Here is a 269,539-nt window from a genome sequence, read left to right on the forward strand (position 1 = left end):
AACTAACACAGCATTTCATAAAAATAACACCACCCACAGTCAAACATGGTGGTGATAGTGTGATGGTCTGGAGCTGCTTTGCTACTTAAGGACAAAGGGCTCCAGAAAACAAACAAACAAAAACCCAAACACCTCAAAGCGTTCCCACTCCAAAACCTGTACTGGCATCTGATTGAAATTCTTTTGCGCGACTTTAAAAAGGCCATTACTGCTCGCTGTCAGTTATTGCAAATAGCTGATTGCAGTTCTTGCTACCAAAGGTACCACAAACAGTTATTAAGGTTACAGGGCAATCACGTTTTTAGAAAGGGTCAGGTAGGTTTCGATAGCTTTTCTCCTTTAATAAATGAAATCATCATTTAAAAACTACATTTTCTTATTTTGCATGTTATTTTCCTATAATATTAAAATTTGTTTGCTCTGAAAAATGTGACAGGTGCCAAAAAAAAGTCAGGAATTGGGCAAACACTACTCAAAGAAAATTAAAGGAACACATTAAAAACTTCAGATCTCAAATCATGCTGGATACCTATACTGATATGGACAGTGTAATGTGTTAGGAATAGGCCGAATTCTTAGGCAAACCAAAAATAAAAATGAAAAAAATTTGTGGCAGCCTCATCATTTTTGATGTAAATCCTTGCAGTAATTCAAGATAATACTCAGTAGTTTCACCCCTACCTGGTTCTATCCATGCCTGACAACATCAGGGCATTTTGTCCTGGAGGATCCCGTCTATCAGCAGTCAGGTCATTAATAAACACGAGTGTTCCTTTATTTCTCCATACTTTTCTCTTCCAGTCATTCTGGTAAACGTTCATCTTGGTTTCATCTGCCCATAGATTTATTTCCACCCAGAACTGCAAAGCCTCTTTTAGATATTTTCAGACATCTGGCCTTCCTGGTGATAATTGTCACCAGTGGTTGTTGTAAACCCTCTCTATTTACATTCATAAGGACATCTCTTAATTTGTTGAGTTTTGCAATATTATGACTCAACTCCTTACAAGTGTTGTCTTGTGGTGAATGAATTTTTTTTAACTAAGGAAAGAATTCAGCACTCCTCCACTTTAATTGTCTTCTGTGGTCTTTTAGGCCTTTCGGTGTTGCTGAGCAGGCTGGTGCATTCCTTCCTTTTAAGAATGTACCCGATTGTCTATTTGGCCACTCCTGGAGCTTTTGCAGTCTCTCTGATTCTTTTATTGTGTTTTTCAGCCTAATGATGTCCTCCTCCAGTTGCATCAGCATCTCTTTGGATTTCATATTGAGCTACCAAACACAAATTCAACACTTCGAATCATATCCACATTTTTTATCTGCTTGGTTTGTAAAGAAATCACAAGGAAACATGAAAAAAATATAAATCTACTTGAGAGTCAACTGTACAATTTTTGTCTATAAAAATGTCTGTAATACCCACGCAGTTACTTCAGATTTTTTTGTTAAACATCTTCATTTAAATCTGCCCTTCAGTCACACCTTAATTGTTTGGTTTAAAATTCACACAGGCAAACCTGCAAAAACCATGCAAGGCTTGCTTTGTCCAAAATCTTATAGACCTGGCTATCTAATGGCTTAATGTTCAGCAAGTGCATGATATATGGTCCATTTTGATAGTTTATTTTATGGTACTGTTGGATTGCATAATAATAAGGCATTTTTAACACTATATAGAGAAAACTCGTCTCTGCAGTGGTCCACTTTGTTAACATACAGACAGATATATATCTGGAGTCTAACTGTAATCATTATTGTTTCAGTCCGGTGCACACTACGTTTTCTGTGGCAGTGATAAACGGCACTGATGACCATTTATGTTTTACATATTGTGTTGTGTGTTTTATCTGTTTTTTAATGTTTTATGTGAAAGTCTATGTGTGTTCTGTATAGTTATAAAAAATTAAACCATGTGTAAATTGTAAATATCAACAGAAAGTAATGAGTTGCAAATCTGTTAAACACATATTTATTTTCACAATAGAACATAGAAAAGAAATCAAACGTTTACACTGAGAAAATATCACTTTCGACAAATATTGTCTCATTTATAATTTTTTAATTTGGCAGTAGCCAAGTAACATGACTGGGTGTAAAAAGAGCATCTTAGAGAGGCAGAGTTTCTCAGAAGTAGTGATGAGCTGAAAATTGAGCATCTACAGATTGTGAAACAATTTCAGAATGACGTTTAACAACATAAAATTGCAACGATTTGTCTACCATACATAATTTCATTACAGAATCCCAGGAATGTGGACAAATGTCTGTGTGCAAGGGACAATATACAAAAACTCAGTGTGATCTTGTGGTGATCTTCAGGCCCCCAGGTGGCACTACATTAAAAACAGGTGTGATGCTGTCATCAAAAACACTGCATGGGCTCAGGAACACTTCCAGAGACTACTGTCTGTGAACACAGTTCATTGTGCCATCTGCAGGTTAAAGCTCTATGATGCAAACAAGAAGACAATCCAGAAACACTACCATCATCTCTGCTCATTTGAAATGCAGTGATGCAATCAGGAAACTGTTCTGTGGACAGATGAATCAAATTCTGAAATTCTTTTTGGAAAACATGGATGCCGAATCCTCCAGAGTAAAGAGGAGAGAGACCATAGTCCAACTTGTTATTAATTCAAAGGGCTGCATCTCTTATACTATAGGGTTGTGTTAGTACCTATTAACTTGGCTGCTTACACCAAGATACCATCAGTGCTAAAAGGTATATGCAGTTTTTGGAGAATCACGTGGTCTCATCCAGATATAATCTTTTTCATCAGGACAATATTTCAGCAATGCTAAACCTCACATTGCAGCTATTACAACACATAACATTAACAGTACAAGAGTCCAGGTGTGGAACTGGCCTGACTGTTCAGGTCTTACACCAACTAAAAACACAGCATGAAAGGGAAAATACAACAACTAAGACCCAGGACTGTTCAGTAACCAGAATCCTATTTTATAAGAGAATACGATGATATTGAGCAGCTGCCCTGTTCAGTTTCCAAACGTTTACAGACTGTTTTTAGAAGAAGAGGTGATGATACACAGTGGTAAACATGGCTGTGTCCTACTTTTTTGGGGTGAAATCTTGCTGCCATCAAATTCAAAATTACCTTTGCAATATCCTTTTTTTTATTTTTGAATGTAATTAGATTTTTTTTTTTAAATTAAATTAACTTTCATTTAGGCTCCTGTGTGTGTGTGTGTGTGTGTGTGTGTTTAAAAACTTTAGTTTTTACTAGTTATATTTGGGTATTTAAAATAGAAATGAAAGAAACTGAACTTGATTCTTGTGTTTACAAATGTGGCAAATACCGAAATCATTACTTTTTGTTATTATTACTTTAAGTATTGGCTAGTTTTCATTTTTCATTGTAGCTGTCTCCGATCACTTTGGTTGTGTAAAGCCGGCTGCTACACATTTGCTTTCCATTCAAGCATCGCGAAAGCTTGAATTGAAATTCCGTTTGCATGTGTTTTTTTCTCATATTAGAGTGCTCCATTGGTGTTTTAAGACACTGATGACATTAAATTGTCTTAGACGGTTAAGTAAGGATTAGACCAGATAGGGATTTCTATCAAAAACGTGGATTTTGACCGTCTAAAGTGAAGTGTGGTAGTTTACAGGGAGTGCTTGAACGCATCACAAGTGCTCGCCTTTTTTGTCGCTGAAAGTAGGACCTAAACGTCTTTGACAGTTGGGAGAGGTGGCTGCAGGGGACGGGTATCAGGTTGCTGATTTCCCTGGTTTTACATGGAGCACCTGTGTTTGAAACATTTAAAACTCTTTTTCTGGGAAGTCTGGAACTTTCAGAGGAATCTGTTTCTTGAAAATGCCCAAACAAACAAAAACTCTCAGTTTGGAGATAGAACCGCGATGGAGACCTGCACTGTCCGAACCATGCCGTGCAAGGAACAGATTGTAGTTTCCGTTTGAGTCCCAAATTTTGACCGGAGCGACTATGGACAAGTTCCTCCAGATCGCTCCGCACTCCCTGGCGCTGGTGCTGTCGCGCCTTTGCAGAGGAGATGGAGAGGACTCACCGTCGCCACCGGCCTTGCTCTCAGTAAACTTAAAGCATCACTCTGGCTATGAGGTCTTCGCTAATTTCAAAGCCGTCAACATGCAGCATTTCTGGAACAAGGCGCTGACACACGCGCTGACAGAGATCTTCTTCCTGGGCTGGATAGATGAGCATGTGCTGCTGATCCAAGGGAAAGAGGTGCACCTTCAGGTCCTCAGGAACGGATGGACGAGACGGACCTTGCAACCTCCCGAGGGCTTTGACATCAAATACATAGGTGGGTAAATTGTCTAGACATGCGTGATAACAACTACAAAGCATCTTAGAAAGTTAAATGTAGCCTCAGGGTTTTCTTGTCTTCCCAGATGGATGTGTTCTAATATGGGTTGTTTGGGTTATAGAAACAACTGAGTCCTTTAGAAGTTTAAAATACCCTATTCATAGTTGGAGACAGTATTCAGCAGTAAAATAGACAAATCTTATCTCAAAGTTGTGTTAACGGAGATATTCATCAGAGTGAAAAGAACTTGCTCAGATGTCCTTATAATAATAGCCGAAGGAAGAAGAAGAAACAAAAATGTTCCCCATGTTCACCTTCTAGTGCTAGACTTCAGACTAGGCCTTTGAACTAACTGAAATTTTTCTTCTACAACATTTGTGATGATTAAATCCTGACCCATGAAGTTCAGGTGCAAACAACAACAACATTAAGCCGTACATATGTTTTTATTATAGTTTCATATGAATTCAAAGCACTCATTAAAAGAATTATCAGCTTCATTAAAAACAAAAAAACATTATAATTACTAATTATCTAGTAATGATTACTATAATTACTAGTTATCTCTGGCTCTCTTCCACAGCATGTCTTTGTCCTGTCTTCCTCCCCTAACCCCAATTATTTGTGGCTCTCTGTCGGAGCTTTCTTCCTGTTAAAAGGGAGTTTTTTCCTTCCCACTGTCGTCAAAGCACTTGCTCATAGGGGTTCATATGATTGTTGGAATTTCTCCGTTTTCTTTGTGTGATTGTTGGTCTTTACCTTACAATATAAAACGCCTCGAGGCAACTATTGTTGTGATTTGGCGCTATATAAATAAAACTGAATTGAATTGAAAGCTGGATCGCTCTATTAAAATGCTGTCCACTTTATAAACTCCCTTTTTGGTGTGTCGTGTGAATCCGTTCTCATCAGCAGATCTTCTCGTCTTTTCTGGCTCTTCAGAGCTCTTCTGTGTTTTTGTTTTTCACGCTGACGTCCACACCTCTTTTTTTACGAGCTGGCAGAAACTACTGATTGGCATTTTTAGAGGTGAGAGCTCAAATATGTTCTCCTGCAGTTGAATAATTGAATAATGTGAGTCTGTGAGTAACGTTTCGACTGGCTAGCCTCAGTGAAAAAAAAGGGAGTGTAGGCATCATATCACCTTTTAACCTCAGCTGCTTCATGTCATGAGGCTTACTCATCCAGATAGCACAGACAGGATTGGAGCCCAGTTTGACTCCAGTTCAGCATTCCCACACTCTGATTCCGATTCTTCTGACAAGGCCATAACTCATATATGTGCTGAGACAGGTTGTGACGACTTGAAGTGTTGTCTAACCACTGCACCATCATACTGAGAGTTCATCATACTGGGTTTGCTCTGTGTGTGCATACGTCTGTGTTCAAATGAGACAGAGAGGCGTGCAGCTTGTCAGAGATCATCTTATTTATGTTTATTTCACAATAGAGCCAGGGTTTGAATCATCTTGTTTTATCGGTGAGCAGCATCAACCTGCAGCAGGGCAAATGCAAACAGAAAGGTCAGCAGGGTTGGGTGTGTGAAAGAAGTGAAGACTAAAAGTTTTAGTACTTGTCTTTTACTGCATAGGCTGATATCAAGAGTCTGCAATTTGAAGAATATGAGCAAAAGCATGGTTTCCAGGATTGTTTGCTGTGGACGTGGATCCTAAAAACCTAAATGTGGAGGAAATTATTGTGATTCAAATGATTGCAGCCATGACAGTTAATAACTTTGATAATGCTGACAACATTAGTGGTCATTTGAGAATAAAGTCCTGTCCATATATAAGGTAAGCAGTTGGCCACTGCTTACTCTCTGGCTGGAAGCTACTAGCCCAACAGCATCCTTTGCTCCCAGTAGTAAAAACTTAAATTCCATCCATCCATCTTCTTCTGCTTTATCCGGGGCCGGGATGCAGGGGCAGCAGCCTAAGCAAAGAGGCCCAGACCTCCCTCTCCCCAGCCACCTCCCCTAGCTTATCCAGGGGAATACCAAGGCGTTCCCAGGCCAGCCGAGAGATATAATCTCTCCAGCGTGTCCTGGGTCTGCCCCAGAGCCTCCTCCCGGTGGGACATGCCTGGAACATCTCACCCAGGAGGCGCCCAGGAGGCATCCTTGTCAGATGCCCGAACCTCCTCAGCTGGCTCCTTTCGATGTGGAGGAGCAGCGGCTCTACTCTGAGCCCCTCCCGAATGGCTGAACCTCTCACCCTATCTCTAAGGGAGAGGCCAGCTGCCCTTCGGAGGAAGCTCATTTCTGCTGCTTGTATTCGCAATCTCGTTCTTTCGGTCACTACCCACAGCTCGTGGCCATAGGTGAGGGTAGGGACGTAGATCGACCGGTAAATTGAGAGCTTTGCTTTTACACTCAGCTCTCTCTTCACCACGACGGACCGGTGCAGCTTCCGCATCACTGCGGCCGCAGCACCAATCCGTCTGTCGATCTCCGGCTCCCTTCTCCCATCACTTGCGAACAAGACCCCGAGATACTTGAACTCCTCCACGGGGCAGGAACTCATCCCCGACCTGGAGTGGGTACTCCACCCTTTTCCTTAAAAACTTAAATTGATTGCCTTAAAGTTGAGATCCGTTTGACTGCACAGTGGTATGTTTGCCATTACAACATTAAATTGACTTCACACACTCACCTACCACACTTTCACTGCTTGTTAATATGAGTACCTAGTCAATCAATCACATGGCTGCAGCTCAGTTCATTTAGGCATGTAGACATGGTCAAGACGACGACCTGAGGTTCAAACTGAGCATCAGAATGTGGAAGAGAGGTGATTTAACTGACTGGTTTTTGGTTCCAGACGGACTGGTCTGACTGTTTCATTAACTGTTGATATTCTGGGATTTTCCCCCACAATCGTGTCTTGAGTTTATAGAGAATGGAAAAAAAGAAAATATTCAGTGAGCGGCACATCTCTGGATAGAAATTCCTTGTTGATGCCAAAGGTCAGACGAGAATGGCCAGAGCTGATATGAAGGCAACAGTAACTCATGCTTGTTACAACCAAGCTATGTAGACGAGCATATTCATCAAAGCTGATGAGCTACACAGCGGAAGGCCACACCTGTTCTTAGCTTAGCTTACACCTGTAAGCTAAGAACAGGAAGCTGAGGCTGGTCTGATGGGGGTCAGAATTTAGTGCAAACAACAAGAAAGCACAGATCCATCCTTCCTGGTATAGGAGGAATGGGAGATTAACAGCTGACAAATCTGGAGCGTTATTACTGAAGCAGCATTATGTTATCATGTTAAAATGAAATTTTGTAAATTGTTGCTAGACCTTTTTCTTAGGTGAATCTCTGGATTGGGTTCTTCATATCATCAAATAGCTCAGCAGATATTTTCCAGGTAGACTTTCAGGGTTATTCACTTCATCTTGCTGTTTAAACAGTTGTAGAAACACAGACCATCAAACCAAACTCTTCACTGTTAAATTTAATAAAATAAATAATTATTTTTGTCTTGAGTGACTTTACAGTGAGTGTTATCTTAACTCTGCCTTTGAGCTGCTTGAAATCAACTCTGCTGAGCTGAAAAGCTGCTAGTTCTGTTACAAAAGACGTGATAGATTGGGATTGTGTTGTTCTGTGAGAAAAGGTGGCATAGCTTGATTGATACCGGTGAAGCAAACACAGATAAGCTCTGGAATGTTTGTCTTATAGCTAATAACTCACCAGACGTTATAAATCCTGAACCAGCTGACTTTGTATGCTGTGAATCCAGATGCAAATGACTTTCTTATGTATGTAAGCTTTGTGTAGGATACATATTTTTAAAACTGAACCCCAAAAAAGACAGACTGACATCATTTAGAAGTCATCAGTTAGCTGAAGGCTGTTTTTGTTGTTCTGTTGTAGTACAGTTTAAGGGGTTGTGTTTTTGCACTTACCACCACTAGGAAACCTATTCAGTCTCTGATTTTGTGGTGTTGTGTTGAACTTGAACCATTTTGCCTCTTTTGGCCTGATTTCAGTTTATTTTTTCCAGATTGAAACACTCAATATGTGTTTCTTTACTTCTTTGTGAAGTAACAAAATGAACTATAATTGTGATATCTCAATGAAATCTTCTGATTTTCAAAAGTGAGCTGCAAGTTTTACTGACTCGTTTTCCCAGCTGTGGTGTCAGGATGTTACTTTTTGGTAGACAAGTTCTAACAAAGATCAGACAAATTTCCACCATAGGGTACTCATTAACTAGAGGTAAGTGTTGGGGGGTAATACATACACACACACACTGATATGATATTTCATTAGCATTGCTATGGAAAGAAAATTCTTCAGAAAAAAAGCTTCAGGACTTAAACTATGCAGTGAATTTAAAAAAAAAGGACTGTACTTGCACATAGTCCAGATTATCAACCAAACAGTCTGAGAATGTTTGATTGGGGCTGTGAGCCAAATAGCAGTCGGATTAATATATTTAGAGAAAAGTTGTGGATTTTCAGCTATGTGGAAACAAAGTGTTTTTTAATAGGCGACTCAGTCTGATTAACAGAGGGACTTTGTATCCTTTAGCAGCCTACAAACAATAGACAGGGGATGGGGTGTACCCCTTAGGAAGGAAAAGTCGAGTATTTGTTCCACAAAAAAAATTCTACTCAGCTGCATTCCCAGCCACAGCACAGCTCTCCACTGGACGGAAAGGGAGGGTTTTAGGAGAGAATTGAGGGAAATGTTTGACGCAGCGGAGAGATGGGATGCTATATATCTTAATGTCAGATCAGGATGTGTTATGGTGACTGTTGTGTCAAAAAAACCCCAAGATATTAGTGTCTTAATTCGAGAGTTTGAGGGAACAAAAACATGTAATGCTACGAATGTGCCGCAGGAGGGCAGACCGCTGGGAAAATGCTTCTGCTTCTGTTTGTGAGGAAGTTGGATGTGAGTGTGTGTTGAGTGGAATCTCTCCAGGAGCATCACTGTTAGTCAGTCGACCAGTTTAGTCCAGTATGGTGGACTAATGCTATGGTGTTTGGTGCAGTGTCCCTTTGGGGTTTTTTTTTATTATCAGGTGACTATTTTTTGCAATATTTTTGTTAATGATCAACTAGTAGCAAAATTTAAAAGTAGTAGATTTGAATTTATATACAACCAAGTACAAAAAAATTAAAAAGGCAGCTGATAGTGGTTTAAAATTTGACCAAGACATCCCGTTTTCCTTACTACCTTTCTTTCCCATCTTCACCACATCAGGCTTGAGATGATCTATAAACAAATGCGTTTAATGTACAAAAATTAGTTGGCAGCATGCGTGATGATAGCGTAGATGCACCATATCGCCAAAAGTATTCGCTTATCTGCCTTCACACACATATAAACTTGTGTGAGATCCCAGTCTTAATCTATAGGAGTTAATGATGTATGCCCAACCTTTTGCAGCTGTAACAGCTTCAACTGTTCTGGAAAAGTTTTCCAAAAGACATAAGAGTGTGTTTATGGGAATCTTTGATCATTCTTCTAGAAGAGCATTTGTGAGGTCAGACGCTGATGCCGGACAAGAAGGCCTGGCTCATAGTCTCCTCTCTAATCCATTCCAAAGGTATTCTGTCAGGTTGAGGTCAGGACGCTGTGGAGGCCAGTCAAGTTCTTCCTCACCAAACTCTCTCATCCATGTCTTTATGGACCATGCTTTGCACACTGGTGCTCAGTCATGTTAGAACAGGAAGGGATAATCCCCAAACTCTTACCACATGAAGCATTAAGAGTTCCTTTCACTGGAACTAAGAAGAACTCCTGAAGAATAACCCCACATCATAATCCACCAGAATTTACACTTGTCACAGTACAGTCAGACAAATACCATTCCCAAACCCAGACTCATCCATTGGATTGCCTCAGTGGGATTTTTCACTCCAGAGACGATGTCTCCACTGCTCTAGAATCCAGTGGCGATGTGCTTTAAACCAGCGGTCCCCAACCTTTTTTGCGCCACGGACCGGTTTATGCCCGACAATATTTTTACGGACCGGCCTTTAAGGTGTCGCGGATAAATACAACAAAATAAAACTAGTACCGGTACCGAAAAAAAGAAGATTTATTCATAACACACGTGAAAAGACCCAGGAAAACAGAGTTAATGATAAAAACAATAACAAAATAACGCTGAAAACCAATAAAAACCTTGAAAACCATACATTTCACACCTGAGCCTCAACTCTCGTGGCCCGGCACCAAACGACTCACGGACCGGTACCGGTCCGAGGCCCGGGGGTTGGGGACCACTGCTTTAAACCATTGCCTCCAATGCTTTGCATTACGCTTGGTGAAAATATGTAGTCTATCTTTAAAAAGTAGGTGAACTAGCAGAAGGCAACAAACTGTGATCAGGAATGGGTCACCATCAGTCAGGATGTGTCCCAGAAGTCAAAGAATTATGATAAGTCAACGTTATGATGAGGAATGGTCTTTATAAGTACTGACTCTTAATTAAGATTAAATTGCCACTAAAAGTCTTCAAAGCATATTGTTCTTCACAAAAACTTTCGAAGATCTATTCTTGCCCTGTCAGTGCTCTAAGGTGATCACAACTTGTTGACTTCTGCTCGTCATCCTGCTTCTTAGCGATTGAGCACAGATTTTTAGTCAGATAAAGATCTGATCATTGATCCAAATTGTAATTTGACAGTTTCTTGCCTCATGGTTAGGCCTTTTTCCTTATGACATGCATAGTTCCACTATGGAACATGAAACTAATGTGCTGCGCATAGAGTTTATAGCTCTGTTATTTTTCAACCTTTCCCTTGTTGGGCTTCTACCAATTCATTGTCAAGTGTCTTAGGCTACGTCCACACGCACCCGGGTATTTTTGAAAACGCAGATTTTTCTATGCGTTTGCACCTTTCGTCCACACGTAAACTGCGTTTTCGGTCACTGAAAACGGAGATTTTTAAAAACTCCGGTCAGGGTGGATATTTTTGAAAACTCAGTTTTTACATTTACGTGTGGACGAGAAAAACGCAGAAAACGCAGCGTCAAAGGTGTGCGCCTTTTTTGACGTCACACTGTGCACCACATTATTGTTTCGGTGAAATGAATTTCTACAATACTGTTACTGTTAATTGTACTCTCTGCAGTGTTTAAATGCTTACATATACACACACAGTTACTGTCCCTCCACACATACGACTCGGTTCTGCTTCTATGCCCCATCCTTGTTTACTATTTCCCACCGAGGCTTCTAGACTTCTGATTGGCCAACATTTCTACACGGTTAGGAATATATCGCCACCTGTTGCTTTGGCATGTCCCTAGCAGCGTTTTCCTTCATTTCTGCGTTTACATGTGGACGGGATTATTTTTTTAAACGAAAACGGAAAATCTCAGTTTTCAAAAATACCCGTGTACGTGTGGACGTAGCCTTAGTTTGTGCTAACTTTGTCTTAGTAGTCTCATCTTTACATTTCCTGAGGATATCTTACAAGTATTAAAAGTTGAAATAATCAATAAAACAGTAGATTCACATATTTATGTGAATTTTTACATCATTACTACTTTCTCATGCGTGCTCCAGCCTCAAACCTTTCTAGAATTGCCCTCAGGAGATGCAAGCTTAAAGGCAAACAGCTCACTTACGACAAAGTCCATGTCATGTCTGATAAGGACAAGAGCTGATGCACACTACCTACTTTGGTGTTCTGTATTAAAAAAGGAAAACTTTAATCATTCTCTCGGGTCCAAGTCACCAATTTCAGGAGAAATTTGTGAAAACAGCTCATGATGCATGTTTTTTTCTCAGTATATGTACCCGTGTCTTATAGGCAAAGTTGAAGGATCTCCATTTTTCAGCATCACTGCAGGAGCATCGTGTGTCCGTAGAACAGGCAGTCCTTGTGCGTGCGTGTGTGTGTGTGTGTGGAGCCTGTCTGCTTTCTATTTTGAGTAGCTGGCTCTTTAAGAGAACAGCACTCAAAGGTAACAGCTATGAGATCATCGGCTTGCGTCGTCATGGCAACAAAGGCTGTTGCAGCACTACTGAGAAATAAAATGGCTGGCATGGTGGTGTCGCTCTCCCTCCTCCTCCTCCTCACCACCCCTCCTTTGCTCTCCTCTTTCTTTTTGGTATCAGTGAACTGGAGCAGATTGGTTGTGACACCGTCCACCCCTCTGCCTGCACCCCATCCTGCCCTCACACTTTTCTGCTCCTTATTCTATCCCCCACCTCAACCGTCCATTCACACTCCACGCATGTGAGTCAGCACGAGCCGGCTTCGAGCGGAGGAGCTGTCGCTTTTGGACGTTATTAGGGTGATGCTTTTGGGGTTTTTCGGTGCTCCACACAGTTAAGTTACTGAATCAACTGGTGGAAAGCGCTGATGAGAAAGACCCAAATCAGCAGGTTTAAAATGACTTCCACACTAGGTTGTGGCTTCACAGTCAGCTGAGAGACAGAAAAAAAGAAAAAAAGAGGAAGGCTGATTGTTCAAGGGGCCCCTCATCCTTCAAGAGTACAGCCAGTAATACTGAGAGGGTTGGAGAACAAGAGTAGGAAGGGAGGATGTAGAGACTGAGAGTTTTTGCAGTTCCCCTGGCTATCATCTGGATGCTGACATTTATTTATTTTTTTCTTGTATCTATTTTTCGAGCTGTTAATATTTGCTCTCCTTTCTGCCTTCTCTACGTCCCCTCTCTCTCTCTTGCTCTCTCTTGCATCCTCTCCTCTCCCCTCCCCTCAGCCTCAATCACCCAGACACAGACGCATGCATGCTCACGCAGAATCGCGCGCAGCAGGCGGATGCGCGCATACACTCTCTCTCACACACACATACACACACACACACACACACTCACACACTCTCTCACACACACACACATACTCACACACCCTTCCTGGAGGTGCTGGGAGCAGCTGCAGCATTAGCGTTGAAAGAGATTTGCCGTTGACTGGAGTTTGCATCCCCCCCGTTAATGAATGGATGCTATGGCGATCAGCTCAGGAGCTTCTTCCGTCGGATTGCGGGATATGGTGGATATCTATTCTTGAATTTATTTATTTATTTCTATGCTCTCCATTTTTTTCTCCCCACCCTCTGCTGGTGTGCTGTTGTCGAAAGGACGATGGGGTCTTGTGCTTGATCGGATAAAGATGGAGGTGAACGTGGCGTCTCCGCTGCTTGGCATACTATTGAGGTTTCACTGCCCATTAGGGTGAATGGAGCTTTTATTTCTGTGTTTTTTGAAGCGGGCTCTTTTGTTTTACGGGGATCGGCCGAGCACTCCTGTGGTGAATTGAGCTATTGTCGAAGACTGGGCCTCTCTTAAGCTTTGAATCTTTGACCATCCATCCGTCCCCTGCCTCTCTCCCCCTGCTACCTTCTACTCGAAAGGAACAAGCAGATCCCAAAAACCTCCGCTGAAATCTTCCCTCACCGTCCTCCTTCTTTCCAATGCCCCATTTCCCTCATCTCTACCCCTGCCCCCCCACCTCTCTCCTGCTCCCTCCTCCCACATCAGAGTGGCTACGTAATGTGCCTCCCTACGCATGCAAATGGGGATGCTACGAATGGTGGCTGGGACTGATGTCGATGAAAGGGTGATGCCTCGCGCAGTCACCTGCACCTCTGCTGCCACTGCCATCAATCCAGATCAGCCTGGGAGAGCCCAGCAGCCGATGACAACCACCCACAGTGCGAACACGGTCGTTTGTAGCTTGCTCGTGGATGTAAATGAGACATGTGTATGTGTGTGAAGGAGCACACTGGTTCCTGCCATGTCTGGTGTGTGATCGCTCTAGCGGGACGTTCTTACTAATGCGGGGGAGGCACTGAGCCCGAGGTTTGTCGACCTCCCCCTGCACACACCCCCCTTCCCCCTTTCCCCTTCTCCCTCCTTCCCTCCCCCCCCCTCCCTCCCACCCCATTCCACCCCCCTCCCTCCAACCTTATCCCGAGAAGCCCAAGGGGGGTGAAGACCACCTGGTTTAAAAAAAGAAAAAAAAAATACGATTTTGAAAAAAGGGGGTCACGATGAAGAAGAACCGCAGCAGCAATCTGCGGCGGGCCTGGCCCAGCTCGGAGCTCGCCGAACGCCCGCTGGAGCACAACCTCTCTCGTAGTGAGAAAGACATCCGTGTGCAGAAGCAGCATCTTCCTCCGCCTCCTCCCCCTCATTTCTCTCCATCCCCGCCAAGTTATCGTGCGCCAGGTGAGTCAGGCCCTCCCACTCTCAGAAGCTCCACCCTCTCTACTCACGACTGCTCAGTCAGTAAACTTTGGTCGCTCTGAAGTAGGAGGTGTTAACAGCTCCCTTTTTTCTTTTTTTTTAGTTTTCCAGGGTGTTATCATAGAATCAATGACTTTATTTGCACTTTAACGAGTCCTGCTTTCTTTCTTAAGGTTTAGGGCTTCTTGTTTTTCATATTCTGAATTAATATTGTAGTGTTTTAGTAGATTTATACGGTGTGTCTGAATAGTCTCAGTACAAGAACAAGTTGTGCATTCTGTGGCAGATTTGTATTTTGTGTTAGATAAGATTATGTAAAGGCTTGTGGCTATCCCAGTATCAGAAATGCAATTACCGGGAATTTTTTGATCCTTTCAGTACTTCTGTTACAAACATTAGCTTGTTCCTCTGTTCTCTTTCTCTTTCTCTTTCTGTTTTTTTTTTTTTTTTTTGCTTCTTTGGTATAAGACATTATAAAAGCAAACTAGGAGGGGATTTACTTTTGTGCCGATCTTGAGCATACGTGGCTTTTCTTATGTTTACTAGAATACACGTAAAGCCTTGTACAGCCACATACAGCTTAATAGGGACTGTGATACTGAGTAGAGATAACGTCATTGTGTTGCTTAACTGACCATTCAGCTGAGCAGGCTGAGGAGGCAGAGCCCTGCACACATTTCATCCTAGGCAGAGGAACCATGGGCAGCACCAGATCTGTTTTCAAGTTGCTGAAGATGAGGAAGCACAATGCTTAATGAAAGCTTAAATATAGATGCTCTGATGATGCAGTTTCTGCACCTTGTCATATGATTGTCAATCACCTGAGGTCAGAGGACAGGGTCACTACAGCAGATGCCGCAGCAGTGGATTCAGTGTGTCGCTTTGCAACCTTTCAGCAGAACCAGTGTTTGCTCTTTAAAGGGCTTGAAGCTCGGGCGCCTGGTTGTAAAGATGATTTCACTACTCACTACAGCTGACGGCAAAGCTAGCTTATGGAGAATTTATCTGGGGTAGGTCATCAAAAATAGCTTTTCATTTAAATTTCAGATATGCTGATTGTCCAAGTTCCTGTTTCTGTTCGTAAAACGATGTTAATCAGATAGCTGCGCTGTGGAGATTCAGGTGATCTCATACTCCGGTCGCCGCAGCAGCAGCTGCCTCGCTTTGCTAAGCTACGAGAAACGGGAGGAGCAAGAGGCTGAGGAAGCAGAGAGGAGGGGTGGAGCCGTTACAGGCAGGCGGCATACACACTGCTGCTGTTTGACCATTACATCATAGCTTCACACGCTGCGCCTGCTGTTCATTCATGATCTAACAGTTGTGCTTTTGCCTCCTCCTCCTCCTCCTCCTGCAGGTGACGTGTCTCCGATCAGTATGTCACCTATCAGCCAGTCACAGTTCATCCCGCTGGGAGAGATCTTGTGCTTGGCCATCTCTGCTATGAACTCTGCCCACAAGCCTGTCAACCAGGAGGCACTGGTGGAGCACCTCACTGCCAGCTTCCCAGGTATGCCCTCGCACCTGCGTCTTAACATGGTACTGCACTCAAACATGCCTTTAATACATACAGTATTAAAATAAAATGGATCAGTTTTTGTATAAATATGATAAATTTAACACAAAATCATCCTCCATTTGGATTTATTCAATATAATTAATACACGGTTTGAACAGTATTGGCCAGTCAGTTTGTCCAGTTACGTTTAAATCCTCTGAAAATGGGAAACTGTGTATAAAAATGGCTATAAATCTTGAACAGTTAAAAATTTTAAACTCAAAGCATGCACTTTGATAACATCCTGATTATTTGATTTGGAATCCACTATAGTGGTGTACAGAAGAAACAATAACAACAAATGTATGATTTTCCGAAACATTATGGCCCTAGCAGCATCTTACTTTCATATTTAACATTGTAAAACTCGTGCAAGAGAATTCAATTTTATGAAACTAGAGTGTTTATTGAACAAGTACAAATTCAAAACAAAAAAGAAAAGACATTAAATCAGTAATATCACTTTGCATATGTGAGTTTTAAATTTAGCTATATCCACCATTTTTATACAGCCGTTTCCTCACAATAGCTCTGCATGTGTTTTGACTGGTAGAGGTCTCAAACTGTGATCATTGTGTAGCCTGTTGTCATTCACAGATATACTTGCATATGTTTCCTTGCTGTAAAGCAGTTAAAATAAATAGTCGCATCATTTCTGTGTTAAAAACTATAACTGATATAATGTCAATACATTATATGAATGTCTATATAAAGGTTATGAGTGAAGTGAACAGCTTTTGATGATAACTGGGTATTTATTAAAGGGTCAGTCCATGTCAGATCATCACATGCCACCCAGCTGAATATGTCAGATATGCCTGAAAATGTCACACAATGCCTATATTTTACAAGGTGATATAAGATGTGAGTGATTATCCCAATCACTTGATGCATGTGGATGTGATATTAACAGAAACTTACTCTTTCTGAAAAAGGTCTTCATATCTGGAGGATATGATACTAAAGGTTGATGAAAATGAATTTTCCCCATATTTAAGTTGGAACTATTCACCTGTTTTGGACTGTTTTAACCTCCTAAGACCCGAACTCTTTAATGGCATGCATTTTTAATTTCTCTTTGATATTTGGGCTGATTGGGACCTGATGAATGTAAAAACAAAGAATTACCAGATTTTTTTTTTTTTTACCTAATTTTTGTTTCTGAGAAAAATGAGAGCTACATATGAGGATATTCATTTGAAATTTCGATAGAACAGTAGCAGCATAATGTCCTGGTTATCAGGCCCTTGTAGAGCAAAATTGAGTATTTTGGTCTAAATAACCCAAAATGTGATGTCCATCTACAGGGAGTGCAGAATTATTAGGCAAATGAGTATTTTGTCCACATCATCCTCTTCATGCATGTTGTCTTACTCCAAGCTTTATAGGCTCGAAAGCCTACTACCAATTAAGCATATTAGGTGATGTGCATCTCTGTAATGAGAAGGGGTGTGGTCTAATGACATCAACACCCTATATCAGGTGTGCATAATTATTAGGCAACGTCCTTTCCTTTGGCAAAATGGGTCAAAAGAAGGACTTGACAGGCTCAGAAAAGTCAAAAATAGTGAGATATCTTGCAGAGGGATGCAGCAGTCTCAAAATTGCAAAGCTTTGAAGCATGATCATCGAACAATCAAGCGTTTCATTCAAAATGAATGTCAGAAATGTATATTTGTGAATGTGGAGATGTTATATTGGTTTCACTGGTAAAAATAAATAATTGAAATGGGTATATATTTGTTTTTGTTAAGTTGCCTAATAATTATGCACAGTAATAGTCACCTGCACACACAGATATCCCCCTAAAATAGCTAAAACTAAAAACAAACTAAAAACTACTTCCAAAAACATTCAGCTTTGATATTAATGAGTTTTTTCGGTTCATTGAGAACATGGATGTTGTTCAATAATAACATTATTCCTCAAAAATACAACTTGCCTAATAATTCTGCACTCCCTGTATGTGGACGCCAGGTCCTAGGAGGTTAAAGAATATAATGTGCCTTGTGTTTAATAAGGTTTAAACAAAATATTGCTCCTTTCCTGCAAAATTGTGGTTTCTGCAGGTCTCCAAATATGCTGCCAGAGATTACACATCCAAATTATTAGTGACATCAGACATTGATCATGTTTGCTTGTTTTTTAAATTAGGAATTGAATGGAATAGCCCAAAAAGCAAATCTTTTCGGAAACTAAACGTGCATTGAATCCAGACTAGAAATTCTCACAGTTTATCTGGAGTTTGTGTGGAGACACTGGCACACATGGCAACAATAATTTGCACATTTGTGAAGGCAACATTAAAACCTGAACAACATTTTCAGGTTTTGGGGGCAGCATGTGCTGCTATCCAGATGGCTTCTAATGGAGGGCTTTGCTTATTTCAGCAAGATAATACCAAAGAACATTCTGTACGTATTACAGCAACATGGCTCAGGAGTAATAGAGTCTAAGTGCTAACTTGGCCTGCATGTTGTCTTAGACTTGTCATCCATTGAAACCATGTACTGTATTGTGAAAAAAAGCATACTGCAAAACATGCATCAAGTTTCTGAACAGCAAGAATGGGAAATGCAAGCTAAACACCAATTAGCTGTAAAACACTCTTTTTATTTAAAGTCAAAACCCCTTCATTCTCACGGCATGGTCATGTTTAACCTAGAAAACACAAATTTATTTGGGATTATCAGGGAATTAAATAGATTACATTTAAAATTAAAATACTGGATCTGTTTTTGTGGTAAACTTTCACCTGTGGTGAACCATCAACAAACCAGAATCCAAAAAAATCCTGAACTACATTCACCAAACATAAGAAGCACACTAAAGATGGCATATGAGTAAAAAGTGAGACTACTACTACATTGTCCTTTAACACAGGGTATTTAATAGCCTGGATTTGATTACAGTTGCAGCTGGAAAAAAAATCCCTTGGTTAAGACTGTTCAATTGGGTAACTTTTTGCATATAAAGAGGGAAATTCACTTTGAGCAGCGTGTCATGAAAAGGTGAGGCAATGCAACACGTGTTAAATAAAAGTTTAAAAAAATAAGTAAATTCAAGACATTGCTGATATCATCCCCTTTTCCACTTCTTTCTAAGTCTTAGTCTCTAAGTTTTTTACATTCCACTTTCTTTGCCTGCAACAAATGTTACCTACATGCCTGTATTTGAAGTGAACTTCAGGAATTTGAAGCTTTTAAAATAAAGCTGTGACTCAAATAATTTTTCATCTGTTTTCTGCAGGTGTGCCTACACCCAGCTCAGAGGTTTTGCGACATACCCTAAACATGCTGGTGCGAGAGAGGAAGATCTACCCAACTCCAGAGGGCTACTTCATTGTCACTCCCCAGACCTACTTTATCACTCCTTCTCTCATCAGAACAAACAACAAGTGGTATCACCTGGATGATCGACTGCAAGAGCGTCCACAGCAGCAGCAGCAACAACAACAACAACAACAACAACAACAGCCACAGCAACAACCTCAGCATTGTGCTACACCTCAGTCTGGCAATGCCACACCATCCACGCCTGGCTGTCTGAGGGAGAGGCCTCCTCGCAAGAATAACAATGATTCGTACAATTCCTATCGCGAAGACCCGTCCAAACATCACCCCCCTGCACTCCCGAGCAAGTCACCAAAGGAGCACAGGGGAGATTCCTATCAAAGTAAGCCACCCAAGGATCACAGCGGCGGGGATCCTCCGCCGAGTGCGTCAGCCAAGGAGCACCGAGGTGAGCCGCCATCGTACCCCCATCCCCCGGCTCCCACCTCTCCCCCTGCCCAGCAATCGCCGTCTCAAGATCCAGCTGATAAGGGCAAAAGCATCACTTCTTTCCCCTATAAAACTGACACTCTGACCAAAAAGAAAGAAGGTAGTGGTGGGGGCGGCGGAAGCGGCGAGAAGCAATCCAAAAGGTTTGGACTCAGGCTCTTCAGGCTGAGTTTTAAGAAGGACAAAATGAGGCAGCTGGCAACCTTCTCAGCCCAGTTCCCTCCGGAGGAGTGGCCGCTTCGTGACGAGGATGTGCCAACCACACCCATCCCCCGCGAAGTGGAGATGGAGATCATTCGCAGAATCAACCCCGACCTAACGGTGGAGAATGTTGCGAGGCACACGGCTGTGATGAAGAGGTTAGAGGAAGAGCGCACGCAGAAGAACAAAGCGGGGTCTTCAGCCCAGCACAGCGCACGCAGCAGGAGGGGCAGAGGCCACCGGAGGGCTCCACATGGTAAGTCCCGCTCTCATAGCAAACCGCGGACCTCCAGGGGAGACCCATCTGAGGGTTCAAACTGGGATCTTGTGTTCATGGAAAGGGATTACCGCTTCTTTAGCCACTCGTTAGTTCGCTCACCCCGAGAGGCTATGTACACCTTGGAGCGCAGGCGAAGTGGCGGCGCGACATACCTGGTCCACAGCAACCCCAACATCACTGAGTCATACTGCCCTGTTACCCCTGAGTGGGATGTGTCTGGGGAGCTAGCTAAGAGACGGACAGAGATGCCCTTCCCCGAGCCTTCACGTGGAACATGCCAGTCCAGAGTGCAAAGGAGTCACAGTCACAATCAGGACAGGAAGTCTCGTCACGAGAGGTCAGATCAGGCGAAAGAACGATCTCGGTCCATGGACAATTCTCTAAAAGGCCCGTCACTGGGTGCACCAGAAGACTTTGAACCAAGTCTGGAGGAGCGTAGTCATTACTACACTGATGATGGCACCCTGCGAGCCACGCAGAAGTCCTCCCATTACTCAAGGATCATGTTCTCTGCTGCTAAGTTCCACTCTGATTTCAATGTGCCTGATTTGGGGAAAGGGAGTTTGGATGAGTCAAGGATCCGGAGTACAATGGAGAGGAACAAAAGCAGAGACAGCCTGCCAACGTACAATGAGCTAATGGGACTTTCTTCTAAGCCCTCAACAGATGAGTACTTCCAGTGCAATACGTCAAATGAAACAATCTTAACTGCCCCTTCGCCTCAGGCAAAATCAGAATATGACACATTAACCTCATCAGGGGGACTCCGAAAGGGCTCTCCGGCTGACCGCCAAACGCCTCACCTCACCTCTCCTCACACGATGGAGTACAAAGAGGACTTGTCGGCAGCAAAAGGACAGAACGGCTCAACGCGACTGACGCCAAGCCAGACGCCGGAGCCGGCGCAAAATGCCCGTTTGACGCCACACCAACACAATGTCGATCCCGGAGGGGGAGGAGGTGGTATGGTGATCAAGAGGAAAGAAATCTTCAGCAAGGACACTTTGTTCAAACCTCCACACAATGCCTTGTCCAGCGGCTACGTGGACAGCAGCTACACCAAGTCTGGCACATTGCGGAAAGCCTCACATGCCAAATCAACAGAGGCCCTAGACAATCCTGAGCCCCAGCAGCCTTCCAATTCAGCGACTTCCTCAGCGTCACCTGCAGTTTTACAGGGCTGCTTAGAGCCAACAGTCCCCTCCGCCTCCTTTGACTATTATAATGTATCCGACGACGAGGAAGAGCCAGAGGAGGACTCGCACAAAGAGTTGGCTTCGGCAGAGGACAACAAAGACCACGGGGAAGGGGGTGGTAATGGTGGAGGCAGTGGTGGTGGTGGGGAGGGAACCATGCAGTGGCTCCTGGAACGGGAGAAGGACCACGATCTGCAGCGAAAACTGGAGACCAATCTGACTTTACTCAGCCCCAAGGAGACAGAGAATAGCAGCAGCCAGAAGTCAGCCCACTCTGCCCGTTTGGACAGCATGGACAGCAGCAGTGTCACGGTGGACAGTGGATTCAACTCCCCCAGGTATGTGCTAAAGTAGAGCTGGGCGATATGAGATTTTTTCATATCACGATATGTTTTTTCATTTCAGGCGATAACGATATCTATCACGATATGAGCCAAATAACTATATTTGTAAGATTTAAATGTGCCGTTGATCACAAGTAAAATGTGAAATAATCAGCAGCTTGTTTTTATTTAAATATTTATTTCCCATAATAAGTTCAACAGGGTAGATGTACTTAAGGAACATGAGACTTTTTCAGATAAATAAAGGCAAATATTGCAAACTACACAAAAGGCAGCCGCTAAAGCGTTTAAGTTTCAAAATAGAACAAACGAAACAGACTAAATTGTCAATTCCACTTAGAAACAAAATATTAATTCTAAAAATAAATCTTAGTTTGTTTTACAGAAGAACAGACAAAACTGACTAACTTTTGTCAATATCAAATAAACTGAGAACTAAAAGGAAATTCTCAATCTCTCCTTGTTGTATAGCTTAGCTTTTCAAACAGTTTTAACAGTTACTTTAGTCTGACAAAAGCCGAATGACGAGTTAGCGCTTCCAGTCAGAGACTGAGGCTACGTCCACACGTACACGGGTATTTTTGAAAACGGAGATTTTCCGTTTTCGTTTTAAAAAATAATCCCGTCTACACATAAAGGCAGAAATGAAGGAAAACGCTGCTATGAACATGCCAAAGCTGCAGGTGGCGCTAGATTCCTAACCGTGCAGAAATGTTGGCCAATCAGAAGTCTAGAAGCCTCGGTGGGAAAAAGTAAACAAAGCTGGGGCATAGAAGCAGAACCGAGTCGTATGTGTGGAGGGACAGTAACTGTGTGTATATGTAAGCATTTAAACACTGCAGAGAGTAGAATTAACAGTAACAGTATTGTAGAAATTCATTTCACCGAAACAATAACGTGGCGCACAGTGTGACGCATGCACCAGTTTATTGTATTTCCAGACTTGCTTTCGGCACAATTTGCAGTGCACGCTACTCTGTTTTTTGTCAGACTTGAAATAGCCGAAATACCTTCACACTACGGAACTTCTATGGCTCTTCCGTTCGACAATCTCTCCGGCATTGGAACCATCATCTGTTTTCTCTTCGGTCACGCTCGGTTGATTTTTCTAGTCGGCACACTCATTTCCTCCATTACGCGCTGGCTCCATTACCCGCTGGCTGCTTCCCAAACAAACACACGTGCGGCGTGGCACTTGTGCTGTACGTAACAAGTCACGCGACGTGACGCTGCGGCTGTGATTGGTTCGGCTCTGCGCTACTTGATTTGGATTGGCTGACCCTTTTTTTTTTTTTTTTTTTTAAGAGGACAAGAGCGGCGAGGTCTATCGCGATAGCATAATTTCTCTATCGAGTAAAAGTTATATCGCGATACATATCGTTATCGTTCTATCGCCCAGCTCTATGCTAAAGTAAACTGCGTATGACATAAAAGTGCAACTTAGAGTGCGGTTAGGATGCTGAGGTAGAGCACACGAGGGCCTGAATATTTCCTCTAAAACAGATGTCGTGGTTATGTGTAGTTTGTTGAAATGAATAAAGCTTCTTGCACCCAGACCTTAGTGAAAGATGTCATGGGTCAATATGAAGGCTCCAAGACCAAAGAATACTTAATTATAATTGATCTTTTATCCCGTCGTCAACCTTCCTGGTTATGAATCTATTCACTGTAGCTGGCTAACAATCAACTCATCTGAGACTACTCATATCAGTGTCGTGTTACACTGTTTGCTTATCACTAGGCTGAAAAAATATGAGCTTTCAGCTTTGGCAATAGTGCTGTAAAGGTTCTGTATGTATGTCAAAGTCCATCCATTGAAGATGCTGGTTTGTGCTCATCCACCGATGTGCTTATTTAGCTGCTGACTGCTTTGTTTAAAGCAACAATGAGGTTTGTGCATGTGTAAATAGGGTGTGAACATCCTCACAGTTATTCTTTTCAATAAATAGATGAAAGTGTGCAAAATGGCACGCATTAACATCAGATTCTTGATGGTGAGCAATAAACCAGTCTCTGCCTATCAAACTTCTATTTTTTTGGTCTTACAGGATCTGCACAGTTTTCACTTTAAACACACACGTACTCGGTGGATGACACTGAGTTGTAGGAGGGTTGTGTCATCATACACAGTATGAGCTTAGATGGGCGTAACTACTGTGATGTCACTGTCGGCATCTGGCATGGTTGGAAAAGACAAAAACAAATGTGAAGAGGATGAGCGGGTCTGAGTGTGAAACTGCACACTCATTGATTTATGCCTTGTGATTGACAATTTATTAGCTAATGACTGTGTGGTTTCATACCATGGGAAATCTTACCACAGATGATCAGGATTTATAGCAGGAAATATACCTTATTTTTTCTTTTTTTTAATTCAGTATAACCCAAAATGAGTGATCAAGCCCATACAATCAGACTTCTACAGCACCAGTCTTTTTGACACCACAGCCCTCTGCTGGCCTTCAGACAGAATGCAGGGTTAAGGCACCTCTGCTTTGGCTTTATTGCTCAAACCTGGAAGCTACAGCTATGTTTGCAGTGGTCATTACTTTTTGGAGAAGGTAATCTAAAAAGGACTGTATAATATACTATATGGACAAAAGCACTGAGCCGCCTACATAGTGCATTTTGCGAAGCTCCTGGTGTACAGTATTTGTGCTGATGTTAATGCCAGAGGAGGTTTGGAGCTCTGTAGCTATTCGGTCAACTGAGTATTGGCAACATTTAAGCGCTACTGATTTGGTTCTTTATAGCGAAGTTGCTTTAGTTCCTAAACGCTTCCACTTTCCAATATTGCCACTTACATCTGATTGCGGAATCACTGGGAGGGTGGAAACTCCACAAACTGACTTGATGCAGCATAGCATCCCATTACAGTACCACGCTCAAACTCACTGAGAAACATTTCTGAAAGAACAAGCCTTTCTTCCAGAAATGTTTGTAAAGTCAGACTGCATGGCTAGGTGCTTGATTTTATGCACATGTAGCAATGGGACTAAAAACACTTGAATTCAAAGATTAAACAGCGTATCCCAATACTTTTGTCCATCATGTAACCAGAGATGGGCGTTGCTGTAATCTGATTACTTTTTTCAAGTAACGATTAAAGTAAGAGATTAATATTGCAAAAAAAGTCATTTGATTACTGCTGCTTTCCCATAGCCATGCTGCGTTACTGCGTTACTAAACCGTGATTTTGTTTGTGAGAGTGTCGCGTGTCAATGGTGTAAGCGCGCGCGACGTCTGTGGCAGCAACAGACGTGTGCAGATCAACATTGGATAACATGGAGGGCGGGAGAGAGTACGACCATGCAGCATTTAAAGCTTGGAAGTACTTACATTACTTTTGAGTTTGATTCCATAAAAAGTGACAAAAACATTAGCGTCCACTGTAAACTGCATGGAAACAAAATGTCTTTCTACAGCGAAAACTTAACCTTCAAATCTGAGCAAGTACCTAGCACGCTGCCACAGGAATGTGAAATTCACAGAGAAACCCCCGGATCCTTCCACTGACATGACCTAATTAGTTTTTAAAATAAGTAATCAGTAAAATAACTGGATTACTTTTTTGGACAAATCGACAGTAATTAGTAACAATTACTATTTTCAAGTAACTTGACCAACACTGGTTTTAACTGTAACAAACTTAACTTTGAAAAATACCCAAAAGTAAACAGCGGTACATAAACGAATCATACAAAGCTATTCCAACTCCATATTTTACTGGTTGCAAGCATCTGTTTTACAAGCCATTTCTGTTTCTTTGAGTCAAATATGAAGCAAGATTAATGTGTGAGAATCATGTGTGAACCAGTTCTGGATAAACTGACAGACAGTACAGGGGTGTATATCTTCCAGAAGCTTCTAGAAGGCATGCATGCTCTCATTTAATATTATCAAAAAGTAAAAATTCAAACCTAAAGCAATCGATGCTGGGCAAGCTCCAAAAAATGTTGGATGCTACACTTGGTAAAATAGAACATCTGCCATTAAACCTGCCTTACTATTATAAATCTTTGCTTTTCAAACTCACTGGCACTTACAGTACTACTTCGCATTTTGTAAATGTCTCTAGTTGGTAAAAGAGAATGATGGTAGATGTTTTCACACACTGATGATCATGTGTAAAATGGAATCGCCACTGTAATACATTTTTAAATTTTGCTGTGTATTTAGCGTTGATACAAATACGAATATTTATTTATAAACTAATAAATATCCTGTATTTTGGAACTTAACATTGGGCTTAAAGATACAAGAAAGTAATTAGCATAATCGACATGTGGCAGATCTAATTGTTAACACTTGACTTACATTACCTTTTTGTTTAATAGCGTGATAATTTTGTCAGTAACCTATCATCTTTTTTCCCCTCAGCATTCGAAGTCTGCTTTAAAATGGTATCAAAAGTATTTCAGTGGGTTTCCAATATGTTTTTTTTTTTAAACAAACTCAATTTATGTAACTCAATTTTCGTAACAAAAAAACTGCATGTCATGTTGTCTTTGTCGTGCAGGACACGTGAAAGCCTTGCATCCAACACATCCAGCATAGTGGAAAGCAATAGACGGCAAAATCCAGCGCTGAGCCCCGGCCACATTGGCACCAGTAGTATCGGACTGCCATTCAGCTTTCGCACCATCCCAGAGCCCCCCACCACACAGCCTGAGAAACTCCAGAAGTCATCGAACTGCCTGGCCTCCATCACCAGCGTCTGACAGGCAGCACAGACTGAGACCATAACGGTGGTGGAGGAGAGAGGAAAGTGGGGTGCTTCACCAGTTTTTTTCCACCCACGCTTTCCTCAACCAACACACACACATAAACACTCACACGCGTACATCTTCAGACTCCTGAGAATCCATTTACTGGGACTGTTATAAAAACAGGCATGGCTTCAATAGACTGTTCCCACAGCTTCAAGAACTTAACTGCAAAAAACAGAAGAAAAACTACAGAATATCCAGACAACTGTAGGTGAAGGAACCTACCTGAAGTACTTTGATTTTGGTGACATGGACTCTAGTTTGGCTTATATCAAGATTCTTGACTATTGGTATTGGAAAGTAGTAGACTATAGGATTCAAGTTACATTTGGAAATATCAAGGAAAAAAAACAACTTTTTATATTGCTTAACAATACATGTCCAATTAAATGTTCTCCTTCCTGAAATAGTTCTTCAGGACGATTTAATGTATCAGCACAATGTCAAGATAATAAAAGTTGATCCTGAGAACAACAAATGAAAGATATTAACACATAAATCAGCTCAGATTTGTGTACCGCAATGCAAATTATGTATGTATACTCGATACTTTTGATATCCTAATTATTATAATGGTGGTATTAAAGATGCTATGTGACCAAAAATGATGTTTGGGTAAAATTAGCTGCACCTCACCGCCTACACAAGCATTGCAGAAGATCAAACGGCTCTTGCAGCGCAGCGTGGTTTTGTGTCTGATTTTTGGAGCTTTTCTTCATATCACATGTGATGTTCAGGAAAAAGCAGATGTTTAAATTTCGTTTTTGCCTCAGGACCTGAGTGTTGGCCTAAAAGCTGAAGTCATAGGTAACGGCACACTTTCAACGCTCATGCTGAAGTTGTTTTGGAGCGCTCAGTAGTCTAATCATAATATTCCCGAGCAGATGGAGTGTGTTACCTGTGTTTTATCTGCTTAATGAAAGGTAAAAATGTGGTGCATTTTGGGAAAAATTGGGCAGATTTGCAATAGCTGAATCAGTTGTGGTTTTTTGTAAAAAATTTTGTTGGTACTTTTATTCTTTTTTTTTTTTAAATTTCAGTAAGTAGGCCGTTCCTGTGGCTTACACGTTAGCCTGCCAAGCAAAAGATCCATGGCGTGATTCCACAAGGAGATGCACATCGTTTTGGGGTTGCATCTGGTGTAAATATCAAACATGCTGTGGTGACGCCCTGCAAATAAGAGAGTAGCTGACAGTCACTTAGTACATAAAAGTTCCTGTTAAAAGTCTCAAACTGACCAGAGGTGATTAATCAGTTAACTAAAAATCAACCTTTCTGATGAAAGTTTTGGTTGATCTTTGACCAAAAAATTCTAAAAACTTGTTTCTGCTCTCACTATGTTTTTTCGAGAGGGCTTCTCATAGTCCATTATTAGTCTCACAAAACGACTCACTGTGGGCTTTGAGTGGACTTTGAGGACTTTTGATGATCAGATGGTAAAAAATAGAATATTAATTAGATCAATCAATAATGAAATTCATTATTAGGTTTATCCCTACACACGGTGCACTAAGGCAGAGTACATAAACTGTATGAGAACAGCTACAGTAACTCAGCTGTTGTTGATGTTTGTTTAGAGAGAAAAAAGGCACGGGGATTTTTCACTTTTTTTTTTTTTTTTTTGACCACAAAATCAGTCATTTATAACTCTATAACACAAAAGGTGTTGCAAAGCTGAAATTGTTCGCCCAGCACTACTGCCTTAAAGGGCATAAAGTCTTCCAACCAAGTGGGAGGAGCTGTATTCTCTATGGTATTCATTTAAAAAGCCTTTCCTTCAATTCAAAACAAACATGTTTCAGATCTCTATCAGGCTTCAAAGCCTTTTAATAAACAGATCTATCTTTTAAATAATAAATTGTACAATATTTTTGGACCAGTGTACAAGAGAACGTGATGTTTGCTCGTTTTTTCACCCTAAAACGTTGAGAGATGGTTACATCAGTCTGGCTGCAGTTCTCTGGGTGAACTGTAGGTGGAGACAAACACAGGTCTAACACACTGCTGCAGCAATATTGGGAAACAAGCATGAAGGGACGCTTTAAGGTGACTCTGTCCGGACGTTTATGGTTTCATTTCCTCATTTTAATGACTAAAAAGTGTAAAAAGTGTTGTACAGCATGTACATGAAAGTTTTCCCCATGATGAAAGTTTTAATTAACAGCCTTGTATGCCTTTAAAAGATTATTCAAGAGTTTTAAATATTTCTAATCAGTGTTGTGTTCATCTGGGAGAATACCAGAAAAACAGATTTCTAATAAAAAAAAAAAGATTTCTTTTATTTTTGGGGGCTCTGACCTTTGAAAAACTCATTAAGGGCGCACTCTAGTGGTTGTCTCCTGGTAAAGCAGCGGCATCAAACTGTTGGGAGTTTGTTGCGCCGAATGAGAGAGTGAAGCTCATTAAACCGATCTTATAAAGGTAAGATGAGTTAAGATCTTCTCATGCTGAAAAGCTGTGGTTTTTTGATGTTTACAGGAGTCCAACAAAGAAAAAACTCATTCACAAGAGAGAGTGGACTGCTGTTCGCTGTGGCTGTGTGTTTTTATGCGGAGTGTGCGCCACTTGAATACTTATAGATATTTTTTTATGAGTTTATTTAAAAGTATAAAATTATTTAGTAGCACCAAAGTCCAAAATCTAATTGGACGACTGTTACTTAGCTCTGTGATGACGTTCCTGTGTGATCAGCAGCTGTCCAATCACGTCTCCCGCTCTGGCACGTTGTGTAAGCATCGTTAAATCTACAAATAGCAGTGTTTGAATTAAGAGTTGAAGCCAGAGAGTAAAGAATGAAAGACTATAAGATAACACAAATCAGGAATTCACCTCGAAATGCCAAAAGGTAGAAAGTAGGCATTCGAGCTGCACGTGCATACTGCATCCAAAGGTCAAAAACAAGGTGTTAGGGTCAAAAGTAATAATGAAAAAAAAAACAGCATGTATGAGAAACCCTTATGTTTCCATAGCAACTTGTCAAACCAAGCCAAATCTTTATCAATTTAATAATTGATAATTTGTGCAATTTCCTTTTAGAGGACAATGAGGAATTCATATTTTCAGCATGACAAATAGAACTGAAGATCCACGATGTTGTTTTTTCTTCCAAACAGTTACTGAACAATGAAACTTAAATTTAATCCAGTAACAAAGATAGAGTTCATCTGTACTGCCAGTGTGGGTTTGCGCCCAGAGTCCAAAGAGATGCTTGTTACGTAAAATGGTAAATTCTGACTGTGATTGTTTTTCTGTCTGTGTGTTAGGTCTGTGATGCACTGCCCTATATGCATACCTAAAACAGGTTTCTGCCCTTCTGAAAGATGAAAGTCACAGAGCTTTATGTTTTACTTGGTTCCCAAAAGCATTCTCTGAAGTTTCTCTGAAAACTTTTTAAAAATGATCACTAAAAGTGATCGTGTTGATAAAACACGATGCTGTAACATCATTAAAACATTTTTGGTGGCAGGTTATTTAAATGAATGCAGGCTGACCCCTGCTGACAGCACAGAAAGAACCCAGCTGCCCAACAGTCTCAGACCCAGTCAACAAGTCAAGTCTTAAATTGAGGTTTTATAAAATACAATATGTGTCACTGGATAAGTGATGAGGTCACAAAAACTGACTGGGTTGTCTGGTGACTATAAATTTGATCGGCAAATTCAGTGAAAATCCATACGGAAGCTTGTTTCTGACACTGAATCTTGATGTATTTTCCTAAAGAAGTCCAAATTATGGGTTATTATCTCAAAAATGGATTTAGGGTCAGGTTTGGTCTTAGACTTACTCATCTGAAACTCTCAGAAAATGTTCTGCCATCCCCAAAAAAGTGGGAAAGTAATGCTGTGAGAAGGTTTCAGATATCAGATATCATGCTGTCACATGATAACCACCTCAAGGTAAATGCTAGGATTTTATGAACAGATTAATATTTCCTTTAAAAACAAAAGACAAAGAGAACACGAGTGTGGCTTCAGCCTGTGTGTATTTTAATGACCGATGCAGAGGACGTCATGTCAGACCCAGAGGTGGAACGATAAAGCAAAAACTACAGTTAACAGTGGGATCAGGGTCACCTGGAGCTTGGCACATACAGCAATGAGAGATTCAACTTAAAAACACACAACTTAAAAGACACACACGCACATTTGCTCTAGAATCACCTACGACACACTAAGAGAAACAACGCAGCCCATTTGCAACACATATCCTTCGAATTGTCCTTTTTTCCCCTAAATGCACAAAAAACACGCGTATGTGTGCATGTAACCACAAAAGTGACACAAACACACATGCACTGCAGATATCGTCTTACACCCGGACTTCACGTTTCATGTCTTTTTGTTGTTGCTAGTTTTTTTTTTTTTTTTACAATTAAACCAATCTCACCAAACAAATCAAAACATGGCGCCGACACGAGACGTAAGAGCGACGTCCGATAGCATACATTTGGTTCTAAGGCAATATTGTAGTTCCATAGGACTAGTGCTGTTGATTGCAGAGTGCTGTTTGCACGCTGTCTCCATTTGAAAGCCTTCATTCAGTCTTTCAGTGTATTCTTTATTTTTAGCACCATGGGAATCTCTCCTTCAGTCACTGACTTTCAAGAGACAGCTGTGTAAAATATTCCCTTCTGCTATCCACTGGGGAAGAAGAAGAAGAAAAAAAGAAAATCACATGTTCACTGTGGAGGAAGGGCAACTGGACACACCCACAACTTACAGTGAGGCTTAACATTAACATCACACATCGTTTTGGAAGTCTTTATTTGCATTTAATATTCTTTATTTTCTTTTTATTCCACAATCTGCATAAGCTGTAAGCAAGAAAAACAACAAAAAGGGCAAAGGGCAGACTCGAGCCTCTTTGTTCTCCCCCCCACACACACACGCACACTCACACAGTAAACACAATGAGTTTTACAATACAAAGACATGGAATAAAATAATCTGCAGCCGTTCTGAGCTGGGCTGAAGAGACCAGTTCCCAGGCCTCAAAGGCAATAAAAATGTTTGTCAGCAGTTTGTCGTGGGTTACTGTGGATGGTAAGCAGCCGTCTGATCACAGTACGTCGCACGGTTCCAGACTCTGGACTCCCTCCTCGGATGCATTTTTAAGGTCTTTAGTTTCTTTGGCATCCACGGTTTATATCTCCGAATATGAAACTAGTGTTTGTGCTTTTTATTTGCATTTGTTCAGCTCCGGGTATCTCAGTGAATCTATATGGATCTCCTGCAACCATGTCGTCCTGTACTGATCACATAGCTTTGATGTGCGGTAACAAAACCATCTCCTCCGTGAAAACGGCTCGCGCGGTCATCGGCGCAATCCCCCAAGTGTTTGCTGATAAGTCTCGATGTTTTTCCTCGTCTCATCTCGGAGTGCAGTGACCTGTGTGGAGCCACAGAGGGAGACAGATATCCACAGAAGAGTCATCGTCTTCTCATAGCTGGCCAAGAGGGGACGAGCTGTACTTTTCTCATTGCCGTGGTGAAGGTCAGGGTAACAGTGGCTGGGGCTGCACAGAGGTCAGAGGTTACGGGCTACGACTGTAGTCATTTCCTGGTGTGAAGGTTCTCCTGGAACTTGGTGCTCGTGTAGAGGATGTGGAAGCCCTTCTTGCTTATTGTGTCGTCGCTATGGAAACGGATCAGCATAGCATCTCCAGGTGAGTAAATCCCCTCTCTAGGCTGAGGAAGGGACAACAGACACACAGTGAAGAGATTGCTTTTTATATATTTCAGGATACAGAACTATGCAAAAGTTTTGATCCACGTCTTGACTAATTTCTATATATTTTGCTTCCAAGCAGCCAGACTTTCTTCTGCTTTTCTAAAGTGCTTTTAAGCAACACTTCTCCAGCAATGTTCCCTCTAAGCTGCGCGCGTGCGCAATTGCGCCCTGCTAGCACGGTCTCTGCGCAGAAAAAAATCTACGTTGCGCACAAAAAAAAGAATCTAACCTGAATTGAAATTAAAGTAAATATGTTAACAATTCTGTTTTGCAGTGTTAGTCAGTGAGTGACTGGCTGCTCCCGTATGGTATTAGAACGATGCCACCTTATCCCATAGTCCACCCAATAATGCGATTCACATTCGTATATACACAGCTAATCAACGTCGACAGGCTATGACAGCGTCCTTATGTGCAGACACCGGTGTTTTAGCTAGCAAAGCGGCGTGGCTGATGTGGAGTGAAGCCACGTTAATGACAACGTGTACAACCAGCGTGGACTTTATACCAGTTTTTAAATTGTGTTGATAGGCCACGAAAACCAGAGTTATGATAAAAAATATATGCAATGTTTGGCTTTCTTCCTGAATACTATCGTTGTTTATATTTACTGCGGGAAGAAATGGTAAAAACGGCGTTTTATAAGGAAAACATTGGCTGCTTTTTCACAAATTTTCAGTCCTTGTACCTGAACATTTTCATGATGATGTTGTTTTTGTTTGTTAAGCCACTAACACTGACCTATGAATCATCCAAGCATTAAAAAATACCTTCTCAATGGATGAAACAGTGTTGTATATACACAAAACAGATAACTTAGCAAAGAAAAAGTCTTAAATCGTAAATTTAGGCAATTTGTTATGAGCAACCTGTTTGTTGAATTTATAAAATATGTCACAGATAAGACAGTTTGACATATATAAAAGAGTATTTTTGCACCAACAAGGGCTGTTTGCTGAAAACGTGGCACATCTTGGCATTATGTACAGAAAGTCATGCCCTTAAGATCTAGCTGCTATTCACTGAAGCTTCATCAAAAATGGTGTGGGTCTTTCTTAAACAAGGCAAACAGAAGTAAAAGGCTGAGGTATGTCAAACATCCAAAGAACTGGACTGAGAATCAGTGAATCCAAATTAAAATTTTTGGTTCAAATTGTTGTTAATACGTATGGAGGTGATTAAAATAGAGGTACCACACAGTGATTGTCTGCTATCATGGTTTGTGGTACATGTCAGCCAGTGGTGTTGGGGATGGTGTCAAAATTGATGAAATTATGAATGCAGTAATGTATCATCACACTTGGATCCACCATGCAATATCATCTGGACATTGTCTGATTGGTAGACAGCTTCATTTTTAGCATGACAATGATCTTAAACACACTGTCAATGCAGTAAAAGCATATCTGGATAGAAAAACAAACAATGTAACACTATCATGGACTGGCTTCCCCACCATTACTAAAACAGCGTGGGATCATCCAAAGAGGAGCTTTGACTGTCCTTCAAGAAGCCTGGAGAATTATTCCTGAAGACTCCTTAAGGAAATGACAAGAAATCTGCCTAAGAGAGTTCAGGCTATGTTGAAGAATAAAAGTGGACTTTCAAGCTCATTAAAACTGCCTTATATACTGCCTTTCCTATGTATGTTTGCACATTTCAATAAATCGTGAACGCTGCAAAAGTTAACATTGCAAAGTAATACAATGCACATTTATAAAACTAGTTAAAGCTTCACTGACTCAAAGTGCCAAAGCAAACTCATGTCTAACCTGAAGTGTTTCATTGTCGACCACTAAAACATGTGGCGAGTCCTCCACAAGTCTTTCAAGTTTACAGAACTCAGAGACGTCCCTGAAAATAACGGTAACTCACCCCTGAACCGCAGAAGCGTCCCAGTCGGTGTGAGTTGGCATCATACCCATTATAGAGCTCGATGTAGTCATAACCACAGTCGGCCTCCTCCTCCACCTCAAATGTAATGAAGCTGAGCTCGATGCCGTAGCCCTGTTCTGCCGTCAGCAGCCACTCGCAGTCAGTGTGACCCGGATAATTGTTGTCTCCGAACTGGGAGTGGGAGTAAAGGTTCTTCTGATGAGCTTCTGCTTTCAGCCGACCTCCACACTCTAAAGAGGCACAAAGAAAGGAAAAAGTATGAAAAAATGGTTTTTGGGGCACTTTTTGTTCTTCCCAGCAGTGAAGAACTAAAGTCAGATTTCATGACGGGTTATTTCAGCATGCACGTGCTGTTAAAGACCACTAGAGGGGGACATTGCTCCTAACTTCAATTAATTACGCTGATGACTTTGAGTGATGCTCTCGACAGATATGGTCTTGCACAGTGTTCCAAGAACAGACTTAAAAAATCGACTTTATTTACTACATAAGGATATTTATATGACCACAGACCTGTTGAGTGTGAAGCTTGGAAACCCTTCCTTTGCACTGAGGCGTCAGAAATGAAGCGTAGGTACATCTTGTTGCCAGTGGACACCAGCGACTCCGGGATCTTACTGCCACACAGACGACCCAAGATGGTGGCTGTGTCACTGTCCCCGTCAAACGCCTCCAGATGGTCATAGGCACATTCCTGATGCTGCTCGATCTCAAACTCATTGAAGGTCTGAAAAGAAGGAAGCGGGGAGAATGGCAGAGACGGAGAATGAATGAATGAGTGGGTGTTAAGACAAGAACCTTATAGGAGCTACCAGAGATACTCAAAAGGATACTTCCTATATTCACAAAAGTGCTAAGAGTGACCTTTATACAAGTTGGCGTCGAAACATTTCTCTATTGATGAAATCACGAACTTACACATGTATCTGCATGATTGGCTGGCAGGTGACAAGCAATTCAAGTTTGTAATTCTAAAAAACATGTAAGTTGTCACTCTGAGAATTCAATCTTAGGGTTTTACAGTTCTGAGTGATGGTAGCATGGCTATGGTGTCATATGCTAGATCACGGATGTCCAACTCGTTTTACATCATGGGCCGTTTTGATCTCATGTGGGCCAGACCAGTGAAAATCCTCTTTTGCCTGGTGTGTAGAAGTTTTTCTATGATAAAGACAAGCTATTAAGATATCTTTATTTATCTTCCTTCAACCCTACCTAACTTGGCATTTGTGTATGGACAGCAAAGGAAGAATTTCATTGCACAGAGAAATGCTATTTCTTCTGTACACATGACAATAAACACTTTGAATCTTGAAAGAAATGCTGCTGTGATAAAAGAAAGAAATCTGTCAGCACATCTCTTAAACTGTAAGAAATTAATGTGTAAACTTTTAGATAAAGTTCTGGTCGTTGCCCAGACTGTTTGGTAAATTTAAAACAGAACATTTCTGTTAATGCACAGCTTATGTCCTATTTTTTTCACCGTGGATCTACTTTTCTGTCATTTAATTTTTTATCTACTACTTAATTACTTTGGTAGTGTATGAATGGGGCATTTGGGAGGTCTTTATCAATACAAAAAGCTGTTAAAGTAAAAAGTCCAAAATGTATGTGCTTCTTCATGTTTTCCAAAGCTGCTCAGTGCATTTGATTGGAGTCTGTGTTGGGCTGATTCTGCCCCTGGGCCTTATGTTTGTCACCCTGTTTGGTCAAGAAAACTACATCTAAAGCCGAGTTCCTGATTTAACTCTTGGCACTACATCTTTGCTGAATTTCATTTTGCTGCTTTCGCTCTCTCTCTTTTCCCTTTGTTTTCAATCTGTTTCTGCTATCCAGTAAAGGCAACACGCTCCGAAAAATCTCTAAATATGCAAGAACCCTTTCGTAAAGATGCTGCACTACTAATCTAATCTCTCTTTTCCTGAATTTGTATCATCCTGGCAACAGGCAGGCATTCTGAGGTCCTTCACCGGTCTCTCTGAGCGACATTAGTTGGAGAACGGCACGAATAAAATCCCTAAAGTTGTTCAAGTCACTTTTCCATCTCACTTCTTCATCCAGGTGCTGTTGAAGGAAAGGGCTTAACTTTATCTGCTTGCTTGGCTCCGTAAAGCAGATTAAATTTGTCCATGTGAGGCACGAAGAGCAGAACTCGGAGATCAACAAGCTTGTAGGTACGAAAAATATTTCTGTAGTGTTTACAAAGTCTCAAAACGTGAGGGCTTTATTATTTTAAAGAATTATTTATAGAACTCAGGAATGTAGACAACATGTGCGAGCTGAAGGAAAAAATAAACACAAAGAAGAGCAGACTGAAGGAAGAGAATGGATTATTTCCAAATGTATTGTGTGTTTTTATGAAGAAATATCTTCACGGTAAGTCTTTCATTAAGCATCAAATCATTTTTTAAACAAAGAGAGGTAAACATGAGTTAATGTAGCTGCAATGGAAATGCATTATTGCACTGTTATTGGGTTCTAATTAAGCATGAGATACCCAAATTCCGTCCCCAATGAGCTAACTGACTGCCTGTCAGGGGCATGCTTAAAGCTTCCCAAACATCCCTGGTCAATAGTACTGTCAGTCTAAGAAATCCCAAAGCAAAGTGAAGTTATTAGAAAGTAATTAAAATTAGCTGAGGCCACAATACAAAAGAAAATACACACTGTCTCCTCAACCCCATATTTATTTCTGATTTCATTTTCTTTTTCCCATTTGTGGCAGATTAAAAATAATTCTTGTCATTGTCCAGGCTGCATGATATATTCCACTGGGTTGTTTTTTTTAATGAAAGATGCAAGATGCTGCATATCACGTTTAGGCTGTTAATCTATCAGTCAGATACGATCTCGTTTTAGAAAACAAATGTTATTTTCTTTCTGAGCGTCAGAGAAGAAACCCCCGGCCCATGCAATGCCTCCACGCGGACCAGCATGTACACAGTGTCACGATTTATAATCCAACCATGTCACCGTGAGCTGAGTCATAACACCTTGCAGGCCTCGCTCCCACACAGTCACACACTTGATTGGGTCTGTCACGTCACCATAACCATCACAACACTCTGATTTTTTTTTCTTTTTTTCCATAAACCAACTGACTTGAAGCAGAAAGGAGGGTGAAGGTGGGCTGATGCGTGGATTTCATTACACAGATGGGAAGTGTTTGATTCTGAGGTCGTGATGGTTTCCAGATGTTTCTAACCATACCTCAAGCGAGACACTGGTTTGATGGTCTGACTTGAGCCGTGTACTACATCCAAGCAAATTGTGTGTGTGTGTGTGTGTGTGTGTGTGTGTGTGTGTGTGTGTGTGTGTGCCAGACAGAGTGAGGAATAATTAAATGATCTTAATGCCATGTTCAGATTTCTGGCATTTTATATGTCCTTCTTTGATGTCATTACTGTGGAGAAAGAGAGCACCCCTATTTATTATATGCATACATTTGTACTCATGTCTTTGTGCATACTCACTGAAATGCATATATCTTTATTGAAAAGAGAGTTTACTAACATACAACTACAAAAAAACTCCTCAAAATCTAGCATAAGGGGAATACATCGTTTGATTTCGCCCTTACCCTACTTCTAAGCTGACTGTAACACTAAATCAAATGAATTTTAATACCTGACCTAATTCCCCCCCCCTAAAAAAAACAAAAACAAAAGTGCCCTCACTCCACAAGTCTAAAATTTAAAACTGGTCCTCACAGATATATGCAAAGCTAAAGTGCACAAAACAACAAGTAATATTAAAAACATAAAGACAAAGGAGTGTGTATTTAGTATCGTTTGAATCACACAAAGTTACAAAGTTACATTCAAAACGGGAGCAAAACCTCGTAACTGTGCTATCGCAGATGATGATGTAATGTGTTTTGGTTACATAAGCGGTCATTAGAGATTATCAAAAACTAAATGACGATGGATGACAGTTTTGATAACAAGCCCATATTGTGGCTGCAGAGTGGAAGTAAGGTGAAGAGCCAAACGTTTAATGCATCCTTTCAACAGTGTGTGTGTGTGTGTTGGATAGAGAGAGACACATGCATGGGAACATGACTTTAGGAGGATTATCTAAAGCATCCTGTGTAAATGTGAGCATGTGAGTGATTTCATTCTTCTGTATTTGTTTTTATTATTATTTTTCTTTGAAACCAACCTCTGGAGCTGAAACATGAAGCCAACACAAGGTTTGTTTGAAAAGTTAGTCAATCCACACAGACCTTCCGATAAAAAGCCCAACATCTACATTACATCTGAAATAAACAGTTTTATCCCCCATTTAAATTGCATTAAGACTTCAAATTATCCATGATTAAAAGAGTGGCTGTTTTGGTGAGGGCGGCTGACATAGATGGCTGTACTGTAGCTGGCAGAGGTCTGCTAGTCAGAGAACTGGACTATTGCTGTAGCAGGTTCCTGTGTCTGTTTTGTGCACCCATGCAGTGGATGAGCCTTGCTAGACAAGCTTGCTAGCATTAGCTGATAACACAGTTACTCTACCCTGTTGTTTAAATATGCTCACGGCAGTGTTTTTATACGAGAATATCGGTGACGCAGTAGCTCATGTGGCTCATAATCAATCACAATTCACAGGTTGTTGCCTCGAAAATAACAAATGTGACCTTGACCTTGAGCACAGACTGCATGAAGACCTGTTAGGACAGAGGTAATAAACTCATTTGCATTACATTTTACATTGTAGGTGTCGTGCTTTGATCTCTGGTGGGCCGGCCAGTGAAACTCCCCTTTCTGTCAGTGCAATGAAATTTTAATACACATTTAATCTCTTATATCTCTTATATCTTAAGATCTTAAGATATAAGATAAAGAAGTGCAATTTCAACAATGCATCCATTCTCTTCCTCTCATCCTTATCAGGAGCATTGGAGGGGCCTGGAGACGGGATACACCCTGGACAGGTCTTCAGTCTGATGCAGGGCTAACACAGAGACAGACAACCATTCACATCTATGGGCTAATTTAGAATCACCAATTAACCTAACCCCAATAACCACATGTCTTTGGACATGGAAGGAAGCCAGACTACCCGCAGAGAACCCATGCAAACACGGGGAGAACATGCAAGCTTCTTGTAAAACAAGAAAGACTCTCCAGATGGGAGAGTCAAACTGAGGAACTTCTTGCTGCAAAGCAACAGTGCTAACCACACCACCATGCTGCCTCACAATGTCAACAATTTATCTCTGTTTTTTTTCTACATAAGAACACAACGTCAGATTAAACTGTGAAAAATAAAGGTGTAAAATTATAGAGAAATTCCTGCAGCTCATAGTATGTATAAAACAAAGTTTTTGTTATTTTACAGAAAATGTCTCTTTTGTAGACTCATAGTAGTTCTAGAGTAGATGGTGAAAAAAGAAAACTTTTCTGTAATCTAATTGTTTAATTTGGTGTAGTATGAATGGCCTTCGAGGATGACTTTATCAGTAGTAAAAAGTCCAACATGTATGCCAGCATTCACATTTTCAGTCATTCAGTTGGCCAGATTGGAGTCTAGTGTCAGTCCGATTCTGGCCACTGAACCTTATCTTTGACACCCCTGTGTTAGGTGGTTATTTTGTATAAATATGATTAAATTCTGACCAGTACTGATTCAGAACACAACTCCACAAACCAATTAGAGGCCAGGTTCCTCCCCCTGTTATTTAGTCCCTTGTGAGAACAAATATGAGCTCTGCACTTATGACGTTCATACCTTTAGAAAGTAAAAGTAGTAGTCTAACAGTCAACTAACAGAAAGTTACTTGAAGGCTGCAATAATTAACAGATTAAAGCCATTCTTTAATCTTAAATGCCACTGAAACTCAAACCAATTTTGGCTTCATAATTGAGAAGTCTTACTAATACTCGTAACGAGTGACAATACATATTATAGTTTATCTTTGGTGGACTGCGCTATTTTCTGAACTTTCTGAAATGTATAAACTAAATTATTAATATATTTAAGAGAAAAGTTACAAGTAATCATCTTTTTGCAACATTTCTTGGACAAACAGTGGAAGCAGTCATGATGTAAAGTAAGGTTATGACTTGTTTACAGCATCATCTCAACATGTTTTAGTTGACCTGTCTTGTGCTTTATTACGTTCTTAAATAAAATGTTTGGTCAAGATGAACATTTTTAGAAGCTGAAGACAAACATCAGCTGTCATTTTATCCTCTGAAGTGAACCCCCCCCCCCCCCCCCCAAAGATTGTATGTCGTCGCTGGTTTTCTGTTTTGTTGTTCTGACATGTCTCCATCTCTATCCATCCATTCTCTTCCATTTATCCGATTCAGGGGGGCGGAAAAGGCGGGGGTACACCCTGGATAGGTCGCAGGTCTGTTGCGTGGCTAATGCAGGGAGACAGACAACCAATCACACCTATGGGCAATTAAGAATCATCAGTTGACCCCACAAACTGCATGTCTGTGGAAACGCAAACTCCACACAGAAAGACCACTATCATTGCCCCTGTCATCACCTCCATCAAGCAACAGTTCAGAGTTAGATTTCTCCCTTTAAATGACTTCCTAAACTGCCAAGGACCAAATAACCATTCAGATTTGTCTTGGAGCTAAAACTATGCTTAGCTTGCAATTCTCACATCAACTTCTCTAGAGAGGCAACACTGAAATGTCTGAGTTTCTGCAGCAGAAACAAACACTTCACTAAATGGTACTGGAGCTCAATTTTAATGGTGTCTTATAAACACATACATGTGCACCAAATTAGAAAATACGCAAAAGACTTTGTATGTGTGTGTGTGTAGGCAGCACACATGCATACACAGGCATAGAAAGGCACACTGACACAGATGGCCACTGCCCAAGGCCTTTCTGTAATGCATGAGCACTCACTCACAGTTAGCCCAAATATACAAACGTGCACTTTCTCCCTCATTCACATTTGGGTTTCATAAGTGGAACACGAAAGGAGAAGCCAAGCCAAGGCTTTACCATACAAGATGACCCCACAGACAGAATGGTGCGTCGTTACAGTGGGGTGGCATTCCTGTGATTTCCAGGAAAAACACACAGAGAAAGAAAAGCCTGACAATGTTGAACCTGCTTTTACGTGATGCACACTTACAATTTTGACTCTGTGTCCCGGTGTGGCTGTGATGTCCCAGGTGCACTCTTTCCGGCTGGGGTACTTGTCTGGCCAGTTTGGGCTGCTCAGGGTCCCACTGGGACTGTGGATCTTATGCTCACACTCGGCTGGAGACACACACACACACACACACACACACACACACACACACACACACACACACACACAAACACGCAAGAGCACACACAGAGAGGAAGTTTAAAAATCATGGCTGCACAGGAAAAGGTCAGAGGAAATGGAAAAGGAACAGGAAGGAGAGAAACACAAGAACTAAATGAGAGAAGAAGATTTCAAAGAAGCACATCCTGGTGACAAGTTCACAGTGGGTTTCACTTGAAATTGGCAGCAAGCTTTGCACAAACACTGCAGTGGGACCTTTGCACTTTCTATACTGTAGCTGAGTACATATATGTATATGTACACTATTTGTATACAGTAATTAAAGTAAGAACCATATCATTATTTTGGATTTGGGAGAGGAGGTGGGCCTGAATGCTTTCTATATGCATTCAGTGAGTTTAGACTGACAAACAGTGTACATTTGTGTAACCATACCTGCACATGTAGCATTCAGAGTCTGTTAAAGATTGAATGCTTTTCTAAACACCATTGCATTCATTGGAGAAGTATCAAACTCAGTGGTTTTTGTTTTTATTCCTGACGACTACTCTGTCATTTGCCCCACTTTCTTTGATTTTAAGGCTTTGTCAGCTCCACCTACTCATTACATTATAGAAAATCGTACTCAGCAGTCAGCTCTTTGTTGCCACAGAATCTCAGAAAGCGCAATGAAAAATATCAGCTGCACTTCATTTGTCACTGATGGACGAGTCTGGAAACACACAGGAGCTGTTTGTTAACACTGACTACTTTCCTCCTGGAGTCTGTCTCAGGTTAAAGCCGTCCAGAGCAGCCCACACACAGTCACACATGGCATTTTCATGCATTCGATTTTAATGAGACAAATGCTATGGCTTTATGAAGGTGCGGGGAGGCAAAAGGCATGCACACGACAAAGACGATGTGTTCGAAAGTGATGGCTTTTATTTCTCAGGAAAACCAAACTCATGTACAGCATGAAATGGCATCCACAAGAACAACACGTGAGTCTGAAACAGCTTTTTTTCCCTTTTTTCTAGCATGCAAAGTATCACATACAGATGTCAAAATCTCCACACAGTTTTGTTTTTACAGAAGAGTGTAACATCTCATGTTACAGATAGAGCCATGGGTACAATCTGATTGAGTTACTGGTAAAAACGAACAGTTTCAAAGTCATTGCAAGAGTTTAAAATGAGATCCCTGAGACTTTAAAGGATGCTGTGTGTCATTTTTTATATTTCCCACTGGTGTGAAAAGCCATAAAGGTGAGTAACAATTATGCTTAATGATGAATCCAGGGTGTAACAACAATTGCTGAAATCTTCTCAAACAAGCCGAAGCTCATGTATATATATAAACAGGGGCACAGGCCGTGTGACGGGAATATGAATTAGTGTGACACGGCAAGGCTCGCTTACACTGGTGTTGTGCACATATAAACACACATGTACACACAGGAAGACAACGCTACACGCAAAGCTTTCAAGGTCCCAGATGTTTGAAACACGAGTCTTTTTATGAGCATCACGGGGAGTCTTTAGTGAGGTGTGTATGTCAGTGCTGATGTTGTGAGTGTGTGTGTGTGTACGTGTTCAAAAGTTCAACTTCAAAGAGCTGTGTATAATATGTCCATTCAGCAGGGTGTGTGTGTGTGTTTGTGCAAGTGTGTGTGTGAAAGTGCAAATAACCTTTAATAAATAATGTTTTCTGTCAAACTAAAACTTTTTTCCACCCTTTGTCCGTTTCTCACACACATCAGAGTGAACAGAGTTTTAGAGACTGCCAACTGGTTTTTAGGTCATCTGAGAAAAGTTCAAGAGTATCAAGTCGTTTAGAGTGGAGCATCTCCTGAAGTTAATCCCCTACATATAATTTATAATGTCACAGTTTTGTGGGACATTTCTGTGGTAATTAATTTGGACTTGGTGTGTTTCTGTTTCAGGAATGTCCTTTAAGAACAGTCCAAGTTAGGTCTTTTTTAGTCTCACTACACAAAATAAATACTCTTAATATATAATTAAGTTTTTAATTTTTGCTGATGATTTTGTCTCAGTTTTTGTTAAAGAAATAGTAACATTGTGTAATATGTCATGTTTTGAAGTTCACCTGAGGTTGTATTTACCTAATTTTAAGACCTGTTGAGGACTAATTTATTCTTAATATATCCTGATATATAAAACCTTAAACTTGTGTTCCATTTTGCCTGTAGTGCTATTTATTTTGCCTGCATTGTTTTGGTCTGAGCAGGTTCACACAGCACCTATTTTCTTTCTGTCTGCCAAGCTTTTCACTACCCAAGAGGAAGAATGCCTCTACCTGTCCCGAGGCTCATGCGAGTGACAGCGTGACAGGATGTAAGTACTGATGGCGTCTCCCCTCAGCTGAGCTTTAACGTTAGCTAGCTGCATGCCTTCTTTGGTTGGTGGGTGTAGTTTGACAGAAAGAAAGCAAGGTCATGATTTCAGGAAAAAAGACATTCCTGCGGAGTTTTTCAATTTCCTTTTTCACTGGGGCGCACTCCAAGGCAAATGCCATAAGGTTTTATTATATTCAGGATATTGCAGACATTTCTACAGTGGACATCCCAGAAATTGGACAACTCTCACTTGAACAATTTAGATGAATAAATAGCGCCACAGGCCAGAAGATTTGGGGGTGAACTGTCCCTTTAATCTATGTGAAAAAATATAAGCCAAAGAAAAAAAACTCCCTCAAATGTAAAGCCTGCTATCATGTGGATGTGTGTGGACAGCGCGTGATGGATGATGGCTATTCTTATGAATGAGCACATGCTTGTGTTGATGCGCGACAGCATGCACGTGTGCTCCGGTGCTTTTATGCCAGTGTGTGTGTGGGTGTGAATGCACATGAAACCCACCTTCCTTACAGTCATGTTTGTTCTCATGCAACACGAAGCCATGGCGACAATGACACACGTAGGAGCCCACCGTGTTGATGCACTCGTGTTGGCAGCCGCCGTTGTCCTTGCTGCACTCGTCTTTGTCTATGAGGGATACACATGCAACACGTCAGTGATGTGGAAACATCAGAGAGATGAGATGGTGGGAAGGGAGAGAAACAAAAGAGGACAGTAATGAGGTGCGGGTGCAGTGGAAAAGGAGAAAATGAAGACAAGTTAAACATTTTATTGCAAGGCTGAGAGTTAAAGCCCAGCAGGATGATCAAGTGAGCCATCCCGGCTTTGAACGCTCTCTGCAGCTTACTTTTGTTTTTTTACTACAGTAACAGCTGGAGATCAATAAAGGAGAAGTTACTCAAAAAGGCAAAAGTTTGCATTGATTGCCACGGAGAAGAATATCTAACGAAAGAAAACAAAAAAAACTTTCTGAAGTTTGTTAGTTTGTGTAAGTCTGTTGTTGTGTTGCAATCGTCTACGTTCAGGTCACAGCAGCTGTCTTATTTAGGTTTACTGAATTTTGATTATTCTTTGTGTTTATTTTGAAAGTATTACTTCCCTTGTGTGTCCCAATGTGTTGTTTTGCGTCCTTAGTTGTCCCTACTTTGTGATCCATTAACTTGTCCCTGATTAGTTTCATCTGTTTTTTGTTAACATACCCTGCTTGTGTATCTTGTTTGTGTACTTGTTTTAGTCTGGGGCCCAGTTGCAGTCGAGCCCCTGTAACCTCTCTTTGTTATGAGTGTAACACAGACTGAAAGCACGCGTGGCTGCTGAAGGGTCTCTTAATTAATGGGTAGGGTAGAACCACAGGAGTAAGCTTTGGGATGCACTTGGCTTTCTCTAATGATGGAAGAAACTTCAAACCATCTGCAGTGATTTATACAGCTATCAGATGGAAGTAATAACATCATGTCCATAACTTTCAACATGCATACACTCTAATGAACAGTCTCTGTTTATGTTATTCGTATTTTAGTGTAGAGAGACAGAATATCAACCAAAAATCCAGAAAAAAAAACACATTACATAAAATGTATAAATTGATTTGCATGTCATTGAGTAAAATAAGTATTTGAATCAAAACAGTCTGAATTCTGGCTCCCACAAATTGGCTGTGTGTCCATGTGGCACACAAATTACAAGATTGTAGACCTGCACAAGGCATAGTGAGCAACAACACCATCCGCAAGATGCTTGGTGAGACGTTGACAACTACTAGTGTGAATATCAGGAAATGGAAGAAACATAAAATGATCATCAATTGCACTTGGTCTGGTGCTCAAGTCAAGATCTTGAATCACAGGGTTAGGATGATCATGAAAAAGGTGGTAGATTTGGTAATGACCTGAAGACAGTTGGGACCAAAGTCACCAAGAACACCACTATTAACACACTATACCGTGCAGCACCAATGAGGTCTCCCTACTCAAGAAGGCATATGTAGAGGTCTGTCTTAAGTTTGCCCGTGAACATCTAATGATTCAGAAAAGGCTTGGGGGGGAAGTGTTGTCGTCAAATGAAATCAAAATCATACTCTTTGGTGTCAACTTCATCTGCCAAGTCGGAAAGAGGAGAAATGCTGAGTATCACCTAAAGAACACCATCCCCACAGTCAAGCATGGAGGTGGAAACATTATGGTTTTGTTTTTCTGCTAAGGGTACAGCAGGATTTCACTGGCTTAAGGGAACAATGAATGAACCTCCTTCCCTCAGCCAGAACACTGAAGATGGGTCGTGGATGTGTCATGACAACAACCCAAAAAATATCACCAAGGCAACAAAGGAGTGGCTAAAGAAGAAGCAAATGAATGTCATTCAGTGGTCTAGCAAGCCTCTTTTATGTAATGTGTTGTAATGTGTTTTTTCTGCATTTTCAGCTGATATATCTCTTGCTGCATTAAACTGAAACTATAGTAAAAGTGAGAGAGAGTTCATTTCTTTGGAAGTGAGCAAACTTGCAAATCCAGCGGGTGATCAAATAATTATTTGCCCAACTGCATGTCATAAACTGTATGATTTTTTTCAAGTCATCATTCATTTTTGCTATGTGCTGATACATAAAAGATTTCATCATTCATCAACTGTATAGGGAATTGGTCAGAATCCAATAAAAACTTCTTAGTCACTTTTGGAACCTTTAAGCCTCTGTATTTATGTTTATACCCCACCATGGTACTTTACAGTCCCATCATATACTACATAATTATGTTAGATTATTATTGGAGCTACATATTGGTTGTACTGAGTAAAAGACTCCAATATATATGCAAAATATGAAAAAATATTCACAAGGTTAATATAAATTAAATAGTTTGTTTCATCATTCAATACACATTACCTCAAAATTCAGAGTGAACATGTGGTGTCTTGCGAATGTTTTGGGAATCTGAAGAATCTGAATAGAATTTTAAAATAAGATTTGAACACCAAGTAAATGCGCATGCTACAGTATTGTTTGGTCTGTTCATCTTTTAGTCCATTGTTATGCGGTTGCTAGGTAACATGATGATGTTGATGAATATATCAAGCATCAATCAATTTGTTGCTATAAATTAGAAATTAGTTATTGTTGTGAAATGTCAATGATACAGTACCTTTCGGTGTTATAGATGCATAAAAGCTGCAAATGGATTATTTTATCCTCTTGGTAACTGGCAACATGATGACATCATAATGTCTGATATAGATGAGAACCTTCAGGGCTTAAGATGTACTTGTGTACCAATGTTGTTTGCACCACTCCCGATCATGTAAGAGGAGTTTTTAGGTAAACAGACACAGATTGTTTGTGTTATAGTAAAATGTTTGGCTTGGCACAGAGTTTGATCAAATTGATCCGGTTGCAGGTTAAAGGTGGAAACGTTTTAAAGTCCAAAAACAAAGTCACTTCCCAATCATTTTCTCTCCCTCATACTCAATTTGTGGTGTCCTCTAACCACTTGGATTCACCACAGGATGGGCTGGGTGAGAACAAAGACTTTGGTGAGGCTGAATCCCGGGTGGAGGCGGAAGAAGCAACGGAAGGTTCGCTCTGCTCGGGGTTGCCACGTTAAGCGCGGAGACAGAAAGAGGCAGAGGAGGTGAGGATGGATTGCAGACCGCACAGGAAGACAGAGGATGTATGGGGAGAGTGTGGGAGCACAGTGTGTTTGTGACTGAGAGAGAAATAGATTCCTATAAAGAGATGTGAGATTAGACACAGACGCCGAGTCTCACTTCAACTTTGGAGCTTGTGAATCAAACTAGATCTGCTTTTAATGAAACCACTAAATCCTCTCTCTCTCCCTCTCTTTCTCCGTGTGTGTTTGTCTGTGTCTGCTGTGGTATTACAGTGCTATTGTGGGCTCAGTCTCACCCTATCACAGGCTAAGAAGCTTTGCGGTCGATGCTGCACAGTGTTCATTGTAGTTGTCTTCAGGTCAAGCACAAAATGTCCACACGCACGCACGGGCAAACACACACGCACACACACACGGATTAGTAGTATGTGGGAGGCTGAGGGGACCTCCCTAAAGCTGCTGGCTGTTCACCAACCAAAAGCTATCCCTAAAAGCTTCTGACAGTAACTGAGCCACACAGCAGCTTTTAACACACAAGTACGCACATTATTCGTATCTGAGTAATTTCCTTTTGCAAGCCTGCCCCACTGAACTGTTTAGCTGTGTGTTAAAGGTGTGCTGCAGGTTAGTTGAATGCAGTTAACAGCTTTTCTTCCTCTGAAGTTGAAACTGTCCTGATTTTCTCTTCAAGTTTGCAGTAAATTGTTTGAGTAAAAAAGAGAAATCTGTATCATAACATCCAACAAATTTCTCCCTGAAACAGCAAGCGGGGAACATTTGTTGTATTTTTAGTGGAAAACCGGGCTGTGTCCCAATTTCATACTGTTTAAGACTGTCTTTGAGATTGCAGTTTAAAAAAAAATCAACGTACATATATTTGCATACGATAATCATGGCCCGGATTTATGAAAATACATGATGGTGACAATACTTAAACATTTTGGATAATAAAAAGCTTTTTTCACATCATGCATGCTATATTTCTTTTGGCCAGCTTTGATGGCACAGATTTGAGGGGTGTTGTTTCAGTTTGCACTGTGACCACATTCATTTCCATCTAGACTTGGATTTTTTTTCTCCTGTATTGATGATGGGAGAGTCTTTTTCAGCGCATCCCAAACATTCTTAATGGGATTAAGGTCTGCACTCTGTGATTACCAAGCCAAAGAGTGATGTGTCATGCTTCCCAAACTGCTCTTTTACTCTTAGAGCCTGATGAATCCTGGCATTGTCATCTTGGAACCACCAACAAGGAAGTAAAAATCCGCTGATGGAAAAAGCTGACCACTAAGTGTATTCAGGTACTCAACTAACCTCATTTTTTTGCAGGGCCACATTACGCTGCTGAATCAAGACCTGACCAACTGAACCAAACCCAGATCATAGGACTGTAGCCAGAGGCTGGCAGTAGGGAGTATTGCTTCATTTGCCTCTCCTCTTACTCGCATCACTGTCCTACTTTCATTGTTCCAGAGTCCAGTCATTATGGTCTTCAGCAAACTGGAGCCACACTTCTTTGGTGAAGATGATGGTTCTGCATTATACTTCAAGGTCTTTAATAATGTGTAAACCTAATGCTTCTTGGTTCAGCAATCTCCATTTGTTTTATTTGCCTGATGCAAACCAATAACCCTTTCAATCCTTCTGAAAAACAATAACATGTTTTTCACAACCACAGGATATGTCTTCTAACATGGTTGGTTAAGCTCCTCACAGCATCAGTTATGGTTAAATAACCTGTTACCATCCAAAACATAGTAATCACTGCAGTAATTATCTAGTGTAAGTCTTAGTTTGCTTAGTTAACCAGGTGATGACTTGTTTTTGGACAGGTAGTGTATATTACTTTTCATTCAGTAAACAGTAAGTAGCCATATAGTACATTTATTTGCTGAATATTTTAGAACCTGTAAATTGATCAAACTCACCACTTTCCTCATTACTTTTTTCCATATCAGCTATCATGCAAACACTGTGTGACATAAAACAATAACTACACATTCATTATGGGTAATTCCATTATTTACTTTACTTACTAATTTTTTAAGGGTTTTCATTTAAGGCCTAGTTGGGAGCTTTAATTTGGATGACAGAAAGTTGTAGAATAACATCTCATAACTCCATATTATCACAATTTTAGTCCACCGAATCATAGATTTTATCAATAATTTGTACAATACTGGGACACAGAACGTTTCCTTCTGGAGCAGAATGGATAAAGAAAGGATCCACATCAATAAAGTAGGATCTATCCATTCCCTTAATTGACCAGAGCCAATCAGAGATCAATCCCGATTGTGAGGTCATGTTACCTCTGACCTTTGATGAGATTGCCAGCCTGGTGCCGACATGACCACGAGTTGAACTGACGCGCGTTACGTCCTGGCACGACTCAAACACAAACATACGCTCCTGACACTGTGCCAGTCTGTCTGAGGGGAGAGAGGGCAGAGAGCAGGGTGAGTGGAGGAAGCCAGAGAGCAGGTGGAGGCAGCATGAAAAAAAAAAAAAAAAAACAGACAAATATGCAAACAGCTCTGCATACACATGAACATTTCACCTAATACTAAACCATGCAAACAACCTCAAATGAATTCACAGCAGAGGGAGATGGGGACACAAAATGAGGCATGTAGATGCTCAAACAAGAGTGTTTATAAGAGTGCTAATGCCTCCTAAAGCCACTTCTTCTGCTCTGGACATTACACGGTTACCTAAATCTCTGCGGCACAGTCAGTGATGGCTTAGATATCAGTAGCAGTGTCTTTCTGCTTTTTTCCAAGCGAGTGTTTTACTTACCTAATCTAAACAATCTAAGCAATCCAGATTTTTTGGTGAGTGCAACATGACTGGAAAACTTTAACACAACACATGGCTAATTCTGACTAATCTCTCTTATTTCTCCTGTGTGCATCTCACCTTTAGACTGATATGTCTCGTTAGTCTAAACACTGAAACAGCTGCCAGCTTCAAAGGTTAAAATGTTTGCAGAAGGGGAGGATCAGTGTTCGGCATGAGTTTCTGGCAGTGTGACTGAATTCCAGTGGTGCCGAGCATGAAATACCAGAAACCGCCCCTGCACCATAATCCACTTCTCCTGTGTCCATCTTATTTAAAGACTCCTGACATTCCAGTAAAAAACAGGCCTGACACACACAGTCTCACACACGCTGAGTCACACGTGTGTTTTACCTGAGAAGAAGTGAGCTTTAAAGCCTTTCTTAGAAACGGTGTTGTCCGACTTGAACTCAATCCTCATGTTGTTGTACTGAGAGGTGATGACCTCCGGGACCTCGGTACCACAGTATTTACCATGCAGCTTAGAGTCGGATGAGAGGCCGCTGCGCACTTCTACGTAGTCGTATTTACACACCTAAACAAACAGGCAAGGCTCTTGTAACAAACAGTCACGAGGTGGCTGCTATTTTTACCTGCTTCCTTTCTCTCTCACTGAAATGTTGCATACAAATACATGGACGCACTCACCTCGTTGCCTTCAAGCTCGAACGCTTCAAACTGCATGGAGATGCGATACTGAGTGGGCGCCACCACCTGCCACACGCAGTTTTTGTTGGGTGGGTACTCTTTAGGCCAGCCAGGTGTGCTAATGGTCCCATTTAACTTTGATAGAAGACCACCACATGCCGCTGGAAACACACAGGTGTAATCAGTTAAGAAAAGACACAAATTCAGCTTTTTTTGCCTTCATTTGACAGTTGAAATGAACAGAGGAAACTGATTCTGTGTAAAGTAAGTTTTTTTTCATTATTATAAAAACTTTGGGATGCACCTTCTCATTGAATTTAGTTTGAAAAGCTGCTTGAAAAAAAGACAGCAGAGAGTATCTGAAAAGAGTTGAATCACTACATTTACAGTTGTAGTCAAAAGTTTGCATCATGATCAACTGAAGTTTGCAGCTGCCCAAACTAAATGCCTTGTGGAGAACAGTTTTATAGTCAGACCAGACAAAGGCTGAGATATTTGTCTATTCACAATGTGAATAGATGTATGTTTGAGGGACTTTCAAATCTAAGACCTTTGTACTAGCTGTGAAGCACGGTAGAGGCACCATCATTGTCTGGGGCTGTTTTGCTGCCAGTGGTACTGGGATATTGCAAAAAAGCGGATGAAATAATGAAGAAGCAGGACTACCTCCAAACTCTTCAATGTTACCTACAATCAGGATGTAGACAATTGAAACTTGAGTACAACTGGGTGTTCCAACAGGAAAATGATCCCAAACACACCTGGGATCATTCCACAGGTTTTGGAATGAAGAAAGCAGGCTAATATTAAGCTTCTGGAACAGGTTTCCCAAACCAACCAACCAATTTAAAGGAAATCTATCAATTTTGCCAAAAACAGTGATCATCTATCAAACCAGAATCATGCCAGAAGCTTGTTGATGGCTACTAAAAGTGTTTTGTCAAGGTGCAGCTTGCAAAGAGATATTTAACCAATTATATATTTGATCCCGTATGTTTGCTTTTGACCCAGTGTGGACTGAAGAAACTCCAAAATAACTTCAAACGTATACACCCTATATTTTTAAAAGGAAAAGAAAAAGAGAACAGAAAGAAATCATTAAAAGCCATTAAAGTTCATTCTTAGATCCATTTGTCGTGGTATTTATGCCCATGATGAATGTAAGTAAACTTCTCAGCACAACTGTATATGTTTTATTATGAAGCACCAGGAATCTCCAGCGTCAAGCAGAAGTGAAATGATGTTTTGGTCACTGTTACAACTACTACAACATGACATGATTTCACTTCCTTCAACAGCAGGATTTTTTTTAAATGACAGGTTAACCTTTTTTTTTTAAAGAAAAGGTCACTTACTATTAGAGGAAATATGGCATTGATGTAACTAATTATAAGGCAACAGCAATGCTGTTATGCTATTATCAAAAATCTTATATTAAGAATGCTATAGCTAGCTAGCCCAAGGTGAGCATACATCAGGTGTCAGACAGATATGTTACCATTTGATTTTACTCGAACAGTTTAACCTTCCACATTTTTGAAATGCTCCAAAAATTAAAAGGATGTTTTATTACCTTTTCATCTTTGCTGGTTAACACAGACTAGAGAAAAAACTGATCAAATTCACTTTGCTTCTCTATGGCAATCGAGTAGCAATTTTTAAGGGGGATCGTTTCCATGCATGCTAATCACTGTATAAATAAGCAATGAGTAATCTAGGTACCTTAAATATAAAAATGTTTTATTATTGTCTCTCTTTTATGACAGCTACTTTCAAGCACCTGTAGTCCAAAACCTAAGCTAAAGAGGCGTAAACGTCAGCTGCATGTCTGTGCCCCGGAGAGTCACTGCACTACAAACACCTGCAGTTCCACAAATTCTGGTCGGTCCCCCAAAACCTTTACCACAGAAATATCCAGGTTTACGCCCTGATACAAATAACAGCTTCAGTCTCTAAAGCTATTTTTCTTCAAAACTGTGCTTTATTTTAACTCACTGCTTTTTGTGTTATTAGGGGCGGGGTCTGTTTGAGGCTTCACTGTTTTTAATTTAAAACTCTGAAATGCCTCTTAGCTGTGTTTGTCTGTCGGAATACTCTCGAGGGAATTGTCAGATAAATAATATTCCTTGTTGTGTGAATCACTGTGCTAACAGCCTGACCAAGAAGTCCAGTTTATTTCACTGAGTGTAATCTAGTAGTATTTTAATTTAATTTATATGTTAGCACTAATTAGCGGGCATCTTTATCTGTGCATGTTGTGTAACAACATGTGTGACTTTATAGGATACTCACAAAACACCTGCCTCATCTAAGTCTCTCCTGACTGTCTTTTGACCACCAGATGTGTACAAAAATGTGGCTACTTCTCTGAAGAAATACTGAAAGGCATCAATTTAAGTTAATTTCACTAGAATAGCTTTAATTTCCTTCACTCTCAGAAGTGGTTTGGTTATTTGTTTCAATATGTTGCTCATTACAGAGTAATCTTGAGGGATTACAGGGCAAAGCATGTGGCCATGAATCAGAAAGATGTTTTTTTCCTGTTGACGGCGACCATTCGGATGTTTTTTAGTTTATTTTGCCAAGTAACATTCACATCCTACAGAAACACAATACAGAGGAATGCACATAGAAGCAGGAATGCAGCGTGCCAGGCACACATACTAACTGTTACCTTCACAGCTCTTCTTGTCAGGGGCTAGTTCATAACCTGGGTCACAGGCACACTTGAAGCTGCCGAGAGTGTTTACACACCTCTGTTCACATCCACCATTGTCTGGCTTGGCACACTCATCATCCTCTGAAAACACACATACACGTCAGAGTGCATAACAAATGCTTTGTGAAAACACAATCAACTGACGCACAGCTTCTCTTTTTCTCATAGTCACACACACACACACCTTTGAAAAAGTTAGCAGCAAAGCCGGCCTTGTTTACAGTCCCATCTGAGACAAACTTCATCCACAGCGTGTGTGAGGTAGAGCGCACGTCCTCGGGTTTGTCGTAGCCACAGAATCGCCCAATCAGAGGGCTTGTTTCGAGCGGGCCATCCCGAACTTCCAGGTAATCGTAAGCGCAGCTGTCGTGCCTCTCGATCTGCACCAGAGGTATGCACAACAAAAACAGTGAGATACACGAAACATCGTCCTTTTTACATCGGCTTAATCGCTCATGCTTAATCGTCTCCCTGCATCGTAGTTCATTTTTCCCTCTTAATCTAAGCTAAACTGAAAACACGACCTTTGACCTTACCCATGTGGAGTCAGATTGAGTCGTTTAGCAACCTGACATTTCAACAGCATTCAAACTACAAAACTAATCCTCCGCCGCCTGCTGTGTGTCCCTGCACACTCACACAGACACACACATGCATGCACCACTACATTTATTAACTTCTTAGCAGCTCTACAAGCGTGAAATTTGACCCAGACATTCCTAAGCACAAGCACGGGATACACATAAATGCATGCACAGAAAGGCACACACACACACAAAAGGAGTGAGTCACCTCGAAGGCCTGGAAGCTGAGCCCAACGTTGTATCCCTCAGATACAGCGATCCTCCACACACACTCTTTGGAGGGTCTGTAGTCATCAGGATAATTGGGAGACTGAATCTGCCCCGAGTCCTTGGTGATTTCCCCTCCACAGATCGCTGCACCGGGGAAGACGAGAGGAGAGAGAAAGGTTGGGTGTGCATCAGCTGCACTGACTAAAGACACCTGAAACACAGTCTGTGTACACTATGAATAATGAAAGCCCCGAGATAACTCACAGAGCACATAAGGTCATCAAATTCACAGGCTGGAATTATTATTCACAGTAATTATTAAAGGTCTCTGGATTCGAGTGTACGAATGCTTTTATTTGTTAGTTTGTTTGAATGAAGGCGTTTACCTTCGTAAATGGCAGCGAAGCCTTTTCCTACCCAGTTGCTGCTGCTGCGGAACTCAATCCACATCCTGCTATCAGTTGAAATCAAGACGTCGGGAACTTTATCTCCGCAAAACCTGCCTGTGAAACACACACGCAAAAGCAAACCCTTTAAGTCGTGTCATTCAGTGACTGCTGGGGCAATGCAACTCACAGCTGACAACATGACACTGTTACAGCCTCCTCGTTCATTTCAGTGCGATCGCTGCAGCTGGCAGAAAAAAATAAAGTCATCTGCCACTTAGAATGTACAGGCATTCACACTGTGTAAGTAGAGTGCACTGTAGTGTGTCTACACGTATGTGTGTTGTAATACAACAGCATACTGTGGAAGCATGAAGACAAGAAGAGAAAACTATATTGCTGCTGCAATACTTTTGCCTCAGAGGAGTTTAAACAGCTGTGAAGCATCTTGTTATCTCATCAACTTTCACCTGTATTTCCTCGCATGGATTTCACATAACACCATTATGTGTGTTAGTGCAGATTGTGTTGATGTATACAATTAGCGCAGTTGTCAATCCTAACACAGCCTTAAGAGCAATTAAATGAGTCAAGAGGAGTTTAAAAAGCCTGTTATCTATTTTAGAAAATTGCTCCTGCTTCTTAATCTCGGAGTTTTAAAAGCCAAGTGGAGTGGAGGAAAAGTGAGCTGCCACAAGCTAAAAATAGGAGTGAAGTTACTCATTAACTTAGTCAGGGAGTAATAGAGTAATTAATTTTAAGGCAGTCAGCCTGCTTCCTGCCTCTTACCAAGCAGCGGAGCTTTCCTCCAGTATCCATCTCGAACTTCAATGTAGTCATACCAGCACAGACTGCTTTTGTACAGATCCATGGTGGTGAAGTTCAGAACAATCTGGCAGAGCAAAAATATGGAAAAACAACAACAACAGCAAAAACGTGTTTAGTAAGTTTAGTACAGATCTGTTCATTGAAGATAAGGAGAGTGAGAGGACAGGAAGAGTGGCCTACCTGCAGTGTTAAGACTTAATCAATATCCAGTCACTCTGGCAGAGGTTGCTTATTTTTTATTGGCTTTGCATGCACATTCACTACACTGTAGGGTGCTACTGAGTGTGTGCGCATGCATGTGTGTATGTGCGCACCTTTTCTCCGGGTGTGACAGATATTCTCCAGACACAGTGTGTGTATGAAGGGTATCCATTGGGGTAACCAGGAGATGAGAAGTTGCCTGTTGACTCTTGGAGCGTCTCCCCACATGCTGCAATACACACACACACACACACACACACACACACACACACACACACACACACACGCACACACACACACGCACACACACACACACACACACACAAATGGAGTTACATTTTTGTGGCAAACCCTGCCATCGTGTGCAGTCCTTTCAGCTTTGTACTGATGGTTTACAATCGGTACATTACTAAAGAACACATGGCTCTCATATTTATTATTACTCTCAACCGTCACAAAATGTTTTAACTGCCATTTTAAGTAAATATATTTCAGGCTATTTATTCAAAACAATAGCATCAGACATGCTCTGTTTGTGAGCCATTTATGTGTATATTATCTGATGCATCCATATGGAAACTGTTAGACATTATTTCTGACGTAGAAACAAACTCGCGTTCCGTGTTGCTTTTGGCTTCTTTCAGTTTTGCATGTAGGAGGCTACATTTTTTTGTCCCTGTGTGCATCCGTGTTCATGTGAGGTCCAACCTCAGTCATGAAGCCCTTTCACCATTTAGCAGAATTAAACATTCCTCAGTAGTAAAGTCACTGACTGTAAGTGAATAGAAGTGGCAAACTTTTAATTCATCACATAGGAAAAGAACAACAGGGCTGAATGGAAAAAACAAACCCGCTGCTTTTCTCTCTTTATCCGTCATCTTGAGTTCAGTGCTGTCACTCTCTTTCAAAAGGAGGTTAGCCAAATGTGCCCCTCCAATCCCATGATGCATGCTGTTTTCCCCCCACAATGCCCTGGGGCTCTGTTCATCTGTCAGTGAATATGGTATCACTCAAATATGACCTTATAAGGCTGAAGTTGTATCTGTTTGCAGCTGAGACCCACTAACACAGACTTGCTCACTATAGACAATCAAAATTATTAATGGTATGTATGCATATAGTACTGAGCCACCCATCATTTCTTGATATTTTGCTAGGAAAATAGGAAATAGGTGTGTACTGTTTTAATGAGGTTGAATGTCAGTATTTGGTGTGACCAGTTTTTTCTTCAACACAGCCTGAACCCTCTTAGGCAGCTTTCTAGTAATTTCTTTAGGTAGTCTTCAGGAATAGTTCTCCAGCATTCTTGCAGGACATTCAAAGCTTTGGATGTTGGCTGCCTTTTGTTCTGTTCTCTGTCAGAATGATACTGCTTCAGTAATGTTGAGCTCCCGGCTCTGGGGAGGCCGATCCATGACTGAAAGTGTTCTGTTGTGGATTTTGCTTTCAGATCAACTTTGCCTCCTATGTTGATCTTTAGAGTTATATTAAGTTAGTTTGATGTCTTTTAAAATGTAATATATGTGTGTGTTCAGGTGTAACAGTAAATGAGACTACATTTACATGTAGGTATGGCTCTGAATCTTGTGTAGTGTGTGCACTGATCCTTTAAATTTGTGAGAACACACTTACATCAAATGACCACCGCCATCCATTGTGGTTCTGTGTAAACTGCTGGCATACACACATGTCAGATCTCACACGTCTTAAGTAGGCCCGAGTGACAAATTTCACATTAGTTGGCTGAATTATCTGACACGTCATAGACTTGGGGATGAAACACATTTGAATTCATCAATCCATAAGAACTGTTACCACTGACTTTCATTCCAGTTCTTGTGTAATTTGGCAAACATCAGCCTTTTCTCTCCATTTTCCTTCCTTAAGAATGGCTTCCTGACAGCCATCCTTCAACTGAGAGCATTTCTGGTGAGACTGGGTAGATGGATCAACTAAAAGTCCAGCTGCAGGTCCCGTGTCAGCTCTTCGCTGGATTGTTTATATTACTATTTAGTGAATCCATGAGTTTCAGATACTTTTTTTTCATTTTCTTTTTCTGTCCTCTACTTATTCAGTTTCCTCAAATTATTTAGGGACACACTGCAGAGCAAGTTTTCAGCTTATGTTTTTAATTAGCACGTTATTAGTGCAAAAATACTATTTTATGCCTTAAAACACAATCTGAACTCAAACTGTGTTATCATTGGCGTTGCTTCATAGATTGAAATAAAGACATGGGACATTTGCAAAGGCACATTTTTATGCTTAAATGATTAATAGATCAGTTTTAAGTGAATTAACCAACACAATTCCTCTGAAAATGGTCAGGTACACAGACTGGACTAAAAATGAGTTGTTAAAAAGCAGCTAATGTCCAATAAAATAAATCTTTGAAAGAAATTAAAAATAATTTTAAATTATTTTTTAAATAAAAAAATATTTAATTTTCTAATTTCTCCTTAAACTGGCTCCTTGAAAGCAAAATGCAAAGAAATGAAGAGCAAATCACAACTTTTCCACAGTACTGCATATGTCAGCAGTAATATAGTAACAGAATACATACATTAATAAAATAAAACTGTGGTTTTATTTAAATATGTTATTTATTGTGTCCCACACTCCGTAGATCATGAAGCACAGAGCTTATTGTGTTCAGTGTTCAGTTATTCAGCCAACTACTCCACAGTACCTTCATCACATACCTCCTATAGCTGAAGTTTGCCTGCATACATGGCTGGACTTTGGTGTGCTGTTGCAAATCGCACAATAACACACTGCACTTAACAGTTTATAGATATCCAGGTGCAAGTGCAGAAATAGGATCATTAAAGGATCAGTAAATTTTACTGTGTTTCTACAATGAAACCAGAGCAGCTCTTCTGTCTGTAATGCTGACTCTTTTGCTTTAGAGATACGCATTGATTTTGCTGCTGTCAATTTGTGAGAACAGTACACGTAATCAAAATGACCAACACCATGCCAACAGTTTGGCATGCATACTCGTCAGACCTCACATCCAGGCCCGGGTGACGATTTTGACGTTAGCTGGCTGAACTGATGATGCCTCATAGACTTGGGGATGGAACTGTGTTTGTGCGTCTGTGTGTTTTCATATGTGGTCAAAAGTAATGGCATCATTTGCAATTATAAACCTTTGTGACATCGCTGCACTTCATTGTGAGAACAGATCCAGATCACATTAGAACGACTCACCGGGGACCAGAGGAACGCCAGACAAGCACGGGCGTGCACTTGAAATGTGTGTGTGTGAGAAAAAGACACTGAAAAAATGGAGGGAAGCATCACATGAAAAAACAAAACATGTTACTCAATTTCATGTCCAGACCCTGGAGAATGGAGGGCCGGGCCGGTCTTACGCCAAAGACGTAAGCAGATAAACAGAAGTAATTTTTTTAGGTATGCGCTATGACGACAGCACTCACATTCACTGACGCACACAAACATGCACAGACACACTGCAGACTGAAAGTAAAAGCATCTGTACCTGGACATCTATACAGCTTTCTTGCCTGTGCAATGTCTCCTTTACTGAGCCTGGTCCGCTGACCAATTGCAGGCCGGACCCCATTTTCATCTCTGGATGGAAGGATGGTGTCGAGGAACATCCCGCTTCAGCGAAGAGAAAAGAGACAACATGTCATTGCAACACATCAGTAAAATTAAACAACAATCTAACAGTATGGACAAGCAAACAATTTTCACCCAACCATTGCAGTTTTGTGTTTTCTCTAACATGTGCATTGGAACTGACTGGGGAATGGGAGGGCTTATATAAGCGGGTATGGCGCAGATTAAAAAGCATCCTCAGTCGGAAAAAATGTAAAGTAAACCCATGACACTTTCTGCTGCCAAATCCAAACTTTTTTCACCATTTTAAATGGTGCAGATGTATAAAAAAATTGGAAAAGATTTCTTAATTCTGAAAGGCTTCCATCAGCTTCACTGCATCATGTAAACACATCTGATTTCAGATGAAGTAAATGTGCTATAGTTGTCAAAGTCAACACAAGCACAGCTCAGTAGGGCACAAATATGCTTCAAATGCAAAGTAAATCATAAAATCATAAAAGTTGCAAAGCAAAAACAAACAGTATGAAATACATGACATGGTAATGACAGGTGAAAATAGTTTGCGTTACAATAAAGTTTGCCATTTTCACTCATGCGCTTTTCTAGACGCCCCTCTGAGCTTCATTTGACATTATAAACTTGCGCAGCAATCAGACTGGACATTAAACGAGCTTTAGCCTGCCAGCTACCTAGTGTAAGCAATGTATGATGCCCAGCTGAACAGATGTAAGAATTGTGCAATCAGGTTGTTTTAAAGCTAGAGCTCTGTGTCCTGCTGCCTCCAGCAGCAGCATCTCCTGAATCAAAAGGAGCATTTATGGTAGTGGGAACTACTTCCTGCTGTGTACTGCATGTGAAAAAGATCAACTTTGGACAGGGTCCCAACCTGATTCTCCTGAGGTTATGTAGCGATCATGTGAGAAAGAAGCTTTTGACATGTGGGTAGGACACCTAAAAATTGTTAATTGGCAATTATACCAACGCTGGTTCACAGTGTTTCTTGTTGTGTTACTATGTGAGTAACACAACAAGTGAGGTGTTTAATTTATGCATAGCTGATGTTTGCGCACGGAAAGACAGACTGGAGCTAATATAATAAAACCAAACAAAACAACAACAGCACAACACAGAAAAAGCCCAGACTTTACTGTTAATAACTAAATCAATCTTGGCATATCATAATCTTTGAAATTCAAACCACTGCTTACCGTGAGAAGGTGTTCCTGGCGTAGTGCATGATGCTATCAAAATCATATGGCTCCCCAAGAGAGTTCACCTCCCCTGGCTCCATCTTGAGGAAGTTATATTCCTGGCCTGGGAACCAGAAATTCCACGCACGCCGTACAAACACACACATACGCACAAATATTTGCACACATGCAGATGTAGCAGCATGAGGAGGTTTTAGTTTGATCAACAGTCAGACTGTAACTACTTAGTTTGCTTTCATAAGTGCAAAAGCAAACAGCCTGCGCAACACATCTATAAAAAAAAATAAAATGACTAAATGTGAACAGAAAGGGTATCTTGGGGCTTTTATTCAAATACTTAAAGTCCAGCAGAGGAAGCTCTGATTTGCTTCTAAATAAAGCCGTGGGTCAGGTCTGAGATACTGCTGTGTGATATGATTTCACACCTGTCAGATTACACTGTGGTGCAGAGAGGTGTGTTTGAGCAGAAGTGACAGACTGTGGCGAGAGCGGTCCAGGTGACTTCACAGTCATTAAAAGGCTCATTCACACTCACTCAGCTTCTAGACTGAGTGTGAATTTGGAAACGCACACACTCGGTCTAGAAGCGTTGCTGTTTGTCTGCGTCTAGAAACAACCTGAGTGATCCCAGCAGAGACCACAGGTGTCTAATAATAGGTCTCACCTGGTTGGATGTTATCCCGGATGATGGTCACGTGATCGTCACGGTCGGGCCGCGTGTGTTCGTGCCAGAAGCCAATGACGTGGCCCAGTTCATGCACCACAATGCCAAACTTGTCACAGTTCTTTCCTATGGAGATGGCCTGGGGCCCGTTTCCACGACGACCCACATAGGAACAACACCTAATGAGGATTAGTAGGAAGTTGATAGCAGAGAGATAGGTAATTTACTACACAGTTGGCAGTGGAAATAAGAATCTGCAGTGTTATGTTCAAGTAACAATAAACGCACACACACACACACACAAGCGCACACACATCTTTTCAGGATTTCCTGGCCTCCACTACATCCACAAGAGGAAAAGCGGCAGGATTTAGGTACATAAAACACTCTGATAATGCTGCGGTTTCATAACCCAACGCTGTGAGAATTCACATATCGCTGTTCAGAACGCACACATGCACATAGACACACACACACACACGCTTTCCTTCTCTTTTGCTGGGTAGCAGAGACATTCGTGCCAGGCTAACAAATCTGATTAAAGTTATCCAGTGAGCTGATTGCACGGTAAGGATCAGGAGTCACTGGAGTAGATACAGTCTCACTCTCTGCTTTTTTGGGTGGGGGGGTGGAGGGGTGGAGGGAAACCGTCAGTAAATTCATACAAACACACAACAGATGTACATGTACTGTGGTTATGTGTGCATTTTTATTTTATGTTTCCTTGTTTGTCTGATTTACACACATCCACACTGCACATCCAACCTGCAGGGTACTTAGACGTCAGCTTAAAGTGCCTAATGCAGCCAACCAATCACAGAACACGAGCAAGTGACATCACCAGTTAACACATAGATATTTTCCTCACCTGCTGGTTTTTACATTTAAAAGCAACCTCATTTGGACTCATCCATGTATAACTTTTTGAGCTTCATCAGGCAACAAATATTATGGTTTGAAGTATTTTTGATGCTTGTGGCTGCACGGCTGGAGATATCAAAAATGCAATTTCTTTATTGGAAAATTATAAAGATGTCTTTCACAATTTCAGAAAAAGAAAACCACAAGTTAAATTCCTTCTTTACACAAAAACACTGTCCAAAAACTTCACATATAAATTACAATTGCTCTAAAATTGGAGACGTTTATTGTCTCCCGTTAACTTTTCCTTTAAATGTGCTTCAGTGCTTTTGATTCATGATGCCATGGGCACATTTTAGTCTACGAGGTTTGATACCACAGTCTGTTAACATGTTTGCGAGAAAATTTCCAAAGGTACAGAGAGTCTGCAAGCAAGCATGTGATTGTATTTAATTCTCCAGCCATAAAAAAAAGTGTTTCAAGATGTGACTTTGCCACAGTCAACAAGGGTATTATAACTAACTCAAACCAAAAGAGAAACCAAATTAAAACTACAAAAAAATATTGCAAGAGACACTAAAAGAATCCTAAACTGAATTCCAAATTTATTTATTTATTTTTTTAAATCAAATTTGACTCTACACATCTACAGCTTGAATGTTGAGGTAAGGTTACATTTCTCAATGCATCAAAATAATTGATCAAATAAGTGTTAAAAGTTCAAATGACTCAGCAGTCAGAAGCAAGTCTTAGAAAATGTTATGATCTTCTTTTTAAATTTGGTCAAATTTTTTGGGATGTCGTGTCTGTGACCCAGCTAGGCTGTGATTGTAAAACTTGGTTCAATTTTAATAATAAAAGCCGCTATAAACTATATTAAACGTGGGTGTTGATTTACCTCACTGGGTTGGGCAGGTAACCCAAGGCTAATGCAAAGGCACTGGTTTCTTTCGTATTGCAATAAAAACTAAAAAGGCCCCAAATATGTAAATATTTTTAACTCTAACTGAACAAAGACAAAAAAATACATTAAATTGTATTTATACAGCACCAAATCACAACAACAGTCACTGCAAGGTACTTTATATTGGTAAAGACCCTGCACTAATGGAGAGAAAACCCAAACAATCAGACGACTCCCTATTAATAATACTTGGTGACAGTGGGAAGGAAAAACTCCCATTTAACAGTTAGAAACGGATAAAAGAAAAAAGAAAATGGAACTATAATAACACTGACAAGGATGCGGTGAAACCAGCAGGTACTGGATATTTGGTCTTGAATATTAACTTTTGAATGTGTCTGTTCTGTTAACCACAATAACCGCTAATAATAATCGATGTACACATACTGTAATAACTACACAGTCTCTTAATGTAAACTTTTGTGGTGCTAGCAGAACATTGGATAAAAAAAAATCTATATATTGTGAAAATCCTTGTTTCAAAAACATGAATTAAAATTTTTGTTACTCCAAGTCAAAAGCTCCAATTTTGCATCTATAAAACACTTTGTCATATAAGCAAAAGCTGGAACGAGTGAGAATTCTGCATTTTGACATTATTAATACTTGTTAAATAAGAATTGTTTCTAGGTCATTTTTACACCAACTCTGTAAAGTCACAGTTGGAGCTGGATATCCTACTCTTTCAACCATGTGCACAACACTGTCTCAGAGCGATAAATGCCCTGATCTCAGGCACCCTACAACCTCCCATCCAGTCAGTTGAAGTGTCACCACTGTACAAACACACTCTGACCCACCGTGCTGCCACTCGACAGAACAATGCCCTTCTCCAGAATATGAACAAAAAAACTGCACGAACATACAAACACTTAAGCCAAGCGCCGTGATTGGTGGGATGGGGAAACAGGAGCAGGACAGGAAGGAAAGTAGAGCTATTGTTGAGTGACCACATCGTCTCTCTGTGTGACAAGGTCACTTGTGAACTCTAGGTACACACACAATCACAAACAGACACACATTTCCAAACCAACCCGCAGGGTCTGTAGGTGAAGACTATGTAGCTTTCTTCATCTGTCTTCTCAATGAAAGTCACGCATGTCTGTTTCTCCCAGTGGCGCATGGCCTGCTTGAACATGGCCCTCTGACTGCCTGAAACACACAAATTTTACATCCTCCTTTTACACAATCACTCATGAGTGTGTGATTTACTGCTGATCGGGCAGCCGTCCAGCGGAGTTGCTTACCAGTGAAGTTTCCTCCTATGACGTAGGGAATGACTCCTCCAGGCCATATCCTCTCAGCTCGGGAAGTGGCTGCTCGAGGAATACGAGTTTTCACAAACTTTCCATTCTTCCCAGCTTTCCCACTTTGGCTCTTTGGACTGGCAGCTCCCTTGCTGTCATTTTTGGGGAGATAATCTAACAGAATGGTGAGAGGAAAAGTCACAGTTAATTAAGTGTTGTGTTCAAACCTAATAAATGTTATAAATATGAGGTCATAAATGTGCTTCCACAGTATTGGATAATGATGCTTCTTGTTATATTTGACCTTTCACAGTTTGTTTTAAAGGCCCACAGTAATAAAACTCAAACAGACATAATGTAGTTATGCTAATGCAATGCAGCTTTTTACATTTACATTGAGTCAAGTTCTAAAAATAAAAGTATAGCAAACTTTCAGTGCTGCCAGATATCAGTGTGTAGACCAGAGGTTGTGTTGCAGCTTTGTCAGGTCTATCAACACTTGGAAGAACTGAAAACAAGTAAACTTGTAATGGATTCAGTCTCTAGATCTGCTTCTGGTGTCTCTATTTCCTCATTGTGAAGTACTTCATTTGCCTAAACAGCAAAACAGGCTTTTAGGGTTTGATGAAATTTCAATTTAAAATCATCCCAGAAAGATGAGCAAGTTGTCTGAGGATTCTTGGAAGGAAAAGGCACTTTTCTAACAAGCTACCATGGTTGTTACTTTCTACGATGTGATTATTTGGTGCTTCTTCTAGAAAAATCAGCTTGTCACTGATTTGTGGTATGACTTTGGTTTTCATGAGTGGGCCCTCATAAAAGTTTATGGTGTAGTTACAGCCATGTGAAAAAGAGAGCTTTCACAGCAATCTGTGAAACATGACATATTTCACTGTGTCACAAAGCAAAACTAAACTGCAGAAGCAGAGGGTGAAAAACGTAGTACAGCCTTACTGCTTCTATTGGAATTAAGGGTTGAAATAGCAGCCAGGTGCTGCTAATTAAATGCACTCAAGTAACTGATCATGAGAAAGTGTGAGCACCTCCATAAAACCAGAACTTTCGGCAGTCTGGAGCATTCAGCTGTGTACTAACGAAGTGCCACAACCTGGATGAACCCACAACGCTTGGACTGCAAAAAACCCAAGAGCTACATCTGAGACTCTACAGGCCCCAAAGTGTTAAACGTTAAAGTTCATGACAGTTACACTTAGAAAGAGAACAAGTATGGCTTGTTTAGAAGGCTCTCCAGGAGAAACCCCAAAACTTATAGAACAATGTCTTTTGCACAGATGAAATTAAAATGAAGATGGTTACCCATAATGCACAGCACCACATTTGGAGAAAACCAAATACAGCATATCACCAAAAAACACCTCACAGCAGCTGTCACCACTGTGATGGAGCAGTGATGATTTGGGCTTGTTTTGCAGCCACACAGCCTGGACACCTTGCAGTCACTTAGTAGACCACGAACTCCAGTATACAAAAGTATTCTAGAGTCAAATGTGAGGCCATCTGTTTGACAGCTAAAGCTCGACCCAAATTAGGTCATGCAATAGGATAATGATCTCATGCACCACATGAAATCTACAAAAGAATGACTGAAAAAGAAAAGAATCAAGGCGTTGTAATGATGCTGTCAAAGTCCAGACCTCAACCCGATTGAAATGCTATGGCGGGACCTTAAGAGAGCTTGCATAAGCAAAATGCCCACGAACCTCAAAGAAGTGAAAGAGACGTTGTTATGAAGAGTGGGCCAAAATTCCTCCCCAACAATGCGAAGGACTGATAAAGTCATACAGATAATGATTACTCCAAATTATTGCTGCTAACGGTGGTTCTCCTAGCTAAGGAATCATGGGGTGTGCTTAGTTGTTTGCAGGACTGTATAATGTCCTGTGGAAATTCTTTCACATGACACAGCATATCACCACGATTCCTATTGAATTGAAAGAAAAAAAGTTTATCTCACTGGGACTGTAGCCTAATTTATGTATCTTAAATGCTTTACTGTGTCTTTATTGTTTTTTTCTTGGTTGCAGTTGCAAGGGGAAAAGAAATTTTGCTTGCAAAGAAAACCAATAGGCTGTCTAGGTCATTCAGTTCCATAAACATTAATGACTAACAAAGTAAGTTAAATAAAGTCCCTAAGCTCCACCATGCAGACTCAGCAGGTTTCATGAAGTTTGAAAAACAGCATGGGATGAATTTTAGTTTGCTTACCAAAACCAAACCTACGTATTCTTTCTAGCAGAAGGTATAAAGACCCTCTCTTCTTCAGAGTTTCATGTTCCTCGATTCCACCTGGCAAACAAAAAAAAAGAAAAGAAAAATTAGACGATGACAGATCCTGTTGTCCTCAGGTGACCTCCTGTTTACTTCCTTCCTTTTCAAGCTACTCTACTCTGCAACTGATGGGTAATGACAGAGTTTCAAAGAAAACACAAGACAGTCACAGTTAGAGTGAGTCCACTTACCAGACGTGTGCCCCTGTCGAGAGTGTGTGTGCATGTGTGTGTGTTGTGTCAGGTCTATCGTCCTGTCAATCTGGAACATGCGCAGGTCTTCCTCATCTAATGCGATGTCACCCCAAAATACAGCTGGAAGTAAGAGAACATTTTCCAGTTATTATCAAATCCTAATACTGTTATAAAAACTCCTTAAAAACTCCTTTGTCCCACACGCCATCAGACTGTTTAACTCCTCACTGGAGGGGAGAGGGAGGAGAAACAGGGGGACAAGGGAGGGCGGGAACAACTGAGTTGTAGGGGCTTTTCTACACGGTGCAATATTTGCAATATTTGCAATATTTGCAATATTTGTTTTTTGTCTCTTTCTTATATTTGACTGTGCAATAATCACTGTGCAATATACTCACTCAAATGAGCAATCCTATTTATCCATATTGTATATTCTGTATCTATATATGTGTATATGTGTATATGTGGTGTATTTATGCTTATATCCTTACTCTCATTCCCCTTAATGTATCTGTAACATGCAACTTCTTTCGGTGCTTTGCTACTGGAAACTGAATTTCCCGGAGGAACCCACCCGAGGGATTAATAAAGTTTCATCTAATCATCTAATCAAAAAGTGAAAATGCTTGCATTTCTGTTGACCATCTTAGTGCATGCTTGTAAAGTTCAAACACAAAGACCCAAAGCTAAACCATGACCAGAATCACAATGTGCTGAAGAGTAACAAATGTGTTTTTCAGTTTGAGACCAACAGGAGCCAAAGAGTGTGATGTTGTACCGGCTAATTTAACAGCACAGCAATCTAACTAAGAACAAAACAATGTTTCTGAAGTTTGTGAACTTCAGTTTTGATGGCTCAACTTGAGAGACGGTGACCACGTCGCAAGTGAGAGGCTGAGGGACACTGCACACATAGACAGTAGTAACTTAGGGTGGCTGTAGCTCAGGTGGCAGAGCAGGTCAGCCACTAATCTGAAGGTCGGTGGTTCGATCCCAGGCTGCCTCCTGGCGGCATACCAAATATCCTTGGGCAAGATACTAACCCCGTGTTTGCCTACTGGTGGTGGTCAGAGGGCCCGGTGGCGCCAGTGTCCGGCAGCCTCGCCTCTGTCAGTGCGCCCCAGGGCAGCTTGCCATCCCCTGTGTGTGAATGGGTGAATGTAGTGTGAAGCGCTTTGGGGTCCTTAGGGACTGTGTAAAGCGCCATACAAATGCAGGCCATTTACCAACCTACCAATCACAGGTTTGCCCCTTCCCAGAGTCTACACTGCTGTAATTCAGTTTACTTCAGTCATATCTATATAGCAACAAACCATAACCCTAGTTGCATTAAAGTGGTTTATACCGGAAGGTAAGGGCAATATTGGTGAGAGGAACCCAGGAAACAGATGATCCTTTATGAGCAGCACTGAGCAACAGTGGGGAGGAAGAACTCCCTTTTAACAGTAAGGAACCTCCAGGGTGGCTGTAGCTCAGGTGGCAGAGCAGGTCAGCCACTAATCAGAAGGTCAGTGGTTCGATCCCAGGCTGCCTCCTGGCGGCATACCAAATATCCTTGGGCAAGATACTAACCCCGTGTTTGCCTACTGGTGGTGGTCAGAGGGCCCGGTGGCGCCTGTGTCCAGCAGCCTTGCCCCTGTCAGTGCGCCCCAGGGCAGCTGTGGCTACAATGTAGCTTGCTATCGCCAGTGAGTGAATGTGTGTGTGAATGACTGAATGTAGTGTGAAGCGCTTTGGGGTCCTATGGACTATAAAAGTGCTATACAAATGCAGGCCATTTACCATTTAACCAAGATGAAGTACAAGCAGCCACCTGCGCGACCAGGTCAACGTGAGACTATTGCAATCACGATCATGATTTATGAATTCCTTTTGTATTTAAAAAAGATGCTAAACTTGTAACTGAGCCCATAAACTCACAAGAAAAAATGTTTCTGCAGGTAATAAATGTGGTGAGCAGTGAGATAATTTTCTCAGAGACTGGTTCATATGTATGAGGTGTTTTTCCAGAAGCACTGTAGTTTATAAATTCTTGAACCTTAATTTGTACATGTTATATAATATATAATGTCTTTGTAATGTGCAGCCATATATGATAAATGCCACTACTCAAAGTAGTGGCATTTATCATATATGGCTGCATAAAAAACCCCTAAAAAAACAATGGATAATGAAAAATAAAAGTTAATCACAAGTTAAACGGAATATTGTGTTTCAAACACCACATGTACAACAGTTTGTGAGAGTGGAAATGGAAATGTTTGTTTCGTTCTACTTTTATTTAACACATGGGAACAGAAAGAACTTACATTTCAAGGTTGTTACAGCAGGGATTTATTTGTTCTGAAGTCTGATTCATGTTCAAAGTATTTGACCTATTACAACCTCCAGTTCAGTGGTCGTGGTTTCTCGGATTAGGGAAATACAAATATCCTTTTGTTACAGTCTGGGCAGCTGCTAAGGTAGATGTCACACATACCAGGAAATTACTCAGTGACATCTATTACTTTTGAGGTGATGACTTAATTTAACCTTCTGGCAATCAACTGTCTAACTTCCTGCACAGCTATACAATCAATTGCCAGATCCTCTGCTCTAATATACAGAAATCTGTATCTGATATAAACTCAGAGATCAAAGCAGCTGTGTATTGCTACACAGACACACAGACACACAGACACACACACACACACACACACACACACACACACACACACACACACACAGCTATCTTCAGTGTTGGGTGTAAACATGTTAATCGTGTCTAATCGTGTCACATTACATTTTTCAGTAACACAATAATGTAACACATTGCTGCACTAAATTCAGTAATCACATTACAGTTACAATTACATAATCACTTTCATTACAAAGGTTCTTCAGTTGCATGCCGGGCAAATGGAAAGAAAATCATATGAAAGGTGTCTTTTTCTTGCAAATATAACATCAGCTCTCCACAAGCAGCTGCACAGACAGCACATTAACACAAACTAGTCAAGAATCAAGAATGGCCTTAAAGTTGAGTGCATGCTGACCCCAGCCAAGCAGCCAGAGTCTGAATTTGAACAGGTAACAAAGACAATGAAGGGCAGTCAGGCTTAAAGCCTCCTTTACACCTGTACATGTTTCTACAGTATAATCACTGTGGCAATTACTTTGAAGTCTCTTTGCTCTGGTTTCAAACTTCGCTTCATGTTCAAATTTAAACACTGTAAAAAAAAAAAGTGTGTGTCCTCATTGAGAGATTGGTGTGTTAGCATGTGGGGCTATGGTTTATATGCATTTCAGGTTGTCTTATGAAGTAATGTATAAGTAATGTAACAAGTAGTGTAATGAATTACTTTCTCCAGGGAGTAATTAAGTAACCTCAACACTGGTAACAGTGGCTGTTACAGTGGCCTGAAATCAGGACACTCACTGCTCTGCTGTTTACTCTCTCTACTCCTGCCCTTGCACCACTGACATCCTCTCTTTTTCCTGGACAAATGAGATATAATCTATCAAGCCTGTTCTGGGGCTACCTCGTGATCTTCTACCAGTTACTTTTAATGAAAGTGGAAACATCCGATCGGATGCTCAGACCACTTCAGTGGGTTCCTCTAAATGCAAAAAAGGAGCGGCTCCAGTCTTTGCTTCCTTAGGAACTTCAAGTTTCAAGCGCTTCATTTTGGTGTTTACATTTCAACAAAAGACAACCACAACATATTAGCCAAGAAAACACAAGAAAAACTCCTAAATCTCTAAAAGCTCCACGAATAAAATGCAGGATTTCTGAAAAAAGGACCTGAATGTGGCTGTGCACCTTCACTCCCCATCCATTCTCCTTTCAACCATCCTGCTGAGAAGAACAGATTGATGTTCAAATTCAAAATTCAAATTCAAATTCAAATTTTATTTGTCACGTACACAGTCATACACAGTACGATATGTAGTGAAATGCTTGGACAACTGCTCGTGACCTAAAGAAAACAAAAAAGGAAAAGGCTATGAATAAGATAGGAAATAAATATGAAAAATTAAAAAGGGTAAATTTAACTAGGAAGGAATAAAATATAAATTAAGGTTAAAAATGAAATAACTGTACAACACAAATTAGAATGAAGGGTAAATTTAACTGGGAAGAATAAGATAAAGATAAATATATAAATTAAAGTTGAAAATAAAATAACTGTACAACAAAATACACAATACACAATATAGAACTATATAAGAATGTATGAAGAAATCTAAATATAAATAAATATATACACAATAACAGCAGCTGTACAAGTATTAACCGGAAATGAAGAATATAGTGACCAGTGTTGTGCAAAAACAAAGTCCAGAAAGTCCAGTGTGTGTGTAAGAACCATATGTGTGGGTCAGTACTGTGTGGTGGTGTGATTGAGAGACCGTATCGCCTGCGGGAAGAAGCTCCTCCTCAGTCTCTCTGTGTTGGTCTTCAGGGAGCGGAATCGCTTTCCTGACCTCAACAGAGAGAACAGTCTGTTGTTGGGATGGCTGAGGTCCTTCACGATCTTCCTGGCCTTGGTCCAGCACCGCCTGCTGTAGATTGAGTGCAGGTCAGGGAGCTCGGAGCGGATGGTGCGCTCAGCTGACCGCACAACCCTCTGTAGAGCTCGTCTGTCCTGCATGGTGCTGTTCCCGAACCAGGTTAAGATGTTTCCCGCCAGGATGCTCTCTATGGTGCACGAGTAAAAGTTCCTGAGCACCTTGGAGGGCAGTTGGAAGTCTCTCAAGCGTCTGAGGTGGTAGAGACGCTGTCGGGCCTTTTTCACCACGGTGTTGATGTGACAGGACCATGACAGGTCCTGCGTGATGTGAACTCCGAGGTATTTGAAGCTGTCCACTCTCTCCACTGGGCACTCTTTGATGACGGGGGTCTGGTAGTTCCTCTCCTGCTTAGTGCTGAAGTCCACTATCAGCTCCTTTGTCTTACTGACGTTTAGAAGGAGGTTGTTCCTCTGGCACCAGTTCTCCAGATTCCTAATCTCCTTCAGGTAGGCCGTCTCGTTGTTATCAGAGATCAGGCCCACCACGACGGTGTCGTCAGCAAACTTGATGATGGTGGTGGAGCTGGTAGTGGCCACACAGTCATATGTGTACAAAGAGTACAGCAGGGGGCTCAGAACACACCCCTGGGGGGCTCCAGTGCTGAGAGTGGTGGAGGCTGAGACATGTCCGCCCATCCTTACTGCCTGTGGTCTGCCAGTTAGGAAGTTGGAGATCCACTGACACATAGATGAGCTGAGTCCCAGATGCTCCAGCTTGGTGGTGAGTGTGGAGGGAATTATGGTGTTAAATGCAGAGCTGTAGTCTATGAAGAGCATTTTAACATAATTCCCCCTTCTAGTGTCCAAGTGAGTGAGTGATGTGTGGAGGAGATGAGAGATGGCATCGTCTGTGGAACGATTTGGACGGTAAGCGAACTGTAGTGGGTCCAGTGTGTCTGGTAGTGAAGAAATGATGAAGTCTCTGACCAGGCGTTCAAAGCACTTCATCACTACTGAGGTGAGGGCTACAGGGCGATAGTCATTGAGAGAAGCAGGGTGGGGTTTCTTCGGGACAGGAACAATGATGGACTCTTTGAAGCATGTGGGGATCACCGACTGAGATAAAGAGATGTTGAATATCTCAGTGAACACAGGAGCTAGCTGGTATGCGCAGTCTCTTAGGATACGACCTGGGATGCCGTCTGGTCCTGCTGCTTTCCTGGTGTTCACTCTCTTGAAGGCTCTCCTTACTTCATGCTCGGAGATGACGAGCACGTTTCCGGTGCTGGCAGTATCTTCCTGTCTGCAGCCGTTAGCGCCGCTAACACTAGCATTGTTGGAGACCTTAGCTGCAGCCTCGAAGCGAGCATAGAAAGTGTTCAGCTCGTCTGCCAGAGTCACGGCCGCGTTCGTCATACCGGTTGTTGGTGCTTTATAGTCCGTTATTGTCCTTAGTCCCCGCCACAGGCTCCTAGAGTCACTCTGTTGGAGTTGTGACTCTAGTTTCCTCCCGTAGCGCTGCTTCGCCTCTTTCACCGCCCTCCGCACGTTATATGACGCGGCTTTGTACGGGTCCATGTCCCCCGTCATGAGTCCCGTGTTGTAGGCAGCGGTGCGGGATCTCAGAGCGTCGCGGATGGTTTTATCCACCCACGGCTTCTGGTTGGGAAACGTTGTGATAGTCTTTGTCTCCACGGTATCATCCGCTAGTTTCCTGATGAATCCCACAACCGCTTCCGTAAACACGTTGACGTCATCGTCGGAGCTGTTTCTGAACATGCCCCAGTCTGCGTCATCGAGTGCGTCCTGTAACGCGGCCACCGATTGATCCGTCCAGCGCGCGACCTTCCTCTGAACCGGAACTTCCTGTTTCAGCCTTTGTTTGTATTTTGGCATGAGGAAGATGGCGGCGTGATCAGATTTGCCAAACGGGGGGCGGGATTGTGCCTTGTAGCCGTCCTTGACCGTAGTGTAGCAGTGGTCCAGTGTCCTTTCACCCCTGGTGGGGCAGGTGATGTGTTGATAAAAGTTCGGCGCTGCGCGTTTGAGGTTGGCGCTATTAAAGTCTCCCGTCACAATAAGCGCAGCGTCCCGGTGTTGTGTCTGGTGCTGTGTGAGTGCCTCATGCAGCTCGCATAAGGCGGTGCCCGTGTCCGCTTGTGGTGGAATATAAACGGCACTTACAATGACCGATGTAAATTCCCGAGGTAGATAAAAAGGACGACACATGATGGACAGTAGTTCCAGATTTGGTGTGCAGGAGCGTGTGAGAGGAACAACGTTCGCACTGTTGCACCAGTTGTTGTTCACCATTAAACACACGCCGCCTCCCCTTGACTTCCCCGAGTCCCGTGTCCTGTCCATGCGGTGAACCGAGAAGAACTCGGCCGGCTGGATGGCGTGGTCCGGCACCGCTGGGTTCAGCCATGTCTCGGTGAAGCAGAGGAGATTGCAGTCCCGAATGTCTCTCTGGAACTTTATCCTGGCCCTGAGGTCGTCAAGCTTGTTCTCCAGTGACTGGACGTTGGCGAGCAGGATGCTAGGCAGAGGTGTGCGGTGTGCACGAGCTCTCAGCCTGTTCCTGACGCCGGCTCGCTTCCCTCTAGGCCGCCGCCGCTTCCCTTTGTTCTCCCTCGAGATCTCACTCGGCCAGCTCGGATCCGGAGTTAAAAACTTCGAATTGTGAGTACATTGTATACCAATAGAAACAAGAGTGTCACTGTCATACCTAATGTACCCAATGGTGATGATTTTGCCGATTTAGAAACGCTGAAAACTAACTTAAAAAACAAAGACAAAGAAAAAGTGGTCGGAGCAGTCGTGACGGCAGCCGACCTCACCGGCGCCATCTTATAGCGCCGGTGTTGATGTTGATGATGCTGATGTTGTATGTTGATGTTGATGATGCTGACATTAAAAAGCAGTCCAAAAAGCTGTTTTTGCTTCATTTTTTGATATATTAATGAGAAAACATGAAGTGTAATCATTTCAGGGTGACCCTGAAAACAGATAAAAATGTGCATGCTTAAAAAAATCATCATTTATCTATGTTTGTACATGAAAAGGACAAATCAAAAACTTAAACAGAACTTTTGGTCCAACATCACTGTCAGGGAGCACGCTACTTCGATTTTTCAAATGTCAGGTCTACAGGCGAGCTGCAGTGATACCTTGATACCTTTGAGAAGCTACACGGTGGCAAAAACAGCTGCACTGCACGTACTGTAATAGACCTTCCCTCCTCAGTCTCTTCATCACCTCAGTCCAACACACACACATACACACAGACACACACGTAAACACAATTACCCCGCTAGCTTGTAACAATGGACAACTGAACGATAGTCATCTCTGAGTGATTAGCTGAGCTGAGTTATTGGCCTCCACAGGGATTCAAGACACTAATACACTAACAATGGCACGGGAGAAGATTGTCATTTAGCTAATCGGGATTGCCGCTAAAGGAAAGGGGGTCAGGGTGCCATTGTGCTCAACTCGGCACTATTGTTACAGAGAAGAGCAAACCACGGCGTCCATAGATTTATGAATAACAACATCAGATGCAGTCTGGGAGTGTGTTTGGCTCAGTGGTGTTTTATATCTTGCTTAGATTGGAAGGATAGCAATCTAAATTAGAGCTGGATGTGAAGCAATGTGTTTATTTTTATATATTATGTAAAAAATCACCTTTAAAACCAGAAAGAGCCAGCATTTGATCAGGCTGCCTTAGTATAAACTGTGGAGGTAGCTTGAAACAGTAAAAGAAGTAGATGTGCGAAGATATGCATTTATTAAACATCATGGTAATCCCTGCTTTTATTACATAATTTACCAAATGCACATTGTACAATCGAGAGAGAGCAACGATCACCGCAAATGACCAGCAGCTGGCTTTGTTCGCACAATAGTCCAAAGTAGTCTACAGCAACAAAAAGCATCAGACTTCTGAAAGTCTGAAAAATTAATTATTTTCAGTCTTTCTTTAATTAATCTTTCATGATTCACTAAGTCTGACTCTAACTTTGAGCTACAGGTGGTGGTTGCTACTGGGTTCGTGCTGAGCTCCACAGAGATGACCAACCAGTTTTTGGTATTTTAATGAGGGTAGTACGTCACACAGCTTGTGCACAGTTCAGCTTGGAAAGAGATTTGTTTAGGAAAATCCATTCTTCATTTGTCATGAATGGTACTAATCAAACTTCTCGCTGTCATTTTTCGAGTATTTGCAGCTCTGTTATTTATGCAAGAGCGAATGCAAAACAGAATCTGCTATCCCTTTAAATATATTTTTTCCCTGGGCATTTTATAACGAGAGTCTGGATTGGATTAATCCCTGGTTGAAAGGAAAACCATTTAAAAACATATATAAAAAGAGGTTTAATACTATGTGAAAAGGCTGATCTGGGTGCGACTTTGACACATAAAGTCGCAAAAACAGCACAATTACACCAGCACGTTTTTAAAGATGTGGTCTGGATAGTCCTATTAGAATTGTTATTTCTGACGCTAAATTGCTGTGGGTGACAAAGTTTTCCTCTAGCATGTTCTCTGCGTTCATAGTGAGCCACAGAAGAGTGAAAAAACAAAAAAACTGAACAAACAATCGACTTAAATCTGCTACTTCAACAGCAAAAGGACAATGTGACAATCCTCGTACAAACACAGTCTGCATCACCTTGCATGTGCATTGGAAAAAGACTTTCCCTTCATTTTTGCTCCTATTTGTGGGGCAGCGTGAATGTGACAGTGTCCTGAGATTACACTTCTCTTGGCTCTGAACATTTCAGGACAACAAGGGAAAAATATAAGGACTAAAAGTTTTCCAGAGAAAAGGAGCTGACACAAGCAGAGATACAAAGTGAGAAGTGGAGGGGGAGTACAGTGATAGTAAGTTTGGCCCATTGATCGTTAGGGTCTTGTTAATCCATAGAGATACCATAAATAGCCCAAAGTCAAGCCACGGGGTGAGGAGGGATGAGAACAGTGATGCAGGGAGATGCAGGAGGAAAGGTATTGATCCAAAAACCCCAGGACGTCCCAGGAGGTCTACATCATGCTGACCAGGGCCTTACTGTTCGCCCTTCAGCAGGGGCACTGCAGCAAACACACACAGTAGCACACAGGGACACACACACACACACAACAGTAATGCACCAAACACAGTCTGAGAGGTAGAGGCATCACTACTCACACGTATTCACCCCACCAGCCCACCATGTTGCCAGCTAGCAGCGAGACTGCTTTGTGTCTTATTGATCAAGTTCTCAAGCAGACACAGCTGAAGTCAGCTTTCTGCAAGTAATTCTGCAGCCTGACAGCGAATGTCCAACAGATGCGAGCGTCACTCATTGTCATCTGAACAAAGCACGCACACACTGATGCAAAAGAGCAATCAAACATAAGCTTTTAATACAATGATAACACAATGCAATTCAATTAGGATTTAAATAAAAAATAATGGCTGCCCTATTTTAGTCATGTATTATATTTCCCTGCCTGAACTTTTATGGTTGTTTATGATTTTTTTGTGATCACTAGATGAAAAAGATTTTTGTTTTTGCTTGGGTTTCTCTTAAACACTCAGTGAAGCAGTCGTTGCCATGTTCATTTGAGTGCTGCCACAGATATGTTTCAATGCATTATCTTTCCCAGTAGAGTTTGTGATAACAGCATTCAAACTGGAATGATAATACTAATCCTAATGCTATCAGTGAAATGCATATTTAATGTTGATTGATGTATGATTTGTCTCTTTTTTGCAAAACAAACTACGCTCAAAATGCGAGTGCAAAGAGGTGGAGAACGAGCCCATAACTATAACTGCTGAAGTTAAACAAGAATTCAAAGCAGTTCGATCGAAGTGATTATTTCCTGTGTAGTAATGTTTGTCTGGCTTCAGCTTTGTAACGTACCATCTGTTTTCAGAACAACCAGGTTTTAGTTAAAAAATAGCCTGAATGATAGGTATGTATATCTATGAATGCTCAACACACCCTGAGCACACAGCTTACAATGTTATAGATATCTGTAAAGGAGATTGTACATATTATTCATTGCATCTATGCTGATTTATTCATTATGCTTTCACTACCCTGAAAGTGCAGGTCTATAGAGAATGAGGTCAATCTGCTGTTATTCCATGCAATGAGTTGCAACTCAGATGTCCAGTTAGTCCTTTTAATTACTTGGCAGGTTTGTAACACAGCCACTGATGGCCATGTTCCAACCAAACAAGGCATTATGGGATTGCTAAGAGCTATGCTAACAACAACAGCGGCATTTCAGGCATTGAAAATTGCATATGTGACCAGAGAACACCTTCATTACCGCATCTGTCGGTATGGATTTATTGTGCAAAGTTTCCAAAAAGACAAAGAGACTCGAGGCTTCATTAAAGCTTTTAAAAAGGGTTTTGATCACATCACAGCCCTCGTTTAAAGGAGACGCCAGCAGCTTTCAAGGGAAGAAAGTAAACTACTTAGTTCTCAAGATATTTAATCTGTCACATAAGACATTGTCAAACTAAGATGGTGAAAATGCAGCTAGATTAACTGATTTTTTTAAAACAAATTTGTTTGCTTAAATGTTATTTGTGATAAATGTAGCAGGTGTTTTTCTGTACATTTTGACTGCACTACAGTACAGTATACAGTTATGCACTACTGCATTCTGCACTCATGCTGTACTCACTGGGGTGTATCTAACACAAACACACATACACAATGACTGCACACACACACACCTCACTAAGCTCCTCATTAAGCAAATATAAGGTCACAGTGTAGGTGGGCTAAGATGTGGGCATCCATGTGTGTGAACGTGCATGTATATGAGCCCGTTCACTCATGTGATATTATTATGCTGTATATAAATGTGGCTGCAAACGTGCCGTTATATTAAAAAAGAGATTATCTCGGCCCCGTTTGAGGATTTTCTCCAAAACTAATCATTGTGCAAGCTGCTTTATCTACTTTAACCCTTTGCGACCAACAGCAGGTGCTGCAGTTCAACACTGATGGTGCCAGAAAAGGTCATGATGAGGCAAAGTACCAAAAATGCAGGCCTCAAAGAGTTACAATATGGCATGCTTTTGAGGTGAGAGCTTATGAAGTGGATTTATTAAATTGATGCTCCACCCAAATATCTGTTCACTATTGAAACCTCAGCTTTGTTAAGAAGGAAATCTGTGTTTATACTGTAAAGACCTTTTTTGTGCATTTTTAAAAATATATATATATACTGTGTGTATGCTCTGTTGTGTAGTGATTACCACATTTGCCTTACACATGAAAGATTCCCAGTTCTAGACCAGGAGGAGACATGAACCCAGCCTCAGGGGTCGCAAGCTGGTGTAATCCTAGTGCCGGATAAACAGGAGGGTTGCATCAGGAAGGGCAGCCAGCGTAAAATTTGTGCCAAATCAAATATGTGGATCCATCCGCAGTGGTAACCTCTTGGGAAATAAGGGAGCAGCTGAAGATCATTCCTTTGCATTGGTCAGGACTGGATTATCACACTTTGATTTACCCATTGGTGCTCCTGATATTTTGAAGCATTACTTCACTGTCTGGCTTCAAATTCTTTTACTTCTTTAGGCTCAGCCTCGATTTAAACTCAACTCTGCTATAAATGATTCTGTTTTAAAGGAAGTCCCAGATGAGCAAGCAGCCTGTGTGATCAATTTATTCACAAGACTAAAGCGATTGTTCATAAATACTCAAATGGAAGCCAATCATATTGGCTTGTTTAACTGACTTTAACTGAAACATCTAGTCGAGCAAACCAGTGGCAAAGTGAGGGGAAATATCAATGAGCCTGGAAGCTAACATGATCTTTTAAGTGTAAAAAATATGATTACATTAAAAAGCCTAATATGGATTCAAGGTTTCCATGTTCCCTTGTAAGAGGCAACAGTGATACCAAAGATTAAAAATGGATATAGATGGCTCCACTGGTTTGTCAACTAATATTCTGAAACCTCAACTTGGACATTTTGCCCATCACCATCTCGGTCTTTTAAAGTTAGGCACGACAAGTGGAGCTGACTGAAAGACTTGGACACTGCTCAGTGTAACACCAAGATCTTTAAAATCAGCTCCATGATTATTCTTTTTACCAAGCTGACAAAAAACATTATGACTTAGAAACTATGAATCTTACAAGTTCAGTATGTATTGTCAATATGTATAAAGTACCATAGAAAGAGTTAAAATATCATGTTGACCTCTGACCTCTCCTTCAACATCAACAGATTGATCTGAAAGTCAAAGTTTCTTACTGCCATTGTTTGTATCAAAAACATATTGGCATATAGAAAATCATATCTACATGTATATGTGACACGTATATCTTCTAAATACCACATTATAGTTTGCATCCAAATATGATGTCACATTTTTTTTTTCATTTTGATTTTGATTTTATTGATTAGCATTCAAATTCAAATCTCAGTGAAAACAGTGGGGGGAAAAAAACAGTGAAAGCAGAACAAAAATCTACCATAAAGAAAGAAAGCATGAGACAAGGCTAATCAAAAGGTATTGGCTGAAGCATTTGCTTATTACGCCAACCCTTTTCACAAAATATCTTTTTGTATGCAGCTCCTGTACACAGGGCTTGAAGAAAATAATAAAACAAAGCAAAAACCAAACAAACAAACAAACAAACCAACAAAAAAAAAAAAAAAACAAAGAAAAAAAAACTCTCCACCTTAGATAAGTAACTACATCAAAGCAAAAGAATCAAGAGGTTATTTTTTTTTCTCCTTTTTGCTCTTTTCATTCTTGATTTATATATTTTTCTATTACTCTATTTTTAAACATGTTTTTAAACAAGGAAAATGAACTACACCTTTTTAAATCACTGTCATAACTATTCCACAGGTTAACTCCTCTAACAGAAACACATCTCTGCTTTATGTTTGTCCTTATCTTGTTTTTTTTAAAGAAATCTGTTCCCCTTAAGTCATATTGACTCTCTCTGACTTTGAACAGCTTCTGAGTACTGGGGCAAAGCAAGTTATTTTGTGCTTTATACATTATCTGTGCCATTTTATATTCAACTAAATCATAAAATTTCAGGGTATTCAGATTAATAAACAAAATGTTAGTTGGTTCTATATAGTTTGATTGGTTTATAATTCTTATAGCTCTTTTTTGTAACTTGAAAATATGAAGAGTGTTCGTTTTATATGCATTACCCCATATCTCCAGACAGTAAGTCATATATGGAAGCAACAGAGTACAATAAAGTGTGTATAATGATTTTTTGTTCAGGACATGCTTTGTTTTATAGAGAATAGCAATGGTTTTTGACATTTTTGTTTTCACGTGGTTTATATGAGACTTCCAACTCAGCTTATCATCAATTATCACTCCAAGAAATTTATTTTTGTACACTCTTTCAATTTCAATTCCATTAACCCTTATTTTAGATACATTTTTCATTTGTCTAGTGCCAAAAATAATCAATTTTGTTTTCTTTATATTTAATGATAACTTATTTACATCAAACCAGTTTTTTAATATATTTAACTCCGTTTCCGCTGTAGTCAGAAGCTGTTCTAAGTTTTTACCTGAGCAGTATAGAGTGGTATCATCAGCAAACAATACACATTTTAACAGTTTGGAAACACTACATATGTCATTTATATATAATATAAATAATTTAGGGCCCAGCACAGAGCCCTGAGGAACACCACAAGTTACCTTCAACTGCTTAGATTTTACATTATTGAATTCGACATATTGATATCTTTCATCCAGGTAACTTTTCATCCACTTGTATGCTATCCCTCTTATGCCATATCTCTCTAGTTTATTCATTAATATAGAATGATCAATTGTATCAAACGCCTTTTTTAAGTCTATAAAAACACCAACACATCAACAATCAGATGCTCCAACTAGTCTGACTAGTATAAACAACAATGTAAAAGGACTTAACAACTACAACATTTGACCTCTGACCTCACTTTTACACTTCTACCCCAAAGTGTGTTGCATGTTTAAAGACAGGGTTGCTAAGAGACAGAGAATGAGCTGCCTAGTTAGTCATAGTGGTATAATATCATATAATAGGATCAAGTTATTCATGTCAGATCGTTTACAAAGCAATACCTGTAATCCCTTATCTGACTTTTACTGCACTACAAACTTCTTGAATTTAAAAACCCAAATGAATTTATACAAAATACAATATTTCCTTTAAAGGTAAATATTGGAGAGTGAGCTGCCTTGGTGAGTTTGCTTCTTATTATCTATTTTACTCCTAATTTACAAAATTTGCAAAAAAAAAACCAACCACCATATTCGGTAAGTTTTGAAACTGGTGATTGAAACCAGGTTAATATCTGCAGAGGCCATAAATAAATAAATAGTCTTATAGTCTTGTATAGCTTTTGATTGATTTTACCAACCAAAGGAGTCAGTTTAAAGCACTTTCAAGTTGGCCTTCCTTTACAGAGTACACAGAGGGGGGTTGTGTCAAAGCCTATGTGTGACACAAGCCCACGTACCAACCTTCATAACGTTCACAACACTCTGATCGAACATTAGACTCAAACACAAATTGTAAAGTGTTGAAATTCCTGGAGATGCTACATGGATTGTCTCTATGGATTTTTTTTATCCCGAAACCCAAAATAACTGCTGTGAAACCAAACTGTCCAAAGCCCCCATTGTCCATTGTGAAGCAAAGTATGACTTTGAGTAGCACTTGAAATTGAAACGGCCGTTTCTATTCTTCTTTGAGTGTTTAAGATGGAATAATGCTGAGCTACTGCACTTACGCCAAGGTGCTGGAATGTAAAGAGATGCTGCAGTTTTTCTATCACTGGTAAAAAAAAAAAATGTGAAAAATGTAGCTGCTTAGTCCAAGTCCAAAAATGTTCATACCCACACCCTGCTGCAAGTAGATTTGAAAGAGAGAGACACAGAGGCAAGAGACAAGAGTGACATGCAATAGAAAAAAATCCTGAATAAAACAGGGTACTTACAGTGTTGGTGAGTATTCACTGAATTGAAGCCATAATTAGAAACTTTAAAATCACCAGTCGCACTGAGGTCTGACTCTATACAAAACACGCAAACTCTAATTATATATTTTTACAGACGTAAATATAGTCCCAGACACTGACAAAGACCCAGTTACACACTTGTACACTGACACATCACTGTGTTTACCTGCACCACAGTGTGCGTGTGTGTTTGTCTAGAGATTAGAATAAGCACAGTTTCTTCATCCGTGAACACAGCTGAAAACAGATGGCAGGGCCGTGAGGCACACACCTGGACATTTGAAATGACCCGGAATGAAGTCCAGACTGATCATAAACAAATCCAGTTAACAGGAGCTTTTGTCCAAGTGGAGCTATTTTTAGTTTTTTCAGTAAATATTGCTAGTAGTCTATGCCAAGAGATCAAAAGGAAAAGAAGAACATGTTGTAAAATGCTATGGATGGAAGGTAAAGGGTAGGAGAGCACAAATATGTTGAGTAAAAACCACCTTATCTCCACTGTTCATTGCTCAAAGGGGGTTTTCTCTTTTTCTAAGGTCTTGACCTTAAATGTGCTGTGACCTGAGATGACTCGTGTTGTGAACTGGCTGCTGTATAATTAAATCTGAAATGAATGAAAAGATTTCAAAGGCCTCGCTCACTTAGAACTCTGAACTATAAATTGACAGCGAGATCGCGCAAAGACATGTTTGGTATGAGACAGAATAACATGATATCATATGACGCATGCACTCACAGAGCTGGTGTAACCCCCTAATCACTTTGCTGTGACACTGGGATTCCTCCCTAGCGGGTCATGGGTTTGGCCAGACATTGTGACGGGACGTGATTACGGCTCGGTTTCCCGTCGGCGTGCCCCGGGTCTGCACCCAGGGAACGAGCAGCCAACTGGCCTTTAAATGCACAAAGTCATAGAACAGAGAACAATGTTGTTCTTGTTGAGATCGCAGATAGCTGAACCCAGGTGTGACTACATAGTTTCAATTACCGGATGAGTAACTTCATTTGAAGTTGGATTTCAGTGCAGTTGCCGTAAATGATGAGTTTCAGTTAGATTACAGTGCATAAATCAAGTGAAGGCATGAAATCTTTCCAGTGGAGCAGCGTTCACATGAGACTCAGGCGGAATTGATTGACTCACATCAGAGGAATTTTTAAAATAATCAACTTGTAGCTGTTGTTCGTCCATCAGCTGTGCCTCAAATTCCCCTAAGCAGTATGATATTGAGAGGGAAATGGAGACATCGTTTGGTGAACTCTTTACAAAGGAGAAGCAGCACCACAAGGAGTCGTACAGCAGCAGAAGACCAAAGAAGAGGAAAGAAGAGGTACGATGAACTGCCCTCCACAGTCACCTGATCTCAATAGTGCTGATTATCTATGGGGGCAATTAAAGACTGAGAAAACCAGAATTTATGACATCATAAGGATCCTAAAGAGATCTTTGTCAGAGATCTGAACTCAAAAAGATATTTCTCTTTACCTGGTTTGGTTAAACGTATCTGTCTTCAGCCACAGGTGACAATACAGGCTAGCTCAGCTACATGGTCATCACTTTTTTCCTGTAACGTTAGCTTGCTTAGGCATCAAAGATCGCAACTGCAGCAGGTGGAGTGTAGGGAGGAGTTTGCTGCTACAATACTTAGACAACAAAACAAGTTTGACTGCCAGGAGAAAGATGCTTTTCTTCAGACATTAATGTGTGAATGGGTCTGATTTTTTATTTTTTATTTTTTTGCTTCTATAAATACCATCAGGGAAAGCTGGGTGACATAAAAGCACCTAGACATTTAATAATTGAACGGTGCATGGCAGGTGGGCGATGTGAAGACGATGCTGACTCATGGCTTCTGCTGCTCCGGAACAATGACGCTCCAGAACAAACAGTCGGCCCTGGGCATGGCCGCAGAGTTTGTGCTGAGGCGGGAATCCTGAGGAAGACTTCGGAAGCTCAGTGGCAGGAGCACTCTGCTCGGGAAAATCCTGTTTAATATAATATGAGTGAGACCACTTGCTCCCTCGCTAACACACAAAGATGCAAGGCAGCCGCGGTGCCAAATGTACACATACACATGTTGCTCTAGTTTCCTTCCTACTGATGAATGGGGGAAGGGATGAACAGTAGCTGCAGCTCATGTCACGACTTGGTGGGCTGCATGTACAGTACACAGCGAACATATACCTGCACAGGCGTTCAAATCCCAGGATCTGAGGTACGCTTGGGACACTTCTAGAAAATTTAAGTGTGAGTTAAACTCGTACTAATCAGCTGTATTGGTTATCATTACTAATTTCTTTCTCTCTATGCCACAGTGGGTTTTAAATCAAAGAATAAAGATGTGATTGAAGCGCAGACTTGCAGGTTTAATTCAAGGGTTTCAACAAAAGCCTTGCATTAACTGTTGAGGAGGAATTACAGCCATTTCATTATACAGTCTCAACATTTTCAAAGGCTCAAAATTAAATCAAAAATTGATTGACAAACAGCTCTTTTATAACCAGGTTACTCCTGTTCCTTTCTATGACAAATTAAGCAGATAAAAGATCTGTATAATTAGCCCAGTGCATTGTTTACAAAAAAGGAAGCCTGAAACACTATAGATGACAACTAAAGTGAACAACCATAGAATTATTCCCATTGTTAAGAAAAACAACAACAACAAAAGTATGGAGAAGGGGGGAAACAGTTAATTGTTAAAGTATGCCACGTCATGTATAAACCATGTTGGAGGTAACGTTATGGCGTCGACGTGTATTCCTGTTTGTGTAACCAGGCTACTTGTGTTTTTTATTTATCATGCAACTGCTGATAGAAGTAGCAGGATAGATTTTGAAGTGTACAGGGTTATGTTCTCTGCTCAGACTTAGCCAAATGCTTCAAAACTGATCAGACAGTGCTTTACAGTGCAAATGGATAATGACCTAAAGTTTATAGCAAAAACAACACAATAGCTTCTCCAGCCAAATAAAGGCCATATTCTTGATTGGCCAAGTCGGTCTTCCGATCTCATCCCAACAGAGCAGCTTCTATGTTATGGAAATGATGACAAAGAGAGCCACAAACCAGCAGCACCTAAAGGTGATTGCAGTAAAGGCCTAGCAGCACTTTGCATGGATATATTTATGTACAATGTATATCAACCTGTATATCAACATCAGATTTGTTTTCCCCAAAAATTGATAACAGCACCTGCTGTGCATCTGCAAGCCACTTTGCAACCTCCACCACAGTTCCTCCTTTTCATGCTACAGTATGTCTGACTTAATCCGTGTCCTGTTTATTTTGGATTTGTTTTGTTTGACGCTCTTTCTGCTGTTCTTCTTGACTAAAACAAACCTATCCACGAGACTTTCAAACAAGCACACCCTGCATCTTGTTCTGTGGTGAACAACATAACGCAATTGCCTCAGACTGTGGCGTACACTTTAAATGGTTCTTTAAATCCCATGTGCCAGAATCTTTTATCTGCATATAAAATGAGAAACTGATAGAACAGATCCCAGTTATTTTACAGTAAAGTACAGTGTAGTATGGTACCTTATATATTCTACCATCACATCTGAATCAGCTTCAGCCAATGTGAAACGGTTTATGAGGTGATCCCTCCAATGAAAGGTTGAATTGAAGACTGTGATGTAACTAGCCATATTACCTGACTATGTGCAGTGACAATCTGCTTTAGGTGCACATGATGCAGAGAATAAACAACTTTGTTTCATTCATTAATTTCATTCATCTATTCTCCGAACTGCTTATTCACTTTAGCATTGTGGGAGGCCTGAGGCTATTTCAGCTTTCAAAGGGCAAGAGGTGAAGTACACCCTGGACAGGGTGGCGTGGTTAACGCAGAAATATAGACGTTGGCAACTGTGACAGAGTTTTAGACTCACTGATTAATCTGACATGCATGACTCTGGGAGGAAGTTGGAGCACCAGAGAGAACCCACACAGGCACAGGAAGAATATGCAAATTCCACACAGATGTGCCTGTGCCAGCCGGTGGATTCAAAGCTAGGACTTTCTTGCTGTCAAGCAACAATTCTTAACTATTTTGCCACTGTGCCACCCCTCAAACAAATTTTGTATAAAATTTTTTAAATCTTTTAAGTCTTATGTTGTAACACCTGATCTCAGTGATGTGTCCATAAAAAAAAACAACACACTGTGCCCACACACACTCCTACGATGCCCGACTATTGTGTTTAAAGTAGAGAAAAGGTAGTAATGTCTCTGATTCCTCCTGAAGAAAAGACCCACAGCCTTTAGATACCGAGGTTTGTTTAGCTTTCACTCGATGTGTGTGAGGATTTTATGAGAACAGTGATTTGGAAGGAAGCATGAATGACTCTTGAGTGAGCGTAGGGGCACATACGTGTGCGCATTTGTGTGTGTGGGCGTGCGCGTATGTGTGTCATCTCCAGCTGAGTAGCAGGATGCAGACAACCAGGAAGAGATAAGCGCGGGTGAATGGAGGGAGCTTAGCATGTGTGTGTGTACCGTGTGTGTGTGTGCATGTGTGTTCGTGTAGGGAAATCACTTCACAAAGGCATGGAAGTGTGTGTTCCCCTGTCTACCAGCGCGGGACTCGGAGGAGATAAGCAGACAGCCAAATATTCCCCTTGTGTTTTCCCAGCAAAAACAGGAGGCGGAATACCAACCACTCAGACCGATGCCATGGGGTCAGGCGTGGAATGAGTCGCGCTTCCACTTCTTACAAGCTGCACATAGCTGCCAAGTCAGTGCATTAATTGCAACACGATTACTCCAGAAAATCTCAGGAGATGTGTGCGTGCGAGTGGGTTTAAATTCAGCTGCACATCAGCAGACACTTGTGTGTGTCTGTCAGAGGCTCTGCAGGCTCACACTGAAACATTTGTGTGTCCGTATCTGTGGCTGGATTAGCATATTGAAAGCTTGTATTTCAGAATGTGCAGGTAGATATTAAATGACATGCTCCCACACAGTACTAAGTGGAACAGTTACAGACATCAGGTGGTGAGGATGCAGGCATAAAACAAAAAACAGAATCATTTACTCGTTTGTATTTACAGTAGTGTTATTTTTTAGCCCAAGACTTGTGCATCTAAACAATAAACTGACACCATAAAATGATGAAAACTTTGCAAACTTTGAGCCAGATGAGAAGATAAGCAAACTCAATCTGCTGATGAGCATCATGCAAAACAGGCCAAAGCTCCAGAGCACCCTCCACACCAGTGGCTCTAAAAAAAATTTCTGCCTTCAGAAGCCGTAATTGACCCCACTACACACACATGCACAGCTTTCAGCAATTATTAACAATAAAAAATGACTCAAATTGAATTTTAGAGAAGTAAAGGTCATCAACATTGCATCACCAGACTTTATTATCTCTGCACAAATCTATCCATCCTCTTCCACTTATCCGATCCTACACAAATCATTCAAGTTAATTACATTTTTTTTAACCTTGGTCGTCCACACCCCACCCACAGCAGTTTCATACCTCACCAGTGGGGCTGCATTCACAGTTTAAAAAACCTACACTGACTCTGAGATGAGATGGTTTTGTCATTTTCTTATTATAAACCAAATCATCAGAGGAGAAAGTAAAAGGAGAATGAAATTTGAGGACTCAGTATTTAATATAAATGAGCTATACATGTTCAAATGATGTAAAAAGGTGCCAGCTGTCAAATGTCCAATAAAACAGAAATGCCTGAAAACAAATGGCACTTGTAAAATTATAAGGCTTATAAGATGAACGTATGTGTTGATTATTAGGAGTGTGTGTGCCTGTGTGCGTTTATGCAATTTGCTGCAAGAAACCTCAGCAGGTGAGTATAGAAGGCTCTTTATGTTCATCGATATTTTCAGAAAATAAATACATTCGCTGTGTTTTTTCTCTCAGTTATTTTAACCTTAAAGACTCGCTCGGTCTCACAAACATGCGTAGACTTACTGACTCCCTTTAACCTGCCGGGCTCCCATCAAAACACACACAAACGAATGAACGGTAAGTTCTTTGCATAGCTAAAAAGCCACAGAGACATGGGATTGCAGAGTCAACATAAAAATCACCCATAGAGATCAGTGTGACATGCACATGAGCAAACACACATGCAGACACACACACACACACTGGCCAATGTCCACGGTTGTCAGGTTTGTGTATTTGGTATGGGAAGAATGTGTGTTGGTCAGCGTGTGGACGCTTAGCGCTCTGGGGTGGAGTTCTTATCAGTCCAATGTGTCATCGCAGACAACATTAAGTACCACTAAAACACACATGGACACGCATGTACACAAACACACACGGAGAAAGACACACAAAGTCAGGAGGGTGTAACCCCAAACAAGGATCCAGATTTTAAAAGATGCTTATTTATTTTACACCATCCCAACATCCCTCTTATAGAAAGAGGAGAGGAGAGGGTCAGAAAAACCTTAAAAAATATATCAAAAAGATATTAAGTTAGATTATGAAATTCGTTGTTCTAGGCCTAAAAGCAAGAAGATCAACACACATATGTCCTATTGTTGGCGTTTTCTCTCTCATTTTGGAGCAAACTCGAGCACCTTGAGCCTACTGTGATTATGAATTGCTGCTCTATATATGAAACTGAACTGCATTTTCCCTTTTACCTAAGACACAATTACTAGGTGCCAAATGTTTCTTATTAATGGTTTGTGCACTTCAGGGACAATTAGGGGAGGAGCCAAGTAGTGGCCAAGGGTGGCCAGGGCCACCACACAGTTAATTGTGGTCATCCAACACAACACAGGATGGAGCTCCTCAGGGCACTGTGCATATACTCATCAGCCCTGAGGTACATGTATTCTTCTGTTTTACAGGAACACCTTTTTGCAGAACAATTTCTCAATCATTTTTGTTCCCAAATGAACAAAAACATAAAACCTAGGAAAAAAAAAAAAATTTTTATAGCTTATCAATATTTTAAAAATTAATAACTTGAGCAACAGCACAAGCTTGTTTTCATCAAGTGAAGGTAAAAAAAGAAGCATAAGATGTATTGTCTGTATAAGATAATAAGAAGAGTGAGGATTGAAGGATTTAATCTAATTATTCTTTGGCATACAGTCATTTCCACAGTGGCTGGTGGTTGAATCCACTGGCCTGTTGGGCCTTTTCTGTGTGTTTGCATCATCTCCTAGTGACTCCGTGGGTTGTCTGCCGCATATTAGGTTATTAGTGATTCTTAATTGATTGTAGGTAGTGTGTCTGTCTGTTTCTCTGTCAGCCATATGACAGGCTGGTGACATGTCCAGGGTGTACCCTTCTTCTAGCGCTAGGACAGCTGGAAGAGGCTTTCACAAAAATTGTAACCCTTAATTGGATAAGCAGAAGAACATGGATGATTCACACCGCTGAAAACGTAATAATACCAGTTTCTATCTGGTGTATCTTATCTGGTGCTGCCACTGGTCATCATTACACTGGTAACAGTCTAAAACATTTCCCATATAGCCAGCCTTAATAAAATGGGGATACGTAAATGGTCACCAACAAATACTGCATTTAAAGGTTATGGTCCAGGCGCTAACAGAGGAGAATAACTAGGAGGAGAGGGACTGGTTAAGAGAGCGACTATATAAAAACCAAAATGACCCCCCCTCCCCTCCCCCTTCCCGCCGCCAATAAAAGACCTATTAAAAAAATACACCTCTTATGTATAAAACTTTAAAACTTTAAAAAACTGGCAACCACTCGCTGACACAACAGACACATTTATTTTCGATTCAGTGAAAGATTTTCTTTCTTTTATTTTTTACACACAAGAAATTCGTTCATAGCGATTAAGCCACATCAGGGTGTTACTCCACAACAACTACACAAATGTTAAATGTTTATCACGTGTGCACGCGCATGTGTGTGAGAGACAGAACGTGAATCCGCGCCTGTGTAAATCCAGCTGTTATTTTTATTCCTGTTATTAGTTGACTTGACATCTGCACACGCGCGCAAACGTATGCGATCCATGCGCGCCACCAATATTTGGACTCTGGGGGATGCTTGAGCTGAATGTGAGCATGTTTGTGTGTTTGCATGCATTGAAAAGTGCATCAGACTTAACGTGACCGTCACCGTGGCATGCACGTGGCATGCATCTGCGAGATCGCTACAGACACCGACACCGGTTATGCGGTTATTGGCAGAAGCGCGCTGTCATCCCTCATACACACACGCACGTGCCGCCTCGGAGCCAGCTGTAGGAGGGCAGGATCACCGTGACCAGAGTAATAAATATAGTTCTTGTGTTACTTTTATAATTTAAAAGCTAAAATAAAGTAAAATGACTCACCAGCTTTGCAGGGGTCCTTGTAGTCAATGGTCTCCGCTCTCTCTTCCTCATAATATTCATAGTCTGGCTCCTCGTAGTCGAAACAGTTACAAATAGTAACTTTGCCCCAGAAAGTCAAGCCGGCAAGCACCAGTGTGATCCAGCGCATCTTACCAGCAAGTGCGGATGGCACACGGTCCATCTGAAGACTGAAATAACCAAATAACGGCCTCTCTGCTCGTCTCGTGCGCTACTGAGAGATGGACAATCCAATCTCCGAAGCACGGCGTTAAGAATTTATCGGGCCATCTTGAAGATTGGCGTCCTTTGTGACAGTCTGCTTGTGGATGGTGTAGGTTGTAGTAAGTTACCCTACTCCGACTGACTCTCCTCCATGGTTAAAGTACGCTGAGGTTTCCGTGCGTCCGTCTCTCAGTCAGCAAAGTGTCCGCTGAGAAGCTCCGCTGTCCTCCGCTGTGGCTTCGCAGGTGAAGCTGCTGCTAGACAAGCAAGAAAGAGGAGAGGTTAGGAGATCAGGGCTGGGTGATCTCTGAGCGTAAAGACGCACGGTGGTGTGTCTGCTGCTGCTGCACGCACGAGAATCATCCACCTTGTGTGTTTCCAACCAACACTCTTGTCCCTCGCCTAGCGCAATCTCTCTCTCTCTCTCTCTCTCTCTCTCTCTCTCTCGCTCTCTCTCTCTCTCTCTTTCTCTCGTGTCCGGTGGTGGTACTGTCTCTCTCTCTCAACCCAAGTCAGCGCACCGCCCATTCACACACACACACACACACACACACACACACACACACACACACACACACACACACACACACACACACACACAACCGCACTGTTCGTCCCAAGTGGTGCAGAACCACACGTCTCTGTCTTCTTTTGTCTCCATTCAATGGACCATTCGCAGTCTTCTTCGTTCGTTTTTTTTAATGCGCAAAACTCCTGAGCCTTCTCTCTGATCTCAGAGAGGAAGCCGCTCACTAATCATCACCGGCTTAATTGGACCTTTATTCACATTGACCCGCAAAATAAAGTGAACTGGCAGTAAAGAACCGGTAGCGGTAAAAGTAACACGGTGGCCACAAATTTGCCTGTGACTCTAAGTAGGTGTTATCTGGTTATTCTGAGGCAGGTGCCAAGTAGGTGAGAGCCAAACCATAAACGCCCAGAGGCAGGAGCTTTACAGTCATGACGTGACAAGTGGTCTTTTATTCTGGCCCCCTTCTGAGTTGCTGTCATAGAGAGAGGGAGAGGGACATCAGTTTTAAACCTTTGAAACTTAAATAGTGAATTTCAATAAATAAATAAATAAATAAATCCCTACTGAACAATGGCCTTTAGAGTGGGAGATAGTCTGCAACCCGAGATAGATAGATAGACCAGTCTGCCATTCACCTATGATGTCTTCTCTAATCTCTCATAAATACCCTTGGCAGCAGTAGGTCGGTCAACAACCGAGTTCGTGATCCTCCCCTGCATCCCTGACATCCACAGGTCCAGCGCAGCAGCCTGAGCGTGTTAGTTCATGAAAAGAACGCTAAGAGCATTTAGGCAAGAGGGGGAGAAAAAAATCCTTTACAGTCAATTTCATTTGACGTATTTTACTCTAATTTCGCACGGACTGCAAAGTTGTCAGGAACCACCCATAATCTCCCCCAGTGCTGCCTATACACGTGCACATGCACACACGGAAGACTACAGCAGTAAAAATAAAACCCCAGCAGTTGTTGACAGACAGTGAACACCTTGCCAGTGTAAATCCTCCTGAGACAAGCTCACCCATACGTCTCCACAGCTTACCTGCTGCGTTTACCTGCCCGGGGCGCGTTGGATTGCTGCGGAGCCACATAGCGACCCATCGTGCTGCAACTGTGGGGACTTTCTCCGGAGTCTCAGGGGGTCTCGGGGTGTCACTCGGTACCGGCAGTTTCAAACGTGCCTGACTCCCCCCATTTATTACCGGGAGATTACCGGAGCGCTGTCTCTGCCGCTCCCGACTAATCCTGCCCTCTGGGAGAGGTAGCGGCGCGCTGACGTCACGCCATCAATCCAGCCGCAAGCTGTCCACTATCCACGGTTGGACACAAATCCCTTAGAGCATAGGTGTCAAACTCTGGCCCGTGGGCCAAATTTGGCCCGCAGCCTAATTACATTTGGCCCGCGAAGCCATACCAAATTACTATTAGAGCTGGCCTACTGGCATTATACAGCTAATGTATATATTGTTTAGTATTAAGCTTTGCTTGTTCCATATTCAGTTTATCAGCTAAACTTGTCCATAAGAAAAGATTCATTCTTATATCTGGAGGAATATATATATATATATATATATTTTTTTTTTTTTTTTTTTTTTTCAATAAATATTAACGTTAGCCCGCGACTTTGTTCCAGTTTTGAATTTTGGCCCACTGTGTATCTGAGTTTGACACCCCTGCCTTAGAGGCAGCACACACGCGCGCACACGCGCGCGCGCAGGTCGACACACTCCTGGTTTTTTTTGTCCCAAAATTAACCTGCTGGACAACCTGAAAGTTTGTGGGATAGAAAAAAGGAGCAACAACCAACTCTGACAGGATGAATCTGTGTCAGTCTGATTCCTCATACTAAGATCAGGGTTCTGATATTATCAACGAGTCTTAATGGCAAGAATTGCACTAACAAGGATAATAAAAATAAATAGGTAGATAAAGAAAAACTTTGGGGAGAGCAAGCAAACTGCCATCACCAGCAGGGTGTGCTGAAGCACTACTGCTTAGCTCAGCAAAAAGTTTGGCAGGTAAATGCCACGAGCCACTACTCTAAGCCAAAACGAGCTCTTGCCCTCCCACTCCACATTTTCAACCATTGTACAAAAACAAAAGACAAATGAAATTTTAATGAAATAAAAGTCAGCACAGCAGCACTGGCTGACACTTGCTTGTGTGTTTTCCAACCAAGTCACCTTCACTCAGCTTCATTTCACTTCACAAGTTTCTACTGGTCATCCATGCCTAGGGGTATCTTATAGTTTGTGACTCACTGCACTAATCGGTGTGTTTAAGTGTGCAGTTGTTAACCGCAGGTCAAATACATTCTTTCTACATCCATGTTATGCCGATGCGTGTTGATTTGCATAGACGTTTGGGTGAAGCTGGTGGGCATGTTGTTGTTTTGGGAGTGCATGTCACAAGACTCGTACTTACCACGAGAACAGTGTTAAAGTTATTTTAAAAAGCCTCCACACTTTACTTAGTGTTTGTGTGCGTGTGTGTTTAGTGCTTATTTGTGGTCTGCTTTTCCCTCTCGAACACCTGCAAATTAACACCAGGGAAGGCATTTAGTGGCATTTTTGGCCTTTCAAGCCACTTACAGTCCATCTGTGTGGTTACTACCCACCAAATCTATTCAGCAAAAACGCTTCCTTCTTAAATAGGCTCCAGCTATTGAAATTAATGCTGTGTTCAGGTATTTGTGTCCCTATTTAAAGCACTTATCGATCAGTGAAACTCTGTGAAAGTACCTCGCCAGCATTCTGACCCAGCGCACTGACCACCACCCCTCCCTGAAGCCACACTCTCTCATATCCAAACACACACATACACCCGCACACAAATATCAAGAGGAACCCTCAAACAAAGCAGCAGCCCCTCGAGACTCCTCCAAGTGCTGTGGTCTGCAGGTATTGGAGCACTAATATTAGCTTTGTTTCTAGATGCAGTAGAATTGAACTGCACCAGGTTTGCTGCACACTACTCTGACTTCAAAGATATGCATTATCTGAATCAGGCATTTGAGTGATCCACTCTGGTTATAACAGACTGTTTAAGCTATCTTTGTCACTCATAGAGTCCCCAGTTACCTTGAATTAATTCTGCTGTAATCCATAGAAACATATCAAATCCACAGCAACATTTCCTACACTGCCATTCATCTATATGAAGACAACAGCCACATTTTCATGATATTCATGTCAAAATATTACATTCAGCTTTGATGTGCAACATATTCATCAACCTGATGAAATGCTGCTAAAAACAGAGATTTTGACCCAAAATGTGACTTGAATGAGATTTAAAGCACGACTTATCAAGCTGAAAGAAATCTGTAATGTAAAAAATGTATGCTATAATATGAGCATACAGCTGTTTTTACTTAAATAGATAAAAACAGCTGCATGCTCTGGAAGGCGGACACAGTGGTGGTGGTGGAGCATTTAGCTGAAGAAGCAGATGTTTCCCTCAGGAACATGTTAAGTATGTTATGTATATTTAGCAGGTTTCCAAGAACATAAATAATACATGTACACTACAAACGCCCCTAAATCAATGCATACAGCCCTAAATGAGATCTTAAATCTGAAGAAATTGATCATTGCATGAGAATCTTATTTCTGGTGACCTGGTGTATCTCTTTGTTTACTGCTACAGCAGTATAAGTAACACAACATGTAGTGGTACACTGTGACGCCATGTTACTGTAAGCATTGTTCAAGTAAATATCATGTATATTCAGGTAAGCTTTTGTTGCGATGCAACCTACTGAGAACCTGTACTTAGTTCTCATAGCTGGTGGATATATCATACAAACAACACAACTCTCTTTTCCTCCTTTTGCTACCATTTATTCTATTTACATTTATTTTTGTTGGTGTTTTTTTCCACTTGATGCAGGATCAGCAGATCATTTCATTCAAATTTCTGACTTTTCTTCATAATTTAGTTTCTGTCCTTTTTTGGTTAAAATATTTTTTTAAATGGCTCATTTGTGACGTAGCACAGTGCTTTGTAACGGAAAGCATGGCTAAACATCGGTCAGTCATTCATCCAAAATAAACTCCTTGACTGGACTTTAAGGCCAAAGACTTCAAGGGTCAAGTTTTTAACCACAATAACAAGTTTTTAACAAGCCTGGGTAGTTGACTTTGTGGTAGGACTTGACTTAAGCGGTCAAAGAAGTGCAGGAGACTGATGCTTTGCAGTGTAGCAACTGATTTATTCACCATTTTGTGACCCAAACAATATTTACAAAGAAACAAATAAGAAACTCAACTCCAAATTAACTCAGTTCAAATAAACATAACTGAACTTAAATCAACGGAAACTAAGGTCAGCCTGCACACAGCTACACTGACCTGAACCTTTCTCTTCGAACACCTGAGTTTTTCTGCTTAAATAGTCCACTTAACCAAACAATTTCTCCTCTGGACTATTCCATTCAGTAGGTAAGATGAACATGATTATATTCAAACCTCTACTGCCACTCTTTACTAACAACATAAACTCTATGGTGTAATCAATACATAGTACAACAATAAATCTATTTCTCCATAAACCCTCTAAAATCAACTTTATTAAATTACAAGAATTCTTCCCCTTCTGCACCTGGTCTCATCCTGTGACCTCAGATGAACCCAGAAGCTATAAAGCAGGAAGTAAAACTACATTTCCTCCTTTTGTTTCTGGAAGACAGGTAGGTAAGGTAAGTTCTAAACAATACAAATTAACAGTTGAAATAAAGAACATGTTAACTTAACAAACTCGTAGGAATTGATTTAAACCAAGATGTTATATTATATAATCTGTAAAAGTGCAAAACATAAACAAACCCGGGATAGTAGATGTTTGCCTGTTGCAGACTACATATGAAATATGGTTTAATCAGAACAAGAATGTTGACTAAGAATATGGACAAATGGTCTTCTCACCCACTTTGTCACAGACTCCATAAAACAGTAGTATTTTTCAACACTGGTAACCTACGTGATTACAAAGACATTTCCTGTATACATTTTTTGCCCACTAATCCTTCATTTATTATATCTGTAACTTTGTTCATCCCCTGCTGTCCTCTAGTTGTTTTTCGCTGTTTTTTGTTGAAGGCCTCATAATTCAATATCCTATTTTTTAAAAATGTTTAAAATAATTACATCTGTATTTATAAATAGATGTAATAATTTATTTACTGCACTTTGGTCAGTGAAATCTGTGTGTAAAAATGTGTTTATAATATGTGCCTTATAAATAAATGTTTACTATCTTACTTGCCTACTTATTTAGTTACTTTTTTGTACGAGTTTATCCCCACAAACTGCATTGTGGGAGCAAGAACCCCCAAAGAGCAAGTGATGCTGACCGCCTTTGATCGAGCCGGAGAAACCTCACCTTTCTGTATCTTTCTTTATCCTCAGGGCTTACAAAGCTATGACCGCTAGTTAGCTAATAAACTAAAGTCAACTATATAGAGTGAACTACCTAGTCACATGAGGCAAGGTGTGAAAACAGGTGTAGGTTTTAGTGGACTTTAGATAGTTATATTAGTCCCGGTGTTAGATTCAGACCTTCCTTAGAGTCTTTACCAGACAGTGTGCTTGCTTTCTTAGGCATATCAAAACTGTTATATAAAAATAATTACCTACTCTTTTATAAAATAAAAGATAAACGAGATTCCTTGGTTTCTTAACAGACACCACTGAGACGATAACCTCTACTACAGCATGAACATCATACTCTTGCCCGACCTCTGTAACTTTCACTGAAGTAAATTAGTGAAAGATAAGTTTTGGATAGCTAATAAAAGAGGGGAACAGGCAGAGGCAGAAAATGAAGACAAAGCTAAAACGATAACAATACCTTAGGTAAGAAAAAAGAAAATATTATGTGTTCTCCTAGGTCTGCTGACTGTGGAAGTGTCCTAAGAGGTTTATGAAATTCCTCAAGAGGAAGCAAAGAGGTGGCCAGAGACATCCATCACCTTTTGGCTAAAAGACAGTCTGCTGACACCACAACAGAGCCCAGCAGAGGATGATGATAATGCCTGGATATTGCTCGGTAGCTTCAAAAACACGTCGAGGCAGTTTAATTTCCTCATAACTTTTACTGCTGAAAAAGAAAAACAAAGCATACAAAAAAAAATCTCGAAACAATGTGAAACTTGAGGTTTTTATTTTTAAGTTCAGCAGCAAAAGGAATGAAGGCGCCCATGTATGCTCTCTGTCCGTGTTACTGGAAAGTGCATATATATGCAGCACTCACATACAAGACACACATGGCAGCTACTATGTGAAGTGGCTCCTTATGTAAACAGAGCGAGCGGAGGGAAGACGAGGTGTGGAGAGGAAATCCTCTGCATAAATGCCAAGCTGTGCGTGCCATTCGCTCTCCCTTGTTCTTATTTCCTCTTTTCTGCACCTCTCATGGCTCTGATTCTGCTCCTTCATCTCTCCTCCGCTACCTCTCGTGCGGGTGTGCGCGTGCCAGTTTGGAAAGATGACACAGACCTGCTTTTTGTCTTTGTGCCACCAGAATTTGCCGACACGGGAGAAGAAGAATGAAAGCAGGATGCACACTGGTGTCAAAAGATGGCCGCAGCTGCAAGGAGGTAGAGACGGAAAAACATATGCAGGAAAATGAGGAAGGGAAGATCTCCCAGTAAATGCCTTACTGTAAAAGGGTCAAAGGGGCTGTTGAACCTTTACACTCTTATATACAGTGTCTAAGATTCTTCCTTAGCTGTGTCCTGTAGAGTTCATGGATATGTTATTTTTTTAATCTCAAATCATTTGCTGGTACTGAAATGTATTTAGAGCCTAGTGCTGATATATTTATCAATGAGAATATAAAAGTGACATCTCCTATTGGTTTTGGACTTTGAACTGTTTTTTAGAACCAGAAGTTACCACATTTAGATTGAAGGGTGGAGCGCTAAGTTGTGCAGGTACACAGACACACGTATCAGCTCATTTATAAAGGCTGCAGACTAATAAAACACTGGAATTTCACCATAGCCCCATAACCGAAGCCCAACCTTCTCAGAAGGTCTGTACTACACAGCAAGCCAAAATAGAAATCTGATAATCCATTAAAAATGCTCCAAAAGGCACGATGACTGACCCACAGGTCCAGTTCATTGATTTAAAGTCGGAGGACAGGTGACTGGCTCCAGGACTATCAGTCATCCCTAACTCAGTTATCCAGATGCAAAAGTTATTAATAGGAAAAACCCTCCTGGAGCATGTGTCCCTGATCAGGACACATTATGCTCCACATTTTTATCGACTGGGTTAAGGGTTATTATTTAGTTTTTTGTTTGTTCTTTATCTACAATATGAAATTAAATGAAGAATATCCAGACACAAGATTATTGTCTGAATTTTGTTCAGATTGTGATTTTCTATCATCGTCCTCACCTTATGACACTCACTTGGACTTATTGAACTAATATCTACGTTTTTGTTTTGTTTTTTAATTTAAAAAACAACTTTTTGTTGATCCGGTAATTTTGTCATTACTGAACAAGGAGGAAGAAAGTTGAGTTGAATGTCGAGTTAGAATTTGGGGAACAGTAACAGACAGCGCCACACACCGAGTGAGACCACCTTAACAGACCAACCACCTTGCTTCTCTGAAAGCTGAAGATGCTGAAAGTGTGTGTGTGTACAGTAGCCATTTGCTGACATTGCTCTTCTTCTGGAACTTGGTATTGGGTGTGCACTTGTATTACTCGTGTTATGGGGACATAAATCTATTTACGCTGTTATAACGTGGAGGCTCAGCTTTGTTTTGGGGGGCAAAAAAGCAAGTTTTCATAACATGATTTACCAAATTTTAGAAGAATTGATTTAAGGTAATGTAAGACTACACTAGGGTAAAGCTCCAGGAACTTAATATAAGTCAATGCAATGTCCTCAGAGATATGGTAACGCAGCTGTATGATCAACGTGTGTGTGTGTGCTCTGGCCTCTGCTTACTGCAGATATGCTTCTTTTCAGAAAGGCTATAGAAATATGCAGTGTGTGTGTGTGTGTGTGTGTGTGTGTGTGTGTGTGTGTGTGTGTGTGTGTGTGTGTGAGAGAGAGAGAGAGAGAGAGAGAGAGAGAGAGAGAGAGAGAGAGCGAGAGAAGAGAGTGAGTGAGTGAGGGTTGATTTGCTGTACAAAGATCTTTTAGCTGCAAAATCAGCTTTGGCACATTGTGAGAACCAATGTTTTTCTCAAAACTGAGAAAGAAGTTCCTGTTAACTGAAGTCAAGCGACAGACCATAGACTGTGTAAAAAGTTAAACAAAGATCACATTTTAAACCATATCTTGAGACCCTTTGTTGATAGCAGCCTGTTGAAAAAAAACCACATCATTTATTCACATTTCTTTATTTGAATCTATTAAAAATGCAAAAGATAACACAGTGTGAGAGGCAAATTTGACATTTGTATTCATATTGTCACCAGTAGGTCAGGAGAGGGGTACAGCAGTGCACTGTTATGATTTGGGCCTTGATTTTGGACAGTAGTGTTGGAGGTCAAATTTGATGGAATTATAGACAGAAAAAGTGTAATTTGGAAGATTTTGATCCAACATTTGGAAAGCATCTAATTGGCTTCTTTTTCAGCATGCCAAATGATCCCAAACTGCTATTAGAGTAAGATGGATAGAAAAACACACAATATAACACTATCAGTCATGGATTGGCCTCACCAGAGCACGCACCTCAACATTACTGAAGCGGTGTGGGATCATCCTGACAGAGAACAGAAGGGAGAAATCCTCATATCAAAGATCAAACCCAGTTTCAGCTCAGAGTTAATACCACCAGTTTGAGATATCAAAATGTGCCCACAGTTCTTGTTGAGTGGAGCTTTTAAAGTTCAGAAAATGTTCTTGTTGCGTCTCAAATAATTTTAACTGAGTCAGCATGAACTCAGCTGAAGACAAGTTTTAAAATTTTGACAAAAAAATAAGTTACCGAGTAAAAAAAAAATTGGGAGTGTGAAAGAAATGTATGTACTGAACCTCTGAGCCCGCTCTCCTTCTCTCACAGCTTATTTACCATCTTATTCACCTGTAGGCTGATATAAATCAACAAGTCGATATAGATCATTGCAACTCTAATAATCAAGGAGTTTTAGCATTATTATAGATTACATATATACAGGTTCTGAGGTGTGATTTATCGTTACCACTCCTTACACATGTATCACAAAAGAAGGAGCAGAGACAGATCAGTTACTCCTCCACCATTTGTATGAAGACAAGGCTGCATTACATACTTTCAGTGAACCTGAGAATAAAACAGGTCTATATTTTTTAGTTTTTACTTACCAAATCATTCTTGGGTCATTTTTAAAACAAACAGTCTAACTTTGTTAAAAATAAGCCAAACATTTTAACAACAAATGCAATCAGGCTGTGACTTATCAGATTTGTGACTTAATGGTTTAATGACTGAGAGTTTGATGGTGAACCTTTACAGAGGGTGCAGAAACCTTTAGAAGATTGTAGTCTTCGTGTGCAAACACTTCTTCTCTCTGTGATTTGTCAGGTCGTCAGCACACTACTGTCATCTGCAGGATTTAAGAAGTAATGACAAAGACGAGCTGTGGCAGCAGGAGTGTAAAATTAGACATGCAACCAAACAAACGCATTCATAAAAGTCCTGGTTTTCTAAGTGTGTGTGTGTACAGAAAGAACATTTCTGAAATGCAGTAAAACTGAATCTGTTTTCAAATAAATCAGTAAAAGTCACGATAAACACCTCCATGCTGTTTTCTCTAGTCAAACGTCAACATTGGAACCTCATAAATGATAAACAAGAAGCCGACCCCCTATTTTTTGTTATAAATCGCTCCAACACTTATCAAAATATTTGCTGATTACTTCAGTCCAATAATTAACTAATTACCAGCACAGTGTCATCACATTTTTACTGGCCCCAGTGCCAAAACAAATAGGTCTTCCTGCATTATTGATGAGGGAGGAGCTGTCTAATATCACGTTTGACTGATCAGATTAATGTCCTCTTCCCTCTCTCTCTCTCTCAGCAGGTCCCCTCTGTGTCCCGCTCTGCCCTGAAGTCAGAGCAGCTTGATCAATGGTATTGATGACAAGATGCTAATAGCAGATGCTAATAGGGTCGGTATGAGTAATAGACCGAGGTTGCCATTGATCTGCAGAGTTAGCATCTAATGCTAAAACAGCTGATTCAACCGCATAGTTGGACTAAAAGTGCCACCCTTGCTAGGTGTGTGTGTGTGTGTGTGTGTGTGTGTGTGTGTGTGTGTGTGTGTGTGTGTGTGTGTGTGTGTGTGTGTGTGTGTGTGTGTGTGTGTGTGACTGCAGGGAGTGAAAGTTAGATAACAATGCTTAAGGCCATTTTTTTCTACCAATATGAAGGCACAATATGTACAAGCACGCAGTAAGATTTATATCTAAACACAAAGCTGAAGTCAAACACTGGCACTGGCTTGTCTATCTCACATAAATTATGTCCTCCCTTATTCAAGATTCATAACTTATTAGACTAGGCAAGCAATTTCAATCCAAGAACTTGGAAGTGAAGGGGTCTTTTGACAGCAGGTTTTAGTCCTAATATGAAGCACAGATGCTTTTAATGACATTATTGATGGCTCTGATCTTTTCAGAAATCCTTGTAAGTTAGGAAAGAAGGAAAGCGAGCCAGCAGAAACCAGAACCGTGAAACTTGGTGGAATTCATCCATCTGTAATTTTAGCACTGGACAGCGTTTTTCCTGCTGTGAAATATCAGATGTCCTTCTGTAAAAACAGACTTCTGAGTCAGTGAACACAGGCTGCTTTAAATCAAATCGGATCTGCCCTTTGTGGAGGTAAATATATGGTATAGAATAAATAAGCTGTAATATCAAAGTAAAGTTACACTGAGCTAAGTATCTCCAGACAGGCGTTCAGGTAAGTTTCAAAAAGGCTTTTACCACAGGGCCAACATCCCAACCTCCTTTAGCTACAGAACAGGCACGTTTCTGGGAGTGTTGGTGTGAGAGTGGTTCAGTCAGATTTACAGGTAAGTACAAGGCTGGCTCATATATCTCATATATTCAAGAAGCACTGTGAGCTGACAAAGGGGTCGGGAAAGCAGTTCAAAGATGCCTGAGCTATACAGGCTGAATGTGAGTAGAGCCACAATCTAAAAGTGAGTGCAGACAAGAGTCAGGTTTAAGTGCTGTCACTGAAAGACAAAAAGCTGCCATGCCAACAACAGGTGTGTCCTCTCTGGACCACACCCACCTCCGTACACGCACACAGAGGAGAGGGAGAGACAAACAGATCTTTCAATCTGAGCATCAGGATGGGGAATAAAGATGAATGTGACGTAGTCATTTGTGCCGGTTTCAGTTAATGAGTATTTTAGAAATTACTGATCTGCCAGGCATTATATGGGCACACTGAGCATTAGTTAAACGTCACTCCTCACCAGATGCGCAGTCAAAGTGAAGTGGTTAAGTGAACAAATCCATGAAAACACAAGCTCACTGTTTCTTACTTGTTCTCATTGCTGTTTGTTAAAGGTCAGTCACACCCACACATCTGTTTTCACTTATTCTGCCTGATTAGACCTCAGTTTGGAGTTGCTAAAATTGCATGAATCCACTGCACTATGCATTAATGTGCAAGGGGGAAAAAACGATATATGTAAAGTGATTAGAAGAGTCAAACTGACATCAGAAATTGAGTCCATGCCAACACAATTTAGAGATGATGTCCACTGTAACCAACCTTAATATTAATAAAATATTTACAAAAACAAAATAATTACATTCAGTGTTTAACAGAAATTCTGAATGTAACAAAATCATTTTCTTTTGAATTAAACATTTTTTTAGTATCCTGATTTATAAAACTTCTTTTTTCTTACTCGTTTGAACATTGCTATACTGCTGGTATACAAGATCGAGAAGCTCCTGCAATGATCTTACTTCCCATTTTTTTTAATTGTTTTTGCTTTTTACCAATAAATTCATAAACTATAACATAAGTTTAAGTTTATGCAGAAATGAGCTGTTTCTATAAAAAAAAGAGAAGGCTAAAAGGTTACCAAGTCAGAGAGATGCACAGCGTTGCTGCACTCAAACAGAATAGAAATCTACATCAGAATTTTATATTCTCATCTTATTTGAGCTGTAAAATGTTTAAAATGCAAACATCATCTTCTTATACAATAATCAAACAGGCACGTGCTTGTACCAGAACATCAAACTTGGTTTGGTAAGTCAGAATTTGCAGTAGTGATTGTTATATGACCATTTCACGGATGGGTGTTTGCTATAATTATAGGCGGTAACTTCTCCAACCATCCGTAAGCAACACCTTATGGCAACAGCTGTGAGCACTGAAAACCTAAAACTATATGCTGTTAGATGAGCTGACATCATAAAGTGAAATTCTTTTGCTCATGAGGAAATAAAGAAACCATAAATAAAATGACTTTGTTAACAGATTTGAGGCATTAATGCAAAACTTCTGCTGAATGTTTCCCCTGTAATCCACTGTGGCATCTCGCCATCGGGCCTATTTTTAGGGACTGTTTCTCCATTTCCTTGCAAACAGCAAATGCTTTCCAAATTATCCCTGTAAAAAAGTAAAAAGCTCAAAATAGAGGGGCTATTTTGAGCTTTTAATGAAAACCTACGGTAATAAAGGCTTTAGCCTTACCCATTTGCTCCCATCCATCAGCCTCATTAAGAAGTGAACAACTGCAGTTGCTCTCACCCAAAAAGAGCTGAAACAAAAGAGACCAGACGGCAGTTCGACAACATAAAGAGGGGAGTTTTATTGATTTGTTTATTCTTTACATTGTTTAAACCATTTCCATAGCCATACATTCAATAAATCCTTTCTGAGCTCTAAAATGAAGTGAACTGCATCCATGTAAGTCAGCCAACTGTCCACTCAAAAGATTCATGTTGCAGTAAACATGAATCTTCCTTCGTTATGTTTTACAGTATTTCCTGTGTAGTGCACATACAAAGGAATGGCTTTGGGTTGACTGATTTATTAGTGTCATGATCGTGGTTCTTCATATTTTTTTAGTTACAAAAAAAACTTTTCTTGCTATACCTAGTTCATAAATACAGTATATATTATAATATTATAACCATTCATCTTGTGCTGGAATCAAAGCTGTGCTGCAGTTTTAAAAAAATCGTAACATCAATAACGTATATGGAAACTAGCTTGCCTGTATAGACTGTTTACAATATGATGTTTACAGTGATTTTACAGTGTTTTCAATGTCCCTGATTATCTCAGTACCGTAGTGCGACATCGGCTTTATTTTACAGGAAAAAAACAGCACGAGTATCAGAGTGTGTGTTTACAGCTACTCAGACTTGGAAGGTTTCGTGTGTAGTAGCGTTGTGTATGTATTGGTACTAAAGCCTGGAGAAACAGAGACATTTAAAACAGGAGGGGAAATGAATACTTATAGACAGAGCCATGTGGCAACCATGTAAACAGATCTTTTACATACATTATTACTCAGTCAGTCATTCATTGGATATATAGGTGAGTGCCATGGTTACCAATCACGTGTACGATAAAGAACACAATACCACGGAAGTCAAGACCAATCTCACTGCCAGCAAGTTGCCTGCAAATTCCTCCTTTTGTCTTTCACTGCGCGCGCAGGATATTCAAACAATCTACAGGAGTGTGAGGCAAACTCTTACATTAATAAACAACAAAATTAATTAAAGTAAGAATGGAGAGAACACAATCAAAAGAAAGAAGTAGAAGAAGAGACAATATATTCTTTTTCAGAGCGGACGGGCACACAGAACGTTGACTATATTACATCGAATTGTGGATGCTCCGATCGTCAGCGAGACAAAATCGTTAGAAGTTCAGTGTCTCTGACATCATCTTCCACCAATCCATCAGCTCCTCCCGCTCCTCCTCCTTCCTCTCCATCAGGGACTCCAGCTCAAAATCCACCTGAGACACACAAGATACAGCAGCTGAGAACCAAGGAGGATCCAACGGACTTTGGAGCTAATGTGTTGGTTTTGTAAGTTGTTCTTTAACTAGAAACTTTTCTATTCATTCATTCAAATGTTGCTTTTTTTCCTATTTTCTCTATCCAAACATTGATTGTATCGACAGGCAGGCATTAGGATGGAATCAATACTGGATATTTTGTTGCTATTCTTTAATTCCAATATGTAAAATATGTATTAGTTTTTTGGAAATGAAAAAAATACATCTCAAACCTGCTCTATAAAGAATAGCAGAACCTTTTTGTGTTTATTGTCACGTCTACAGACGGAACAGAAGATGATCCAAAGGGTTTTAGAAACAGGCACATTTACACTCCAGGTCTCCAAAAAAAAAAAAACAATTTCAAAATACATGAAAAGCTGAAAGGTGTGTTTTATTGTGGAAACTTATTATTGTGGAAAGTAAAAATCACAGTGATTTATTGGTCACTAAAATGTTCAGAATTTGCTAAGTCATGACACATTGCTCTCCTGCTCATACCTCTAGGTTAAAAGGAATACTGGAGCTGTATTTACCGGAATCACACCAAACGTTTCAGTATGACACACGAGTCGTTTATATGTTGAAGTTTAACATATAAACTATGATAGGTGTATTTGGTCTATATGATAGGTTTTCTGCACTTCTTGAGCTCAGTTGGTGTCATCGCACTTAATCCACAGTTACAGGTGGCCACATGTAGATGAATATCACTGCTTTCTTTGATCTCTCTCCAGGCTTTTACTGACTCAGAACAGATCGCAGCATCGAACAGCGATGTAGCAGCGATGTAGCAGCACCATCGACCAGGACAGGGCCGGTTGGAAGACAATTCTATTAAACTACAACTGACACCAGCTCAGGGGTACCTCAGGCTACCCTGAGGTACCCCTGAGCAAGGTACCGTCCCTACACACTGCTCCCCGGGCGCCTGCTTAGTGGGCTGCCCACTGCTTCACTGAGTGAATGGGTCAAATGCAGAGAAAAACAAGTAATTTCCCCATGGGGATCAATAAAGTATCCATTATTATTATTATTATTATTATTATCTTAAAACACTAACAGGGTTATCATGACCCCCCATATGAGACCATATCAACATAATAATAACATCTTTACTGTCTTAGCACATATGCAATAAAATCGAATGCAATCTATAAGCGCAGACATCTGAAAAAAGGATAAAAATGTCTTGTATGTCAAAAAGAAATCTATGAAGGTCTCTAAAAGTAGCCATTTTCCTGTGCCTTCAGTGCGCGATTCATTCTCTTTTAAAATTTGCACAGTTCCAGCAGTGTTTAGTGCAGTTATTACTTCAGCTTTTTCATCTGTTTGTCCTTGTTTTTAATGTCCTGAAAAGTCTGGGCAGAAGTTCAAAAATAGCAGAACTGATTCCATCTGATAATAAAGACTCTGTGATGCAACTGGAAGCTTTGAAAAGATTCTTTAGCTATTAGTTGATAAACTAAAGCATCCTCCATGACAGGAAAACAACTGGTTCTCTAGAAATTAATCTGGGCAATCTTAAGATTGTTAACAGGGCTGGTAAGAAGAAAAAAATAGAGACTCTGATATCTTTTATCAAGAATATGCAATCCAGACTGATTTTGAATAGAATTCAGTTTAAATACTCATAATCATTTTTCTGCTGCAGACTCACTTGGTAGCTTGCAGACTTTAAAAATTCTGCCCTACAAATTCCGTCCTATGCAGCTTGACATGAGGGCTTCTGAGTGAACAAACTCTCCTCCCTTTGTTACTCATACTAAGCACTTAACAGCTGTTAAACGTTTAGTGGCTTATTGTGAACAGACACTTCAACCGAGACCTTACATTATTACGTAGGCGGTGCCAACATTAGTCAGACATCCAGCATCTGATGTGTTTGTGGTGTCTGCTGGAGGGACCAAGGTTCAGTGACTTATTCTAGATTGTATATTTTCATATAGGTGTAGGGTTTAGAGATCCAGAAAATATGGCTGGGAAACTTCCACTCAGGTTACCTTCTGGAAAGATAAAGGACCCCACAGGGAATGTGATGGGTCATTTGTTTGTGTGTCTTACCCTGGTTGCAGGGCTGTAGGGTACAGCCACCTTCTTGATGACAGTCAGGTATCCAGGGGCAGAGGCTGCCACTTTGTAGTTTCCTGGAGCCAGTAGGCGCCAATAGTCTCCATCTTTGGCTATAAAATACAGATTGTCTTATTAAAATGTGTTTAACCAACACACTGATGCTCAGAGCAGCTCCGAGCAACAACTGCAGTACCCACACTATCCACGAGATGGAGGCATTGCACCATCTCTCCGTTATATTTCTCACATGGAGCAAGCAAAAGCTGTGATAGCACTTGTGCTTTGTGAATTGTGTGAATTTACCTGTGGTGATGTCATGGTCAATACCCTCCACAGATACAGTGGCATTGGAAATAGGGTTGCCCTGAAGGTCACGGATAAAGCCCTTAACACCACGGTGAACCTGCACACAATGCGCACATTGACACGTGAAGAACATGTTCCCTCTAGGACTGATGGCAGCATTTTTTCAGGTGTAAAAGATTTGTTCGTTTTTGGTGGAGAAGATGTAATGTAACAGTGTCCTCAGCAGAGCATTGAGCATTTAATAAATATAGAGCTTTTTCTGGTTGAGCAATCTCTTGTGAGCAAACAAAGGAAGAAGTGGCATCACCACAAATTAGTGTCTGACGTCTGGATGGGCAGTTGCAACTCTGACGGCGTGAGGCTGCATTACGTGTCCGATTATGTGGTTCCTTTTTACCATCAAAGTCACGATTCTTTCACCTCCATTAGCAGAATTAGTCACATAAATCCTGCCAGATCCAACCTATGATCTGAAAATATGTTGTGACTGTGAAGGTCAATTTTGCTCTTATAGATGACACATTTTGCAGTTTATTTCAAGCATTAGCACTTATAGACTTGAGATTGCAAGCATTGGTATTGTCTCTGGGTCAGCTGTGCAAATGGAAGAGACTGCAAACCGTGATTTATGGCATCTGTATTTAGAGTCCTGCCTACCTGCTCGATGTAGTTGACGAGCGAGTTGCGGTTCTGCTCCCAGTAGCTCTTCAGCGTTTCCTCATTGGGGAACTTGTCGCAGCTGAGCTCCAGAGTGATCTCGAAACTGTTGCTGCTGAGATAGTTGAAATCCTGCATTCCTGTAAACCGCAGAGAGAAAGAAAGCAAAACCGAAAAAGTCAACAGAATTCAGGATTATATATTTGAAAATGGGTTAACCATTTACCTGAAAACAATATACATAGTTAAATACAGTGACTTGAGAAAGTCTTCACACCCACGTCACCTTGTTCAGTTTTGTTATGTTGCAGCATGATGCCATCAATTCTTTTTTTCCTCATTAATCTACACACACTACCCCATACGGACAAACTGAAAACAGAATTTTTGTAACATCCTTCCATTCTCTTTGGCTTTTCAGGGTTGCGGGCACACTGGAGCCTATCCCAGCAGTCTTAGGGTGAGAGCCAGGGTACACCCTGGGCAGGTCACCAGTCTGTCGCAGGGCTAACTCATACAGACAGACATTCACACCTATGGGCAATTTAGAATAACCAGTTAACCTAACCCCAATAACTGCATGTCTTTGGACTGTGGGAGGAAGGCAGAGTACCTCAAGAGAACCCACGCAAGCACAGGGAGAACATGGAAACTGCACACAGAAAGAAAGAAAGACCTGATGGTGCAATTGAACTCAGGACCTTCTTGCTGTGAGGCAACAGTGCTAACCACTGTGCCACCATACTGCCCGCTTTTGGTAACATCTACATAAGAATTCAAGCCTATTGCAAAAAAACATATTAGCTCAATCCCTCCAGTTTCTCTTGACCGTTGCTGAGACATTTCTACGCCTTGACTGAAGTCCACCTGTGGTAAATTTAATTGCCTCTCTATAGAAGGCCTCGTGGCTGACAATGCATATCACAGCAAAAACTGTGAGCTCAAATTAACAGCCTAGAGAGCTCAGAGACAGGGTTGTTGCAAAGCCCAGATCTGGGGAAGCCTACAAAAACTTTTCTGCTGCATCAGAGTTCCCATGAGCACAGACGCCTCAGATGGAAGAGGTTTGGCGCAACCAGGACTCTTCTGAGAGCTGGTGGCTTGGCCATACTGAGCAATCAAGGGAGAAAGTCCTTATTGAGAGGTATGCTTTAGTTGCCTCTTACCTCCAGGCACACTGTACCAGGCCCCGCCGTTAGTGATGCCGTCTTTGAAGCTGGAGTCGTCATCGTTCTTGCGACACGGGGCTCGGTGAGGATCGGACATGACGGGGTTATACATGGAGTAGGCTCTAGCCAAAGACTTGAACATCACATCATCCGGACTGGCGCTGTACTCATGCGTGGATCCTTAATGAGAGGAAAGAGAACAAACAAGCGCTCGCCATTTAGAGAGCGGCTATGATGAAGTGTTAGCAGAAAACGTGTGCCTGCTCAACACATTTTGTTTGCTTTGAGCGATGACGCAGAGGAACCGGCCGGTGGAAAGATTTTCCATCTGATTTAAATCAAATTTACGGCATTCTAAAGAAAAGGGACTAAAATGTTTGCTGTTACATAAACGGTTCAAATATTTATCTTGATAAACATCCTCACATGAAAGAAAGGAACAGTTTACATACAGTTTAACAACCCAAACAGGAAAAACAGGTGTGGGAGTGATCTCTTCTACTAAAGGCGAAGCAAAAACTTCACTTGCTCTGTTTGGGAAGTTTTAAATGTGGATATTTGGGTCGCATCATCAGGAATCATATCTGCGATGATGATGATGAAGAGCAGCGCCAGTGTTTTATAATGTTTTTTTCTTTTCAGTGGAGGGAATAGGCTTCAATAAAACTCAAATGGACTCTAACATGTGATATAAATGTCCTTATACTGTGTGTGTGTGTGTGTGTGTGTGTGTGTGTGTGTGTGTGTGTGTGTGTGTGTGTGTGTGTGTGTGTGTGTGTGTGTACCAGTGCGGGTTTCATCATATGGATAGTTGGCCACAACGTCTCCTCCATGCAGATTTGCCGAGAGGACGAAGGGGATGTCCATGATCCAGTGGATCACAGCCTTGGTCTCTGGAGCCAGCTGCAAATGTGAAACATTAAAAAAATTACAATTACAATAATGTTTAGATAATAAATGTCTAAAGCAATATCACCTTCGACCTACACAAACTCAAAAAAAGGATTCTTGACCCTCAATAAACATGGTACAATAATTTTGAATAAAATGCAGTTGAAATATATCAAATCAAAGTTGTATTTATTCAACTGATTAATCATTAAGGAAAATATGCTTGGTATAAACTGAATGCATGCCAGTCAAGTCAATTTAATTTGATTAGATTCCATTAAATTTCATGTACGTATGTCACAAAATTAGAATTTACAAGTAATCAAATTACTTAATATTCAAAGGATTTCCCATCAAATTTGGTTACTTTTGATGAATGAACATGAAAGGGGTAATAATAAATGAAAATGCCATTTTTGAATTGCTAGTTATCAATTCATCATTTCTGCACATGCACACACAAAAAATGCCACCCACACACACACACACACACACACACACACACACACACACACACAGTGGACACCCCACTATACCAAGGGTCAATTTTGGGGGGATTTTGATTCCCCACTGAGCTGGCAACCCTTCATTTAGCCATTCATTTACTAGCTTTGTTATATTATACACTTTTGATTATAGCAGCTTTGGTTCAACCTCACATTTTCCATCCTTCTACTGTAAATGTCCCGTAGATACCCACAGATGTTCAGCAATCCACACATGAAAACAGACCAGAGCAAATGGACTATTTATTCCTTTCTGTGCAACATTTCTTAAAAATATTTAAAATAAAGTTCTCAATGTTAATATCATTTATTAATGAACTTATATAAGCATATTTATTACATAGCTTGAATTAGCTTGTTTCTGAGTGACACAGAAAGGGTGAATAAGACTCAAACATTTGAGTCTTAGCATTATTATTGCTACTTCAGTCTTTTCATGGTAAGTAAGAAATAACGGCCACCTTATCCTGTAATCAGTAAGTCAGTTTGTTTTACCTTGGTGTTTTCATCCACAGCCTTCTTCATGTTCTGCAGCAGGTGGTTGTTGGCTCCGCCTTCCCGCTCGTTGATGTAGATGATGCGGTCCAGATCAGGGAAGTTACGATTTAGATCCACCCCCTGCGCATTACTGCGGCCCACAAACCAGTCCTTAATCTCTCCGGACTGCACAGTAAACAGAAATGAGATGGGGACAGATTAAAAGACAGTGTCTGGAGCTTTAATAGATGCTGCTCTTGCTGTGTAGGTGTAATTTAAAGACTTGTGGTTCCTAAATGACTGTTTGCAGGGCTGCAAGCTTAAACTGTCCAGACGTAAAGTTCAAAAAGTGATTTTTACGTGCTGTTTCTTCACCTGTGAGGCGGCTTTCTCAAAGCCGTCGGGGTTCATTGACGGCATGAGGTGGATGCGGGTGTTGTGGATGAGATCGATGATGGTCTCGTTGCCCTGCTGGTACTGGTTGCACAGGTACTGAGCCAGGTAGATGAGCAGCTCTCTGCCCACCGCCTCGTTGCCATGCATGTTGGCGATGTATTTAAACTCAGGCTCACCTGCAAGAAACCAGAAGGCTCCTGTTGAGTCACTGTCACACAGACGTAACTGTGACTGGACATAATGTAACCATCCCTGTTGTGAAGAGCAGGTTTTTGGCCGAGAGGCAGAACTGAACACACATCTCACAAAGGAGGAGGATTTGACAAAGCTGACAATGAATCAGCATAAACCACTCTCACGTAATCTCACAAAAAGAAAAAAATGCACACATACAGCTGGCCACATCGACACTATAGCGGGAAACCATCATGGAAACAATCTGTTATCTCCTCGGGACCAAACAGGTCGCATTATGATTTGTTATGGAAGTTATCGTGGACACAGAGGACGTCCACGCTCGAGGAGTGACGAACACACTGACTCATCAACAGAAAGGTTACATCATATCAAACGTCGAGCCCAGTGCTCCTCTGGACAATAATGAGAGAGACACAGTGGATTAAGCAGCGACTGTGTCACACACTGTTCTGTCAGACACGTGGCACCGAGGAGCCTGCTGATGATGGGTTTGAGAGAGAATTTAACTCAAAACACCAAAATTAATTCCCCAAATCACTGATTAACAGTCACCAACTATGATTACTGATGATTGATTAAAACCTACTAATTAACAAAGTCACTTAAAGTCATTCCAGTTACCAAATTATCAGTGTATTTTACACTTGGGGATAGTATTTTATTATTACGTCTTTTACGTCTATTAAATATGAAGGTGTTTGTCTGAAATGAGGCAGGAGGCCGTACATGGCAGGTTCAAATGCCAATCTAATTTTGGATTTTTTTCAAAAGCTTTTAAAGGTTTTACAAGCCAATCTTCACCACAGTGAGCTCTTCAGATCACCAGAAAAGTGGGTAAACGGCAAATGGACTGCTTCTTATTTCAACTTTTCCACTCAAAGCACTTCAAACAACAAGTCTCGTTCACACACACACACAATCATACGAGCACTTTTTTCCTTCTTTGTAACATTCACACGCATTCACAATCTGATGAGGACAGTTTGGCATGCAGACTGTAACAGCCAAGGATCAAACCACCAACCCTGGCGATTATTAGATGACCTGCTTACCTCCAGAGCCGCAGCCACTCATTTGTTATCAGTTACATTTCAGATTTTTAAAACATTTATGTTTTGCAAATAATGGATTTGTCAACAGTAAAAACTGTGTACTGGTCACTTGTAGTTGTCATGGAAACTTGCCACCTTGTCTGCAAACACTCACCAACAACTTATTAAGCAGTATTTAAAAAAAAGAAAGAAAAGGTAAAAGATGTGCTTACCACTGAGACCAAAAAGATGCAACTTTAACTGTGAAGGTGGACGGCTTATGTTTCTGCTTTGTGTCAGTTTTTCTAATTTTTCCCTACAGCTTGAAAAGTAAATGCTGAGTGTTTGCAGGCAACATTGCCTCAACGCAAGATGATTTTTGGTAGAGCAATTTCACCCCTCACCAAATGATCAGGGGATACACATTAGTCCTCACTGAACAGTTACCAGTCAGCATCTAGACCTGTGTGACTGGATGACAAATCTTTAAGAAATGTACTTTTATCCTTGCTCACTGAACGTCTGTGTTTAATACACATATTACTGTATTGCGCCAGGGTCATAGTCTGATATCCTGATTATGTTTTGCACATTTCAACATCCTGTCCTGTTTTTGAGAACCTTGGATCTGAGTTGATTCTAAATTTGGTTCCTTTCTTTGTATTTATCTAAAAATATACACTGTACCATTTGGTGGATTTACTGTTATTGGCCACGTCAGTGCGTGGGTAGAAAAACTGCATCTGCTTTTCTTTATCAAAGGTGATCTTGCTTTCATATCTAAAAGCTATTTCTGTCTTGAGCCCAGTGAATTTGCCTTGTAATAAACCCACATGATCCCACCATCTGTTTTAGATACTAATTAGGCTCTTCATCTATACAAATATATACAAAACACGGACAAGTTTGAAATTGGACCTATTTAAAGCCCTTTAACAAAATGACAAAGAAGAAAACGTATGAGCTGCAGCGAGCTGTAAACATTCTTTGATTGGCTATGAATCGAAGATTAATGGCTTTCTGCGGCTGCACGAGAACAAAGTCTTTTGTTCAGATCGGTTACAAGTTATAAAATGTAGTTTGAGAATGGCAGATGTTGAAAAGCAAGCGAGTATCCAAGTGTGCTGAAGCCAAATCGCTGCAGGGTGCTGGTTTTACTGAGAACTGTGTTTTTATTGTTCTTCCTTCTACCCTGATTGGGTCATTTCGTTGTCCTTATTTTTCCACTAAAGAATAATGACTATTATTATTCTGTGTATCTTATATATATTCTTCTACAACTAAATTATTGTATAAAATGCTTTCAAGACTTTTTAAATCCATTTTGGCTGTACTCTTCATGTATTTGTAGAGTAACGCCAGCAGCTTCATGCGTGAGTAATACACACACACACCACCCAGCCACATCTGGTAGTCAGGTTATTTTTAAATGTTTGAATCTCCTCACAGTTGCTACTAATGATTTCAAGCCTGCAATTAACTCTTTCTGTCCTGGCGTTGCTGGATGTTTTTGTTTTTACAGCCTTCAGAAGCCCGACAGAGCTGCCATATGCATGTGCACACACACTCAAACACACACACTTTGATGTTGCATTCAGCCAAAAAATGAGTTACTGTGTTTCAAGCTATTAAACAGATGCTCAGTATCGTGAGACATTTCCCGTCTCCCTTACGAAACACGCTTTTATGCTGTTGAACTCCATGTTAGCATGCAGACTACAGAGCTGTGCATGTTTATTTAGAACCCATATATGTGCAGACTCATGTAGCTAGTTATGAGGTGACATGAGGAGTACGCCTGTCATTTGTTTTCATATGTTTTTTTGCAGATTCACCCTCATTAACACTTCATAACAGCTCCATCTGTTCTGTTTTTACACATGCAAACCCTCCCCCTTATTTCTCAATCTATTCCTCTTTTCTGTTAAGGTCAGAATGAGCTTTAACTCTGACACCCGCGTAAAAAACTGCTCACACATGAAACTGCAAATGTGGATTTTTCAACATATGAAACTGATGTAGCTGAGACCCTTCACTTCTGAAATGTAAGACGTCACCTGTGATAGCATTAGTTCATAACAGGAAACATTCCTATGTGAATTCATCCGTTGTTTCTTTTTATTTTAAAGCTTGAAAGTGAATATGTGGTGTGACCACATTTGTTCCTCAACACAGCCTGAACTCTCGTTGGCAGTTTTCTTCTAACTTCTTTAAGTAGTCTTCAGGAACAGTTTCCAGGCTTCTTCAAGGACACTCGATGCTCTTCTTTGGATGTTTGGTGCCTTTTGTTCTGTTCTCTGTCAAGATGATCCCACAATGCACCAGGCTCTGGGAGGCCAATCCTTGACTGTGTTTTTTTTCTATCCAGGTATGGTTTTTATGTACTGGGATCATTGTCATGACGCTGTTAACCTTCAGATGCCTTTCTGATGGTATTATATAGTGTATCAAAATCATAATTCCATCTGTTATCTTTGAAATTAGAACAGATGATGAGGTTTTTTGATAGGTTGCTAGTAACAAAGTGCATTCGGATACAATTTCAAACTGGATGTTTGCTAAGTCATCTGGTACATGTAAACACCGGTTCACCTCTTGACTAAGGTGCCTTTTTGTGCTTCAGTGATTCATAGATCAGTGTTAAGTTGCTTAGCAAACAAAAGATGTATCTGATTCTTCATCCATCTGAAAATAGCCAGGTACAAGGACTGGATTAAAAATGAGTGAAAAAGCAGCTAATGTCAAAAGAAGAACTTTAAAAGACTTTCAGAAAGTCTGGAGAACTATTACAAATTAAAAGAACTATTAAAAGAAAGTTGGACTCCTGTTGTTTTGAACTGGTGCTACAGTATATAAATTCAATTCAGCTGAACTGAAAAGAAGAAACAAGGGTTGGTGCAAGACTTTTGTACATACATGTTTTAAGTAGTCCACATATGATACTCACAAAAGCAGTTAATATTTAATTTGTAAGGCTGAACAGGTTTTACTAGTATGTAAAATATGACAAAGGTCCAGATCAGCCACATCCTTCATGTGGAAAACATCCCAAAGCCAAAACAGATTCACTTTACAGTGATTCAAATGAGGTGAAGATGAAACCATTAAAAATTTAGTCTAACTAATTGATTAAGAAGAACATCACATCATCTTTCTCTGTTTTCATGGATTTTACATATCACAACTTAACTTCAGTAAAAACTTGAGTTTCCAAATGCTCTTTAACTTTAAATCACTCCCTGCTGCTAAAGGTTAATATGACACATGTGACGCTGCCAAAATCCAATGCATCCTCCGACCTTTGTCACAAATGATCAGCAGCACTAAAGTCTCCTAGGCGACCGAGTAATTATGGCTGCAGCTACAAACGTCATTTGGGAATGACCACATTAAGCACGCTCTCAGTCGTCGTGGCAACCCTGCCAGGGGCAGGTTCTAAGGGAGATAAATGAACTGGGAGAGCGAGTAAACAGACTCTCACTCCGCATCTGTCCGTCTGTCTCGTGCCTGGGTACACAAACACACTCATATACACGCTCACATTACAGACACATGGACAAAGACAAGAGAAAGCTCACCAGTGCTCAGTTTATTTCTACCACATGAAGTCATTTTTTATTCTGACAATTATCTTTAATCTATAGTCTTTGCTTTAGATTCTTTTGGATGGGCATCGATAAAAAAATTCTTGGTATGCGGATGCTCATTCGCTGCTGTAGTCTGTAAATGCTTGATTCCCCCTATCCCCCGTGAATGCACCAGTTTCTGCTGGTGTCTAAACACCTTTCTAAAAACCTGTGAAACTGTTTTCAGAACACAACAACTCACGTCCAAGATTTCAAAGCCTCTACATTTGTAGTCTATAACATAGAACTTGTGCAATTTTTGCCTCTCATTTACACATTAATGGCTGTGCTCTCCTGAAAGAGCACTCTCACAGCCTGTGGGAGCTATAGTTGCTTATAACCGACGCCTGCCAAAAGGGAAAAAGAAAAAGGATCTGCTCTTCTGTACATACCTCAGAAACTGACAAGTGTTAGAAGCAGACTGGGTTTTTTGATTTTTGTGTTTTTAGGACATGGACATCATCAAAATCTTTCAGGATTCCACGATTGAAGACATGGGAGAGAAGTGCCTACATGTCGGCTGTGAAGCCACACAAAAATAAACTGCAAATGAAGAAACAAAAAATAAATAAAATATCAAGAGAGGAAAAAAAAGGAACAAAGAACAAAAAAGTGTAGGAAAGGGTGAGAATAAAAGCAAAGCTGACAGTGGAAGATGGAGGAAAAACATGTCAGAGCAGAGTGAAGGCGAAGAATGAGGAGGAGGTGGTAGATGGCTGTGGGTGTCTGATGTATAATGAATGACCTCTGGCTGATGCCTTGGCCTTTCTTTCATCCATTTTTTTCCATTTCTGCTGTTCCCTTATTCTCCCCGTGTTCTTCTTCACCCTCATCACACTTGCACTCCTGTGACGCTCCTGTTTTTTCAATTATCATTCCTGTCATTTTTAGCTCCTTTTCCCATCAGCACCTCTTGTCTCTCGGCTGTTTTCACCATCTCTACACGAAGCAAAATGTCCTCATTTTAGATCCCCTTCCCCTCCACCGTAATGTCTTCTAACAGGAGCGTGTAGCATTGAAAAGGACAGGTTATAGTCAACACACCCAGTGTCATCTGATATGTTATATTCAGCGGTGTGTCTGCCTGTTATATGCTTTAACCGGGCATCTCAGTCTGTGCTCACTGGGGATTTCACACTTTCACTGTCGTATCATAAAACAGACGGCCGTGCAGTCTTATGACATCTTCCACCTCGTGAGATGGTCTACAGCAGATTGGATCAAGCAGTACCTCATACTGACATATTTTTTTCACCTTCAGACAAAGCCAAGCATATTACAATATAGGGTTTCTCCTACTGGTGTTAGAAACATTGTAAATGGTTCCAGACATGAGAGCCAAAAGAGTTTAACCAGAGCCTCATTTCCCCTGATGAAAAGAAGCTTTTAGCTTAAATATAAGCCAGCTGTGAGATTCAGACTCCTTCAAATGATGGAAGCATTCAAATCCTTTAGTTTGAATAACAATCCTCAAATGGCTCCTTGAGTATCAAAAGTACATAATGTGCACTTTGAGGGACATTCACGTGTTTCTTATGTACAGTTTAAGCGGTGGTAGTAGCCTAACTATATTCAGACAGATTTAATGCAGCAGTTTCCCTTTTAAAAGGTGGATGGTGGAGAAGTGGCATAGATGAATCTACCTGAATACATAAAAATGAAAATACTTGACTTTTTTTAAAAAAGCCTACATGTGATCACTTTCTGGCAGGCTGGTGTCAACGGTAAATGAATAACACGCCATTTTCCTCAAATCATTTCACTCTTCCTGTTTCCTTTTCAAGTATCATATCATGCCAAGTAGTTTCAGCCATGAAAAGCCTAGTCCTGAACTTTTCATGCCATCATACAATGTTAAAGGAAATGCCAAGCTGAAAGCGCATATATATGGCACTCGAAACAGGTCTGAAGCGCTGCCCTGTGATGTCGTATCACCGTGGACAGCAGAAAGAATCAGGAAACGCAACATTTACCCCTTTTTAATGGTAAGCTTGTCAGATAACAAGTGTCTAGGCAGACCTGCACATCCAGCGGAATCAGTGCAGTATTGTTTGTTTGAATCATGTGTCTGTCCACCTGGCACACCCCAGTCCATTACTCACTCTCCTTTTTTTAAAAAGATTTGTTGACAACAAACTGCTGCAGGAAAATATGTGGGTCTTAGCTGCCTCGTGTTCTGCTGAGTTCATTCGTTTCCTGGGAAGGCATTGCTGTCAGCTACAGATTTTTTTTTCACCAGCAACATAACCAAACATAAAGGCGAGAAACAAAATCAATGAGAGCAAACCAGGCACTAATTTGGGTTCGGGGGTCTGTTTTGGTGAGTGAGAATGTGACCCATTGAAAATATAGAAAGACCTGCTGATCCAGACTCCATCCACACTATGGGCACTGAATGTATACTAATGTGTTACAAGTATTTATGACTACAGGCAGGTCCAGTGCCGCACCGCATGACAGATGGCTGCTTACTGACAGATGCATCCGCTCAGAACCATCACCATGGTCTTCCCTGAGCCAGACAGTCAGCCAGCCAACCACGAGCCGCTAGTCGGCTCAGTGCACTAAGCCGATCTGTTGCCCCGGCAACAGCTATTTTGGCTCCACCTTAGCTCGAACACACTGCAGGCTCAAATAAAATATGAGCAGGACGCCTTAAAGGAAGCTTGAGTTTTATCCTTCTTGTCACACATCCGCAGTTCCCTCCTCTTACTCTGCTCTGCCCCATCTGGAGCTCCTCTCCCTCTGCGCTTCTCTGTTTCATCGTGCTCCTGCCCTCTGTGGATGTTTTGCTCGGCAGAGATGCAGAGGGAGAGGAGGAAAGGGAGGAAAAGGAAAAGGCTGAAGGAGGAGGGGAGGCCCCAGCCCTGTTTAGCGAAGTAGCGGCTTGGAAACTCATCTGGTAGTAATAACGGCTCGCTACTGTGACTCATGCCTGCGTACGCCCACTGGACTATTACAGACTTATTTAGTATGTATGGTCATTAGACTCTGTGACCATGTGAGCGGAGTGGCACACCAAACCTGTGGTGCACCATTAACGACGCAAAAATACACCCATAGAAAAGATACACCTCTCCACACAAATAAATCCCACAAAATATTACCTTTGTGCTACAATATAACGAGTTTCCGCTTTCCTTTGAAAACTCTAGCTCAGGATTACTGAAATGAAATTAATTATTTCCTGCAGTAGATCATGGCTAAAGCTCCCATTTGGAGAGAGCTGGCTAGGAATCACTAAACCATTCCCAAATGTTCATTAAAGGTTAAATAAACTACAGGCTAGGGTTGGACCAGCAGTGTACCTCTCACTGTTTCCATACTTAAAGCACCCCAATGAGTCTGAGCGGGTCAGCAGTGAGGTTTGGATTAAGAGGTCAAAATGATAAAAGGACTTTATTACTAATGTATGTGAAAAACAAGCCAATGCTCAGTTAGGGATTGGTGTTTTTAATGTTTACCATCATATATACAAATGAAGACATGGATTCCAAGTCTGGCATTTTAAAAAGAGAGCTAAAAGATTAAAAATAAATAAAGAAACCAAAGATTGTTTCAGTGACATCCTTCCAAGAAAGCATAAAGGCTCATATTCGGGGGAAATTTAACCACGGTCGTTTTTCCACAGAGCTTATGATCATTTGGGGCCCTGGAACAAACACCCTCTGTATTTAAAATATTTTGGAAAGCCATCTGATGAGTCTGAAGATGCAGCTTTCCTCCCAAAATGGAAGTTTCCCATCTAGGAGAGGAAAATTTGGCAAAAGGAGAAGGTGGATTGCATCTAAAACGCGGTTAACCACATCTGTAGTTGTTTTGCCTAATGCACCGCATCAGTAAAACTCATCATCTGTTGTTTCATCCAGTAAATAGTACAGAGCACTGAAGCAGATAGGGATGTAATGATAATGACTGTAGAGCCCTGCTAATGACTAATGGGTCCATTTAAGTCAAAGCCTCCTTCCTTTGAATTGAACTTCCTTTTTAAGCTGGAAAGGCTAATTCGAAACACCTCCAAATAGGTCACGGCACGATCTGTGGTGTTTTCTAAGAATCACGAATCGGGATAAGCGCAAAGAGATCATTATCAATCAGCAAAATGGCGGCTTTGCACGGCTGATCCCACTATCTAGATTCATCAGAACTGATGCAGCGGGGCCCTCGCTCGCCCCTTTACGCACAGCACGACCCACCTGCGCTCCTCCTCTGCTGTTATCTCGGGGACACAAGTCATTTTTCTATAACCTTTACACACACACACACAAATGAGGGCATAGCCAAACTGCTGCTATGCGCAATAGTGCATAATGTATTTGTGTTATCCCAGCGGGTGGTAATGGATTTATATTAGTTCATTCCACGACAGAAAGCAGGGACAAAGGGAGTGGGGATGGTGATGGTCCCGCGCGTTCGGTGTGAAACAGACTTTGTGTTTGCGTAAAACTGACCAGGTTCGTGCGTCCCCGGATTGTCGGACATCTCTAGCACCAGCAGCTCGCGGCCTTCGAAGCTCTCCCCGATGGTATAGATGCGGGTGATGGTCGGACACTGCAGCCACACCGACACCAGCGCTTTCCGCAGCTCCTCATAGCGGTGGTACTCGAAGGAGATCGCCCCGTCGGTACTGGCCGCGCTGACCAGGGTGACTACCGCAGCCCCGAGTATAACAACCGTAAGGAAGTGTTTCATTTTGACGCGTCCTCGTTTTCCTAAGCTTGTCTCCCTGCCTGCCGGCGGCTTGGCTCCGAGCCTTATCTCTGCGCTGCAGCCTCGCTTTAGGCTATAAATATCCTTCCCTCTGCCTCTCTCTCTCTTCCCTCTGAGTGTGATGCGCTGTACCTGAGCTCAGGCTCCCCGTCAACATACTGCGTAAAGCCAGCCACAACCAACCCCACATCCTGTCATAATTTTCAAAATAAACTGAAAAAGCCAAGATTTATTTAAATTGCTTACACACAAGGAAAACTCGTTATTGATAATACAAGAAATAAAAAGGAAGGATGGAAAAAGAACGAAAAGTAAACAAGACAACCCGCAGGTTGCAGCATGGACGTAATAAGTCAGTAGAAGAGTATGAATAAGCACAAATGACAAAATATTACAAAAAAGTTTGTATTATGGCCCTTACAGGAACTCTTTCAGGGCATTATTTATGTTAAAACACGCACATTCAGTTTAGAGAATGCATGCTGCTATAGCTTGAGATGCTTCTGTTGTCATTTCCTGCTCATTTTTGCTTTGTTTTTGTGTCATTTTTTTCTTTTGTAGAAGATATTTTACACAATAATATTCAATATTGCAAAATTAAGGACTATAATCCTAAACCTCACCCCCAACGAGGCATGGCAAGGATCGCTGCCCCTGCCTGAGCCTGGTTCAGCCAGTGGTTTCTTCCTGTTAAAAGGGAGTTTTTCCTTCTCACTGTTGTCAAGTGCTTGCTCATACAGGGCTTTTACCTTACAATATAAAGCACCTTGAGGTGACTGTTGTTGTGATTTGGGGTTATATAAATAAAATTTAATTTATAAAATTTTTTATACACTTAAGTAATCTATTAATTTTTCAAAACAACTTTTCAAAACATGCAGACATGGTCTTAGGCTGTTGAGCAGCACAGTTCACCAAAGCTGCGGTATTAATGTAAAAAGAAAAGGTGTTTTTATTTATTTGTGTGCCATTAACAATTAGAATTTGCCAGTTTTATGTATTGAGTTTTTCCCGGGTCACATAAAATGCCTCACTTCCTCTTTGGTCCTGGCTGCTGTTGGCTCACTTGACGCAGCTGCCTGTGTGCGCTGGACGGAGCTGCGGGGGTGTGTCCACAGTGCAGCAGTGAACCAACTCCATGTACACCGAAAGGCCACAACATTAAAACCACTGACAAATAAAATGAAAAACACTTATCATTTTTGAGAAGATGCTATCTTCACCCAGCAAGCCTCTGGAATGCTACTTTGACACATACAATGGGCCTAAGCATGGCAGCACTTAGTCAGTGTTTCCACTCACTATATTAAAAAAATGTCAATTTAGCAGTAATGGATAAATTTATAGCTCGCTGGCACATATGTTCTTCTCTGACTAAATTCAGAAAAACAAAACTGCTACAGCAACAACTCCTGTTTAAATTTGTTCACATATTTTATTCTGACAAAAACAGAAAAACAAAACACCAAAGATTTTTTTATTTTATATAAAATTAGAGCAGCATTTAATTATTTTTACAGGCTTGAATGACCTAGAACACATCCCCTTTTCATCAATAATTTACAGTTTGCATCAAACACGCCTGACTGGTTTGTTTTCAAAAGTCTGCATTGAGTTTATACAGTTTCCACCGAAGTGCAGATTCAGCTACAGGAAGGAAAGACCACATCAGATCAATTAGAGGAAGTGCTAAAGTGCTGAGACATTCAGAGGGTTAAAGAAGCATTTAAGTTTAAGCCTTTTGATAACAAAGAAAAATCGAAGTGAGGACTTGATGGTTTTTATTCAGCCAGCTGTTGGAATAAAAAAAGCAGACATTTCTTCTTTTCTAAGAAGGCACAGAAGGCAGACCGAACCAACACGCAGTCTGATTCATAATCAAACCACAGCTGTGCTGACTCGTTTTTTAAAAACACCTTTTGCATGTGTTTTATTAAGTGTACAGAGATGAAAATCAGCAGTAATTGCGTGGTTTTGTCTGTACGGCTCACTGCCTCTTCTCCACCTGACAGGACAGGCGTGTGTCCATGAAGGGAGGCTTGAGCAGTTTACTGCGTCTTCTTATCTGTCTGCTTCTGCATGTAGCTGTTGTACTGGCTGTCTGTCTTCAGCAGTTTGTCCCACCACGTGAAGGTGGAGGCGTAGTTCCCGACAAAGTTCATGTGGTGGAAGTCGTGGAAACGAGCGCCGGCGTAGAACGGGATCAGGTGGAGCGGGTTCAAAGGAATGTCGTAACCGCTAATAGAAATAAGAAGAGGAAAAAAGATATGTCATAATGTCACCCAAAAAGTGACCAACTTTCACAAATGAGTAAAAATCTTTGATGATAACTATCCTTCTAAAACAAAAACATTTGTCTTTTTCAGAAAGCAGAATGGTTCTCAAAGTCTGTTACTGAAGAAAAGATGGGTTTAACTTGGCTCTGTCCTCAGGCTGATGTTTTCAGTTTTAGAAGAGTGCACAGAATATTTGTACGAGACTACTTAAACTTGGTTAATCGGTTAATTAGTTTGAATCATTTTACTTATATCACAAGAAATTAAATAATAAAAAGAAGAAATCAATTGACAGGTGGAAAGGGCGCATGTCGTAGCTTCAGCTTATGAACCCAACCCTGATTTTAAAATAATTGACACTTTAAATGAACAAATTAAATCAACAACATCAGCAACCTCTGATAGAATCATGACAAAAGAAGAAGCAAGAAAGATTAAACCAATTGATGTCAGTCCCAGACATATGGGAACTTTGTATCTAAAGCATTTTCACACAAAACGTTCATCACAATACTGAATAATGATGTTAGTTATGTTCCTTTTAAACCGTTTTAGTATGCTGTACATTTTACACATTTTAATTTTGTCAAATTTCAACACTTCACATTGGCCCTAACCTTAGGTCTTTGTAAAACTCATAACCTTTACATATTTCTAAATTTCTAATGTGTAATCTATATCTGCAGGTGGTCAAGTGTATATTTCCTTTGTGTGTGTGTGTGTGTGTGCGCGTGTGTGTGTGTCTATATGTATGTGTGATGTACCGGCAGACTGTGAGCTTTGTGTCTTCCCAGAACTTTATAGTGTTCAGTAACGATGCAAATGTTTATGATCTGCTTTACTTTGACTGTTAATTTGCTTCATTATTTATAATGTTTAATGTTGATTGTTATCAAACTTATCAAACTGTTTTTCCTGAGTTTTCTGAATATCTTGACCTGAGCCTTTTCTTAAAAAGACGCTATACAAATAAATGTGTAATTTTGATTATTATTATTATTATTATACAGTAAACATTGTTTTCATAGAAAAAGTTAATTAAACAATATTATAGTCAAAAGTACTATTTCTACACTACAAATGTGTGATAATGTGTCCTGTATTAACAAAGGAGTTAATGAAGACTGTTTAACAGAACATCTGATGAGCTCTGTGGCCCTCTAGAGGACGACCTCGACACACCACAAACTAAAGTTAAGATGTATGCTTAATCAGTTTGATTGGGCTCAGTGATGAAGCTGTAAAATAAAAATGAGTGAAAACAAACTACATTGTCCTATTTACAGCCACCATAATAAACCATCTGGCACAAGGCTGTTTCTGGACAAGAGGTTCAGCTTAAAGAGAAATTAAAACCTCCAACTTCTCTCCTCACTCCCCCCACCTGTATCTTTCCCACAAATCTCATTGGGTTGAAGGGAGAGAATGAGAGAAGGAGAGAGATGCAAGGTTCATGTGCTTCCTTGAGCTGCATTTAAGAGACTGAAAGATCATCTTTGATTGTGGAATGATTTTCAGCAGAGCGAGGAGTTATTTAGTGAAAAGGAAAGCGCCCACTGTGTCCTACCTGTGAACATCGATGGTCTCCATCAGACGGAAGGCGACCCAGGCCCAGAGCAATAACACGTGGTTGCAGAAGATCATGATGCCAATGAAGAAGCCAGCCCCGAGGATGATCGTCTCAGCGGGGTGAGCGTATTCTGCCTGCATGCCAAACGGAGCCTGAGGCAGTGGAGAGACATGCTGACTGTACGTACACATAGTGTTTTTTTTGTTTGTTTGTTTTTTAATTGTAAACAGCTGCTAAAACACGCTTAATAAGTAACTCTTCCATAAACAGACTCAGCAGAAAGCTTTGTTTATTGATCTTATCACTCATCTGTTTTACTCACAGTGAAATCATGGTGGACTTTGTGGATGTACTTGTAGATCCGGCGGTGATGCAGTATGCGATGAAGGAAATAGTGCCAGGCATCCTCAACAACAGCACAGCCCAAGCACTGAGCCAGGAGATATGGCCTGGAGAAGAAGGCCAAGAGAAGTTTACAAAAGCACACTGAAATTATCCCAACAGACAGATCTGACAGACAATTAGCAACATGTGGAACAACTGTGTTACATGTATAAAGCATATTCAAATGTTCCCTTTCTATTTAGAAGCAGATCAACATATCAGGTCATGTATAATAAAATGTAAGTATATTTTTATATAAATTATTGCTGTGCAAGAGCGAAAAAATTCTTTAGAGTCTTAAAGAGTCTCATTGTAACCATAATTATTGTATTTAGGGAGTCCACATTTGATTTCAAGGTCACACTTTGGTAAATAAAGTTGGGTTAATACCAGTGTTAACATGATGTCAATACATTTTTTTTAATCCTATAGTTGTGGTTAATAGCAATGCATTACAGGACCCATAATTCATATGACAGTTGTGAAACCGCTCTACTGTATGTCTAGGTCACTTTAATCCATTTAGGTGTGCATTATTGATCTGCACTGACCAGCGTGGCATGGAGTCCCAGTCATAAGGAATGTTGAAATACTCGGTGAAGTAGTAAGTGCCAAAGATCAAAGGCAGCTGGATGCAGAAATGGTTGAAAAGCAGCATCTTGAAACACCTCCACTGTTTCTCCCACGTCTCTGGCTTGTCCTGAAAAAAAAAAAAAAAAATCCAAAGGGATTTGTGTCTCTTCCCGGGGATCAGGAGAATGCGTAAACCATCCATCTTCAAACAAACAAACAAATAAAAAACAAGATCAATATCCAACAATTTAAAAAAAAAACAAACCTGCTGAATCTTGTATTTTTGCATGAAAGGCAGGAACTGGAAGAGAAAACCGGGCAGGCAGAACAGGAAATAGATTAACTCGTGGACGATGAGCGAGCCCCAGGTGGCAATCTGGAATTTGGTGTAGTTGTCCAGCATGTAGCCCCAGGCGTGTTTCAGGGAGGGCTGGAATGGGTTTTCTGGCAGAACAGCATCGACATACTCGACTGCAAGATAGGCAGAGCTCAAAATGTTTGCAGTGCCGTTCACCGCCATGCTGAAAGATAATGCAAGCTGGCTGCAGGTCAGGAGAGAGGCCTGAAAGACAGGAACACAGCTCTTAATTATATCTGTAGGAACAAAAATAAGTAGAATCGATGCAAAATTACATTTCCACTATAGTCATGCTACACCACAGTGTAAGTTTTAAAATAAAAATATAAGACAAAAATCAGACATAATGTTAAGGATAATTATTAACTGAAAAAAACAAATACAATAGTAGAAGTAAAGTATTCAAAGTAGGAACAGCTATTTTAAAAAAACATAATTTTCAATGTTAAGTCATTTAATAATGCCACTTTACCATAAATTTTGTCATTTGACTGGGCTACATCTCTTTGTTTGTCATTTTTTGACGAAGTTGTTGCCTACAGTAAGCAGACATTCAACTTTAGGACGTTTTTTTTTTAAGTTTTCTTTAAAGCTGCCAGAGAGTAACTATTTTTATCAATAAAAACACGCATAACGAAACTAATAATACAAGTATTGACACTTTCCCATCTCACAAACGCATTCAAGCTAACAGCTCTCCAATTTTAAACCCTACTACCTCTTAACACATAACACCTCATAAAAGCACCAGTGTGTCAACTGCAGGTGGCATAAATAAAATCTTTATTAAATTAGTTCATGAATCATTAACTACGTCTCAGTAAACAAGCTAGCAGAGGCCTAAATATCTTCTACAGGCTTTTGCCCGAACTTGTGGCACTATATTCTGCTGTTTTTACGCCTAAATAACAAACAAGTATTTTCTATAGAAGCTAAAAATGTTGCTAAATGCCCTGATTAGTGCCGAGAACAAGCTTCAACCCTTACCTTTCCGCTGTATGTCCCGTCTACCTGAGCGAGAGGTGGCCGAGCGGGTGAAGTATAGTAATATCGGATACTCCGATTGGCCGAGAGGAAAGGAGATTGACGTCGAGGGGCCGAACTTCCCCTCTGATTGGTCCGCAAAATGGAGCGACTATAGTGAGACTGGGGGTTTCTACAGCAACAGCCAATCAGAAGTGAGGTCTGCTTTCGTAACCGAAGCATAAGTTAACAGGCTGTATGAGGGAAGAGATGGGGTGGTTCGTCCCGAGATACTTGAGCCATGCGTTATCTTCACTTTTAATTGTATTTTATAACAGATTCTGACTCCAGTGTTTACTGTGGAAATACTGTGGACACGTTGAGACGCACGTAGTATGAGTTATGTTTGTTTTTCTGTATTAAAAATAACTAATTCGACACAAATTAAACTTTAGGTTTTCCTATTTGTTACCATATTATCTAACATAAAATATAATCGTTTCTGTTCCAAAGCAAACTATGTAGTTAGTTGCCAACTGTGCAACTCCCTTTACACTACAGACAGAACCATCATTTGTTGGATAATGATGCACTTATTTTATTTTATTTATTTTTTTGTAATGTTACCTCTGCAGACCATCACAGTGCATTTTAAATCAAAGACGTGTAACATAAAAAAGAAATTCTGCTAACTGTATACAAGGAATTGCAGACATTTTCAGAGGATCCAAATTAATTGAACAAACTAACAAAAGTTTACAGTGTGGATTGTTTTTAATACTTGGATGAAAATCCTTTGCAGTCAAAGACTGCCTCAAGTCTAGAAACCATGGATGTCACCAGTTTCTGCTTGTTTGTGGATTTGTCTCCATTTAATTTTTAAGAACTAAAAAGCATGTCTGTAGGGTTGAAATTAGGCGACTGACTTGCCCATTGAACAGAAACCATGCAGGCTCAGCCACCAGGGCCAGGCTCCGCCACCGTCTCAGCCAATAGGTCCAGGCTCCCCCAAGCCGAACCACCAGGACCAGGCCCTACCAGGTCCAGGCTCTGCTATAGGTTCAGGCTTCACCAGGCTTAGCCATCAGGCCCAGGCTAAGGCTTTAGGCTCTGCCACGAGGCCTAGGCTTAACCACGCTCAACCACCAGAACCATAATTTTACAAATTACAGCCCAGTTTCCTTACTTAGACAGTTCTCCAATATAACTGGACATCTATTTTTATTTTATTTTTTTGCAGGGCTTGACAACTTATTGAGAATAATACTATTTTAATCTTTAGATCAGCTAGATCAACATTTATGGCAATGATGAAGTTAGTGGAAAATATAACTGAATACATAGATAATAAAAAATATGAAGTGAGGATATTTATTGACCTGAAAAAGGCTTTTGATATGATGACCACAAAATATTCTTACAGAAATGGAAAGATATAGTGTGAGAGGGGTAAAAAACAAAAACAAAAACAACTGGTTAAAAAGTTATCTTGGCAATTCATACAAACTGCTCAGTCAAAATCTGTGTTCTTGAATATTACCTGTGGTGTCCCACAAGGTTCAGTGCTGGGTCCCAAATTGTTTACTACGTATATCAATGACATCTGTAGAGTTACAAACATACTAAGGTTTGTTGTTTTTGCAGATGATACAACCATTCTTTTTTCTGGGGAAGGCTTTAAAGACTTAAAGTTATCTTTAAATTAATCCAAAACCAAATTTATGTTGTTTGGAAATCGAGAAATGTTTATAACTGGAGACTGGAAATTGATAAAGTATCCAATGAAAGAGTATTTGAAAAGAGATTTCTTGGTGTAACTTTGGACTACAAGCTTTGTTGGAAAGTATAAATCAAACACTTGTGAAACAAGATCTCAAAAACCACAGGGATTTTGGGAAAAACAAGGTACGTCCTGAACAATACAAGATTGCACACACTTTACTGCACATTGCTACTACCATATTTAAGTACTGTGTTGAAATCTGGGGCAACACTTACAAGAGTCCTCTACAAAACATATGCACAATGCAAAACAAAGCAATAAGGATAATACATAATATTTGGTATCGTGAAGACACAAATAATTTTTTTTTAATTACAAGGTTGAGTTCCCTTTCGAACACCCTTTGTTTTTGCGTTACAGATCCTTTTGTTGAAAATGTTTTTATCATGTTTTCTGTTTCCCGTGTTTGTTTTGTTGAAATTTTAATCATTTGAAATAAGAGAAAGAAAGAAAGATAAAAAAAAAGAACAGTATGTCATTACTTTTCCTTGAGAAACTCTTTTACAGTATGCTTGGGGTCAGCATATTCAAATTCAAATTCAAATTTTGTCACGTACACAGTCATACACAGTACGATATGTAGTGAAATGCTTGGACAACTGCTCGTGACCTAAAGAAAACAAAAAAGGAAAAGGCTATGAATAAGATAGGAAATAAATATGAAAAATTAAAAAGGGTAAATTTAACTAGGAAGGAATAAAATATAAATTAAGGTTAAAAATGAAATAACTGTACAACACAAATTAGAATGAAGGGTAAATTTAACTGGGAGAATAAGATAAAATATATAAATTAAAGTTGAAAATAAAATAACTGTACAACAAAATACACAATATAGAACTATATAAGAATGTATGAAGAAATATAAATAAATATATACACAATAACAGCAGCTGTACAAGTATTAACTGGAAGTGAAGAATGTAGTGACCAGTGTTGTGCAATCCACATTATGTCTTGTGCAGTGCAAATATGCTTGAAGTGATTAAGTGATGAAGTGAAAACAATGTCTAGAATGTCCAGTGTGTGTGTAAGAACCATATGTGTGGGTCAGTACTGTGTGGTGGTGTGATTGAGAGACCGTATCGCCTGCGGGAAGAAGCTCCTCCTCAGTCTCTCTGTGTTGGTCTTCAGGGAGCGGAATCGCTTTCCTGACCTCAACAGAGAGAACAGTCTGTTGTTGGGATGGCTGAGGTCCTTCACGATCTTCCTGGCCTTGGTCCAGCACCGCCTGCTGTAGATTGAGTGCAGGTCAGGGAGCTCGGAGCGGATGGTGCGCTCAGCTGACCGCACAACCCTCTGTAGAGCTCGTCTGTCCTGCATGGTGCTGTTCCCGAACCAGGTTAAGATGTTTCCCGCCAGGATGCTCTCTATGGTGCACGAGTAAAAGTTCCTGAGCACCTTGGAGGGCAGTTGGAAGTCTCTCAAGCGTCTGAGGTGGTAGAGACGCTGACGGGCCTTTTTCACCACGGTGTTGATGTGACAGGACCATGTTAGGTCCTGCGTGATGTGAACTCCGAGGTATTTGAAGCTGTCCACTCTCTCCACTGGGCACTCGTTGATGACGGGGGTCTGGTAGTTCCTCTCCTGCTTAGTGCTGAAGTCCACTATCAGCTCCTTTGTCTTACGAGCATTTACACTGTAAAGCACTATCTGATCAGTTTTACAACATTTGTCTCAATCTGAGCAGAGTCTGTAGTCCTGTGCACATCACAGTTCATCCTGCTGTTTCAATCAGCAGTCATACCATCAATAAACACTCTTAATTTATTGCGTCCACCATGTTTGACCGATGTGTTACGCTGAGCCGTTCCTTTTTTCCCCTCCATACTTTTCTCTTTCCATCATTTTGGTACAAGTTCATCTTGATTTTCTTTCTTCAGACTGTTTCCCCAGAACAGCCTAATCTGGCCTTTATGTTCTTGAGTGTAATTAGTGGTTTGCACCTTGTTATAAACCCTCTGTGGTTCTATCGATAAAGAGGTCTCTTAACTATAGGCTTTAACAGTGATACACTTACCTCCTGGAGAGAGTTCTTGACTTGGTTAGGTGTTGTGAAGTTGCTTTTAACTGTTATATACATTAATATTCATTTGTTTTGTTATAACAATGTACCAGATTAAGGATGTCACCACTAAACATTATGCTCTCTGTGTGGTAGATTTATTTAGTTTTTTTCAGCCTACCTTGCACCGATAGCTCTTTGGGCCTTGTGTTGATAATTACAGTGAAAATCTATAGAATAAAAATTCAACACCCTGAATTAAAACTTCAGATGCGTTTGCTGCGACATTAAAAAAAAGAAAGAGGGAAAGTGTTTTACTGCACAACAAAACTGTTCATAAGCCAATAATTCAATTATTTTCGAGCCACTGAAAATAGGGGGATTATGCATAAAAATAAAATTCCTGTAATTACCAAACAGTTAATACAACACTTTTGTTAAACCCCTTCAATCAAATCCTAACTGCTTGGCTTAAAATTCCCTGTGGTGGTATACATTGTACAACAAACTAATTTTATTGTTTTGCCTAACTGGACATAACTGTAGACCACACTATAAAAGCCCTACAGTCCAAGAAACAGAAGTATTTTTGGCAAATTTAAATTACTAATGCATCTAATGCGTCAATTTAAAAAAAAAAAAAAAAAAAAAAGATTTTAAAAAACGCTCTGTGTTACTCTATTTGCTCCATCAATACATTTAAAGGAGAAAGAAAATACAATATTTGCCTTTAAAACAGAATAAAGCATCATGAAGTGTATTTTGTACCAGATATACTAATGAGAAATGACCAAAAGGGACACTGGGCATTATGAAATATCAGTTTTTGTAACAGGAGTAAAGCATCACACACAGGAATTTCCATTTCAAGGTTTTACTGATTTGGCAAAATATTAAAAACGGATTATATCATTTCACAGCTTTAAATACAAGAAGCATATTTATTAATGATAATATAAAACAAGTAGTGAAACATTGTCAAAGTCATTAGCCTACATGACATTCCTCAATACACTGACAAGAAACAGCGATACCAAGCGATACCAAGTAGCAATATAGTAGGAGAGGCAAGAGACTGAAGAAACAAAAGAAACTCAACAGTAAGTTTGGTCACTTTCCAGAAAGAGAGAACAGATTAGTGAAGAAGAGTCATAAAAGAGAGACAGAAAAGAAGAGACATATTAAAATTGGCACATTCATAGTATGTCAGGGTGTGCAGTAGTTAATACAGTTGCTACACCGAACGAGAAGAGGGTACGGTTTGGAGGGTAGCAGGTTAGAGACAGGAACCATGCAGTGAGTTCAGCCTGCTGTTGTCATGAGTGGTTACAACCACACTAAATATGGCTGCCAGATGACACATCCAACTGGTTTTTGTATTTTTTTTTCTCCCCTCTACCGATCACTGTTTTGTTTTTTTGGCAAGGTGAACGAGGCTCCTGGCTCCAATCAAAGTCAGCTTCCTCCAGAATAATTGTACGCCGTCACCTGCTACAGCTGCTTCTCACGTTGCTGTTCTGGTTGAAAGCGAGCTAACACAGCCATCGCATCCTACCCGAAGTCAAAATGTGTGTTCTCTATCCCAGACCAGCAGCCACTCTCTGTCCAGTAACAGTACTGAAGGCATAATAGAGGAGAAGGGGAGACAGAACGTACTTTGACATTCAGGCACTCTTGAGCAGCCACCCTGCAACACTGTAAAAGATCGGAGGTCACACGGAGTGCGTTCATGCGGCATCGAACCAGGCGTCACCACACCAGATGCACACGAACACACATGCTCACATGTGCAAGCAACAGAGCACCTTTAAATGCTAGCGTACACACACACACACACACGAGCCCTCACACAAACAGACACACACGCACACACAACTCACTTCTCAATAGGATTTTTAAAAAATGAAAGAGAAACCCATTTCAGTCCCAAATGGTCCTTCTCTGCCTTCCTCTCCCATGGAGCAGGCCAGTGGTCTTTCTCTGAGCTAACATTACTAATGTTAAAATAACTCTGGAGTTAAAGTAGCTTCATATCAGTAGCGTTTCTGTGGCACTGCAGTGGTACACAGATGCTTCAAACAGCTTTGTCCAGTCACTGCTGCGGTCCTGCCACGAGAGATGGGAGGGGTTAAAACACAGGTTTGATCCCCTTGTTGGTTACAGCTCCCCCCATTCAGGTAAGTGCAAAAATCCTCGTCATCTTCAACAACATTCTTGTAATTTCCTTCATCTTCGTCAGTGCCTAAGCTAATGCTGCCCAACATTTGAAGCATTGGCATCGTAGACAGATCCAAGATCAGTATTCAGCAGGAGAATACGTTCAGCTCCCAATCAGCGGCAGGTGTTTAGAGCAGTCATAAGGGCTTGTCAATCACAGTCACACCTGAAGTAACAGAAATAAAATAAGTTCAAACAACTATATCCTCGTTTTCTTATACAACAGGCTTCCATTTTTGGTAAAGCTTATAGTGATGGCCTGGATCAGGTGACTGAATCCTCTTTTAGTTGCACTACAATAGCTCTAAGCTGCTGGGGGTTTCCCATGATGCACTGAGTGTTTCTTCTTCACTCTCTGTGGATTGAATCTTTAGTTATTATTAAGTGGTTCTCATCCACAGTGTGTCTTTTGTCCCGTTTTCCTCTCCTCACCCCCAACCAGTCACGGCAGATAGCTGCCCCTCTGTGAGCCTGGTCCTGCCAGAGGTTTCCTTCCTGTTAAAAGGGAGTTTTTTCTTCCCACTATTGCTAATTGCTTGTTCATAGAGGATTCATTTTATTGTTGCAGTTTTCTCTATGTTATTGCAGGGCCTCTACCTTACAATATAAAGCGCCCCTTTGTAAATCATTCTGCACAGTATGGCTCAAGTAACCACAAGAAATAACAAAAGCCAACTTCAAGAAAGCATTGAAAACTGTGTGGCTCCATATGTGGAGCGCTGACCTGCATAACTGCGACCTGTGCTCATGCAGGTCGGCAGTAACGTCCACTTGTCAGTGATCGGATTGTAGAACTCCACCGAGGCCAAATTACAGCTTCCGTCATCTCCTCCCACCACGTAGAGTACATTATTTACAGCACACACGCCTGCACACACAAACGCACAACGATTAAAAGACATCTAACACAAGAGCACCACACATCCGAGGCTGCTTGGTGAACACACGCCGTGTTGCTTACCTGCATTACGTCGACACATGTTCATGTCAGCTACTTGTCTCCAGCTGTTAGTGGCTGGATCATAAACTTCACAACTCTTCCTCACCAATGGACCATCGTGGCCCCCCACAGCATAAAGTAAACCTTTTAATACACCCACACCTGAGGAAGGCATTGGACATGCACTTACTAGAGATCACACTGTGCAATGTTTTTCATTTAGTCCTCTTTTATAAGTAAGCTTCAGTAAAGATTTGTACTGACAAAAAGATCAGTTGTTCCATTTAGTATTTTAAACACAAATAACTTCAAAAGTTGACACACCTGCTCCACTGCGTCTTGTTCCCATCTCTGCTATATAGCTCCACGTGTTGCTTTTAGGGTTGTAAGCTTCTACTGTACTTAAACACTGCCTGGTGGCTCCGTCATAACCTCCAACAGCATAAAGGATCCCTGAAAAACATGCAATCCATAATTTAGAACGAGGTGCAGGGGCGGATAAAAGACACAAGTGATGGAGGAACTATGATATTTTTAATCACACCGCTCTTGCCATAGTATATATCGTAGTACTGTAGTATTTTGTAATAGTGGTTTGTTTTAAAAAAGAAAAATATGAGCTCTACTGAAGCTGTTTTTCCTTAGTTTTTTTTTCACCTTCTATTTCTAAAAGCTAATTTTAGTTTGGGAATCATATTCACCATTGACAACGCCGACTCCTACACTGCTGCGTCGGGTGCTCATGGGCGCCACATGGAACCACTCGTCTGTCTTAGCGTTATACGCCTCGACCGTAGACAGACCTGCAAACACGCAGAGCGTCAATCAAAAATACAGCAGTCAAACATTTTGAAAATTCTCTGCTGTCACATTTTTAAAGGACATTTGGCGTCACACGCTGATGTCACGACCACACAAATAAAAAAAGCGTAGCAGCAGACCTGTGCTGCCGTCAAAGCCTCCAACAGCGTACAGGAGTCCGTTGAGCACAGAGGCCCCGAGCGTCGATCGACGGTCCTGCATGCTGCTCACGCTCGTCCAGCGGTCCATCATCGGGTCGTAACAGTCGACCGTCCGCACGCGCAAAGAACCGTTGAAACCGCCCACCGCGTACACGCATCCAGCCACATACACCACACCTGAGAGAGAACACAAAGTTTAAAACATCTTTCATTCTCCTGATCAGTGCTGAGTGACATAAAACTTTATGTATTTTTTATTCTCACTTTTTCTTGGGAAAATCCTGGTAGGATGAGAATCAAACTGGTGACATTCTTCAGCTCATTTATTATGATTACTGAGGGTTTCCTACCTGCTCGGCACCTCCTAGTTGGGAGTTCAGCCACTTGGTACCATCGCTGCTCCTCAAAGTCGTAACATTCAACACTTCGAATGGCCTTAGGAGCCTGACCGCCAACCACCACCATCACCTACGCACAACAGCGATGCCATTACAAGATCACATGCTGTTTTGATGTGGATGTAAGTGTTCATAGTGTGTTAGTACCTTAGGACAGCAGGCTGGAGTCCTCATGCGTGTGCGGGCGGTCTTCATCAGAGCTCTCTGGTCGGCCGGCAGCAGGTGGTACTTCATGGCCTCAATCAGGTAGTCTTTACAGGCACTGCTGTTCTTAATCAGAGACTCCTCCTCCACCCGCTGACACAAGTGAACAGTGAGGGAGGAACCGATCAGCTTGCATGATTTACCGTTACAGTACATCGCAGTGAGTGTGATGTTTCTGAGCTAAAGTCAGCATAAGAAAAACCCATAAGAAAGTGAAAAATCTTTGGCTTATAAAATATATAAGCCAAAGTGTGTTTATATCAAACTGAATACTGTCAGCAGGCATTGTTAACTAATTTTTTTTTAATATTCAGGAAATGACTGGTATTTGTACAAGGTCATGATGTTTTTTCAGTAAAAAAATAAATGCTAAAGGACTTCAGCCGCTGCCACTTTACTGTAAAAACGATTCAGCCACAGCAAACACTGCACTCAGTTTTGCACCAAGAAATAATCAAATCCACTTCTTTAAAGCAACAGAAGTGACAAAGAAAAATAAACATTCATTTATATTTTTAATTTCATCACTTTCAATAAAAGTGCCCTTTCTGACAAGTGAAGCACACATTCACTTTACATCATAGTTTGTTTGTTTTTTATACATATCTTCAACACATCAGTGAAGTGTACACACAGAGATACACACAGACACACAACATCTTCCTGTCATAACCAACCTCACCAGCAAGATGACAGAATTAGAAAGCCTTTCTTGCGTGAGCTTGTTTGAACGTCCCAGAAACAATAAAACAGGCCATCGTTGAATGTTGAAGCACTGCTCTGCTGCACTGTTTGCACTCGCACGAGTCTGGTCTTTAAAAAGTATAAATTACATTATATTGTGTACATTGTCTACATTCATAATTTACTGTGGCACCTTATTCCTGTCAGCCCCTCTTTCATCTTTTATTTCCCACATTTTTTACTGAATTCACTTTTAATCACCCTTTCCTGCCGTTTTTCTTTCTCTGACCTACATGTGGTTCATGTTCTGTATATAGTGCTTTTCTACATCACTCAAAGAGATGGGGAAAAAAAACATTAAGGAGGCTTTACACCAGCCCGGTTTCTTTTTTCTTTTTTTTTTAAAAAAGGATGACACACAAAAGGTTACTGGCAGCTGACAGTGCATAAAACTTTAACTCTACTTCATTTAAGTGCAGATTAAAGAACAGCAGCTAAACACACCTGCACCAGGTATTCTCTGGAGAGGAGCGGCAGGCGGACATGTTCCATCAGGTGAGCCAAATGCTCCTGGCGGACGTCTTTATCGTGGTTGACCCAAGCTATGACGGCCTCAAAAACCTGCACACCAGCGCACACAGGCACACGCAAATCATTGTAAAGTTTTTACTCTACTTCTGCTATACGTGCAAAATGAGAACGACGAGAGAGCGTACCTTCTCCTCTGAGGGTATGGTGAGCTTGTCGCTGGCGATAAGGCTGGACACTTGCTCCATGCCCAAATTAAGAAACTCCTCACTCCCGACCACCTCTGTAAAATGTTGCTCTGCGGGCACAAACTGCAGATAAACACAGCTGCTTCTCTCCACAACTTCATTAATTACACCTGTTCTCATTCTGTCTCCCCAGATCCTCCCGGACACGCGGACTCGTTTAAATAAAGGAACAGGGAGTGCTGCCACACACGTGCAGACTTTTGAACGCACAAACCTGCGAAGCTGTTAGCCTGCGTGAGAAGCTGGGAGCAGGCGTGTAGGTCAGCGAAGGCTCTTATTCCCAGGCAGTTGGACGGATGAAGCTGAGAGCTCAGGAACTCACAGCAAGCCTTTTTCACCTCGTTCAGCTGGAGCAGCCCCGCTGCAGGCAACAGCGCCTGAGAAACAAGAACACGAGGTTTGCACACAGGTTTCGGCTTTACTGCCACAGCGTACAGATCAGTACATTTAGAGCGGTGACAGGTTGGCCTGGTGTGCAGAAGAGCAATCTCTGACTCACTGACAGTTTACGTTGATGAAACTGTTCCAGTCTTTTTCAACTTTTAGACCAAGAGAGAAGTGAAAACCTAAAAATAAACTCAGCTGAGCTTAGAGCACAGCTACCAATCAAAGTGATCACATGCTGTACGTGCATCTTTTATAGTGCCTCTATTTGCACTGTGGTGATCTGATCCTTCCCAAGTTTAAAAAAAATCTATTCAAAGATGGAAACTGCTTTTCTGGTTTAATTTCGTGGGTTTTAAAGCAAGTAGAAAACTTCTAGAGAAAAAGCCTGATTAAATCACATTTCATCGTTTCATGAATGCATTTCAGAAATATTTACGTCAGAAAAACTTAGTTATCCAGGTCAGTGTCATCTTTTTTTAAATGACACCCAATATTAAATACAGCCTTATTTAAATACAGATGCAAGTTTTAGATTTTTCCTGAAACCCAGGAGATTTTTCCAATCACACTCACACCAATTTAGAATTACCAGTTAAGCCAGCCCCACTAACTGCATGTCTTTGGACTGTGGGAGGAAGTTAAAGTATCAGGAGAGCACCCATGCAAACACTGAAGGCCCCAGACTGGATTAGAAGCCACGATCTTCTTGCTGTGAGGCAACAGTACTAACTGCTGCACCACCTTGTCTCTCTAGCTTCTGGCCCTGCGACAGGGCTCCAGACTCCAGACCTTAACCCAACCATAAGCCCTGATCATAATACACGACTTCCTACTGAGTTAAAAGATTTCAATCCTCCAGCCCTTCGATTAGTAAAGACTGCTTGAGCCACAACACCAAAAACACTGAGCCTACCAGTGTTACCAATGTAAGATCAAACCACCAACCTTTCGATTAGTAGTCACCCTGCTTTACCTCCTGATCCATAGTTATCTCAAGATAAGAAAAGCTTAAGAAGTGTGAAGACATAATATGGAAAATATGAAAGATATCATGTACATGTACATGTACATTCTTCACTAGATCTTCAACACTTCACTGTCCCAGTCCTGCATCCTGCCGTGTCTAAAGTCAGCCACAATTGTCCCACTGCCAAAGCATACCAACATTAGCAGCCTCAACGACTACCGACCAGTTGCTCTAACACCTGTTATAATGAAGTGCTTCGAGAAACTGGTCCGACGTCACATCATGTCCTGCCTGCCACCCACACTCGACCCACTCCAGTTTGCATACAGAGCTAACAGATCAACTGAAGATGCCATCGCTACAACGCTCCACACCACCATCTCTCACCTGGAAGTGCAGGGCCGTTACGCCAGGCTGCTCTTTGTTGACTTTAGCTCTGCTTTCAATACGATACTCCCGGACAGACTAATAGTTAAACTGCTGGAAATTGGACTTCCTTCCACCACCTGCCGCTGGATCAGAGACTTCCTCTCAGACCGTGTACAGAGAGTTAGAGTGGGGCCTCATCTTTCCTCAGCCCTCAGCCTCAACACCGGCTCTCCACAAGGCTGTGTACTGAGTCCCCTACTGTACACTCTGTACACACATGACTGTGTTAGTTCCCACCCAGACAACACAGTCATCAAGTTTGCAGATGATGCCACCGTGGTGGGGCTCATCTCAGGGGGAGATGAGACTGCGTACAGAGCTGAAGTTCAGAGGCTGTCAGATTGGTGTGCAGATAACAACCTGGACCTCAATACCACCAAGACAAAAGAACTGGTAGTTGACTTCAGAAGGAGGAAGTCCGAGCTGCAGCCTGTCAGCATCAACGGGGAGTGCATGGAAAGGGTCTCCAGTTTCAAGTTTCTGGGTGTGCACATAGACACAGACCTCCAATGGAGCTCTAACACCTCTGCGGTCTTAAAGAAGGCCCAACAGCGTCTCCACTTTCTGAGAATCCTCAGAAAAATGGACCTGAAGAAGGAGCTGCTGACCGTCTTCTACCGCTGCTCCATTGAAAGTGTGCTGACATATTGCATCGGTGTGTGGTTCTCCAGCTGCACCACAGCACACAGAAAGGCACTCCAGAGGGTCATCAATATGGCCCAAAAACTCATTGGACATCCTCTTCCCTCCCTGAAGGACCTGTACAGCACTCGCTGTCTCAAGAGGGCATGTAGCATCCTACGGGACTGCACACACCCAGGACACCGGGTGTTTAAGCTGCTGCCGTCTGGCAGGAGGTTCAGGCTGCTAAGGTCCCGAACAAATAGACTCAAGGACAGCTTTTACAACAGGGCAATAGCCCTGATCAATGTAAATAGCTGACCTGACTGGATACCTCCCTGGACTTTTTTAGGGGGGAGGTAACAATGTTTAAAACAATAACAATAATATTTATATGTATAACAAGGTGCAGTAATAATTAATGTGCAATAATAACAGTGTGCAATACACATACACTTATTCTTCTTTTTTATACTAAGTTAATATACTGTGTTGTGTTGTTTGTTGCGTTGTGATGTGTCATATCGTGTCGTGTTGTGTTATATGTAGTGCCGATGTAGGACAGTTTTTCCAATTTCATTGTACTACTGTACTATGTATGACTGTGCAATGACAATAAAGAGTTATCTTATCTTATCTTATATTATCTACTTAGAATCATCAGCTAACCTAACATATGAGTCTTTGGACCATGGGAGGAAACCAGAGTTCCCACACAGAAAGCCCACAGCTGGCCAGCAGGTTAAAACCCAGAATAGTTTGTTTAACTCTTCACCTTAACCTGATAACCAAAGAGACCGTGTTTTTGTGTGAAGCTAACAAAGCCTTTGATGTGAATGAGCTTTAATGCATCGAGAAAGCTTGAACTGAAATGTTATTTTTGCCTTACAGGTAAATCACTTCCTGTCGAGTTTCCAGTGTGACACTGGAAATGCTGCAAACCTGCTCAGTGTGAGTCCAGGCCGTAGTTATTGAGCTAATGCATGTGTGTGTTTACCTGCACATTATCCTCCGTGACCTGTATCTCCGCCGTGTAGATGTAGTCAATCAACAGGCCCAGAGTCCAGCCATCCATCTCCTTTATCCTCACTCGTTTTGCCCTACTTTCTGCCATCTCGCCTGTTAGTACATGTGCACACGTTAGCTTTTCAGCACCACAAAGGTAGCAACTGTGTCAGGCACTAAAAACAATGAAAGGAACCGAATAGATGAGAATGGAGGAGGGCCGTTACCTGTGAACATAGCGTGAAAGTAAGGGCTCCCAGCAGCCAGAACCACTCTGTGAGCAGCAATCTCGACGTCCTCTGCCACAATGGTCACATCACACAACAGGCTCTGGCTACATGCACGAGTAGGAAACAGAAACCGTTACAGTTTACAGAAAGGATTTGGTGAGGACGAGGCAACAAATAACTGAAGAGACAGTGTGGGACACCTGCGCAGCTCGTTCATGACTTTGAACGCCTTCCTCATGTGGCGAGGGTTCAGAGTGACGGGACCGTGCCTTTCCACTCCGTCCTCTTTGTCCAGAGAGTGTGGACAAAGTCTAGTGCACCTGAGAGGAACAGTACAGATACGTAAACAAGAAGCACACAGGGAACACAAAACGCGTAACTTGAGAGCTACTCGGGTCTCCTGGTGCACGGCAATCACAGTGAGGACATCTTTTTGTTTAGAATCACTTCTAAACACCATAGCTTTAACCAAAAGCACAATCAGACACTGCGTTTAACTTCTCATTAAGTTTTCCAAAGTGTCTTTGCAATCACTTTAAACCCCGACTCGGCTGGTTTATCTCCTAGAGAAGATAAATTACTGTTGATTTGGAAACTGACGGTGTAATATTTCCTGATTTCCTGACAAAAAACACGCACACACTCAGAGGGCGCTGTATCAGGACCAAGCTTGATTTTCACACACGTAAAGAAGGCATCTTCCCAGGAGTCCACAATTAAGATTAAACGCTCATTTGTAAACTGTTTAGCAGTCCAGTCAAAGCTGCAGTATCAGGTAGTGCTTTGTCTTGTTTAAAATCTTATCTAAAGACCTTAATTATTAGTTTATATCAACAAGGTGCAGACTCTCAGTTGTAGCATGTAAAAGCTGAACGGTTCTGCTATAAATTCTATTATCATTGTTATTGCTGATATTATTAACTGTTGTTGTTGCACTAGCGTTATGATTAGAATAGGGGATGCACTGCCTGAGACACTGCTGATACTTGTGTTTGAAAGAGCAGTTTAGCACATAGCCAATGTTGCCAAAGTTATACGCTTTGCATGCAAATTCATATTGTTTTTGTTTATTGTTATAATTTGTAGTTACATAGAATGCAGTCAGTCAGCATTTGTATGATGCTGCACATCATTACTGAGACATGCTGTGATGTATGGTTTGGAGACGCTGGCACTGACAAGGAGATGAAGATGTTAAGATTTTCATTGGGAGTGAGCAGGATGGGCAGGATTAGAAATTCATTTATCAGCGGGACAGTTCAGGTTGAGAAGTTTGGAGAAAAGGTTAGAGAGGCAAGGCTGAGATGGATTGGATGGAGAGTGGATATATCAGGCAAAGGATGTTGAAGATGGAGCTGCCACGCAGGAGGAAAAGAGGACAATCACAGAGAAGATTCATGGTTGTAGGTAAGGAGGCCATGCAGAGGGTTGGTGTGACAGAGGAGGATGCTAGGGATAAGGAGAGATGGAGGCGGGTGATCTGCTGAGGTGAGAAGAAGATGCTGCACATCTTAAAATACAAACACACCCTGCATAAGTTCTCCAGTCACTGACATAAGTAGTGAAACAATGTAAGAACACTGCAGCACTAATAAAAGTGCTTATTCAATATTAATAGCGAAAATGTTCTGAGAAAAATAAGAGTTACAATTTAGAAGAAAAATGACTCCTGTGTGTAAGATATTATTATGCTGATGAATCAAGTAGCACTTTCAGGTGGCACCATAGTCCAGCAGCTCTACTCAGGTGCCCTTCTCCTGAGGGTTTCATGATAAGTCTGAAGAGGTTGTGAGAGAGAACAGGAAAAGTCCAGCTACAGATTTCCATTCATGTTTGAGACTCTGGCGTGTGTCGTAAAACATTGATTAAGCTTAACCTAAGATGGAACCTTCTGACTGCCCAAGGTGTTTGATAAGATCGTGTGTGTACTTTAAACCTTCATTATTGACTATTCATTAAAAACAGATCGATCAAGTTGGCTGAACTGTGCCGGACTAGAAGTATATATATATAATCCGCACAATTACTTTGTTATTTGCACCTCTGAGCGCACACCTCTGCCCTCCCTCTCCTGAAATCAAACATTCAACATGTACATTTACATGCTGCTCCTCTGTTTTCTGTCACAAATACACCCACACACCCACACACGGCTGTGAAGCACACGTCCTCAGTGCCACGAACAGAAACAGAGGCGTTAGACCAACAAGCACAACGTTATGACACCACCACAGAGCCTGCAGCCGGATCCTGCAGCCACAGTCCCCGGGTATCAGTCCTCCCCACCCGGTCATTGAGCAGCCACACCGGCTGGCCGCTGTCTCTGTCAATGCGGCACCATCCGTCAAGCAGCCACTGGGAAACGTCAACACACACAGAGAGAGAGGGGGGGAGAGATTCAGCAGCTTTTTGCACTTACAGCGGATGACTGTCCATGATTCTGGTGTTTTTCAGAGGCTGAAAACTTGGCCCAGCGGCATGCACCATTCCATATCCACAGTGTCGTCTTCGATGGGTCTAAATTCAGGCGTGAATCACGGCGATCATCTGTCCAGAGGCGGAGAGACGGGCTGACGACAGCCCCATTAAAGCAGCCTGTTCCATAGAAACACACAGCCCGACTGCTGCGGTGACACTCTCCACAGACACGTTGCGATTCAGTCCGGCTGTTGTACCCAGCGGACTGCTCCTTATGTGGGCCGAAAAACGCGCAGGAAAGGCGCACACCGCCGGGTCAGACGGGGGTTGTTTTTACTCAGCGTCCCCTCTCTATTACTCCTGTGTGTTTATGGGTGCGAGAGGCGGACGGACAAGGATACCTGTTATTTTCCAATCGCTGATTAAAACGCACAAACAAGGACATGTCGGTAAAGACGGTCCTCTGAGCAGCCAAGGCGTCCCAGAAGAAAGCGCTGTCTCCCTCTAGCTGTGGGAGACTCACGAAACTGAACAAACACTCCGTTCAGTTTGTTCATAAAGAGACAGCTCATAAACAGGAACAGAGGACCTTACATTATAAAGTAAATAATTTACAGTATCACAAGGGGAAACTGTAAAGTGACACTGTAAATACTTTAGACTTCATCATTTACTCCAGGTTTGGTCTTATTATGATGGACAATTTATGCCCTATTTTTGTTGCATTACTTTTTATTTTTTATTCAGTTTAAAAATAAGAACATGAAACGTGTTTTTTGCTTCTCATCAAGCCCAAATTTTTATATCTCTAAATCTGAATTTGTAAATCAGAAACTGCTTTATAATGTCACAGTTTTGACCTCGTACTCTAAATTTGATCCTGAAAAAATTTGACTTGGTTGACTGTTTATGATCTACGTTTGTATCATTTTCAGCTACAGACTCAAGGTGTTTGATTTACTTTCATAAACTATAACAAGTTATTTTGATATACTACCGCGATTTTGATTAAAGGACTCAAACTTTAGATTTTTAAAGTCTAAGTTATACTTTATTAAATAAGGTCAATTTATAAATCAGTAAGTTGGAATTAAAATTTTCATGGCAGAATTTAGATACTATGGATTCAGATTTTAGATATCATATTACTGAGTGTTTGCCTCATGCTAAACCTGCCTTAGCATTTCTCTGTTTTGATTTTATTACGAAATTTGTAGTATTATATTAAGTAAGTCAGTTTTATTTATATGCACAGTTAAGACCAATGTGTTTTGTAGTAAAATAAATAAATAAACACATAAAATAATACTATACTATAATATCTAACAAAAATTTTCTTTGCACTACTTCGAAGCACTTTGCAATTTGTTCTCTGATGTATCTTTCTATTGTTTTTGTATATATTTCTCCTGTATGCTATTTATTCCTGCTGTCTACTATTTATATTTTATTCCAACACAGCTGATGTGGAGCACCCACGATTTCGTTGTACATGTACAATGACAATCAAGTTTTATTCTATTTTATTCTTTTCTATGTCTTTTAGCTTTATATCTTTCACTACTGGCTTAAATTCTTGTTATTCTGTTCCTAGTAAGTCACAATTTTGATTAAATTTAAACATAGGATTACAAAACTTTTATTTATCATCAAGCACAAAGTTTTATTTTAGCATTTTACTTTGTAAGTCAACATTTTCTTCATCGGCATCATATTTCTCACTTATCAGTTTACTTTTATTTCATTATTTGGACACTTACTCAGAACCCGTATACAGCAGTACATGCCTGGGGCTATTGTCATGCTGCACAATGAGATCTGATTGAGACTGATTGCTTCATTATCTAATAATTCTGTGTGTATCTCGCAAACATGACCACAAATACTCATATATCTCATCCTTGCGACTAATATGTTCTGCTCTTCTCTCCCAAGTCATGTCTTTGGAAGTCAAAAACTGACATACATGAGCATTTATATTTTTTATTAGTCTTTCTGTCAATTTAGATATCTGCCTGCATTAGACACACACTATACAACATGTTAAATGTAGTCCATGTCAATCAGAAACTGTACTAAAAGAGTGGATAACTGCTAATTAAACACATTAGTATTACATTCAAAATCCAGGTTTCTTCATGTCAGGACCACAGACCCATTTGCAGACATTTTTGTCCTCGGAGCACCATCTGTGAGGATATTTTGCCTGACTGTACTGTTTGTGAACATGCAAGAGCTGTGAGAATGAGCAGAACAAATCTGCTGTGGTGTGAAGACACCAATTACGTCAGAGACAACATGCTTTCATAATGCTCTGTACTCACTACTGACTCAGTGTAGTGGTGACCTGGAATAAAAGCTGTTGGCAGGTAGATTTGTTTAAACCAAAATGCCAAGATAGCAATGTTATTTTGTTTTTATGTAAACACAGAGGACAAATAATTTATTTCTAAATTATGTTTTTTGAGCAACAGTCTCATGTGCGTCTAGTATTATTATATCAAGTATTACATCTATTGATGTAATACTTAATTTCCACAAAACTCAAGGATTTCTAAAGGAGTATCAATACCGAACCAAAATGCCACAACCCATTGTTTTTATCCTTCCATGCCATTTAAACACTGACCCTCTGGTTTGCACCAAAGGCTCGGTTCAGTGTTTTATCAGAAGACGATGCAAAGCTAGTTTTAGAGGTTGAGTACTACTCATTTGTGACCCACCAATAAACCCGAGGAGTACACCTTGGAAATTTTACAGGGCGAGGTCAAACCTGTTTCAATCACTATATCACAAAATGCACTCTGCAAAAAAAAAAAACTAAGACTTCAGTATAGTTTCAAAAATTATCATATTTTATTTTTACAATAAAAAAAAAAATCAACAATGAAAATATTTACATAAATGAAAACAGAGGAAAAAAACTGTAGAAATATTGTAATAACCTCCCCACATTTCTGCAGGAAAGTGCTCTTTGTTTTAGATACAGTCACATTACACTGCCATCCTTCAAATCCAGACTTTATTTGCCCATTACTTCAAATGAGGCATACACAACTGATGAATGCAAGCTCACATATCTTGTTTCTGTGTCATCTCCAGCCAGTCTTGGCGGACTCAGGTCAATCCCAACCTTGCAGAGTCTTTATTTTGGCAAGCGACTGTTTTGCTGTTTCCAGGCGGTTTATTACACACACTGGATGCATAACAGCACATTTTGAGAGCGGGGCAGTTTCAAATGATGTGACTGTACATGTGGTGTGTTAGTTTTGCTTTAAAGGGGCAGGGGGCAGATTTGCAGAGGCTTGCTCCAGAAAGGCCAGCGGTCCAGGAGGGGGAAGGTCTGAGGGTTTACGATGCTGGCCGCTCACATCCTCCAGCACTTGTTGCCAGTGGTGTAGCTTCGTCAAGTGCTTCTGAACCAGCATTTCTTTTCTCTGTAGTTCATTACGCAACTCTGACACATCCTGAAGTGAGAGGACAAGTTGACGAATTGAGAAAAATGAATAATACATACATTCATGACTATTTGTTTATTTTATTTTGCACAAATAACAAGGAAATTTATTGGAAACATAAGTGGACCCAATTCATTGCAATAGTTTACCTCTTTCACCACTTGCTCTGGTTTCTGCACAGACAGCTGAAGCCTTTTCTGTAAGAAGAAGCACTCAGTCTGCCGAGCCACATCCAGAAACTTTTGTATGCACTGGTCCACACCTACAATAAGCACAACACATGTCAGCATACGGACTAAAATGTGAAATGTGGAAAATAAAAGTGTGCTTCACTGACCTGTTCGAATCTCCTCCTGGTCTGTTCCATTAACGTAATCTTGGCTCACCAGGGATGCAAAACATGCCTAAAGAATAAAAAGAGACAACATTCTTAAATCATAACAGACATTCTGCTCAACCATCTCAAATTTGGCTAAAACTTTTAAGATCAAAGGTCCAAAATCTGGGGCGACCGTGGCTCAGGGGGTTGGGAAGCGCATTTATGACCGGAAGGTCGCCGGTTCGATCCCTGGGTTCTCTGTCCTGGTCGTTGTGTCCTTGGGCAAGACACTTTACCCTACTGGTGTTGGCCAGAGGGGCCGACGGTGCGATATGGCAGCCTCGCTTCTGTCAGTCTGTCCCAGGGCAGCTGTGGCTACAACTGTAGCTGCCTCCACCAGTGTGTGAGAGTGAATGAATAGTGGAATTGTAAAGCGTTTTGGGTGCCTTGAAAAGCGCTATATAAATGCAATCCATTATTATTATTATGACATGTATGATGATTTCTGTGAAATGCTACCTTTCTATATCAGATACTTTTTAGAAAAATGATCTGTTGACCCACTTCAAGCATGTTTTTTCTCACCCTGAAATCTGCCTTGGGGAGTCAAACAAGTTCACAGTCTTGCAGCATTCATGGCAGTAGTCAACATGCCGTAGCAGTCGTAGTATTTGGGTAAGCGTGTTGCACTAGACTGCTAATTACGGCATGTGGAGATGGAAATCTGAACTATTCACATGAAATGAGTTACTAATCCCCTTTTCCCTTAATTATTTTGCTGTACCATAAATGTTGAACTGATACTTGTTACGTTGTCATGCTTTTATTTTTTTTAAAGTTTTTGAGATATTTCTGATCACACACTGCCTCAGACTGCCTAGATATCTAAAATAGTATTTAACAAATGAAGCTAAAATTTCACAGCAATCATTATAAATTTCAAACCCTGAAACTTTCAAGCAAATCAAAGGTGCTTAAGCAGAAAATGTTCTTTTAAAAAAAAGTGATGATTTGATGTGGAATGAGTGATGTTCCAGCTTTGAGTCCAGGCAGTTTTCTAGACTGCTTGTCCCCAAATAGATTAATTAAACTTTAAAATATGTGAATAATACCTGCCTCCCAACCTACACAAAGAAATTAGCAATGCTGTTGATTTGCAACTGAGGAAAAATACGATAAAGACATCAATGCTAGTAAAAAACTGTAACTAGAACTACTTCTATGTTTATGCCTTAGTGAAACTTAAATACAGTCTGCATTAAAGAGCTCCATTCTTGTGTTTGTCACTGGGTGCAGAGATTTACTCTGACAGCAGCATTATTCACAGTGGTTTCTGATGTCAGGTGATAAACACCTGGCACATAAATGGCATTCATTCGGGCAGCGAGGTTTGATAGTAGCTCTTTATCTGTGGATATCCACTGGGACATCTGGGTTGTACCCTTTTACTTTGGAGATTACATTTGTGTGAAAGTGTTTGTACGGGTCTGTCTCCAAGCTTTGTCATCTTGTAAATTTTTCCAAAGACATGCTGAAACTGGTTTCATAATATAAAACCACAGCTATTTTTGAAGAACTAAGGTCCCCAACCAAAAGCAGTTAGACGCATGTGAGAAGATCCTTCGTGTAATTTATATTGTGCAAAGAGAACTCAGCGTGGCAGTGCAGCGTGTGGTCTGGACACAAGCTCAGCCGAGACATTTCGACGTGGCGTCACAAAATTAAAACGACCGCAACAACCGTGAAAAGAGTTGGATAGACATTGCTGCTCAATGTTTTCCATTAGCAATTTAGCAAAGTTGATGATGGGGGGGCTGTGTGAGTGAAAGACCGAGAGGGAGAGCGAGAGACACAGTATGAGCACTCAGGTCGCATCAGAGCATCGGGCCGTATAGTATCGTGACCTACGAACTTCTAATACCTGCGACTCAATCGTACAGTTTGAGCAGGAGCTGAATGACGCGACTGAAGAAAAAAAAATCGCACAGTGTTTGCCCAGCTTAATGCTAGAAGCATAGCGCATTAAACCAACAAAGGAGTCAGATGTACATGATGTGTGAAGTGTGTGTCTATTGTGTTTTTTTCTTTTTTTCTTTAGTTAAGTGACAAAGAGGGAGGATTATGGTGTTTTAGGTGTTAGAAAAAAAAAGACAGCAGCCCGTGTGTTTGTTACCAAGTGTCTGCTAATTAGCAGGGCACAGACAGGGGGCGAGGCTGGGACTTTGTTACACGCCACAATACTTGCTCATAATAATAATAATTATTATTATTTTTAATAATTTTAAGAACAGGACTTGAATGTAAAATGGGTACACCCTGCGGTACAACAGCACCAGCAAACAAACACTAACTCTAACCGGCTAAAGCTGCTAGCGACAGTTAGCATGCACAGCTAAAGGAAGCCAGCACTGAAGACTCCTACCTCAAAAGAAGCCTCCAGTTCATCCACCAGCGTGTTGCTTCCTTGCGTCCTGGGAGCGGCACTAGCAAAACTCGGCTGGCCCGGTCCGCCGGGACCCCCGACAGGATGTGCACCAGGAGGCTGCTGGCCGCTAAACATCCCACTCATGGACGAAGCCATCTTGATCCGATTGTTTTTCCCCTCTACAGTCCGCGCATGCGTATACAGTCTACAGAGCTTTCTAGCCAAACTTAGGTGGACAACCTTTTGCACATCTTTTGGGACACAGTGGCAATATCTTTCTGGTCTGTTGCTTTTTTGTGGGGGACATAATTTAGTCAAAGCGTCCTCCTGAGAGATGATAGGAATCTATATCTTTATATACATTAAAGCTTCTGAGTAATGTCTCATATTTTGTACAGTTGTGTACCAGAAATTGGCAGCAGCTGCATCACTGTAGTGGAATGCAAACGTAGTTTAAACACCCCTACATACAAGTCTTTGTCCTCAAAGAAACGGTTTTCCCACTTTAGTGTGGGTGCACTCAAATGATGCAGAGTCCTGACCTCCAACTCATCGAACACCTGTGGGACGAGTGAGTCAGGTATCATCCAGGAGGAGAGGCCAGCTCACTCATTTTGCCATCTCTGAGTGGAAGCAAATCTGCAGCCAGGTTTCCAGAATCCTTCAAATAAAAGAAAATAAATAATTTAAATAAAAAACTGGGGGCAGTGCCTTGCCCCTAAACTAGCAAGGTACTGTCCACATTTCTTTTCTTAAAAATAAATAAATAAATCATCACATGACTATAATGAGGTACACCGTGTACATCCATTCTCAATAGAGCATGTTTGAACAGTGACAGTCATACAAAACAGTTTTTATTTACCAGTAAGAATTTATTTATTCATACTACAAAAAATACTGTTGATGCTACACAGCTTCAGGATGACAACAGGACCAGGGACTGGTCTGAGACTGATGCATGTGGTTTATGGAAACAGTGAAGCTCAGATGTTTTACAAAAATATCTCCATTTCATATAATTATATCAGTTTATCCAGTGGCCTGTTTCACACTGTGTGGCATTTGACCATCGTGTTTGGCCCTCGGTCTGTTCCTACACTGTTGAGTCTTGCTAGAAGATTGGGAAATAGTCTAATCAATATTTGTTGTCCATCTCCTTTTAGCCATTGTGGGCTAGACCAGCAGCAAACTCCACCAGTGTACGTGTTGGTCTTCCAGACATGCCTTTCCTCAGGTAGGGGACTTCGTCTTTGTTACTCATCACACCGGCGATGTCCAGATGAGCCCAGTGAGGAGCTTTGACAAACTCCCTCAGGAATGCAGCTGCAGTGCACGCACCACCAGAACTAAAAAGAAATCACTCATGAGAAGAAGAAAAAAAATTCCAATTCATTGCACACTGGAGCATTGACTGGACGTCTCTCTGCTGCAGCGATGCCTCTAACAGGAGATGAGACACAGATACGTACCGGCTGTACTTGCCGATGTTGTTGAGGTCAGCCAGCTGGCTGTCAGTCACCTGTTTGGTGTAGTGCTGGAACAGAGGCATCCGCCACACCCTGTCACCTGTCACAACACTAGCCTACAAACACGGACACACACACGTTAACAGAAGAGCTGATGAACTGAGACACCGTGTTTTAACGTGTATCTGCAGTACCCTGTGCAGCTGCTCCCAGAGCCAGTCAGAATTTGTAAAGACTCCTGCTGCCGCTGAGCCGAGCGCTACATCCATCGCACCTTGAAGACAAAATACGCCACGATTTTGACATTTGTCTATGATTAATGTCTTGCAGCATAAAGAAAATTTGATGTCACCGTGTAAACAAACTGCTAAAGAAATCCTACCTGTTAGCGTAGCAACATTGACAATGGCTCTGGGGTTGAAGACATGTCCATAACAGAGAGCATCAGCAAGGATCAGTCTGCCCTCTGCATCTGTATTATCAACCTGGAACACAAAAACAAAAACACTGTACAACTGTACACATGCAGTAAATGTCCTGGTACTTATAGTGGTGTGAAAGAGAAAAGTTATCCAAACCTACCGGATCCTGTGTGAAAAAGTAGTTGTGCCTCTTGTTAAATCATAAATTAACTCTGATTAACCACATTTTTTGGAAAGCTGAGTTCAGTTTCACTAAATACACTCAGGCCTGATTACTGGCAGACCTGTTGAATCAAGAGGTCACTTACATAAAACCTGTCTGACAGGTTAAAAGATCTCAAAACGCAACACATCATACCATGATCTAAAGAAACACTTTTGAAACAAAGTAATCGGGATCTATCAGTCTGGAAAGGGTTACAAAATCATTTCTAAGCACTCCAATGAACCATGTTGAGAACCATTATACAGGCATGGAGAAAACATGGAACACTGGCGAACTTTCCCAGGAATGGCCGGCCTCAAAACATTACTCCAAGAGTACTTCGATGAATCATCCAGGAGGTCACAGAAGATCCTGAACAACATCTAAAGAACTGCAAGCCTCACTTGCCTGAGTTAAGGTCAGAGTTCGGGATTCAACAATAAGAGAGAGAGAGTGGGTAAAAATGACATCCATGGCATATCCAAGGAAAAAAACCGCTGCTGACCAAAAAGAACATAAAGGCTCATCTCACATTTACCAAAAGACATCTTGATGACCCCCAAGACTTTTGGGAAAACATTCTGTGGACTGATGAGTTGAATTTTTAGAAGGTATGTGTTCCATTACATCTGCATAAAGCCGACACAGGATTTCAGAAAGGGAACGTCATGCCATCAGTAAAATAGGGTGGTGGTAATGTTATGTTCTGGGGCTGTTGTGCTGCCTCAGGACCTAGAGGACTGCTGTGGTAAATAGGACCATGAATTCTGCTGTCTACCAAAACATCCTGAAGGAGGCTGTCCAGCCAGTCGTGACCTCAAGCTGAAACGCACTTGGGTTCTGCAGTAGGACAAGGATCTAAAACACACCAGCAAGTCCACCTTGGAATGACTTAAAAACAACAAAATGAAGACGCTGGAGCGGCCTAGTCAAAAGTCCTGACCTGAATCCAATTGAGATGCTGTGACATGACCTTAAAAAGGCAGCTCATGCTTGAAAACCCTCCAGTGGGGCTGAATTACAACAATTTTGCAAATAATTGGGCTTAATTGGTTGTTGATCAATGGTCATTACAATCTGCATATTAATGATAAAGGAACTGACCTCACAGCCCATTGTTCATTCAGTGGGCTGGTGTCAGTCATTGTACAAATATACTGTTTATAAGGTTGGGGAAACCTGCAGTCAGCTGAGACTGAAGAAGTCATTTGGATGAGTGACAAATCATTTCTCCCACTGAAAACGCTACGTCCAGACTAACAGAATCAACCCTTTGGGATCTGCAATGATCATTGGGCCAAAATTCCTCCGCAGTGCTGGAAAAGTTATCACAAACACTTGATTGCAGTTGTTGCTGCCAAGGGTCGTCAACCAGTTATTAGGTTTAGTGGGAAATCACTTTTTCCACACAGGGCCATGTAGGTTTGGATTTTTTTCCCCCTTAATAATAAACACCAGCCACAAGCACATTCTTACAGCACATTAATCCATGTCCAAGCACCTTCTAACATTCAGAAGCAATTCCAAGTTCTTGCAAATTGATCCATCAGCTTTCTGACTGGTAGATGGCACGCTCTAACACTTGAGCCACAGTGTTGGCACAAGCACACTCAGGTAGCAATTCGATGCCCATTTCAGGATTCCACTAACCTGGATTGTTTTTCCATTCTTGGCTTTGACAACATCACCTGGTTTAGTAGCCTTCCCACTGGGCATGTTCTCACATAAGGGGGCCAGACCTGAATGAATCAGGGCAGTGAAGTGCTCAGACTTACACATATTATGTATGACAAAAATAAATTTAAAAAACAAACAAACAGGGTATTTAATATCAAGATGCTCACCGACAATGTTGACAGGGAGTTTCAGAGATGCTGCTGTGACGATGGAGGCGCACACCGTGGCAGCTCCGCCCATGTCGGCCCTCATCGCATCCATAGAGGCAGAGGGCTTCAGAGAAATGCCCCCACTACAGACAGAGAATCGTAAAGACAGCACTGTATGGTGTATCTGATCCCAGCCCGTATTGCTGTGTGTTACCTGTCAAACGTGATGCCTTTCCCCACTAGGAGCAGCGGAGGCTGCTTACTGTCAGGAGAACCGTTGTAATGTAGCTCCAGGAAGACAGGGGGCTCCTCTGAACCTTTAGACACACTAAGGAAGGCTCCCATCTGTTGTTCCTCGATCCAAGCCTGCGGTCTACAATGGCACAGTTTATTAGACAAAAACACTTCTACTTCATCTACTCTTCAGAACAAAAACAGGATCGGCAAATATACAACAGTAATTCACTTATTGGGGCTATTCTGTGCAGGGTGTACCCTGCCTCTCGCCCTGTGGCAGCTGGGATAGGCTCCAGCCCCCCTCTGATCCTAAATTAGGTAAGTGGAAAAGAATGGATACATAAAAAAATATTTTTTATATGCCTTCAGTCGGGGGAATGGGACCATTTTGTACAGTATTTGATTAGAAACTGATGAGAGGAGGCAAAGTAATTTGAGAGATAAGAGATAAATCTTTATTGTCATTGCACAGTCATACCTAGTACAATAGTACAACGAAATTGGAAACTGAATTGAAAGGGTCCTGAAACCTGGAGGGGAAATTCTTAGATGCCAAAGCGCAGTTATTTTGAAGATGCTCTGTTGTTTATCTGTTTATAAGAGTATGTGCCATGCCTAAAGGCCACACACAGCTTTTTCTTTATATCAATTAAACACTGTGTGTCTATTACACAATATAAACATGGTAACATCTTGTTCAACCAATTGAACAAGTCCAAAGAAAATCAGTTCCCCTATGAAAGAAAACAGATCAGCCCATGACTTTAAAAAAAAATATGAAAAAAATGTAAATAAATACATTCATTCATTAAATAATAATAATAATAATAATAATAATACTAATAATAATAATGCTTATTCACCAAGTCAATTAATTATGAAAATAAACAAATAAAGTAACTGACTGCAACAACCAAATCAGTGCTCAGAGCTAAATAAATAAAGGAGGAGGAGGAGGAGGAGAAGGAGAAGGAGAAGAAGAAGAAGAAGAAGGAGAAGTTTTTGATCATTTATGACAATACATGGAAGAGTTTCACCTGAAACATACAACAGTTTAAAATCAATGTTTTTTTCTTCCTGATTTTGAAAGCGGTGCCGGGGATGATGATGATTAACGAAACACTCACCTCTTGTGTATGGTGACTCGATCAGCATGTGGAGCCAGTTTCTCTTCAATGGTTTTGGCAAAAGCAGTAGGCGTGATGTGATTGGCCGGCGCTTCCATGAGAAGCCGTGCCAGGTTTTGGCCCTCTGCATACACGATGCCTTTCTCCCAGCCGACCACGTCAGCGCTAGGAAGAGTCAGACACAGGAAGTAGCATGTCGCTGTATTTAAAGCGTTAAAAACCTCTGACAGTCAGCGAGCTTCAGTTTCTCGAATCTACCTGCCGTGAAGCTGCGTTGTTACTTTGGTCTTCTTCTTGGATTTGAGCTGGTCATAATGAAACAATCCCAGAACGGCGCCTTCTGCTGCTGACTGGGCATCACCACAGCTGTCCACCTCCACGTGGCTCACCTCCAGGTCCTGAAGCAACCGGCAGCCAGCTGAACGCGCATGAATGACAGAAACAAACCAGGTACGAATTCAGCATAAACCCGAATGAGTGCAGATGAAGATGTAACATGCAACAGAAGCAATTCTGTGCAATAGAACCTGAAGGTGACAATCTGCATTACCTCTGAGCTAAAGGTCAAATATGATGCATTTATTTTTACCTTTTAAACATCCCAGAGGCATTAAAGATAGGTAACATTCGTGTCCGAATCAGAGGATGCACTTTTTTAATTTACTTTCACTTTGAGATCCAAAGCATTTCAGAGGTGCTGTGCTATGCTCCAGTACCCAGAGTACACGGATTACACAAGCACTCATTCGCAAACGCACCTTAGACTTGTACAAACATTTCTAAGGGTGTCAAAGCATAACAGCAGTTTCCACACTGACAGATTATTATAGCATGACTGTTTGATTAACAAACAGAAGGAATAAGAAAAGGCAGAGTTAACTTTGTGGCTGATAAAATTAATGGTCAATGACTTTGGGATATGTCATAGATGAGAAAAAAAAAAAAAAAAGAGCCAGCTGAGGTGGTTCATGCATCTGGTTGGGATGCCTCCAAATGGAGCTTTTCTAGTCACACCCAACTGCAAGGAGATCCCGTGGTGGACACTGAACCCGCTGGAGAGATTGCATATCTCACACCTTGAGATCCATCATAAGGAACTGGAAATATGTAGGAATGCCACCAGAACCATGTATTGGATAAGTGGAAGAGGATGGATGGATAGATGGGTGAGATAATCTACTAATCAGAAGATTGGTGGATTTATCCCTGGCTGATGAAGTGTTCGCTGAAGTTTAAAAAAAAAAATGCTTGTATTAATGGGGAATGTTGTATAAATCTTTGAGTGCTCAAATAGAGTAGAAAAGCGCTATATAAGAACCAGTCCATAACACATTTAAGCCATATTGCACAACACTTTACTCCTTCTGTTATACACACCAACGGCATACCTGACACAGCCTGCCTGATGTTCTCCTTGCTGGTGTCCCAGTTTTCTGTGCGACAAACACCTGCGTTGTTCTTACCCAAACCGACTAATGCTACACATGGGAAGTCCTGCAGGAGACACACAAACAACATTCATCAGGAGATCTTAGACTGAGTAGACGGGGGTTTATAAACATAAAGTCACACCTTGTTACCTTGTGAAGTCCATAAAATACTCTGCTTTTGCCGTTCTTGAGTGCAGGCCCAGAGCTGGGAAATACAAATGTTTATGAGGCTAATCGCACACAAAGGATGCTGTTCACTCTCAGTCTGCAGGTAAAAGAGACTCACAGTTTGAGCAGCTCAGAGAGCTTTCCGGAGAGAGACTTGTCAAACCCTGCAGCCGCCTCTGTCAGGTGAAGAGTGCCCTCCTCCTCCTCCTCCTTCTCAAACACTCCCAGCACCAGACCCTGTAGACACACAAACACCGTTTAATATGATAAAAGATGCAGACGGCCACATTCTCACGCATGAACCTGCAGAGCATCTGAACCAACACACGGAGCCGAACTGATCTGAAACTGAATGAGCCTCGTGTGGTGATGATGATGATGTAACTGTCACCAGATGCTAAACTCACCTTTCTGTCGCTCAGCTGAGTGTGTGAGACACAAAACGACCTGCAGGAGTTTGTCCGCACCGCCGTCCGCGCAGCTGTCCTCACCAGAAACATTGTCATCTGTTGCACACACACCGAGAGCCCAAATAAATCACTTTTAAAGGTCGTACACTGAGCATGTGCGAGAGGAAGCCGATCGGTCGCGTTTATTTGTACGTCACAGTGAGACGACGGAGAGAGGGCTTTGTCGCCACCTAGCGGCAGATGGATAATTGATTAAGAGCCAGTATTACGGATACTGGTGATATTATTTGGCGATCAAAGCAGTTTAAGAAGACCTAAAGCTGGAAAAACATGTAGCAACTTCATACTTTTAATGAACACTTTATATTTGTTTTCACGGGTTCCTTATTTGTATGTTAAAATGGCTGTAATATAAACTGATACAATCGCCTTTGTTTGACTTCACTAAGTAAAACAATCTTGACATAAACTGCAAAAAGATAAAAACACACACAGTATTTATCTTCAGTATTTTTATTTTTGACTATAACATGAATCTACTAATAAATATTCTTTCAAGCTTGACATTAAAAAGCATCATCAGTCTTCTTCTGATCAATATTAGTAGTAGGTACAGCACGTCTCCATTATAAAAGTTAACTGTATACATGGAATGATTTTTAGGGGATTCTCTAACATCATTAAACCATGTGTATATGTGTGTGAATGAAGGGATATCGGACGTTATATGTTGTGGACCAGGGGTGGGTAGTTAATCTTCCCAATGGGGTCACATTAGAAACTATTCTTGAGGGACAGTCCAGTAAATTAGAAAAAGTTCAAATTAATGTCAGGCCGCGTAAGAAACAGTCTCAGTTTCTCATGTGGCCTTCTTTGGGAAGATTGTCCACCCCTGCTGTAGACAATCTCTTAAGAAGAAAAACAAAGCTTTGGTGTCCAGAGAAGTCATAAACTAGTCACAAAAAAGTAAGCACTTGATGTTTAATGCTATCTTATATACAGACGCCTGAACACACGTTTCTATGGAGAAGGGAGAATGGATCTTGAAGACTCTGAAATAGTTCGACCTGCTGATGTAACATGAACTTTTTTTCAAAATAATTTTTTCACTTTTTTGCTAACAAACAACTTTTTTTGTCTTCATAGAAAGCTGCATAGGAAGACTTTACTTAAAAGCACTGTCCTTTATTTAAACACATCATACAATTATTTATTGCATCATCGGCTAAGAATCTCTCAAGCTCAGCATTTAAAACTTTTTAAAAATGAAATAAGTAAATTTTAAAAAGCATCAGAAAAGGACCTGACAGAGACCACGTACTTGAGACACTACTCTGTCTTTGTCAACACATAAATATGATTGGAAAATAATCATGTATTTGCAAACAATATGTAGATGATGAATGCGGTAAAAGGTGTAATTCAGGATGGACGCTCTGCAGCTTTTTCATTCATTCAGTCCATCTCTTCTATCTCGATGTCTGTCTCCTGCATGAACTGACTGACCAAGGAGAGTGAATCTTCTTCTAGTGTGAATGATTGACATAACTAATGTAACCCTCTATTCTCTTTTGCAGACATGTATTGCTGAGCTTTGAAGTGTCTGAATTAAATTCATGATGTACAAACATAGGATTACACATTAACACTTTATTTACACGACTATTTAAAAGAAAAATATATATATTTTCATACTGACTTTAGGATCTGTGCTGCACACTGCAGCACTCATTCAAAGTATGAGATTTGGCATGTTTACTTTTAAGCTTGACTTTTACTCTGAAAAATCAAATATAACAATGTATAAATCCATATGCATCAAAGCCAGATTTATACTAATACATTAGTCATTTCAAACAGCTGCATGATCATCAAGGTAAGGACGAATTTGCCTGGGCTTTGTATGTGAGTTAGGCGCCACTTTAGTCCCAACTTGTTAATTTATGTAGTTATGACTCCATAATTTTGGCTGTAATTAACCTAAAACTCAGTTACAGCTTCAAAGGAACAGGGCCCTGGCACTGTTTTGTTTTGACGGTTGGCGCTTGTCCATCATTAGTGATGAAAATGCAAAAAAACAATATTCTTCAGTACAGCAGGTCCACAGCAGAGACAGTCGGTTCTTCAGGTTTTTTGATCTCCGGTTTGGGCAGCTTGATACGACTCATCGCGACCACTCCACAGACAGCAAAGTGAGTTGCAATGCTGCCTACGCCGAGCCAGAAAGACCAGTCCAGACTGTCATCCAAGACAACGAGGACGAAGAGGTGCTCCCTAAAGTTTGCCACTCGCTCGGTCAGACTGTGGTGTCTGACAGCTGCCAGGAAGCACAGAACACCCAGGGCACCAAACAGAGCTGCAGACAGAGGAGCAGGCAAGTCAGGGAAAGGACAAGAAACAAAATGATGCATCATCTGAGACATACCAACCCGGACATACCAGCGATGAAGTTCCACAGATAGAGTCCCTTGTGCCCTTTGATGCTCTGGTATGGAACCTTGCGTGCGTTGTAAATGCAGAAAGACAGACTGACCAGCGCGAAACCCACAGCCACCAGCAGGAACAGGATCACCATCATGTGGAGGCCCCCGTTCAGTGTCCGCACAAGCTTTGGGAAAACTGGAGAGAGCAGAAAGAATCAAATACTGCATCTTGTCAGCTCTGTTGGACTGTATAAAAAGTAGAGCTGTAACCCTCTACATTATTATGTAAATTTGTGGATAGCAAACAAACTTAGATAATTTTAGTATTTTGTTTGCTACCCAAACCCTAAAATTTTGGTATATTCATTAAAATAAGGCCACACGCTGATTTTTGTGAGTGTAAAAGTGGTTTGAGTTCACAGAATCAGCTTCTTTGTAAGGCCTATGATCATATCTTAGTAAATGTTTTATACTCATGTCACAACTAAAAGAACAACGTTTGAGTTCAGGGTGAACCCCCCTGTAAAAATAAACAAAAGTGATGCTCACGTGTTGTTCTACTCTAATGAGACAGCATCGGTGTAGTTTTAAAAGTCTGAAATCGTCTTACTGTAAATTTTGGACCGCCTGTTCCCGAGCCCGCACCTCTTGGTCTTTCCTCCCTGGAACAATCCGTAATAAATGCTCCCGATGAACTGGTCCAGCTCGGGATTTGACGCATTCACTATCTCCACCCCGGTTTTACAGAGGATCCGCCCGGTAACCCACCGCTCCGTGGATAAAGCCACCACCAAGAGGACCACCGAGCCGATACAGAGCGCCGAGGCCACCGAGAATGTTATCCGCTTCCACAGAGAAGGCATCTTACGAGCCCATGGTGCCCCGAGGCAGGAACCGCAGTGCGCGCTCGGCGATCACCATAAGTTTATCCCACAATTTAAAAAGAAAGAAAGAAAAAGAAAAGAAAAGAAAAGAAAAGAAAAAGCATCATAGTTGCTCCCACCGTTGTGTAGCATCAACGTGTCGCGTGTAGCTTTGACGTGTGAGTCACAAGGAAGGGGAAACTGAATCCATGGAGGTCAAAGTGATCCCTCGCCGGGAGAAACTCTATCCGTGCTGCGCGCTTGGTTTCTGCTCTCTCTCTGTCTCTCTCCCTATTTTCACTCTCCTCTTTATTCATGGGATTAATTAACCTTTGTTGCTCGGCTTTTGCATGCAGACATCTAAGCGGTGACCTATAATTCTGGTTACAGCTTTAAAAATCATGTACCAGTGCTTAATTATGACAGATGTGGTTCGTTATGTCCCAGAGCCTGAAGGTCAGCGTGGACTATTAGCTACCACCAGGGTTTATTGGTCCCCATCTTTGTGTTTCGACCTCTTACCTTCAAGGCATTGCTGAAATTAAGAAGACATAAAGACTTGATGACTTTGACCTTTGACTTCCAAATATTAAATTGTTTGTGGTCCAAGTGTATGCTTTTGGCAAATTTGAAGAAATTTCTTCAAGATGAGATGTGTTCAAAACCGAAGATTGTAGATCTACTGTTGATCTACTGGTTACATCCAAGGTACGCAGAAGAGCATCTCTGAACACAAACCAGATGGTCTAGAGCAGCAGAAGACTGCACCAGGGGCTTTTCTGTCCGGAAAGTCACATGGGCTCACCAAAACTGCACAACAGGAGATTAGAAAAGGTTGCCTTGTTTCATGGGTTTTGATTTCTGCTGTGACATCAAGATGGCAGGGTCCGAAATGGGCATAAAAGACATGAAAGCATGAATTCATCCTGCCTTGTGTCACCTTCTTGCTAGTGGTGTAATGGTCCGCCAGAGTCCGCCTTCAAAGTAAAAGTTGTGTCTCTTGAGATGTGTTGGCTGCAGCGATATATAAGAAGAGCAGAACCACGCAAATCAGCAAATTCCTTAAATATTGAACACATTTGTGTGTGTGTTTCTGTTACTTTCACACAACTAATTGCCTAATTGCCTATAGGTGCAATTGGAAAAGGGTTATGATGATAGTGAATCTATTGCATACACGGTAATAAAAACTCAATCAGCTTTGTATGTTTTATTTTGTTCATTCACAGTCTTTCTCAGTTGAATAGGTTATAATGAAACGTAAGCTGATAGTTATGTCATTTTATACAGTCTTTTTAATGTTTTTAGCTTCGTGGGATTATAAACTGAGAAAGGGGAAAAATAAATAATGTGCGGCAAATAATCTCAGGGCTTTGGCGACATCTGCCGGTGAGTTGAACAACCTGCAGTGCGTGATGACGTCTGACCGTCAGTTTCCCAGGCAGCAGCGGCCTGAAACTTTCGTTTGGCGAAGATGGCGGAGGCGCTGTCGACAGGTCTGGGTGAAGAGAAGGAGAAGGAGGACAGCGAGAGGGAGAAGAAGGCTGCCACAGCGGGGAAGAATAAGGAGAAAGACGGAGTCACGGAGACGCTGGGATTTAACGATAAAAATGGCGCTAGCAGGGGAAAGAAGAGCAACCTGTCAGGTGAGAGCTAGCTTCGTTTCCACAGGCGCTGACTCCCAGTTTGACAGCGCTAGCTAGCAGCTGAGATAATTATTGTTTACGGCGGCTGTAGGGTGTTTTTTGTAGAGTTTCTCGAGAAGGCATGTAAAATATCAACTGAGCTTCTGCAGCTTATCGGGGCTTGCTCCGAGTTTGCACATGTTGTGGGGATGTAGCTGCAGGCAGCCTCAGCAGCTGTTTGTGAGAAACTGAGCTGGAGTAAAGTAACGAGCAGGTGGCACAATTGTGTGATATGCATCCAAATTAAACCTAGCAGGAGGATTTCTGACTGTTAGTAAGACAGCAGTACTGCATGTGATCATGCAGAAAGTCCAGGTCAGCCAGTTGGCTTCTCGTGCGGTTTGGTTCTCTGCACAGGCGCACTCGGATGAGTCGGTGGACACCGTGTGAGCCATAGGTGCACAGACACCCGTGTTGACTTGAAAGATTGCTCAACGTAATGCTTACGGCAATCATTTTTGACCCAGTTGCAAGAAGAAGAAAAAAAGGCCATGTGTTTTCAGATGATTGGCAACATAAATTGTTGTGGTTTATTCTAGTAAGATTTGTTTATTAGAAAGCGTGTACATCCCTTCCATAAAGCTCAGCTGTTTCTAAATTTTATACACTTTTCTTTCTCTGTGAATTCAGAAGGTGCACTCGCGGTCTTCTTATGTATATACTCAATATTGCTATTTTTAATGCAACTGGATAAAGATTTTTTTGACCATTCTTGGTTGCTAAACACCTACATATTTTGAACTCTGCTCCTTTTGTTCAGAAAATAAACTATCTATAAAGCTCCCCCAGAGCTGGAAAAAAATACAGTACTGTTTGAGCCCTTTTCATATTTGCTTCACATCAAACACTTTTTAATATTGGTCTTAGTTCACGAGAGTAAGTACAACATGCATTTTAAATTATGATTTCATTCAGTAAGGGAAAAACACTATTCAAACCTACGTGTCCTTGTGTGAAAAAATAATTCCCCTCTAAACCTGATGGCTGCGTCACCCTTGATAACACTGCAAGAACTGCAGTCAGGCGTTTGCGATAGCTGGCAAGTGCTCCAAGTGCTCTTGAGCTTCAGGGCACTGACTGCCAGACATTCTCCTCCAGGATGTTTTGGTAAAGAGCAGAATTCATGTTTCCTTTTACCCCAGCAAGTCTTCCAGGTCCTGAAGGAGCAAAGTAACCCCAGACCATCACACTACCACCACCATGTTTTATCCAGTCTCTTCTTTTTTTATTGTTGAATCATGAACTCTGACTTTAATTGAGCCAAGTGAGGCTTGCAGTTCTTCAGATATTGTTCAGGTTCTTTTGTGACTTCATAGATGAGCCGTCGATCAGCTCTCGGAGTAATATTGGTTGGCTGCCCACTCCTGGGAAGGTTCACCACTGGTCCAAGTTTTCTCCATTTGTGGATAATGGCTCTCACCATGCCTCTGTGGAGTCCCAAAGCTTTAGAAATGGCTTTGTATCCCTTTCCAGACTGCTAGATGTCAAAGACTTTGTTTCTCAGCTCTTCTTGAGTTCACGCATATAAAATATCGTTACCATAGGTTAAATTGCACTGATTTAGAAGTCAGATTAAATACCTAAATAAAAGCACTGGATGTTAATGAATGCTAATGATAGTCCATTTTAATACTAATGAAGAGGACTTCTTTTTTATTATTGGATTTATCCAAATAAAGGGAACAAAATATGCTATAAGTACTTGAAAAACCAGATGACTCTGAACAGAATACTGAGTATGCATTGTCATTATATAATGTAAAAAAGGAGCCTAATATTTAAAAAAAGAAAAGAAAAAAAGAACATAGTATAAGGTCTAAAGCCGCTTCAAACATGTAAGTGAAATAAAAAAAGTTGATATAAAACCAAGTGACCAGAACAGCTTTAACTTTCCAAACCTTAACACCTTTGGGATGAACTGGAGTTCCTACCAGGCCTGATCGAACCACGAGTGGCCAACCTCACTAATACTCTTGTGGCTAAATGGGAACAAATCCCTTCGTTCATGTTTCTAAGCTTCAGCAGAGGAGTTTAGACGGTTCCAGCAGCAGATTAGCTCGAGTAGTTTTGGTTTTAGTGTAGCCAGTTCTCATCTGATGGAATTTACCATTAAGTAAGGACTCCTCTATGTGTGCTGTGTTGATAGTGTTGTTTGTGATAGATTCAAAACACAGTAAAAATAATAATTTATTCCTGTCTGTATCTGTAGACCTGTCTCTGGTCAGATTCATAACTACTGAGCTCACCAGAGGTTACTTCCTAGAACACAACGAGGCCAAATACACCGAGCGCAGAGAGAGGGTCTACACATGCCTCCGCATCCCCAAAGAACTGGAGAAGGTGAACACACTGTACACCCCCACACTTAAAGAAAAAAAATGAAATGAAATAAACACAGTTGTAATAAATGTATTTCTCCCCTCTCTTCCTGTTTTCAGCTGATGACATTCGGCTTCTTCCTCTGTCTGGACGCCTTCCTCTATGTGTTTACGCTGTTGCCCCTCAGGGTGATTCTGGCCCTGTTGCGACTCTTCACAGTGCCATGTTGTGGTCTCAGGTAACGTATAAGCATAAGTATTAGAGTACATTTTATTATATATATATAAGTATTAAAGTACATTTCCTTAACCCATCATTTGTTATTAACAGGGAATATTTTGATACATGTGCTTCTCATCAGTACAACTCCACCATCATTAAAAGTATATTTGCATAGATTGTGTTAGATGTCATTTATGTACGAGGTACAAATGTTGTGATTATCATGATTATCAGGTCCTGCGAAGTATAATGTTGGAGTAGAGCCTCAGCTCTTCATCAGTGATTTTTCTGTCTTCAAAATTGGTTAGTAAAACATAAGAAATCAGAGAATAATAGAGCAAAACAAAGTCGAAATGTCAGGCTCGACCTAGTCATTGCTGTCATGATGTTGTAAAAAAAAGCAAACTCTGGCTATTTACATTTACTGATTTGCAGCAATTTGAGCAAGATGAATAAAATAAAGAAAAAATTGTTTACTTTATTTACAGTCTCACTAGTTTCTTGTTTACCTGTTGTCACTGTGAGTGCACCTGCTCTCACAGATGTGGAGTAATAATAGACTCTGAATCCTGCTGTGCAATAAAAGCGTCCCAACAAGCATTACATCAGTAAACTGAACATAATGGGAGTGAGAGCAAATGGGAGGGAGACGCCGACATGGAAACCATCATGTTCGTCGGGGATTTTCAATCATGTCACCTAACTTGACCACAGTTTGCAGTTTAATAATAAACTTCTATCAACATAAAAATTAAAGCTGTTGATATGGTAAAGTTGACATACCTATAAAATGCAAAACCTTTGCCCCTATATTCCCTCGGTTATGATTGCTTTTGCATTAGGAGCTGGTTCACTGATGCTGATGTGTGACAAAGTAAACAGAAAAATGCTGAACATATTGGCCCCATTCGTCTGCTCATTGTCACCGACACCCAGTCTGGCTTTCTGAGTCAGGATTGGGCTGATATACACTCCATGTATTAGGCAGGTGCATCCCTTATTAGTCCTTTGTTGATCAGTACTAATATTACACTGTTAATCAGTTTGATTACAGTCACTTAATTTTTTGTGTTGCGTTGTGAGCACCTTTTCCAAAATCTGCATATCTCGTGATATGTACAGCGTAGGCAACATGACCCATATTTAGAGCTTCCCTGCTTTCCTCAAATCCAGAATTCTTTTTAGAAACTGTAAAGAATCAAATTGTGGTTCATTGAGGGGAGAAAAAAAAAAAAAAAAAAAAAAAAAAATATATATATATATATATATATATATATATATATATATATATATATATATATATATATATATATAAATAAGAATACAAATAAGAATACAAATAAAACAGGTGCAAGGAATAAATATGTTCTGCAGTCCCACTTTAAAGGGGGCTCTGTCACCCTGGGCAAGGTCTTTGTCTGAGGCAGTGCAATGTTATTATTGACCTCCAGGGGGCAGCAGAGCTCTGAGGCAACAGCCAACTATGCTGTTCTGTTCTGGTGATTTTCTTGTGAACATTTTCCTTGTCTGTGACGTTTGTGTGTTATTTAGCGGCTCCCGCTTGCTTCAGCCAGCCCAGGTGTGCGACGTACTCAAAGGCTTTATTATGGTGCTGTGTTACTCAATGATGAGCTACGTGGATTACGCCATGATGTACCATCTCATCAGAGGACAGTCTGTCATCAAACTATACATCATCTACAACATGTTAGAGGTACACTGTGTAATCTTCCTCATTGGCCAGTTCAGTATCTAATGACACTGCACCACACATTGACTAGCTCTCCCCCGTCATCCTTCCCTTCCCTGTGTCGTCAGGTGGCGGACCGCCTGTTCTCATCATTTGGCCAAGACATACTGGACGCTCTGTACTGGACCGCCACAGAACCCAAGGAGAAGAAGAGAGCGCATATTGGCGTGATTCCTCACTTCCTCATGGCTGTTCTCTACGTCTGTATCCTCAAAAACATCACTGATATTAAAACGGTTAAAAGTTAGTCAGTTTAAAGTTGATTTGCAACATTAATCAGTTTTATCGTTCAGCAAAATGTTTTCCTGAAGTGTATTTAAAACAAATGAAATTAAAAGCTTAAATTCAGATTTTGAAACTGATAGAAAAAGGCCACATTAGAGGCAAAAGGAAAGACCTGGAAGAATAAATGCCCCCAGTGATCCCAAACAAGCGTTATTCATCACTCTGCTATTTAATCTTCCCAGTCTTCAACTTTTTTCATAAACCAAACAGTCAATCAAAGTTGAAGTAATCAGCAGCAGCAAATCTAACAGCTGTACTTCAGACTAGTAGGGAACATAAAGTCATTGCGTCAGTATTATTACAGTGCAGAAAATGTGTGTTTTTCCTCAATATCTATCCAGTTCTTCATGCCATCCTCATCATGGTTCAGGCCACAACTCTCAATGTAGCTTTCAACTCCCACAACAAGTCCTTGCTCACCATTATGATGTCAAACAACGTGAGTTTTATGCACAGACATATTACCCCGTTTAAAACATGCGGCATCTCCAGTTCAGTCCTGATGTTTTTATGTTGGGTTTTTCTTTTTTCTGCAGTTTGTTGAGATCAAAGGGAGTGTATTTAAGAAGTTTGAAAAGAACAACCTTTTCCAGATGTCAAACAGTGGTAAGTGGTGGTAAAACAGCTGGCTACGTTCCACAAAAATCAAAATTTTTGAATACTTTGTGCCTCCTCCTCTCAGTATGATTATTTAATACAAGGTAAATATGTGGAATCGAGCTCAACTGCAGTGAGCACAAAGTAGGTTAATCCTGGATTGATTTGTTTGTTTCCCATAGACATAAAAGAGAGGTTCACCAACTACATCCTCCTGCTCATCGTCTGTCTGAGAAACATGGAGCAGTTTTCATGGAATGCCGGTAACCTAATACAAAGCTTTGCAAAGAGTACTGAAAGCTATACAGCTGCATACAGATGTGCTTTATCATAGTACCCCGATTAGGTTCATAATCGGGTCTTTTCACTCTTGCTAAGTAGCTCACTGTTTTCTTTTACTACTAATACTAGATTAAATAATTATACTGATTAGATTTCAATGTGTTTGTTGTCAGACCACTTGTGGGTGCTGTTTCCTGATGTAGTCATGGTGATAGCCTCAGAGGTTGCCGTGGATGTTGTCAAGCACGCCTTTATCACCAAATTCAATGACATCAGTGCTGATGTAAGTCCTTTCTCTGTACGTTTGACGGTTTATTAACTTGGTTAAAGTGCAGTTGAGTGTTTGGCAACTAGAGGAGAAACACATTAGTTAGAACTATTGAACTATTCTATCATGTTCACCCAACAGCAATTCAGTACAATGAGAAACACAGTTTAAATCAGATAAAATAAATCTGTTAGTTAGAATGAACATCTGACAGTCTTAGCAAGCTCCGATGTGGAAAAACTTGGAATAAATCACCATAAAATGGGAAATAAGCTTAAAAGATTATTAATACAATTAAAATTGTGGACAGTTGTCTATCAGCTTCAACACAGTTCAGATATTTGTGTGGAAAAGATTAGTGGGGAGTGTCACTATTCTAGGTATAAAAAACATTTTAATGGGATATTTTCTCATTTATGTCTTAGATCTATTACTTTCTACATTTGGATGTGCTTTTGCGCATATAAGCACATCTAAATATTGGTATAGTGTCACCATGTATCAGCTGAACTTAGAAATGGGCTGCAGTTTTATTTATATATTCTTGGCATCATTAAACATCTGCTGCAGTGTACAGAGAAAAACCAGTGCACTATGATAATTAAGTTTTAGAGCTTCTTTTTCCTCAGTTATGGGCATTTCTCTTCAAAGGACGTCAGGGATCTTTTGGAAAACGTGTCATACCTGTGAGGTTAGATTTAGTATATGGGGAGTACAGACACAGCCTCGCAGATGGCCAGTTTAACCTGACACAAGGTTTCTCCAGGCAGTAACTGGGGATATGAAGGGGTTGGACCTGTGACACCATGGTCAGTACAACCTGTATATTACTTAACATCAGAGAGAATCTGTGCTTTGACAATAGTTGCATCAGAAAAGAAAGCCAACTAAGCAGTCAACAAAACAAATTTGAGAGTAATGTGCAGAATTTCAGTTGTATATGCAGGAAAAATGCTTACAGTGAGTAATGTAATGATGCCACACTAACAGGCTAACACGCATAGCAGCAACTAAGTTTGATCTGCTCTATTTTAGATTTGATATATGGTCCTATGGCAAGAGCTTAGTTTAATGCACACTGATCCAAGTGAAAATGCTTCCACTGTTTTCAATTGAAGAAACAAACTTCACCATTCAAACAGTGTAACCCATTTTACAATGTTGTGATCTCACAGCAAAACTAACAGCAGTGATAGAAATTACTTTAAGGAACTGAAATGATGGTGCATATTTTTCTGTCATGTTTAGGGTTATATACATGTTAAATCTAGTTTTGTGTTTCAAAACATAATAGGTAAAATATTTAGTATTTACCATATGGACCTCAAATTAAGATGATCTAGAACAATAACAGGATTAGAGTTCTGGTCACTTGACCCATATAAAATATGTTATATTGTAGTATTTCATGATTTACAAATCTGTGTATTTTCACTTTGTTGGTCTCTTTAGCACTATTGTTATACTGTTAGAGAATCATCCACCTGCAAGAGAAACCGTCAGCAGGCCCATTTTTTCCTTATCAATTTCTCACTTCCTTCCCTCATGAGTCGCCTTTCTCTTTGATTTTCCTCCAACGAGTTGTAACTATGCTTATGTAACAGAAAGCAGCCCCACAGGAAGGGATTAACCCCTTTATCCCCAAACTGTCAAACCTAATCACACAAACCTCACTCACATTGTAAGTGTTCAAGTACCTGTGAGTCCATACTAATCCACGTTTAATCCGCACACACACATTTTTGCTTCTTTTCGGCTTCATGAATTTACCTTTACTGTGCTTTCACGTCGCATTCATGCACCACAGTAAAGAACAAGCAGGTAAACCAATTATGAGACTTGCAGTAAACAAGTTAACATTTGTTACGTCACCACGACAAGGCAGGCGCTCTACTCAGTAGCTTATTTGTTTTATATTTTGATGTTTCTCTTGTATCGGTTGACACGTTGCCTCTGTCTCAGGTATACGGGGAATACAGAGCCAGCCTCGCCTTTGACCTAGTCAGCAGTCGGCAGAAAAATGTGAGTGAAGCGGCTCAAATCACAGTAATTTAGGAAAATACAAATAAAAGGACAAGGTGCTGTTTGTGTTTTCTCTAATGAAAGACAACATTTTCTTCTGTATGACACTACATATCATCTTATTTCCTCTTTTTTTATTATATATACTAGTCCAAAAACAAAAGGCAGGTTAGCGTTTTGAATAGATTTCATAAACCCTCACTATAATACAAGGTATGGCCTGGACTGCATATTCAGTGCCTGAGTAAGTTGAGGGATGTCTCTCCATTCCTGAGTGCAGGCTGCAGCTGTGCACTGCTTACTTGTTGCGGCTGCCTCTCATGAATTTCAACACAGCATGTCCCCGGCATGCTCAGTAGGAGACCTTTTGGGACTAAATCCTGACTGGCGCCAGGACATGCTCCTGATCTACTGGCCACTGTGTGCCGGTAACAGCTGTAGGGTGGGTTGCTGCCGCAAGAATGGCACCGGTGCAGGTTGGGGCGCCTCATCTTGGTACCTCTGTCCGGTCACATTTCCACCACACTCAGAAGAGCTCAGACATGCGTGCCAGCATCCACCATTGCCAGTAGCCCTGCCTCATACACCTTGATTCAGTTGCAGCATGATACACTGATGACGGTGTTGTGCATATGTCCTTTTCTGTTATTGCTATTCACCTCTGATCATAACATCTGATAATTATTGATTCTGATCCATCAGTCGGTGAGTAACGTTTAAACAGTGAATGAGGAACGTGTTGAAAGCACATCCAGCAGTTTTTCCTGATTTTTAGCTTATGATTTCATTAAAAGAATGGACTGAGTTATCCATGAGTAAAACTGTGCTGCTTGTTGATGTTTTACATAACAATGTGTTAACTGTGTCTCCAGGCGTACACAGACTACAGTGACTCAGTATCCAGGAGAATGGGCTTCATCCCGCTTCCTTTAGCGCTGCTGGTCAGTCGTTCTTTCACAGGATGGCTTTTGATATTGAGATGTTTGCTCCCACGTTTGCTTGCTTATAAATGTGACGATGTTTTTTTCAGCTGATCAGAGTGGTGACCAGCTCAGTGAAGATCCAGGGGTCGCTCTCGTTTATGTGTGTGCTGCTGTTTTACTTGGGGTAATTGGCCAACATGTCTTCATCATTTTTGATTATTTTCTTGACACTGTTTGTTTTCATGTTCACGTGACTTTTGCCTGTCTGTGTGAGCAGGATGATCACTCTGAAGGTTCTCAACAGTATCGTTCTCCTGGGAACTTCCTGTGTGTTTGTCAAAGAGGCCAATATGGAGGAAAAGCTCTTTAACCCTCCGCCTTCTGTCGCCTCCAGCCGTGCAAACTCTAGAGCTCACCGGACAAAACATGTTCACGTTTCACCGCAGCAAGGTAGCTCAGTCACTCTGTCTCACTGTCTCTTTTCCTGAGTTTAACTGCTGCTAAAAACTCTTAACTTGCTTTATAACAGAATCCACAGCTGACAAAGGAGAAACTTCTCTGCCGTCAGACATCTGTCAGCCCACCAACACAGCAGAAAACGCTGCCCCCTCCTTCCCGAAGAGTGACTCAGACACATTCCTGACGACTCCTGACGAGGAGGACGATGACAAAATCATCAACGCTGACACGGGACTGGAAGGAGGCGGACTTGCACACCGACCACCAAAGAAAGACCTGCTGGAGATAGATCGCTTCACCATCTGTGGCAACCGAATAGACTGAAGGACCAGTGTAGCAATCCTGGCAACACTACAGGGTTCAGGGATCAGACATGGGTCATGGAGCATGCTCAGACCGTACTTACTTTTGTGCACCTGACCCCTCAAGTATTTATTTATTTATTGACTGACAAAACCAGCAAAGGCATAAAGCTGTTACTACAAGCATCCGAGGTGGCATCAGACGTTTCCAGCTGGTCCTGCGTGTGTCTGATGAGCCAAGCGGGCTCTGGCACTGGGTCAGAGGCCTGGCGGTGACGCACTCGCTGATGAAGACAGCATGTAAAACACGGGAGGAGCAGACTACAGAGAGAAATCTGCGTATGTCAAATCACGTGTGTTCAGAAGCACAATCAGTAAGAAGCTGTTTTTAGAAAGAACAAAAGTTTTTACTAGTTTTTTTTAATTATTCCAAAAAAAAACGGCTGATGATATTTGAAATGAAGTTTTTATGACAGGTTTCAAATCTTTTTTCTAAATTGAATCACAATCACATGGAAGGATTCAAATCATGAAGTTATTCTGCAGACAGAAGCTCTAACACACACACACAGAGGTTGATCTGAGGTGATGAGGTGAGTTGCAGTCCCAGCAGGTTAAATATGGCAGCAGTGACACTAAGAATGGCTTTGCTTGGCTGCATCAGCTTCAGTTGTAATGTTTGGTTTGGTAACTTAAGAGATATAAAAAGTTGGAAGGCTTAATGTCATTTGTGTTGGTATTACCTTAAAGCACTGAGATGATGGTGCAGATTTGTATTTATTTTGAGATGGCCTACCAGGCCTGACAGGTGTGACTTATTTATGTGCTTAATTTGTACCTTTTTCATTGAAGCATGTGGCCTACAGATAATAGTGGCGACACATCACAGCCATATAACATTTTCTTCTGTTTGCTTTTTGATGTTGGAAACTGATCTGACATGTTTTCTCATTCCTCGCTATCTGAGTGAGAGTGGATGTGAAAATCACATGAAATGCTTCATTGTATGCTGATTTCTTCATAATCCAGGCCAAAACTAGCTTGTCAATGAACAAAGTGCAGGTTTTCTGTGTTGAAGCTAGTTTATATCTTTTTATGCAAAACGATGGATTAAGATTTTTCTGGGGAAGGAAGTAAAGAGTTATTACAAGGATGGGTTCTGGCTGCGTGGAAAGAGAATTGCAACTTGGACTTGCTACATCTTTGACTCAAAGGTCTGAGCAGGAGGAACGCAGGACTAAAAACTGATCAGGCACAGTTCGGTCCTTAATTTGCTGGACAGTGACACAGTTTTTGTAGTTTGAGTGGATTTAAATCAAACAGTGAAGATGTGACTGAAGTGCAGACTTCAAACCTCAGTTCAAGGGGATTTACAAAAATGATCCATTAACTGTTTGGGAATTAGAGACATTTTTATGCAATACTTATACAAATTATAGACCCAACTGTTGAACAAGATTTTTTATCTTAACTGAGACCAGTGAGGGTCCATGAGGGGCACAGCCAGGGGCCAAGTCCAGTCTCACTACAGGATCATGGTCCGTACAGTGGAAAAAAATAGCTGTATACTGCTGGAAGGAGGAGTGTGAATGCAGCATTAGTGTGTGTGTGTGTCATATGTGAGGTATTTTTCAGCATGTGGATGGATCTCTACCTAAAAACGGACAGTGTATGAGTTTTTTTTTTTCTCTTCCATGTACAGCTCATTCGTGTAATGTATCTCCTTACGTGGTAGAAGGAGAATAAAACAAGACTGTTTTGTAAGTTTCTGGTGTGATTTTGTGTGTGCGCGCATGCTTTTCAGTGAAAGGAGTCGATGCCCTCCCTGTTAACCAGGCAAACACTGCAGCCCACTGTTCCCCTTGAATGGACATTTAGAGGGGGTGTATGTCATCACACACAGGGGTAGGGTGGGGGCTTTTTGCCAAAGGTCCAGCTCACATAAATGGTCTGGCTACACGACATCCCTGATTGTGTCGACATATTTCAGGTTTTTCCACATTTAACCCATCCGGTGCCACATAAAAGCTGCATGTGAGATGAGAGAGGACGAAAGAGAGCACTTACTCATGAAGCCATCAAAGCGGTTTTTAAAGGCTTAACCAGACTATACTGTTTCCGTTAAACTCAATGCTTTGTTTCCACACTTTCTTGCCAAGTCAAACCTTGCATCTTTTGCCAGATGTTCCCGTTGCTGAACTATCTAACAGACAACTGCTAAGTGTCCAGACTCACTTTTACTCACAGAGGCCCAAGGTGTAGCCAAGTCAAACAGTATTTAAAACAAGATTATTCTGAACTTCTGAATCATGCAAAGCTACTTTAGCAGGCTCAGACTAAATGTATCAAGCTTGAAACACGTTCATAGACAAAAATATCTCCCCATGAACCAAACCCTTCAAAATGATGATTGTTGGATCAACTGCAGGGTCAAAAAGCTCAAAATTTATACCAGTTGCGTTATTGGCTCAGATGTTGGAAGCAGAATTTTAATTCCTGAGAGAAAAAGAACACAAACCAAAGCCAAATAGTAAGACAGTATGAATAGCAGAGGCAAGATTTCTGATTTTTTTTTAAAAACATTTTTGGTTTTTATTCACTCATTTTGTTATTTTTAGTTAACAAAAATCTCCACACCTCGTTATATTTTACTGTATTGACTCTGTCCTGGACAAACAAACAGCCTGCTTAAATCCACCTTTTGGTTTCCTGTTGTGAAGTCAGCGGGCGTGCTCAGCTGACCCTCTCTGAACCTCTGCTTGAACAGTACACCTGGGGATGAGAGAGAGAGAGAGAGAGGGTGACAGGTGGCTGGTCAGAGCGGTGTCGCGCGCCACAGATGCTCCCGACCAGCTTTCAAATGCGCGCGAGCGTGCTCGAGCCTTTTACGTGCACGCGAGATTAGGCTGCTCGCAGGACGAAGCCGGTGAGAATGTGTGAGCGCTCGTCTTCGGCCGCCGGAGCCCCGGGAAGATGTCGGTGATGACTCCGTACCGGGAAACCCGTAGCTAACGGCTGCTACTCCTGCGACCATTGGATGTTGTTTTTAAAACTTTTCCTTAGGACGGTTGTTTTTGCGGTGTGGGGATAAAAAAACACCACCCGGAGGGACAGGTGTCACCCCCCTTCTCCCTCCAGTTTTGCGTTTCCTTTCCCCCTCATACTTTTTTTTTTTTTTTTGGAAACCGAGTAGGACCTTGGGGAGCCATGCTGTGGACACGCTGGCTCGTGCTGCTGCTCTGCTGGGGGGCCACAGGCAGCGAAGAGCAGGCGGATGAGAGGGGCGCGGTACCGGCTGAGGTCCGGTCGGACTCCCGCAGAGAGCGCTCACCTCCGCCGGTGGAGCCGCTGGATTTTGGGTTTGTACCCGCGGCGGTTTACGACACCCACGCTTATTACGAGCCAGGGAGCATGGGGATCCTCTTCCATATGGTCCACGCGTTTCTCTACATCATTCAGCCGAACCCCTTTCCCAAAGGTGAGATTACCGACACCTCCCCACCCGTGTTTCCTATTCCCAGGACGTTGTCTTTACGGTGCACCACCGTGGCCTAGTTCAACTTCAACGTTAGTGCGGCTCGAACAGGTGCGACCAATCACATTTAATTAGGCTACCTGAGGAGAAAGTTCAGCAAGTATTTTTAGCACCCGGTTTATAATCTGTTATTTACAGCAGCAGAACTCGTTATGACCACAAACTTGACTCAACCTTACTTGTCATCCAGATGCTGCTGTACAGATGCTCAGTATACATATGTTTATGCATATCTGTCTATATATGAAATACAAGTCCACAGTCCATTTATGTAAGAAGTGCATTACTTGTCAGTGTAATCACAGTCACAATCACAGGACATGAGACAGAGAGATACTTTATTGTGTGCAATAAGTGTGCAATTGTGGTGGAAAAGTGTACAATTGAGAATGTGTGTATGCAGGGTTTCTCTTGGCTGAAAGCAGGCTTTCAGGGATGAAACTCTATTAGTCTGCATATGAATAAGCTAATTCGTTTGCATAACCTTACTTAATAGATGTCTATGGATTTTTCTCGTATTTTTATCCATTTGAAAATCAAAAAAAATGTTTTCTGATTGGGTAAATTCAACCACATTTAAAAAAAACTAATTATAAATAGATACAGCTATATTAAACATATTTTTACATGAAAGAAAAATATTGATATGCATTTCAATATTAAAGCAAGTAAGTAAAAAAGAAAAAAAGTGGACCATTGTTTTTCCATTTAAAGGTCTGGGTCCACACAAGCTATAATTAATGTGAGAATCTAAAAATATATATATCCTGATTAAACAAAGACATTTATTTTTAGACTTTGATTCTCCTCACTGCCCACGTTGATGCCATGATTTGTTTTAAGGCATTGAACGTCAGGCAGCTCACAAATCACTCACTTGGCTTAGAGGTCGGGGACCTGACTGGACTGTTGTACGTCATAAACCAAATGGCAAAGTCCAAATAAACAGTAATAACCTCAACAAGGCTGCTGTGGCGCGAGTTATTTGTGCTGTGCTGCTGTGTCTGTAACCCTAAACCCAGAGGTAAACCTGTGCCATGTCATCGTTATCTAATTTTAACACTGCTGCCACCCCCCCCCCAAAAAAAAAAAAAAATTAAAATCCCTCAAACTCAAAGAGCACAAAGGGGGTGGTATGCTGTGATGATATGCGATTGTTGAGCAGCTTAAAGGGATCCGTAGCTGTCATGAATGATCTCCTGCAAGCCCATGCTCCAGGTGATTCATAGGTGATCACAGGATCAATAAAAACAATGTATGTTGCTCTGTTGTCTTTGTGATGAAGGCCAGTAAGTAATCCAGTGATCACATCCCATCAAAAACAGTTTGTTTATGTGTTGTATGTGCAACTATGGGTGGTCACGTTGGTTGATGACACACAGCAATTGGATTGAAGGTTTTAAGTTGCTGCCATTTCGGTGTCCAGGGTTAGGGCCGCTGGCTGGCTAATCAATTAGCAGATCTGCGATTAAGGGAAGCTTTCCCAGTCACCTGCATCACAGCATAATACCTTAATCCGCTGCACCATATGCTGCTATTCCATTCCAGTATGACTCACTATCACACACACAGGTAGCCCACCTGGATGCCACATCATCTCCCTGTACGTATATGTATAAATGCTTTACACGACCTGAGCCTGGTAGACAGTGGCAGGTGCATGTGTTCATTTGTGGTGAATGCAACACTGTCAAGCAAAACTGTTATGAACATTAAATCAGAAGAAGGTGCCATATATATGTTTTGTTCATTTGCTTCTAAAGCTTCCAATTTCAAGCTTACAGTAGGGGAAAAATTATTGAACACGTAAATATATTTCTAAAGGAAATTCTCACAAGATGTCTGTAACAACCCATCCAGCCCACACATGCAATGAAATCAAACCATAGATGTACATAAATTATGTGTAATAATGAGAAATGACAGAGAAAAGGACATGGAAAGTCATGACACCAGCTGAAATTTGTCAGTACTTACATAAATGATATTGATTGGCCACCTGGTTCAATCCTATCTGAAGTGCCATAAAAAGCTGTCTCATTACTAAGGTATCATACAAGAAATATGTCATTATGGGTAAAACTAATGAGCTCTCTCCGTGAGCACTGTTGGGGCCGTAATCAGGAAGTGAAAAGAACATAATTTCACTATGAAATTGCCATGACCAGCTACTCCCTGCAAGATTTGGGACAGAAGAGTGAAAACAAATATCAGAAGAGTTGTCTATGAGCCAAGGACCACTTGTGGAGAGCTACAAAAAGACCTGGAATCAGCAGTAGGGCTGCTCGATTATGGCAAAAATGATAATCACGATTATTTTCACTGAAATTGAGATCACGATTATTTGACGATATTTATTTAACCCTTTAAGACCTACTATAGAACCAAGTCCACCAGAGCTTATATTATTTTTATTTATTTTTTTTTACATGCTGTAGTGCCATTTGTGGGAGCATTTCAAGTTGCTATACATCAATACAACTGTTATAGCCCATATTTTAATAATATGTATGCATTAAGTGCATAGTAATTACATAAAATTCAAAAAAGTGCAATAAACTACAAAAAAATTTGAAAATCGCTTTTGTTTTGTTTACATATATTTCTACTTGGAGAAGTTTAAGAGGTTTATCCCTCAAAACTTTAAATACAATAAAGTTGCAAAAAATAGTTTACAACAACAGGAAATTTATTTTGAGTGTCTTCATAGTTTTATTTTGGAGATACAGCAATTTTTATATACTGCAGGAAAAACAAAAAACAATCCTATGATGCAAATTTGCAAAGAAAACAGCATGTGCATCATTTCACTGTGGGAAGTGTTACGAACAGCTGATAGGAACGGCAAAGCGTGTTTCTGGAATATTATGTTTTTGTTCATGCAAGCGCTTTTTATGCAATTTTTGCAAAGCTATATGTGGAACGAAACCGTGACCGAGGACAAGCTGATGGCATCAGATGTAAGTACAACTCCTCCGGTTTCATGTGCAAAACAAATTATTGCGCTAGCTTACACGGTTCAGGTTCTACAGGGATTTAACAATAGTTACGCAAAACGGAGCGTGCTGCTCTGACCGGCTTTAAAGGGTTAACAATGACTTTAAAAAAATAATATAAAATAGTGTGCAACACCACTGAAGTTGTTTTTTTTTTAAACTCTTTTCAACCAACGGCAGTCACTCTCCAAATAACTTCTGCTTAGCTTTCCGAGCTTCCCTCGGGTCCTCTTAATCAGCGGTCTCCAACCTTTTTTGCGCCACGGACCGGTTTATGCCCGACAATATTTTCACGGACCGGCCTTCAAGGTGTCGTGGATAAATGAGGGAGGGGCTAATAATCGGCTCGGTCATTTTTAATGATCGTTGAAAGCCCAGATCGTAATCGTGATTAAAATTCGATTAATTGAGCAGCCCTAATCAGCAGGTACAATTGTTTCAAGGAAAGCAATAAGTAATGCACTTGACTGTATGCACACTCACCTTGCAATACTCCATTCGCAAAGAAAAGGCATGCTGAAGCATGTATGCAGAACAACATTTAGACAAGCCTGTAAAATACTGGGAGAATATAGTCTGGTCAGATTAGACTACGATTGATATCACTGGAGGCCATAATACACAATGTTCAGAGGTCAAAAGGCAGTGCATATCACCCCAGAAACACCATACCAACAGTGACGTTTGGAGGTGGGAGTATCACAGTGTATGGCCGTTTTCCAGCCTATGGCACTAGCACACTTCGTCTAATTGAAAGAAGGATGAATGGAAAAATGTGATGAGACATTCTTGATAAAAATCTTCTTCCGTCTACCAGGAAATGACATTTCAGGACATTTGAAAGACATTTCAGGAAGCAATGATCACAAACACAGCCATGAAACTCTCAGCTGGTTTCAGAGGAAGAAAACAAAGCTACTAGAATGACCCAGCCAATCTACAGAAACAAATAAAACTCAGAGTTCATAGAATGGGTCCACGAAACCTCCAGGATTTGAGGACTGGCTGTAGGGAAGAACTGGCTAGAATCACACCCGAGCAGTGCATGCGGCTAGTTTCTCCATACATCGTGAAGCTGTGATCACCAACAAAAGGTTTAGTACGAAGTATTAAATACATTTCATTAAACACTTTTTCCTGTGTCGTTTCTCATTATTACATGTCACTTAATTTATAGACATCTATAGCTTGATTTCCTTGCATGTGTGGATTGGATGGGTTGTTACCGACATTAAGTGATCATTTCATGTCAATATCACCTTTAGAAATACATTTACTTAGAAATTTACCGATGTGTTCAATAATTTTACCCACTGTAAATGCTTTACACATCCTGATCCTCTGAGGTAGTGACCAGTGCATGTGTTTGTTTCAGGTGGTTGCAAAGCTGCCACAATCCCTAAATCAAGAGAAGGTTCAATAAAATACATATTTTTAAGCCTCCACGAAATATTTTCTCATAAGAAACGATAATTAACGAATATTCCTTTATCCTTAAAAAAACATATTAACTGATGTCATGATATGCAGATAACCTTGATATTTAAACCTAAAAATGTGAAAAAATTATAATATGGTTATATTAATTGTAATATTATAAATAAATAATCCAGTAGTGTTGCTTGAATTCCAGAATCCCTTCCATCTTCCTTCACTGAAATTTGAATGATATTAGTTTTTACAAATCAAAAGAGAGACAAAACATAAAAGAACTTTAAGATACATTGATTTTTCTTTTTTTTTTTACATTTCTATGGACTTGAGAGATACTGATAGCTTTACTCCCATGTGGGTTAGTTGAGGGTAGTCTAATTTTTGGTATTAGCGATCCCTACATTCAGATAAATTGCTTTTAACATAAGTTATGAACCAGGCTAATTTCATTAGCCTTTTGTATAATTTTTTTTCATGTACTAATAGAAGGAAGTAATAAAAATAATGTGCCGAGAGGCTGAAAAAGTTTGTCTTAAACAAAATAAAGTCCTAATAAACATAAAAATTTATGTTCATCTGAGAAACGTGTTTTTCACATACTTGGATGTGTCATGACGTTACAGTTGAAGTAATACAGTTGTGTAGTGTTTTGTGGTCTTTCCACATGCAAACACCTTTTATGTTTGCACAGCTACAGTTAAAGACTGTAGCACATCTGCTGTGTGGTCAAAAGAAACACCACATGTGATCTGAGTTTAAAGCTATTTGAAAAAATGAATTATTAGTAGTAGTATCTGTAAAGCTTATACATTTAATTTTTTAAAATAAAATACTGGCAAGTATTTCCCTGTATTTTTCCAAAGTGAGAATTGCCAGGAAAGCAAGGGGTGGGAATCAGTCTGGTTATGAATGCATCTTGATACAGCAATGGGACTGAAAAATCTGAATTCAAAGAGTAAGAGGTGTGGTAAACATTGTATAACTAACTGTATAACAACTAAAAAGAAAAAAAAACTCTTAAAATGCCAAAAGTATTTTTCAACTGTGTGGGGTAATCAGTCTGTTCACTGAGTGAGACAGCTGAATTAATTTGATTTATTGGCAATCTGATTCACTGATTCACTTCCTCCTGCTGCCTGCTTGTTCTTCGCCTCCGTTCAGAGCAGTTAACAAATTTTTGAGTAAGTTTACATTGTTCCATGGAGTCCTGCACTAAACTCTATGTGTCCATGTTTTCTGTTGTGCTGCAGTGCATGCTTATGTGCTCAGCTTAGATGCGGTCATTGTTAGTTGTTGCAGAGGTGGCAGGTTTGTGTTCGGCTGCAGTGTTAAAGATGAGATTTGTCAGGTCTGTCAGAACATTGAAAATTAATCAGTAAAGAGTTAATCAGTGTAATGTGGCACAGTTATCAGACTGTGTCCAAATCCCCATAAATCCCCTCACTTTGTAAATTTCATTTATTTTTGGCGATTCCAGCAGAACTGTTTGCATATGAGTGTTAGCAGAGAATAAAACATGTGTGCTTAGGTTCAGCAGGGTATCAGCATTTCCTGACACTGGGTTTCCTCTGGGACTCACTCATCCCTTTTTCCACTAACAGTGAAGAAGCATTTTGGGCTCTTTCACTGAGTGTGGAGGCAGCGTCTTATCCCTCTGATACACACAGGCTGGATTAGAGGATTAGCATCCACAGGCTAATGCTAACACTGTCCTGCTACCACTGCTGCAGATGGCATTGTCACACACACACTCACAACTTTGGGTAAATACATGCACAGGCGTGTGCACACACAAATACCGAAAGTGGGTCATAGTCCTGGTGTTTGTCTGCTTGCCTTAATTACTGTGATTGGTTGTGGGAATGTTTACCAAGCGTCTTAAATTAGATCACTCTGAAGAGGAACTCGCACATTTTGGAGAATGAAATTATTTAAAATCCTGCATTTTAGCATCTGAGACTGTAGACACATTTTCTGCAGTTTCTGTTCGCCTCTTATGTATATTAACAAAAATAATTATTTCCAAGCACCGTGTTTGTGAATATTAGCTGATGTTCTTATCTTTGAATGTTTGGGCAGCTGGATATCGACAGCTATTTAAATTAATTAGCTTTTTTTTTAAACTTTTCTTTTAAGGCCATCCATTTTCTTGACTTCTCATCTAATTCTGTAACACAAGAAGCAACCTTTAGAACAAGCCTTTTGAAGGGCTGGCATACACACAGAGACTGACAACCATTAATGTGATGATTCACACCTATGGCCAGTTTATAATCACCAATGCAAGTCTTTGATCTGTGGGAGGAAACCAGCTTTTATTCATAATTTCACTTGATAATTGAGTTCATCAAGGAAATGTTGAGTAATACATTTTAAATTCAAATTCTTTGTCTTCATTTCTCATCTCTTCAAATGTGAATCTGAAACAGGTCTGAGTGTGTTGTACAAAAGCATAAAAAGACATGGCACATAATCCTCTTAGTAGTTTTGCTGTAGCAAACAGTTGGCTCTGACTTCCTTTAGTGTCTCATGCTGACATGAAGTACAGCGCTTAATGGATTGTGTAACACTCATCATTTATTGAAAGTAACAAAAGTTCTCTGTTTTTGGAAGATCTTATATCATGATAGCAACACCTTTTCCACTGCAACCCAGGCACCGATGCACTTATATGCAGTAAATGAGCGCTTTTGAATTTCAGGGACTCAAAAGGAAAAGAAATTGAATCAAGTCAGCGTCTGTCTATATGTTAGCTCTTGGTAGCTGCTAATATTGGAAGCAGCTGTTCCTAAAGTGGGGGTTGGTCAGGATGAAGGAGTTGGATAATAAATCTTGGGGGAAAAGACAAGAAAACATGGTTGGGACTGATTACATTTCTTATTGCAGATTTCCACTATAGTCGTCTTATTCACCAAGCAAAAGTATATAATACTAACAAGCGCTTGACGAGCTTGGATTGCTTTAGATGGCTAAATTTAAAAACCCTCTGATCAAAAATAAAAAACTTTCATACATAATGGTGAACGTGAGTCTATTATTTTGTTAACTGCAACACAAAGGCAAACAGTTATGAATAGAAACTGACTAATATAGTCGTTAAGTGTATGATTCATGCATGCAAATGTCTCCTAAAAGCATCAGAGGTGGTGGTTGGGTTGCATAAGATTTTGCCCACATCTTCCAGTAATCTCTCAGAGCAGGTCAGTGTAGAGGATTGTGTTTACCTACATTTACAGATTACAGTAAGATGGTTGTAAATTCTGATTTGTAGATCAGATTAGCTAACTAGAGGGTTTATTTTTAGATTTTTATTTTTATTATAATTTATTTCTGATCTTACCTGTGTCTTTCTTGCAGTTCTGATGCACAACTGCCTTTATAGTGTAAGAAAAACACTCAGGCCAGGCTGGGATTTATTGAAATGTCTTTAATTAAAAACAAAATATTCACTAACTACACTAAAACCAATCAAAAGCTTCTCTCACAAGACACTAAAAGCAAGAAAATGGTAATTTTTAGGGCCCGAGCACTGAGAGTGCGAAGGCCCTATTGTATCTGCTCCGTTTCTTATTATTATTATTATTATTATTATTATTATTATTATTATTATTATTATTATTATTCACCCCAAACAAGGGCCTTTTTGAGGGCCTAAACATGCTCAAAAACTCATGAAATTTTGCACACATGCCAGGTCTGGTGAAAAATTTTGTATTTTAATGGTTTTACATATGAGCACTGGGAAATGGCTCTACAGCGCCACCTATGCCTTGTTAAATGCAGCCCTACGACCACATCGTTTGAGCTACATGTATGAAATTTGGCACACATGTGTATCATGCCAAGACGAACAAAAAAGTCTGTGGGCCCATTGACGCAAACCCAACAGGAAGTCCGCCATTTGGAAGAGAAGGTGACATTTTGGCTCTAATTTTGCCATTTCCATGCCTCGAACTTTTGCGAACTCCTCCTTGGGGTTTCATTTCATAACCTTCAAATTTGGACAGTGTCAACTACACCCTTGTGCCATGTTAAATTGCGGAGCTTTTGAGTTTTCACAATACTATGAGGCCGTGGCGCCATGGCGAATTTCGATGACTCGCCATGAAAATCTTATTGCCTCTCATTTTGTCATACATTTTCTGACCTTGACCAAAGTGAACACATATGATAAGGCTCCACCCCTGAACATATTTCAACTGCCATATTTGACGTCAGCAACAGCGCCACCTAGTGGGAACAGGAAATGTCATGTTTTACACTTTGGGGTACAGTATTGTGATGGGTGACATCTGCAGCCTCAAATTTCTCCAGGAAAGGCGTAAGGAGTTGGTCTTGGGGTACAGTGAAAACTGTGACTTTTCACGAAAGGGTGTGACCTCAGCAGCATGGCGAACTTTGATATCTCGCCATGAAGAAACAAATTAGTATAACTCCATGAAATCCAGTCTGATTAGTACCAGACTTTACAGGCATGATATCAGACCCGCCCTGAACAAATTGATGTGCCCATTGTCAGGAATATGAAGAGCGCCACCTAGTGGGAACAGGAAATGTCATATCTTACACTTTGTTGTACTGATTTTCACAGGTTCATTGTGGATACCTCAAAAGCGGTGAATATCACCGTCAGTCCTTCATGATGCTGCAGTGCGAAAATTGTGACTTTATACTGAACGGTGCACCCTGGTGGCAACGCTGTTCACCATGAAAAATGAAGTGGTTTTTGAGGGGCTTGGAAAGTTTAAAAAGTCTTGAAATTTGGCCCACACCTCCAATGTGCTTAAGGCTTTGTTGTTATGTGATCATTTTCATTGAATATCCCAAAATGGCTCCACAGCGCCCCCTACAAAATTTCAAAACCACAGCCCCAGCTCTGTGTTTTATGTATGAGTCTGAAACCTGGTAAGCTTATAGGAGATATCAAGATGTACAAAAAAGTCTCTTGGAGCAATATCCCAAATACAACAGGAAGTCAGCCATTTTAAAATTAATGTGCAATTTTGGCAACATTTTCCCCTCTTTCCAGGCACCGTTCTTTGACGAACTCCTCCAAGGGATTTCATCATATTGAACCAATCTCCAGTGTGTGGAATCTAAAGACCTTTGTGATGTTAAATTGCGAAGCTTTTTACGTTCAGGGAAACGGGGTGGTCATGGCGGCACGTGGAGTTTCAATCACTCGCCAAAAAGCAGTAATCTGCTGTCACTCAAAATCAAAATGTCCAAACTCTCCCAAAGGTCGCAGGCGTGATGAGACACGAGCTAGGAAATGTTTGTTATGCCATTTGTCAGTAATGGTTAGAGCGCCACCTAGTGGGACGACTATAATGATGATTGAATGAGATGAAATGTTAGCTGGTGGTTAAATGCATGAATTCCATCAATGTGACATCAGATCGGAGGTGCTGGTTGTAGGTGTTGGGCGTGGCTCGACGCGATGGGGTGCGAGGGCCCTCATAACGCTGCTTGCAGCTTTAATTAGGGCCCGAGCACTGACAGTGCGAAGGCTCTATTGTAATTGCTCTGTTTATTATTATTATTATTATTATTAGGGCCCGAGCACCGAGAGTGCGAAGGCCCTATTGTATCTGCTCCGTTTCTTATTATTATTATTATTATTATTATTATTATTATTATTATTATTATTATTATTATTCACCCCAAACAAGGGCCTTTTTGAGGGCCTAAACATGCTCAAAAACTCATGAAATTTTGCACACATGCCAGGTCTGGTGAAAAATTTTGTATTTTAATGGTTTTACATATGAGCACTGGGAAATGGCTCTAGAGCGCCACCTATGCCTTGTTAAATGCAGCCCTACGACCACATGGTTTGAGCTACATGTATGAAATTTGGCACACATGTGTATCATGCCAAGACGAACAAAAAAGTCTGTGGGCCCATTGACGCAAACCCAACAGGAAGTCCGCCATTTGGAAGAGAAGGTGACATTTTGGCTCTAATTTTGCCATTTCCATGCCTCGAACTTTTGCGAACTCCTCCTTGGGGTTTCATTTCATAACCTTCAAATTTGGACAGTGTCAACTACACCCTTGTGCCATGTTAAATTGCGGAGCTTTTGAGTTTTCACAATACTATGAGGCCGTGGCGCCATGGCGAATTTCGATGACTCGCCATGAAAATCTTATTGCCTCTCATTTTGTCATACATTTTCTGACCTTGACCAAAGTGAACACATATGATAAGGCTCCACCCCTAAACATATTTCAACTGCCATATTTGACATGAAGGACAGCGCCACCTAGTGGGAACAGGAAATGTCATGTTTTACACTTTGGGGTACAGTATAGTGATGGGTGACATCTGCAGCCTCAAATTTCTCCAGAAAAGCCTTAAGGAGTTGGTCTTGGGTTACAGTGAAAACTGTGACTTTTCGCAAAAGGGTGTGACCCCAGAAGCATGGCGAACTTTGATGTCACGCCATGAAGAAACAAATTAGTATAACTCCATGAAATCCAGTCTGATCAGTACCAGACTTTACAGGCATGAAGTCAGACCCGCCCTGAACAGATTGATGTGCCCATTGTCGGGAATACGGACAGCGCCACCTAGTGGGAACAGGAAATGTCATGGCTTTAACTTTGTTGTACTGATTTTCACAGGTTCATCGTGGCCACCTCAAAAGCGGTGAATATCACCATCAGTCCCTTGTGATGCTTCAGTGCGAAAATTGTGACTTTAAACTGAACGCCGCACCCTGGTGGCAACGCAGTTCACCATGAAAGATGAAGTGGCTTTTGAGGGGCTTGGAAAGTTTAAAAAGTCTTGAAATTTGGCGCACACCTCCAATGTGGTTAAGGCTTTGTTGTTATGTGATCATTTTCATTGAATATCCCAAAATGGCTCCACAGCGCCCCCTACAAAATTTCAAAATCACAGCCCCTGCTCTGTGTTTTATGTATGAGTCTGAAACCTGGTAAGCTTATAGGAGATATCAAGATGTACAAAAAAGTCTCTTGGAGCAATATCCCAAATCCAACAGGAAGTCAGCCATTTTAAAATTAATGTGCAATTTTGGCAACATTTTCCCCTCTTTTCAGGCATCGTTCTTTGACGAACTCCTCCAAGGGATTTCATCATATTGCACTATTCTTCAGTGTGTGGAATCCAAAGACCTTTGTGTTGTTAAATTGCGAAGCTTTTTACGTTCAGGGAAACGGGGTGGTTATGGCGGCACGTAGACTCTCAATCACTCGCCAAAACGCAGTAATCTGCTGTTACTCAAAAACACAATGTCCAATCTCACCCAAAGGTCGCAGGCATAATGAGACTCGAGTTCGGAAATGTTTGTTATGCCATTTGTACATAATGGTTAGAGTGCCACCTAGTGGAACGACTAGCTAATCATGAATGAATGAGTTGAAATGTTAGCTGGTGGTTAAATGCATGAATTCCATCAATGTGACATCGATCGGACATGCTGGTTTTAGGTGTTGGGCGTGGCTCGACGCGCCGGGGGTGCGAGGGCCCTCATAACGCTGCTTGCAGCTTTAATTATTATTATTATTATTATTATTATTATTCCGGCAAATGAATTGGCCGTTTGAGGGCCTAAACATGCTCGAAAACTCATGAAATTTTGCACACGCGTCAGGTCTGGTGAAAATTTACGTATTTTAATGTTCCCAGACATGGCCAGGGAAAATTAGCTCAGTAGCGCCACCTAGAAAAATGAAAAATGCGAGCCCCCGATATGGGTATGACCTACATGTTTGAAAGTCGGCACACCTATATAACGTTCAGAGTCGAACAAAAAAGTCTATTATGGCAATGTCCTAAACCCAACAGGAAGTCCGCCATTTTGGATTGAATGTGACATTTTGGCTCTGATTTTACCGTTTCCATGCCTCGAACTTTAACGAACTCCTCCTTGGGGTTTGATTTCATAACCTTCATATTTGGTCAGTGCCAACTACACCCTTGTGCCATGTTAAATTGCGGAGCTTTTGAGTTTTCACAATACCATGAGGCCGTGGCGCCACGGCGAATTTCGATGACTCGCCATGAAAATCTTATTGCCTCTCATTCTGTCATACATGTTCCGATCTGGACCAAAGAGCACACATATGATAAGGCTCCACCCTTGAACATATTTCAACTGCCATATTTGACATCAAGGACAGCGCCACCTAGTGGGAACAGGAAATGTCATGTTTTACACTTTGGGGTACAGTATAGTGATGGGTGACATCTGCAGCCTCAAATTTCTCCAGGAAAGCCTTAAGGAGTTGGTCTTGGGGTACAGTGAAAACTGTGGCTTTTCACGAAAGGGTGTGACCTCAGCAGCATGGCGAACTTTGATATCTCGCCATGAAGAAACAAATTAGTATAACTCCATGAAATCCAGTCTGATTAGTACCAGACTTTACAGGCATGATGTCACACCCGCCCTAAACAGATTGATGTGCCCATTGTCAGGAATATGAAGAGCGCCACCTAGTGGGAACAGGAAATGTCATGTCTTACACTTTGTTGTACTGATTTTCACAGGTTCATAGTGGCCACCTCAAAAGCGGTGAATATCACCATCAGTCCTTGATGATGCTTTATTGCAAAAATTGTGACTTTAAACTGAACGGCGCACCCTGGTGGCAACGCTGTTCACCATGAAAAATGAAGTGGCTTTTGAGGGGCTTGGAAAGTTTATAGAGGCTTGAAATTTGGCGCACACCTCCATTGTGATGAATGCTTTGTTGTTATGTGATCATTTTCATTGAATAGCGCAAAATGGCTCCACAGCGCCCCCTACAAAATTTCAAAACATCAGCCCCAGCTCTGTGTTTTATGTATGAGTCTGAAACCTGGTAAGCTTATAGGAGATATCAAGATGTACAAAAAAGTCTCTTGGAGCAATATCCCAAATCCAACAGGAAGTCAGCCATTTTAAAATTAATGTGTAATTTTTGTGACATTTTCCCCTCTTTCCAGCCACCGTTCTTTGACGAACTCCTCCAAGGGATTTCATCATATTGAACCAATCTCCAGTGTGTGGAATCTAAAGACCTTTGTGATGTTAAATTGCGAAGCTTTTTACGTTCAGGGAAACGGGTGGTCATGGCGGCACGTGGAGTTTCAGTCACTCGCCAAAAAGCAGTAATCTGCTGTCACTCAAAATCAAAATGTCCAATATGTCCCAAAGGTCGCAGGCGTGATGAGACTCGAGCTGGGAAATGTTTGTTATGCCATTTGTCAGTAATGGTTAGAGCGCCACCTAGTGGGACGACTATAATCATGGTTCAATGAGATGAAATGTTAGCTGGTGGTTGAATGCATGAATTTCATCAATGTGACATCAGATCGGAGGTGCTGGTTTTAGGTGTTGGGCGTGGCTCGACGCGATGGGGTGCGAGGGCCCTCATAACGCTGCTTGCAGCTTTAATTCTATTTATATTTGCTCATTTAAAAAAAAAAAAAGAGTTGTTTTCCTCGGGGACTACTGAGGTTGTATGAGATCATGTTGGGCAGTGGTCTGTTCATCCTTTTAGGTATAAGTCTGATGCTTGTTTATCCCTTCTCTTCCTTTCATTTCCCGTAGGTAGCTCCTATACTGGGTCACTGAACTAAGCTGTGTAAGCTTAACTGCCCTCAGTGGCTAATGCTAACTAAGTAGCTGAGCAACAGCAGGTGGCACTGACCCTACTGTGAGGTGCTCATATGCTGCATCTGCAGAGTTAACCAGTAAAGATGTCTTCACACTTTGTGACAGGCCGGTCAGTGTTAGCAGCATTTTCACAGAGATTAGAGAAACAGAAATGCGAGTCCCCTCCCACCACGAGCAGAAACACAGTATTGGGTACTGAGAGGATTATCTGTGTGGTTACAAAAGAAAAGCACACATCACTGTTACTTTTGTTTGACTGAGCAGAAATGTTCAGGAAGTCTGAAAATGCAAGAAGAAAAAGACAGTTTGTTGCCAGTCAACAAAAATAAATGCATAAAAAATTAATTTAAACACAAAAAAACAAAATGTTCTGTTCAGTCATCTGGAAGATCTGTTCCTTTGTTTTGATAGTACGCAATACAAGATCTAGGATAAGGTAGCTAATTGATTTGTTGATTCATAATTAACTCTGTCAAAAATTTCTAGCACGAAATGTAAAACATTCTCTGATTTGGATGGATTTGCTGCTTTTTTGTGTGTGTGTGTAATTCTCCATGTAATTTAAAGAAACCACCTCAGACTCACAAAAGTAATTTTCTGACATGTGATCAATTAAATCTGCTATGAAAACAGACATTACTGCACACTTTCCACGGGAAAGAAAGAGAAATTAAATGTTTGGTAAGCTCGGTACAAACAGAAGATTAAAAATCATGTAGACACTGTGAAGTGCACTTTATCACCTCACCTGATGATCAGCAGGTGTGCAAGCAGAAGCTTGAACCAGAATCTGTGTGTGTGTGTGTGTGTGTGTGTGTGTGTGTGCGTGCACGCGCGTGCGTGTGTGTGTGCACGCGCGTGCGTGTGTGTGTGCACGCGCGTGCGTGTGTGTGTGAGGGACATCTATTTGCTAAACTGGTCTCCATCTGCTTGTTGTGTGCAGTGGCACATGACACGGTACTAATCTGAGAAGCTCTGCTGTGAGATAATATTAAGTTAAAAGACAGAAAAAAAGGGAAAAGGTTGGATATTTTTCTTTTTGGGAAAATAAACAACTTTGCCAACATTATGTTGACCTTATTATAGTTTTCTTTAAAAAATGCTTTTTGTTAACTAAAATAAAAACTTGATTTTTCTGGTAAAAATAGCAAACAGTGTTGTGCACTAACAACTAGGGGTGCAACGATACACAAAATTCACGGTTCGGTTCGGTTCGATACTTTGGTGTCACGGTTCGATATTTTTTCGATACAAAAAAATGTTCAAGCATTTTTAATTTGTCATTTATTAAAATTATAAATATATATTTTAACTCAAAAGTACAGTTTTTAAATTTAACCCTAACCCTTGTGCGCGTTTTTTATTTTGACAGCGAATGCGCACCTGCGGACCACTTATGTGCAGCCCTGGTTATTTAGCTCGTCATATTGCAGCCACAGAAATTCTTTTGTCCATGAAACCATAAAGCTGCACTTTCTTTTTGCCTTATAGTCTGATTTGTCATAACTTCTCCGTTTTGTGGTAAGCTTTTCTTTGGCTGTCACTTCTTCACCCTGACCTGTCTTATTTGGCTCAGCAGAACTGAAATGCTTTTACACACGCACTCACATAAGCTCAGCGATTCTCTGCGCGATCAACTTCTCACATGTTTAAGCTTGCTGCGGGAGATTTCACTTGTCATGTTTGCATAGTAAGCTAACGATTAATAAGACGATGTCAGAGGAATTGGTGCACAAATTATCATCACTCACAGATCAGTGCTGTCGCTCTCTATACACAGTTCGCACGATTGCAAAGTGAAAGCAAAAAAACAAGCGCAAATTCAAACGCGACTTCAATATGTCACATATTGACAGTGGCTCACTGATGCCAATGACATAATTACCCAGCTACATTTCTGAAAGAATGCAAAAGCATTGACATATATTTTTCCTACAATAGCCCGACGGGCAGGGAAGAGATAGAATTTTGGTAGCCCGACTGAAAAAATCGCTAGCTCCGGGACGTCGGGCTAGCGATATTGCAAGCCCTGTATCTGATTGAGGAATCACTCATCTTTGGAAAAGAGAGTTTATTACAGAGAAATGTCTCTTTCCAAAATAAAAGCTATACTATCCGCTTCTTCTGGGCTATATTCTCAGCAGCATAAGGAGAATCATGTGCTAACAGCTGTCTAAATAACTCGGCTAAAGTTAGTAGCATGCTTGCTTTTTTTTGTCTGCTTCCACTTGTCTTTGCACTAGGATGATGTCGGCGTAAATGTGCAGTCATATTCGTTGTGTTCCCACTAGTGCTTTCAGGTTAATCTCGTTGAAATGACCTTAACGCCACAACACGGCAAATCTCCGTTAACGAGCTACCGCCGATCGCTCCGTGCATGGGGCTAGACGGCCAACACGTTAACGAGCTAACTGCGCTAACACACTAGTTCACACCAATGTAATTGAGCATTGCAGGGCACATCCAACATACTGTTTTACTTTAGTCCATGACTCGCTTACCTTCAGGGTCATACGTCACATGAAAACCAAAATAATTCCAAACGCCAGATCTGAATGAGAGTGGGGGAGGTCCATGTTAAAAGGAGAGCTTAACTTCTGTCTCGCTAGCTTGCCCTGCGCTCTTCCTTCTGACTATGCTGTCTGTGTTGAGCCCTCAGTGGATCTGCGCTGGACAGTGCAGCCTAGGCGGAGTAGTCGAACACAGATTCACTGAGCGCTCAACACAGACAGCATCGTCAGAAGGAAAGTTGATAAAATAAATTACAAATGTTGTATTGTTCGATACATATGCGTACCGAACCGAAAGCACTGTATCGAACGGTTCAATATCGATACGAATATCGTTGCACCCCTACTAACAACAAAGTAAAAGTAGTGGAAATGCTCTCACTTTTAGTTTCAGCCCACCCGGCACAAGGACTGATTTTTAGTCCGATTGTTTTTAATCACTTAATGAGTCTTCACCCAAATTATGCTCAAGATCATATTTTTGTTGTTTCCTAGGAGCTTTTCACCATTTTCACAAGAACCACTCCTCCTCCTAGAGTACTGGTCAGATTTTAGTGAAACAAGATATGACTGTTTACAGGACTCCTTCACTTCTCAGTAGATTTTAATTCTCATTAGTTTGTGCAATACTTGAAAAACATAACTTTCCTTCTGTACTTCACATTAGGGTTGCCTGGGAGTTGTACTGGATCATGAGCTACTATGTGATTGAAATGTATCAGCACATGCCGAACAAGGCCCAGATGCAAATGTCTACCGAGATTTGAGATCTCTAGACGACTGAGAGTCAGCTGCTTTCATAAAGTGTTGTTTTGTTTTCTGTTGTACTCTGTATGTCTAATAGGTTGCCCATGACAATCACCTGTCATATTAGAATAATTAAAGACTAAACCCTACACTGAAAAGAATACAAACTAAACCCACTCCGGAGACTGTCTGGAAACAAAAACTTTAAACAGAAATAAAAACTAATAAGAAAAATGCAAAACTTTAATAAAGCCGTTTGAGTGTTTGAGTTAAATAATGTGTGTAAACGACATTTGTATCTTTTTGAAGTGAGACCCGAAAAAAGAAATTGTGAACTACTGATTTAATGTGAGAAATCTGGCAAACAAACGCTGTGAAGTCATTTAATTGTACAACTTCAAATAACCTCTGCTGAGTTGTCAAATACAGTATTTTGATGTGAGTGTGTTGGAACGCTTGGATGTGATTGTATCTATACGTGGCACAGATATCCTGCTTTTAATGCTGTCAAATAGGCATACATGTAATATGTATGTGTGAGCTTGTGTCCATAGAAGCATATCGTAATCATCTTTTACATGCTGAGTAACACTGCTGTGAGTCACACTGCAGGTAGGCTTAGCGCTGGCTGACCTATATACAGTAAACACAGACAGCTGGACTGAACTGAAGTCACTGGTGACAAACTACACAATTCAAACAGCTCCCGTTAAAACACTGAAACACGGTCTCAGTGCCGTCCTCTCCTCGGAAATTAAAAAACGATCCCACGTAATCCGCGTTGTCTGCTTGTGAGCACATAAATGGATTCTTTTTTACCCTCTCCAACTTTGCTTGTCATCACGTACCTGCCTGTAAATCACTGAAACACAGCATCTACTCTGTGCGGCAGTTTTTCTGTATGTAAGCACTCGTCTGTATGTGTGTGTTCTTTTTTTTTTTTTTGCAGATCTCATTGTCAAAGTCATTCAGCAAAACATGGGTGGAATCAAAATAGAGGAATGGAGAAAGGTATGTTAAGTGTTAAAATTACTAGCAAATGGTAATGAACTGGTTCTTTTATAGTGCTTTTCTATTCTACTTGAATACTGAGAGCACTTTGTAAAACATGCCTCATTCTTACAAGCACTTGCTTTTTACACTGAAGTGCTTTATAACTTTCCCATGATGAATGGATCACGGTTCAGTATCTTGCCCAAGGATGCTGAGGTATGCAGACAAGAGCAGCCTGGGATCCAACCACCAACCTTCCAATTAACAGATGACCTTCTCTACCTCCCGAGCTGTAGCCACCCCAATTACCCTCCACAGAACCCCCACATGCTCTTCTGATACAGTAACATATTTTGAATGGACGTTAGACCATTGGGTTTCTAAATTGTGTACTTGCAGGTTTTTGCAATTGTATTGGGGGCACACTGCTCACAAATTACTAGTAGATGACACGTCACTGTGAAGTATAATTTAAATTTAATTTATTTAATTTAAATCTTTAAAAGAAGCACTATCTAATTTTATACTTACACAAAACAATTGAGCAGTGTATGAAAAAAACATGTTTTGTGTCTCACTTTAAAGTTTATTAGTTTTATGTGTTTGGATAATTTTAATGAAATTAAAATATCACTTCACAGCAGGAACCACAAAGTGACTGTGTCACATCATGAAAAACTTTATTCATTTAGAAATGAGGATTCTCCTTTTTTTAATCCCTCTGTTGTCACATTGACCTGGTTTGCATGTCTTCTTTTTGTTCATGCTTGTGTGATTTCTGCACACCTCCACATCTGGTTTGGTGCTCCAGCCAGAAAACGTCGTCTTGTTGCTGCAGGTAAACTCCTCTCAACACAGCTTTCACTGCATATCTCTGTCAAAAGTAAAGGGCAGAGAGCAGATTGATAACTGGGTGAATGCTCTCCTCCCGCAGTGGATCCAGTACGAGTCCGGATTTCTCATATGTGCAACCTTCGGCGTCGTGTTTGTGGTCCTTATCCCCGTCATAGCTATGTGCTTCTGCATGTGTCGATGCTGTGATAACTGTGGAGGGGAGATGCATCAGAGACAGAGGAAAAATGCAGACTGTCACAGAGGTTTCTATACCGCCTCGCTGGTTGCTACAACCATCTTCATCATGTGAGTCGTCATTCCTCTTCTTCACAGTTTTTATCATTATCAGTCTGCTATACTCCAAAATGAGGATGATTTTAATGACACTGGTTCTCCTCTACTTTGATTTCTGTATTGCGAAGTACCTGTAAGATTTCACCTTCTGCGGTGATTTGTTATTTTTGCATATTTGTCACACATCCACACTTCAGATCATCAAAGACATTTTGATGATTAAAAATGATCACAGTAACCAGAATAAACACAAAATGCAGATTTTAAATGATTCTTTCAATTTTTAAGGAAAAAGGCTATCCAAACCTACCTGGCCCTATGCAAAAAAATCATTGCCCCTTTTCTAAATCATGAATTAACTCCAATGAATCACATTGGAGTATAATTTCATTAGTCATTTCCAGCTATGATTATTGCCAGACCTGCTGAATCATGAAATCATTTAAACACTTGTTTAAAGCACCTGTTTTTGATACAACTGTGTAAACATTAGAAAATTTAAATTTTATTGTTGTAATTTTAATATGTTTGTCAGAAACAGGTCTCTTTTGTAAATGAGACATTGATTCTCAAGGGGAATACCTGCATAAATAGAGGTTAAATAGAAATAAACAGAATCTGCCTGACAAAGTGAAGTAGACTAAAAAATCTGAAAAAGCAACACATCATACCACAATCTAAAGAAACTCAAAAACAGCTGAAAAACAAAGTCATTGACATATGTCAGTCAATAAACAGATGGAAACTGCATCTACAAGCCTGATTGCTCATTACTGCTTTTGTTATCTGTTGAAGTTCAGGGTCTGGTTGCTGGGCTGAGGTCAGCATTCAGTCAGCTTTATAGCATCACTCTGGGTTCTTGGCTAGCTTAGCATTAGCATGCTGTCTGTGCAGGTGCTTGCAAGGAGCCGAAGTTGTGTTGGCAGCATAATGCGTTTTTTTTCTGACCTGGATGCAGTTTCCACTTTACCATCGTGCTCTTGTCCTTTTGTGTAGTAAAACTAAATGTAATGACTATATCCAGGCTGTAGACCGTACCACTATCTTCCATCTCCGGCACACAAACTGAAATTAGCTGATTGAACTGCTGCAGAAACCGGTAAATGGTATTGATAGGCAAACAGACTAACAATTCCAAAGAATTTGACTACTGGGAAACGGTTCTTGTACAGAACTGGTTCTCGATTCCCATCCCTGCCAGCAAGCTCACCTCTGAATGGCTCAAAAATCATATAAGAGGCCATTCATGCTTGAAAACCCTCAGATGTGACCAAATCAAAACAATTAAATAAAGAAGGGTGGGCCAAATTCCTCCACAGTGATGTGAAAGACCCATTGCCATTTATCACAAACACTTGATTGCAGCTCTTGCTGCCAAAGGTGCCACAACCAGTTATTAGGCTTAGGGGTCAAATTACATGGTGCCAGGTAGGTTTGGATAGCTTTCTTCACTGCATATGAACCCAAAACGTTACACAAGTTATCTGTTTTCTCAAATAGATTACAACCTACAAGCTAAAAGACTATCAGGTGTCATGCCAGACTATTCGTTAAAATTAGTTACGACTTAAAATATGAACAAAAATGCTCCTGAAAGCAGTCTGACCAAAAAGTTAACAACCCTTGTAATAATGAACAGATCTCAGCAGGTCAATGTTGGCGCCACATATTTACACGTATAATTTTTCACATATGTAAAAATGCTTTCCTTTATGTGGGGTAAAAAAAAATGTCCAATAACTTTATTTGCTCATATGCAGAGAGCATGCGGAGTACCTGCTGTGTGGAAGAGGCAAGCCCACTGAAATTTGATTTAAATGTGGAGGACAGTTATGTGTTACCGATATTACTTGGCTGACCATGAGAGGCCTCGCCATCTGAATGAGTCCTTTCACAGCACAAATGTGAATGCTCACATCCAAAGAACAATATAACCAGTTGGTTGCTTTTGTTGATTTGTTTTTTTACTGTTTCTACATTGTTTTTGTTTGTTACAGAAAGTCTAAAATATCACTACTGTAAAACTAATAAGGTGTTTTTGCAGTGAATCACAGTGAATTCTAACCACATAATCCTAATGCTTAGCTTCACTTTGCATGTTTAGCTTGTACACTCAGCCGTACAGTTTTTCTTACATCACTAACTGTGGAGGGCAGAGTTGAATCTTCAGTGAGCAAGAATTAAAACTCATAATGCAGGAGTCCCCATTATGTAGCTGTGCTGCTCTCTGCTGTTAAAGTGTGGTCACTGCACTGCTCTTCTCCTAATTGATCCTGCATGTGTTTTTCAGTGTGGGTGTTCTCATTGCTCTCGCCGCAAACCACAACATCAGCTCACAGGTCAAAAGCACTCGGCGGCTCATTAACACCAACATGAGAGACCTGAAGACGTTCGCTAACAACACGCCTGCAGTATGTCCTCACAATAACCCGTTTATTTTTGAAAAAACAAAAGCCAATAATATAATATAACTAATATCTATTAATACTGTGTGTCTCCTGCTGCAGCAAGTCGATTACCTGACAGCCCAGTACACCACAGCCAAGAACAAAGTCCTGTCAGACCTCGACAGTAAGCTCGACCCTGCATGTTTGCACACAGTGTTTGTCTGATATCTCTCACTTTACATAACTGTGCTGACCTTTCTGACCTTTCTGTGCTTCCTCACAGACATTGGCCCTTTGCTGGGGGGTAGGATCCACATTCAGCTGGAGAAATCAGTGATTCCTTCGCTGGACACCGCCCTGCGTATGGCAGGAGGTAACGTCTCTGTATAAACCTCCCGTTGAGATTACACAACTCGGACTCACAAACCAGTGTGCAAGTTCTTAAACAAAACTCAGTTGTTCTTTTTAAAAGATGTACTGTAATACACATAAAATTTTAAATTTTGTAGCAAATTTAAGTTTCTAATAAAATCAGGAGTTTTTTAAGTAGTTGCTACGGTTACAGCTAATGCCATTTAAATGCCACAACTTCTCTTGTGGGTTTAATACTAAAGACAGTCTTTAAGGAAAAGTACTCACCATTTAATTTTCATTTCTTTTTCTTTCTTTTTTCCCCTCTATGATTCTCTCACATTTTCTTTTGTCTAAAGCAAAAGTTGAGAGTGCCATCAAAGGTAAAGTGAGCTGAGTGGGACTCAGTGGTGCAGTGTTCGTAGCTGTGTCTGCAAAAGTGTTAGAAGCAGATGGTGATTCTGAACCTTTGTGTTAAATTGGAAACTGTTTTTTGTTATAGTTTTCCTCTGTGGGTTGTGCCTCTGTGGTCGGTGTAAAAAAGCCCAGCATGCTGTTGTCTCAAGAAAAAGTAGTTTCACTGTGTGTCATATTGCTTGTTGTTTGTAGCCATGCGGGAGACCAAAGAGGCCCTGGAGAACGTCAGCTCGTCCTTGGAGGTGCTGCAGGACGGGGTGGGGAAGCTTCAGGCCAGCCTGTCAGGAGAGCGCGCCTCTCTGTCCAACACCCTGTCCGACCCCGCCTGCACGAACGGAGCTGTGTCACATACCTGTAACACCATCCGCTCCACACTGTCCCAGCTGGGAATCAATGCTGACTTCTCCAAGGTGATAAGAAGCAATATGCCATCTAATACTGGAACATTTTAACCGTGAGAAATATCTCCAGGTTTACTCTGCTTCTTTTTCCTGTCTGTCAGATCCCAGATGTTAATCATGCCTTGGCCAATGTCAATACTGTCCTGAAAACAGATCTCAGCAACATTGTACAAAAGGTTAGTGGCCGTCTCTCACTCAGCATCATCATCTTGTCCATGCTAAAACTTTTTGTCTCACCTGTCATCTTTCTTTTCTCTTATTCTGTTCATCTACAGGGTTACGCATCCTTTAACGACACGCCAAGACTGGTTAAAGAGCAAACAAAAAACATTGTTGCAGGTACGTGTGTGTGTGTGTGTGTGTGTGTGTGTGTGTGTGTGTGTGTGTGTGTGTGTGTGTGTGTGTGTGTGTGTGTGTGTGTGTGTGTGTGTGTGTGTGTGTGTGTGTGTGTGTGTGTGAGCTAGAGCTCTGTTTTGTAAATGAGATAAGAGTGAGTATAAAGTGTTTCATGTTCTTCTTTCATCTCTGTCTGCATACTTGTGGATGATGAAACTGCAGCTCTGCCTCGTAAGTTTTTCTCTTCTGTGTCAGACACATTATCCCTTTTTCACTTCACCTTAAAACCCCCAGCCTTCCAGTTTATTTCTGTCTGACTTATTTATTGTTACAATTGTGTTTGTAGGAGTAAAGGGGATGCTGGATAAGATCGGTGCAGAGATCACCGGCTTCTCCAAGATGTTCCCCGTGGAAGCTTCTCTGGCAAATTTCACCATTTTCCTAAATGAAAGACACAAAGCTATTGAGTCCTATTACCCCCAAATCGATCAGATGGATTTTTACAGGTTTGTGTGTTTCTCTTTAAAAATCTATTAAGAAAATGTGAGGATGTTAAAACGTCATAGATAGAAACAAGGCTGTTAAGGTTCAGCTCTAGTTATAACACACGGTCCTTCTCACTGCTTTTAAAAAATAAATAAATAAAAAGAACCAAACTAGTTGAACAGCTTGTGAGAAATAATCTCACTCTAGGTTACAATGAATTAGGTTAAAGTGGGTAAACCTCTCTGTCTAACCTTCAGGTGGATCGCCTGCGTGGCGGTGCTCTGCATGGTCGTCTTGGTGATGGCCTTTAACATCCTCGGCCTGCTGTGTGGTAACTGTGGCTACGACAAGCAAGCTAGCCCGACCACCCGCGGCTGCCTGTCGAACACTGGGGGAAACCTGCTGATGGCGTAGGTTTCCATCACAACACTCACTCGCCTGAAGGCATCACTCAGGGATCTTTTTTTCAGGGTGGAGTTCAAACTGTAAAAGTGGCTGTGATCCATTTAGCTTACAGTCATATAACAAAGGAAGCATTATAAGCACTGAGTACAGGTTTACTTTACAAAAAATGAAGACTCACAATAGTGTTCTTCAAATAAGATTAAATTTAACAGTAAATGCATGAAATAATTATAGAAAGGTCTCAAGTTCAGAGAGTTTCTTCACATTAATACTGGTTTTATCAAAAGTGGACTCTTACGGGATTATCTCTTGTGATATATGGTGGGAAATAACAGCAAAAATATTATTTTTGTCTCTCAGAGTCTGTTTTTTACTCTTGCAGTGGTGTTGGCTTCTCGTTTATCTTTGCCTGGGTGCTGATGGTCATCGTTACCACCCTGTTTGTTGTCGGGGGCAATGTGGAAAAGCTGATATGTGAACCTCTGGCTAACAGACAACTGTTTAAGGTGTTAACTCTCTTTTGTCTTTTATTTTTATTCTGCTGGAGATTTTATTATTTTCACCTTTTATCTGAGCCGTAAAATGGCCAACACTGCTTTCTTAAACTGTGTGTGTGTGTCTGTAGATCATTGATACGCCGTTCCTGGTCCATCCTGAAAAGAGGAACTTCCTTCCTGGGATGCTTTTCCAGAATCCAAATATTGATTTAACTCTAGGCGGCATGTACAGGTAACATTTAAGTTATCACGAAAAAGTAATGAATCCATTTTTCTAGTTGTTTTTGTAAGAAACTCATTACCTGTAGTTAAGCAGAAAACATCACAGCACTGTGTTTGTGATGATCATGGTTTTGTCTCACAGGGAGTGCTATGACAACAACGGTCTGTATCACGCTCTGCAGCTGGAGACCATGTTCAACATTAACTCCTTCCTCAACAGAACAGTGGTAAGAGCTATGTTACTGTATGTCACCATTACAGGTGCATTGATGGCAGAAGGTGAATGGTAGTTTGACTCTACACATGTGTTTCACAACAGTACAACAGGGACCTGGCCAAAGTGTTTGATAGTGTGCAGGTGGACCTGCAGGGCATCACGCTGCTGGAGCAGGCTGGCAGAGACAACCTCATCAACTTTGCCAACTCTGGAATTGGACAGATTGACTTTCAGGTTTATCTCACTGAGGTGAGCTGTGTGCATCTGTGGTTGTGTTTATGTTGAATGGCACGATGCACACCGTTTACTTCCTTTATATCCTGTGCACAAAAAGCCCTTCACTCCGCTTACATGCGCATACACTCAGTAAAAATTATTTCCATTATTCTGCTAATTTTATTTTTCTTGTTTAATGTAAAATATTTTGAATGCAATCATAACATCTTCCAGTTTTGTTAATATGCATAAATAAAATGCATTTAATTTGAAACAGTGATTATGCAACTTTAAAAGCTATCCCTAATAAAAATACCCCCACCCCCAAACAAACCTTAACTAAAACCTTTTATACTAACCATCTTTCATGTGTAAATTCCTGGTTTTTAGGTAAATAAAGGAGTCACTCTAATAGATCTGCTGTCCTTCTGTAGCGACCTGGAGGGTCAGGCTGACCAGCTGGTGAGTCATTAATGTCTGCACATGTGTTGTAGATCAGCATCAACATATTGTATGCATGCACGGTTACAGCCTTTTGTAGAGCAGTGGCAGTCAGAGGTCCCACTATTGCTCTCTTGTGGATGCAAAACGGGTGAAAAACTATTAGCCACGATGTCACAGTTGGTTAAAATTATGAACACTTGAGCTGCTGAATTAGTCAGGTTCTCACCACAGACCTAAAGTGAATCTTCACATCTGTCTAAATGATCTGATTAAAAGTGGATTTTTTAATTTCATCTTCATGAAGGATGGCACATCTCTGGCAGTACTTGACTTAATACTTGACAGCAGGAATGTCATATATATGTGTTAGACCGGCAATTCTAAACATATAGTCAGACACCCATGTTGAAGGAACTTAGGGTTCATGTTCACGTTGCACACATTTATGCCACGTGTTCGGGTTCTGGAGCTTGTTACACAGGGAGATGTTTGCATGTGCCCTTGTAGTGAAACTTATAATAAAACAATGACAAAATATTTGTTTTTAGTTACGTTAAAGACTCAAAATCTATTCTACATTTTCATGGGAACCTAAACAATATACATCTGTAATAACATATTGTATCCTTAAAACTGTGTTTGTTTACAGCCACGTGGTGCTCTGGAGAACGCACTGAGAGGCCATGCCAGCAGCATTAGATTCATTCACCGAGAACAGGTGGTGCCACTGGAGCAAGCAATGGTAATCAACTAACCACAGCACAAATACAAACAGCACTATTAACAGTTCAACACTTATTTCTCATAGCTTATTTTATATATTCAGCTACCAAGACGATGAAGATCACCTGTTTATTTTTCTTTAGCAGTGTCCTAGATGAACAGAGGATTTTGAATTGAGGCTTTTTTATTTCAGGCATCACAACAAAAAACGTAAATTTTTTACCCATTTTTGGGTAAAATGAAAATCATTTTGACCCCATTAATGAAACAAACTGTCAGTGGTTGAGCCAAATGCTGTTTCTGTTACTAAAACAGATACCTACAGGGTTGAGGAGGTGAGGATAATAGTATTTGAGTTAGTATGAAGCAGTGACTCTCATGTAAAAAACAACAGCACGTATTTCAGCAGCGTCTCACCCCACATAGAAGGAGAACCTGTGAGTTGGCCTAGCACAGGAAAGCTGGTGGCAAGTGGCCCAGGGAGGATTTGCACATCTGCACATACTGAATGAGGCAAACATGTAGCATTACACCTAAGCTTTTTTCTTTTTTTTTTACCATTATTTAATAGGGAAATAGTGGTAATTACGTAATCTTAATGAACAGAGAATGTCTTCAGGGACAAAACACATCTACATGGTCTGTTTTTTGCTCTGTTCCTCAGTGTTCCTTCTTTTTGTTCTTTTCTTTCATAATGTGGTGACAGAAATATGTCAGAGCACGGGTAAGCTGCTGTCGATGTGCAGCACTGTGACAGTGATTTATTTTCTTTTTTTGTGTGTGTTGTCTTAGCAACGTCCTTCATGTTGTGACAGCGGTGGCGTGATGTGATGGATGTGTATCTGTAAATAAGGAGGGAGTTGTGCGTGTGTCTGTTTCACCGTGTGACTGCTTGTGCTTTAATCTTCTCACACAGAGTACGCTGCACCAGAGTGTCAAACAGCTACAGAAGACATCCAACGACCTGCCAGTAAATATGAAAACTATTGTTATAGACCACAGATAGCAGTGTAAACAATTATTTCCTTAGCAACCTATCCACGTTTCGTGAACTAATTTCTTTTGCTTTTATTTCTCTCTGAGGTCAAAGTAACAAATGTCCTGAGTGCCATTGATGCAGCAGAGTACCTCATCGCTCATAATGCCTCCCACGTGGTGAAGCAGGTACATCGATCAAGGCTTCAACATAACATGGTGACATGGAGCATCAAAAGATAAATGTTGAACACACAGCAAAAAGCTCTTTAATCATGCCACAACAGGCTGCAAACTTCCCATGATGCACTGGGCATTTGTGCTCCACTCCTGTCTTCTCTCAGGGGTTTTTACACCAACACTCACATCATTAAATTGTCCCAAAGTGTGCGTTTTGTCTTTGTGTCCTTATGGTCTCCTTTTTCTCTCTTTTCTTTCCCCTCATCCCCCTCTCTGATTCTGCTGGAGATTTCTTCCTGTTAAAAGGGAGTTTTTACTTCCCACTGTTGCCAAATGCTTGCTCATAGAGGGGTTGTATGGTTGTATATTCCCTCTATTATTGTAGGGTCTTTGCTTTATAATCGTAAGGGCTCTGAGGCGACTGGTGTTGTGATTTTGTTCTCTGGTAGCAAATGTGTTGCCTCAGAATAAAGACGACTTGTTTTTCTGTGGCTTATTAGAGTCCCATTGTAAGCAGACTGATTACATTATTATAAATATTTTTTGTGTTTGCAATCCAAACTTGATTCACTGGCCAAGAACGTCATTATCGTAGTGCTCAAATCAGGTTACATTTTAAAGAAAAGTGTATAAAGAGCTAATCTTGATCCAACAGGGAAATGAACTCCAGAGCTTGAAATCTCAATCGTGATCATAGTGAGTACTCATGAGTGTTTTTCATTTTTTTGGTTGTAGGAAACAAAGGCGTATGTGCAGGGCTTGGTGGGATACTTCAAACAGTACACAGAATGGGTTAAAAACTCTGTGAGTACTCTGCCATTTTCTCTATTGTTTTCTTCAGTGTCTTTGTACAAAATTTGCAGTATAGTAAATCCTTCCTCTGCCTCTTCTGATTATCTGAGTCAGTGTTTAATTTAGTTTTAGTGTTTAAGTTTTAGTATGGTTTAAGAACTGCTGATTTAACTTGAAGTTAATGAATAAATGTGGATTCTGAAGAGAGATCAGCCAGCATGTGTGTTTTTATCCTACAGCTAACTACAGAGGTGGCCCAGTGTAAACCCATCAGCAACATTGTGGACAGTATGGAAATAGTAGGATGCAGCTTCATAATCGACTCACTGGTAAGATGTCATTGTGGTTACCTGTATGTGTGGATGTGTGTTTTCCCAGCTGTTTGCACAGTGCATGTACCTTCATGTACCTGGATGTAAACTAAAAATATATGTGTGGTTTTATGTGAACTGTTTGGGGAGCTCAGAGTTTTAGGAGGAGAACGGTGTGTTGTTCACAAACACTGAGATTAAATAAAGCCTGTTTTGTGTCTGGGCCGGGGATTTACACACACACATGGATTCTTCCGTGTTTTCACTCCTGACCCTGAGGAGTTATAAAGGTTTATGTTTTTATACTTGCTGTATATCAAGCATGCGACTTCCTGAGAGTTTAATGAGCCCAAACAGGCCAAAGACTGTGAGCAATATAAACAGGATTTTAATTTTTGCACTGCCTGCAGCTACTGTACATTTAGATGTGCTTTGTGTGTGCATGTGTGTGTGTCTGTGTGCACGGTGCACACATATTTTAGGCTTCTGTTCGTGAAATGCAGCTGCATAAATGTGTGACATTAGCAGTACTACAACAAGTATATTTATTATTAATTCATTGGTCCATGATGTTATTATGTCTTTAAAAGTCACAGTCCTGACATTTCATTCAGTGATGATTACAAATAAAAAGTCCCCTGATTTAAGAGTTGTTGCATATTAACAAGTACCTTAGCTCAAGCATTTGCAAATTACTCTTTTAGTCTACTTTAAACTTGTACATCAGTACATTTCTAAGGTAAACATGTTTTTATGGGACTCTCTACAGCCCTAAAAAAATTAAATACACCCTTACTTCTTCAATAGGAATTAAGGTCGTCAGTTGCAGCCAGATGCTGCTACTCACTGTTAATCACTTGATTCGCTGATCCACAGCAAGTCTGAAGATCATTACAAAGGCGGACATTTTGGTAGTTTGTTGGTCTGGATGTTACAGGTGTTGTGTTAACACACATCTGAATATCCAGATGTGTGTTAACACAATGCCGCAATCTCTCAGGAATGGATGTCCCAGCAAACTCACACTCAAGTCAGGCTCAGAAGGACTGAAAGTAATCCAAGAGCTACATCTCAGACTCTAAAGGCCTCAGTTCATGACATTCAGATTAGAAAAAGACTGAGTAAGTGTGACTTCTTTAGGAAGGGTTGCAGGACAAAACCTCTTACCTCTAAAATGATCATGGCAGCACGATGAGGTTTGCAAAGTAACATCTGAACAAACCACAAGACTTCTGGAACAATGTCCTCTGGACACCAGAGACCAAAGTGAAGTATTTAATGCACAGCACCACATTTGATGAAAACCAAACACAGCAGCACAAACACCTCATAACGGCGGAGGATGGATGATGAATTGGGTTTGTTTTGGAGCCACGGGAACTGGGCATCTTCCACTTCCACTCCATCTGTGTGACAGATAAAGCTGGACTCAAACTTCTCACACAGAGTCCTGTGTTATCGGGCCAAAATTCCCAATAAATTTCATACAGGAAAAGTATCAAGTTATTGATGCTGAAGATGGTTCTACAAGTTATGGACTGAAAGGGTGTACTTAGTTTTTCACAGGACTGTATTGTGTTACAATAATGTTAGAATAATATGAAGCAGGTGGACCATAAATGATAATAATCAATAAAATAGTGGTTTCGTTGTCTTGTTGTTATGTAGAAATATATTATAACCTCCACACAATGTTTCAGTCTCTGCAACTTTTGTCAGGTACAGAGAAACGGGTACAGCCATTGTGCCAAATATGAGTTCTTATTATACCCACATTAATATCAAGATTTGAAATCTTTTTGACAGTGTTTTAGCACTAAGAGTTCAGTGTTTAGTGAAAAGTAACAGCAATGAATGAAATCGCATAAAATGTGATTACTGGTACTTTTATTTTCCAGAACACATTCTGGTTTGGTCTCGGCAGCTGCTGCATCCTGCTCATCCCCAGCATCATCTTCTCTGTCAAACTGGCCAAGTATTACAGAAGGATGGACACAGAGGACGTCTTTGAAGAGTGAGTCCAAACCTTCCTCGTTATCCTCCTGGGTTTTTTTCTGATGTAAATCAAAGCCAAATTCATTAATAATTTTCTTTCCTTTTCTCTGTCCATTATTCCTTTTCACGGACACGGATTCTCCTCGTATTTTCTCCTTGTGTTGTATCCGCTCACTCCAGCTCCTCTTACCCATGGCTTGTTGCACTTTAACATCGATAATTCATGCACTTTCTCATCTTCTCCCACACACTTACTCGCTTTTTGGAACGGGACTGTTCAGCTTCGAATCTCTTGAGCTTTTTCACTCTTTCTTCTGAAATCACGAGCTCGGCATTTTAGCTCTTAACATGGACTTTCCCATCACTGCTCGCGCTCTCTTTCTTTCCGATGCGAGCGTCGCTCTCTGTGGATCACTCCATCCCTGTCACTTTCACAGGAGTCTTCCCCTTTTTCATCTGCCCCTCCCCTCGTTCTTCTCTTGCAGTATGGCTAATACAGGTAATCACGGTGAACAGGTGTGTGATATCCATGGAAACCTTGCCATCAGGTACGAGCCGCGTGGAGCTAAATCTGACTTGCATGCTGGAGTGTTAATTGGTGGAGGGATATTTGGAGTCCTGTCAGCGTAAATTTTTATTTACCACATATAGAGATATAAAGAATTCCCTGTGTGTGTGTGTGTGTGTGTGTGTGCATTCAGCTCTCCCTATTCTGACACTCTGACTCGGTTCCCTCGGGCCTCTGCCCCCCCGAGCTACTCAGTCTGGTGACCCACTGGAACTCTCTCCCTGCTGATGAGGTATTGACGATCACTGATGACTCCACTAACCCTTACAGCTACGCTAACAACCAGCCATGTAAGACCATCCAGCATCCCACCATCACTACGCTGATTTCATTTTGACAAAAACATCCTTCTTTTTCCTGACTTCCCTCTTATCTTCTTCATCCATCACTGCATTCAAACATCAGAGCCCACTGAAATGAAGTTTTCTGTGATGGAGGTAACTGCTTATATCCACATGATGCTGCCACGTGTCAGGCATCCAGATTGTGCCTCAATTAGATCAGTTTTCATCCTTGGATATATGCAGTGTTCAGTCAAAGCTGCACAGGAAGAGAGAAAAATCTTTTGCTTTTGTGTTTGAAGCGCTGTTGTGTTCTCCAGTTAAAGGAAAATGAGCCTCAACAGGACAAAACAGAAGAAACCTAATGCGACACTATTTTTCTGAAACATTTTTCTTGTGTTAAGACCAAAAATGAATCAATCTATTATTTGGAAAAACAAAAAAACAAGAAAATCATTTTTTAGATTCCTGAAAGGTCCCTGGTTTAATCCTGGAAGGAGTCACGAACGCACGTAGCTCTGCATGATTGATTTGTGTTTCCTTCTGAATAACAGAGCACCCAAAACTATTTTCAAACACTAAAAAAATGTTGGAAAACTCGTGTTTTCCCCACCAGTTGTGAAATAACAGTAAAGGCCCCAAAACACAAGTCCTGGCTTTGAATGTGTGCAGGTGAAAACCTCACAGGAAAATAAATTAATAAATATTATTCTGTGTGTAACTCTCACATATTTCAGCTATAGAAATATGAATACAATTCCTGTATACCTGTGTACATGTTTACCCTCCAATCTTCAAAGATTTGTGGAAGTGATTCCCATTGTGTGGACCACAGGAAATCATTTGCTTTTTATAATCATCTACTATGTGGTTTTAAAAAAACCCATCACCCTCACCCTGCAACTTATAATAATAGCAATGACAGTAACAGTCACAAGATGTCGCAACAGCTCCAGATGCTCTTCCTGATGATTTGACTGATGTTCCAGTCATTAACATAAAACATTACCTTTTCTTTTCCCTCCACAGTGGACAGGAGAACTGGAACTGATCTTCCCTTTGTGGTAAGCGCTCATCTGTATCTCTTTACATATTTCATACCTGACTCTTAGTGCACTTTATTTTTCTAAAAGCTTTCTTCGTTTCCAGGATCACTGGGCTGTTTAGGCTTCCGATTCAGATCTTTTAACACTTCCAAGGACAAAAGGGAAGAACAATCGTGAACTCTGGGATGAAGGCGTCTTTCAGTAGTCCTTCAGGCCATTTAACAAAACCACTAATGCCAGCAAAATCCTATGAAGTGTTTTCTCGACCCCTTTACCATTTTATTATGTACACCAACAGCTGCATATTTAGCTGCATAGAGAATCAATTTGTACTTACATAATCAGTTTTAAACAAGGCAACACAAGTGTACAGTTTTTACACTTTCAAGTCTTTTGAAAGTTTTATATATTTTTTGTTAAACTTTGTTTTATAACATGTAAGTAGGTTTGTAGTAATAGCTTTCTTTTTCTCTGTGAATATTTGTAATATAGCTTACATAATTTGCATCAAACAGGTTTCACTTAGCAGGTGTTTATTTAAGGAATGGTTTGACAATTTGAAAAAAAAAAAAGTAGCTACTCGCTTTCTTTCAGAACTGACACAGATCACATCTCTCATGGGAATCTACCAAACAGCTGTGCAGCTGTGTTTTTGACCAAAGAGACCAAAGGTATTGAATTATTCATTTAAGCAGCAAAGTGGCAGCTCTGCTCGGCTCAGTACATCCTTGAAACATGAAGACTGCGCAGTTTACTACAAAGTGTTACAAGCTATTAAATACACACATGTGCTTATTCTATTGAATCAGCTTTTATTTAACTAAATTTAATTAAGTTCCTGTTTATGTTGTTGTTTGTTCATAAAAACTGTATGTAGGCTGTCAACTTGTTTGATCAGCTTCAAAAGTTTGGTAAGCGCTGTTTTAACAGGATTTAAGGAGCGATGACACACAAAATATCATGTTTCACCAGACTGTTAATGAGGGCCTGTTGCTTGTGTTGTCAAATAAAATTCCCAGAAGCCTCTGCAATATTAAAGGTCTGAAAAACACAACTGGGCTTGTGGTGAGGATGCAAATCTCTAAATAAAAACTCAAATCCAGTGTCGTCTGTTTTTTATTGCATAAACATGGTTCATAAATCACACGTTTCTAAATATAAAGGAAATGTTTTATTGTGTGCAAAACCTTTAAAAAATGACTTAAAAGGAGTTTGATACGTGCTCAGGAAGACACGTGATGCTCATGTGGCACATGCAGAGATGAATTATAGTTAACTAGATGACAAAATATTTTAGCTAAAATAAAATGAACTGAAATGGTACTATGAACTTTTTTAAAAGTGTTTTTTCTTATTACATCTGTCCTGATTTTCTGAAAATTGGCCTCTGACATGTGCTCCATAATAATTAAAAAGATGGAAACTAAACTGAAAATTAGAAAATCCATCCTGAAAACTAAACTGAATTAAAACAAGTAAAAAAAATAAATAAAAGCTAATTAGAAAATACAAAAATATAACTGCAATGCGCACACAGCAGCTGGAGGTAGACACAGGAAGTGATGATGGTGCTGGTGGTGTTAGAGGCAGTATTGGTCAAGTTACTTGAAAAAAGTAATCAGTAACTAATTACCGATTACTTTCCCAAAAAAGTAATCCTGTTACGTTACTGATTACTTATTTTCAAAAGTAATTAATTACTTAGTTACTTAGTTACTTTTTAAAAACACGATTTACAACCTGAATAGGTGATAAAACGATAGATCTTTCAGCCCAATTCTATTTTTTCTGCATAATCCATCATACAAAATGTAATCAAATGGAAAAGTCTCTTTTTAAAACTTGTTTTATTAGTTTTAATCTTTTAACTTTATGCATCAAGCAAAAATTTAATTATATGCAACATTGACTGGAAGAAATTTGTTTAACATTTAAACTTATTTTGTGCACATTCCAGCACATAAAATAATTTTTTTTGTGTGTTTACACTCACTCTTTCAAATAGATGCAAGTAAAACACAGCAGAAAATAAATAACATCAAAGACTCAGCGGCCATGTTGCTCTATTTTCACCTGTAAAGCAGGACTGGCGTAGGCGGAGGTTTACCCTGGTGCAGGTGTGCCGCAGCGGTCAGTTGAAGAATCCGCGAGTTTCTCTGTGAGTTTCCCATTACGTAGTTGTGCACTCGGTGCTTGCTTGGAAGTTTAGGGGTTTTTTTCGCTGTAAAAAGAAGTTTTCTTCCCACGCACGATGGACGCTAATGTTTTTGTCACTTTTTATGGAATCAAACTCAAAGTAAGGTCAGTACTTCCACGCTTTAAACGCTGCATGCTCATACTCTCTCCTGCACTCCATATATGATCCATTGTTGATCTGCACACAGCTGTTGTCACTAACGTCGCACTCGCTTACGTCACTGTCGTGAGACATTCTCGCAAAAAATCACTGTTTTAGTAACGCAGTAACGCAGCGTTCCTACGGGAAAGTAACGGTAATCTAATTACCGTTTTTGCAATAGTAATCCCTTACTTTACTCGTTACCTGAAAAAAGTAATCAGAAGTAACGCGTTACTGCCCATCTCTGGTTAGAGGTGGTGTGATGCTGTTGCACCGTATGAGAAGAGAACTAAATATAGGAAAACATGGTGCAGACAGCCCACACACACACATCCTCGGCGTTTCTTCCAGCTGAGCTTTTCCCCGCTTCATTAGGCTAACCGCCATAAAAATAAAAACTCCCAGAATGCACTGAGCCTGTGCGTGCACTTACACACTCTTTCACTCAGCAAACAAACCCGCTAGCTAATGCGGAAATTTTCAGTCTGGTCTGACTTTGAACTCGGGCTCTCCAGACTGGTGGTGCCCAAGGAATGGGAGTGCTTATGCAGTAGGGGGGAAGGGGGATATTTAAATTTAAACTACCAGGCAGTAGACCTACGCCATGCCCGCTCAATCCAAACAGCTCACAACATTAACAGCTCATGTATGCAAGAGCTGCCAACAGAGTCGCTGTGTGCATGTGGTAAATGATAAATGGACTGCTGTTTCTTGAGTTCACTATCTTTAGATAGATTCCCGGCTCTAACTGGAAGAGCCACAGGGATCAAACCGCTGACCTTCCACTTAGCAGATGACCTGCTCTACCTCCGACCGCAGACTCTAGAGGTGCCCCCGGATGTGAGATTTGCAGTCAGACCCTCTCAAACTATCAGGATAAAACATTTTCTCCAGGTGCAACCAAAAACACTCCTGTAGTGTAAGATATGTACTGCAAGTAAAACATAATTTACCATCTTTGGAAACTTTGAGAGACATCCTAGAAGTCCATTTCAATTAATTCTGCAACAAAAGTCATCAAACATCTAAAGATTTGTTGTTTTACTGAGTCACATATCAACTCTTAAATCTCCACCAAGTAACCTGAGCCTGCAGTGTGGCTCTGGAGCCTCACTGCTCTCCCCTCCTGATCAATGGTCAATGAACCTCTTATGTGACACTGCATAATGACTTGCAGCTATTTGGCCTCATGCGTGTTCTTCAGACCTCTTAATTCTCCCTCGGCTCCCACAAGCCAACCCCCCTCCTTTTCCTGTCTTCATCTCTAAGTTTATGTTCACCCTTTCCTTCCATACGTTACTCCTTGGTGTTTTTTTAGCATACCACACGAACCTTGTGGTTGCTCTGTGTGTGTCTGTAGCATGAGGGAGGGGTTAAAACTTTTCAGCTTAACTGAATAATGCCTTCTTTGTGAGCTTCAGCTTTATAAATTCCCAGTTGCATGCTTTCCGTCCTTCCACACCTTAACTTTCTTTGCGGACACTTCACCCCTGAGCCCTCGCCTGTCCATCAGTCCACGCTGAACACCATGAGAGCTGGGTTGAGACTGTTGCTGCTGGTTTCGGCAGCAGCTGTTTGTGTTTCAAATGCTCAAACCGACAACAGCAGCGACAATGACAAGCAGCAGCAGCGCAGCATCTGGGATGAACCCATCAGATTCAGCACCAAGACCAAAGACTCCTGCACCATGGTGGTGTCTGCACCAGAGAACTACACCCGCCTTCGTGTCTCCTGCAAGGGCCAAACCCCAGGACGCTCTTACTACTGCGACTTCCAGGGAAAACCCACCCTGTGCCGGGCCTACAACCAGAACCCTCGCCACTACTTCACACAGATGATGTGGGAGTTGAGGAAACTGAGCCACGCCTGCCAGGGAACTAAAATCTACCGCCCGCACATGTGCAAGAAATACCCAGATGAGACTCAGATGACCTTGCTGGCCTCCTGGCCCAAAACAGCCAACTTGAAGCCCTCCAAGCCCGCTCAGGAACCACGTAAACCAGCACTGCCAGGTCAGACCAAGCCTGTTACTTCTCCTAAACCTGTGAAGCCCAATAAGCAGCCAGGCAAGGGGCGTCAGAGCAGGAAGACTACTCCTAAGCCTGAGAAAACCAGTGATCACCCGACGGAGCTGCCTGAATCCACAGCTTCCCGTCTTGCATCCGATTACTGCTGGAAGAGCTTCCAAAGCATCTGCACCTACGTCATCAACTGGTTCCAAAACTGAGACGATACCGCAGCCACAGGTGAGTGACGAATGAAGGAAAAGAAAGGGCAGAGAGGGAGAGATCTTAGCAATGAACACGCTTATAAACTTACATTTTTAATGTGAAAATGTGACTTTTCTTTGTCATTTAAGTTTGAAAATGCTAGTACAATATGTTCCTGAGTGCTTTTTTGTTTTTATTTCAGTTGGAGTGCCCCATCCGCACTTCCATCTTTGACCTCTGTGTGGAAGCTCCTGGAGTCATTTGATCGAACTCCAAACTCCTCGCGTTACAGCACCCTACAGACTGAGACCAAAACCCTTGACCTACACCTGTGTGCAATTAGCAGATGATTTCTTTCCTGTAGTGTCTTTTTTTTTTTTGAATGTGTCAAAATGACAGCAAGACAAAGGAGAAAATATAGCAGGCATGTGTTTCTGTTTGTATATGATGGAAAATTCCCTCCAGCTTTAATTGCAGAAGAGAATAAAATCCGAGTGGTGGCCCTCCTCTTTTCTGTGTCCCTCTGTTTCTTCTTCTACTGAGCTGAAACAAAGCAGAGAGCTTTCACGCTCATTTATTAAAAGGAGATCTTGTTTCTTTCCACCCTTCGGCTGGAGCACCGCGACTGCTGTCCAGCTGGGGAAGCTGCTACCGTGCGACACGAAGTCTGAAAGAACCCATGAGGTGCAGGAGGTGTCTGAGCAGAGCTAAAAACGTCTTTGTATGAGCTGATGAATTGAGTCCTGAGAGCTGCTGTGTGCAGGAACAGAGGGGGTCTGTGCGCATGCCGAAGATGAGTGGAAATGGATGTGGTGGCCGTGAAACACACACACAATCTGATAAAGACGGGAGAGTTACGTCACATTTAGCACTTTGATTTTTTTTCAGTCCCAAAGACGGAATAAGCAAAAAAGAGGAAGTAGAAGTCCTGTGTGATATTGCAAATTTCTATCATTTACTATAAGTTCTATAAGTATAGGAAAAAGTCTTTGAAATTTAAATGTGTTGTAAGCTAAGTAAGCTAAGCAAAAAAAAAGTGAGAATGACAACGAGCCAAATCAAAGTGAGAGCTGTGTTCTCCGTGTTGTGCTCTCTGACCATAAGAAAACTATAGAATTTGTTTCAGGTATTAATATAAGACTAAAACAAACTCTATAGTTTATTATAGGCCTGATTTAATATAATTACAACACTGGAATGTGTGCAGATATATCTTCCTTAAAGAGGAAATTGGAAGCACAAATATAAATATAAAAACCTGCAACTATTATTGCTGGTGTCAATCGTTCATCATTTTACTTTCTGTATAATCTTTGCCTTTAACTACCGTGGAGTAGAAAGTACTGTACTTGTGATCTGTTTTTAGGCTGTTTAACCTGTGGTGAACACAAGATGATGCTGCTGAGCTGGGAGCTCAAAAACAGATTGGGGCCCTGTTCTAGTGGTGACATGAAGGTGTGAAGAGGAGCAACCAAAAAGTTGTAGAGCTGCAGAAGTGTCCTCGCTGTGAGATTTTTCCCGAAATGTGTCCAAAACAAACATGGAGACAAGCACAAAGTCATAGTTTGCATCACTTTAAAGGACTTTACACTGACTTGCAATCATTTCCTGAAAGCATACGATAGCTCTCTAAATCAAGTCCTCACCAATCTAATCCAATTTTATTTATAAGGCACTTTCAAATACCCAGCACAGGAACAAAGTGCTGTACAGAAAATAAGTTAAAAACAATAGAATAACAGAAAACAGCAAAAATAAATAAAAACATAATGCATAAAATTAAAACAGCCCTATATTAAAACAAAAACAAAAACAAGATAAAACAGCATCGAATCAACTAAAAACGACTAAAATAAAAAATAAAATAAAAATAAAAACCAACATCTCACGTGGTGTCAAAGGCCAGGGTAAAGAGGTGGGTTTTCAAGAGTGACTTAAAAACAGGTAAAGAACTGGCCTGTCTAATCTCTAAAGGGAGCTCGTTCCACAGTTTTGGAGCTGCTACAGCAAAAGCACGATCTCCTCTAAGTTTACGCCCAGTCCTGGTACATTCAGGAGCAGCTGATCAGCTGACCTGAGAGAGCGGGTGGGTGTATAAGGCTGTGGCAGCTCAGAGAGATAAGATGGGGCTAGGCCATGGAGAGCTTTAAAAGCAAATAAAAGAATTTTAAAATAAATCCTAATAGAAATGGGCAGCCAGTGACGTGAAGCTAAAATAGGGGAAATGTGCTCAAACTTTCGAGTGCCAGTTAAAAGATGAGCTGCAGCATTTTGCACCCTCTGTAGATGAGTAATATATGATGCGCTGACCCCAATATAAAGTGCATTACAGTAATCCAGCCGAGTGCTAACAAAGGCGTGGATCACTGTCTCAAAGTGCTGTCGTGAAAGAATTGGCTTTATTTTTGCCAGCTGCCTGAGCTGAAAGAAGCTAGATTTTACCACTGCCTTAATTTGATTATTAAACTTCAGATCTCAGTCCACTCACCTTAAATGATTTACAATTTACAGTATTGTGCAAAACTCTTGAGTCCTCCTTTACTTCTCTATATTATAAAAAAAGGGGGAAAAGGTACAACCTCTTGGAGGACACTGCACAACATTTCTTAAGGATGTGACTTTCAGATACTGTTCATCTGCAGTGGACAGTTGCTTTTGAGCCTGTTGATTCTTCTTTCCTCTTATCCAGTTTCCCCATATTTTTAAGGACTCACTGCACACCTTGTGCCACATTTTCAGCTAATAGTTCTTTGGGAATCACCTTGTTGGTGCAAAAACACAATTTTTTGCCTGTCAAACTGTTACCTGGTATTTCTTTTACAGATTCGACTAAAGAAATGGGAACAATTCACATGTGAGCTATGAGGAGTGGTCAGTTACTAGATACAAGTAATATGGAGTTATGTAATTTTACACTTGTGTAGGTAAAACAATCTTTTCCTATGATGGGAAATCAGAATATATGCAGTAAAATAAAATAAAAAAGACCATAAAACATTGGTCTGGATTAGACACATATGTGTGCATCACAAGAGAACTCATACCAGACTTTTGCTTATTTAAAATCCAGAACAGCAACTTTGTGCCTCTGGTCTCTCTGTAAGACTCCGTTAGTTCTGTGTTTGATCTCCACCAACTCCAGGGAAGATGGATATTTGGTTCTTTATAGGGAACTATGATCAGCAGCTTTATAATCCCTAATGGTATTTTGAGTTTAACATGGAAAATTGAAGTTATGATCCAAAGAATACAGTCTTTTTTCATAAGAATGGATTGTCCTCATGTTTAATTTTTATTGTCCTCTTTTTAATCTTGGTTATTATTAGATGATCAAGAATCTTTTTATAAAAACAGGGGAAAAAAGAAGAAGAAACACAAAACCTGCGAACATAATCTGGGGACATATCTCCTGAAGACAGCAGAGGGTTGGAGTTGTAATGGTAATCAGGCTCATGGTGGCTCTTTAGGATCAACCAAGAACGTGTACTGACATGCTGACACATCACCCACTGATCATCTTCACTTCTACTCACTGTAAGAGGTGGAAAAATCCGTTTTGGGCATGTCATAGCAAAACATAATCTGATAAGGAACTGCTGCCACATTTTCTCATTTAGATTTCTATAGTGCTCTCTCTCTCTCTCTCTCTCTCTCTCTCTCTCTCTCTCTGTGTGTGTGTGTGTGTGTGTGGGGGGGGGGGGGGGGGGGGGGGCGTGCGTGTGCTGGACGGAAGCAATGGGCGTGATAGTACCTATGTATGAAAGCCATGTGGCACGCCAGTAGCAGCACAAGAAGAAGTTTTACGCACAGCAACACTAGCCATTGTCGGTAAGTTAGGAACAGCACCTCGGTGTTGAGACATTTCAGCTGCACTTTTTTTGAGTGTCACCATTTATAGACATATATTTGCTTTCAGGTGGAAAGTTACTCTGCTGAAACACATCATGCTGCTACTAAAGGCTTCAGCTCCCTGGCTGCTGCTGGCTTTCCTCGGACAGCTGGTCTCTCTGTCCTGCGGTGCCCGAAAATCGGACAGAGCCGTGTCCAAGTTGGGTGTAGCGGGTGGCCGGGGAAAGTTCTCCACAAAGGAAAGGATGCAGTGCACGTGGGTCGCCAGCGAAGTCAGGGACGCGGTCCAGCTACTGGTCAAATGCGAGAACCCGGAGGCGCGCGTCACAGGCGGGATCGCCGACCTGCGCTGTGAATACAACGCCAAACCCCGGGGTTGCCCGGGTTACCTGTCCGAGCCCCTAAACTTTTGGAAGCAGGTGGCACGCGCGCTTAAACGGCTCCAAGGTAAAGTGTGCAAGGACGAGCGCGCGCTGGTGAGGGCCGGGATGTGTAAGCGCGCGCCACGAAGTGCGCACTTCAAGCTGGACATCTCGAGCTCCCGTGTCTCCGCTCAGTCCGGAGACCCGGGGACTCAGCCTCCCTCACCGCCCCCATCATCTCACTCCACCTCCACTGCAACGACAGCGTGCACGAGGCGGCGCGCGGACCACGGCAAAACGGCTGAAGAGTACTGCGGCAGCTCTTGGGCCAGCGTGTGCTCTTTCTTCCTATCCATGATGCAAAGCGATGAGGACTGCTAGCTACAGGACGCATGAGCGGCTTTTTTGTGTCTTTTATTTCTAATCAGCAATAATCAGATTATTCTCTGTGCGCATGCGCACCAGTTTGAGTCTACAGATTTTACTCAGGTGATCTTATTTATGAGTTGAGTTTGACTCAACAGATCAGAGCTGAAGATTTTAGTTTCTTGGAAATGCCATAATGTATGGGCAATTGTGAAAAGTAAGGATTTTCTGTGTTACTCTGGCATTATTTTTTATCCTTGTGTTTTATCCCATAAAGTAGACATGCTCTAATTACCTTCACTGTTAAACGCTGCTCAGACATTCATCATTCATGGACTTTAATTTTGAATATTTTCTTTCATGTTAATACATTAAAATATAACATTGTGATAATTTGTACATGTATAATCGAAAAAGACACGTTTATTGCATGATCAGACATAGTTAGAGCGATAGATTGTGTATAAAGTGTCAGTTTCTCTGTGTGTTTATGTATAATCACCTCATGTTGTGTCATTGAAGCGCTGTTCTGATCCTAGGATCTAAAACCTAGTCCCCGACCTGCAGACAGGAAACATTTTAATGCTTTTGCAAGTATGATTAACTGCACTGCTGTTGTTACTTTAATGTAACTGACCCGAATGCTTCTTCCACTGCTGTTTGTCTCGCAGAAGTGCTCATTATGATGAGTTGTCTGTTTTCTTCTACCTCTGGTCATCATTCAACCACTAATGGAAGAATCTGTGTTTATCCTCCACATTTGTGTTTTTTAGTCCTTGAGCAATTTGATAAACAATATAAACAGCAAACGTGTCAGATTTTGTCTTTTCTTGTCCTCACTAAGTCTTATTTCATTAAAACAGTGTTTCCAACAGTTCCAACTTTTTACTCAAATACTTTTTGTGCATATTATTGTTGGCTGGAGTGACTGTGTCTGATGATTGGAAGATTGGTGGTTATTTCTCCGGTTCACCAGTGTACATTCTGAGATGTCCTTACACATTGAATAACAAGCACTGGGTGACTGTGGCTCGTAGTCTAAATGAGCTCTGATTGCTCAGTAAGAGCAGTAAAACCATGTGTTTTATATATTGAAGTCCATTTGCTAGTCTCATTAATCATAGTCAAGGAACTCATCATCAGTGGCGGTTTTTGATATGGGCAACATGGGCCATGCTGCATCATGGCATTGGCAATTTGCGAGGAGTAAGGGCGCCCTCCATTTACCAGGTGCCCCTGCTGCTTGCTGCACAGGGAGGAGAGGGGCGGGACAGCGGGGGATTCTCTAAAACAAATAAAAACAAAAAAAACCAGGGCTTCCAACGTTAACATCACGATTAATGCAATTAATCCACCTGGAGAATGACTCAAAATCCCTGAAATGTCTCTGTCAACGCATTTTGGGCAGTTTGTCCAAAGTTTGTCTATTTTGCTCACCAGATAGATTGATTGCGTTAAAAAATTTTATTGCATTAATCGTAATGACAGCGTTAACGCGTTGACAGACCTACAACAAACACAAAACCAGAAGACGTTATGATAAAGACTTATAATTTGCACCGATGTGTTTTCTAAATTCTATCACTCACATATAAGTGAGCGTGAGGGCCCTCGGTGCACCTGCTTGCTGCTGCTGCTGCTCACACACAACCTGTCGAAAGGGGAGGGGGTGTGCTGCTATCAAATAGTGCAGATTTCATTCATAATGTTATCAATGGATAACAATCAATCATAACATTATCAATTCATAATGTTATCAAGCCCATTATGTATTAATTATTCTTTCCTGGGTTGTTTTGAAATCCCAGAAGAAGAAAAAAAACATATACAAAACTGATTCCACTAAGGTGTAGGTCTGTTAGATATTGTTGTGGGGTTGGGTGTTGATAGTGGAGTGCAAAATTACTGATGGAAGATGGACAAGAAAAGGTCAAAGCTATCAGGTCCTCAGTTTAGAAAAAAAGAGAAAAGAAGAGGAGAAAAGAGCGAAAGATACAGGTAAGCAGATGTGTCTTTGGATAATGGCATGTATTATGTATCCTGAAACAAGATAACATTCATCAGTAGGGACTGGGAAAACGTTTACTTTTGTCAGCCACTCGGCTATGATGGTAAACAGTAGTCAGAGAGTAGACACAGATGTGGCTTAGTTAATCTTTCGGACTGTGTTCAGCATAGTGTTAATTAGCCATTAACTGGAAGAGGTGTGTTGTTGATTTGTCTGCTATTCTCAATGTAAGACGAATTATAATGACTGTTTGTTAGCCATTTGCATACTCTCTCTCTCTCTCTCTCTCTCTCTCTCTCTCTCTCTCACACACACACACACACACGCAAAAAATATTTATCAGGTCAAATTTAGTATGGTTCCGACAACAGTTGTCACAATAAAATATGTTAATTTGCAATCCTTATATATATATATATAAATGTGGAGCGAGTGTTCGTCCAGGGCACCAAACAGGCCCCTGCTCATCATGTACAAATAACTGCTCAGACTGCTTTAACGTTTTAAAAATGTTCTCACTGCTCTTGGCTCCATATGATGTCAGTGAGCGTGGCTATTTCTAATATGATCATAGGGCACACAGCAATACATCTGCTGTTTAAACCTTCTGTTTTTGAGGGGCACCCAATCAGAAGAAAGTTGGGATAGAGATAGAGGGAAAAATATAAATAAACTGAGGGACTGGTCTAAGCCACGTCTGAGATAAATAAGGACTAGAATGATCTGTGAAATTATGCATAGCTGCTCTACAAGTCAAAGAATAACAATGTGGATTTGATAATGTACACAAACAGTCTCTGTGCAGCGCACATATCCATCCATTGTATCCATCCATCCTCTTCTACTTATCCAATCCAAGGTTGGGTTGTGGGCCTTATCCTAGCAGGGCAAGAGGTAGGGAAAGTTTGCTAGTCTCTCACAGGGCTAACAACAGGGCTAACACAGAAGACAGATAACCCTTCACACTCACATTCACACCTACAGCCGTCTTAGACTAGACTTAGGGACAGGGGGAACATGGAAGCTCCTTACACGTGTTTTAAGCTTGTGTTTTAAAGCCCTCCAACAATTTTAAACTTTGTATCTGACATTTGTGCTGAACAAAACATCTTCCACCTCACAATCAGAGCACACTTCAGTATGGTCGATGAAATGATTTGTGAACTACACCACACAGAGTTGAGACCCAGATGACTTGCTCTGAGGTTAACACTCCACAAAATCATGAAAGACTCAAATGCATAACCGGTCCAGTTGTGCACGGCATCCAAACAGGAGGCTTGTTCCTGAAGTTTCCTGCAGAAGCCTCTAATTATCTTCTCAGTGACAGCAACCGGTGTCACGAACGCTGGTTCTCACAGAAATATAAGTAGTAAGACTCGAATGTTACAGATGCGTGCACTCATGTGCGTATATGTGTGGTCCCTGGACAAGGGAGTGTTGCCTCTGACCTCTTTGCTCCCTCAGACAGACACATAAAAGTTGTCTGGAGTGTGACTTCCACCTTTTCCACATCAGTCCTCTCTCTCAGACGCCATAAAAGAGATGCTCAAAGACAAACTGTTCGAACAAATCCTTCATCACAGCTCAAGGGTGCAATCAAGTGTCACCACACAGTCAGAGGTTAAGGGTGAAGTAGGAAATAGTACCACCAAAATGTCTCCCCACCTCTATTTTTAGTCATCTTGTGGGTTAATTTGTTTTACCCAGGGGTGAGTGCAGATAATAAGGAAAATCCACAAGCAGGATACAGGGATCAGATCCTTAAATGTTTGCTTAAGGTGATCCAGTATCCAGAGCCAATTCACTTTATAAGCCATTTGTAAGTGGATTCTTCCACTCAAATTCAAGGACTGACTTCTTTGCCGTGTTTGTAAAATTACTGCATATTACAAAAATATCACACACAGGAATATTAATGGACGCCTAATAGATTATTATACTTTATTATACTTTAACCTTTCTTACACATAGAATTTTTTTTAAATCCATGATTTTGACTTGATATTTAATACGTCATTTTTTAATCTTCTGTTTGTGCTTTTATATATGTGATCATGCCTTTGTGTATGGAGTTTCCATGTTTTCCCTGTGCCTGCATGGACTCTCCCAGTACTCCAGCTTCCTCCCAGTCCAAAGACATGCTTGTTAGGTTAATGAGTTATTCTACACTTGGCGTAGGCATGAACGGTTGTCTTTCTCTGTGCGTTAGCGCTGTGAGAGTCTGGTGACCTTTCCACAGTGTATCCCAACTCTCACCCTTTGACAGCTGGGATAATGCCCACCCCAGCTTTGGATGGGATAAGTAGAAGAGGACAAATGGATGGATGGCGGGAGGGATGGATGGAAAACCTCATAAAGACTGCTTCTGTGTTTTCAAGAGTTTCAGTGTGTTAAAATGAAAAGCAAATGAGAGCAAATACCAGAGGAAATTCAATCCCAGGCACTTTGGTGGCGTTGTCGGATGACTTGAAGTTACTCTCGATGGTCGGCAAACTGATGAAGTATATCAAACACACATATGAATTTATATGTGATTGTAAGATTTGTAGGTATTGGCTTGTAGTAAGGTGTGAGGTGTGATTAGGTGGGTGTATTCAGAGGAATTTGCTTGTAGTCCCACCTCACAGGTGTTTGAGCACACAGGCACACACACAAAGTTTTTCCTTTAGTCAGTTAATATTATGTTAAAAAAAAAAGCATTCAAATATTATAATATGTCCTTCTCTTTTGAATCCAGAGTCACTTTGTGAGCCCTCTCGACCTTAAACAGAAATCTATTTTAAAAAAAAAGAAATGTGTTAAACAAATTGTACCTAAAGTTTGGGCTTCTGCCAAAGAGGCTTGCAGACACTGTTAAAGAAAGGAAATCAAACAAAAATTAATGGTAGTCTTTTTGTTTCTTTAAAATTCATGAAATACTAATGTAAATACATGTTGTACAGTATTTGTGTAAAGCCTCTTCACAGCATGAGGAGCCCTGTTAAGACTAAGGATTATCTGAAACTGTTACTCTAAGCCCTGATGAGGTGAAGAAGCCCCTGGGGGGGAGACTCATTATTATCAATAATCATCAGCTCATCTGAGTCATATTCAGGTATGTGCATCTCCTTATCCTTCCTGTATAGGTTACACTGGGCACGTCTCGTCTTGTTTATTCCTCAGAGGATGCTATAGCTGTGAAAGCAGCAGCCTTTGAGTCCTTGGTTCAAAGTATTACATCACCTTCTTTAGAAAACCCTTTTGATGTGTTCCTATCTCCTCTTCAGTCAGTCTAAAGACACAAAACCCTTTTGTACAAGTGTCTTCCTGATGAATAATAATAAAAAACATGTGAAAACACGTTTCTAAGTCTTCAGTTCAGCACTTTAGCCCTGCTCAGAAACATTTAGACTTTAAGACTTTAATGCCAAAACAGCTGGTTTTTCATAGACTTGTAAAACTGTTAAAAAAAACAAACAAACAGATTAGCCTAATTTCTGGACATTACAGTTTTTCTCAGTCGCTTTGGTGCGTTTCTCAGATCAGAATTGAAATTCTCATAACTATTAGTTCAACCTCCACAACACTCAGTCATTTGTGCACATCATAGTAGCAATTTCTCCTCTCTCTGAACAAACTGCAAATGATTTTGGACATGAATCAGTTGCTTCCATACATTTCCCTGCTGCTTTCTGACATTTCCATTTGCTTATATCATGTCAGTCAAAAGTAATCATACCTATGGATGCTGAATAGTCGTTCCCAATAAAACTAATAGTCATACATCCATTGCTTGAGTCATCACACACAAAATTGTTGAACTAGTTATCACATGCCAAATATTGGCCATCTGTCAAGCAAATCCTATACCTTTCTGTATCATTTTCCCTGGAAATGTCTCCGAAATTGAACAATTGATCTCAGGTGAATTACAGCTGTCACTCATGAGGAGGCGTGTGAAAGTTTAGTTGTAACCAATGACAAACAACTTGTTCACTGTCAATTATGGATGAATCCTGTGAATCCCCAATTGGCAAGCATATATAAACTGCGCAGGAGCTAGTGTGTACCATTTCTACACTTCTGTGACACAAAATGGAAGGTCAGCACCGTGGAAGAGGGGTGAGGATGCGGGGAGGAAGGGGAAGGGGAAGAGGGAGAAGAGGCAGATATAGGCGGATTCCTAATGAAATAAGGGCTACAATTGTGGACCATGTTGTCAATCACGGCCTCACCATGGACGAGGCTGGTCGAAGGGTGCAACCCAATATTGGAAGAACTACTGTCAGTTCAATCATTCAAACATTCCGTAGGGAAAACAGGTATGCAAACAGTAATACACTGTACTGTACTGTGCCATCTCAGACACATCACATGTTACTGTACTGTATTTGCAATTTCACAAAAAGTTCACTCTGCACCACATAGGATTGTAAGACAACCTCGCGGAGGCGGAAGAGGGCCCCTTTTTACCCCACAGCAAGAAGAAGTCATTTGTGCAATGGTCATTGCAAACAATGCAATAAAGCTGAGAGACATACAAAGCGCTGTCATAGAGAATTACACGGTATTTGGCAATATTGAATCTGTTCCAATTTCAACAATTGACAGAGTACTCAAGAAAAATGAAATCCACATGAGCAAATGGCCCTGCTAGCAGCCATGGATGCAGCATGTGACGACATCACAGCAGGGTCCTGCAGAGGATGGATTCGCCACTCCAGGAGATACTTTCCTCGCTGCATTGCGAGGGATAACATCTGTTGTGATGTAGATGAAAATATGTGGCCAGACAGACAGGAACGTCTGGATGTGCCAGAATGATTTACTGTACTGTTACATGTGCTGTTTATTGTTCACATTAGTGCACAGCTCTACCAAATGGGTGATTTTATGTTTACATGTATTCTACAGTGCACAAGTGACTGTAGCATATTTTTCTTTTGCACAATTCTGTAGGATTACAAACACTTCTACACAATGGAAATGTGAAACGTACGTATTCAGTGTCTCAGTTACTCCCAAGACTCCCATAACATCTACAGTGACTTTACTGCACATTTCAGATGGCTGTACAGGTAGGCCATAGTGCTGTCGTCAGCATTTTCAGGTGTCACCAATTGTTTTTGCAATGGGAAACACTGAAATTATAAACTGTCATAGTGGAAACATGACAATGCCATTTGACTATCTTGTTCATAAAGATGGTGTCAAGACTTTTCATTTTGATGGCACTGACAGTTTCATTGACATGGATACTTGCTTTTGAGGTATGGATAATCAATTCTGTGCATGTGACGTGCTTTTGCAGGCTATCCACTAGGTTTTGCAGTTTGCACTAATTGTTTTGGGAAATGCACTAACTGCTGTGCAAATGTTAATGGTGTTCTGAGAAACGCACCAAAGCGACTGAGAAAAACTGTATTACCATGCTTCTGCATAAAGATGCAGACACATACCCTCAGCATGACTTGATGAAAGCAGATGAGAATAGCAGCCACGTGACCTTTTATCAGACTTATTAAATCCAAGTAAAAGTTAAAAAAAAAAGATTTTAATTCTATTTTGATTTGAGTCTTATCAAATTGCAAGATGATAGATAGATAGATAGATAGATAGATAGATAGATAGATAGATAGATAGATAGATAGATAGATAGATAGATAGATAGATAGATAGATAGATAGATAGATAGATAGATAGATAGATAGATAGATAGATAGATAGATAGATAGATAGATAGATAGATAGATAGATAGATAGATAGATAGATAGATAAACTTGTACCACAGTGACGGGAAGAGAAAAGTAGGAAGAAACAGCTCATCATACAAACAATACCACATCATGTCTGTGAAGGTTCTCAGTCATCCAGGTCATCGTAGTCATCGTAGTCGCTTTTCTTTGCAAGCTCCTTTGAATACCACATCATCTTTCAAACATGGCACAAGCAACATTACAGTACATGTATGCACAAAGGTCACACATTCAAAGTGTTTTTTGATAGTGTGACAGCTGAAAAAGGTATCGGGATGATTTGTGAAATGTACAGGTCCATACCTTCTGCTCAGTTCAAGAGTTTCTTGAAGCAAAGAAAGGAGATATTCTTCAGTGCTTTTCAGTTATTAAATACAACACTGAATACTAATGCACAAATAAACAGCAACTGAGGGAGGTTTCAGTAAAGCCCTGGCAGAGCATTTTAAGGGAGGAAACCATTTAATTTATTTCTTATATTTCTCCAGTTACCTTTGCTGCCTATTCCAGCTTTATCCCAGTTGATGAGCTTTTCATTAGTGTACCTACACCAGACAGTACCATATGACATTGCTAGCATTTTACATTATAAATGAGCCATCTTTCACCTCTTGAAACATAGACAGTCACAGACACAATTAGGCTGCACAACGTTTGTCACAAAGCCATTTATCTTTCATTGATTTGCTTCTTTCTCTGGACACATTAACCAGCATCTAATCCTCTTTCTTAAACAAACTTCCCATCAGATTCTTTTGTAGTTCACAGAGCCTTGGCCAGTGTGTGGAGCAGGGGGAGGGGCTGCATGTCAGACGGGAAAAATATCAAAGCACAGCTCAACGCTCAACCAAATACCCATGACAAAATCTGAAAAAGCTGACTGTTCACATGCCCGCTCATAGTCTCCCACACCCAAAGACACACAAGGCAACCAGGTAGGAGGAGTCAAAGGTATTGTTCTTCCAGTGACTCGAGGTGGTCTGACCCCACACCCAGCTGTTTGGACCTCATTATTGGCTGCCGGTTTCTGTGGCAACAATAAATGCCAACCTCTTCCATGAAAACAATGACAGAGTATCATAACAAGACCTGAGATAATCCCTCCTTTATCAAACACATACACTGAGGCGTGAAAAGCACATTCCTCTCACTTTTATCGTTAGTATGCAGGTATTGACTTAGCTGAAGTCAATACCTGCATAGTGAAGTTTACAGTGAACATCCATCCAGATCGTTTGGTAAAACGAATGCAGTAAAGCTTTTCATTATGCCTCATCACCAGTAGATGATATATATGATATACATGCAGTAGTGGTTTAATCTGACCTTTTCCTTTAGTAATGATGCAATAACATAAAACGCTCTATTGCAGGTAAGAGTTAAAGTGTTTTTTTATATGTAAAATCTGAATCTGTAAGTAATTTCAATTTTAAGATAAATTGAGTAGATAAAGAACATATTTGGCTCTTATATGTAATAGCCTTTTTTGTAAATGATATACATATATATATATACACATATACACATACATACATATATATATATGCACACAATGGAAAATGAGTTTGACACCATTGGCTTAAAGGGAAGACAGCCTTAAAGGAAGAGGAGTCAAACCAGGGATGAACAGAAGGGCTGCACCAAGGCCCAATTTAAAATAAATAAGTATTTTATTTTAAATTACTTAGAATTGTAAATCATGCAAAGCTGTTTCAGTACAGTACAGGAATAAAAACATGCAGCTCTTCTGTGATGTTGAAGATGAACACTGAGTAGTGAGTGACTTCCCCATCTATCAGCTGAAGAAGACGCCTACAGAGGGTCAGAGCTCAGCAGCTCACCTCATCTCTAACAAAACTCCTTTGACTCCCTCTTGTGGTCATGAGAGGTCAATACATATGTAAAAAACAAAAACAAAAAAACAGCATACTGGCTGCAATATTATTAATGAGACACCACTGAACTTCATCAAATTAAGCATTTATTATTGGATATATATGTTCTCCCATACAAAGTAGACAATTGCAGTCTGACACTTCAGCATAATATTTCGTTGTATAGTGAAGGAACACTCCTGCCTGGCACACTTCACAGTACAAAAAACACACACAGAAAGGAAATTCATCACTGTGTACTTATGAGTAGTAAGACTGAGCGATGAACTGAACCAATGTCCAAGTATGACGCCATGACCCAGTTTAAAATGTGCTATAAAAATGTGGTTTTTGCAAGAACCTAATAGGAACAAAAGCTTTGATTATATATATATATATATATATATATATATATATATATATATATATATATATATATATATATATATATGCTGGGTGTTTTATATAAAAACACCCAGCACGCCCCTGCGGGCGGTTTATCCTTCAAGCTCGGGTCCTCTACCAGAGGCCTGGGAGCTTGAGGGTCCTGCGCAGTATCTTAGCTGTTCCCAGGACTGCGCTCTTCTGGACAGAGATTTCCGATGTTGTTCCCGGGATCTGCTGGAGCCACTTGCCTAGCTTGGGAGTCACCGCACCTAGTGCTCCGATTACCACGGGAAACACTATTACCTTCACCCTCCACATCCTCTGGAGCTCTTCTCTGAGCCCTTGGTATTTCTCCAGCTTCTCGTGCTCCTTCTTCCTGATGTTGCTGTCATTCCGAACCGCTACATCGATCACTACGGCCGTCTTCTTCTGTTTGTCTACCACCACTATGTTCGGTTGGTTAGCCACCACCATTTTGTCCGCCTGTATCTGGAAGTCCCACAGGATCTTAGCTCGGTCATTCTCCACCACCCTTGGGGGCATCTCCCATTTTGACCTTGGGACTTCCAGGTTATACTCGGCACAGATGTTCCTGTACACTATGCCGGCCACTTGGTTATGGCGTTCCATGTATGCCCTGCCTGCTAGCATCTTGCACCCTGCTGTTATGTGCTGGATTGTCTCTGGGGCATCTTTACACAGCCTGCACCTGGGGTCTTGCCTGGTGTGATAGACCCCAGCCTCTATGGATCTTGTGCTCAGAGCTTGTTCTTGTGCTGCCACGATTAGCACCTCTGTGCTGTCTTTCAGTCCAGCTTTGTCCAGCCACTGGTAGGATTTCTGGATATCAGCCACCTCCTCTATCTGCCGGTGGTACATACCGTGCAGGGCCCTGTCCTTCCATGATGGTTCCTCGTCTCCCTCCTCTTTCTTGGGTTTCTGCTGCCTGAGGTATTCACTGAGCACTCGGTCAGTTGGGGCCATCTTCCCAATGTATTCTTGGATGTTCGTTGTCTCATCCTGGACTGTGGTGCTGACACTCACGAGTCCCCGGCCCCCTTCCTTCCACTTAGCGTACAGCCTCAGGGTGCTGGACTTGGGGTGAAACCCTCCATGCATGGTAAGGAGCTTTCTTGTCATTGTCATTGTAGTCAAAGGAGCTTGGAAAGAAAAGCGTCTGGACTTCTGAAAGTTGCTTGAAGACGTTTCACCTCTCATCCGAGAAGCTTCTTCAGTTCTTTCCTGAGGTGTTCTGCACTCCGGTTACCCAGGATGGTAACAAAACATTGTTCATCAGTGCCAAACTTCTGCTCTCCAGCCTTGAAGAGGGCCTAAAACCAGAAAATGACGCATCATGCATGTTATCATTTAAAGCGTGTTTTGTTGATCACAGGGAGAAACAGCTGAATTTAGTGTCTATGGCAGAGTACAGGGGAGAACTTGAAAAAACTACGCTTTTTACTGTAAACACTACAGGAGATTTTCCTGCTTTCATATCATATTAACTCTGTTGTAGAGATGAGAAACATTTCCACCAAGTCAAGGATTCAGTGGTGATTTCAATAGATGATAGTACATGAAGCCATCGAGGGAATGTGATGAGCTACAACAATGATTAGGATTATGGAAGTCTTAGAGGTCCAGAATGTACATTTTTGTGGACTACCGAGCCTGAATACCTCAGATCCGGAGGTCCAGAGTCTTTGTACTAGACCCAGCATGTTGCTGTCAGATCCAAATCTCTCTGAGCTTCACGATGAAGTAATTTCGACGTGATAAAATAGATTTGCAACAGAAATCACATCTAGATACATTTCACTAAGCTATCTATGATCAGTTTGGCAGTAAAAACACCAGAAGACACCACAGGACCTTTCTCTAAGTAAAAACATGACAACATAACGCCCTGTTCTGAACAACATTTTAAGGGAAGTTTTGCTCATGTTGTCCAGCAGAGGGCGTCAACCCAGCTTTACAGATTAACTGAACACCTGACCAAACGCATGTGATGGTCATGCCGTGAGACTAAAAGCAAAGAAGCTACTGATGATGAGGAATCAAATATTTTAAAAAGCCTACCTGAGCGTCACTCTCTTTGCTTTCCGCCTGGATCCCCTTCTGCCTGTTTGCCTGAGAAGGAAAAGAACGTTTTAATTAAATAGAGGAGAGGATTATATTTACCTGAAGAAGAATAACAAGAGGTCTCTTGAAGTGACCTGAAGTGTCTCCAGCTATAGCTTCCTCCAGGTCGTGATCATATGAAGAAAACAAACTATAACACTCAATGCCCTTCCTCACATGACCCCAAAGGGATTTGTGTCTCCTCCCAGAATCAGGAGGTTTTGGGATCTCTGGAGGCGGTGGATTTGCATAATCAGAATTGTGACTGGGTCGGAATGGCAAGTAGTGGAGGGTTTTCTGATGATGAGGACATGGATGTTGATTGGCATAAAGTTGGACATAGTAGAAAGGTAGGGGTTAGGAAGGACAAGTTGAAATCCACGCCAACAGGGAAGCGGGCACTTGAAGAGGAAGATGCTAGGCATGATCAAAGAAAGAAAGTATTGATGGAGGAATTTAAAGTGCTATTGAAATTCAAACCTGGGAATGAAATAGCGGGAGTGAGTCCAATTGCTCTGACAAATGAATTGAGTACATCTTTGCAGTAGCAATTGACCGCAAAGTAAAGCTACCGGAAATGTACAACTCCACATCCAGTCTCAAACCAGGAAGTTAGCATTTTCTCGTGCACAGGGTCTAACTTCCTGGTTTGAGACCAGGAAGTTAGCATTTTCTCGTGCACAGGGTCTAACTTCCTGGTTTGAGACCGGATGTAGGGTTGTACATTTCCGGTAGCTTTACTTTGCGGTCAATTGCTACTGCGAAGATGTACTCCAAAATCATGTCCAAAACTCGAAAACGGAATGATCGCGTTAAGTTACAAAGAGCAGAAGGTGGGAACACTCACCACTGTTGTGTCATAAAAAATCTAATGATCAATTTTGACGTTTAAAGAGTTTAGATCGATGAGTTGTTTACATCACTCAACACAAGCAGAACTGCATTACTGCATGCAGAAGACACATCGTCCACATTCAGAAGCACATCTCTGTATAGTGACTGGTCTTATGATTTAGACAGGCAAATGTTCAGCATTCAAACTACAGGTGAAGAATAGTCAAACCAGATGTTTCCCCCATTATGTCGAGATCAGCTAGTCAAGTACACACCTACACAGCATGTTAACAAACCGTGAAAAAAGCCACACAAAAAATGAATGATTGCTGGTAAGGGTTTCTATACATTAGTATTTACGAAGAGTATGTTGTGACTAGAGCTGGGCGATATGAGATTTTTTCATATCACGATATGTTTTTTTCATTTCAGTCGATAACGATATCTATCACGATATGAGCCAAATAACTATATTTGTAAGATTTACATGTGCCGTTGCTCACAAGTAAAATGTGAAATAATCAGCAGCTTGTTTTGATTTAAATATTTATTTCTCATAATAAGTTCAACAGGGTAGATGTACTTAAGGAACATGAGACTTTTTCAGCTAAATAAAGGCAAATATTGCAAACTACACAAAAGGCAGCCGCTAAAGCGTTTAAGTTTCAAAATAGAACAAACGAAACAGACTAAATTGTCAATTCCACTTAGAAACAAAATATTAATTCTAAAAATAAATCTTAGTTTGTTTTACAGAATAACAGACAAAACTGACCAACTTTTGTCAATATCAAATAAACTGAGAACTAAAAGGAAATTCTCAATCTCTCCTTGTTGTATAGCTGAGCTTTTCAAACAGTTTTAACAGTTACTTTAGTCTGACAAAAGCCGAATGACGAATTAGCGCTTCCAGTCAGAGACTGAGGCTACGTCCACACGTACACGGGTATTTTTGAAAACGGAGATTTTCCGTTTTCGTTTTAAAAAAGAATCCCGTCCACACGTAAAGGCAGAAATGAAGGAAAACGCTGCTATGAACATGCCAAAGCAGCAGGTGGCGCTAAATTCCTAACCGTGCAGAAATGTTGGCCAATCAGAAGTCTAGAAGCCTCGGTGGGAAAAAGTAAACAAAGCTGGGGCATAGAAGCAGAACCGAGTCATATGTGTGGAGGGACAGTAACTGTGTGTATATGTAAGCATTTAAACACTGCAGAGAGTAGAATTAACAGTAACAGTATTGTAGAAATTCATTTCACCGAAACAATAACGTGGCACACAGTGTGACGCATGCACCAGTTTATTGTATTTCCAGACTTGCTTTCGGCACAATTTACAGTGCACGCTACTCTGTTTTTTGTCAGACTTGAAATAGCCGAAATACCTTCACACTACGGAACTTCTATGGCTCTTCCGTTCGACAATCTCTCCGGCATTGGAACCATCATCTGTTTTCTCTTCGGTCACGCTCGGTTGATTTTTCTAGTCGGCACACTCATTTCCTCCATTACGCGCTGGCTCCATTACCCGCTGGCTGCTTCCCAAACAAACACACGTGCGGCTTGGCACTTGTGCTGTACGTAACAAGTCACGCGACGTGACGCTGCGGCTGTGATTGGTTCGGCTCTGCGCTACTTAATTTGGCTGACCTTTTTTTTTTTTTTTTTTTTTTTAAGAGGACAAGAGCGGCGAGGTCTATCGCGATAGCTTAATTTCTCTATCGAGTAAAAGTTATATCGCGATACATATCGTTATCGTTCTATCGCCCAGCTCTAGTTGTGACTTACCTTAAAAATTACACGGTCCCTCGCTAATAACGCGGTTAACCTTTCACCTCACTGTTTCGCAGATTTTTTAGTGCAAGTTTGCATGCTTTTTTTTTTTTTTTTTTACGTCACATTGTGTCCTGCGGCCTGATTGCTGCAGACGATCTCCTCCGTGACCTCTCTCCTGTACAGTACAGAATCGCTGCATCGATCGCTAGCAGTGTGACTCTGAAGTGCAGTACTGTATGTCCACGATGTCCACGAAACGTTTTGCATCGTCAAAAAATAAAATTGGCTACTTGATTTCACCTATCGCTGGTTATTTTTAGAACATAACACCCGCGATAAACGAGGGACAGCTGAGAAATATAACATTTGAATCCCTTTTCTCTTTTGCCCTGAGGTGCAGGGAAAAAATATCAACAAGTCGATGAACATCATTTACAGATATATTGGGTAAATGCCCAAGACATCTATAGAAATGTAAATCGCCGCTTGATTCATTCATTTGCTTAACTTGTTTTGGACCATAAACCAGGCGCGAATAGGACACCAGAAACAAAGCTCCCCACAGGAGTTTCCGCACCGGAAGTAGCATATGCTAACGTGCACACAGTCAATTGGTTTGTAAAATATGGGCTCAAAATGTGGTCATAAATATTTTGTACTTGTAAAAAAGATTTGTGTGTGTAAAAAAGATTTGTATGTGTAAAAAGAATTTGTGTGTGCGTAAAAAAGATTTGTATGTGTAAAAAAGATTTGTGTGTGCGTAAAAAAGATTTGTATGTGTAAAAATGATTTGTGTGTGCGTAAAAAAGATTTGTATGTGTAAAAAACATTTGTGTGTGCATAAAAGATTTGTATGTGTAAAAAAGATTTGTGTGTGCGTAAAAAAGATTTGTATGTGTAAAAATGATTTGTGTGTGCGTAAAAAAGATTTGTATGTGTAAAAATGATTTGTGTGTGCGTAAAAAAGATTTGTATGTGTAAAAAACATTTGTGTGTGCGTAAAAAAGATTTATATGTACCACCACTTCCCCTGCCAGTGGCGGACCCCCTCAGACATCGGTGCGTTGGTGGTTCTTTGTGTCCGGGGATGGGCGTCCAGGTACACACCGGCTCACTCCTTGGCGGCCGCTTATCGGGGCCTGGAGCCTGGGGCTCGCTCGGGCCACTTCGGAGGTGGGGTGCCCCCGGCCTCTTGGCCTGGGGCTCGGTCACTCAGGCGCAGCTGGCTGCCGGCGGAGCTCACGGGCGCATCACTGCAACTCCCCCTGGCTTCTGCTCCGCGGCTGCTGAGTGAGCCCTCATCTGGGACTCTCCTCAGCTCTTTCCGGGACAGTGGCGCAGCTGCCCCTCTGTTGGTCTTCCTTGGTCTCTTGTGTTCTGGGGGCCTCTGGATGTCTGGAGTTTTGATCTCCTCCATACCTGCTTCACGCCCTGGAGGACGGGGCTGTGGCCCCCCCACACCCTCTAGCAGATTATTACATGAAGGAACCTTTTAAAAAACAAAAAACAAGCGCGTCCATGCTCACAGGTGTACACACGGGTGATCACACCCACAAACTACACCCTTTTTGGCTCCTACCTCAAAGCACACTGTGTTCTGTTGATCTTATGTGCTGCACAATAATGTTTAACATTTAGTATTTACTGTCATATTCCCATATATCATTGTGATGTTGTTTATTCTATTACTCTTGTTCTCTTCTGCTTGCTTTCTTTTTTCTTTCTCAGCAGGTGATCCAGGTGATTGATATATGCATTTTTTTTTCTCTGCCCGTTCTGTTGGTTTTTGTCTTTTGCCCTTCTCCCCCGTCCCTCTTCTCAGCTGTTTCTCTTTCCCTCTTTCTTTCTCCCCTTCTTTCCCCCAGTCAAGTCTGTCCCGTATTCAGTAAGTGAAAATAAAATAAACAATAAAAGGTGAATCAAATGGACCATTACGGCAAGGCTGGGATGGTCAGTTTGGTAAAGTAAATCCGTTGGGCATCTTTCTTTGCCTTTAGACAACAATTCTGATGGCAAAAGAGCCAAACGGGACAGGCCAAAAAAAAAAAGAAAAAAAAAACAAAACTTCATTCTGGATTTTGATTCCAAATTGGGAAATATTCAGAAAACTATAAATTAATATGCATTATCAGGGAGGGGAAACTACAACTCCAGTGATCAAATTTCATACATTTTGATAGGTTTGATTGTTTGATTGTAAAAATCATTATTAGCAATGATTGTTAAACCTTTTGGAAAAAGCCTGTAAAAAAATGATTTTTTTTTCTCCATTACTTTATTTCTGCCAGTCTTTAAGCCAATCCTTGTCTTTTATATTTTTGTATTTCCTCATTATGTTGGAAAATAAATGTAAAATACACAAATCTTTTAGAATATAAAGTTGCGATGATTTCCATGATTTCTATTATTTACAATTTTGTTTGTTTTTGTATTATTTAGATTCTTACAAAAACAACTTTTGTAAAGTTTATGTAAAATGCAGTCACACCTCTTGAAATAATTCTTATATAAGGAATGCTTGTTTACAATCTTATAATAAATAAAATTTTGTGTGTGACTTGTGATCCTCTAGGTGTGCCTGAAGAAAAAAAAAAAAAAAAAAAAAGATTTATATGTGTAAAAATGATTTGTGTGTGCGTAAAAAAGATTTGTATGTGTAAAAAACATTTGTGTGTGCGTAAAAAAGATTTGTATGTGTAAAAAAGATTTGTGTGTGCGTAAAAAAGATTTGTATGTGTAAAAAAGATTTGTGTGTGCGTAAAAAACATTTGTGTGTGGACTTAGCCAAAAAAAAAACCCCTGCAAGTTACAAGTACGAATTTTGACCCTATTTTTCTTCTTTTCATCTGATTGGTCAATGTCATGTCAATCACAAATGTAACAATCCAATCATAGAACAGATGGGTTTGGCTGTCGGAGGGACGCTTTTTTGAACTGCAGGTCCTTGAAGGGTGATACAGTTTGAAGCTGGACGATCGCTATATAAATATCCGATAGCAGCTAGGTCCCCTAACTTTCAGTAGCTGTTGAAAGGAAAAAGTTGTGGTATATCAGTGGTTAGCAATACCATTATTACTTTAGGATTAGTTTAACACAAAGTCAGGGCTGACCCGGGACCATTGCTGTGAGTCACAGTGCGCAGCATAAAAGTCCTTTCACATCGGACGCAGGATGTGCTGCTAATGCTAACTAAAAGCAAAGGATCCAGAATTTGTTGCGCTGGCTGCTGGGCTCTGTGGGTTTTTGCAGCAGCTCTACCTGTACTACATGCACCTGCTCCTTGTCTTTTCTATCTCTGACTTTATGTCCTCTACAAGAGTTTCTGTTTTTTTTGCTAGTTCTTGTCATTTCCACAACACTGAAAAGGCTGTGGAAGTCCCTGTATTAAACACGTAGTCCCGTGACACAAAAAATACCAAACTCGGACGACCACAGACTGTTTTCCTTTGTGGTGATGAAGGAAAACGCTGGGTTGGCATGTAAAGGGGCATTTATTCCCTTCAAAGACCTGCAGTTCAAAAAAAGCGCCCCTCCGACAGCCAAACCCATCTGTTCTCTGATTGGATTGTTATAAGTAAGTAAGTAATAATGGTATTTCTAACCACTGATATACCACAACCTTATCTTTTCAACAGCTACTGAAAGTTAGGGGACCTAGCTGCTATCAGATATTTATATAGAGATCCTCCATCTTCAAACTGTATCACCCTTCAAGGACCTGCAGTTCAAAAAAGCATCCCTCCGACAGCCAAACCCATCTGTTCTCTGATTGGATTGTTACATTTGTGATTGACATCACATTGACCAATCAGATGAAAGGAAGAAAAATAGGGTCAAAATTCGTACTTGTAACTTGCAGGGGTTTTTTTTGGCTAAGTCCACACACAAATGTTTTTTACACACACAAATGTTTTTTACACATACAAATCATTTTTACACATACAAATCTTTTTTACGCACACACAAATCTTTTTTACACATACAAATCTTTTTTACAAGTACAAAATATTTATGACCACATTTTGAGCCCATAGGGAGTTACTTTGTGTGTGAGAGTGTGTGTTTATAAGTAGTTTTAAACCTTGTGATCCACAAAACAGCATAACAGTAAAAGAAGAACTGACTGCGTTACAGTCTGTGCGGGAGCAGCGGCTTCGCTCATGCGCGACTCATTTACTGTTTGGACGCATAGGTGTGAACGTCTCCTGCCCTGATAGCAGCTGGGGAAGGACTATCCTCCGCCTGTGAGCGCTTTGGCACGAGTGAGGTGCCCACGGCAGCACCACTGCTTGTTGAGAGTAAGAGCGATACGCGTTTTCACGTCAAAACGTTGTCATAAATAAGTCTCCAATAATACCAGAAAAAGTTGCCAGAACAGTCGCTAAGGGGGTCTGAAAACTCGGTAAATATAGCGACAAAGTCACTAAATTGGCAACACTGAGCAGAGGAAGAGAGAGAGAAAGGTAACAACAAGATGGACACAGCAGCTATCAAAGAGGAGCTGGTTGGTAAAGAGACATTTGGAGATTACTATTTTAGTGCTGTCAACGTGACGTTAACGCCATAACTGCATTAATGGGGCAAATCTCTGTTAACAAGTTAGAGCGGATCGCCCCGTGCGTCTGTGTGACGTCACACAGGCTGTGTAATGTCATTGCTCTTGCTATCTTTAACGAAGACAGCAAAGAAACGCATATTCAAAAACAATGGCAACTAACACAAAAGACAAGAAAGACAAAAGACACAATTACAAATTGTTGCTGCTTTTATGCATGGAAGACCAAGTTAAGCAGGTGATAATAAAATCAGGCAAAGTTATCTGGCGGGAAGGAGTTGAAGCCATCTCCAAGAGGCTTGCCAACAAAATCTGGGTTGATATCAAGGATCAATTTGATGAAATCCCCTTAAACCAGTTCAAAACACTCGAAAGGATGCATGAGCTCCATGAGATTTTTTTCACATTTCTGTTAAAAAAGTGGAATAGTGCAGAAACAGTTCTGCTAATGATGGAATTAAATCTACCACTCATTGACAACATAATAACTCTAACTTTCATTGAAGAGGCAGCCAAACTAAAAAAGAGAGCACAAAGAAATGCATGTTCAAAATCAACCACTACTAACACAAGTAGGAGTGATCTAGGAATTACAAAACACATAAAAGAAAAAATGAAAAACAATCTACAGATTGTTTGGGAAAGTGTATGAAAAACCCAGTTATTCAAGTGGTAAGAATATCAGGCGAAGTCATCAGTCCGGAAGAAGTTGAAGCCATCTGAAGGAGACTTATCATCAAAATCTTGATTCAAATCGAGGATCAATTTGATGAAATCCCCTTAAACAAGTCAAAAAACCTCCACAAGATGATTTTCAAAGCCCTATTTTAAAAGTGGAATAGTGCAGAAACAGTTCTGCTAATGATGGCATTAATTCTCCCACTCATCGATAACATAATAGCTGCAACGTTCATAGAGGAAGCAGCCAAACCACCCAAGAGGCCAAGCTGAATACGTCAGTTTTTCTCATCCATAGCCCGACTGTTTTGTTGCTGTCTGTGCTGCATGCAGGATCCCGACACAGTTGACTCTGACGAGGACGAACAAATCAGTGTGCCAGTTCTTATTTCAGAACCCAACTCCTCTCTGTTCCGCATGCAAAATTCCAACACACTTGACTCAAGAATGGAAGATCAAATCAGTGTGCCAGCTGTTAATTTAAAACCTAACAAGAAAGAAAGAAATTTTTGCATTTGTGAATGCTGTAACTGCAACATCGAATTCAGCTTTCCTATCAAGATCCCATGCTGTATAAGCTAATGGAAGCAGAGAAAGAAAAATACAATTTTCAGTGGAAAAATGTATGGAAAAACTGTGCCAGCAGATAATAAGGTCTCTTTAATGTAGGGAAATTGTGATATCGGTGGAAAACAATCTTAAAAACTAATTGGAGACCTTAATTGAACTAGTTTAAAAATATAAACTCTATAATCGATGGATTCATTTCTGAAAACCCATGAACTAACTGAGAAGCCGTTCAGCAGTAGTGATGACTAAATTGTCATCTTGATTTTTTTCAAATCCTAAAGCAATCTAGTCTGGCCTCAGAATTAACATCTGATGTATATTTTGTTCAAAAACTATTTAATTAGACTTTAATTAGACTTAGAAATACTCTTCATCTTGTCTCCTCATATTATCGTTACCATCCCCCCCCCCCCACCGGCCACGGCAGATGACCGTCGCTTCCTGAGCCTACTTCTGCTGGAGGTTTTCCTCCCTACTGTCCCCTAGTGCTTGCTCATAAGGAATTAATAACTTATCTGGGTTTTCTGTAGGGTCTTTATCTTACAGTATGAAGCAAATTGAGGAGACTGTTTGATGCTATATTAAAAATCTGAAATTCAACTGAATCTGTAATATATATGCAATATAGCATCATATCGCCATAAAATCAACAACTAAAAAATAAACAAAATAAAAATGAAGACCTAAATTAAAAACAGTTTGTGATTTGTCTTGTGCTTTCAAACATACGTGTTTTGGAGTTTTTACGTGGTTTGGAGTTTTTAAGTGCTTCGCAGTTTGTATGTGCTTTGGGGTTTTTACGTGTTTTGGATTTTTTCGTGTTTTGGATTTTTCGTGTTTTGGAGTTTTTGAGTGCTTTGGGGTTTGTACGTGTTTTGGAGTTTTTACATGTTTTGGAGTTTGTACATGTTTTGGAGTTTTTACGTGTTTTGGAGTTTTTAAGTGCTTCGCAGTTTATATGTGCTTTGGAGTTTGTACGTGCTATGGAGTTTTTACGGATTTTTTCGTGTTTTGGGGTTTTTAAGTGCTTTGGAGTTTGTACATGTTTTGGAGTTTTTACGTGTTTTGGAGTTTTTCGTGTTTTGGAGTTTTTAAGTGCTTTGGAGTTTGTACATGTTTTGGAGTTTTTAAGTGCTTCGCAGTTTGTACATGTTTTGGAGTTTTTCGTGTTTTGGGGTTTTTAAGTGCTTTGGAGTTTGTACATGTTTTGGAGTTTTTACGTGTTTTGGAGTTTTTAAGTGCTTTGGAGTTTGTACATGTTTTGGAGTTTTTACATGTTTTGGAGTTTTTAAGTGCTTCGCAGTTTGTACGTGCTATGGAGTTTTTATGTGTTTTGGATTTTTTCGTGTTTTGAAGATTTTAAGTGCTTAGCAGTTTGTACGTACTTTGTCTCTAGAGGCCATTGTAAATACACTTTTATTTATTCACTCCACATAAAATGTAATAAATAAATCATATAATACGAAAACCAACTATTTACATTTCAACTTTTAACTATTTAAATTTTCAGCCTTTTCTTTTTAAACAAATTCAAGTGAAACAACACAAAACACTGCAAACCACAACACAATTAAATATAAATTAAAATATGAAACCAAAAAGAAGGTGCACATTCTCTGTCATATAGGCCTGCATGCAACCGACACATCACTATAGCACAGGAACAGAGCGGAGGAAAAGAGAGAGAAAGAGACAAGGTAACGACAAGATGGACACAGCAGCTATCAAAGAGGAGTTGGTTGGTAAAAAGAAACATTTGGAGATTACTATTTTAGTGCTGTCAGCGTGACGTTAACGCCATAACTGCATTAATGCGGCAAATCTCTGTTAACGAGTTACCGTGTGGGCCTGTGTGACGGCACACAGTAGTGATGTGTCGGTCGCAAATGGCTCTTATGCTGGGCTTACACTGTGCGATTTTTGGCCCATTATGAGCCGATTTTTGAGTCGTGCGACCGTTTTGGGGATTGGCCCGATTTTGGCCTTCATCGTGCATCGTATAGTATACGTGGGGTAACGAGACGCGATTAACACCTCACGACCAGCTCCCGATCATCAATCGCTTGGTCGTGAGGGTGTCACCGCAGTTTGTCACACTGCGCACGCACAAACACAAATGTCAGCGAAAAAGACGGCGCAGCACGGCAGTGCAGCGTGTGATCTGGACAGAAGCGATGGAGGAACAAATTGTAGAACTTTGGAAAGCTCATCCGAGCCTTTTCGATGTGGCCTCACAAAATTATCACAACCACAACAACCGTGAAAATAGTTGGAACTACACTGCTGCTCAATCACAGCTGCCTGATCAATGTTTTTCATTAGCAATTTAGCAAAGTTGATGGTGGTGGTGTGCGTGTCTGTGTGAGTGAAAGACAGAGAGGGAGAGCGAGCGACAGAATTTCTGTTATAACCTTCATTTTATGTACGCACAGTGTGAGCACTCAGGTCGCATCAGAGCATCGGGCCGTATAGTGTGAGACCCTGCATCGTGACCTATGAACTTCTAACCCCTGCGAGTCAACCGTATAGTTTGAGCAGGAGCTGAATCGCGCGACTGAAAAAAAAATCGCACAGTGTCTGCCCAGCATTAGAGTCGGATCTTTGAGGTGAACGACGCGAGCCGACTCCTTATCGTGAGCCGTTGGGTTTTCTTTTCCTTTCTCTCACCCTCTCCCTTGCACTTTTTTTCCGCTTCACTCCGCGCTGGGATGAGGGGGGAGGGGCGGTAGTTACACTCCCAGTAGCACAGGAACAGAGCGAGAGGGAGAGAGAAAGAGAGCCAGGGACAACAACGTCACATTAGAAAGGTAGTGTAATCATCCACAACTATTTTCAGTTGTAGACGTTAAAGGATTCAGAAAGTTTATTCATGCAGGCATGACAGAGAATATGCATCTTCTTTTTGTTTTCATATTTCAATTTATATTTCATTTTGTTGTGGTTTGCAGTGTTTTGTGTTGTTTCACTTCAAATTTGTTTAAAAGAAAAAAGCTGAAAATTTAAATAGTTAAAAGTTGAAATGTGAACAGTTGATTTTAGTATTATATGATTTATTTATTACATTTTATGTGGAGTGAATAAATAGAAGTATATTTACGGTGGCCCCTAGAGACAAAACACGTACAAACTCCGAAGCACGTACAAACTCCAAAACACGTAAAAACTCCAAAACACGTACAAAAGAAGAAGAAGAACAGAAGTGCTCCAGGATGCTAGAGGCAGTGTTAAGCTTTTACCTCGTGGCTACACAAGCCAGGAAGTACCAACGACCGGATTTGGTGTGTAGTTGTATTTTGTAAATGAACATTTCTTTTTTAATTATATTAATATATATGAATGCTTGTGTATAAATACACAAACAATACACATATGCTTTCAATTGTGTAATTTAAGTGATCTAGGTAGCTCTGTTAAGGAAGTTCAGTTAACGCTAGAAATGTGTTTTGGAGTTTGCACGTGCTTTGGACTTTGTGCATGCTTTGTCTCTAGGGGCCATAGTCTCATATATAAACATATATAAATAAAACCACTTGTTTTTTACATTAGTAATTCATTTTGTGCTTAATTTTATATTATTGTTAATAATTAATTAAAGCAACAAAACAACCTGAAGAGCCGGTTGGGAGCCGAAAGAGCCGGCTCTTTTTCGTGAGCCACTGACCCCCACAGGGGTCACGATCCACACTACCATACACTGACACACAGTGACTTGGCGTTAAACTCAATGATCCCGCGTCGGTGGGAGCGCCATCACTCTCCTAAATAGCTCCCCCGACGAGCCCTGATCAGCAGCAGGTGTTTGGCAAGGACTTCAGGTGTGGCCGGTCCTTCAGCAGAGCCACACCCACCAGGCCTGAAGGTGCCTGTAACTTGGCCAACAGAACACAGCTGCACACATATACACACACACACCTGCCTACATACAAATGTGGACACAGAACAGTAGCAGTGCAGAAGACACACACATGAAATAATAATAGTTCAGACTGCTCACGGACCCCGTGACAGAAGAATATTTCTAAGTCTAATTAAATAGTTTTCAAATAAAATATACATCAGATGTTAATTCTGAGGCCAGACTAGATTGCTTTAAGATTTGAAAAAAATCAAGATGACAATTTAGTCATCACTACTGCCTTTGAAGTGACAGCTGAACGGCTTCTTTTAAGCTTTTAACAATGCTAAAAAAAAAAAACTACCATATTTGGCTTTCTTGGAGACACCAAGATTAATTGTTAGGCACTTCAGAATAGCGTTGTCAAAAGAGGAATCTTCTGATATCAGTACAGAGAAGAAATGGTCTGGAGATCCAAACTCCTTGATAAGGCCTTTAGCAGTGGCCTTTGTTATTTTATACATATTATTTTTAAGAATTTTCAGGGATTTAGGACATCTCACTTCAGAATGGACCAACTCGGTCAGATAATTGATAGCAGTTTCTATTTCTTTTAGATCTAGAAGCTTTTTGGTATTCCTGTGGGTTTTTCTGTAGATTATCATTAATAGAATATGACTAAAATCTTTGGCAATTTCCTTAGCATCTGGTGACACTAACTTTTCTGACAGTTCTTCCTCTAGGTTTTCAGAGGTTTGCGGCTGACTTTGACCCTCTGTGGGTTGAATGTGAGAGATGCCTGCTTATTGCCTGTTTTTGAAACTTGGTTCCAGTTCTACTGCACTCACATAGAGGACTGCTTGATTTGTGAGATCAGTATCCGGACTTGGCTGTGATGTAGACAGTCTGTCGCTTGTTTCATTGGCATCTGATCCAGTCATATCTTCTTCCTCCGATGGGGTCAGCGCTCTTACTACATCTTCCACGGCACCAGAAATGTTGTCATTTGTAATAGTTTGCACTAAAGTTTCATTCTCCAACCAGAAAAGCATTTTTTGTAAGAACCTTTCTACTGAATCTTCTATGAGCAGATCGAGCATGTCAGAAGACGAGGGTACCTTACAGTCGCGCTGTGAAGTCTTAGAGATCTCGGATTCTGAGAGATCTTTACCCATTTGCATTGTGGGGGCTGGATATGTTGACTGGACAAGGTTGTACGCTTTATCTGTCAGCTCCCTTGAAAACATCTTGATTTCCTTACTTGTCAGATCAAGGTGTTCTGCGTGGGTTAATTTACTAAACAGTTTATTCATAACTGGCATGACTGTTCTAAATTTGAGTGGAGAATCATTTTTAACTGCGGTTTCTAAGGTTGGTGATTTTCTGGGAACTTCTGGGATTGAACCTGTGGGATTTAAGTGTAACCTTTCGCTGGCGTCAGCTCTCTCAGGGGAGTTTGCCTGTTCTCTTTGAAAGATGAAAAACCTTTTGCTTTTCTTCACCTGATTTTTTCAAATTCCTTTTTGGCAAGCCTGGAGAAGTGTTGTTTTGCTTCATCTGGTTTTGTAATTAGGGCCCATGATGCAAAAAAGTCTTTCACCATTTCGATAATTATGTTCCCATTAAAAGCAGGTTTGGGTGAGCTACACTTCTCACTTAATGTATTATCTTCCGCATCAGGATACTGAATGTTAGTAATTATCACATTTACAATGTCAGCTGGAACTTTGTCCACATCATCTTTAACTTTAACAGCTTTCTCCTCAGCTTCTGCAGATTTATCACTCTCTTTTCCCTTCATGGGTGTCGCAGTCTGGCAGAGGCGGACTGTATGTATTATGAAAAGGACCCAAAATGCGGACACCATGAAACAAAAACTTAAATGTTAACAGAAAGCGAGCCGTTTATTAAGGCTGGTGAAAACATTACAAAACAAAAGGCAGAGGAGACGCTAAACAATAACCTAAACTGGGAGAGCTAAGATAACATAGAAACCTAAAACATGAACCCTAACATGGACACAAAAATACCTACAGCACAGAACCTGGAAACATGACACAAAGGACAACAGACAACCTGACAATGACACATTGAAAACAGAGGACTTAAATACACAGGAGGTGATTAGGGGAAGTGGGAACACATGGAGGAACAGCTGACTTACATGAGCCTAATGACAGGACAAGGAAAGTGAAACTAAATACAATGAACAAAGAACACACGACTCTTTCAAAATAAAACAGGAAACACGAGACAGACATGATAATACAAACTTGATAACATAAGACACGCAGCATGAAACAAAGGGTGAGGGAAATTTAAATACAGGGGAAGAAAACACAAGGAGTCTAATAACCAAATGAACTTCGCTAATCTAATGAACTTAAACATAAACAACATCCAAATAAACTAAAACTTAAAACGCTGGGTCAACAGACCCAGGAACATGACAATGGGTTGCAGTTCTATGTGACAGACCTTGTCATCTTTACTTAGTTTTGTGTCTGTACTCCATCTCATGAGAGCCATACTTACTTCTTTAATTGTTCCCATCTCAGAGAGTTTGGATTCAAGGCTCTCATCACTTGAACTAAAGGAGCTGAGTAAAGTTTGTTATTTTTCCGCTGACATCAACAGAATCAGGGTTTTCTGAGACTAGAACCTGACCCGAGTTGACTTTATTTGAGATCTCCTGCTCAACCCTTTGTGTCAGTTTCACAGATTCCTCACATTCCTCATGGGTGACATTAAGAGCGGCAGCAATGCTGGTTGAGAGAGAGTCTCCCAATATGGGGCTTATTTTTCCCACGGCGATGCTAATGTGTGTCTAGGATGATACATCTGTCAATTGGTCCTGAACTGCTAGAAGTGAAGTTTTTATGATGCTTGCACTAACTGACTGTATAACATCAGTAATCATATCAGCAAGTGCTGCTTGGACATTGGAGTCACAGGACCCATTTTCTATCATGCCCCACTGTAATCCAGAGAGACAATCGATATTTTACCTGCTGATAGCAGGTAAAATATCCTCTGAAGTAATGGGGATATGGGTTCTAACATTGGATACTGACATTGCAAATGATTTAGTTTCACTTTGAAAAACCATTTTCTCTGAACTTTCACAATGCCTTGTTTAACTTCTATTTATGCCCTCGGATCAAAGTCACATACTGCAAGATCAAAACAGTAGAGCACTGGCCTGTGTGAAAACGCTTTGAAAGCTGCAACGGCATCAAATCAGAATCAGTTTGATGAGAAGCCCCACACTAATAAATCATTGACACATAAACACTGTTTTAGCATCAGCGCGTTGAAGTCAGTGCTTTCAAATTTTTTAATCATACCTGTAGCCAGTTCTTTGACTCTTATGCCGTTATTTTTGTGCCACTATTCTGAGCACACGTAAAAAAATTTGAGCGCACGTAAAAAAGATTTGCAGGTGCAAGTGCTGCATTTTCAGGAGAAATTTATTTTGAGCGAAGAAAAGCTAAATTTGAGTGAACAAAATTCATTCCTGCGTGCAGAAAATGTATTTCAGTGTTTGCTATTATCCACACACACACACAATAGCAGCCCCTGTCGCTCAGTTTTTGCATTTGCGCTTGCTCGCAATGTGTTGCTTGCACTCTCAACATTTCTGCCCGCACGCACTCAACTCTTTCTGTACACCGTTATATTTGTGCCGCAAAACCAGCCAATCACAGACTTGGATGAAAAAAAAATCTGATTGGCTGTTCTGGTCTCCAATAAGCTCGAAATTACGAAATGCAATATCCCAGAATCCATTTCGTCCAAAACTCAAACGAGGCAGTGGCGGAGGAACGCAGAGTGGCGGAGTTTGAAATATTACTCTTTCTGGGTCACAAAATAAACTTTTAAGATATTTTCATAGGAGAATGGTGCTGTGTAAACTTCAAATATCTGCTTGATTTATCAAGACATCACATATTTGCAAAAGTGCTTTAACGTTTTCGGAGACGCCTGTTACCCACCAGCTGACCAGGTAGTCACTCGGGTTAAACATAATATAAAAGGCTGAACTGACAAAACCACCACCAGGTATTATAGGAAAAACCATAAAGCCTTTGAACTAAAACAAACGCTGTTGTGACAGTGATGTACACTGTCTTGTTGGTGTATATGTATGATTTGTATCACCTTCATGTTTCCAAACCGATATCATGAGCAGCAGCTTTTACAGCTGTGGCTCCAGCAAACAGCTGATAGTAGAAAGTCATATTAAAAAAATTCTTACAACAGCTTATCAAGCTTAAACGTGCTGCTGTTGTTTAGCGCAACATCCGCTGGTTTCCTGTTTCTGGTGCAAAGTGGGCGATAAACAAACAAGAGAGACGGGACTTGCGGCAGAAAAGCCGATCAGCTGATCATTGATCAGACTCACAATTGAAGTAGCAACAGGAGAGGGAGGGGAGAGAATGAGAGAAGAACAGGCAGTTGTGCGGCAAAAACACAGAATAACTCCAGCTTTGTGTCTTTTTCATTTTAGCTGAAGTACGGGACTAATCGCGTTCCTTTTCACCTCAATACATATTGTAATTGGTCCAGCCCAGAGTTGATCATGACCAATTGGCTAATTCACCAACTTTCATTGTTTATACCGTTACAAAAACAAACATAAAAATGAAAAATCACCGTCGGCCCACTGGGCAAATGCCCGGTATGCCCAATGGCCAGTCCAGCTATGCGGTCAGCTGGTGGGTAACATGCATCTCCAAGAACGTTAGAGCACTTTTGCAAATATGTGATGTCTTGTTAATTGAGCAGATATTTGAAGTTTACACAGCTATGGCATGCCAAGAGTGTCAAAATCCATTCATTAAATAATTCAGACCCAAACACATCTTCAGATGTTGAAAGGCACCAAATCTGAGTCTGGAGCCAAGCTGTGAAAAGGTTTGTTACCAGCTAAAGAACAAATGACTAATCTTTAGTTTAATTCTCCCTGAAATGTAGAGAAAAGAAAAAAGTAAGCAGAAAAGGGACATTTACTTAGTTTATTACATACAGACAAGTATTTTAATATGTTTTAAATAATTAATCTTTGAAGTATTTTAATATGTCTACCATTTGTAATCTTTAATACCACACTGATCCTGTACAAAGTATGTTATGATCTATTATAAAAGATTTATCAGGTCAAATTTAGTATGGTTTTGACAACAATTGTCACAATAAAATATGTTAATATACAATCCTTAATGTGTGTGTGTGTGTGTGTGTGTGTGTGTGTGTGTGTGTGTGTGTGTGTGTGTGTGTCCGGGGGGTCAGAGGCAGTGTTCTCCCAGGGCGCCAAAAAGGCTAGGACCGCCCCTGCTCATCATGTACAAATAACTGCTCAGACTGCTTTAACATTTTAAAAATGTTCTTTCTGCTCTTGGCTCCATATGATGTCAGTGAGAGTGGATATTTCTAATATGATCATAGGGCACACAGCAATACATCTGCTGTTTAAACCTTCTGTTTTTGAGGGGCACCCAATCAGAAGTTGGGATAGAGATAGAGGGAAAAATATATAAATAAACTGAGGGACTGGTCTAAGCCACGTATGAGATAAATAAGGACTAGAATGATCTGTGAAATTATGCATAGCTGCTCTACAAGTCAAAGAATAACAATGTGGATTTGATAATGTACACAAACAGTCTCTGTGCAGCGCACATATCCATCCATTGTATCCATCCATCCTCTTCTGCTTATCCAATCCAAGGTTGGGGTGTGGGCCTTATCCTAGCAGGGCAAGAGGTAGGGAAAGTTCGCTAGTCTCTCACAGGGCTAACAACAGGGCTAACACAGAAGACAGATAACCCTTCACACTCACATTCACACCTACAGCCGTCTTAGACTAGACTTAGGGACAGGGGGAACATGGAAGCTCCTTACACGTGTTTTAAGCTTGTGTTTTAAAGCCCTCCAACAATTCTAAACTTTGTATCTGATATTTGTGCTGAACAAAACATCTTCCACCTCACAATCAGAGCACACTTCAGTATGGTCGATGAAATGATTTGTGAACTACACCACACAGAGTTGAGACCCAGATGACTTGCCCTGAGGTTAACACTCCACAAAATCATGAAAGACTCAAATGCATAACCGGTCCAGTTGTACACAGCATCCAAACAGGAGGCTTGTTCTTGAAGTTTCCTGCAGAAGCCTCTAATTATCTTCTCAGTGACAGCAACCAGTGTCACGAACACTTGTTCTCACAGAAATATAAGTAGTAAGACGTGTGATGCGTGCACTCATGTGCATATATGTGTGGTACCTGGACAAGGGAGTGTTGCCTCTGACCTCTTTGCTCCCTCAGACAGACACATAAAAGTTGTCTGGAGTGTGACTTCCACCTTTTCCACATCAGTCCTCTCTCTCAGACGCCATAAAAGAGATGCTCAAAGACAAACTGTTTGAACAAATCCTTCATCACAGCTCAAGGGTGCAATCAAGTGTCACCACACAGTCAGAGGTTAAGGGTGAAGTAGGAAATAGTACCACCAAAATGTCTCCCCACCTCTATTTTTAGTCATTTTGTGGGTTAATTTGTTTTACCCAGGAGTGAGTGCAGATAATAAGGAAAATCCACAAGCAGGATACAGGGATCAGATCCTTAAATGTTTGCTTAAGGTGATCCAGTATCCAGAGCCAATTCACTTTATAAGCCATTTGCAAGTGGATTCTTCCACTCAAATTCAAGGACTGACTTCTTTGCCGTGTTTGTAAAATTACTGCGAATTACAAAAATATCACACACAGGAATATTAATGGACGCCTAATAGATAGAGATGGACCGATCCGATATTACGTATGGACCTCATTATTGGCTGCCGGGTTCTGTGGCAAAAATAAATGCCAACCTCTTCCACAAAAACAATGACAGAGTATCATAACAAGACCTGAGATAATCCCTCCTTTATAATGCACATTTGCCTCTTATATGTAATAGAGTTTTTTTGTAAATGAGAGAGGACGAACCGGCTGTACAAAGGCCCAATTTAAAATAAATAAGTATTTTAATATTTTAATTACTTAGCTTTGCATGATTTACAATTCTGTTTTAGTACAGCCTGGGAAATAAAAACATGCAGCTCTTCTGTGATGTTGAAGATGAACACTGAGTAGTGAGTGACTTCCCCATCTATCAGCTGAAGAAGACGCCTACAGAGGGTCAGAGCTCAGCAGCTCACCTCATCTCTAACAAAACTCCTTTGACTCCCTCTTGTGGTCATGAGAGGTCAATACATATGTAAAAAACAAAAACAAAAAAACAGCATACTGGCTGCAATATTATTAACGAGACACCACTGAACTTCATCAAATTAAGCATTTATTATTGGATATATATGTTCTCCCATACAAAGTGCAAACTAGACAATTGAAGTCTGATACTTCAGCATAATATTTCGTTGTATAGTGAAGATATTAGTGGATAAAAGCTGCATTCATGTTGACAAAATGTTAGCTACCTTTCAAAGACACTGTTTGGAATCATAGTTTTAAAAGATCTCATGTGTTCTCTCTCCGACACAAGACAGCTTTGCTGAGAGGAACCAAGACTTTGAGTTTCTTGTGGTTAGCTTGTTGTTTCACTGAGCCGACAGCCGAGAAGGCACTTCAGGTGTGGTTGCCGTTAGCGATTATTGCCATGATTATGCATCATCACCGCCACAGAGCGCAAGTAATGCCTTACGATAGTCACCGCCGGCGTCTCCCTGCAACAAACAAAGACGGGCACAATTTAGGAGAAAAGGCAAAAAGTATCAAGGTGTCTATGTAGGTAAAAATATTATGTGTGTACCTTGATCATCGAATGCAGAGAGCAGGCGAACAGCCTCCTGAACTGAGCTCTGATGTCCAACAGGTCCACCTCACTGCGAGTCACCATCACTCTGATCAGGGTGTTATCGTCAGTGCCTGCACCCTGAGTCGAGAACACACAATGCAGTGACCAAACACCTCACAAACATCAACGCACAACCGTAAAACATACATGAATAACTCCATAGTGATAAGCATTAAGCCCTTTTGCCTTCATTATGTCATAAACCCATTTTGACAGGTTAAACCATTACTGGCAAACATGCACCGACTAAGATAGCCTCACTTCAAGCTGCCAAACCTGTCTGTGCTGTTACCTTCATGGCGTAGTACAGGGTTTCAGCAAAGTAGGCAGGAACACTCCTGGCACACTTCACTGTACAAAAAACACACACAGAAAGGAAATTCATCACTGTGTACTTATGGGTAGTAAGACTGAGTGATGAACTGAACCAATGTCCAAGTATGACGCCATGACCCAGTTTAAAATGTGCTACAGAAATGTGGTTTTTGCAAGATCCAAATAGGAAAAAAGCTTTGATGATCTCTCTCTCTCTATCTATATATTATTTTTTCATTTGCTGATGCTTTCTTTTTTAGTTTATTGTTGTGTTGTTTTACCAGGATTGAAATAAAGCCTTCCTTTTTGGGGGGCAAGCGACAAAAGAATAACTTCAGGGAGTCGTCTAGAGCACATACCAACGGCAAGGAGGAGGTCCTTCAGGTTTCCAGATGTTTCTCTCTTGATACTCTCCTCAATCTCATATCCAGACAGCTTCATGTAAGCGTCGAATACTGGAATGCAAATAAAGTTTGGAATGAGTCTGATGTTAGTGCAGCTATACGGCTTATCTCCCGTTTCAGTAAAGCTCAACCCACAGTGTGTAGGGAAAGTGTGTAGGACCAAATAAGAACCTGTGGCAGTAAGTGGAGGTGAGTAAACTTCAAATCAAAGCTGTTGAATCTTGTCATATATTCATTTAGCCAACACATAATTGACATCACTGGCTGCAGATGTAATTTGTTTCAGAGTGCAAACACTGTCCACACCCTGGACCACTCTGTCTTCACCCACTCATACAAACTGTTTTTACCCCACACTCACAAACCTTTCCTGAGGTGTTCTGCACTCCGGTTACCCAGGATGGTAACAAAAGATTGTTCATCAGTGCCAAACTTCTGCTCTCCAGCCTTGAAGAGGGCCTAAAACCAGAAAATGACAATTATTTAAGGCGTGGTTTTTTTTTTGTTTTTTGTTTTTTTTAAATCACAGGGAGAACTGGCAGAGTACAGGAGAAAACTTGAAAAAAACTGCACATTTTTACTGTAAACTCTGCAGGAGATTATCCTGCTTTTGTAGTCTTACAGGTCCAGAATGCCCATTTTTGTGGACTACCAAGCCTGAATACCTCAGATCCTGCTGCACTGATACTGAGTCTTTGTACTAGACCCAGCATGTTGTTGTCCGATCCAAATCACTGTGCTTCACTTTGAAGTGATTTCCACGTGACAAAATTGATTTGCAACAGAAATCACACCTAGATACATTTCACTAAGCTATCTATGATCAGATTTGGCAGTAAAAACTCCAGAGAGGAAAAGAGCTGAGCCTAGTAAAGATTCACAGGACCTTTTCTCTAAGCAAAAACATGACAACATTTTAAGGGAAGTTTTGCTCATGTTGTCCAGCAGAGGTCGTCAAACCATCTTTACAGACTAACTGAACACCTGACCAAACGCATGTGATGGTCATGCCGTGAGACTAAAAACAAAAGCCACTGATGATGAGGAATCAAATATTTTAAAAAGCCTACCTGAGCGTCACTCTCGATGCTTTCCGCCTGGATCCCCGTCTGCCTGTTTGCCTGAGAAGGGACAGAACATTTTAATTAAAGAGAGGTGAGGAGAGAAGAGGAGAGGAGAGGAGAGGATTACATTTACCTGAAGAAGAATAACCAGAAGCCTCTGGAAGTGACCTGAAGTGTCACCCGTTATATCTTTCTCCAGGTCGTCATCATACTCTGAAGGAAACAAACTGCAATACTCAATGCCCTCACATGACCCCAAAAAGATTTGTGTCTTCTCCAAGAATCAAAACAGGTGTCTTTTACTTCTTAGCACGTTGAATGTGCTTCATTTTAAGTACACTAAAATTATATTGAAACCATTATCAGTGTGAAAAAACATTGTCTAACTTGTGTGTGTCTGTGCAAGTGTTACCCTGTTTGTAGGCAGCGACGATTTGCTTCACCTGCTGAGATGTTCTGGAGGCAAGAATCTCCACAAGCACTTTCTCATCTGTCCCTGCCCCCTACAGGCCAAAGTGGGAAATGTCACAGATGCCGCCTGAGTTTCCAGCTGCTATCGGTGCTAAAATTTCTGTCTGTACATGAAGATCATGGCGTGAGACTTCTGATCGGTTTATATCCGTCACTGGCACACGTACCTTGATTGCATTGCGAAGTGATGTCACATCATAAGTAATGGGTGGAGTCATCAGAGCCACAATCAGCGTCTCAAATTTCCCGCCCAGCTCTCCTTTCAGGTCATCTATCAGGTCCTGACAGATGTGGAGATACACAATATGCACTTTAACGAGGTGTGGATCACCACAAACCCAGAGTGTGAAGCAACTTTCTACTATTGTCAAATACTTTGAAGCCTCATTGTACTTAACCAAAAAAAATAATAAAAAAATTGCAAAATACACTTAGATTCAGATTAGGGTTCGAACAGCTACCTGGCTCTGCTCAAAGGTTCAGTAAACCTTTGTGTTAACGTCAAGCTAATGTTAAACCAAATGACGCTTGTCGTTTCATCTTTTACGTCAAGCTGTGCCAACATGACAGTAGCTAGCAGCAGCTTCGTTTATTGCACATTAAAGTATTGTTTTGCAGTCTTAATGCACTGTCAGCTAACTGTATAACCTGTATGGTGAACAGAGGTGTAGATGTGAACCTCTTTTTTTGTAACTAATCTTCACTAATTCATTGACTGTTTGTTCAATGTTTTTGGCAGCGTGGGTCCAGTTGTAAACACGTCAGATACGTCATCATCACCTTTACAGTTAATATGGCAGATTTGTTAAACTAGTTCATGCCCCAAGTTTAGTATTTCTGGTCTATTGCTAGGCAAAACGATGACGTCACACATGCATTTTGAAAATTTTGTCTTTGTCACGAAGCTAAAATTGCACTTTTACAAATGGGTTATTTTTATCCTGTTGGTAGATGGTTGCTAAGCAACACTATTACATCATAACATCTGATATAGATAACAGCCTTGGGCGCAGATGCACCAGGTTTTGTTGCTCCTGATCGTGTAGGAGGAAATCGCAGGCAGGCACAGATGTTGTGTATTGTAGTAAGACCGCTGACTAAATACCCAGAGCAACATTAGAGGGATAAATAAATATTTACATACACAGAGCTGTGATTTATTAACATGAAGGTATTAGCGATTTAAGATAATCATATTTCAACAATAAAAATATAGGAAAATTGGGGCTTTTTTGTAGTTTGTAACTTTTTTTACTACTGGTGCACAGTTCTATTTAGTATCATCTGCATTTTAGAGCATTCCAAACCTCTGTAATAGAGAATTACAGAGATTTGGAATTATAGATAAAGTGCCAAGACTGCAGAATGAGTCTGAGTGAGATTGGAGTGGCTTAATGTGGGGCAGTGTGACTTTGGCCCACAGATTTGCTCGGCTATAACAGTGGGACAGTTAAACTGAAGGTGTGACAGATGTGCTCGAGCGAGGTAACAGCTGTCCAAGAGGTGTTCAGACCTTGCCATACAGAGTTTTGAAGCTGGCCTTGATCTCCTGCCTCTGGGCGTTGCTGCGAGCCGTGACCAGCTGCAAGATGGCATCCTCGTCGGTCCCTACAGTGACAACAAACACGGTTCATGAGCAAAAGCTCTTTATGTCACAGGATACGCTGCATGCAGCACAAATTGCATAACAATGGTCCTTCGCTGTCTAGGTGGATTCATATTTACATCTATTCAAACCACATAATTACAGCCTGCAGTCTAGGTCAGCAGATGTGTTTGCTCACAGTGACTCATCTCAAGTTACTCTGCTCACGTGGTTGTGAGTCACTGCTGTCTGTGCGATGCTCCACCCAGACAGCAGGGATTTCTACACTGAAAAGAAATTCCCCGAAACAAGCTCTCCCAACTGCATGTATGAATAAACATGATCAACTTACCCAGGCCTTTCATGGCCTTGTGCAGAACCTCTGCGTCCGCACTGGCACTGAAATTTGCGCTGGGTTTTACGGTTCCTCTGTTGGCCTGCAACATGGAAGATGTGCACAGAGAAAGTTGTTCTTTGCACTTTTTTTCCAAAGCCAAAGCCTTTTTGACTAAAATTCTTCTTTCTGTTGCACCCGATTACCTCTCCACAGAGACACTCAACTTCTACACCTTTATATGTGTAAATGCACACAACTTTGGTACACCTTGCTAGTACTGCCTTCATTGAGTTTAGTTTAGTTTCAACAAGGTGGTGGAAACACTCTTTAGAGGATCTATATTCACAGACAGCATCACACGGCTGCTGCACATTTGTCGGTTTCCCATCTATCTTGCTCTACTGGTTTGACATCTCGTGACTACAGAGGCCATTTGAATACAGTGAACTCATGTTAAGGGAACTGGTTTCAGAAGATTTGAGCTCTGTGACATGGTGTGCTATCTTTTTTTTTTTTTTTTGAAGTGTCACAGTTTAAACTTTATTGGCATGTTTGGCAGTAGCGCACAGTCTTGAAGGAACAGGAACTCTTCACAAAGAGTGCATTAGCTTAATGGTGTGCTATCCTGCTGAATACGTTCCCCATATCCTCACACCACCACCTCCAATCTGAACTGTTGAGACAAGCCAGGATGGACCATGCTTTCATGTTGTCTAAGCCAACGTCACATTCAAATTCACTTTAAAATCACCTTTCTTCCACATTCTGATGCTCAATTTGAACTTCAGCAGGTCATCTTGACCTATGGGATCGTACATGCACTGATATGATTGGCTGATATTTGCTTTAACAAGCAGCTGTAGCTAATAAACTGGTTGGTGAATGTATAGATGATAAAGTACGAAATCCTCCATGAAAACTGCAATAACACATGCAGAGTATTTGTTGGTAGAGTGGTAGCTATGATAATTACATTACACATATTGTTATTGTCAGTTGTATATATTCTGTTTATATCCAAGGTTATCATTCTCAATGTAGTGCGGTGTATTTAACACCAAGTACTGCTGATATTATATGGGCACATTCTTAACGTGTACAGTATCATCAAGGACGTTGGGTCTTTGCAAAAAATTCAAATCACTGGATTTAAGCCCACAAATATTCATTTCTCTGTGCGATACAACAGAACAATGTCAGATGTGTATACTTTGTTAGGCACATAGTTTTGTACACCTACTCCTGATTTGTACTCAGATTAATGACCCAATGACTTACAGCTTGACTTTAACATTGATTTTTAGTAAAACAGTCCCTTTCTGTAACAACAATGCACTGATTCCAGACACTCCCGCGCTCATAAAAATCAGCGGAACGTTTAGAGAGGAAAACTACTGGAATGCTTCTGGAATTCTGACCCTCAAAATTTTAAAAAGTCAAAGGTCTAGAACACAAGAGTCGCTGTTAACAACCAGGATTTTGTCTGTTTCTGCACGAAGGAATGTCAAAATGACACGCATCCAATCATCCAATCAAGCAAAAAGAGACTCAACGTGGCTCCTTGAACAAGGAGGTATTTAGACAACAACAACATAACACAATGCACGTCCCTCACACTGGAATGCTAGGGGTTGGAGTCTGTAGCGAGTGATGCACTGATTCCCCTGAGCGGGTCCAGGCATGACCTGAGGGTGGGGGGGAATGTATGTAAACACCACAGGCCATCACAGCTGGCGTCTCTCCTTAAAAGCACTTCTTATTACTTACCATCCTTCTTAACTGGCTGCTGTTGCCATGGAGACTGTACACAATCCACCTAGCAATGCTTTTGCAAAAGGATGTCCTCCATTATGTACCATTTTATTGTTACCTGTGCAAATGCTGTCAACAGAGTTAAGCTCCGGTGATCACGACTACAGCTCTAGCCTGATACCCGATCCCGCATAAAGATGCAACGTATCATTATTATGCCATCTTTAATTAAAAAGCTCACTAAAGGAAACATCCTTTTATTTTCTTTGTGCAAACAGGATTATACAGTTGATCTGTTGTGGCATCCACATTATGTGCTGTAGTTAAGTATTTACAGAAGCAGCACTGTGTGCAAGTGTGTGAGTCAATATAAAGTCCACACTCGTCAGGAAAGCAAACAGGTGTGTTGGGAGAATAGTAGAGGTCTGTTGTTGACAGGGATAATATTACATATATCAGATCTGAATGCACACGTAGTAGAAATGCTTGTCTAAGAAAGACCTATTCAAATGTTTTGTTAGCCCTTCATATTAAACACGCTCTCAGAATAAACTGTCAGGAAACGAACAACAGCACAGCTGATGACATTAAAAAAAAAAACAACAACACTTTTTTAGTAACTCAACTGCTGAAAAGTAAGAAATTCCCCTTTAAGAGGGGGAGGCTGGCTTTAAACTCCAGACCAGATGTGGAAATGTGTGCATTACACACAGAAAGAGGGGGAGAGGTGGAAAAACGCAGAGGAGACCCACCCGAATGGAGCAGAGCCCACATGAGTCATACACCAAACTTCCCCAAATGAGATTTCTCTCCAGCCTCACGATCATGCGCGCACACCCAAAACACGCATATAAAAACGGATCTAACTTTTACTGTTTCACGATGTTTAAGGTTCAATACAAACTGTAAAAGCGTCAAAGGTTAACCTGCTGTCTCCCGACAACAACAACGCTCACCGAGAACCTTATATAAAGTTTCATAAAGTGGGCGTTGTCTCGGACTTTACCGGCTTAAAGCCAGTGAGTCAAACATTTGCATAAATAACGGTTTTATTCCTCGAGACTTCTGCAAAATCTGATTAATCAGCAAGCGTTTTATATTCAGTTCTGCGTGTTTATTTGCGCTGATATCTGAGAAATGAGCAGAGTGGAAAGGACTCACCATTTTTGACTGTCTTTTAAGTTTGTTTTTCCAACGAAAGAAAAAAGTGCAGATCTGTTGGAGAGAAACAAATGTTATCAGGCAAGGAGACGAAACAACTCTTTATTTCCGGTAAACTTTCTACTGTAATTAACTCATCCCTAATCATCTCCGCTAGGGTTTCCTGCTGTACGGTATATACAGCAGCTGCTATCTAGACTACAAGTCTTTTATCATCAGGTGGAGACGGGGTCCGGCTGTGCCCCTGATGTGCCAAGATAGATAGTATCCCCGACAGAAGGCGTCAAACTAAGCTGGGGTCTCCAAATCACGGACAAACAGTATCCCATAGTCTTGATCTTTAGTTCAAAAACACTTCTTATACTGAATAACTACTCCTGTAATTTTGGAGATGTTAGCTCTTTATTCAGTAAAGTTACAGGAGGATACAAATAGTTATCAGGCAAAAAGTCCTCAGTTTGTTGAAATAATCCCGTCCACGCGAGAACAATAATATAAATATATATTTTTTCTGTAGTAACCCTCAAACTGAACGGTAATGGAACGACACTCATTTTTCACAGAACTAAAACATCACTACTTCCATGTCTAGTTGGCTATAATGGAGGCGGAATAAATTGGATCTGCTTTCCGTTCGCAGCGAATGCTCCGGACGCAGGGGAAACAGATTTTGTCCGGGATACCTATCTTGGCACAACCTGGTGGATACAACGGAACTTTCTATAGGTCTCCTATAAATGAGAGTGAACACCGGTGAGGCACTTACCGATGAACCGCAGCTGTGAAACGGAGCTCAGAGGACGGAAGGAGAGACCCGCAGAGAGCGAAGTGAGGAGAAGTAGACAGGAGAAGCTCACTTGGAAAAACTATGCGCGTGAGTGAGTGAGCCACACCCCAGTGCTCAGGGCACCGGGGCTGCCTTGCCCCTGAGCACTCTGGGAAATGTCGTTTTCTTACGTGGTTGAGCTGCTAACAGGGAAATGATGACAAGGGTCTTTCTCGCGTCTTTATTTCATGCTGCGTGTTTTATAATGGTTTATAAGAGGAGGTGCGATATTTTGCATCTAACATGCTCCTTCTGGAGTACTTGGAGAAGCGGAGCAAGTTGAAAATACAATATTGACATTACATATTATAAAGTTTCTGTGTAAGCAAACAGATGCCTAGTTGTTGGTTTAGCCTGAAGGCGTGGTTCCCTCCACCTCCTTCTGATTTCGTGTCCATTACATCCTAGTGGAAATTATAACTGTGAACGTGGCATGGGATGTTTCACAAAAATGATTTGCAGCACTACACAGTGTTTACAAGTTACAGCTTCTAGTCCATTTCCTTGATAATGCTTCGGTCACGTGTTTATTTTCATGACTTGATGTGAGAAGATACGGTGGGCGAAATGATTATTTCATCTTCTGCTGAATTTGTAAGTTTGCGGATTTGCAAAAAAAAACCTTTAATTTTTATGGTAGTTTAATTTTAACAGAGAGACAGAACAAAAGGTGCCAGAGATAATTTATTGCTACTGTTTGATGATGCAACCTATAAAAACACGGGTGAACTTTAACAGAAGGGCAGGTATTCATGTCAGGGGAGACTGACAGAAACATGGCTGTCACCGTGAAAAAAATGTGACCAATAAAGAACGTCACCATTGAAACACATATATGGATTTGATTTGTATCATTAGGATCATGAATGCTCTTCATTTAGTAGCCTTCTGCTTTGGCATGTTGGGAATCTTCATCCCATGTCAATAATTTACCAAGTAAACTGAGAGGGAGTGATCGATTCAAACAAAGAAGCTATACACACACAGACAGAGGTGTGTGTTTGCCTGTTAAAAAACACGAGTTATGTGGGTAAGATTTGTGCAGATTTTGACACCATCGCACACGACTGAAAGCTTTTATTATAAACACAATTTTTGAGAAATAAAGAGTTGATTTTTCACATTTAAATGGGTAAAAAGAAATACTGAACTTCCAACATCACACTTGTATGAACTGCATGTGGGAAATTGGCTTTTTCTGAGACGTCATGATTGATGCTGCCAGTATGTCCAGGTGTTACAGGAATAAAAACTTTCCCCTTCAGCATGACAGATTGCCAGTACTTACATTCTGCATCGTGAAGATCAAACATCCCAATTTTCTTAGCATTGACATAGTTGGTACAAAGAATTTTTAACTGGAGGATGACTTTAAGCATCAGTTTATCAGAAAAAGTTCTGAGGGCTTCACCCATACACATTTGCTTACGACTCTGGCTATTGGAAGCTCCGAAATGCTCCATCCATCCATCAGTTTATTCAATTTAGGGACATGGGGGCAGCCGGAGCCTATCCCAGCTGTGACAGGGAGAAAGGTGGGCTAACACAGACAGACATTCACAGCTAAATTGGCCAATTTAGAATTACAAACTGTGGGAAAACCCACAGAGCACCCAGAGAATGTCCACACGGATAATGGGAGAACATGCAAATTCCACACAGAAAGGCCCCAGCCAGCTGGAGGAGTCTTCTTTCATTTCTAACCAGTGCACCACCGTGGTTGTCTTCACAACGCAAACTCTCAACTTCATCCAAAAATCTTGTTGTTTTTTTTTTTTTTTTGTATTTTTCTGGACTCTTTGCACTTCTGCACTCATCCAGCACATATCAAGCTGAGGTCTAGAAGTAATCATACATTTATGAACACTATGAGCAGAATCGCTCCTGGAATGACAGACATGACATTTAATAAAACTGTAATCCGACTGACATGCATCCACGTGTGGATGCAAACATACTACGAATACAACATGCATCAATAAACATACTATTTTGAATTACTATTTAAAGACACCTAATATATTTTAAATATTATACCACAATTCATAAATTGATCACATTAATTAAAAAACAAGAAAAACAGGCCGCTTTTGGAAGCAGGTGTACATCACACCGCGTGTTTGTCACTTTCTGCCTCTGAAACGTTGTAATTGTCTGAGTAAGAACCAGAGTAACAGAGCCAACAGCATGCTGAGCGAGGCGAAGATACAACAGTACACCACCGTGCTCCATCCCCAACCTGCTCCTAAAGGAGGCACACCATTCATCTCAGCAAGTATGCACCAGGATGGACAGACCGCTGTCTGAAACTGTTGCCTCTTAGAGTTATGGTGATGTACAGTAACACTGTTAGGGTCTTATTCTGTTGTCTACAGGTAATTATTTGGTTTTTCTTGTCTTCTGGAAGATGCGACCATCCTGAGAGGCCCAGACACTAGGTGCTAAAAAAATAACAGCTTCAGTCAAATTTCTTCAAGATCAAATGGAAGAAGATGAAGTTCCAAGAATGAAGGTCTTAACTCAAGCCTCCAGTGTGTGATCAGAGGAATATTCCGCAAATATGAGGAGCATTCAAATGTATCCGATTTCTCTTTTCACTTCTTCTTCCTTCTGTCCTCTTCTACTGGATTTTCTATATACTCTTGCTTTCCCCTTTTAAACCCACAGGTAAATATGCCATCGACACAGGCAGACGGACAAATGGATGCAGACATATAGAATATATCACCAGCTACCCATTTCAGTCTGACCTGTGAGCCCACCCACATGAAATCTCCGCCCTTCCCTCAGGTGACTTCCATCATCACATCTGATTAAAACATACTTTTAAAATCCATTCTGCCTGAATAAAACATATATTTTGTAGGTTCAGTACAATGTACACTCATTTACTGCAACACTTTATTAGGTACACATTCCAAAGATCAGACCCCCTTTTGACTCCACAACTGCCTTATTTTTTTACTGCATAGATTCAAACATGGTACTGAAAACTTTCCTCAGAGATTTTGCTCCATGTTGACATGATAGCACTACACAGATTTTCAGCTGTGTATTCATGATTTTAATCACCACATCCAGCAACAATCAGTCCAATTGAGATCTGATGATTGCGGAGACCATTTAATACATAAACTCACTGTTCATGTTATAGAAACTAATTTTAGATGAATTGAGCTTTTTGAATAGCACGTTATCCTGTTATAGGCGGCCATCAGAGGATGGGTATACTGTGGACACAAAGGGATGGACATGGTCAGCAACAATACTCAGGCTGTGGTATTTAAACAATGCTCAGCTGGCACTAAGGGCACAAATTGTGCCACCACCCATATGAATCATTGATGCAAGACAGGATGGATCCATTCCTTCATGTTGTTTAGACCAATTCTGACCCTATCATACAATGTGATACCCGGTATGGTCTTCTGCTGCTATAGTGTTTTATGTTTTCAGATATGCTCTTCTATATACTTTGGTTGAGATGGGTGGTTATTTAAGTTACCTTTTTCTTACTCTCAGCCCAAAGGAGTCTGAACATTCTATGCATATTATTTTAATGGATGATTAGATATTTGCATTAGCAAACAGCTGAACAGGTGCACCTCATGGCGTGGCCAGTGGGTGTATTTTAAAGTCCATTCTCCATGAATAAAACATGCATGCTGTAACCACAGTGTATTCGTACATGCAAGTACCTTAAAGAACCCAGTTTCAGGACACACTAGGCAGCACATTGATGAACACAAGCTGAGCTTTCATGGAAAACGTAACTGAAATCAACAAAACCAAAACAGAAGGAACCAGAAAGACAACACAGTCAGTAAAATTGGTTAGCCAACAACTTGCAGAGGAGAAAATAGGACTACAAATAAGGACCATAACTACAGGTGAATCCAGTGAAGGTGGAGTTGATAGCGAAGGAAAACAAACACAGAGGAAGTAAAATATGGGAAGACCCACAAGGAACAGCAGTTACCAAAATACAACAGGAAGTTACTGCAAATGAAACACAAAAGGCATACAGACAAGGGCAGTCTTTCTGTCTTTCTATCAGTGTGAAGAAGTTTAGCTACACATCAGATGTCAGAGTCAGATGATTCATGAGCTATGCAGTATGAAGGAAACAACATATTTTCATCAAGTAAAGTTTTCATATGCACAAGTGTACTTGTAATGTATGTAATGTAATGTTGACATTACATTCATCTCTTATGTTATTGTGCCATCAGGTGGAAGGCAGGAGAAAATGACTCTATTGCACATACAATTTACTCAGCAGGTTAGTCTCACCTAAACAGACAAGTACCTGCATAAATAATCAGGTGCTAACACAGGCATATAGGCCAGAATCACACCAAAGGAAGCAAACAGATGCAGAAAAGCAGGGAATATAAGACACAAGGAAACAATCCCACTGGAACCCTGGGCTAAGGTCATATTTAGCAACTAAAGTCTGTAGAGTTTTTCTTCTTTATTATTATAATAACAATTATAATAATTTAATATTATTTAAAGAACAACAACACAAGCAAATGAATAGTTAAATACATTATCCTGAAGCAGAAAACCCCATGTTTGGGGAAAAAAAGAAATAAAAAAATCTGATTTTCAAGGACATTGCACACAAAGATTTCATACAAGTAAAAACACTGAGATTGTTGTATGAAAAACACTCTTCAGACTAACCATCCAGTTCTAGGTGTGGCACAACATGTGATTACAAGTTTTATCAATTCAGGTTTTACTTACTACAAGCTATAAACTCCTAGCCTCATTTCATATGTAAATATGCTCTTTAGTTACTAATAAGTGGTTGTTTTTAAAGGAGAAAGGCTAAATAATAATAACTCTCTCTGGTAAAGAGACCAGAATAATAGTATTTAGGTATGGGAATACATTTGATCATTTATTATTACTAGCTTGGGTTATTTATTTTTTTAAAATATGGTTATTTGAAAAAGTATTATTTCTTCATACTGACTTTTTCCACGTTGATTATAATTGTCATATAACATAGCGAATTACAGAAAAAAATAATCTGTTTCTAGTTTTCTCTTAAGTGGTCTGTGGAAACAAGGACGACAAAAGGGGAATAAACGTAGTCTGTGCACTACAAATAAATATAATTAATATTGCTGTGACTGTTAGCTTGTTGCATGTGCAGTGAACAGGAGCGCAAGTAGCAAAGACGTTGAACAGGTATAAGAAGGCTGCAGTTTAAATCTTATTTAAGTGTTAGAGGCTGCACAAGCACAAGTATTGTTGATAGGCAGTCATCAATACGCCACACCTACTTTCTAGAAAGAACGCGATTTACTCGGAATGATCTTGTATTTAGAGGTGTCATTTCATGAATATCTACTTTTATAAACGTAAATGTCTTTCTGATATGTACTTTGGTATTCGGGCGTGTAGAAGGTTAAATTTGGCGTTTAAGTCTGTCTGATATTTGTCCAGTAGTTTGCTAAATCTGTGCACCGACGGTTATTTGCTCTGGGCCCACCCCCGCGTCTGTCGGTAAGTGGTATGATCAGCAGCGATAAATAAGGGTACACGCGCGGCTGTTCGCTGTAGTCGAGATAGCAGATTGACCTAGAGAAGTGATAGCTCAACTTTAGCAACAATGGAGTGGACCCCGATGGAAATCAATCCGGAGGTAAGGAAATGTGTGCTTAATTACAACAGTAATGCTTTCAAAGACAGCAGATTTTTGTCTTACCGCTGTCTTTTTTCGTTTGTTTTTGTTGTTTCAGATGCTGAACAAGGTGCGTATGAAATTAAACGTTAGCCGCCGAATAATGGCGACATGTTAGTAACCACTGATTGACCCAACCGCGAGGTAAGTTTCACAGAGGCTAATTAGTTTAGAGGGCTGTTAACGTGTTTCCAACATTGAAACGCCATCAGACCACTACGAAGCACCAGTATACCAGTAGAGGTGTAGTTGCGTCGCCAACTATCCAGGTAACAGCGTTAATTGATACTAAAAATGAAATTATCAGGGTTAACAAGAGTTTGACCGTTATCCCATATTAACGGGCAGTAGCATCCTTCCCGCGGCTGTCCCAGTGTCTGGGCTAAAGGGTGTGGCCTGAGTGAACCAGCATAACGCAGCATCTCTGAGCAGCTTCTGAGAGCATCGTCTGCCAGTGTGCAACTGTTGGGGCTTATTCTTTATTCCGTCATCGTTGTGCCTTTCAGATGATGGGAAAGCTGGGCGTTGGTGAAAGCTGGCGCTTCGTCGACGTGCTGGGGCTGGAGGGTGAGCAGCTCTCCTCCGTGCCGAAGCCGTGCTGTGCCTTGATGCTGCTCTTTCCCTTAACGCAACAGGTAACACCAGGGTGGTGGCGCTGACTACTTCCTGGAAGGGTGGGTCGAGCAAGCGAATATTGACCTATCAAGTGGGGTGACGCAGAGATGCAGGGAGGGCATGGATAGAAAAAGAACTCCTAATGTTATTTAGATGGGTAGAGGAGTGAGAGCGAGAGAGATGGCTACAAGGAAATGAATCAGCAGATGCTATCACTACTATAAGTTTGAATGCAAATGGTTAAAGTTTAATATTTTTTCACATACTAAACAGTTTAAACATACTGCAGTTAATAAAACAATGGAATTTTTTTTTTTGATGGTTGAGATTTCCTGACTCGGCTCATTTTAAGTGGTAGACCCACTACACAGTATTATCAGACTGATGATGACATGCTTCCCCCCCCCCCCCCCCCCTCCCGCAGCATGAGTCTTTCAGATCTCAGCAAGCTGATAAGGTTTCAGGAGGTTCTGAGGCTTATTTCTTGAAGCAGACAGCAGTCAATTCCTGTGGCACCATTGCCTTGCTCCATGCTGTGGCTAACAACAAAGACAAAATGACTTTTGGTGAGTACAAGAGGGATCTGGTGCACCAACTGAACATGTGAGTAAATATTTAAATTGGTGACTAAAATAATTCTGCCTGTGTAAATTTTCCTACTGGACTTTCCAAATCTGTTTCTATAAAATGCATGGAGGAAGTGTACTAAATGAAAGGTTAAACAACAAAGAGTGCTGTTACCCCATGATTCAGCTTGATGTGCATAATCAATCTTCCTGGTATCTAAGATAATGTTGACATTTTCAGATGGTGCCTCTGCCTTGAAGAAATTTCTGGATGAGACAGCAAATATGTCTCCTGATGACCGTGCCAAACATCTGGAGAAAAACAAAGTAAAGTGCAGTTAAATTATTTGGTCTATAATAAATCTGATTTGGTAGATGAGAACCAGAATACTTTAATAATCCCTAAGGAAATTAGGATTATGGTTGCTCCAAGACAGTAACAGTAACATGTTGAACTAATTAAATAATATGATACATTACATAGTTTACACATTTAAGAAATGGCTCTAATATATACAAATCGCTCAATTATAAATATCAAGAATATTACAGAGGTGAAATATATGATTGACATTAAACTCTAAACTGAAACTTTGTCATTTGGTGTTTTACTGTAAAGCATGTGCCACGGGTGTAACTATTGCAGTGTGCACAGTGTATTATATGGAGTTGTAGAGGGAGATGGGCAGGAATGATTTCCTGTTTCATTCAGTGGTGCTTTTTGGTAATCTCAGTGTCTCACTGAATGTGCTCCTGTGACTAGCCAGCACATCATGGAGTGGGTGAGAGGCATTATCCAGCATTGTCCTTATCTTGGGCAATATCTGCCTCTCAGACACCACCCTAAGGGAGTCCAGCTCCGTTCCCACAACATTACTGGTTTTGTGGATCAGTTTGAGTCTGTTGACATCTGCGACTCTTGACCTGCTGCCCCTGCATGCAACAATCCTGAGCATTGTCGAAAAGATATTAAAAGACCTCTGCTGCCACCTCAGAAAATGGAGACTACTTTGGCCCTTGTTTTAGAATTCAGTGGTGTTTTTAACCCATTCAAGTTTATTTACTGTGTACTCCAAGGTATTTATGGTCCTCCACAATGTCCACATTGACCATGGATTGAAACGGGTCAAGGGTTTCCTGGCCCACCTAAAGTCCACAATCAACCTAGATAACTGGAGTCCAGCAAGTAATGGAGATTATTGGGACTGCTGAGAGACATTGACACCAAAGTCTAATTGCTGGACAAACTAAAAATTAAAACAAACTCTAATCTTTTTATCCTAAAGTCTTCACATCTAGGAATATTAGATGACTTGTACAATAGTCTGTCTGTAGTATACTTGTGTCGACCGACCAAATAAATGTAATGGCAAAGTATTATTGTATAAGGGGCTCATCTGACCTGAAATCAGCTCAATTGTACAGGGAAACTTGCAACGGTCCATTTTAAAATGGATGCTTTAAACTTCAGTTTGAAATGACTTGTCCTCCTTTGTGTATATATAAAAAAAAAATGCTATATTGTGCAAACATTGTTAATGTCACATAGGTGTATGTGTCTTTATATTCCAGTGTCATATCTGAGACTAGTGTCTGCTAGCAAAGTTGTAGTAAAGTGAAAATGAGTGAATATAATGGCCTAGAATTTCTAGAATGTTGCATAATGGAATTGGTTTTTAAGGCCACTTGGGGGTGCCACATACTGCCAAATTTTCTTTAGATGTAGTAGGTGGGTTCACTTATATACAAAACACTATAAAAACCTTTCAAACTTGTTTGACTGCCCTGCTACTTTTTTTTTTTTTTAAATAAAAATGGAAGTATTATGTTTCATTAGTTACATCTTGCACGTTCTTCCCCCTTTTAGGCAATCTTTGATGCTCACAATGAGATTGCTGCACAGGGCCAGTGTCGGGTAAGGCATTTTACCACAACATCAACACACTGTACCACATTCAGACCAAACACATGTAATGCAGGTCAATGTTAGACCTGTGTAGGACAACTTCATATGAGATTGCTGTTATGAGCAGTTTTATTTCATTAGCTTCCAGGCAGTTACATTGTTATGGACCACATGTGAGATGGGGTGCGGGTTATTAAAGAGATCAGACTATATATTTAAACAGAAGTAGTTGTTATGGTATCTTTGCTTTTTTCAAAGTTATTCATTTTGTCTCAACCTTCACAGCCAGAAGCAGATAAAGTCAACTTTCACTTTATTGCCTTCGTCAATGTAAATGGACAGCTGTATGAATTTGGTAAGAATTTGGCCCCATGCACAATCCTGTAGTTACTGTCCCTGTATTTGTTTTACATTGTGGATTCTAATATCTTATATCTTAAGATGGGAAAATAAATGGACCAGTGAACCACGGTCCTACCAAAGAGGAGTCCTTTGTAATGGTATGTATATCCAGTTATTGAACTTTTCAGTTTTTGAACATTTACAAACTGAAAATAACAGTCATTGTTCTTTGCATATCAACTAGTCGTGTATTAAACTGGAGAGGGAGTGTGAATGAGAGTCTGCCAAACTGGGCTTAGTCAATTTGTATATCTGATATACAAATTGCAGTCATTTAAAATGAGGTTAAATTATTACATAACCTGGCAATGAAATGCAAAAATGTGTGAGAGTTTTGCAATTATTAATTTGCTTCGTAAATTTTTATTGGATTATTTATGATTGCAGCAAATGATCACAAGGCAAACCCACGTTTATGTGAGATAAAACCGCATCATTAAATGTGGTAATTTATTGAGAACTAGATATGGTAAAAGACTTGCCTCTAAAGTAAGAATTAGTATTTAATTTAATTGAAGTTCAACAAGCTGGTTTGTTTTATGAACATCTGCTTGTAATGCATTACTACTACCGGAGGATGGCAGTATTGCACCTGGCAATGGTGTCGAATGCTCAACAAGTTCCCAGTTAATACCACAGTATTGTTTTAAAATCACCCAGCTACTAGGAAGTTGAATACCTTCATTCCACTATGATAGACTTGCACTGAAGTGGAACTTGCTAGACTGCTGCTTTCAGAGCTACCTATGTGCACAGCATGTAATGCTGTTGAAACATTTAGAGCAGAGGTCCTCAACCTTTTTTGCGCCACGGACCGGTTTATGCCCGACAATATTTTCATGGACCGACCTTTAAGGTGTCGCGGATAAATACAACAAAATAAAACTAGTACCGGTACCGAAAAAAAAGAATTTATTCATAACACACGTGAAAAGACAAAGGAAAACAGAGTAAATGATACAAACGATAACAAAAACGCTGAAAACAGATTTAAAAACCATACATTTCACACCTGAACCTCAACTCTCGCGGCCCGGTACCAAACGACGCATGTACCGGTCCAAGGCCCGGGGTTGGGGACCACTGATTTAGAGGATGAATTTCCCTAAAGTGTTTCAATTTAACTTAACATGGATCTGTGTTAACTGGCAGCACTAGACCTCATTATCAGGGCATTTACATCAGTGATATTGCCCTACTAAAATATGAAAATATCAGCAGTAAAATAAACGTTAATACAAATGCGCTTTAGGACAGTCTCTCCTCATATTCTGAATAGTGCACTCCCATTTTAAAATTAGTTGATGTATTGTTTAAATATAGTGGATAGAGTTTTGAATAATTAGTTGACATGTCATCTTTTGATCATATCTAGGATGCAGCCAAAGTGTGCCGTGGATTTATGGAGAGGGAGAAAGGTGAAGTGCGCTTCTCTGCAGTGGCTCTCTGTCAGAATTAAGATGTTCAGTAGGACACAAAATTGAGCAAATTGTAAACCAAAATGTCCTGGAGCGTTCACATGACAAACAATCAACAGGCAACCTGTGTGCGCATACATCTGCAGACACTATGCACTAAAGCACATTGTTTCCACATTTCTCTTATTTCATGAACAAAGTCTTGTTTAGCATTACCACATGTACACAAACACAATCAGAGCCCTTTGTTCTGCAGACACTAACAGTACAAGCCTGTCCATACAGTTTAATGTGGTTTAGCTGTGAATCTGTACAGCATGTGGTCATTACCACTGCTTGTGTGCACATGTCTGAAAGTTTTTTTCCACTGCATCTGTGTCAAACTCAGAAGACTGATGTTAAAATACCTTTTGTGCCAACAAGTGTGACAGATGAGACAAAAGATGTTGAGGGAAGTTTTGTTTCTGAAGCCCTTTAGTTTCTGTGTGGTTGAGTTCTTAATCTGATGTTCTGCTGAATAGCCCAAATGTATCTGTAGAAATAATCAACCATTGTTTAGAGCAAGGAAGAAACCTACTCACTGTTTTGAAACGTCTCTGGAAAACTGAGGTTCTTTCTGATAAGCTTATGTTTAGTGTGATCGCAAATCAGTTCAGTTCATTGCAGTGTTCAAAAAATGAACCGGCACCTTATTTAAAAACCCAAGGATCCACAAATGATCAAATGGATATACCCTTACTGTGCCAGTTTAACAGATAATACAACTTCCAAAGTGAAGTAGGGAACATCTGAAGTGCTACTGTATGTTGGTTGTTGTGCAGTGCTGGGTGTCTGGCTGTGTTTGAATTGTTTACCTTTCTGCACTTTCAAATCCTATGTCGCTGTCGTTATACTGTTAATACAGCTGTGGGAATATAATAAAGCAACTGTTGTCTCCTTGTCCTGTTGTCCTGTCTCCTAATATCCATTGGGTATATTTAAGTAAACGGTACAGGGAAATGAACTACTGGGCGATTGTGGCTCAAGAGTTGGGAGTTCGCCTTGTAATCAGAAGGTTGCCGGTTCGAGCCCCGGCTTGGACAGTCTCGGTCGTTGTGTCCTTGGGCAAGACACTTCACCCGTTGCCTACTGGTGGTGGTCAGTGGCGCCAGTGTCCGGCAGCCTCGCCTTTGTCAGTGCGCCCCGCTGTGGCTGTGAATGGGTGGATGACTGGTTGTGTAAAGCGCTTTGGGGTCCTTAGGGACTAGAAAAGCGCTATACAAATACAGGCCATTTACCATTTCACTGTTGAGAACTTTTCTACCCCTGCCATTACTCTAACATTACAGGCTTTTAGCTGACACACAAAGTGAAACCTTTGTCTTGTGATGTGGTTAAACGACCTCAGGCTCATCCTGGACTGCACTTGGCTGCTGTCCAACTTCAAAAGAGTGAAACTAGAGGAAAGAGCTGTCTATAGCACCTCATCATTGTGCTTACATAAGACAGTCTGTCCTTCAGGTGAGCAGGCAGCATACTGGCACGAGCAACACTTCATGTTTTGATAAGAAACAAAAGAACATGACAGTACACTCAGGCAGTTAGAGCGGAAATATTGCATTTATTTCTTACTCCGAGAATGTCTTTCTGAACAGGTCACTGGATCCAACATAACTGGTTTGACCTGCCAGCTGAAAAAGCCACATTTAAGCTCAGTGATCTGAAACAGCTGTTATCACCAGTGCTGATAGTTACACATGACCAATCCATTCTTTTTAGTCTGTGTGTGTTAAACTCCAACACATGCCACTTAAATTGAGCTACAACTTAAATTGACTAACGTGGTGGTGCTGGGACTGGAGCTCACAGGTTCTTGACTTTTTGAGTCTGAAGCAGGACCTGATCAACCTGATATGGGGGGCAGGAGCCTGTT

At 40.8% G+C, this 269,539-nt stretch overlaps 14 protein-coding genes and 1 long non-coding RNA gene across 28 annotated transcripts; 6 read left to right on the forward strand and 9 right to left on the reverse strand.

Moving 5' to 3' along the window:
* Positions 1-3,706: 3,706 nt before the first annotated feature.
* stox2a (storkhead box 2a) lies at positions 3,707-28,832 on the forward strand. 3 transcript variants are annotated; one of them, XM_004549272.3, is made up of 4 exons: positions 3,707-4,305; positions 15,842-15,994; positions 19,292-21,839; positions 26,365-28,832. In XM_004549272.3, the coding sequence occupies exons 1-4, from the start codon at positions 3,966-3,968 to the stop codon at positions 26,564-26,566; spliced, it is 3,243 nt and encodes a 1,080-aa protein (XP_004549329.3). In that variant the 5' UTR covers positions 3,707-3,965; the 3' UTR covers positions 26,567-28,832. The 3 variants fall into 3 exon arrangements, with proteins under 3 accessions (XP_004549329.3, XP_004549330.3, XP_076740912.1); XM_004549273.3 differs by lacking the exon at positions 3,707-4,305 and adding an exon at positions 13,005-14,469 and having other exon boundaries at positions 26,365-28,830; XM_076884797.1 differs by lacking the exon at positions 3,707-4,305 and adding an exon at positions 13,005-13,291 and having other exon boundaries at positions 26,365-28,830.
* Positions 28,833-30,577: 1,745 nt separating this feature from the next.
* Positions 30,578-92,665, reverse strand: tll1 (tolloid-like 1). Of its 4 annotated transcripts, none has more exons than XM_004549274.3 (22): positions 92,484-92,665; positions 90,690-91,165; positions 66,873-66,995; positions 66,619-66,699; positions 64,393-64,566; positions 64,180-64,297; positions 61,321-61,499; positions 60,654-60,759; positions 59,360-59,484; positions 55,968-56,083; positions 55,615-55,717; positions 54,826-54,942; positions 54,438-54,583; positions 53,830-54,025; positions 53,601-53,726; positions 50,927-51,087; positions 50,633-50,813; positions 44,340-44,465; positions 41,339-41,466; positions 34,754-34,967; positions 34,220-34,470; positions 30,578-32,301 (listed from the first exon to the last, which is right to left on the reverse strand). In XM_004549274.3, exons 2-22 carry the CDS (start codon positions 90,868-90,870, stop codon positions 32,167-32,169), a joined length of 3,087 nt encoding a protein of 1,028 aa, XP_004549331.1. In that variant the 5' UTR covers positions 90,871-91,165; positions 92,484-92,665; the 3' UTR covers positions 30,578-32,166. The 4 variants fall into 4 exon arrangements, with proteins under 4 accessions (XP_004549331.1, XP_004549332.1, XP_076740914.1 ...); XM_004549275.3 differs by having other exon boundaries at positions 90,690-91,168; XM_076884799.1 differs by lacking the exon at positions 92,484-92,665 and adding an exon at positions 91,279-91,297.
* An 11,548-nt stretch (positions 92,666-104,213) lies between these two features.
* On the reverse strand, positions 104,214-121,602 carry cpe (carboxypeptidase E). The gene is made up of 9 exons (XM_004549277.5): positions 121,225-121,602; positions 111,898-112,094; positions 111,541-111,708; positions 110,434-110,551; positions 109,646-109,828; positions 108,480-108,619; positions 107,820-107,919; positions 107,508-107,626; positions 104,214-105,401 (listed from the first exon to the last, which is right to left on the reverse strand). The coding sequence occupies exons 1-9, from the start codon at positions 121,463-121,465 to the stop codon at positions 105,303-105,305; spliced, it is 1,365 nt and encodes a 454-aa protein (XP_004549334.3). The 5' UTR covers positions 121,466-121,602; the 3' UTR covers positions 104,214-105,302.
* A 1,291-nt stretch (positions 121,603-122,893) lies between these two features.
* Positions 122,894-127,740, reverse strand: msmo1 (methylsterol monooxygenase 1). Its single transcript, XM_004549276.3, has 6 exons — positions 127,632-127,740; positions 126,552-126,848; positions 126,265-126,413; positions 125,652-125,778; positions 125,327-125,481; positions 122,894-123,721 (listed from the first exon to the last, which is right to left on the reverse strand). Exons 2-6 carry the CDS (start codon positions 126,804-126,806, stop codon positions 123,532-123,534), a joined length of 876 nt encoding a protein of 291 aa, XP_004549333.1. The 5' UTR covers positions 126,807-126,848; positions 127,632-127,740; the 3' UTR covers positions 122,894-123,531.
* A 4,505-nt stretch (positions 127,741-132,245) lies between these two features.
* klhl2 (kelch-like family member 2) lies at positions 132,246-144,104 on the reverse strand. Its single transcript, XM_004549278.4, has 15 exons — positions 143,635-144,104; positions 141,416-141,535; positions 141,213-141,319; positions 140,978-141,099; positions 137,791-137,953; positions 137,517-137,626; positions 137,305-137,421; positions 136,060-136,209; positions 135,865-135,982; positions 135,494-135,691; positions 135,254-135,355; positions 134,877-135,005; positions 134,574-134,714; positions 134,337-134,480; positions 132,246-133,778 (listed from the first exon to the last, which is right to left on the reverse strand). The coding sequence occupies exons 1-15, from the start codon at positions 143,700-143,702 to the stop codon at positions 133,750-133,752; spliced, it is 1,818 nt and encodes a 605-aa protein (XP_004549335.1). The 5' UTR covers positions 143,703-144,104; the 3' UTR covers positions 132,246-133,749.
* Positions 144,105-146,467: 2,363 nt separating this feature from the next.
* On the reverse strand, positions 146,468-150,038 carry med28 (mediator complex subunit 28). The gene is made up of 4 exons (XM_004549279.6): positions 149,833-150,038; positions 147,429-147,495; positions 147,241-147,353; positions 146,468-147,100 (listed from the first exon to the last, which is right to left on the reverse strand). Exons 1-4 carry the CDS (start codon positions 149,989-149,991, stop codon positions 146,897-146,899), a joined length of 543 nt encoding a protein of 180 aa, XP_004549336.1. The 5' UTR covers positions 149,992-150,038; the 3' UTR covers positions 146,468-146,896.
* A 632-nt stretch (positions 150,039-150,670) lies between these two features.
* Positions 150,671-157,319, reverse strand: lap3 (leucine aminopeptidase 3). Its single transcript, XM_004549280.2, has 13 exons — positions 157,127-157,319; positions 156,838-156,956; positions 156,702-156,756; positions 156,510-156,615; positions 155,380-155,539; positions 155,122-155,286; positions 153,972-154,130; positions 153,776-153,900; positions 153,582-153,670; positions 151,687-151,789; positions 151,499-151,578; positions 151,308-151,420; positions 150,671-151,184 (listed from the first exon to the last, which is right to left on the reverse strand). Exons 1-13 carry the CDS (start codon positions 157,223-157,225, stop codon positions 150,998-151,000), a joined length of 1,560 nt encoding a protein of 519 aa, XP_004549337.2. The 5' UTR covers positions 157,226-157,319; the 3' UTR covers positions 150,671-150,997.
* Positions 157,320-158,490: 1,171 nt separating this feature from the next.
* Positions 158,491-161,609, reverse strand: clrn2 (clarin 2). The gene is made up of 3 exons (XM_004549281.2): positions 160,163-161,609; positions 159,569-159,748; positions 158,491-159,485 (listed from the first exon to the last, which is right to left on the reverse strand). Exons 1-3 carry the CDS (start codon positions 160,413-160,415, stop codon positions 159,217-159,219), a joined length of 702 nt encoding a protein of 233 aa, XP_004549338.2. The 5' UTR covers positions 160,416-161,609; the 3' UTR covers positions 158,491-159,216.
* A 250-nt stretch (positions 161,610-161,859) lies between these two features.
* On the forward strand, positions 161,860-173,296 carry tapt1b (transmembrane anterior posterior transformation 1b). Its single transcript, XM_004549282.3, has 14 exons — positions 161,860-162,061; positions 164,310-164,440; positions 164,539-164,657; positions 166,193-166,355; positions 166,460-166,595; positions 167,018-167,115; positions 167,213-167,282; positions 167,456-167,536; positions 167,729-167,838; positions 169,786-169,845; positions 170,718-170,786; positions 170,876-170,952; positions 171,046-171,218; positions 171,298-173,296. The coding sequence occupies exons 1-14, from the start codon at positions 161,890-161,892 to the stop codon at positions 171,549-171,551; spliced, it is 1,713 nt and encodes a 570-aa protein (XP_004549339.1). The 5' UTR covers positions 161,860-161,889; the 3' UTR covers positions 171,552-173,296.
* A 1,069-nt stretch (positions 173,297-174,365) lies between these two features.
* Positions 174,366-208,850, forward strand: prom1b (prominin 1 b). 8 transcript variants are annotated; one of them, XR_001342335.3, is made up of 29 exons: positions 174,366-175,007; positions 193,327-193,388; positions 194,182-194,208; positions 194,305-194,510; positions 196,789-196,909; positions 197,006-197,069; positions 197,169-197,258; positions 197,596-197,619; positions 197,846-198,063; positions 198,156-198,230; positions 198,330-198,393; positions 198,613-198,621; positions 198,737-198,896; positions 199,134-199,286; positions 199,664-199,787; positions 199,907-200,010; positions 200,143-200,227; positions 200,320-200,466; positions 200,824-200,895; positions 201,527-201,619; positions 202,307-202,324; positions 202,517-202,570; positions 202,684-202,764; positions 203,491-203,559; positions 203,787-203,876; positions 205,757-205,872; positions 206,555-206,711; positions 207,732-207,766; positions 207,852-208,850. XR_001342335.3 is itself a non-coding variant. In XM_014413360.3 (28 exons), exons 1-27 carry the CDS (start codon positions 174,737-174,739, stop codon positions 207,751-207,753), a joined length of 2,619 nt encoding a protein of 872 aa, XP_014268846.3. In that variant the 5' UTR covers positions 174,368-174,736; the 3' UTR covers positions 207,754-207,766; positions 207,852-208,850. The 8 variants fall into 8 exon arrangements, 2 of the variants coding, with proteins under 2 accessions (XP_076740916.1, XP_014268846.3); XR_001342336.3 differs by having other exon boundaries at positions 206,555-206,653; XR_001342337.3 differs by lacking the exon at positions 202,307-202,324 and having other exon boundaries at positions 174,367-175,007.
* A 2,648-nt stretch (positions 208,851-211,498) lies between these two features.
* On the forward strand, positions 211,499-212,805 carry fgfbp2b (fibroblast growth factor binding protein 2b). Its single transcript, XM_004549283.5, has 2 exons — positions 211,499-212,332; positions 212,499-212,805. The coding sequence occupies exon 1, from the start codon at positions 211,528-211,530 to the stop codon at positions 212,311-212,313; it is 786 nt and encodes a 261-aa protein (XP_004549340.2). The 5' UTR covers positions 211,499-211,527; the 3' UTR covers positions 212,314-212,332; positions 212,499-212,805.
* A 3,219-nt stretch (positions 212,806-216,024) lies between these two features.
* On the forward strand, positions 216,025-217,749 carry LOC101482110 (fibroblast growth factor-binding protein 1). The gene is made up of 2 exons (XM_004549284.4): positions 216,025-216,124; positions 216,213-217,749. Exons 1-2 carry the CDS (start codon positions 216,054-216,056, stop codon positions 216,886-216,888), a joined length of 747 nt encoding a protein of 248 aa, XP_004549341.3. The 5' UTR covers positions 216,025-216,053; the 3' UTR covers positions 216,889-217,749.
* Positions 217,750-227,684: 9,935 nt separating this feature from the next.
* Positions 227,685-229,196, reverse strand: LOC143419178 (uncharacterized). The gene is made up of 3 exons (XR_013099156.1): positions 229,098-229,196; positions 228,961-229,011; positions 227,685-228,212 (listed from the first exon to the last, which is right to left on the reverse strand). It is a non-coding gene; the product is annotated as an uncharacterized LOC143419178 (long non-coding RNA).
* A 19,382-nt stretch (positions 229,197-248,578) lies between these two features.
* anxa5b (annexin A5b) lies at positions 248,579-257,116 on the reverse strand. Of its 2 annotated transcripts, XM_004549286.6 has the most exons (13): positions 256,963-257,116; positions 256,197-256,250; positions 253,299-253,383; positions 252,875-252,969; positions 251,529-251,642; positions 251,303-251,393; positions 251,024-251,103; positions 250,897-250,947; positions 250,192-250,285; positions 249,782-249,877; positions 249,400-249,458; positions 249,063-249,185; positions 248,579-248,976 (listed from the first exon to the last, which is right to left on the reverse strand). In XM_004549286.6, exons 2-13 carry the CDS (start codon positions 256,197-256,199, stop codon positions 248,914-248,916), a joined length of 954 nt encoding a protein of 317 aa, XP_004549343.1. In that variant the 5' UTR covers positions 256,200-256,250; positions 256,963-257,116; the 3' UTR covers positions 248,579-248,913. The 2 variants fall into 2 exon arrangements, with proteins under 2 accessions (XP_004549343.1, XP_004549342.1); XM_004549285.3 differs by lacking the exons at positions 256,197-256,250; positions 256,963-257,116 and having other exon boundaries at positions 253,299-253,392.
* A 5,488-nt stretch (positions 257,117-262,604) lies between these two features.
* Positions 262,605-268,567, forward strand: uchl1 (ubiquitin carboxyl-terminal esterase L1 (ubiquitin thiolesterase)). Its single transcript, XM_004549287.5, has 9 exons — positions 262,605-262,681; positions 262,779-262,790; positions 263,227-263,355; positions 263,760-263,901; positions 264,143-264,228; positions 265,769-265,816; positions 266,093-266,162; positions 266,249-266,307; positions 267,585-268,567. Exons 1-9 carry the CDS (start codon positions 262,649-262,651, stop codon positions 267,666-267,668), a joined length of 663 nt encoding a protein of 220 aa, XP_004549344.2. The 5' UTR covers positions 262,605-262,648; the 3' UTR covers positions 267,669-268,567.
* The last annotated feature ends 972 nt before the right edge of the window (positions 268,568-269,539 follow it).

This window comes from Maylandia zebra, linkage group LG6 (assembly GCF_041146795.1).
Source record: "Maylandia zebra isolate NMK-2024a linkage group LG6, Mzebra_GT3a, whole genome shotgun sequence".
NCBI lineage: Eukaryota > Metazoa > Chordata > Actinopteri > Cichliformes > Cichlidae > Maylandia > Maylandia zebra.

Bases quoted from the DNA above. Each gene is read 5' to 3' on its own strand.
- tapt1b (XM_004549282.3), top strand. From the start codon at position 161,890: ATGGCGGAGGCGCTGTCGACAGGTCTGGGTGAAGAGAAGGAGAAGGAG. The intron at 164,441-164,538 runs GTGAACACACTG...TCCTGTTTTCAG, and splicing joins TCCCCAAAGAACTGGAGAAG to CTGATGACATTCGGCTTCTT. The intron at 164,658-166,192 runs GTAACGTATAAG...TGTGTTATTTAG, and splicing joins GTGCCATGTTGTGGTCTCAG to CGGCTCCCGCTTGCTTCAGC.
- fgfbp2b (XM_004549283.5), top strand. From the start codon at position 211,528: ATGCTTTCCGTCCTTCCACACCTTAACTTTCTTTGCGGACACTTCACC.
- med28 (XM_004549279.6), bottom strand. From the start codon at position 149,991: ATGGCTTCGTCCATGAGTGGGATGTTTAGCGGCCAGCAGCCTCCTGGT. The intron at 147,496-149,832 runs GTAGGAGTCTTC...TTTATTCTTTAG, and splicing joins AACTGGAGGCTTCTTTTGAG to GCATGTTTTGCATCCCTGGT. The intron at 147,101-147,240 runs GTAAACTATTGC...CTCTCACTTCAG, and splicing joins CAGAGCAAGTGGTGAAAGAG to GATGTGTCAGAGTTGCGTAA.
- klhl2 (XM_004549278.4), bottom strand. From the start codon at position 143,702: ATGGTGCATGCCGCTGGGCCAAGTTTTCAGCCTCTGAAAAACACCAGA. The intron at 137,422-137,516 runs GTACGCTCTCTC...GCTGGTGTGCAG, and splicing joins CCATACCCTCAGAGGAGAAG to GTTTTTGAGGCCGTCATAGC. The intron at 134,481-134,573 runs GTAAGCAACACG...TTGTGTGTGCAG, and splicing joins CATGTGTCGACGTAATGCAG to GCGTGTGTGCTGTAAATAAT.
- LOC101482110 (XM_004549284.4), top strand. From the start codon at position 216,054: ATGAAAGCCATGTGGCACGCCAGTAGCAGCACAAGAAGAAGTTTTACG. The intron at 216,125-216,212 runs GTAAGTTAGGAA...ATTTGCTTTCAG, and splicing joins AGCAACACTAGCCATTGTCG to GTGGAAAGTTACTCTGCTGA.
- msmo1 (XM_004549276.3), bottom strand. From the start codon at position 126,806: ATGGCGGTGAACGGCACTGCAAACATTTTGAGCTCTGCCTATCTTGCA. The intron at 125,482-125,651 runs GTGAGTAAAACA...CCACTGCCTCAG, and splicing joins AAGTCCACCATGATTTCACT to GCTCCGTTTGGCATGCAGGC. The intron at 123,722-125,326 runs GTAGGACACAGT...TATTTCTATTAG, and splicing joins GAGACCATCGATGTTCACAG to CGGTTACGACATTCCTTTGA.
- lap3 (XM_004549280.2), bottom strand. From the start codon at position 157,225: ATGACAATGTTTCTGGTGAGGACAGCTGCGCGGACGGCGGTGCGGACA. The intron at 156,757-156,837 runs GTGAGTCTCTTT...TGTATTTCCCAG, and splicing joins CTCTCTGAGCTGCTCAAACT to CTCTGGGCCTGCACTCAAGA. The intron at 155,540-156,509 runs GTATGCCGTTGG...ATGCGCGTTCAG, and splicing joins CATCAGGCAGGCTGTGTCAG to CTGGCTGCCGGTTGCTTCAG.
- stox2a (XM_004549272.3), top strand. From the start codon at position 3,966: ATGGACAAGTTCCTCCAGATCGCTCCGCACTCCCTGGCGCTGGTGCTG. The intron at 4,306-15,841 runs GTGGGTAAATTG...CTCCTCCTGCAG, and splicing joins CTTTGACATCAAATACATAG to GTGACGTGTCTCCGATCAGT. The intron at 21,840-26,364 runs GTATGTGCTAAA...TTTGTCGTGCAG, and splicing joins AGTGGATTCAACTCCCCCAG to GACACGTGAAAGCCTTGCAT.
- clrn2 (XM_004549281.2), bottom strand. From the start codon at position 160,415: ATGCCTTCTCTGTGGAAGCGGATAACATTCTCGGTGGCCTCGGCGCTC. The intron at 159,749-160,162 runs GTAAGACGATTT...TGCTCTCTCCAG, and splicing joins CAGGCGGTCCAAAATTTACA to TTTTCCCAAAGCTTGTGCGG. The intron at 159,486-159,568 runs GTATGTCCGGGT...CTCTGTCTGCAG, and splicing joins TCTGTGGAACTTCATCGCTG to CTCTGTTTGGTGCCCTGGGT.
- prom1b (XM_076884801.1), top strand. From the start codon at position 174,737: ATGCTGTGGACACGCTGGCTCGTGCTGCTGCTCTGCTGGGGGGCCACA. The intron at 196,910-197,005 runs GTATGTCCTCAC...CTCCTGCTGCAG, and splicing joins TCGCTAACAACACGCCTGCA to CAAGTCGATTACCTGACAGC. The intron at 202,765-203,490 runs GTACATCGATCA...TTTTGGTTGTAG, and splicing joins CCTCCCACGTGGTGAAGCAG to GAAACAAAGGCGTATGTGCA.
- tll1 (XM_004549274.3), bottom strand. From the start codon at position 90,870: ATGGACCGTGTGCCATCCGCACTTGCTGGTAAGATGCGCTGGATCACA. The intron at 61,500-64,179 runs GTTGGTTTGGAA...AATCCTCATTAG, and splicing joins TTCACCTACAGACCCTGCGG to GTGTTGTTCCTATGTGGGTC. The intron at 34,471-34,753 runs GTCTGTGGTCAT...GTGCCTCTTTAG, and splicing joins CCAAGCTTCACACTCAACAG to AGTGTGGAGGTCGGCTGAAA.
- cpe (XM_004549277.5), bottom strand. From the start codon at position 121,465: ATGAAACACTTCCTTACGGTTGTTATACTCGGGGCTGCGGTAGTCACC. The intron at 110,552-111,540 runs GTAAAACAAACT...TCACATTTGCAG, and splicing joins CTGTGGATGAAAACACCAAG to CTGGCTCCAGAGACCAAGGC. The intron at 109,829-110,433 runs GTACACACACAC...CCTCTCATTAAG, and splicing joins ATATGATGAAACCCGCACTG to GATCCACGCATGAGTACAGC.
- anxa5b (XM_004549285.3), bottom strand. From the start codon at position 253,392: ATGTTGCAGGCCAACAGAGGAACCGTAAAACCCAGCGCAAATTTCAGT. The intron at 251,394-251,528 runs GTACGTGTGCCA...TTTGGCCTGTAG, and splicing joins CACTTCGCAATGCAATCAAG to GGGGCAGGGACAGATGAGAA. The intron at 249,459-249,781 runs GTATGTGCTCTA...TTTTTTGTACAG, and splicing joins GGACCTCCTCCTTGCCGTTG to TGAAGTGTGCCAGGAGTGTT.
- uchl1 (XM_004549287.5), top strand. From the start codon at position 262,649: ATGGAGTGGACCCCGATGGAAATCAATCCGGAG. The intron at 263,902-264,142 runs GTGAGTACAAGA...TGACATTTTCAG, and splicing joins CAAAGACAAAATGACTTTTG to ATGGTGCCTCTGCCTTGAAG. The intron at 265,817-266,092 runs GTAAGGCATTTT...CAACCTTCACAG, and splicing joins CTGCACAGGGCCAGTGTCGG to CCAGAAGCAGATAAAGTCAA.